The sequence below is a fragment of the Ixodes scapularis genome, unplaced genomic scaffold, assembly GCF_016920785.2.
Source record: "Ixodes scapularis isolate PalLabHiFi unplaced genomic scaffold, ASM1692078v2 PGA_scaffold0__279_contigs__length_252992795, whole genome shotgun sequence".
Taxonomy (NCBI): Eukaryota; Metazoa; Arthropoda; class Arachnida; order Ixodida; family Ixodidae; genus Ixodes; species Ixodes scapularis.
In genome coordinates this window covers 184,700,140-184,988,497 of record NW_024609835.1, presented here as the reverse complement: position 1 = coordinate 184,988,497, position 288,358 = coordinate 184,700,140, and positions in this window count along the sequence as shown.

The window sequence follows — 288,358 nt, the reverse complement described above, 5'->3', positions numbered from 1 at the left end:
TGCGTTTGTAATGCCGTAATAGCCCATCGCCGTACGGAGAAGGTCAATTGAGGCGCCGCGGCGGCGTCGCCGGAATCTCCCGTTTTCGCGTTGCGTCATAAGTCGGGAGCATACTAGCACGGCCCGCCAATGCCGTTGTCCTGGAGTCCACAGCGCTCGAAATAATTTCACTCGTGTCTTTTTCTTCGTGCCGGTACGCATCGGCAACTTAAAAGCACGATACTGGGGCAGCTCTATAACGTAGCTCTCACGCAATTTTTCGCTAGTGTACCACAAGTCGACGCAACAACCATTCAAACACAAGGTAAACATAGGAGAACCGAGACTACGCAAGCAGCACATAAACGTGAAGAAAACGTCGAAAGAACGTCGAAGACGTCTGTAACGTAACGTCGTAAAACGTCGAAGGTCCGGACGTTACCTTCATTCGACGTCGATGAAACCTTTAAATGTCCGCGAGAAAAGGTGCACAGAAGGTCGAGGGGACGTTCCAAATGACGTTTGCTGCACGTCACATGCACGCCTCAGTGGGCCGTTGCGTCCTCTCTCGACGTTTATGATACGTGTGTTTACGACATCCGGACTGCCAACGACGTTCACAGAATGTCGAGAAACCTTTCCAAATTACGTTCCCTAGCCGTCGTGGGAAAACTTTGTGTCCCCCTCCCCACCAAAAAAAAAGTATTTTTTCAGTAATATTGCGAAGGCAAGTTGCTATCATGCAAGTACGAAGGAAGTAACTAAAACACAGATTTGGTACGAACTGTTTATTTGAGCATTTTCAGACACGAGATGCAATACGGAGTGCCTCCAAAAGACGTCCCTGGATGTGCCAGCCTTAAAGATATAATAGAACAAACAAATTCACGTAAATAAATGAACAATAAACGATGTCACGCAGCGCGGAATGTTCCACCGCTTACCTCGTTCCGCTTCTGATTAATGCGCTGGCGCGCGGGCTTCAGCCGCCTTATCGCACATAGCTGGTACTCTCGCTGCGTGCACGGAAATGGTTTCACAAGGGGGATCCCGTCCGCTGAGCGTTCTTGATTGGGATCGTCGGAGGCTTCTGTAGGGCCTTGATCGAAGACTGGACTTGACGCGCCGTTATGTGCACTGCCACTTGTTTTCTGGGGGGCGTCATTCGTATCCTCACAGGCACCTTGATCCGAGCAGTAGTACGATTCAACGTGTGAAGCGTTATGTCCTTGAAAAAAGTCCTCGAGCCGTGACTGAATACGACGGCGTTTTTGGCGATCACCGACTTCTTCATAGGGGCGACTTGAACGACGCATCCAATCGCAGCACTTACACTGTATACAGACTCGAAAAAAAATCAGGGCGACATACCAGCCTGCCTCGTAGACCCGTAGACCTGACGGCCGGTGCTAGTGACTGACTTTCGGAAAAAGCTGGACTGGGTCCCAGAGCTGTTCTCTCTGGGCCAATTCGAAGAACAGAACATTCAGCGAAATATTTTGGGAACGACTGAGAAAGTACGTGCACCCGGAACTTGCGCTTATCAATTGTTCGTCGTCACTATCTTCCGCACTTTTCTCTCGCCCTCTTGGTGTGAACGCGCCATAATGTCGAACCAGTCTCACGGCGCGTCCCGATATTGGCTTGTGTACCTACGCGCGAGTGCAACATCTGGCACAATTTGCGTTTGCAAAGCCTGCTCCAGCCGCGTCAAAACATTCAGCCAGGGCCGTACCCAAAAAAAATTTCGGGGGGGGGGGGGGGGGTTTCGGGGACAACGGCGGCCATTTTGAAAGTGTGTATTGTCCTATTTTCGCCTATGAATCATGTGCATCGATGGCATATAATGATGAGTTACAGCAAACCGGAGAACCGGTCCCGGTTTGGTACCCGGTAGCCGACCGGCGCCACTGCGCGTGCGCGGAGGTGGAGATTAAAGTCGGCTGGCTGCAAGTGCACCGACCAGGGCCGTACCCAGAAAAAAATTTCGGGGGGGGGGGGGGGAAGGGGCAGAACCTTCTAACCCCCCCCCCCCCCCCCTGGTTACGGCCCTGCGTTCAGCCAACCTTTGGACTGCAGAAATCAAGAGACACCCAAAATAAGATAAAGTTGCCAGCCGAATACAACTTGATTTCTATTTAATTAAGATGAAGACCACCCGCGTACATCAAATACCTCATTAGCCGAACTCCAAGGCAGTAAGCCTAGTTCTGGCACTTGTTTGGCAACTTTGGCCCGCAGCTTCCAGATCACAGCCAAACTATCGGGAAGCGAAGCCTAACTTGGGCGCTCGTTTGGCGACTTGGGCCCAAAGATGCCAGATCTCAACCGAACTACAAGGTAGTAAGCCTAACTCTGGCACATTTGTTGCGATTTTGGCCCGAATGTGCCAGGTGACAGCCGAACTGTCAAAAAGTGAAGCCTAACTTTGGCATTAGTTTGGCGATTTTGGCCCGAAAATGCCAAAGCTCTGCCGAACTACAAGGTAGTAAGCCTAACTCTGGCACATCTGTGGTGATTTTGGCCCGAATGTGCCAGGTGACATCCGAACTGTCAAAAAGTGAAGCCTAACTTTGGCATTAGTTCGGCGATTTTGGCCCAAAAATGCCAAAGCTCTGCCGAACTACAAGGTAGTAAGCCTAACTCTGGCACATCTGTGGCGATTTTGGCCCGAATGTGCCAGGTGATAGCCGAACTATCAAAAAGTGAAGCCTAACTTTGGCATTAGTTTGGCAATTTTGGCCCAAAAATGCCAAAGATCTGCCGAACTACCGGGCAGTAAGCCTAAATCTGGCATTTTTTGAGGCGATTTAGGCCCGAAGATGCTAGACGACAGCCGAACTACCCGGAAGCGAAGCCTAAGTTTGGCGCTTGTTTGGCGAATTAGGGCCAAGATACCCAGACTGTTGCCAAGGGAGGTCAGGTTTGCCACTTCTTTGGCTTCTTCGGGCTTTTTAATGCCCTAAACTGCCAGACGCAAGCCAAGTTTTGGCCCAGAACTCGGTGCTGCCTGGGAAGAAATGTGCACAACTTAAACCGAGCCCTGCCAATTAAATCTCTCAGGGACTATAGTGACTTTTTTCCAAGCTGCATAAATTATGCAACATCTACAAATTGTGCAAGTGAAAATGTTTTGTATGTGTAATGTAAGAGCAGAACTTATTTTATTTCTGTACCCTCCAGGCAAGGGAGATCATAAACCAGTTCCTGAAAAACCAAGGCCAGATCCCTGAAATGAGTGTTGAAGAAATTTCTTTGATGGCATTGAAGTTTGGGTATTCAACAGCAGCATCCGTCTCGTCATCAAAATTTTACGAAGTAAGTTTTATATTTTGTGATCGTTTTGCCTTGCGTCATTCCCGACCCGGAGGAATAGTACGAAGCGAACGGTTTCAACAACAAGAAACTACATTTAATTGGACATGGACGGTACAATGAAGAATAATAACGGAAAACCAGAGAGCACCTGTGGCGCATGAGTCCAGCCAGCGACTCCTCGTGCGTAGCCTCTCATCCGCCTTATCTAGGCGGCACGTGTGGTGTACGCGTGGCCGGCATGACGTCGTCGCCACGCGGGAGAAGTTCTATCCATGCCCTGTAGTCGGGCAACTGGGCTGGGGAACCATCAAGGTGCCCACGCTTGCCCCCCTCCCCCATCCCTCAGACTTCGTCTGGCATGTCCATGACAGGGTCGTCGTTGTGGGCGTCAGGGGGAGGAAGGTCCTGATGGGCGGACCGGCGTAGCAGGTCCGGTCGGCGCCGCTGGCGGAGCGCAATGGCCCGTTCGAGGTCGCACTCGCCGAGATGGTTGATGCGCGCGATGCGAGTGGCGTCCAACCTCTCGCCATTAAGATGCCCGCGTTCGTGGGCAGCGGGACGGATCTCGGGGACCCCACAGTGCGGACAGAGGAGGCGCAGCTCTTCTGAGGTGTAGAGTGCAACCGGCTCTGCGGCGTGACGATCCTCTAAGGTTCGTCCGCGGAAAGGCTCGCGAATGGAGGGCGGTGCGCCGCCCAGCTCTGGTTGAGGCTGGTCCCTCAAGCGTAGCTCGAACACCCAGCCTACAGAGGTGTGCCCCTCGAGTACGGTCCAGGTGGCGATGGTCCGTTGTTGCCGGCTGCTGCATCGCTTGCCGGGGCCTGGTCCGCGGGGCCGTTCTGCTGGGGGTGGCAACGGTCTACGATCCCCTGGGCCGCCCCTGCCACACCGACGTCCTTAATGGCCCGGTCCACCATGAGCCCGGTCGCCATGTCGTTCAGATGGCGGAGTGTGGTGGCGGTGTTGTTCACGAGCCATCTTCGTGGGAAAACAAGGAAGCAGACGACATGGGGGATAAGTTGAGGGTTGAGCCTGACGTTATCTTCGCACCCCTTCCAGAAAGTTTGAAGGGTGGTTACATTTGAAATCGAACACGCTTGTCGGGGTGGGTCTTTTGATTCTTTTATATATATGTAATTGCTCCATTCCTGAAAAAAAAAAAAAACCGCTTTCGAAATTTTTTTTTTTTTTAATATTTCGCTTAAAAAAACATTATTGAGTGGAGCAGGGTGAAAATCTCTTCTTTACTCCGTGATTTGTCTACCCACTTCTGTATGCAGGTACGGATACGGGAAGCATTGCCAACCCACAGTAATGTTTTGTGCTCTTTTATGTTATTTGGAATATTTTTTTAGTTTAAAGGAAAATACTCTTGTATTTTTGGTTTTCGATTTAAAAAATGAAAACATTGTCCCTTTGACAATCCAGTCATATTTTCAAAGCCTTGTAACTCATGAGTTATTATATTTGTCACTTATTAAATACCATGCGGGTGTAGCTCTATACATGAGCTATCGACGGGCATCAGTTTAGTTTATTTTATTTTCACTGAATTTTTTATATAGAATTTGAAATATCGTCGAAAATGGAATTAATTGATATTTTAAACCCACTTTATCGAAAAAGGCCATTTATTATTTCGTTCAAATCTTTTTATTATTACTGCCGATCATATGAACTTTCAATTGGCTTGATGCGATTTCCCCTTTTTCTTGTTGTATCTTCCCAAGAAGTGATCGAAATCGCTCCCACGTTCTCTGAGCGGCCAAACGCAGTTTCCGCAGGTCGGCTTCGCTGCAAAGACTATACTGCTTATTTGTGTGTTCAAATGCAGCGGGTAAATTTATTTCGATTGAGAACACTCATGCTTGGCTAAATATTCCATTTTCTTAATTTTTTAATCATGGCACCTGACATTCTTTATTTGATAGTTAGCGGTGCAGCGGATGTTCCATTATCCGATGTCTAAAGCCAGGGCACAAAGGGCGGAGAAAACGGAACGAGCCCTTCATGTAGCCAGACCGGGGTCATATACCTGTTCGTGTTATACACAGGTTGTAAGGCTTGAAGCATTTCGCCACAGTACACAATTTTCGTTCGCAGGACGGCTTCTTGATGTGGACGTCAAAGGACTTCGTTAAAAAAAAATTAAAACAATGACAAGAAGCGTTCAGCTTTTTGACTTACCGGAGAAAGAAATCGATATAGTCAGGAAGCACAAAAAAGAAGAATGGACCTCAGTAGGTGCCGCTCAGGATCACGCTCCTCACATGTGTGGTGCCCAGTTCGCGAGCCGGGCCAGGAAACTAAGGGGACATTAGCACGAGATGTACAGTCTCCGGCATTATGAAAGACACATTCGCCGATGCTGTTTATGCAGCGGTGCCAAGCCGGGCTTGGCCGGACACGCTTTATTTTGAAGGAGAAAAAAGAACAAACCTTTATTTATTCCCAAACCAAAGCAATGTGTGCCTAGCCAAAGCAAATCTATCGTAGCCACCTAAGAAAAAATCTTCAAATCGCTTTTTCATATTCCCGAAGGTTGTACAATCTTTGCATTAAGCGCGGTGCGACAAGGTGGAGAAACTAAAAGTCTTCAGAGACATTAAGTGACTGCTTTCGCTGCCTTCTGTACACGTGGGAATCGTTGCTTCTTGGCATCAGAGATATCGATCAGTCTTGAACAAAACCCAACACTTCTATCTTTAACTGCACACACTCGTTCAAACAGAAAGGCCACCGTCTCGGGTTCACCGCCCGCTCGCTTTGGCTTCAGTTTTCGTTCTGTCCGTCTCGACTTACCACGCTGTTGAACTTCTCGGCTGCATCCGACCGCTGCGGTACAAAGTTCAGCTCGCCCCCGCGCTCGATCGCCTCCACAGGCAAGCCGATGCTGTTGTCAAAAAGTGTCAATATTGCGCTGCTCGTGAACTGGACTATTTATAGCACAACAACATGTTGTTTTACAAGTGCATCCTAAATATACTAGCGTTAATTAATAAAAGTGACTATCGCCAATTGGTGTTCGTGTTCTGTAAAAAATTGTCTTCGCTTCATGTAAACTCAGTCCATTTTCCTCACTTTTTTCAGCAAACTGCTTTTCCTTCTTAAAGAGGGGCATTGATATTGCATATTTTTATATACACGCTGACAATAATGAACAGGCGATTACATGGTTATTTGATCGCACGCGACAAGACACATCATGCATTGGCGCCCGTGCAGGATGCTTCCTGGGTGTAACGGAGATGGGCCTATAGCGCGAAGGGCCGGGCGTGCTGTACGTGCCTTAATATCTGTGTATAGCACAGACACATACATGACCCCGGTCTGGCTACATAAAGAGCTCGTTCCGTTTTCTTCGCCCTTTGTGCCCTGGCTTTGGACATCGGATAATGGAACATCCGCTGCACCGCTAAATATCAGACCAAGGAATGCCAGTTGCCATCATTAAAAATTAATAAAATACAGTATATAGCCAAGCACCAGTGTTTTCAATCAAAATGAATTTAACCGCTGCATTTGAACACACAAATAAGCAGTCTATTCTTTCCAGCGAAGCCGACCTGCGGGAACTGCGTTTGGCTATTCTGAGAAGGTGGGAGCGATTTCGATCACTTCTAGAGAAGATACAACAAAAAAAAAAAAAAGGGGGAAATCGCATCAAGCCAACTGAAAGTTCATATGATCGGCAGCAATAATAAAAAAATTGAACGACATAAAAACTGGCCTTTTTTGATAAAGTGGTTTCAAAAAATAGGTTAATTTCAATTTTTTACGATATTTCAAATTTTATATGAAACATTCAGTAAAAATAAACTAAACTAAACTGATTCCCGCCGATAGCCCATATTTTGCGGCTACACCCGCATAGAATTTAATAAGTGACAAATATAACTCATGAATTACAAGGCTCTGAAGAAGTCACCGGATTGTCAAGGAGACAATGTTTGCCATTTTTTACCTCAATAAACAAAAATACAAAAGTATTTTCCGTTAAACTAAAAAATAGTCCAAATAACATACAAGAGCACAAAAAATTACCGTAAGGTTTCTGTGCTTCCCGCATACCAGCGTACAGAACTGGGTGGAAAAATCCCGGAGTAAAAACAGATTTTCACCCTGCTCCACTTAATAACTGTTTGTAAAGCGAAATATTAAAAAAAAAAAAATCTGAAAAGCGGTTTTGTTCTTTCCAGGAATGGGGAAATTACACATATTTTTTCAAACAAAAATCGAAAGACCCACCCCGACAAGCGTATTCGATTTCAAATGAAACCACCCTGAAATAACTAATCTGAGGTCCGTACACAATCTTCTCCGTCCTCTCTTGAAAAAGGAGCAGAGCCGTCGAAGTAGAAAAATACCCCCAAAGTGCGAGAGAGGCCAAGCCAAGGAGTCTAAAAAAAAAGGGTTCCTCTCTCTTTCTGTCACCGACGACGCAGGTTATGCCGCCGCCTTTGTGGAGACAAGGGGGTTTCCAGAACGGGACTGCCGTCAGTGTCGTTCCGGTCCAGCGAAGAATCTTCGTCTTCTGCATGAAAAAAATTGTTTAAGGTCGGTGACATGCACAGGTCTGGGCCGGTTTGCTCGAAGCGCTAACCGCGGCAAAAGTTAGCCGCAGTACTTAGGAGAGGGATTTTGAAATCCCGTGAGGCTCGGTAGGGATGCGGGGAAACAGGGCGGTGCCCCAGTGTGTGAGCGCGGCTCGCTTTGGAACAAATATGTCGTTGTGGCTGCAATATCGGGCGCGTTAGTCAGCAACGAATGGTTCAGGAGGCTTTAACCTCCGATTATCAACACGATGCCCGCCGTTTTTTCCCTTGCAGCTGAAAAGAGGGACAAGGGGAAGCGGCAGTAAACTCCATTCTTTCTTTGGACCCAATCGTGTCAGGTATCGCCGCCGGTGGCGTGCTGTGTGACGAAGAGGCGTTAAGAAGCGACGCCGGGATGTCGTGCGAGAGTTGCCCTTAAAAAAAAAAAAAAAAAGTTTCCACGTTTGAAACAAAAAAATTACTTTGATTAAAGTTTTAGAAATAAAAGACAGTCGATTGTTCTTCTAAACCCACCATCTTTTCTATTCTTACTTGGACCACCCCAGGGTGAGATAAATGGCTGTTTATGCGCCAAAACGCACTTTTTGGCAAATTTAGGTTTTTTTTTTTTTTTTTTTTTTTTTACCGCGAGATATTTAATTGAGCGGTTTTGACATTTTTCTCTATAATATATACCTGCAGGGCAGCCGGTAAAACGTTCTACAGGGTGATACAAGGCGACGCCAGGCTCTTTAAATCGACCGGAAAATTCGGTTTCTTAACCTATCGCGCTACGACTTTGTGCAGCGTTGCCCACAAGTGGTGCTTTTTTTTTTTTGTAAAATCTACAAAGAGCGAGCTTACCTGAACAAAAAGTAAAGAAAGAAAAAGAATTAGCTCCTATGGAAACGCAGCGACGCCACCGGTCTGCAAACTACACGGCGCCTTTTCGCACGGGAGACAAGAGATGGCGCAACGAACGCCGCCAACGCAGAGCCGTGTATTGGGAGAGTTTGGCCAATAGGCGGAGCGAAGGCCGCCGCCAGCGCCGAATAGTCCCCCCGCGCTTAGAGCGTAAACTAAATTTGTGACACAGCGTCGACCAATCAGGAGACCGCGACGTCACAATATTGCGAACGACATTCAAAGCGTGAAATAGACGCGTTCAATCTCGGTCTCTCTGCTCCATCTCACAAATGTCGGCAGTGAAGACAAAGGTACAGGCGCGTGAACCTAGCTCAGCGAAACGCTTTTGTTTGTACGAGAACTCCTGCATAGGAGCCACTTTCCGAAGCCACGCGCTTGTGCCCATGTTTTTCTCTGCGCCGCTGATGTTGGATTGTTAGAACAGCGTCCTGTGACTGGCGGAAAGAAAACAGTGCAAAGGGTGGGACGCGCGAGCGTCTGGAGACGCGGAGTCCCGCTCGACTCGTGCGCTGGCTTTGGCAGTGCTTTCTTTCATCGTCTCAGCTGAGACGCTGTTTCTAGCAAGTTAGCCCTGGTTTGGAGCGCACGTTCATTTATTCTACACTTGAATATTGGCGTGACGAAAACCTCGCACGCAAAAAGTTTTCAGTCACTGAGAGTCACACTTTTTAACTCTAGCGACGCTGAAACGGCTTGAATTAGTCGTGTCACAAATTTAGAGCTCAAGACCACCGCTAGGGGCTGTTTCGCGGCCTGTAATTGGCCCCGAGATGCTCGCCTATTCAAACCAATGTATGGCCAAACTCTCTCGATAAACGGCTCTGCGCCAACGAACGACCATACGGCGCCGAGAGCCAGCGTCTTTAGCAGACAATCTTTTCGACTCAAAAGCGGCACGCGTTCCGAAAGGGGTATTCACACGAGGGAGAAATCCCGGGGATTTCTCCCCGGCACGCGCATCCCACGACGAAAACGTCAGGTTTGCGACGTGCAAAAGCCTCGCGTTTTCATCTCGTGATGCGCGCGTGCCGGGGAGAAATCCCCGGGATTTCTCCCTCGTGTGAATACCCCTGAAGGCGGCGACAGATGCAGAAACAATAACAGGCGCGGTAACAACAAGGAACCGCAGTTCCTTGTCTGCTAAATACGCCGGCTCTCGGCGTCGTCTGCTCGTTCGTTGGCGGCAGTTGGCGTCGCGACCGCTTGCGCCATCTCTTGTCTCCCGTGCGAAACGGCGCCGTGTTGTCTGCAGAACGGTGGCTTCGCTGCGTTTCAATAGGAGCTAAGCCTCTGTCTTTCTTTACTTATTCCTCCATTAATTTCGCTCTTTACAAATTTTACGAAAAAAAAAATGCACCATCGGTGGGCAACGCTGCACAAAGTCGCAGCGCGATAGGTAAAGAAACCGAATTTTCCGATCGATTTAGAGAACTATTTGAAGCGGTTAGCCGATGGGAAGGAGCCAGTCTTGTTGCCTGCCAGGACGTTATAACACGTCACGGATCACGCCCTGCCTTTATCTGCACCAGCACTAAAAGACTTCCCCGGTATAATCATCACAGAAAACAGAGATAACGACCCGACTCCTACTCGCCCAGGAGTCCCAGACTACCCAGACATAATAGGCATTGAAGGTGATGATATTTACGTCGATGCGGTCGAAAGTCTACCACCGGTACAAGCAGCTAACGATCCGAACTTGGCCGACGCTCATGAGAGCCCACCGCTGTTAGACATCCTCGACAACAAGCTTCACGTTGACGACCAAGTAGAAGAAAACGGTGACCAGGGCACTGACGGAGGTCAGCACAATACGCCACCAGCGAACGGTGCCGAACGTTTGGACGACGATCAACTTTCAGTCGTTCTTTTGCCCTCTGAAGACGTCACTCCAACGGACTTGCCTGTAGACGTGACACAGCAGGCAAAGCTAGCAGAGCGATACGTCCTTCGGCCACGAGAAACACTGAGTCGACACGCGCGATATTGCGATTGAGTGCTTCTAGCATGAGAAGCCTATACTTCGTTTCAGCTTCGGTCCAGACGCAGCCTATGCTACAAGCGCGAGCATGTGGCCCAGAACAGTGCTTGCACTGCACGAGCGCGCGTGCTTGGCAGGGATGCCGAAAGCCCGCAGCTCGCGCTTGTAGCTTTGGCTGCGTCTGGACCGAAGCTGAAACGAAGTATAGTGCCGGGACGGCAACTTCCTCGTGAAGGGGGATAATGTGATGATTGCTAGTATCGCCATGGCGAAGAAGAAGCAGCGCGCTCTGGGAGCGCGCTCCAGGGAAACGCGGACAGATATAAAAAAAATGGTAGCCTAAAGGGCTGTTTATACTCGGACGTTGAGCGCAGTGAACGCAGCGTATCGCAGAACACGCGCCTTTCATTGGCCGGCGACCAGGAACTCGATATCTGCGACCAGTCAGAATCAGTGCGCGCTGTGTTACGCAGCACCCGTCGACGTTACGTTTAAGTATAAACGTACCTTAAGACCGAACGCTGTCGCTTCTTGGCCATCACGCTACATTTATATTTAAATAAAGAACCACGTAAAACGACTTATCAGACAGAGAAAACGTTTTTCCTTGCTGTTTTTAGGAAGATACGGCCAGACAATAATATAGAACTTTAAGTTTCAATATGCACATATTATGACCGTAAGGTGAGCTAGTGAAGGTTAAACGTAATTTTTGAAACTGGGCTGGAATGGTCACAACGATAGGATAAGTGGGCATCACGAAGACGTTAATTTCTCACGAAATGCCCTCCAATTATTTATTTTATTGAAACTGCCTATCGAAGAACACTGTTGATAGCCATAATCGTGGAGCACTTATTCAAAGTTAAGATATTTTTAGTAATTATTTCAAATAATTTATGGGTTCACGAATGCGATTTTGTCTGTGCTATTAAACTCTGTATACACTCCTGATGGGACCCTAGGGAGCCTGCAGTATTGTGAAATAAATCAATATTATTTTTTCAAGGTAAACATTCGAGAAAAATCTCTCTTGTTGGAAAACATAATAATTAAAGTATGGCAACTAACCAAGTTATAAACATGTAGGAGCCCTACGTTTCGAACCTACATGTTTCTTCGTCAGGGGCGACTGTGGCCGTTGAGGAGCGTCGTTTTTCGGTCTTCTTCTTCTTTCAGGGGTGCACAGCATTTCTCGATCTGTTTCTTTCGCGGGTATGGCGAAGCCCGTTTACACATTCTGTTGGTTTGAACGTGCCAGGACTCGACGAGAAGCCTATGTCGGTTATTAGTCTCTGCGTCGATAATGCTTGTGTAGTAGAAATCAATTGGGTCGTCCCTGACTTCGCAGTGCTCAACGACTGCGCTGCGCACGAGGTCGAGCTTGCGAAAGTCGTTTTTATGTTGGCGTATACTTTCGTTAAAGTTCTTTGTCTCGCCGATGTAAGTGGGTGGACAATTTGCACAAGGGAACTTATACACCACGCCCTGCGTTTTTTCTTTCGGAGGGCGATCTTTTGGTCGGGGCATGAGTAACCCAAGCGTGAATATAGGCTTGTGGGACCCGCTGATTCCTTCTTTGTCTAGCACGCGTGGCAGCGCCTCGCTTGTTCCTTTGATGCAGAGTACGCAGATCCGCGAGGTTGAGCGCGGCTGCGTGCATGCTTTTGGTTGCTGGTGTTGGTGATCTCGAGCTTGATGACGGGCAACGCGTTGGATAAAGGTGCTCGTGTATCCGTTTTTTTCGAGATCAGCACCGACGTTTTTTTTCTCCCTTTCTTTTGTCGGCCTCAGACGAGCATATAATCTTTTCAACCACCCTTTCGGGGGTTAGTGCACTGTCTCAGCGGTTTGCTTTCTTTCGTTCTGCCTCCCCTTTCTCTTCTTCCGTGCTCTATGTGCGGTTTTACCATGATGAGGTACAAACTAGCTCAAATTACTAAATTAATGCAATCATGTTTAATATTTGTAGTGTCTATTGCAATACCCCAAAAAAGACAACCACCGCAGTATTAGTATGCGCATTTGTGTTAATGTTGACAACAACCAAGGAAATGTAAAAGGTCACAAATGATCTGCTGAATTTCTGACTCATTTGACAGTAACAAAAGTAAGAAATTACTGACAATATTGCGATTGAATTGTTGCAACAAAATATCTTAGCCATAATTAATAGAACTATCTCCACCAACTGTAAGCATACTGATGGTATTCGGTTGTTATGAATTGATAACCGAACATGTGCAGTATTCTTGCACGTAATATCACATAAAGGTTTTCGTGGCATGGAATGCTTTGTATCTTGTTTTCTACAAAAAATAGGGCTTATTATCGCCATTTCGAAAACATGACTACTATAAATAAAATACACCCAAATCAGGAAAAGTGATCTGCATTTAAGCCACGGTTTGAAATACTCCTAAATTTTTAACGAATCGTGAAAGCTTGAACCTACAAGTCTTTTCATTCCTGAAAATGATTCCGGGGGCATAAAATGTAGGAAGTATGTGCGCAGTGTCACCTAGCGGCTCTAATCGAATATCGCTAAGTCATTCATAACCTTCACAAAGCTACGTGATCATTGATAGCTTAGAAGATCAGGGATGGTCTTCTTACGTCCATGCTTTTTCGTGATTCGTTTTTCAGTGTGCTCATCGGTTAGCGCCGCAATCCCATTGGCTGAAGAGAAGTAATAAGATGCTCAAGATTCACCCCGTCCTGCGTTTTCTAATCTCTCAGGGACCATGCAGTAAAACACACAACATACCGTTTCTCGTTACATTTTTGAAGGTTGATATGGTGCTGCGCAATCCGATTCTAAACACTGTTTGGACACCCCTCGAAAATTATGTTATTAAAATTTCCGACCTGCTGATTTAAAAAAAAAAAAAAACGAAATGATTACATCATCTCCAATTTCCCCCCAGGTAAATGAGCAAGAAATGGGCAAGTTTCAGAATCTGCTAAGCACGTGCTCTGAAGAAATACTTGATTACATCGATGGCTGTGAAGAATCGAATGAAAGAAACACTATGCAAACCATAATTTCGTGTCTCAAAAAATCCTGAAGAAAAATATGAACACTATTTTGTATCTGTTTAGAGAATAAAAAATTAAAAACGATCACAAATCCTTCTAATGCCGAATTAGAGTGCAGTTCCTAAGGAGAAGGAGAGGGTATGGAGTGGAGGGTATGCCCCTCCCCCTTTCCCCCCCTCCACTCCTGCTACCCTCCCATTCATCGGGGTTTTTTTTTTTTTCTGTTAAATATAGCGAGATATTTTTTTCGCAAAAATTAGCGGGAAACGTTTTACGCTATATTTCCCTATTGAAAATATTTCTAAAGGGCCCGTCAGCCTTGAAGGATTATGGGACCTCACAGGCCTTCAAAACCCTTCAAAAATACCCTTCAGAAAAACCCTTCAGGGATGCCCCATAGAAAAACCCTTTAGCCCCACAGCCCTTCAACCCGTCAGACCCTTTAGCCCATCACCCCTTTAGACGCGCAAATGACTGTGAACCATAGACAAAATGCAGTTCAAAACATTATTAAAAATTTATTGCAGACATTTAGTTTTACATGCATATTATAACTCAAAAAGGTGATAAAAAGCAACGTTTGTTAAAACCCGGCGCAAGGAGCGGTAGACGAAAGAGATCACATCGAACAGGGACAACTGACTTCTTTATCACAAAGAAAAATATATTTCGAAGTACTACAATGCCGCTGGGTATATTCCTGATGTGCGGTAGTTCAGCTAATAAAACCGAGCAGGTGCACCTCACGTACACATACACAGTCTTAGTAGGCGCGTTTAGCGAAAACCACGAAGTCGCAAGCGCTAGCACCCGCCGCCGTTGAGAAATTCCGAGCACAGTCACGGTTTCGTCCATGATGACAATACGCCGGCGTCTCCGGCGTATTTTTCGCTCGCTGGATGCTTCTGAAGTCGGGCGGACGAAGAGGCGCAAAAACCAAGTCCGGACAGCGACCGTCATCCACCGTCTCAGGGCCCACAGCGCCATAATCCCGGTGCGCAGGCACAACATGCGGTGGGACGCTGACCCCGACTGCCAGGCTTTGCAGCGAGGAAGCCGACACCGGCCACCATCTCCTTGAATGCGCTGAACACGACGGCGCTCGAACGGTGCTGAAGGCGGCCAGCGCCGAACTAGGGTGCACCTGCGGAACCAAGGAAGAATCAAAAGAGACCAAGGGGCGAGCCCTGAAAGGCATGCATGCTCACCTTGCTGGAGGAAATTGGTCCGCTCCAAAAATCCGCTGTGTGGGCTAACCGGAACTGTCCACGAGCAGAGAGAAAATGGCTATACTGGCGGCTGGCCTCCCCCGCTTGCACACACCACCCTCTCCCGCCGACCGCTGGGCTGGCAGCCCTGCACCCTCTCCCCATCGCCGGGCGGAGAGAGGGGCAGTGTGACTTGCTTTTGGGGACCGTCTCCCGTGGAAGAACCGGTTCCCGGAACGAGTCGCTCCCGCGTGGGTCCCTCTTTCTGGAAAGCGCGCAGTGCTGTCAGCTTGTTTATTTGTTTTTTTATTTATGGTTCCACGGATTTCGCCTCCAGCGGAAAGGATTGCGTTCGCCTCAAAACGCCGCTCGGTCAATACCACTCGGCCAGCGGCTCGTTGATTCTCTACGTGGGGCGGTCGCCCTCAGTGGCCTCCTTGGCGACCGAACCCCCGGGCAGTGACAGACGACCCACTCGTAATTGATAGAAGAGCAGTACTACAAATCTAACCGTACATACACACGATCGGCATTCTCCAAATACTTTTTTTCCCCGTAGCGTACAATAAGGCTATATTCTAATTCTGCGAAATGTGTTTTCTCGACCTAAGCCGTGGCCCACCGACATCTCAAGAAGCCTGAAGGTTTTCCCGACCCCATTAGAAAAGTTCTTGACAGGCTTCCAGACATTTCAAGGCATTGTAAAGGGGGCTTCAGACATTTCAGGAGAGCCTCTGACGGGGCCAACGAACCCACCAGGAAATATCGGTGCACCTTTCAAACATCACAAGAATTCCTGAAGTCCCTTTCACACCCTTTAAAAAAATCCTGAAGTCCCATCAGAGCGATTTTCAATAGGGTTAGCGGGGTATTTTTTCCACTCTATTTAGCGGGCAATTTATTACTTAAATTTAGTGGGGAAACCTTTCCAGCAAATTTAGCGGGGAATTTTTCCTGCTAAAGATAGCAAGGAAATATTTCTGTTCAATCAGAATTTTTCTGCTATATGTAGCAGAAAAAATACTCCCCTACTCCTATCTCGTGACCCTTGTGTCGTCACTCGTGACCCTCGTGACGTCGCTCGTGACCCTCGTGACGTCGCTCGTGACCCCTCGTGACGTCGCTCGTGACCCTCGTGACGTCACTGTGACCCTGGTGCAATGTTATTAGATTACCTCAGTTGCGGAACTCCCGAGGAGGGGGGTACCCCCCCTCACTCACTTCAATCCACCAAGCGCCATCTATATTTTCGTTTCATAACTATGCGTTCCAAAGAGCCCAGCTGAAACGCCAAATGGCGATCACAACGCCGCCATTAATCCTGCAGCGGTCACTCGAGGAACTGCACGTAACGACCATTTTGGCTTCAATCGGCCATTTCGGAGCCGAAATCGGTACAGTGGAAGGGGGTACAGGGAAGCCACCCCCGTCTCCCCAGCGGACGCGCCGCGAATTAGCCTCGAAGTTTCAGATGAGCCTAGGTCGGGACGCGCTACCTCAAATCCCCGCTGAGACGTGGTTGTATTAAAACAATATTAATTGTACCGAAAAATCTTGCAAACTAAAGATTAAAAAAAAAACATCACCCGCCCCCATTTTGTACTAAACTCCAATAAAAGTTACTACAAAACGAGTTTTTTTCCGTTGGTTTTTACGTTTCTAGTAACGTTGAAACGTACGTCCTGATTCAGTTACCAAAGCAGCCGTCTGGCGGCGCGTCGAGCGACGCTTGGCGAGTCGTGGTGAGTGAGTGGATGTACTATTCGTGCATGCGGCGTCTATGAGCAGTTCCGTAACTGAGCTAATTTAATAACGTTGCCCTGGTGATGTCACACATGACGTCACATGTGACGTCATTATGGGATACGTCCCATTATGCAACGTGCGGTTACGCCGACGACGACGGCGTCGCCGCTTAAGCCGGAAACAGGCGCCTAAGAGCTGCGCTCTAATAAGTATGTGTATAACTCGAGAAAGTTTTTAAGATATGCGAAAACCGGCCTGCATTTTACTTTACAAGAAAAACAAAGTAATACTGCAATCTCGCAAGTGTAGTGAAGAGCAATCATACTATTATACCGATGATATGTAACAAAACCGCGGTCGTGTAGTTAAGCCTTATGAATATGTTTGCACCTGTAGAATACGTAAGATCCTATCCAACACACTTCATCTACCACCGATAGAGCATAAATATGAAGACATTCTATTCAAACGCTTAAATGATTGGCTTCACAACACTTAGGTTACACCTGACAAAAAGGCCACATGCAGAACCCGTTTTTGTATGGATAAATCTCGGTGTAATATCGTTTATACACCTGGAATCGTGCCACCACTCCCACGTAATTACCATTGGTTTTCAGTATGGTCGTTAAATTAGCTATGCTAGCCAGAAGGAGTGTGATGCCATCCTGTGATTCTGGTCCAATTAGTCCCTCGGTGATATGACCGAGCGACTTTATTTTCACAAAGTGTACACGCCGTTCATAACGTAGAACACATTTTTTGGCGAAGACATCTGGATGAAATTCCCCAAGGCGCGAAAGTGAGATGCAAAAACGAGACGCCACCCAAAGCGTGATTGCTAAAGCGTTACGACCAAGAGAAGCGGAAATGACGTCGAAAGACAGATGACTTGTGACGTTTTTATTGACATTACCTTAAAAGTGCTCAGGTCGCGTAACGTCATCAGGTCGATGACAGGGTATGTGTGGCGTAATCACTTCGTGTTTTTGTCAAAATCTTGTGATTTCTGACATCGTACAGGTGTGTATTGCATGTCTTCGATGTGACTCTCATATCGTACACTCGCAAGTCGCAGAAGTCGCAGTGTGAATCACGGTACAAAATGATGGTACCAAGAATCGCCGACCTTAAAACGTAGACCACGTATGACCTTTTTGCAAGGTATAACTAAAGTACTGCCGCATATTTTGTTCTCCTTAAATCATTTTAGGAACTGCAGAGGAATCCACCACCTCGTTTGAAATGGTTTAAACAGGGATAACAAAATTGCTATTCCCGAATTCATTTCTGAGAAAAAAAGATTTTTGAAAGGGAATGCACTAATTGGAAATTTTTTTGAATATAAACAAGGAACCGCTTTAAATATTTTAGTCGAAAACGCGTTTTGATTTCGCAAATTTTGGTTTTTAACAAATCAGAGATATCTTTAGAAAAATAAAACCTAAGCTATTAAGCTCTTGCTTAACGAAGGTAACTTGTGCGTTTTTATTGATATATATATATATATATATATATATAATTGTACATATTTTACACTCTTAGAAACAGGTTCGTAGTACTTACTGACTAAAACGTAGTAACTGCGTGTCACAACATTCTTTGGGTTCTTCGTCGCTGAAGTTAATAACGACCAAGTTAGCAACGTTACTAGCTCAAATAGCTAGTAACAGCTACTTACCAACCTGTACCTTTCACTACCGTCAGCTAGTAACTGGCACTAACTCTCAGAAGACCTGCACTCTAAGAGAAAATGGAGTAGTAGTTTCTCCATAAAAGGAGGAACAGAAATATTCAATATATTACGCCACGGAAGGACTTAATTTCCCCATACGTTGTACTTGAAACATAAGAGTGTTCGCGTGTGGAGTTTTGGCGCCTAAGGCACGGCCGCTTGATTAGGACTCCCCTTGGGAGCGGCTTGCCGTGTGCCTCACTCCGCCGGTGAAAGCGATAGCTCTAATTTACCCCACAGCGCCAGCCGTGGCGCTCGTTATCGGCGAGAGATAATCAGTCCGCCCGGCCGGGCCCGGTGTGGCTATTTAGATTATTTTTCGTAAAGCGGCACGTTTCAGTTGAAACGAGTGCCAGATTACACGAATGATGTGACAAATCTGTCTGGAACAAAAGCACACGATTCTTTCTGCGTGGATCTCACTCAGCTGTAGGCTGCACGTTAGAGCCGCATTTAGCTGACAGTATGAGCGAACTGTCGTTTTCTTGTTCCCGTAAGTGTAGCCCCGTTTCTATTACCACTGTAATATAGGAATTATAGTTGGATAAAGCTAGGCCGTATAATTTCGGTTTTAACCGATGCTCGAGCACTCTCGAGCTGTGCCTTTTATTTATCTGTGAGGGACAATAAGAAACGGATTCGTCGTGCATAACTTCAGCAATAAAAACTTCATTGTTCACGAACAGATCAAGGGAGTCATATAGTTCGCAAGCGGAATGCCTTTCAGGAGAAAGGCTTCTGCGAAAGTCTCAATATATTCTCTAGAGAGCTGTTTAGGTCACCAGCCGAGTCTGCCAGAAGAGGTCTGAGGAGCTTCCCGAGAAAGAGCTCGCAGAGCTCTTCGCTGTGGTACGGGTCTATGCAGTTAGTACACCACATAAGCGGGCATTTCATAAGGTGTGGAAGCACAGCTCTCGACAGGACCTTGAAAACCTGTCCACAACGACGAATATTTGCCGACTGTAGAGCCCTCTTGACAAAGGTGCGCACGAGTTTGCACGGCCAGACAGCTTCAGGTCGTGAATAGCGGAGTCCTCCTTGGTCAAAGCTAAACACGAACTGATTTGCTCCGTCTAGTGATTCATTTCCCTTAAGTTGCAGCTTGCATTTAGGACACGTCACCTGCAAAGTTTAGCAGGTTCTACACATTCGCCTTCCTTGCTTCAATCTCTTTTGAAATTCGTTGCAGGTTTGTCGCAATTTTTTCATTCGCTCGTTCAGTCTTTCGGCTTACCTTTGAAGGCGGTGCTCGTTTTTCTTGACATCTTCCATGAAGCATCTCAAATTGAATGACGTCTGACATTCTTCCACGTTAAACTCTTTTCACAGGCAAGGTTCATTAACCACGCACTCATGAACAGCTGGTCCTCTTTCTGCAGGGGACTGCATTTTGCTTTCTTGGCTTCTACCGCTCGCATGCGACGTGGACATGTTAGGTGGCACACGAACAAGCGTTCTGCGCTTCTTTGAATCTGCTGGTTCCATGTACAACGGATACAGTGAGAATTGAGTCGGCACCGCTGTCGGTCGCAGCAACTCACGCTTCATCCCTGCCTTGTATTCCTCCTCCTTAAAATGAAGGGAGCACACGATGCTCCTGGAGCTTGGTTGCCACTGGCTGCCCTTCTCGCTGCCTTGTCGCGAAATGTTCTTCAACCAGGCAAGTCGAAATTTCTCTCTAGACGACAGCTCTTGATAGGAGAGTTCCGGATTTCTCGCAGAATTTGACTTACAACGCGGGACGCAACAGTTTAAAAGCATCGCGTGCTCCGTAACCCATTTGCACACTTTAAAACTGTGGAGATACAGACAAAAGGTGGCTGTCTACGTCTCTTTTTTCTCATCCATCAGTGGTTATCGTCACAAAACTATAGGAACGAACAAAAAACAAACAAACCAAACACGCGAGCACAGGATAAAACTATGATATTTTCTCCGCGCAAAGCGCTGCAAAGGTGGGGGGCAAGCGATTTTTGCGGCCTATTGCCTCCACGGCAGGCGGGCAGTCAAGCGAGGACCTTCACGGTCCTCGCTTGACTGCCGTGTCGTTGTGTCCGAAGAGTTGGGCTCGTCGGCAGTTTGTCATCAGCGCTCCTACCCGTGCCTGAAACAGTAGCGTGTTTTCATGGTCCCCTCGATAGTGTGTGCAGGGAGGCGGCTCTAACTTGTGATGCGTGTAGATGCTCTGGAGGCTCTGCTTTTCACCACCGTCTGTCTCCAGGCTTCAAGTTCTAATCGCGTTCACCTCCTCTGTCACAGCTTTGAACCATCCTTTCTCTGATGTGGACTCATGTCGCTCTGTCCCTTTGCTGTACACAGAGGCGAGCCTGGCTATGGAGTTTGACCGATTCGTCCTGCTGCTGCGGTATTTAACGTAGTAAAATGTCTTTTTGGCGTACGCTTCATCTGGCATGTGGATCAGGCACCCGATGTATCCAAGCTTGACCGTTGCATCCCATTGTTTGAATGTCGACCAGGTCATCACTCTTGTGACGGCCAGGTTTGCCCCGTTTTGGCAAAAGTGCCCACCTCCCGATTTCCACTTGATGGCGGTCCAGTTCTTCCAGGGTGGTCAGTTGGAAGACCACTGTGTCGTTAGCGTGGGTGACAGCCGCTACTGCGACACTTTTCCACAGTGCCCTCTCAAGGGTGTATGGGTTATACAAATACTTTGCCATGTTCCACAGGTGACCTTTTGGGATGTTGGAGGTTTTTAGAGTGTTCCTCTTGTGTTGTTTTAAGTATTACGGGTCTTCTTGGAGAGTTATTTCCAGATACCTGTACCCCTTGGTATGTTCTACTTCCACCTCCCGTACTCTAAAGGTGTGGTTATGCTCGTGAACATTATAGTCCATCCACTTCAACTTTTGCACACTGAATTTGAATCTCTCTTCATTCCCAACACGAGTGCAGATATCGAAAATGTCTTGAAGTTGAGTTTCGCTCTCTGATAACAGGAGTATGTCATCAGCATAGGCCTGCACTGAAATATAAAGTGTTTCCATGTCATTACTAGTGGTAATGGTTGTAAAAGAAGCACCCTGCCCTTTGGCTTGCAGCTCCAGAATGAGACCGTTGATGTGGATGTCGAACAGCATTGGAGAGAGGGGGCAGCCTTGGCGCTGACCCACAATCATGTTCCCCCTCCCTGGTAAATGTTCTTCCAAATTGTATCTAGTGTTTTTTCCGGCGTACATGTTTCTGAAGAGCAATATTGTTTGAAGGTCCAGTGCCAATACTTCTAACTTCGTCCACATCATCTCATGGGGTACTGCATCATAAGCCTTTTCTAAGTCAAGGTAAGCCGGATAAGAGTGGTGACCTATCCAGATTTTTTAGCTCTATTAGTTGTATGACCATGAATAAGTTGTCGCCGCCCCGCCGGGTTCTACGGAATTCATTCTGTGCCTCGTTGACAAGATGGGCTTTTTCATAAAGTATGTATTCTGTCTTGTAGAATTGATGCAAACAGTGTGTATACATTACTTAGTATTTTTATCGGTCTGTATGAGGCTAATGATTTTTTGTGTCTTTTCCTTTATACATTAGTTTTATTCTGGCTTGTTTTCAGGCTTCAGGGATAGCACTTTTTGCCAGCATGTTGTTTATAAGGTACCTTAGGCTCTTCTGTACTACCGGTTTAAGCTTTTTCAGGAACTAGTTGGGAATTTAGTCTGGACCTACTGCCTTTCCTGCTTCTAGTTTACTATTCTGTCCCTGCAGATTGATGCAGCTTCCACCAGATGGTGCTCAAAACTTAAGGACACGGCAGCATCGACACGAACATGCTGCTAAACCCGCTTTTGTTCTTCATGCAATGTGCGCTGATGCTGCCAAGTTATGTCATGACCAGAACGGATTCTGTTTACTCGGTGGTCGTTCCGACTATAAAACCATCATCGCCCAACGCCGCTGAAGATCTACCCCTACTGACCATCACATCAGGTGCACTGACGTCATCGACGCTTCCAGAGCCGGCTATAGGGGTGGCGGTGGAACAACGTCGCGCCAGTGGACACGGCAGGATCGACACGAACATGCGGCTAAACCCGCTTTTGTTCTACGTGCAGGTTGGTTGTTCAGACTTCTCGTACAAAAGCGATGACCTTTTTATCATAGTGCTGCCATGTCCCATTGCTTTTTTTCCCGTGTATTGCTGATATCATTGCTCTACTCTTGCAAATGAGCGGTGACATTGAAATCAACCCAGGTCTCACAGTTGAAGATTAGTTAAATCTAGTTTTAGAAAGCAGACGCCAATGACTGATGCCTTAACAAACACCAAAGAAAATCAGAAGTGGGCAGACGAAAAATTCACGCGTATTCACCAAAAACTAAAAAATGTTGAGACTCAACTGAGATCCCTAGAGGCGACAACAAAACAATTATCTGATTGTGGAAACAGAGTTGCTACTGTCGAAAACAGAATAGATGACCTCTTTGATAAGATAGATGACCCAGAAAACAGAAGCCGCCGAAGTAATATCGCCATCTATGGTGTGTCTGAGAGGGTTACTGAGGCAGCGGTATTACTTCAGGATACAGTTGTAAACCAGCTTTTCGGCGAAACACTTGTCTTACCAGAAACAACCATATAGAAAGAATATATAGACTTGGGCGCAAATCAGATGGCAAAACAAGGTCAGTAATGGTCTAGTTCCTAAATTTATAAGAGAATTGTCAGTTCTTAAAAACTGCCCTAAGCTGGGGGGATCGGCAATTTCTGTTTCAGAAGATACGGTACGTGTTCAAAACATTCGCAAGCAGTTGTGGGACAGTTCTGGGGAAAATCGAAAGAAAGGTGATAACGTCAGTCTAATTTATAACACGATAAAAATATATCGCAGACTTTTTGTATGGGACAGTAATAAACAGGCCCGTGTAGCACTAGCTCCTCCCAGACCGTCGCAACAGACATGACAATCCAGGCGGGAGCCAACCAATTCAGTTACATTTTTGAACTTGAATTCGCGAAATATAATGAATAATGTTATCGATTTTTAGCATGTTTTGCTGTCGCATGTCCCACATATCACAGCCGTCACGGAAACGTGGCTAGATATTAAAGTAACTGATTCGAAAATTATTCCCTTAGATTATAAAATAATACGGAAGGACATAGATAAGCGAGGGGGAGGGGTGCGTGGTCATAGCTTTTAAAAGAAAATTTGCACTATAACCGAATGCCAGTTATCAGTTGTGTGAAGATTTTGTGGATTCGTCTCGGCATTCTTTTTTTCATATCTCTTATCAGCGGTGTTACAGACCATCTAGCAGTGGCAATAAGTTTGGAAAAATAAATGTCTATCTCTCCGAAAATGTACATGCAAATTCTAGAATTATTTTTATGGGGATTTTAACCTGCCTAATATACATTGAGAACGCACATGGTCAGCGTGTCATATTTACCAGACTTAACTAGAACTCACCTCCTTTTATGATATGAATTAAGTTTTACGCGCTCCCACAAGATTGTCTGAAGAAGGATACTCGATACACAACTTAATTTTTTTCCCAGAATTTGCATGAAGGAGTAGAAAGCATTGAGGTGATTGAGAGCATTTCAGATCATCAAATGGTATTGCTTACGTTTTCCACAAATAATACGCCCTGCGATTCACGAAGTCGCGAAACATATCTCGACTTCTCTGAGGCCGATGACGTCGCTATTATTGAAATTATTGCGTTCTTTTTTAGTGAATTTTTAGTGCTTCCACTACAAATGAGATTGACGTCAACTTTGTGTTGCAGTTTTTTTTAATATAGTTTTTTACAATATTTCGAAATTTGTACCAAAAAGTGGTTTACGAATAAAAAAAAAATCCGTGGATGAAGAGAAACATTATTCTAATAGACCGTATACTCGTTATACGTCGCGAACAATCGAAAGACGCAAACCTCGTTGACCAATTAAACCACAAGCTTAAGGATACAATTAAAGGAACAAAGCATCGATTCTTTATTGTAACGATGCCCTTTTTTCTCAAGTCCTCGCCTGAGAGGTTTCGGCGATTTATATCGGCCTCTAAACCAAAAGTAAACGAGTTGAATATTGAAGGTGAAATTGTGGATAACCCCTAATATATTGCTGATGCTTTCAATAAATATTTCACGTCCATTTTTAGTTCAGGCAATGGTCAGAGTCCGGTATTTACTGCAATTCGAGAAGACACCGAATGCGCTATAAAACTGTTTGCCAGATATAACAATTTCGGATGAAGGTATTCTAAATTATATCATGAATATTAACGTTAAAAAGGCAGTTGGGCCAGACGAAATTCCCAATGTTTTTTTAATGTATGCGGAATGGAGCGCTGAGCACTTGACTGAAATATTCAGAAAGTTGCCAGAAACTTGTAGTGTACCTTCATAATAGAAAATAAAAAAATAAAAAATTTAATTTTAAAATTTGGTGACTTCAGTGGTTGTTTCAACTTATCCGCCTATTTTCTTGTTTAGTATTAGAAGTGAAGTTTTGAACCATAATGTATTTAAACACATATCGGCTTAGCTTGAGAAAACAATTTTTTTTCGCTAAGTCTTAACATTGCTTCCGTTAAAAAATGTCTACTTCCACCCAACTGACCGGAACAGTGCATGGGTCCAAGTGGGTAATTAATACTCGAAGACAAACCGACATTGTATGCTTCGACTTTTCAAAAGCGTTCAACTGCGTTCCACATGAGAAGCTGATAACCAAATTGGTGGTCATATTAAATAATACTGAATTTTCGAAGCGGCCTGAAATTTATTTGACAATGAATCAGTATTTTGTACAATTTAGTCGCGCGTGTTTCGGTATTACACACTTGACGTCTAGTGTCCCACAGGGATCAGTTCTCGGGCCTCTATTGTTCTTGATATTTGTGAATGATGTTGTTTGTGAATTCCCAGTCAAGATAAGATTGTTTGCAGATGATTGTGTAGTTTTTTAAGGAAATCAAAAATCTCGGAGACTGTGAAATATTAAACACCTCGCCAGAAAGATTGTCTAGAGGGTGTGCTGACTGGCAAATGTCACTGAATTTATCAGACTGTATGTCTATTACTCGCAAGAACAATCCTTTACTTTTTGATCATTTTATTGGTAACTGTAGCCTTCTTAGAGCTTGCTCATATAAGTATATGGGTTCGACTATCACACCCGGCTTAGGGTGGAACACACATGTTAGTAACATATCTAGTAGACCAATGAGTATGTTGGGTTTTCTTCGCAGGTATGTGAAGAATGGCTCCGGTTAGACAAATTTATTATTATATGAAACTCTGGTTAGGCCAATGTTAGTATATGATAGTGTCATCTGGGGTCCCCACATATGATTTTGTATTTCAGAACTCAAGAGAATGCAGAGATTAGCGGTGCATTTTGTGTACAATATGTATTCCTTTTAATGTGCCTCCCACAAAACTTGGTATTGAGGCGGGCCTGGAGAATCTACACAGGAGAAGGAGATTGAAATGTCTAACATTTTTGTACTTCATCGTAAACGAGGAGCTTGGAATAGACAAAGATGATTATACAACTGTTTTCTGTTCCAGGCCTACTAGGTATTTTCACAGCAGAATAAAACCATTTAGTTAAAAAATACGCATTTAAATACTCCTTCGTTGCTGGAATTATTGTTGATTACAATAGTTTGCCACCTGAAGTTGTAAATACTACTAACTTTTTAGATTTGTGTTTTAAGTTATTGCAGCAAGTACAACCTGTGTGATATGTTCGATCCACTTCTGCAAGGATCTCGAAAGAGATTAACAGTAATAATAAAGAGAGATAGAAAATTATGTGTAAGCTTTCATTTTTCGAAAATCGCGCGTAGATTTTATCTCGCAACTACTGCGAAACCCGCCGTCTAGTTGGGAACCGAAAGTGTTTGAGGGCTCTTTGCAAACTAGCGCCACCACGTTTCAACTCACGCGAGAAATAGCGAATAGATGATGGCCGCCTCCGCGTGCGGTCCTGCCTGACTACCCTGTTACGCACTGCCTGGCTAGGAGTGGGACTCCACTGTCAAAATGTCTTATCTAGAGCGGAGACAGCAGAAGCCGAATGGAGCTCACTAACTTCCCCCTGTCTGAACATACGGGTGGAACACATAAATAATCCGTTATATTGTGTAGTTAAATTTTTTTTACATATCTATGGGAGGGATGGAGACCCTTACACCCACGCCCCGCCCGCTTTGTTCGATGGAGTACGTGTATTATGGTTTAAAGTGTATATTAATACGAAAGCATAAACTGTCCCAATGAGCGAAGCCGGCGTTATCGTTTTCCGTAGCAGCGAAAAACGGCACCTAAATTCAAATTCACTGAGCAGAACGGTAGCTAAATTCCCGTCATGGTTGCTAAGGGGAAAACCAAACTGCTGATGGCGCAGCGGGGAAAAAAAAAAAGGGGGGGGGGGGGGGCAGGCATACGCTGGCGTGACGTTAGGCCTAACATTAGGCCTATCGTCACGCTTTGAGGTCTAACTTCGTCAACCGGTACCCACAGCTACGGCGATGACGATAATGAGAGGACACGTGATTTCAGCACGAGCCGCGCCTCGCACTACCGGTGCTGCGCCGAGTTTCGCACCCCCGCCGCTGCCTCACCCTGCGGCGCAGTAGTCATCAGCGAGGAGCACTCAGCGCGTTCCATTGGTTATTAAGGCTGCGGTCCCACGGCAGCCATCTTGAACAAGGCGTTAGTTCAAACAATAGATGGCGACACGCACCCGTGGGGTGGCCGAAACATTGGTTCACGGTGGGATGGCTCGAGCACAATCACGTTCCCCCCGTGGCCTTGCTCGCGCCGCTGCCAGCTGTGCTCAGCTAGCTCAAGTAGCGTGGCCCAGCAAACGGATGCATGCGAGAATGTCAGGCTGGGTATAAATTGTTCTCTGATATAGGGAGATGCGGTTCGGCGGTTGTAACGGGCTTCCGCAATAAATCTTACCAAGAAGGAATCAAATGTTGATTGACGTGTCAATATTCTATCAATGATAATGTTTTCTGCAGGAATGCTCTCTCCGTAGACTCAATCTTCCAAGACACCAGTGGAAGCGGACGTCAAGTAAACTGCTTCGCGATTTACGGTACTTACCTCACCATTTTAATGACGACTAAAATAACGTCACGAAATATTGTGTTTCACAGGGCCCGGAAGATGTTGTAAAGGTTGTTACATTATAGTTCTCAGAAAACAAACGCCGTTGCACTATTTTCGGAAGTACCGACACACATAATGTTGTAAGTACAGCTTAGCAGGAATATGATGAAAACCATAAGAATAAATAGGAAGACGTTTATTTGCAATGATGACGCTATGAATGAACGGCGTTTAGCGACAGCAAGTGATGAGCGTTCGGGAATTAATAAGTTCACGTGATTGCTAACTATGGACATGAGTTTTTGTCGGGAGATTGTGTTGCGGTGATGACCTGATATCGGACGACTCGTGGCAGACGAACAAGCAAGTTTCTTCTCAGCGAATGGTAAGTGTCCAGTGTCAAGCACAACACGTGGCTACCGACGTTGTCGACGTTTCGAACACTTACCACTTTCGACAAAAGTTCTGGCACCTGGGCTTACTTTCTGGAAAGACTCGAAATCTTCCTTGAGTCCAACGCCATCATGAACAGTAACTGAAAACGATCCACTATTCAATCGGTGGGTGGCGAAACGTATCCACATCTGCGGAGTCATGGGCGATGCGTACTCTAAGTGTCTGGAAGTTTACACGATGCCTGCCATGACGTCCAAATACGTCATTCACGTTCTACGGTCTCTTTTACCTACTTTTGCCCTACCGAAAATACTTTTCTCTAATAACGTTCCAAATCTTGCTTCAAACAAACTAAACAAGTTTTTGAAGAAAACAAAACCGGCATCAGGCATCACATTAGTGCACCATACCATCCTGCAATAAACGGGCATGCAAAACAGATGGTGTGCGAAAAAAAAAAAAAACCCTTTTGAAGCTTACGGAAGAAGCTGTTCAGTGAAGAATCGCCAGGTTGTTGTTCCAGCAGCACGCGACGGTCTCATCTTACACGGTAAAAACACCCGCCGAAGCAATATTCGGCGGACGAAGAGCCACACCCCTCGATCTCATGATACTATGGCTTACGAACGAAGATCGAGAGATTCGCAGATCGGGATTAAATGCAGTTGATTCGGTCGGACAACTCGTCTACGTAAGGAATTTCAGCGGAAGTTGGGCCTTCCATGTAAAACTTGAGTAGAAAAGGCTCGATATTGATTGACCAGAAGGTGTCATCTCTCTTAATACGTTGGATATCAATGCCCTTGAGTGTAAATATAACTAAATCACAAAACTCTCTTTGTGTAATGTGTAACTTCCCTTGTATTTGATAGTAAAAGCTATGGTGGTGATCTGAACCTTTCACACCAAGTTTTTTTTCTCATTTTTCGCCTCATACTCCTTTGCGGTTTAAGTATGCTTCAAGAATCTCTTGGAACGGGGACACTTTACGCCAACGAGGAAATTTGTTCCAAGTAGTCAATCAGGGAATGCTGCTAGAAATCCGTCCCTCCTATTAACGAATAAGCCGCACTTGTGCACAGTGCAGTTTTCCTGTTCCACGTACAGGTGTAAAGCAGCATCCTCATTGATTCTACCATATCCTGGTGCGGGTGAAGAAAGTCTTTGGGTACACGATACTTGAAAAAAGTCTGGCACTGTACGTTGTGGTTCGACACCCACTAATGTCGTCGTCCTTATAGAGCCTCATCATTTAATCATTACCTCGTCACCTCATATTGCTCTTCATCAGCAGTTAGTACAATTTAGCTACCGCCATATTACAATCCAAGAATTGAAAAATTGAGTCGTTCAGTCCTTCAACAAGTTTATTATTTATATAATGTTATTACATACATTACCTCGAGGCGATCGACGTCCATCGTCGATCTTCAGATACTTATACCTGTATATAAATTAGACGCACAAGGGGGGAGGGGGGGGTGGGGGGGGGGGGGGAGGGGGGTCGGTGGCCAAGTGCATGGTCTAGCGCACAACAGCTCGGAGCACTTGGAGCGAAAGCTCGCGCTGCAGAAGCCACCCCGCCCATGCCCGTTTCGATCTGAAAGAGCATCGTACCGGCGTGCGGTCGTGTATCACTACTGCGTGGTGCATGTTAAAGACCCCAGGTTTGCGGTTGTACCGCACTGGCTAAATTGCTCATCTACAGCTGAGAGTCAGACGCCCACTAAGGCGGACTAACTTTCGGCTGTATAAACATACACACAACTATTTGCAATTAGACGCATAATAACAAAGAGCCACAGCGTGCCGCCTCTTTTCTTTGGATGCCTTTTCTTAAACCAGCGCAAGCTCGCGCGTTCCCTCTTTTGAGACGGTTAGAACGGTCGCACATGAAACCCGCGTTTCTCCGACCCGGCCGCTTCCTCCTCTCATTATGTGTCGTTGGTTATAACTAAATAAGCTATATTAATGGTGTATTATCCATATTTACTTTCAGTTTCAGTCAGGGGAAAGGAGTTTCGCGGGAACTAGAGCGAATATATTAGCTGCGCTTAGAGTATCGGCTCTCCCTTCCCCGACAGTGTTGTGAACGCCACCATTCTGGTGCTTGTGCAGAGCAGGCGCAACTGCCGATCGTCATGATTCAAAAGTGCGACATCCTCAGCATTAGATTCGGTGTTAGGAAGCTCATGTAATGTTGCTTTGCTTTGTCGCACACTGTTTAAAGCGAAGGACGGAAAAGCGTTTCTTGGGATTTCAGATAACGCTTCAAATAACTGACAACCATGATTTTAAGAAAAATATGACCAAGTGTCGCTACTTTGGCGCGTAGCTTATTTAATGATACTATTCATGCTCTTGTTCAAGAGGCTTGTAATACATGGAGGGGCCATGACGTAAGCCCCGTGGATTCCACAAGCCACTACCTTTTGACACCTGCCTCTTCCTCATTGTTCCCGCTTGTGCCAGTAAATTAGCTACGGTTCAGAGTAACGACACTTGGCCATATTGTGGCTTAAAATCATGGTTGCCAGTTACCTGAAGCTTTATCTAAAATCACAGGAAACACTTTTCCGTCCCCCACAAATGTTTAAACAACCCGCGACAGAGCATTGCAATATTGCACCAGCTTCCTAGCACCGCATCTAATGCTGAAGAGGTCGTACTTTTGGATCATGACGATCGGCAGTTGCGTTTGCTCTGAACAAGACCCGAAATGGCGGCGCCAAAAACAATTTTGGGGAACGGAGTGCCGATACTTTAAGGCTCATTTGGGGACTCTAGGCATGAAGTGAACTCGGGTGTATTATTTTCCTCTTCGTCTTTATTGTTTATTCATTTCAATCATATCGAATAATGAACACATTATATCACGCTACGCGTGTGTTATTATTTGTCTTAGATTTATTAACCTGACCCAGTACTTAAACCATTCATTTATCGATAGTAACTCTTCCAATATATTTTTTAAATGTGAAGTTAAAAAGACACGGAGATTGATGATGATACAGACGCCAACGCCGCCCTCGGAAATTTTTTGAACACTAGAAATCAGCAGTTTGTCTGCCATCCGCCAGGTAGCGCAACAAAACACCCAAACAGTTTTTAAATGGTTTTAAAATTAGCTAAGCTCTACGCCTATTAAGAAACCAAAGCAAGATCATTGTGAAAACTTAATACATCGCAATGTATATCTATTCCAAATAATAAATGTTATTAGATGCCAATAAATCTGTTTGATGTCCAAAAATATATGCGTCAAAAACAGGTAAGTTTGAAGGGCTCCTGGAGCGTTATGACTTTGAAAATTAAAAAAAAGCCATCGTCCACCTCTTGGGCAACCATTGTAGCTCTAAATGTTATAAAAGATTTTATCATAGTCTAATTATTTACTCAGCGGCATTTGAAGTACCATGAATCGAAGCACAAAAAAGTGCTACGTTCGATATAAAATATCTAAACAACAAAAAAAATTACACAACATTAAATTTTTTTCCGCACATTACCAATTATAAGCACTACATCTGTAGCTAATTTCATTGCCCTAGCGCTTGTCATTAAAAACATATTTGTGCTGAAAAATGTCAATTTTAGGGCAATATTTGGAGGGATGAAAAAAACAAAGTAGTGCAAATACCAAAAAAGTGTATCGTTACATTCTGTTCCGACATCAGGTCTGTTCGATTCGGCCAGAAAGTTCTGAACCAGTTCTGTCCGAATTCAGAGGAGTGCAGGAGTCGTGCAGCGGCGGCGCAAAACCAGTGCAGCCGCCGCGCTAGGACTGGCGCTGTGATCGGGTTTCCGAGCGGAAGCGCAGGGTGTCGTCTGCGTCTGTTGGTTCTTGTTTCTCCACGCCACGTTGTATGCTACATTTAATTAGTCGCGGTTTGATGAGACCATTCGTGTTTCCTTATTTTTAAAGTATAATAACCGAATATTTTCTGTGAATATTTTTTTTTCGAGTGTACTAAAAACGTTTTCTGCGCGAAATGTGTTTCTGTCTGCATTTTTAACGGCCTTTCGGTTCCTGTCGTTTCCGTAAGCGTTTGTGTCCTTCACATTCATTTAGCAATACTAGATTCACTCCAAGTCTCTCGAGGTTCGCATTTCGACGGTAGGTTCGCGGCATCAGGATGATTTTGCGTCGGGAGTCACTGGCGGCCGCGCGCGGTCGGTAGCGGTCACCTCGAAGACGAAGGCCTGACGATAGCGTTTTGGCCAAGACAGTCATCGGCCGTAACTTTGGCGTCAAGCTGAAGCGTTTATTCTGATTCTCAAGAAAGACATGCGTGGAACTACCAAGCCAATGCTGATTCTCGACGTTTTTCTCGGGCTTGTTAGTGGGCGTCCACAGATACCAGCGGACAAAGCATGCAGTATTATGCCCAGCTACGGGGCGTGCGAGGGCCAATGTACTAAATCCGAGACATCTGCAATGTATCGGAGCCGTCAGTATGCATCCAAGAGCAAGTGAAGGCGGGGACTATCAAAACTGCAATACCTTTGCCGTGTCTGTAAGGAAGAATATCAACACTTTGAATCTTCACATAGCATCAAAAACAAACAATTTACGTGAGCCAACATTTCAACACTTACCACAGGGAGCCAAACCCACACGAGCAGGTGCCTAAAACACTTTCAGAATATCATAATCAATCACATTCCTACCCTCGGTTATAACCTCAATTCCGCGTCCACCGCGGGTACGTTATTATCATAAAGGAGAGGAAACGCAACCTCCGTATCAGCGTCGTTGTTACACATCGCAGACATTTGAGCAAGAGCTGCGAAATGGCACCGCGAGCAGAGACGGACGAGGAGTGTCGTCTGCTATCGCCGTCTGCTCTTGTCGTCTGCTTCTGCACGGACGCTGAACTGACTTTGGAGCCAGTGCAAGATTTTGAGGAACTGGGTCTGAACTCGTTCAGAACTGGGATGAATCGAACGCGCCAGTGCAGCGGCCGTACAACTTCCGGCTGAATCGAATGCACCAGTTCCTGCACTGCTGAACTTTTTTGTTTGAAAATGTCTTTAATAATAATAAAATAAAAGAAACATCAGGGCCAGGTCAGCTGGGCTTAAGCCGTCGGTGCTGTCCTGGGGTGGGGGATGGGGATTAAATGAAGTGAGTCAGGTGAGCCTCCTTAATGAACCGAAGGAGGGAGTCGAATAGTTCCTTTCGGTGCTTTGGTGAGCCGGATGGTCTGGTCCATTCCGCCAAGCTCTTGGGTCTTTGATCCGCGGGAATGGTCAGTAAAATTTCTTCTTTTTTCTCAAAAATGTTTATGCAGTCCCAGAAAACGTGATTTTCTGAGGCCACGACCTTGCATTGTCGGCAAAGACTTTCGTCCATGTCGTCTGCGGGTTCTGAGTTCTCTTCGTTGTACCTTTTCAGTCGTTGCTTGTTCCAAGTGTACATTGCAGTACGTTTAGGTACCATGGCGGTTCCCGTGCGTAGTCGCCTGAGGCAGACCCTGTCCCATCGGGAGTAGGGTCCATCCGGTAAAGGGTACGAGTCCTGTTTTCTGAGTGCATGGAGCCTCTCTCGGCGCTCTCTCCGCTCATCGTCCTTGACGGCTGTAGGGTCCTGTCTTTCTGAGGAGCACGTGAGGCCACCATGGCCGGGATGAGAGGAGGGAGAAGAGAGCATGACCTGTGCTGCGGCATGTGCTGCCTCGTTCCCAGGAATGTTTTGGTGGCCTGGTATCCACCTCACACTAAGCTTTGTTTGTCGGTTCATGACGCTTGCTTTGATGGCCTTTGCAGTCTTGTTCGGTCGGGTATTGATAGCACACAAAAGCAGACAGCATCCCAGTAGAACTTTTTCTAAATTACCCAAGCATCGAGAAGAACGGTGGAAGTATAATTTTGCGGCCCGCGCGCACTGGCCTTCCTCTTGTAAAAAATTTTAAGTAAATAATCCTAATAAATATTTGACAAACGCGCGTGCAAAACAAAATTTGTTTTAGACTTTTTCCTTTAGAACAGTTACTACTCCAGACGCCAGCACGTGCAACGCATGTAACTACACTCGTAGCATGCACCTCGGTGCTTGCGAAATTCAGAGAAAGGTCTGTTGTGGTCTATTGGGACGCTGTCTGCTTTTGTGTGCTATCAATACCCGTCGGATTGAGTCAAGGCAATCCACTTTCCAAAGACGTTGCCATACCAACAATTATCGCGTTCATTTAGGTTTAGGAATGGCCAGAATCGAAAGACTACCTAAATAAATGCGGCGAGGTCATTGCTCATGCTTTGCAATTCAAGTGAGGTAAGGCAAAGCGAAAGCCTCCTGCACCATTCGTTGCTGACTAACGCGCCTGATATTGCAGCTACAGCGACATATTAGTTTCAAAGCGAGCGGCGCTCACTCACCGGGGCACCATCATGTTACCCCGCATCCCTATCGAGCCAGTCACGTGATTTCGAAATCCCTCTCCTAGGTACTGCGGCTTACTTTAGCCGCAGTTAGCGCCTCGAGCAAACCGGCCCTGGAGCTAAAAGAGGACGCTACTCTCCATTTCCTCAAATCACGGCCCGTGCCGTTCGCACTGCGTACCGCAGTAGAGGCCGATTTGAAAAGCCTCGAAAGCCAAGGTATTTTGGAACCGACACAGCACTCAGAGTGGGCTACACCGGTGGTAGTTGTCCGAAAAAAGGACGGGACCATTCGCCTATGTGGAGACTACCGAAGCACGGTAAACAAGGAGACGGAGGCCGCGGTGTGTCCCATGCCCACGATTTCAGAACTCTTAACTAACGTGCAAGGCGGGTTGGTATTTTCTAAACTGGGCCTGACTCAAGCGTATCATTTCCTGTCCTACCATGGCATGTACCATGGCAGGTCCTAAATATTGTTGTGATGTATACATCGTGCAAGGGTATGTCGGAGATACTCGAGCGCCTATAATGGTGTTATCGATGCCTTAGCTAACCAAGTAAAGATATGTTTATATTGAATAAAAATATGGCTAAATTATCAACGATGTTAAGCCTCAAAAAAAAAAGAAAAAAGAAATACTTCTAATTATTGTTCGCCTAATTTTTAACCGTTCAACTTGGAAGAATTGAAGCCAATGAATCAAACACAAACTCCCTAATATTGTTTTTTTTAGATTGCTGGCTCTAAATGACATGCATATGACAGCCGATTTTTAATCTATCCGACTTTTAGTTACATAACTTATTCCCCGAAGCCTCCGTTAAATTATGGGTACTTCCGCCGGAATCAAAAGCCGAAAAACGATCCATTGTCCGGTACTTCGCGTAAGAGTCGCAGCGTCGGCTCTAAATATTCAAAGGGAACCAAATTGCTTAGTTTTGCGAATAGAGTGTGTATTTAAAGACACATTTTGTACAACAACTGAATTAAGCACATACGATATATGACAAAATATTACCCCGATTTTGATAAAATGTCAGACATTGAAACTCTTCGGTAGCTCTCGAAGCTACAATACAACGTATTGGCAAATCTGTAGCATCAGCTCGTCAATCAAATGCCAGGACAGAGGATGTTGCGCTGCTTATCGGGGAGCTCCCCAGAGTAGAGTTAACGACGCCGTGCCATGAGATTTCGCCGCTGTCGGGACGCAGCGTTGAGGGTTCAGTGCTTCTGGTCTTGGTTCGCACGCCGTAAAAGTAATGCCACCCTTGGTGTGCCCCAAAGACGAGGGTGATGAACAGAACAATGGCGACCGTCACGCCGAGTCCGTACTCCATCTTGCTTCGTATCAGCGGCCGGTGCTCCTTGCTGAAAGCCGGCTTCACGCCCAACACGGGGAAGACGACTTGCTCGACGCAAAGGGTGCCGTCGATCTGCGTCAATTTGATGGGGCTCACAGCAAATTCCGCGGTGGCATTGTCCATCGCCATCTCCTTCTGTTTCTACGAATCGTCCGTCCTAACCTGATTGGATTGGATAGGATTGTGGTGTTTTTAACCTAGAGCCACATATATAAGCTACGCTTCCGAGCAGAGTTCAATGTAATTACTGTGTACTAGAATGCGGGGTTGTGTTGGGACCTGAGCGGCTCGCGTGAGGAGTGTGGTGCAGATTTCGATAGGTGTCGACACCAGCACATTGGCAGTAGAGCACTATATAGCTCCTTCGGAGCAGAGTAGCGTAGGGTGCCTACATGTCTGTCTGTCAGCAAAAGCGCGCGTGTGTATGAAGGCACTCTAGAGTAGCGCAATCGAGAACGCCATCTCTCGGCGACTAGCGGCGAACGCCCGGGGGTTCCGACTCCGATCAGAAATGCATGGGGAACGTGAGAAAATCATTGTTTCTTCAATATTAGGGGGATGTACGGAACGTCAATAGTTTTTGACATAATGAAGGAACATTTTAGAATAATTTGCGCTAAGTTTCGAGCCATGTAAGGATGTAACTTTTTTAAAAAATTGCCTGAACGGCATCATGCAGCAGACGACGCGGCGACGTCACAGCGACGTCGCACCGTCCACGTGACCCGCTCCGGCCAACCCCAGAAAGTTCCTCTCCGCCGCGCACAAAAATTGTCTGCTTCAAACACCATTGCCTTCAAAAATTGCCTTCTCGCAATTTTCAGACGCTTCAACCATTATTAAAACTTTGATAAAGTGTTTAGTGCTTCACTAACTTCACGATAGACTAGTTTTGAAAAGTGTGAATTCGGCGTTTATTTTTTAATCAGCCGTGTTGTGTCAATCTCCATGTATTCTCCCATAGAGCGGGCCGCCTCTTGGAACCCTGAGTACCACGTGACTCGCGCCGAGGTGGTCTATCGGCCATGTTGTCGGCGAAACACGCGGATCAAAGGATTGCGCTACTCTGCTCCGTAGGAGCTATATAGTGCTCTAATTGGCAGTAGGATCAGCATGGTGGTGGTTGTGCGCGTGCACCGCGTGCACGAGCACGTTCCGCGGCATGTGCAGACACAGCAGCGACTTCTGCTTTCATGTTGACTGCATCGGCGGGTCTACACGCGCAGTCCCACAAGATCCCAATGTCGAGTCGCACCGGTCCAAACACTACACGTATTTTAGCACGCTGTAGTGTAACGACACTTAGGTCATTGATTTAGATGTGGCAGCTTAAAAAAAAATTTCCTTAACAAAAAAAAAATACTGCATCTCCACGTGGTGTATGATGTTGATTGGGGCGAAGCTCGGGTGGTGCTGATGATACTGATTTTGGTCATGGGTAGTGCTGACGGTGCCGTTTTCATTCGTGTCAGTAGGAGAATGTGTGGTTTTCTTCTTTTTTCTTTTTTTTAAGAAGACAGATGGCATCAGTGGATGGGATGGCAACTCAGAACCCCTACTCTTTTGTTTCTTCTTTTTCTTGATACTGATTTTGGTCATAGGTAGTGCTGATGGTTCTCTTTTCGTTCATGTCAGTAGAAGACTGTGTGGTTTTTTTCTTTTTCTTTTTGTAAGAAGACAGATGGGCTGGCAACTCAGAACATAGAGATCATACATACTAAATCTAGAGGAAAAGGTCCGCCATTTTCCCATGCATTCTGGCCGATGCAAGCGGCGGAGCATGCAGGCAGACCCTCGGGGTCCCATACATGGTTACCAACTGCCTTCGACTTCACAAATATAATTATATCATCAGAGCAGTTTCATGAACTTCAACAATTTACGAACTTACCGGTGGAGAGATATCCGCGTTCCTTTCGAAGCTTTCTTTTTGCATAGCGCGCAGATGTGCGGCCTTCCGTCAACACTAAACTGAACCAGGCGAGATCTCCGGCTTCGCCATAGGCTTCGCGGATGGCCGCGCCGTTGGCCGCGCCCCAGAAATACGAAACCGCGCAACCACCAGATTTCAGAGATTTCAACAGAAGGGAAGTTAATGAATCTAAATGAATATACCGCTTTTTATAAGCGTTAGAATAGCTCAAAATTTAGTTAACAACGCTAAATTATCACTATTTATATTGCTGAGAGTTTTCAGTCGTCGCGATTACCATTGCGACTGTCGTCCTTCAGCTGGCAACATTGGTTTCTTTCTCTCGTGTTCCATCGCTCTCTTTCGCGATCTTTCACTCGGGACCCAGGATGTCGGTGCACGGGATTTGCCACTCCTCCTCACCCACCTTTACCCCCCTGACTCAGAACCCCCTACTCTTTTTTTTCTTCTTTTTCTTGATACTGATTTTGGTCATAGGTAGTGCTGATGGTGCCGTTTTCATTCATGCCAGTAGAGAGAGAGAGAGAGAAAATGTTTTATTTGTGGAACTGAGGGATGCCTGTCGCCATTGAAACTAGTCATTGGTGACAGGAGGAAGGGGAGGAAGGTGAAGGGAGTTATATACAATGTACAAGCCCTGCCGACTTTATGTAGTCGATCAGGGAATCTAATATTGCCTTCCGGTGTTCGGGGCAGCCGACAGGGAGGATCCATTCTTGCAGGCAGCTTGGTCTCACAGGCTGGGAGAGCGACTCCAAAGCATTCTTTCTTTCTTCTGCACTACTTGGAGAATCCCAGAATATATGCTGTGTATCCGCGGGCACAAGGCATTCTTCGCATAATGCGGCTTGTGGGTCTTCTTCGTTGTCTTTCCATTTAAACTTGTTTATTCTGGCTGGGGTCATGGCCGTTCCAGTGCGGAGTCTTCGCAGGCACACCCTCTCTCATCGGCTGTACGACGTCGAGGGGAGCGGGTGTTCGTCTTGTTGAAGTTGTTCGTTGAGACGTCTTCTTCTCTCGTCGCGTTCTTGTGCTTTAAGTTCAGCCGGATCGGTCTCTTCGATTGTGTCATTTCCGTCGACGGGGCGAATTGAGCCTTGGCCGGGCAGGGATGCCTGTAGCTGTTCTCGTGCGGCTGCATGCGCCATGTCGTTCCCCTGGATACTTTGTTGACCAGGGATCCATCGAATTTTAATGTTATATCCTTCAATTCGAAGTTGTTTGACCGTCATTTTGATTGTTCAGACGGTCTTGCTGTGACTGTCGTGTTTGCTGCATTCTTGAACTGCTTCTTTGCAGTCTGTGTAGATATAAAGTCTACGTTTTAGTTTGAAGTCTTTGAATTCTATAATGGCCTTCTCAATAGCTTGAAGTTCAGCTTCCTTGACGTTGGTTTCGCTGCATAGTGTAGCGGCGAAGCGTTTGTGGGTGTTAGCACAGTAGTACGCGATGGCTGTGCCGCTTTCGTCTTTTGTTGCGTCCGTGTATATAATAGCGTTCTCGTCGTCTTCGAGAAGTGCTAACACCTCGTTTAGGTGTTTACTTGCAGCATGCTTTCTTCTCTTCACTTCATTCTTTCCTTGATTTTGTGGAGTGGGTCTAGTGTCAACCACTATCTCGTCTTCCCAGGGTGGGGGAGCTTCCGTAAACACCGGGTAGGTTTCTTTACAATACGCGAGATCTTTGAGGATCCCCCGTCCCGGTTTGATTTTCTGGAGCCTAAGCACTTGGCCTGTTTTGTTTTCTCTCGCGATCTCCTAGATGGTGTTGAGACCTGCTATTTGGTAAAGTGTTTCGATTTTGGTACACTTGGGAAGTCCGGTGATAACTCTTAAGGCTTCCTTGTTTAGTGCCTCTAGTCCGTTCTTCTGTGCTTTGGTGACATTAAAGGGGTCATGAAACGATTTTCCTACTTCTTCCTCCTGAGCTTTAATCAACTCAAATGCGAATTGTGAAATCACGTGGTCGTGACGTTCCTACGGCACCGGTACGATGACTCCTAGCTTCCACCGTGCTTTTTATGCACGCCATAGAACTTGTCATTCCCCAGTGACGATAAGTTCCGTCAGGGCACTCATTGGCCACGAACGCGAATCCAAATATTCGTCGAGGGATTGATTGTTGACGAGCGCATACGTCCGAGTGACACAGTTCTCGTGTCCAATGCGTGAGCTGGGCTCTGCTGACGTCAGTTTGGCGCCGGTGACGCGCTTTTGGAACCGCAGATGTATCATAGTGAAAAGGCGGAGAGCTTTCGAAGGCAAGAAGTAACAAAATAGTCCGCTATATTTTCAAATGTTCGTACCGAAAAGCTGGCTTTTGACTTTCTAGCCTCTTTCTTTTGGCCAACTAAACGATATGCGATTAGTAAAGTCCCAATTTAAAATCATTCATCCCAACCGAAAATTCGTTTCATGGCCCCTTTAAGGCCGGTTCACACATGCAGCGAAGCGCTAATGTAGCGCTTCTCACGTGTCGTCCGCTACTTATCGTCTGCCATGAGCAACAGTTCTGACAATGGGATACAAAGCTGGTAGACGCTGCCATCCGCACGCGCTTAGCGCGAGGTTAGCGCTACGCTTGTAGCGCTCCGCTGCATGTGTGAACAGGCCTTTAAGGTAATTGATCCCGTAAGTTGCTTTAGGCACAAGGAGGGCCTTGACCATTGTCTTGAGGGTCTGATCTTGGGCTCCCCAAGCTCTTCCCGTGGTGCGTTTGATTAGGTTGAGCGCCTCTTTCCATTGGCTTCTGACTTGCTTATACCAACTTCCCGCTTTCCCGTTCTCATCGATCGGGATACCAAGAATCTTGATGGTCGGTTGTTGACGAATTTGTGTGCCGTTGACAAAAAGTTTGATTTTACTTCCCACATTTTCTTTTCGCCCCCTTCGGTCAGAAATGGCAATGTAGTTCATTTTTTCGGGTGAGAGTTGAAGTCCTGTTCGTTCGGAAAAACCTTGTATGGCGTCGAGTGCTTTTTGCAGCGTGACACTTTGCTTGGAAACGCTGCCGCCCTTCCTCCAGATGGTAATGTCGTCAGCGTAAATTGTGTATCCCAAATCTGGGATTAGCTCAAGTGAGAGTGCAAGATCCGCCATCACCATATTAAAAAGTGTCGGCTAGATCACGGTTCCCTGCGGGACTCCGATTTTATACTCCGTCTTCGGTCCTAGGGATTGTCCAATGGCCGTCTCGAATTTCCTTTCGTCCAAAAAGCACCGAATAAACTTCAAAGTTTTCCCCTTGATCCCTCTCTTTACTGCGCCTCGTAAGACTGCGTCGTGTGGTACGGAATCGAAGGCTTTCTTAATGTCGATCGCGACGATCAGCAGGGGATTGTAGCAGGGTCGTTCGTATTTGTGAATCATTGCCAAACTGTCTTTCGTTGAAAGACCCGGCCTGAAGCCAGTCTGTCTGGCGCAATATGCCTGGCTGTTGATTTCGAGGAGCCACGTGATTCTCGCCAGAACCATTCTCTCCATAGTTTTACATAGATTCGAAGTGAGAGAGATGGGTCGTAGGTTCTGAATCGAGTTAGTGAGCTTGCCTGGTTTGGGAATAGGAATTACGGTAGAGAGCTTCCACGCTTCTGGCAGCTGTCCTGTTTCCCACACTTCGTTGAACCACTTTAGTAGTCCTGTCTTCTTTTCCTCCGGTAAATTATTGAGGGCTGTAATTGTGATCCTGTCCGGCCCCGGCGCAGTGTTTTTTGCCGAAGCCAGAGCCGCCATTAGTTTCTCCACGTTAAATGGCGCGTGAGCTGGTGACGGATGTTCGAGTTCAGGGATCACTTCTGTGTAGCGGTGTTTCAGCTGTTGCGGTGTTGGTCGCGGAAAGAAGTGTTCGCCTGCCCTTACGGCAAGTTCTTCCTCCGTGATTTCTAGTCTGATGGCGAGGTTTTGACCAATGCACTTTTTTCGTTTCTTGCCGGACATGCCTTCTTTGTATGTCCGCCACATTCTTCTCAAACCAGTCTTTTCGTTGAACGAGTTACAGTGCCGTCTCCAGATTTTGCGCTTGAGCTCCTTTGTGTAATATTTGGCTTTGGCCGTGGCGATGTTGAGTTTAATCTTGAAACGATTGTTATGTTTCGCCTTTTTGTATCGCTGTTGAGCCTGGAGTCTAGCAGCCCAAAGGTTGAGCAAATGTAGGTCAGGGTTAGGGGTGCCTTCTTTAACTTTGCAGGTCTTCGTTGCCGCTTTAATTGCTAATTGGATTTGTTGGTCCAGGGGGAGTGAGGAAGTGGTCGTCTGGATGGTTTCGCGAAGCTTATCCCATCTGATGAAGGGTGCGTCTCGTTTGTATCGGTCTTTGGTCGGTAGCTCGATTTTGATGGGCAGGTGATCGCTGCCCATTGCGTCTTGCATAGTTCTCCAGTTCGCCTTAACATTCTTGGTTGCCCACGTGAGGTCTGGCGTGGTATCTGCTTGCTTCGCGTGAAGTCCGATTCTCGTGGGCGTGCCGGGTTCGCTGATTAAGACGAAACCTAGCTCCTTTGACTTGCTCTTCAGCGCCTTGCCTCGAGGGTGTGAGCGCTTGTAGCCCCATGGCTCGTGTGGAGCGTTGAAATCTCCTCCTATTATTATGGCTGCCTTTTTATGTCGAGGTTTCATTTGTGGAAGCCAGCTCATATCATCACCTCTTTTGACGGCGGGCCTTATATAGGTCGAAGCCATTGTAAGTGTTGTTTTGTCGTGTTTGATTAGTATTACGACTACCTCTCTCGCTTAGTTGCACAGGTCTGTCGATTCCCTTTGCGCGTGCGGAACGTGCTCGTCGACTAAAATGGCCACCTGTCCTAAGATCACTGTTTCTTCTCTATCCGTGCCCTTTTTGTGCGGGATCGCTCTCGGTATGGATGGTGCGGTGTATGTCTTGTAACCACTAAGCTTAACACTTTCGGAGTTGGTCTCCTGAGGAGAATGACCGCCGGTCTTTTCTTGACCATTCATTCAAGTCGTAGTTGCAGCTCCGCTGCTTTGTTAGCGAATCCTCTACAATTCCATTAAAGGATCCAGGGGCGAGGGCTTACGTCTTTGCTTTGCGAATCGTCCGGTTTCACGTCTCTTTTCTGGCTATCGTTCATTGGTGGGTACCGGGTATCTCTCTATTTTTTCTCCGATGGATTTCATTCTGGTGAGGATCTCAGTTGCTAGAGACTCGAATCTTTCAATTCTCCAGTGTTCGATTGGATAGAGGCCAGGCCTTCCTCAACCTTTTGGCACATGGCAAAAAGCTTTGCTTCCCAAGTGGAGGGGTCTCTCGTTAGGATATTTGCAGGTTGTTCTGCCGGAATCTGTTGCCCCATTCCCAATTGTTGCTTGTCCGCGGCTGCTGTTGAGGCCATAGGGCGGCGTGGGCGTACGGGGTTGAATGCTCCTTGATTCATTCTTACTCTATCTGACCATGAAACGTCCGGCCGAGCCGACAGCGGCAGGAAAGGTGACGGCGACAAAACGAGTAAATCATCTTGGAGGTCTTCGTCGACTCGCGGTGCGGGCTTCTTTTGTCGCTTCTTGTGCGAGTCGCCGCTCGGCGGAATTTTCCTTTTAGGGCACTCGTTGCTTGTGGCGACGTGTGCTCCGTTTGCAGTTGACGCACTTTGGTGCAGCCTGGCAATCCTCCACCTCTCCGTGTTCTTGTCCGCATGATCCGCGCCTCCGGATGTTATTGGGGCACACATCGGCCTTGTGACCAATTTGGTGACATCCGAAACAAACCAGCGGCCTTGGTCTGCATTCTGCAACTCTGTAGACTTCGAAAACGTAGCGAACGTGCCGGGTCAACGTTCTTCCCTCGAATTTAATTAAAATAGTCCTTTTCTTGATGCCCAGGGCTCTGGCCGCGATGATCTTGTGTGTGTTGCAGTTGAGTTCATTTACGAGAGTTTCGGGTTCGTCATCTGGTGAGTGAAGTTAGATAACACCTCTCACCTCGTTGGAGCCTAGTGCCTTGTAGGGCTGCACTTCTTGTGGGCCTTGTCGCTCGGTAGGAATTTCCCTGATTTGGAGAAATTTTTCCGCGAGCAAGCTATTCCTGGTTGTAATGGCGATGGTATTCGCTTTTTCGTGTCTATGCACGGTGAAGTCACTCATGTCGTTTACACCGGTTTTCTCGATGGCGGCGCGAATCTCCTTGGTTGAGAAGTCCTCGACATTCATTTTACACACTGGTCGGAGAACAACCGTCTGCGTGAGCGGCTTCTGGGTCCTTTCATCAGAAGACTCACGTTGCTGCGTTGAAATCAGGTCGTATTTACGTTTCCCTCGTACCGCCTGTCGGCCATTCTCATTACAGTTCATCATGACAGGGCTGTGTTTTTCGTCAAGTTCAGGGTTTTTTTCATACGTTGTCATCGGCAGATCTCTGGGCGAGCTACTCGCGAGCATGGGAAAGTCTTCGTGCACTGCAGAAACTTGACTGCAGGGTGGTGATCTTGCGTCGATGTTTTCTCTGGAACCGTCCTCGCATTTCAGAGCTGACAGAAAGGGTTGAAGTCTCTCCCGCTGGTCTATGCATTACTGAATAAATACTTGATTCGTCATGCAGGTGCTTACCCATTCTTTGTTGGCGGTGCACGTCCGGAAGTAGTCGAAGTCAACGACGAGGCTGCGTAGTGGACCTGCGGCCGGTATTGGAGCGTTGCCGCTGTTCATTTAGACTGCCTGCGCGAGAGCGGCGTTAAGCTTCTCCGTTCCGCTTCCATTGTTCATCTTCGGACCCTTGAAAATCCCCTTTCGAGGAGGTCCAAGGATTCCTTGACTTGTCGGTTGGTTAGGTGAGGTCCCCGCGTGGGTCCTTGGCGTGGGTCCTCGGACCCCCTCGGATTGGGGCAATGGTTAAGCCTGAAGCGGAAGCTCAGGAACGTCCGTCTGGTCTCCTCGAGAGCTGAGGCCAGAATTCCATGTCAGTAGAAGAATGTGTGGTTTTCTTCTTTTTCTTTTTTTAAGAAGACACATGGGATGGCAACTCAGAACCCCCTACTCTTTTTTTTCTTCTTGTTCTTGATACTGATTTTGGTCATAGGTAGTGGTGATGCATAGAGATCATACATACTAACTCTAGAGGAAAAGGTCCGCCGTTTTCCCATACATTCTGGCTGCCGCAAGCGGCGGAGCATGCAGGCAGACCCTCGGGGTCCCAAACAACTTTACATCATCAGAGCAGTTTCGTGAACTTCAACAATTTACGAACTTACCGGAGGAAAGATATTCGCGTTCCTTTTGAAGCTTTCTTTTTGCATAGCGCGCAGATGTACGGCCTCGTGTTAACGCTAAACTAAACCATATACACGGCTTCGCCGGTGGGGCGCGGGTGGGCGCGGTTGAGGAATACGAAACTGCGCAACCACGAGATTTCCGAGATTTCGACAGAAGGGAAGTTAATGCAGCGTAATGACTTTATTGCTTTATATAAGCGTTAGAATAGCTCAGAATTTGGTTTACAACGTTAAATTATCACTGTTTATATTGCTCAGAGTTTTCGCTCTTCGCGTTTACCTTTGCGACTGCCGTCCTTCAGCTGGCAACGTTGCTTTCTTTCTCTCGTGCTCTGTCGCTCTCTTTTGCGATCTTTCACTCGGGACCCCGGGTGTCGGCGCTCGGGATTCGCCACTCCTCCTGGCCCACCTTTACCCCCCTGTGCTGATGGTGCCGTTTTCATTCATGTCAGTAGACGAATGTGTGGTTTTCTTCTTTTTCTTTTTTTAAGAAGACAGATGGGATGGCAACTGAGAATCCCCTACTCTATTTTTTCTTCTTTTTCTTGATACTTATTTTGGTCATAGGTAGTGCTGATGGTGCTGTTTTCATTCATGTCAGTAAAAGAGTGTGTGGTTTTCTTTTTTTTTTTTTAAGAAGACATGGGCTGGCAATTCAGAACCCCCTACTCTTTTCTTTTTTTTTTCTTTTTTTTGATACTCATTTTGGTCATAGGTAGTGCTGATGGTGCCGTTTTCATTCATGTCAGTAGAAGTACGTAGAAGAATGTGTGGTTTTCTTTTTTTAAGAAGACAGATGGGATGGCATCTCAGAGCCCCCTATTTTTTTTCTTGTTTTTATTTTTTTTATTTTTTTTTTCATCTTTTTTTTTCATTTTTTTTTCTTGCTCTTGCTGCTGAACTCACGAGAAGAAGCTCGTAAGTTCAGCAGAAGCTCACGCCGTGCCCCTGCTCGTGAGCTCACGAGCAGGGGCACGCCGGACGGTGGACGGACATACGAACATGGCTAGCCCCTAAAGGTGTATCCACTTGACGGACCGAATTGCTGTTTTGGTCCGCGGGCCGCGCATCACGTGATCTTACGTCACCGGTTTTCGAGGTCCGCCGGCGGTCCGCGGCCCGCGCTTGTGAGAAATGCCAAGCGCTTTTCTCGCCCGGACCTTCGCGGTGGACCGCGGCGTTTTTAGTATAATTGAGTGCTAAGTCTGGCAACAAGCTGACTTTTGTTGTTTAGATTGGAATCCAAATCCAAAGTCGTGTTCTTTTGGCGCCAACTGTTGAAGACAAAGACGAACCCTTTGTTGTGCGACGATGGCGGCATGGTGCGACGATGCAACTTTTTACTTCATCGCGCTCGTGGAGCAATTCCCCGCTCTGTGGGACAATAAATGCATGCCCTTTTCGGTTCACCTATGTCCTCCTCGTCCTCAATAGTCAACGCCAGAGCCACCGCGGCCAAAAGTCACTTTCGTTCAACCTCCATCTTGGCTCCTTACAAATAGCCTCAAAGCAGCTAGCTCGTTGCATGCGTTTGGCGGAGCTGTGAGGTCGAGGGTTAGACCGGCCCGTTCACTCTGTCGTCTGCTCTTTTGGTCCGCCGTGTGGATGCTCATTACAGCCGGGCGGCCCGCGGGCCGCGCATTACGTGATCAATCGGTCCGCGGCCCGGTCCGTCGTGTGGATACACCTTAAGGAGCTTCGCCCCTAAAAAACTCGGGAATCCCTTTGGACGTTTTTTTGCTCCTTGCGCCACTCTCAGCAAGAGAAGGATAACATGTCTCGCACTTAGAGCGCGAAGATTTGATGGCCCGCCGATCCACCACCGCGTGTCAAGCACGCTAACCACTCATTCACGCTGGAAGCGGACCCGCGTTCGCAAAGCGGTTGCGAACGCGGTTGTATAAAGATCCAGTACAATTTCACGAGCACTTGATGACATCAAATGCGCATGCAATTGTACTGGATCTTTATACAACCGCGTTCGCAACCGCTTTGCGAACGCGGATCCGCTTCTAGTGTGAATGAGCGGTAATGCCGCTAGTCAAACACGAATGCGCGATTGCCACACATTCGTGTTTCGCCTCACCTATATTTTCTCGCATATTCAGGTTGAAATACTTTACGTTTTTTTTGCCCCGTATACCACAAACGAAACCCACGTGACTGAGAACGAAACTAAACAGAAAACATCTTTGGGCATAAGGTCCTCCCCCTTGACACGTATCGCCGGAGGCCGCTGGTTTACTTCAAATTACGCTGTGGTACTTTGCATAGCGATCGATTTCACAACGAATCATTCAGGTAGTAAGAAAGGTTTCTACATATTTTATGAAAGGTTTACGACAGGTACACAAAAAATTCAAAATTATAATAAAAATTTTTAATGAAATAAACAAAAAATTACAAAATACGTCAAATATACTTGTTTTAAAGATACATTCAGTAATTATTTACCAGCGAACTACTTGATACAAAAAATGTAAAATATATCAAAATTATCATGTTTAGATGAATATTACTTATATATTAAAATATAATTAGCCAGTTTTGTAGTTCTAATAAAAATACAGAAACGCAGATAATTTCTCTAAATGGTAGAAAAGTTGCACATCAATATATATATATATATATATATATATATATATATATATATATATATATATATATATGTGAAACTTCCACTTTTTAGGTTTTTTTTCAATCTGTTTTTGACCGTTTACAGTGTCTTAAAGTGCTTGAACAAACTACTTGTGATGGCAGAGATTGAGCGACAACGAAACCTTTCTCTAAAATTGAGCTTGCTTCTCTTCGTTATAAGGGCTTAGCCGCACAACGTCAACTCCAAGAAGACATTTTTTTTTTTTTTTTTTTTACGGAGGACAAAGCCTGTACAATGGTGTTTCTCTATCCTAAGGTATGGACCTTTTCAGATCCGTATTTACCTGCCCAGTGGACAGAGGGCGCTGACTCAGGAGGCGTCGTAAAGTGGCTTCAATTTGTTCGTTTTGGTTTCAGGGAGCTCGCAGCTGTGTTGGTAGGTTATGTCATTTTCGCTTAGTTTTGTGATATACATGTATCCCTTCTTGTACAGAACAAACGATGCAGTGGTAATGGGCTACGTTGAGAACTACGACATAGTTACGAGCCTAAATTCTGGATGTCTTTCTAAACACCTTCATCTGGTCACGTTTTTCGTTCGGACAGGTTCGGCGACGAAACGACTCAAATGATGCTGGGAAAGGATTACGGATGTCTATGGCCGTACTGGACGTACCCGCTGATACTAGTTTGCACAAAAAGAAACTAATGAAGCGACTACTGCATGAGGCGCAGTGAAAAAAAACTGTTGGACGACCTGACTGAAATGTGTTGAATTGCACAGAACAGATGAACCCGCAAGTTCATTTGGTCCTCTGCGTTCTGTGAAATGGGGCCAAATACCAGCTCAGGGAATGAAAAACAGCGATATCGCCTGCATCGGTTTCTTTAAAGAACTTAAGTACTCGAGAGATGTTTTGAGGGTCTATACTAGGCCAAGTAGGAATTGTGTTCAACTATCAGCCCTGCTAGAGTATTCATTAGCAGCATTTCGTAATGTTGACCTTAGGAAATTATTTGTTATGCGGACATTTAATTTTAGCGCAGAGAGAATATGAGACAGTGAAAAAAAGTCAATTGAAGTCTGACGTCTGTGTTCTATATAATCTGCGAAATCAAAATAAAGGGTGCAAGAGAATTGACCTCCAGCAAGCTTGACTGGTTCAAGTCAAATGCCAGGCACCACTTTGTAGGTATGGTTAGAGAAATACTTATTTGTATAACCAGATAAGCTTTGTACTTTGAGCGGCGACGAGAGTAAATCTGACATAGACAAAGCTGCAGGAAATCGCAAACTGTCTTTGATAAGTTTTCCACCCGGGGAGCTTAACTCCTCATGCCTAAGTAAATAAACTGAATTGGATACCTTGAGAAAATGAATGAATGCAGACATGAACCCAGCACGATGTATAGTTTCTTTTAATTCATAAATAGGCGGACTTAAAAAAATTTATACTGCAAAAATTATTCCCGCATATAATCAAAAGCAACTGTTTTTGAATTTTTATAAAGGCAGAGCGCGATGCCCTTACGAAGCACAAAAGTTACTGCTTGCGTTTACTTCTCTATGGACACAAATCTGTGATCATAAATTTATCTAGCGCTTCTAGTTGCGCCACTATCGCTTAGCCACTATCAGTTAACCAAATTTGCGCTGCTATAAATAATTAACCCCTCAATCCTTGTGTGTCGTAGAGTCACCTACATAATCAACGTGCGCCAGTGCTAACGGTAATTCCTTTCCCACACGCACCCGGTACGCCAACGGTGCAAATAGTAAAGACGTGCTATAAAATTTAGTGCAGAAATTGCGCCTATAATGAAGGCATGCAGTTAGCTATAGTAAAAATAAGTATCAGACGTTACTTTCAACAGCAAGAAAAAAAAATCGCGGTAAAAAACAATGAAAAACACGAATACAGCAACTTCGCCAGGGCGCTGAGGGGAGAGAGGAGCGACGAGTTGAAGCTATCTTATGGCAGCCTCGTCACGTGATTCCAAGATGGCAGCGCCCATGCGACGGAGGGTGAGTAGCTCTATACAATGTCGTGCTGTCTCTAGGGCTGTGTTCCAAATCTTACCCAAATGAATCCAAGTTACCCCGGCGGGTCCTGGCACGTGACAACACAGAGTGAAAAACGCTGGACGCGGGTAGGTTTTAGAACGCCAAGGTACAAAACCCTTACCCTGGAGTAGGATCGAGTAAATTTTGGAACACGCCCTAGGTTAATTAGTTTCATTTGTAAGTTTTCTCGCGTGTCCTTCTGAGAAAACTCCCCCCCCCCCCCCCCAACTTTCCTTTCCACGGCGGACGCCACTGCTTCCGGCAGTTAAGAACCGTATGCACACCAGATTACCCTGAAGCCCAAAGCCTGCTCAAAAGGAAGGCCTCTCACCGCGATAACAAGGCGAGGGAAGGTGTCTTAATGTTCAGCATTGCGTGACGACAAACACGCCAGGTTATTGCTTTTCAGTATCGATGAGTACCGTACAGCGGAATACAGATATAACTTGATGACCATAAGAGTTTTGTGGTCGGGTACTTCTATGTCAGGTGACACAGTGATCGCCCGGATTATATTTCGCATATTTATACTATATGAAAGTAATCTTCTTGGGAGAGGCACTCAGCTATAGATACAAGGTGTTTAACGAAATGCAACCCAAATCGTTCCTGTGAAATGTACGCGTCGCTCAGCAAAAGTATATTAGTTTCTGCCAAAGAACAAATTTAAGAAAAAAAAAGTGATGTAATTTCGCTTACAAATACTTTTAGTAATTCAATTTATATTTAATATATTTAAAGACACCATTTCCATTGCAAACGTGGTGGAAATAATTGCGAGCGACTAAATCCACCCACATTATATAGATATAAGGCACGCCCAGGCTTTTACGGCGCTCCGTAAGAAACGCTCAATTTGAAAGTTGCTCTGAAAAAAAAGGGGGGGGGGGAGATTAGGAGGCAACGCAGGTGAACACAAATTTAAAGCTAAACTAGGGGCGCCATCACTTTTTACACCCTACGATAGAGCAGCACCGCGCTGTGCAGCCATTGTCTGTTCCAGCGACGTCGTGCGCCAAAGCCCCTATAACGAAGACAAGCTAGCTCAATTTGAGTGATGGTTGGTTGTCGTTTTTTTAATAACTTAGTTTTTTGCCATCACGAGTTAGTGGTCACTGTAAACGGTTATCAAAAACTTTAAAAGAAGTATAAAACTTTTTTTTTGATATTTACGGGGAACAACTCATTTTTTTTCTTCTAAATGGGGCACATTTAGAAAAAAATTAGTTGCATTTCTGCATTCATAGCATAACTAATATAATGGCGGAGCACATTTTTCTAATATACTCGTAAAATGTAGTTAAATAATACTATGTTGATACATTTAGCGTTACTCTATATAAAATAGTTCGTTTGTAAATAATTTAGAAATGTCTCTAAAATGGATTTATTTTGAGTGTTTCGTAAAATAATTTGTATAAACATATTTGAATGAAATTTTTAATAATATGTGAGCATGGCCTAAATCTTGCACGAAATAAGAAAAAAATATATTACTACGTGAATGCATCTGTATGAAACGGCCAGCTGTGCAAATTGCCATAGCGAAACCTTGGCAATCTCCACGCGTCAATATTCGCAATTTTATATCTCCCTAAGGAAATTAGCTATGGCGCTTGCATTAAGCTGAAAACTCCTCCCAAGAAGATGGCTTTTCGACAGATATTTTACATAACTGTAAAAAAAAACAAAAAACAAAAAAAAAACATGACGCGGTCTATATTTGCACAATTTCTCGCGGAAACACCCTGTAGTCACCCATCGTGTGTAGCGCCAACCGGAGGCGGCATTTCAAAACTGCATGCTTTAGGTACTTTACGGTGAAGCGTCATCTAGACGCTGTGCTGCTATGCTTGTGTAACTGTAGTTAATATAAAAGGTCGCCCCCCCCCCCCCCCCCCTTGCCGCCCCTTCAGAGAAAAAAAAATAGTTTACGCTTGTAAAATGACGGATTGTGTACCTTGTATCGAGAGGGGGTGGATATTGTCGGGTATTGTTAATAACGTTGGCATGTATAGATCTACACTCGGCTCGGTCGTCACGCCGCTGGGGGGTGGGCTGCTGTCGGCACGGCGCATGTGCAGATGCTTTACCTCATATGAATATGGGTTCTGCGCACGAGCAATGCCCATGCCCCGTGTGTGTAAACGCGGAGTTGTTTAATAATTCCGACCTAAGCTGCGCAACAAACGCGTAAAACTTACGCGGGTCGGTCATGAAGAGAAGAGCCCGCTCAAAGTTCAAACCTCCTAGAGTGGCGGGATGAGGTTGGGGCCGTCCTTTGTCCAAAGGCCCACAGGAGGCGCCATATAACTGTGGTGCGCGAATGCAACGGTGCTCAAATACTTCACGCGGGAAAGCTGGAGGACGAACTCGACGTACTTGCACAGATGGGGCTTGGGTCCCGACGCCGTGCATGTAGTCGTGCAAAACAAAACTGACCGTACCGGTAAATATTTTAACTCGACATGAGCGTTCAATATTTTCACGAATAAAACAAAGGTGAATCAAGAAATACAAATAAATGTTTAATAGTTCAAACGTGTGCCTCAAAATAATGCCAGCACTATGCCAGGCATCCTTTATCGGCGGAGGAAGGGCGACTGCATCGAAGCGGCCAGTAACCGCCGATTTCATACGGGCCAGTGGCTAACCAGGAAGTTTTTCTTCGGGGACGGCCGCTGAAGTGGCGAAAATGTTCATGGGATGGGATTCGGAGCGGGAGGTGGACGGAAACTGGTTTAGTCTCATGTCACACGATTAAGACGTGACAAGACATATTCGATTTGAGAGGAAGGTGTGCTCAAACGTTTAAGAGCTACTAGTCCTTCCGAAGGCAGATGACTTGAGCATACCTGGACACATTAGATGGGAGGGGAACGCCCGACTGCCTCCAGCGCAAATTCAAACCTGTATAGGTATCCTGTCAGTACTAAAGCCATAATTGCAATCACGACGGTTGCACGATTTCCTGAGCAGCGGGAACACTTTTACAGAAACCGAAATATCTTTTAACCATTAACACCTATAAAAGAACAAATTATGCCAGATCAAGCAGGATAGATGCCGTTCCTAGTCGGACTTGCGCAAGCATGGCGCGTGCTAGACTTATACTAGTTCCCTAAGATAGGAAGCATCCGCGCAATGCTTAAAAAGGCGTGTACATGCGACAGAATTTTGCTGAAAACTGCATCGGCTGAGAAGGTAATTCTCTAAACACCTCGGTTAACTCGAAACGACTCACATTCACAAAAATAGTCGAGCTCAACGAGCTACGTGATGTATGGAACAGCTTCCCGCTAACGCTGGCAGCCATGTGTGTGAAACCAAAATGGAAACGAGACGTTTTCTGTTCGAGTTTCTTTTTACACTGCTACCAAAAGTTCCTCGTCCTGCCCTAGTTTAGGGTGAAAGTAATTTTAGTGAACTTCCTCCAGTGTGCCTGCTCACTGGCTGTTTTTTCGGTGAAAAAGAGAAAATCAGTCTCGGGATACTTTCGAAAAGGATATTGAGTTTTTCTAGATAATTTCGTTCTCAGTGATAACACACACACCCACACACCCACGGGCACTTCACACCATCGTACGTGGTCTCCGAGGAGGATATAAACAAATATGTGCAGATGAATGACCCGTACTTAATCCAATGAATCAAAGAATCAAATTTTTTCAGGAACCCGCCGGAAAGCCAAAAATGGGCGGAGCCAGAATTTGAACTCTGGCCCTCCCAATGTCCGGTCGGGTGTGCTAACCTCTACACCACTCCACCTTTGTTTTTTTTTTCTTTTGAAACATTTATTTACATTTATTTACACAATATCAACAGTGTTCAATTTTTTACAAATCATGTACAATATATACAGGTGACGACTTTTGTCAGTGACGCAAAAACCTTTTAAGCAATCGATACGTAAATTTGTTAAGGTGGTAGGGCACCTGCGTGACCTTAGCAAGGAAGACATCTTGCTACGGTAATACGTTCTCCACGAGTAGTTGCCTGTTATATAATATCTGGCGATTGACTGAGGTTTTTAACTTTTTCTTTCCATTCATCGTTCTCTTGGCATGCAAGTATGCTGTGGCCAACTTGAATTGCTATGTTTAAAATTTACCCAGGAGGGCTTTGCAGCTCCCGCTTCGGTATCTACTTTTCGCGTCTTCCATAAGCTATAAAGTCCTAGTACAACTAAAACATCTTTTATAGCATCCAGGTTTTCGGCAAAATGTAAGTACCGAAAATTTTTTTCAACCATTTCAAAGTCCTTTTTCAGTGTCCTTTTGAAAACGTCCCAAAAAAAGACAGCGTCTACACATAAAACGAAAGCGTGCGTGAACGTTTCAGTTGTTTGGCAAAGACGACAGTTGGTGGTTCCATATACTCCAATGCCGCGGGAGTCGAGCCACTCTTTTACTTGTATGGTACGTGAATAAAATCTGTAAAAGAAAGTCTTGCACTTGGGAGAAATTGGCATTTTCATGACTCTTTTAGAACATCCGTTCTGCAATTCTGTGGAGGGTCATAAGGGTACCGACGAAACACTGGGTCCGGAGACGGCGAAAGCAGAAGTTTTCTTACTAATAATTTTTTTGAGCACGATGTTAAAAATTTTAGGTCAAACCTCGCTCTTAGGAACTCCAACGTGTCTGCTACTTTTTTATAATATCTTCGTAACGATTTTTGACTTGTGGTTAGTGAATCATCAGCTGGTGGTACCAAGTATTTTGCCAAAAAGAACTTTTTGCACATCTCCAAGGAAGGATGCTGCTCGTGTCTAAAAAAATTCCATCTGGCAATTAGTTGTCTGACAAAGATGTGACCCGGACCAAGCCCCCCGTCTTAATTTTTCCGAAATAAGTTTCTTGTTCTCATTGGCTCATACGGTGACCTCCACATGAATGTCGCAAATATCCTGTTGAACCCGTTAACCGTTATTCTGGAACAATGCATAACCTGCAGAAGGTATGTTAGTTTTGACAAAAAGTAAATGTTGCAAACGGCGACTCTACCAAAGGTTGATAGATATCTGAGGTTCCACATGCGTGCAGCTGATTTGACATTTTTTCCAACGTTGTCCCACATTGCCTTTGGATTGTTGCTTTCAGCGGTACTCCCAACAGTTGTGGTTTCTCGGTGGACCATTTTATGTTCACAAATAGGGGTGGAGTCGTCCCCCACTCCCCACACCATGAACTTTTGTCGTTGTTTACTGCCGCACCAGACACGGCACAAAAATGTGAAACGCGCGACATTGCGTTTTCTGTGCTTGGCTTGTTGGAGCACACAAGCACAACGTCGTCGGCGTAGGCCAGAAGCTTGACTTCGCAGCTGTGGGGACGAAAGCCTTGAACTTTGTTGTCGTTCAGGATGCTTCTGCAGAGTGGTTCAAGGTAGAGATTAAAAAGAAGGGGTGACAAGGGGCATCCTTGTCTGACCGAACGCTGTACTCCTATTGATCGTGTAAGAGCTCCGTTGACTATTAATTTGGTTGATATATCAGTATAACAAAGTTTTATCCCACGCTTGACATTTTCTCCTACTTGTATGTGCCTCAGAAGAGAGAACAGAAAGGAGTGTTGAACTTTATCAAAGGCCTTTGCAAGATCGAGTTGTAAAATTGCCGCGGCTGCATGTGTTTGTTGGCAAATTTCTATTATAGATCGAACTATGTGAAGGTCGGTTTGTATATGCCTTCCCTTGAAGGAGCAAGTCTGGTGGTCCCCAACAATCAAAGATATTACGCTTTGTAATCGACCTGCGAGCACGCGTGCAAAAATTTTGTAATCGTTATTGACTAAACCTATAGGCCGATAACCTTCTACCCTCTGAAGCTTGTCCAAGTCCTTGGATTTAGGTATTAACACTGTGTGTGCCTTCCGAGATGATTGGGGTAGACATTCGTTGCAGTACGATTCCTTGAAAACATTTAGGAGTACAGATGAAAGTCTCTTGCTCCATTTCTTGAAAAAACTGGCTGGTAAACCATCTGGGCCTGGGGCCTTCCCGTTTTTCATCTCTTTTATGTTTAATTCAACTTCGCTTACATCGATGGGGGTGTTCAGGTTTTCGGTCGTCTCTTTTGGTAGTGTTGGTAGCCCAGATAATAAGGATTCCTCCATATGCATGGTTGTGGTAAGTGGTTTGGAAGTAAATATGTTTTCGTAATAGGCTTCAAATGTTTCGCGAATATAATTTTCATCAGTCAAAATTCCACCATTTCCTTGTAATGTGTCAATTCACTTCTTTTTAACATATTCTCTCTCGGCATTAAGGTACCTCTTCGTTGGTTGCTTTCCCTCTATGACTTGCAAGGTACGTGTTCTTACAGCGGCTCCTCCGTAGTGCAGTTTATCATGTTCTTCGATTTGTTTTCTAAGGTTCTTTATGTCATCTTTGTATTTCCCTGGTTCCTGGCATTCAAAGCGATACAGGTAGAGAATGTCTTCATTAAGTCGTCTTTCTTTCATTTTTTTGTCGGTATGCCACAATTGATGACATTTCGATGCTCATCCTCCTCATTTCTTGTTTAAACATTTCCCATTTCTGTCCCCACCCATGTTTGGTACATTCGATATTCTTAAGAGCTGATTCTACTCCCTTCTTGAATTCTTCGTTTTCAAGTAGGCTCTCCTTCATTTTCCAAAGGGACCAGGCCTGTGAGTTCCTTGTTCTCTGAGTTGTTTTTGTGCCTATTGTCACCTGAACCATACAATGATCAGAAAAGAAGGCAGGAATCACGTTCTAGCTGCTCATTGCACCGGAGACTGCTCCGGAGATGTAGATTCTATCCAATCGTGCATGAGACGACCCTTGGAAGTGAGTAAAGCAAATCGCTTGGTTGGATGTTGCTGATGAGTCTACCAAGTCGCAGTCTCGTACCAGTGATTTTAAAACTTCTGCGCTTGGATCTACAATGTTTGTTTGTGGAAGCCTATCCTTTTTGTTTAAAACGCAGTTGAAGTCTCCTAATAGGATGACGTTAAACCTAGTGTCGGCGTAAATTCTAGCCTGACAGAAGAGGCTTTCCCTTTGCGCAACGTCGTTGTACGCGTACACAATAATTATCCGCCAAGGCTGGTTTTGTAGGAGGACGTTTGCTACCATTAGGCGCCCGCTGTCAGTCCCTTCGAGAACGCTACACAAGTTGTAATTCATATGCTTGTTGAACAGAATTGCGCACCCTGCTGAGTATTCGATTGCGGGACAGTGGACCACGTCATAGGTGTTCATCCACAGGTTACATCCCGAAAATAAGGTATTCTGTTCTGACACTTTGGTTTCCTGCAGGGCTACAATGTCGCTGTCATGTTTTTCTAGAAACCGAAACTGTTGGTATTGTTTTTTTCTCGAATTTATCCCTCGCACATTTAAGGTGGAAATAATGAAGGGACATATCTGGGCTGGGGTGACGCGGTTCCTATTCAATTTGTGGGTCGGGTTCTAGGGCTGCCGAGGAAGATGGTTTCCGGTTTTTGAATTTTGGCTTTAGCCATTGCTCTTTAGGAACCAGCTGCTTCTGTGGGTCGTTAGAGGTTGTTGGAAATGTTGCGACCTGAGGTTCCTCCTTCGCAGACTCGGTGACGTCAACCTTAGGTTTCTTGCTGTGTCGCCTATCTGTTCTGTCAACATCCGCCAGCTGAAAGACTTGAGTCAGTTGCTTTCGCGGGCCCTTTTCCTTGTTTGTACACAACTCTGGTTTGGCTTGTCGTGCCTCTTGTCCCAAGTCTTGTTCTACGCTGGTCGTTTGCTCCGCTAGCACGTCTTTGGTAGCGCTGTTTGAGTTGTCGTCTTCTGTGATAGTGTGGTTGTCCGTCGCTTGCGAAGGTGTTAACTCCTCGTTGCACATTTCCTCCACATCCATTAGATGCTCGCTGTGGTCAGTCTCCGGTGATGCATTTCCTTGGAGCTTGGAGGCATATGTCATGACGCGCCCTTAAGTTGTATGTCCATACCGCCAGCACTCATGGCACAGAGGTGTGCGGCACTGCCGGCGGATGTGTCCAATCACTTTGCATCTCAGGCAGAGTGGTGGCCTTCCTGGTATTACAACGAGCTCGTTCGATCCGTATACATTTAAGATGTGTGGGATCTTGTCTACCTTGAGATCCTGCCTCAGAGCGAGGGTTACATCTAACGTCGTTGATCCTAAGTCCTCGAGACCTGAAAATCTCCACTTTTCTCTCGTCATTTCCTTGACTTTTCTAAAGGGTTCTAGGACCTTTCTCACCTCCGAGTCCGGCATGGGAATAGGCACCCATAGAAGCTTGAGCTTGATTTCCTCTTTGCACGGGTCAATGATGATGTATTTCTTCCCTTTGGGGACGAGCTTCTCGTGTGACTTCAGCTTGTTCTTTGCAGCAGCGTTTCCGAAGGTGATCATCCAGACGTGGCTCATTTGATACTGCCCTAAGCCGACGACGTCCTTCCGGTCGACGATAGAAAATAGGGCTTCCTTGAAATCGCTGGCCTTGTAGGGCCTTCCGGTGATGTCCGCATGAACACATATTGAGTTCAGAACGAGAATACCTTGTGGTAGCCTTGGTAAAATAACTCTGTAGTCTGAAGATTTGAAAGTATTCTTGGAAACCCGGCCATCAGATGCCGTCGAACCGCTCCCTCCGCAGCTCATCTCCCCACTCGTGGCGTGCGCCATCCTCTCGAGGCAAAGATTAGGCAAACAGGGTCACCCGGGGAAGCCCCGGGCCCCCGTTGTTGAATTAAATTGCAGGAAGGTAAAATAATGGCTTCCACTCACGGTCGCTTCTTCTTCCTCCCACCACTCCACCTTGGCTTTCTGGCGTTTCCTATCTGTCTTATTAATGCACAAGAAACGAAATGTACCCGATCGGAGGTGTTCTGGAAACACACGCCGCCGCGTGGAACGCGGTACGACGCTTAGTGTCACGTGGTACGTGCTCGTTTGTGCTCCAGAAATCCTCCCACTGTATGTCTCGTCCCGTGTACATGTAGTATTAATTGTTTTATGAGCTTTAGAGGCACGGTATCATCATCATCTGCGTGAATCAAGAGCCACGTTATTGAATATACAACACGGGCACTTCACACCATCGTACGTGGTGGTGTGAAGTGCCCGTGTTCTATATTCAATAACGTGGCTCTTGATTCTCGCAGATGATGATGATACCGTGTCTCTAAAGCTCATAAAACAAATAATACTACGTGTACACGGGACGAGACCAACAGTGGGAGGATTTCTGGAGCACAAACGAGCACGTACCACGTGACACTAAGCGTCGTACCGCGTTCCACGCGGCGGCGTGTGTTTCCAGAACACCTCCGATTGGGTACATTTCGTTTCTTGTGCATTAATAAGACAGATAGGAAACGCCAGAAAGTCAAGGTGGAGTGGTTTAGAGGTTAGCACACCCGACCGGACATTGGAAGGCCCAGAGTTCAAATCCTGGCTCCGCCAATTTTTGGCTTTCGGTGGGTTCCTGAAAAACTTTGATTCTTTCATTCATTGGATTAAGTACATGCATTCATCTGCACATATTTGTTTATATATATATAGTCTCAGGTTTACAATCATGTTTGACTATTTTTTCGTTAACCACTAGTAGTTTGTTTTTGTGGGTAGTTTGCGAATACAGTGCGTGCTGCCGTCGCGATGTCACTTTGTGTGCTGGCTAAGTGACCCCGATGTGAGTACTGTAGTTTGGTACTGTTTCCAAGCACCTGTATGACCAAGTAATTTTCATAAAACGGTGTGTTTCAGTTAAAACTTGAACATCACAAGATGAAATTATTCATGAATTTAATTTGGTGTCCTCGTTATCACAGCAGGGATTATCTTTTCTCATTCAGATAGCGCCGTTTTGAACTCACCATTTCTTTTTACCGACTAAGAGGTGTTGAATGTTTTTTTTTTGTTTTTTTAACAACGGTTTAGACTGGTTTGAGCTTGGTGGACCCGGTAACCGAACCATTATTTCAAATGCATCACGTTGAACCAAAACCGAACAGGAATAAAATGGAAACCTACTGATTTTCTACCAGAACCGAACTAGAAGAAGAAGAAGAAAAAGAAAAAGAAACAGAAAAGAAAAGAAGAAGAAGATGAAGAAGAAGAGTAAGAAGAAAAAAAAAGAAGAAGCTTTTTGGTGTATTTCACTTCGTGGCATCGGCTTGCCACACTTTTATATCAGACAACCTGTTTCACGTTTGTTTTCTACGTGACCAGGAACAATCATTTGCACGCACGTTGGTACAAACTAAATTAGTATTACACTTGCAATCCTTTCTGGTCTCAACAGTGATTTTATGTTTATAACTCCAGTATGTTTTATAAAAGAAGTAGTCGAATTTTTTTTAATATTTGATCCACAGATTTACACGGGAATACCAATCTTTAGTGATAAAAAAGAGCTTACACGAGCACTTATGGACACACTATTCCGAAGACTCTCTTTGACGGGCATTGTTTGTTGATGGTCCAGGTCAACTGTACATCTCAAGTTAAAAAATATGTATACCCCCCCCCCCTGCAGTAACACCAGTATTTGTCTAGCTACACACAAATACATTGTCGTGAAACTATCAATGCAATTAGAGAGGAATGTTCCTTCCAGGGCCGGTCGACTGCTTATTGTGCAAACAGCCCGAAAGTGGTAAACACGCTTTCTTTAACGTTTTGGATGCTGTGCTACTCTGGGCCATCTTAAAGCGGACATTGAAGAAATATCTGCCTATTACACCGCACTTACATCACTTCCTTAATGTCGGCAAACATTAAAGGGTTCCAAATGACCTTTTTATGCACCTTGGGCTTTTTAGTATTGGGTAATGACGCATGAGAGTGATACATGCAGAGATTACCCCCAGCCTGTAAATGTCTATGGTACTGAAATAATCACATTAATTAAAAGCATTTATGCTTCCCCAGAGGGGTACCCGGAGTGGTTTCATTACTAGATAATATTTTTCAGCTGTAACAGTTGTAATGTAGATTCATCTTTTAACCATTCACGTGTAGCCTCTATCAAGACTGAACAAGAACCGATATAGAGCTACGATTGAAATGTTTTCAATGCCCTTTCCCACATGGCAGTTACGCGTCCGTACGGAGTTTTGGGGACAGTTGACATCAATGTCTAAGCACCCTGCGTGAATCGAGGAGGGAGGAAGGCAGCATATGCTACACAGTTTTAAATTGTATGACGTCTATTCTGTAAAGTTGAAGTATGTGTAACCATAGTGTGAAAATGAAACACCCTCCATAATATTCTCCACTCCCACCACCACGCCCGCCTCCCCTCTAAAAAAACAGTTTAAAAACAAAAAGGTTTGGCGTACCTCTCTGCTAACGCCTCCGCTTCGTACGGAGCGGACCCAGTTTTGAATCGCGCGGGCGGCGGGTGTTCTTTTTTCAAGGACTAGGCACCATCGACGACGAACACCCTACGTACGACTACGCAAACTACAACAACTACAACATCAAGAGCGAACGTCATTTTGATTGGTGGGAAAAGCACATAACAGCCATCTTTAAAATGTAGCCAATAAACTTGCATAGTCAGCGCTGCACGTGTTCGCAGACGATCGAATTAGTGACGAATGTATCTTGTTGCACTATCTCCCGATAAGCGCAGCGAGCAGACAACAAGACCGTCGTCTGCTTGCCTTGCCTTTCAGGTGTTTTGAAATCAAATGAAACTATGTTTTTAAAGGTGTATCCCATTAAAAATTACATATTGCGTTTTTTACCCGTAATAAATTTGAACAAGATGGAGTGCTTGCAGCCAAAATATCCGTCAGGCATATTTCCGCGTAAAATTCACACTGAAACGAACAATCTATACGTCCGTTTCGTGAACCTTGGTGCAACCTGCCCTAAACAAAATGCCTGTTTAATAATTCTTGTCATTTCTATAACTCACGCCGTGTTAACACTGCCTGTCACAACCCGCTGGGGATTACATTTTAAATTCTATGAAAATGAGTTGTTCCAATACAAGATTCGTTTGTCCGACATCGTAAATTATGAAGGCTGGTAAGATTTTCTCTTTTTGTGCTGACCGAGAATCGGAAATTCAATTACGGAGCGTCACAGCAACAGGCTAAAACAGTTTAAAGGTTAATTTATTTTCTTGCCTTACAGTTTGAAAGTCTTGATTATACACATCGTACGCTGGGTCCCTTTTATTTTTAAAGCAAGATCTTGCAGCATGGAAGTTCGATCGGAGGTGTATGGGTAACACCAAGTAAATCTTCACTTCCCGGGAAACTTCCAAAATAATTTTAAAGGTTCATAAAATAAAGAAGTAAAATTACATAAACAGGTCAGAAATCACAGAGCAAATATACGAACATGGATTCAATAAAACATCACGGGAAATAGGTAGCGTTTGCTTGAGAAATTAATTGGTTAATAATAATACTGAAAACTTACTGATATATACTGGGATATACTGTGATCGCAGCAACAAAATTGCTGGGATTACAGTATTAATGTGCTGATGACAAGGGTAGAGGAAAATACAGAACTAAACGCATTCACCTTTTGAATAATATCTAGTTTGCACGTCCTAATTACAATATAAGCTAATAAAATGTGAGATATATGTGTTGTTGTCTGTAAATGTTTATTGTATTTAAGTATAAAGCAGAGCGCGCAAAAAAACATTCCGCTGCAGTGGTATACCGATACCGAAAGATAGTATGCCTTTACAAACTGAGGGAGAAATGAAGACGGGAGCTTGCTGTAGGGCGTCAGAACTACGATCCATGGTTGGCTTGAAGGATTATTGGGTAGACTTGAGTCTAGCTGCCTTTGTCAATATTATTTTAGTGATTAAAGTTTTAATTTAGCGTATGACAGTGCGACGGTTCTCCTGACAATCCCGTAAAAAGTTAAAAAATAAAGTTTTGCTAATTAGTCGGTTAAAGTGTAGTCAACCATTAATTCAATATTCAGTTGATGGTTATTCAATTGTATTTGCAGTTCAAAAATTAATTTTAATGTAAACGGAAAAAACACGTGCTACGGTGTTTTAATGCCATGATGAGCGCCTAAGATTGACGCACGGCGAGTGCGACAAGTATTTCAAATAAAGGCTGAATTCGAAACAAATTTATTGCTTTAATGTTCGTATGCTCAATCAACTTAAATCATTAGGTTTTGTATTCGGAGCATAAGTCTGTGAATTCGAAGAAGGAGCCGTCGGCCTCTTGGGGCTATCTACGCCGACAATTCTACGTGGTGTTGCAAGCATGCAGCATTTTTATAATATGAAGACATTCTAACTTCTAACGAGAAACGATCCGCTGAAGAAAGAAAGAATTTTGTTGTATCCTTGCTCGAGTTTTGGCAATCATGATTCTAGAACACATTAGAGTAATTTCTTTTTATTACCTTGCGTATACATAAAATTTAGTGACAGTAGCACTACTACTATCTGTCTTCACTTGGTCCTCAGTGTGCAACAAGCCCTAGTAATACACCAACACATGCCTGTACGATAATTGCTCAGATCGAAATGGGCAGGGGTCAGGATTGAACCCAGAAGCCCTAGTTCTTAACAGGACATCTGGGTTCTGCAGTAGGAGCTTTCGCTCCACGCGTTCCGAGCCGCGTTGCTCTAAAAAACTATATCTCTTGGCGGAACTCTAAAAAGGCCAGTGCGACTACTTTCCCGCACAACAGCGTTTTTGGATGTGATTGAAAGACACCCGATTTACCGGTTTCGCTCTTTATTCAACAGTGAATGTCCTTTGTTAAAGAGTGACATGATTCCGTCTTCCTGGTTTTGAAGTATTTATAATCCTTGTCGCCTTGTCAGTAACTTTAGTCCGGCCATGGGAGCTCCCTCTTAGAACAAGTCGTCATGTGAAACGTTTTCCTTTCGACTCGGACGCTGTCTAATGACTTCCTCTCAAGAGCAATAGTTGATGCATACCCACGCATTCGTCTCGAGCAGTATTGCTCCAAGACACACGAGGAGCCCCAGTTCTTACGCATTGTCATACAGGGGGGCCGGATGTTTGCATTGCATAAGCGACGCCAGTTTTCGAAAAGGATGGCGTGACCTTCCTACAATATGTACTTTTCCAACAAGTGGGTGGTATATCTCTTTGTTTGCTCATTTCCAACCGAACTTCTTAATAGGGATATGCAAGAGGCACACCATGAGTGGCACGAGCTTAGCTCGCTTCCCGTCTTTTTCGAACACAAACATTCTTACTTACCAAGACTAAGACTACGCAAAAATCGTTCGGGGGCTTTGGCAATGCTTTTGGGATTAACTATTCTTCCCGGTCTTTTGTTGTCCACAATGGTCGTAGCTTACGGCTTGACCTCGCTTGATGGAAAAGCAAAAAGGCTGAGGATATCCGCGTTCTATACTGCTTCAATCTTAAACGGAGTCTAGAAGCTGCACCATCCGCGCAAGCTTTCTACCTCTTGATGGTTTGGAATGAACATTGTAAAGTAACTGTCGAAGCTCGCCATCAGCACGCGCTCAGCAGTCGCGCACGTGGCTATGGCCGCCAGAAAATACTTTCTATAGCTGTCCTCTCAGGTTTTAAAATGTGTTGTCCTCACTTGTCACGTTTCCTTCGTATTCTAACCTATACGTTATGACCCATTAACCCCTAATATTACTGCGCGGTGGAAGCCAGTCACTCGTTGCACCAGTTGCACTTCTCCATTTCGCCACGTTACCAACTTTCGTTTATATCCACGCGCCGAGAAGGGGTTGGGGAAGGTAAGGAAGGTTGTTGATTGTTTCCAGTAAGCTCGTAGCTCCCACCGCACTGCCAGCTTAGGGGCGAACGAAGTATAGTACCGTCGTGATGACGTGGCGCCATGGATCTATCTTGTCTGGAGTTCGTAAGTGGCCTTACAGCGCTGCCTTCACACGAATGCTTTGAGGGCAATATTGAATTGGTCAAAACGTGGAAATTGAAGGTAAAATACGATAAGACAGCCGTCATGACAGTCTCGTGTAAAAAAGAGCCGATCTAATTTAGCTACTTACTTGAAGGGCAAACTCTCAGACGATTCTAAGATTACAAATATTCAATACTTGCTTTTAATACTAAGCTCAATTGGAACCAGCATTTGAAAGCGACTGTTAAAAAAGTAAGGGGCACTTTGTTTGCGAAATTAAAATTTACTGATTCAGACAGTAAACTTATTGTCTGTAAAAGTTTTGCTTGACCTGTGTTAGAATAGGCCAGCTCAGTGTGGCGCCGTTACACGCAATCTGGTATTCTTAGGCTTGAAAGTATTCAGAAATTAGCTGTTCGGTTTATTTTTAATTATTTTTGTACAGGGACCTCATTTAGGAAGGTGCTTTTCAGGGCACAGCTTCAGCCGTTGCAAGCAATAGAAAAAATTGATAAATTAAAAATAGTGTATAATATTTTTAACGGCACTATTCAAATCGAAAGCTCTAGCTACTTAGAACCAGTATCGACGAAGTCCCGACGCGTAAACCTTACTGGAGCGTTAAAACAATACAGGCTTAAGAATGACTGTTTTAGATATTCTTTCTTTCCTTGGGCAATTCAAGACTACAATAAGCTACCAAGCAATATTGTCATCCTAACAGCTGTAGGAAATTGCAGTACTGCGGTGGAAAGTTTACTTCCCGGAGTTTTCTTCTTTTTTTGTTTGTATTTATGACTGCAACTTTTGTCGTAAGGTGTACTCGCTCCTACTAAGGCTGCTTGAGTGGCGCCAGTAGTATTTCCAAATAAATAAATATATAAAACTTTTTGTACATCTTGTTCGCCTCTCAAACCCGCCTTTGTGCGTCTGTCGTGTTTTTCGTACAAGTCCTTGTCTCAAATGACCCTCGTTTATTTGCTTTGACTTCAGCATCACGGCATTTCACTATGCAAAATTATTTTTCTATTTCTTTCTTTAAGCTTGCAGATGAACTGTTTCCTTGGAAAAAAGCGTAATTACAAATGTAATAAGCAAATCTCTCGAAATTACCGCCTGGATGTAATTGATTACAATAATATATTGCCAAGCAAGAACAGTATTTATTTCATTACTCTTTACCCCAAAAATAGTTTATTTACTCTAAGTTTATTACAGAATTTTCATTGTAGCAATCTGTGAGTGAAATAGGCGTCTAATATAATCACAGAGTGCTCTTGTCGCTATTTCTGGAGGCAAACGACTCGCGACACAAATTGCTATCTTATTCTTTCGAGCGCGAAATCGAATTTTGTTGTCCAAGCTTAAAAACCTACATGTTGAGTTTTTGTTCAATTTGAGGATGGCGATGACCATCACTAAATTAACATCTTACGCAAACCCTCCAGCGCCTAGATTGCGAAGGCAAAAGCCAGACTAGACAAAAATTGTGGGATTTTGATTTAATGTCCAAAGGGTTACGCTATTTCTCTTTTTTTTATAGAACGTTTCAGAAACAGGGCTGCTATGTTTTACTGTATATTTTCCCTGCTCCAGTTCAAAATACTTGAACCCTATGGCTCCAGATTGAAGCAAACACGCTCACATAATATTAAGAAAAAAAAAATACTCGAGCCTTTTTTTTTTATATCAAAGAACTAAAAAAAAAAGCTTTTTTTTTAAGTTATCTGCAAATGGGTATGTTTCAATTCGAAAATATGTTTGTCTATTCTTATACATCCTGGCAGATTCGAAGCCATCTTTGTAAACATGTATAAACGTTTTTTTTCTTTCCTTTCTCTATTCCGTTGAGTCCTTTCGATCCCACATTTCAAGATGTCATATTTGCGAACCTACAGTTGTGATAAATAATTAGATTTGTTTTTTTTACATTTACGGACCAATGTCCTTCCGTAGGTACGCTATTCTGTCATATTATTATTTTTTTTTTCATTTTGCTGATACATTTGTAATATATTATATGATGCTTTAGGCGGATTATAAATTGAACATATAAGCCGCTTCCGGTGCGATGAACGTCGAGAATTTTGGGATTGACTTTTATTGATCGAAACGTTCTGAGAAAAAAATATCTGCAGCTTGTTGTTACCGATATTGCAATGTGTACCATTTAAACCGCATAATCAAACAAAAAAAAAGTCGTGAAAGTAAGGTTGAAAATTTACTAGTAAAATGATAAAAACACCGTAAGTACTAAGACGATTGCCATCAAAATATAAGGTTAAGATAAAGAACAGGATAGAGCAAAAACCTCACATGCCAGATGGTTTAGCAGCTCTAATTTACTGCGTCGCCAATGCAAGTGTACGAAAAAACTGCATTGTTCCAATGCACCACTGATGAAATATTAAGCTCGCTAAGTTCATGTTCCCGATCGTGTTGGATCATTCTACTCCACTCAACATCCTGATGCCATTATATAGGTGAAGGATATGTATACTTTTTTCAATTACAACGTGCGCAACATGTATCCGAGACAGGGAGCCCAGCACCAAGTGATCTTCTTTAGAGAGTTTTAGTAGGTCGTTCTGGAAACCTCAATAACAACACCCAATACTCCGCCTCCTCCTTTGCGCATGCATCTTATCGTAATGGGGTATTGTTATCGAAAATATCGGTTGGAGGGGAACGGTCTACTAAACCTCTGCATTTGGGCAAGCACAAATGCACAGCGCTATACTCTACTGAACCCTATAGTTAGAATTTCATTCCGATATAGCTTACATTTTTGTTATTTCTGATACCAGTCGTACTCGCGCAGTCCTCATCATGTAGACGTTGGACGTGCATTCATGAAGCCCTCGCTGAGAGAGGAACCACCTTCCCTATTCCTTATCCCGAGTGGTTAAGAGAATCACCTTTGCGCCTTTGGGCCGAGACCCCATCCTATTCGAGGGTACAATTCATGAGCACGCAGTCCAAAGCATGCCCACGGGGATTGACCGTTCATCCTGCACGCTTTTCGTAGTTCCTTGATCTACGTACTTGCTCGCATGCATTCTGTACGAGGTCGGAGCGAGCACCGGTATAGAGGCAACCACAAGGGACTCGCTTTCTTCTCTCGCATTGCGTTTGGGAAGAAAACAGCAGGCAACCAGGGATGAGTGGTCATGCGGCTAACAAAGGTCAATATTATCAAACTGGCGCTTGAACCGTACGTGCACATAAACTTCATTTTTAGCATATTGTTTTGCGTATTCTTTCATAATAATCTAAGTAAATTATGGCTGGATGTGTGTTCTGAAACGCTCGATCTCAATGTCTGTGGTCCCTCAAAATATAATTCGGAAGATTTTGATACTTTTGAGGTCTTTGAGTTATACAAAATATCAATATTGAAAACGTGTCCCCGAGGAGATTTAGATAGAGGTCATACAGTCATTATAAGATTTGTCAGAGGACAAGTATAGAGCCCAAAAAGATAGAAAAGTTTCAGAACTTGGCTGCGTTCTAGCTTGCAAATGGGATTCAACAATATTATCTGCTGTATACTGCAGCCTCCCTATTTTTCTGCAATCCTGTTTTATTACGCCTTTAATTTTTGCTTGTGATGTAAGGGAAATAATAAAATACTGCCGTAATATTCATTGCACATCCAATATCCAGTCGCAATACGGTGTTCGATTTTTAGTTTGACTGTTTATAAACTTTTGGTTGAAGTGTATGAAAAAAATATTTCCGGTCAAGGTAACAAATTTACAAAAATCAATTGGGCTCGGTTCATGGGCACCTGGACAATTTACTTCGCACACCAATGCTTCGGAATATCATTTATGTCTCCGTAAGATTGCCTGACCGATAGACACTGCAAAAGATCAGATCCTCTCCCCCCCCCCCCCCCCCCCGACCGTCCCCTCCAAATATTTTTGTTTTAACTACAGCTTGCGTTTTATTAGCCGAATTTAGTGCTAAAACCGTCACAAATAACCGTCATTTTAATTTTTCCGCTAAGCGTGAAAATATTGCCATGTAAAACAAATTTTCCCACTCAATAAAAAAAAAATGTGTTGCTTGTATGTTCATGTGGCCTTCATGTTTTTACGCCTCGACAGGTGACCGGTCACTTAGCAGAGCAGTAAATAAGAAATTTAGCCAGTGCCGTAAAACCACTAAACTGGGGTTTTTAACGTGCATAACACAGTAGTGATTACACGAATGCTTGCCGGTACGAGACTCATACAGATCGAAACGGGCAGGTAGTGGGGATAGAACCCAGGAGGATCTGCAGCGAAAGTTTTCGCTCCACGCTCCGAACTGAGACGGCGGGTTAATCGACGTCATATTGTCACGGGTAGTGACCAATAAACAAGAAATAAGCAGGAAGGAATAAACGTTTAATGTGGCGAACTTGTGCAAAAAATAAAAAGGTACAGAAGATAATAAAAGAGCGTCGCGGGCGTCGAAGTCGGCGTAGCAGCGGAGACAACGCTGGGGCGAAACTGACTGCGGCTCACCACGCGGAGCCCCTTATGTACATGCGTGGTCCTCTCGAATAATCGGCGTAAAAACTTCGACGCGTAGAACATTCGGGCCTGGAACAAGCAACATGATTCTCGAATTCTCCAGAACAATAAGTTACAGGAATAAACAGAAGACACGTCGCTCCCAGGATTCGAACCCTAGCTTTTCGCGTGGGAGGCAGGCGCTATAACTATTAGGCCACGCGCGCGCTGCCTACTTAGCCAGCGCGCGCGGCATTACTCCCCCCTTTAAAAAGTGCATCGCCCCGATGCAGCACAAAACAAAACAAAACAAACAAAAAGAACGGTAAACTAAAGAGTCATTTGGAATACGTAAGGTCCACTGTCCTATCGAGCGTAGTACGGCTTCATGCGCACGACGTGGATGACTTCTGGTCGTGGAGGGCGGCGTGATGAAGTCCGTGTTTTATCGGGCATCACCTCGTAGTTCAGATCACCGAGTCGACGAAGCACTACGTAGGGTCCAAAGTAGCGCTTCAGGAGTTTCTCGCTGAGACCACGGCGGCGGATCGGTGTCCACACCCACACCCTGTCTCCGGTCTGGAAGTGGACGTCCCGGCGACGAAGGCTGTAGCGGTCAGTGTCAATACGTTGTTGGGCTTGAATCCGGAGTCTGGCGAGCTGACGGACTTCTTGTGCCCGTTGGGCATCCACCTGGGCGTCGTCGCTTCCGTCGACAGCCGGTTCGTGGGGTAACATTGCGTCCAGCATTGTCGTCACTTTGCGACCATGAACCAGCTGAAAGGGTGTAACCCCGGTGGTTTCTTGCACGGCCGTATTGTAGGCAAAGGTGACTGTGCTCCACGTCGACGTACATGGAAATCATGTCGGCGAAGGTCTTGTTGAGTCTTTCCGTCAGCCCGTTGGTCTGAGGGTGGTACGCCGTGGTGCGACGATGGCTGGTGTGGCTGAGACGAAGGACTTCTTGTGTCAGCTGGGCCATGAACGAGGATCCACGATCTGAGATCAGGACTTCGGGACCGCCGTGCCGGAGGACGATGGATTCAATAAAAAACTTGGCAACTTCCACAGCAGTTCCGGAAGGAAGGGCTTTCGTTTCGGCGTACCGCGTGAGATAATCTGTGGCGACGATGATCCAGCGATTTCCCGACGTCGACGGCGGAAAAGGGCCAAGTAGATCCATTCCGATCTGCTGGAAGGGTGCCGTTGGCGGAGGAATGGACTGCAAGAGTCCGGCCGGCTTCGTTGGAGGTTTCTTTCGTCGCTGGCATTCATGGCATGATCGTGTGTATAAGTGGACGGTCTTGGGGAGCTTGGGCCAGTAATACTTTTCACGAATACGGGCCAGTGTCCGGCTGTAACCAAGGTGTCCGGACGTCGGGTCGTCGTGGCAGGCTTGGAAGATCTCCTCTCGAAGGTCGGTCGGGATTACCAGCAGCTACGTCGAGTTGTTGTTGCCGAAGTTCTCTTTGTAGAGAACTCCTTGTCTAATGGCGAAGGTCGGCAGGGCTCGTGAGAAAACACGTGGTATGGCACTCCCACGCCCTTCTAGGTGCTCTATTAGGGCGCGCAGCTCTGGATCGTCTCGTTGTCGTCAGGCCATGTCGTCGCTGTTCACTGCGCCTAGAAAACACTCGTCGTCATCGTCGCCGCTGCTGTCGGATGGTTTTTCGACGGGAGCTCTGGACAGGCAGTCGGCGTCGCTGTGCTTGCGGCCTGACTTGTAGACTACGGTCATGTTGAACTCTTGTAGTCGGAGGCTCCATCGCGCAAGGCGTCCTGACGGGTCCTTGATGTTCGCAAGCCAGCAGAGCGAATGGTGGTCCGTGACTACGCGGAACGGGCTTCCGTATAAGTACGGACGAAACTTCGTGATCGCCCAGACGACCGCAAGGCATTCTTTTTCAGTCGTGGAGTAATTTCGCTCCGCCTTGGACAATGTCCGACTTGCGTAGGTGATGACTCGCTCCGTGCCTTCTTGTACTTGAACCAGTACCGCGCCAAGTCCTGCGTTACTTGCGTCCGTGTGAATCTCGGTTTCCGCATCCTGGTCGAAATGTCCAAGAACAGGAGGCGCCTGCAATCGTCGCTTCAGCTCGTCGAATGCCTGCTGCTGCTCCTCGGCCCATTCGAACTTCTCGGCGTCCTTCGTGATGCTTGTGAGCGGTGCGGAAATCCTTGCCAAATCTCGAACGAAGCGCCGATAGTAGGCACATAGCCCAAGGAACCTTCGCACGGCCTTCTTGTCTCTTGGCACTGGGAATGCTGCGACGGCGCGAGTCTTCTCTGGGTCTGGACGAATGCCTTCTTTACTATCCACGTGACCTAGGAACTTCAGTTCGTCATAGGCGAACCGACACTTCGACGGCTTGAGGGTGAGTCCGGCGGTCCGTATGGACCGTCGTCGCAAGTGCTCGTCGAAGTCGCCGGAAAACACTACGACGTCGTCGAGGTAGACGAGACAGCTCTGCCACTTCGGTCCTGCCGGTACGGTGTCCATGACACGCTGGAAAGTTGCTGGCGCCGTGCATCGTCCGAAGGGCATCACCTTAAACTCGTACAGCCCATCCGGTGTGACGAAGGCTGTCTTCTCTCGGTCCCGTTCGTCGACTTCTATCTGCCAGTAGCCGCTCTTCAGGTCCATCGATGAAAAATATCGAGAATGGCGCAGCCGGTCTAACGTGTCGTCGATGCGGGGGAGTGGATAGACGTCTTTCTTCGTCACTGCGTTCAGCTGCCGGTAGGCCACGCAGAACCTAAGCGTCCTGTCTTTCTTCTTAACCAGTACGACTGGGGAGGCTCAAGGACTGCTTGAGGGTTGAATTATGTCGTCGTTCAGCATCTCTTGAACTTGCTCCTGGATCACCTGCCTTTCTTTGACGGAGACTCTGTATGGAGATCGGTGCACAGGGCGCGCGACGTCCTCGGTAACGATGCGGTGCTTCGCAACGGCGGTTTGGCGCACCTTCGACGACGTCGCAAAGCAGTCGCGGTATTCGGCGAGAAGGTTAAACAGCTGACGTCGTTTCGGGTCCGGAAGCTTAGGGTCGATGCCGAGTTGCGCTGGCGACGTACCGTCTTGCTGAGGTGGCGAGGATTCATCAGTAATGGCGGCGATTTCGGCGGAGTTTCGGAGATCCTCGACGTGGCCAACGGCTGCCCCTTTCGTGAGGTGTTGCGCTTCGTTTCGGAAGTTCGTCATGAGGATCACAGTGCGGCCATCCTGAAGTTCAGCTACCCCTCTTGCGACGCCTATTCCTCTTCCTAGAAGCATCTGGAGGCTCCCCTCGAGCAGAACTTTGCCGCAGAAAGCTTCAGTGACCCCAACAGGTACAAAAACACTCGACCGCGGCGGTAAGTTTACGTGACTTGCGAGGACTCGGACCGCGGATGACGTCGCTTTCGGTTCCTTCGGTGGTGAAAGAGGTTTTCGCAGAGTTAGCCGGTTTGCTCTGAGGTCGATGACGGCGCCATACTCGCCGAGGAAGTCCATTCCGAGGATAACGTCCCTCGAACAGTCCTGCAGAACGACGAACTTCACAGGGCACGTCTCACCGTGGATCTCGACTCGAGCAGTGCATCGCCCCACTGGTGTGATGAGGTGCCCACCGGCGGTTCGTATTTGAGGGCCTTCCCACGGCGTTGTCACTTTTCGCAAGCGGCGAGAGAGCCTCCCACTCAATACTGAGTAGTCTGCTCCGGTGTCCACGAGTGCCGATGCGTCGTGGCCGTCGATAATGATGTTTAGGTTGTTGGACACCGATGCAGGGACGTCGTTGTGATGCGTAGCGTCGAGAGAGTGGGAGCGCTCCGGCGTTCTTGGAGGCTCTTTACTTCGGTCGTCTTCGGCAACGCCACCTCCAGGCGTTGCCGCACTTAGTTTTCCCGGCGACGCAAGGGCGACAGGCTCTCTCGGCGGGGTCGTGGCGCTGGAGACGCCGAACGTCTGGCCGACGGTGAGCGGGACTCACGGCGGAGCGGCGTTTAAGATGGCGAACGTCGGAGGTACTCCTCGATGTCACGAGGGCGTTCGTCGTACCTTGGGCGCGGGTCGTTCGGGTGAAACCCGCGGAGCCCCAGTTGTCGGTAGGGGCATCGACGGTAAATGTGGCCCGCTTCACCGCAGTGGTAACATAACGGGCGTCGATCGGCCGTTCTCCACACGTCGGTCTTTCGTGGAGCAGCTTGTTCTGGGCGGACGTACGCCCGATCTTCATGGCGTCGTGAATACTGCGGCGCTACAGGTTCACGTCGAGGTGGCGCCGTATACGGGTGAGCAGGGGGCGGCGGTCGTCGGGTAGCTGCGGCGTAGCTCAGCTTCGGTAGTTCAGGAGCGGCGCTGGCGAGAACTTCTGGCTGCAGCGCCTGCTGAAGTTCTTCCCGGACAATTTCAGCGACTGAGGGCGTAGCCGGGCTTGGGGCAGCAGGTAGCAGCTTCCTGATTTCCTCCCGCACGACGTCCCGGATTATCTCGCGGATGTCCGTGGGGTTGTAGCCGGAAGATGAAAAGTCAGCGACGCCGGGGACTCGGTGATAGTGGGCGGCGCGTGCTTGAAGGGCACTTTCGATGTTGGTGGCTTCTGTGATGAAACCTTCGACGGTGGTAGGCGGGCTCCGAACAAGGCCTCCGAAAATGTTTTCCTTGACGCCGCGCATCAAGACCCGGAGCTTTTTCACTTCGGGAGCGTTTGGGTCGGCCCGATTCATGATGTGGAGAACGTCTTCGACGAAGCTCGTGACGCTTTCGGTCGGCTCTTGGGTTCTCGCTCGCAGGAGTTCTTCGGCACGCTGTCGTCGGTGCTGGTTGGCAAAGGTGCGTCGCAGCTCGGCCTGGAATTCTTTCCACGACGAAATCGACGCTTCGTGGTTTTCGAACCAGGTGCGTGCCGTGCCTTCCAGAGCGAAGTAGACGTTCTGAAGGCACTGCTCCGGAGTCCATGTGTTATGGCGAGCAACTCGTTCGTAATGTTGCAGCCAATCTTCGACGTCCTCGTGGACCTCCCCGTGGAATGGCGTCGGAGTCCGGGGTGCGACGGGAAGGTATACGACGGCGGTGGTGGACGGGTTCTGCGACGACTGGTTGTCCATCGTCGGCCTCGTTGGCTGCCTGGTCCGGGGTGGCAGAAGTCCGTATTCCGGGTGTAGACCTTGGGTACGGCGACTGGTCCGAGTTTCAGGTTCCGCGTTGAGTGGTCTTCTCACCGGGCTTGGAATCGGGCTTGCTCTGCGGACCCTGGGAGGGGAACGCTGCACGGGCATGCGGTACCCCGCACCTCCACCAAAATGTCACGGGTAGTGACCAATAAACAAGAAATAAACAGGAAGGAATAAACGTTTAATGTGGCGAACTTGTGCCAAAAATAAAAAGGTACAGAAGATAATAAAAGAGCGTCGCGGGCGTCGAAGTGGGCGTAGCAGCGGAGACAACGCTGGGGCGAAACTGACTGCGGCTCGCCACGCGGAGCCCCTTATGTACATGCGTGGTCTTCTGGAATAATCGGCGTAGAAACTTCGACGCGTAGAACATTCGGGCCTGGAACAAGTAACATGATTCTCGAATTCTCCAGAACACTAAGTTACAGGAATAAACAAAAGACACGTCGCTCCCAGGATTCGAACCCTAGCTTTTCGCGTGGGAGGCAGGCGCGATAACCATTAGGCCACGCGCGCGCTGCCTACTTGGCCAACGCGCGCGGCAATATGACCAAGCCATATGACTAAGTCAGTGACGTCATGCAACCTCAAGTCACTGGGCGTCACTTTAACCTCAAAATTTATTGGGGAGCGGTGGACACGTGGGTGAGTTTGGTGTGCACCTTATGCTTACCAGACTCGCCAAGTTTGTACTATTCGTACAGCGCTCATTCCGTGAACTCCTTCCCTGGTACTTCGTCTTGTTTGCGCTGTTTTTAGTTTTAGAAGTTTTAGTGTGAAAATGAACGTCAAGTGACCACGTCATCTGACCTCAAGTCACGTGACGTCACATCAACACATTTTGTGCTCCCTGGACTCTGTGAGCATGATCAAGCTTGTGTAGTCTTTCTAAGAGCTCCACGTAAGCCCGAGCACTTCCTACACTTATGCACATGCTTCGGAAGAAAAAGGGAAAACGAAATCGGGCTCGTCTGTGGTGCTCGAGTGCATGACAAGCCGTGTTTCCGTGCTACTCCGATCGAGCGCTAGATTCAGCAAAGCTCTATTTCGTAGCGGTTGCTTTGAACATTTCCAAGGAGTCAATGGCAAGTTCCCCTAAAGCAAGGGTCACACTGCTCATACAACATACAAAAGAGAGTCTCCAAAACACGAGTCACCTTTTTCTCTTCAAACTTATTGCCATGCGGCATTAGAAGCACAGGATCTCGCGGCGACTCCCGTTCGAACCTGAATGCAGAGTGTCTTTTGTATAATGTCTGAGCAGTGTGACCCAGTTTTAAGGACTGCGAGAGCTCTGTTCTAAATATTACCCAAGAAACCTATCTCCTACGTCAGCCGATAATATCACGTGAAATGTGGGCAAACAATCTGCAAGTCAATTTTGAAATCGGCTGGATCATTCTCTGGATTATCTCTGAATTGGCCTCGCTTCTGGCTGTGGCTGAGACAAAACGTAGGGCAGACAATTAATATGACGCGCACTGCAGCGTCGAAGAGTAACGTAAACAAATGTTTGCTGCTGTTTTCTTCTTTATTTCACCTTAAGAGGCTGATGACAACGAGGAAGTTGATATGTTAACGTTTCTTTTTTTGAATTTAGTCTTTGGTATGTTTATGAACGAATGCAGCAATATCATTGGCTGTCGAGCGATATTAAGATTCTTAGGTATTGCCATGTCTTGTGTTCCTTAAGCTATCGGTAATTCTTGAAGCGCAGTATCTATAAAACCGCAATATTTTTTGCAAAAGGCTAGCGCTTTAACCATAACGGATGCAAATGCGTCCATCAGTTGACAGTTGGCTGTCATAAACAAAACAAAACAAAAAATAAAACACGCTAATTGCAAGAAGCCGGAGCCTTAGTCGTCGAATGTAACATCTCGTTTTTAATTAACAGGTCTTTTTTTTATCTTCCTGCGCTTCATTTCTTTAAAACGCAATATTTTTCAAGACGGCAATAAAAAAAAAAAAAAGGTTATCACATATTTCTTTAAGGGGATACTGAACCGAAATTTCGAGCTCGCTAAACAAGGCAGGGCGGATAGGCGGGAAGCTGCAAAACCAAAAGATATCACTCATACGGCGATATATCTAACGGATTGCCGTATTTTTCGCAAAAGAAGTGCGCGATTGAACCCGGCCGACGAGGCCCACGAGACAAGGCACGTCACGATTCCCATTCTCTCTCCTCCTTGCTACGTCCGGTCAAGCTGATGAACCGAAGCGAGGAGGAGAGAAGCGAGGCCGCTTCTCGTCATTCTCAAATTCTCCCGGAGGACAGTTGCGTCAAAGAACTCGCTTGATCGCGCCCTTCTTTTCCAGAAGTACGGCCATGTGTTTGAGATATCGATGTTTGAGTGATGTTTTGGAGTTCGTAGCGCCCCGTTCAACACTTCTGCAGCCTTACTTTTCGAAATCCGAATTTCGGTTCAGTATCCCTTTAACATTTAGTAATTACCGTAAATTCAAATGTCACACATCTTTACAGAAGTGTCTCGTTTAAGTTTTCTTGGGCAGGGTGTTCCTTTCTGGACTCTTCCAATTTGTCTTTAAAAATGAAAGATTCACTGATGCGTTTTATGCAGGTGAGTTTTATGGCCAGGGAGACATAATCTGGGAGATAATCATCACGATAAGTCAATTAATTAACAAACATTGTTAACTAACTTTTGAATGAGTGAAAATAGACATATGCTACTAATTGGAAACTTTCTGAGCGACATCAAAAACCACTATATAAATTTTGTTTTAAAGACTAAGCACGAGCGAAGCGCAGTAGTGCGCTAAAGTTACCAGACGTGCAAACGGGCACAAGGCTGGGGTGAGACAACGCGGATGATAAGAAGCGAATAAGCAACGAGGGTGCGTTATCGCCCCCTGTAGCCTCTTTATCCTTCTGCACGAGCGGTAACTTAAGCTCTCCATTATGTTTCCCACGTTTGTTTCAAGTTTTTTTTAAATTTTGAATACCTTAGTGGTTTTCGATGACGCTCACCAGGATTCTAGTTATAACCATATGTATGTTTTTTTTTATGATAAAAACGGTATTTAACATATTTCGGTTATTTAGCCGTCTGATCGTTCCAATTAGCCCCCTATGCTATGCTCCCCTGGCCGTATAACTCATTTGCACAAACTGCATTAGTATAGACGTGTGGGCTACCTGGTGATGGATGGGTTAATGGAGTGTAATGGCTACAACCTTTTTAAACAGGCGGCAGCTTGCGCCACCTAGCCTAATATTTCATCTTTTTTTTTATTTGTATAAATTTTGTTTTAACACAACCCCCCCTCTTTTTTTTTAAGTGTTTCCCTTCCTTATTTTTATCTGTATTTTCACCCCTCCCTAGATCATTTCCACAAAATCTTCCAATCTCCTCTTAGTTACTGCTATGCTTTCCCTACCCAATCGTCCATCCATGTCCGGTGATCCACAGGGTCCAACCAGGTTGCCAGCGTGTTAAATCGTCTCTTCTGATTTCTACCGCGAGGTATCGAAGCGCGATCGGCCACGCGAGCTGCGTTCCGCCGCTGATAAAAGCCCGGCGCAGAAGCATGCGCGAGGCTTTTTGGGGTGGAACGCGCGGCGTGGACAGTGTGTAAATAAAAAGGGGTTTTGAGTAAGGTGCGTTGGCGCATACTTCAAAGCGGGTTGCATAAAAAAAACGCACTGCAGTCACGTCTTGGCAAGCTCGAATATTCTCGTCGTAGTTCCCGCTTTTGCTTAGAGTAACTTTTCTTTTTACCACCCTTAGCGTAAAAATCGAACATGCAAAATCTATTGTTTGGAAAAAAACGACAAAACAGGGCAGATGAAATATTTTACTCGCAAAAGCAGGACATACATTGGTGCAGTGAAGACATCCCGCGCGGAGAAAGACAAAGCGCAAGACCGTTGTTCGTGCAAGAATTACCCTCCACCGGATAACGCAGACTTCATGAATGGTGCAGACGACGTGTATTCTTCTCGGTACTTTGTGGCGTTTTGAGGGGTTGAAAGCGTGCGTAAAAGAAGCCAGCACGCCCGAAGAGGACGTGGGAGAAGAGACGAGAGTCCTCCTGATTCCATGGTAGGAGGCACGCTAGCCTGTCTTGGTCAGAGTGTCGAACCGGAACCGAACCGAACCGAAAACCGGAACAGAACCGTTATTTTTAGCCGAACCGCAACTGAACCGAACCGAAATCTTCGCCGCCATCTTGGAACTGAACCGGAACTGAACCGAAAAAAATATAACGGTAACCGGTTCAAAACGGTTCACGGTAATTTTTTTTTTTTGTTTATTACAAAGTGAGTGTTTGAGACGTAAAAATTGGCAGCTGGCATTTCTATGTAGTGATCAAATTGTCATATACTGAATTGCAATGTATAAGAAATTGCGGGTTTTCGCGGCGCTAATAATAACAATAACTAATAACAATGCGGCGCAGTCCCTAAAACAATATTCACACAAACGGCTAATAAAATACATGTTATTGCTTCTCTGCGTAGCACCACTCAGGACGAAGCGAATCAAGGCAGTTTCTTCACTTTTAAATACTGTAAACGACTTTATTTTCGTGAGGACCTAATTCTCGCAAAGTTCGCGAATCGCCTACAATTCCGAAAAATAGCTCCCGTGAACAATTCCGGCAAAATGTAAAAACAATAAAATCTATATTGCGATCCCAGCGCGTCGCGAAAATTAGAATTTGCGAATTATTCCAAAACTCCACCTTTGACCTAAATCGCAAAATATTGAGCCCGCAAAAATAAATATTTTACAGTAGTTATTTTGCCTTTTTTTTTTAGTTGTTGACTATTTAATATGGTAGTTAATGTCACTACATTAAAGTCACTGCTCACATCACGTACAATGGTGAGTATACGCGTTCAGTGAACTAACATTGTGTTAACAATACCACGCCAAACGTATCTGTTCACATCACCTGCTGAAGCTTTCCAGTATCAGCAAATGTTGTGGTTGTAGTTCCCGAACCCCGTTTGTGATTGGTGTGCAAGGAACTGATCAGGTGTGTTCTTGATAGACAAGAGGAAACAATAACATAAACTGGGCTGATTTATCAGTGCGATGCTGCGCAATTGAATTGACAAACTAATCAAATGTTGTATTTAGGCGCTTCAGTGTACTCCATATCTGCTTGAAGTGAACTTTTAGAAGGGGAGCTTTTCAATATTTTGGTAGTTTAAGTCAAACTAACAAAGTATTGCAGTCAAGAGGTACTTAGAGTATAACACAACAGTATTTACGATTTTCAGGTATTTTAAGAGTATTTTGCACATATTTTTGATTGCTCCATTTTTTTAGCGTTGGAGTATATTTTGCATGAATTAAATAAATATTTCAAGAAATATATGTAAAAGGTATTTTGTGCCTATTAATTTAGTATTTACATATTTTAAAACGCATGAAGGGAACTTCAAATGTAGTTTAAGTAAAGGTATTGTAAAATGATTTTAGAAGTATATTTTAGTACTAAGTAAAAAAAAAAAAGAAGTTTATATTTTCGATTTATTTTTTGTGTACTTACAACTATGAAATGTATTTCAAATACACTCAAATTACCATGTGGTATATTTCAAACGTATTATTTTTCGCTAAGGGAAGGTATAGCAAAAGGGGATGTCCGAATTGTAAAGTTGTGCAGCCTAATAAATGTTTAGAGCGCGCATGACTGATAAAGCGCGGAGTTGTAAAATTAGGCCCCAAAACAAGTGCACGACTATTTGCACGTGGAGAGCAGCAGCTCCTTTTCTACCTACGGTGTGTCGTTTGCTTCACCCACTTCTTCAAGAGCCCTAGTCCGTTGACACACGCCGACGGTTGAGCGGCTCTTGACTTATTCAGCCCGACCTATTGAAACGTCGGGTCACTAAATGTTTACGACCTGGTTTTTGAAGGTCTGTATTTCTCAACTTTTTGACCCAATCAGACGGAGTTCCGTGAAACGTGTTTACGTTCCTATATATTTCTTTTTGCAATAAGGCGTCGTGAATGGCATTATTTAGAATATTCTTTATAATCTGTATTTCTGCCCCCATTTTGTGTATTTGCCTTCAAATCTATAACGTAAATACACAGTTCTTTTTGGCATACCCCGCGACCCGGTGTTTCACACTGCCAAAGAGCGAACAAATAAGCACGTTCCGAAGACTCAACGGATGGCTTTTTTCGAGTACCGTCCTCCCGTGTCGGTCTCAAGCGGTTATGTGAACTGCATACAGTCAAATTGATTGATGACAATGACAAATATTTGTTCACTACCTGAAGACTTGACAACATAGATAAAGGGCCGATCACCCCGAAGATATACATCATAAGTTAATGCGCCCACACATTATCCTGAAATATGCTCTGGAAATCTTTTCCGGCGTTTTTATCTTAGAGGGGCACTTGCATAAGTTATTTTAGAGAAACTTAAGCTTTTTTTTTTCATTTTGAAGCTGATTTAAAGAACATGTATTCCTAAAGAGTATTCAACTTCTCAAACATACAGAAGTATGTTGCTTCTTTTATTTTATGAACAACGATTTTATGTGTCTGTGGGATGAATGAAAACAAATGTTCACAGTGGCACGTGGCAGTACTATGACGATTGCGCACGCAGACCGTTAGAAAGTGACCAATTAAGTAGCTGTAATGTCGAGTAGACTATGAAATACTACTTTGTTCTATTTAACAACAAATCACCAATTAGCTAGGGTGATGCTTATTTACGAATTGAATTGGCCGGCATCTTGTCGAAAATATGTACTTCAATGCACTCTATTTTAGGCCAGATCCGAACTGAATACGAAGGTCGCTCTTTTCTGCATGATTATTCGCCTGCATCATGGTGCTGAGTGAAAACAGTATTATTCAGGAAAGCAAGCGTTGTGCTTGCCGCTCAGTGTTTCTATAAAAGGTAGACTGAAAGGGTTTGTCCTAACGCTTTCCTGACATGTTGAAAATATTATTGCTTTTAGCGTAGTTGTATAGTCATCATACATATTGTGAAACATATTTTATAATCTAGATTTCAGGATATATATGGCGAGAACGGTGCCCATTTCATGATTGTATGCACTGTAATTAATTTTTAATTACAAGAGCACAGTAAGACTCGACTTTTATTATTTCAATGCAAAAGTTTACTAATTCCGTGCATTTTAGGCGACACACCAGACTGATAACCTTTAGATTCGGGTATAATATATGTGAATGACGTAAAAAGAAATATATGTTCAGTTATATGTCTTAATCTAGCTTTTCTTTTACTGTTTCATCGAAATGAAACAACGCAATTTATTTTTGGTACCTGAAAATAAATGTGGATCAAACAAATGAAAAAAAAAAGCTATATGGTTACTCGTTTCTCTCCTGAAAGTGCCTATAGCCAAAAGAACGCGGAAAATATATTCTCAGTTTAGCGGTTCGAACCGGTTTGAACCGGTTCAAACCGGTTCGAACCGTTATTCTTCTCTCCCCGGAACTGAACCGGAGCTGAACCAAAATTCGTGAACCTGAACCGGAACCGAACCGATAGAAATTTCGGTTCGACACTCTAGTCTTGGTTGACAGCCCCCCCCCCCCCCCCCTTCCCCCCATTTGCCCGCACAAAAACGTGTGTAAGTACAACGCGGGCTCTTCACGGCACCCCTCCAACTTTAATGAATTCTTCGAGGTGGATACGTCGGGGAATCCAGATTTTAGGGGTTTACACAGAAAACCGACGGCAATCACTGTACCTCTTATATTTTTTACTGGGCGCCTCTTAGCTTGCAGAATTTGAGATAGGAGCTATTCGCGTACCTCATACGTCTTTATATAAACTTTATTTGCATAATGGAAGAATGAAATTTGCATAGGGGCAGTCTACTACCACGTTCAGTAAAGACGAAAGAACAAACAAACAACAACGTATACAAATTGTGTCCAATAAATTGATAAAAATAAACTATTTAATATTCCAAACTGCTACGACATTCTGGTCTCTACGTGATTTCTTACCATCGTACATTTACTGCTTGTTTGTGGCAGGTTATCTCGAAGAAATGTAGCGCATTGAATGTAAATCTAGTATCCTACAAAAAAGGAACGATCGAACCATCTAAGATCTAATCGACGCTTATGCAATAGGAGAACGGCGATAGCCGAAGGAAGAAGCCAAATCTTATGATGGCCCAAGGAAAGAGCCGAATTGGAAGGCACTATTATATATGTTTGTTTCATATTATATAAACTTTACTTTAGCGGCTGCCGTTTCCTGAAGATTGTGTGTATACAGTAGCCGCTATGCTTATCAGACTTGCTTCAGAATAGAAGGAATTTGCCTAAGAGTAGAAGCAAGTTGTTGTTTCATTCTACTACTGACGCACACGTTGAAATAAATTAACCTTTCGAAAATGCCTAGCAGGTAATTTGTAGAACTTAAAAAAAAAAGCCACATGTGATTTAACAAACTTTTTTTTTATTATTTCGAGGCGAAGGAATGACCTGAACCCCACAAAAGCCGGAGTGCTAGGGACTTCTCCCTAAGCACGCTACATAAAAATTACATTTTTCTTTACTGAACATCAGTGAATGAATATTCTTCTAACCTGGTTTTGTAACCTTGTTTGTTGCCTTGTTGAAACTTTTATTTGTTTCATCTGTTGCTTTGGTTCTTCATTAAAATATTTTATCTCGCTCCCGCGGTGCTCGATGTTTATTTAACTCGGCCGAACAATTCGCGATAACTTATTCCTCTACGGGCAATCGATCTGATAAAATATAGCTCTCAACAAACCACTAGCTCGCTATATTCTACTATTAAACTGTTTTTAATTTGTTAAACTACTGCATAATCTTCATGACAAAGCACGCCCATAAATGCATCGTATCTACGAAGTTAGGGTGCAACGGTCGACTCGAGCCAACAAACGTTTACAGCGACCGTGTTCCCATACATGTTTCAGCTGAAGTCCAGACGTTGGCGATGCAATAGCTAAAGTGAGCACTCAAGTAGCGTCAAAGGCTCAAGTCAGGGGACCTTTTTCTCTCTATGATTGGTTCAGCGATATGGAGGTGCGTTTTTTAACTGTGTCCGATTGGTCCCATTAGCTCGTGGCGGCTTCTGCGTTTGGACTTGAGGTGAAGCGATGTACAGAAAAATGATCAATGCAGCATACTTCTACAGATGGCTTCTTTCAGAATCAATGATCAGAGTAAGCTGAGGTGGTGTTTATTTTAGTAAATTAACAAAAGTGGAAGAAAGCCACAGTAAATAATATTTTCATCACCTTGTATATTTACTTTGGGATGCTTTGGTTATTAAGGAGAAAATTATCAAAGGGTTAGTAATTAGGTTAAACAATTTTCTTCCATCTAAGCCGGTGCCCCCAATGCAAAAGGTAAAATGCGCTACATTCATTTACAAGAAAGATAATCGACATTTTGTAGGAAATTCTACTTTGCACCTCAAAAGCAAAAACGTTCTAGCCAGACATTCAGGTAAAAAAAAAGTTTTCCACTTCGTTCATGAGGTTTTCTGATGGCACATCTTTAACAAAGTGAAAACTAGGGGTGCCTGTTTGCTTGCGGTCCTTGAGCGCAGATAACAGACAAGCGTGCATTATGTTGCCTTCTTCAGTTCAGAGATGCCACAAAAAGGGGCCTTTGAGCTTTGAACCGCAGCGCGAGTCTATCAAGTAAGTAGTTTTAGCAAATCAGGTAGCCAACAGTTTCATTGATAATTCAGTGGCCTCCTCCCGAGATGGAGCGTTTGGGCTCGTGAGAGTCATCGTAAGGGCAATTCGGTATTTGTCCCAGTTTTTAACACTGCGAGTTCGCTTCTTCGGAAAAATGTTTGCTTGTGGAGTAAGCCGGATGGGGATGTGATCTGATCCCCAAGTGTCTGGTTCAGTATCCGAGACCATCTTAATCCTAGGTGATAAAGATGTCAAGTTCAAGACGCTCAGTTTACTGAGGCGAGCCCTGACGTATGTCGGATTGCCAGAGTTGACGCATTGAAGTCCAAGTTCCGTGACCATATCAACGAGCGTGGCCCCCCGAGGAGTTTAGTCGTCGCTTCCCCAAGCAAGATGGTTTGCATTAAAGTTTCCGCTCCATAAGAGTGGTCCTGGACAGCGCGCACGAGTGTTTTGTATAGTAACAGGATCCCATGTCTGGATTGGTCAATTGTAGCTTGAAATTATCGTAACATTTTTATCGGTTTTGTTAATTTATGCTGCAACGGACACGTCATATTTTGTGTTCAAGTCTTTTAGATTAATTTCATTTCGGTAAATATGTCTTTTTATTGGGAGAGATGCTCGTGATTCACCGTCAGAATGAGGACTATGGCTGTTGTACTGGACATACGGGAAGAGCACTGTGAGCCTGGGGTTACGTACGTTTCTTGCAAAGCAAGGGCATCTATTTGGGTTTGCAGTAGTCGGCGCCAAAGGTCTGGAATGTGAGGATGAAGATTGTTTACATTCTATTGTATAATTATCGGCAGAGTTTTTATCGGTTTACCTATAGGAATGTTGAGCTAAGTAGCTGTTTTATAGTCAATATCGCCCTAACTTCCCCGATGTTATTATCAAATATTGAGTTTGTTATTGTCCTTATTTCAGTAAAAAGTATCAAAGGATTCTTTTTTCCAATGTCACTCAATTGTTTTCTGGAGAATTCTTCGCTGAGTTGAAGAGGGGATGGGTTTTGTACCACGCATTACTTGAAAAGAGCAACTAAAACAGGAAAAATAAATTCAAATGCTTGTTGCGCAAGGCGAGCAACTGGAGACGAAAACTGGGCAAGGAAATCCCGTATGTGCTTCTCTGCCGGAAACATGATTGCTGAGCAGATTTCAGAGCTTCGTAGCGACCGGTCAGGTGGTTGGTCAACACGGGGAGGATGTTGTTCATTGTACCTATTTGTTGTCAGTATCTGGCTGAAGGGCGGTCTCGTGCGTACTTGTTTCTGTGAAAATCGTTGTTCCAGGGTTTTGTTCTGGGCCGGTGTTTCGACAGAAGTCTCGTTTTGGGGAAGTGTCTCTTCCCGTTGCCGTTGTCATTGAGATGATTTGCTGTCCATTATGTCTCCAATATTTTACCTGTGACATGTCTCAAAAGTTTACCTTTGACATGTCTCAAAAAGCTTACATGTGACAGCTGGTTGATCCAGAAAATTTTTAGAGGCATTTATATTTATATATTCTACGAATAAAATGTAGAAAAGAAAACATTAAAATTCAAAGGAACGGCCAACTCTGGGGATTAGAAATGAACACCAACAGCTTCTTCAATCGCTAAGATAGAAACGCAAGTTAACCAAATATTGAGAGCCACTTCCAAATTGCGGAACATTTCGAGATGTTAGATCTACTCTATCATTCAGAACCGCTCAGCAGCTTTAGGAGCGGCGGAAGTACTTCGCCAAGCAGTGCACAAGAACTAAATAAATAATGTGGAATCTGGTAGCTACTATAAACGAGCGCTTTACATCCTTGAAGTGCGAATTTAAGTGCTCATTGCTAGTAGGTTCTTGTGCCATATATAAAAAAATCCGTTTGCAATGATTTTGAAGAAATTAAGTCCTATAGGGTAGTCACAACCCCTCTTTCATGGGCATCTAAAGCACTTGGAAGTGATACCCAAGCGGCACAAGAATACTAGGCGAGAATCTACTCAATATTGTTGACAACAACTGTAAATATACGGTTCTTCCTATCCAACGATGTCAAGACACTGTCGTTTCAAAAGTAGCGCAGTACCAGCGCAATACCAGTGGAGTACTGCCAGCGTTGGCTGAGCATCCGCCGGACATCGCGTGTCAATTGAGTACCGTCACTGTAGTCTGAGTACCCGCCGGATATCACCTATGTATCTTTAGAGAACTTAGAGAGTCGGCTGACCATCCGCCTGTCATCGATTATGCCAATCGAGAACTGGCAGTGTTGTCTGAACATTCGCAGGATATCACACTTGTATTTATAGAGTAAGTAGTTGGATCGTCGGCGCTAGATACCGTCAAATTCTTGTGCTACAAAATTTTTTCTTTTACTCACGACCCCATTACGTTTTGGGTCATTCTGGCGCCTTTATTATACATACATGTAGATACAGTGCACTCTCAAAGAAAAAAAAGGAGTCCAAAGGGAGTCACTGCTTCCATGACTCTCTTTGACACTTCACGACTCTCTTAGAGAGTCAATTGTCCGTGCGACTCTGTTTTGACTCTTCGCCTTCTCAACGGGAGTCACAGGTCAGCAGCATTTGCCCTACCGAAAAAAACAGTATGAATGCTGCTTCGCGGCGTGCAGCCGGCAACCCAAGCCCCGCTGTTTCCCTATGCATCTCTAGAAAGGGAGTCCGACACCATTTAGTTCAAAGCTTTGTCGACATTTTTTTTTCAATAATAATTGTGCAAAAAAAATTAGAAAGGAAAGAAAAAAATAATGCACAAAGTTTCGTCGACATTCATTTTTCTCAAGATTAATTGTAAAAAAAAAAAAAAAAAAAAAAAACGTTTATGTTTTGCATCGAACCTCGGTTCGCTCCGTAAGAAGCGGGCATCTTTCCACATAGCTATACCTGCGAGTAGTCGTTTTGAGAATTCGTTTTATACGAGATTCAACAAGTTTCGCGTCGTGCATATTATTCGAAACCGAATCCTGCGTCTGCATTTTACATATTTCTAGAACTGTCGTGGGGTGCGTCTCAGGGAGTGAGTGAAGGTACAGCAGCTTATTGAAGACTATACTCCGTTTCATACGTAGCATGCAACGCAGTCAAAGCTAGCGCACCGGTTTGCATCGCCGACCGTGTCTACGTTCACCCCATAAAATAGTGCGTCCCCTGCGAAAACACTAATAAAAAAAGTCGAACAATATGCCTCCTTGGAGCTAGCAACTGATAGTGGTGTTATGATTTCGACGGAGCACAAATTTTTTTCAATAAAAAGAAGAAGATAATGTAAACTACTTTAAATTGTTTTCGTTTTCGTCCGTGCAACAGCCGCTTCGGGTTTTCGGGTTGTGTGGCACTGGCTGGTTTTGAGAAGATGGCGTCTTATGCAACAAGCTCAAGTACCTCTCCTGCTCGGATATTTTCAAAAATTCGTTGTGCGCAGACCTTGAAAGAGTGCAAGCAGGTGATCTCCAACGTGTACGCGAGTACAAGAACGCGTTTCCCGAAGAAGTCGGTCGTGAAGTCCTGGAGACGGTCAGTAACAACACCGGAGTGTGCGCCCATACTGTCGCGAAGTACAAGGCGCATTGTCTATCTGTCGAGCTGGCGTCCCCGAAGCGAAGACCTCGCCATGTAGAAGTTTCGAGCACGGGGACTGTCAAGGATGCCGAATTCACACACAACACCATTCGCCTGAAGGTGCATCGCAAGTACACCGAGAGGGGGATTCCTACACTTGACAACTATTTCAAAATAAACTGTTCAGGCCACAACAATTGTAGATTAACGTCCTATTATAAATTTTGGGGCAAGGCTGCTATCAGTGAGATTCCTCATTCCACGCTGCACGAAAGAAAAATATAACTCGGTGCTGGAGGCAAATAACACTTGCAAAGCGGCAGAGCAGATGGTAGAAATGTGGCCTTTCGGCGACTTAAAAATAAAAAGCAAGAAGAAAGGAGGAATTGAAATAAGCAGTTCGGCAATGCGCACAATCTTGCACAAAAAATGTCTAAAAAAGAAAAAAAAAAACTGCGCGTCTAGTGGGTTTGAACCACTGCCGCCGAGACGTCGGTATTGCCAGAGTAGCGCTACCACTCGTCCACGAAACGCGCCGAGGAACACATTTTGTTTTCTGTATTTTCATGCGCACCACTTCAGTACCTCTGACAGCCTTGCACGCTATGTATGAAAATGGTTATAAGTGCCCATTTTGAGAACCACACCACCACACTGCGAGTTGAAGCAACACCGAAGGCTCACGTCTCGCAGCGCCGCCTGTTGAATAACCATTCGAAGAGTTTGCACACTTTGAAGGCAAGAGCGCTCACACCGAAGAGCTCTCCTTACAACGAATACACACACACACACACACACAGAGCTTTTTAAGAGCCACTGATCGTAGCAATCGCATTTCAAAGACGCCGCGTTGTCGTAGATTGTTTTTCACCAGCTAGGTCCTGTAGGGATGGGGCCATGGCCAAGGCTGGGGGATTCATCGCCGGAAACGTAAAGGAACCAAGCAAACGACGTGAGGCTCGCGGGCTCGGTTCGTGGGAGCCGACGACGTCCAAACCACGATCCGAGCAGCCCTAGTAGCAGCCTTGCTTCCGAGAAGACTGTATATTCTTTCCGGCGGGCACACAATACTCCGACAGCATGCTTGCGGCTGATGTGGATTGCAGGAGGTGGCTAACAGGACGACCGATGCACAGAAAATAGGTTGATCACGACACAGCACGCAACGATTGTCGCCGCCATGTTGAAATAAAACCAAGCTGAGACAGGCCAAGCTACAGTTTAGTACACAACGAAGCTGAGAGAGGCCAAGGTTCAGTTTAGTAAACAACCAACATACTTCATTACAAAGATGTAAAGAATAAAGAAATACGCCAACCAAAAAGTCGAAAAATTGTCCCAACGTTTCGAAACAGTTCGTTTCTTCCTCAGGGGCGACTAAACGGGATAATAGCTTCTTTGTCTTTCTTTGAACTGGCTATCTCTTCTTCTTCATTGTCGATTGTTGGTTGTCTTCGTTTCGCCTGCGCCGTCTTGATTGTATCTCGTAACCCATGAACATATAAACTGGGTGAGGTGCCTAGAAACCTATTGATGTTATTTGCGGTGTTTTGAATATGCCAGGATTCTATCAGCTGTCTTCTGCGTAGGTTCGTCTCAGTACCCAGAATGCTTGCATCTTCAAATCCGATACGGTGGTCAAAGAAGCTATTATCCCGTTTAGTCGCCCCTGAGGAAGAAACGAACTGTTTCGAAACGTTGGGACAATTTTTCGACTTTTTGGTTGGCGAGCGTATTTCTTTATTCTTTACATTTAAATTCACCCAACCAGGCAGATATCTGCCGAACATGTTTACCTTCAAATTCATTACCAAGAATTAGATAAATGTTAAAACAATTTTTTTTTTACGTTTAAAAGTTCCAATGTATTTATTTCGACTAAAACAGAAACATTCACGTTGCGTCAAATGAGTTTCGTCGTAACCAGCGAACGTCGCCGCGTCGCCATCGCCACCGTAACCAAAATCAAAAACAAAGCAAGCTTCAAACTTTCGGTCGGTTTCAGCTTCAGGCCTTTAGGCTTAAAAAAAAAAAAAGAGAAAAACACCGAAGAACGTTTTTCGAAAAACAGAAAGTGTCCCAGGTGCCGCCGTGCCCATGGGGCCATGGAACCAGCTGTGGGTTTGAGTCTACTTGGTGAGTACTCGCCTATTCGCTTGACTTTTTCAGTGCTTCCTTTTCGGGGCGTTTGTGAAGTGTCTTTGTGTGTGTGTGCAGCAAGCGTGAAGGCGAACGCGGCGAACGTGTGGGGCTCCTTGTCGCACACGTGCTTTGCGCACGGGATGACCTTCGAGCTTTTTCCAAGGAAGTCCCGCAACCGACCTCTCACTGAGCGAGCAGTCAGATTGCGGGAACGCTCACAGAAGGCGAAGGTCCCACCGAAGCCGGAGAGGGGGGGGGGGGGGGGGGGGGGGACGGGACTCCGTAAGTGTATCGGGAGCTTTATCTCGTGGATCGGTAAACAAGACGAGTTCTACAAATCGGGTGGCGCCTTGGTACCACCTAATTAGGCGGTGTGTTTCGCGGAACCCATGACTGCTAAAGGTATCCATTACGTGCTGGCGCTCGTATTTGCACCCCGTTTGCTTTCACTGCGGGTGTTCGAATTCAGGTTCGATTCTTTGGATTGGTGATGTTGCTTGCGGGGAGTTCTTTTTTGACTAGGGCACGAACTTTTTATACAAAATGCTGTATATGTTGCACTTATTTTCTAGCCCTCTGGCTGTAGTTTATTGTGAAGGTTGTGGGAAAAAACGCGCATTAAGTAATTACCAAAAAAAAAAAATATATATATGTATCAGGGTGTCGAACCGGAACCGAACCGAACCGAAAACCGGAACCGAACCGGTATTTTTTTCCGGAACTGAACCCGAACCCGAACCGTTATATTGTTATCGCGATAAACAGTTCGGCAGCGGTGCAACACAGGCACTGTTATAAGCATTTCTACTCTGCTCGCAGATACGCCCACACTGAAGCTAGGATCGGCAACGTCATCGCTTGACCGTCAACAGCGTGATCGACGACGCACGTGCTGGGAGAAGACAGCGTACCCAAGAGGACACGGGCCACAACATCTGCCATCGTCTACTAAAGGAGCGACGGTCGCCGCTTCGTGCTCAGTTCGGCAGCGGTGCAACACAGGCACTGTTATAAGCATTTCTACTCTGCTCGCAGGTGAGAGACTTTTCGCACCCCGAATAGTTTGTTTGTATGCACTGCTGCCGAACACAGCTTACCGTGTATTTCTTGTGTCTGTCTGGCCGTCATGACTAAGGACGGCAAGGAAGCTAGGGAATCTAGGGAGTTTGCAAAGGCGCTCGACGACCTTCGTCGCGAATTGAGAGCCGACCTACGTAGTTTAAAGGAAAGTACGAAGTTTTGCAGCGACACTTGCGACAAAGTTGAGTCGATTGGAAGCGACGTAAAACAGCTAAGGAAGGAAATCCAGGAACTGACTAAGAGAAACTGTGAGCTGCAAAATGAAAATAAAATACTGAGTCAGCGGATTGAGGAATTAGAGCAGTACCAACGCTCAAATAACCTCGAGATAAAAGGAGTGCCTGAGGGGGGCAATCCCTATGACGTCATCAAAATGATTGGTGACGTACTGGAAGAGCCAATTGCAAATTCAGACATAGATATCTGCCATAGGGTACCAACACCAAAACCAGGCGAGCAAAACATCGTCGTGCGCTTCATACAACGCACGAAGAGAAATGCTGTACTTATGAAGGCAAAAAAGAAGAAGCTCACTGCTGCAGCCCTTGGTTACACTTTGGCTAGGACGACGACGCCTGTGTTCGTCAATGAGCACCTAACACGTCAAAGCAAACAACTGCTGGGGGCAGCTATTGCTAAAAAGAAAGAGGTTAGGTGGAAATACGTCTGGACTACGGGTGGGAAAGTGTTTGCGCGTAAGGATGATGGCTTGAATGTTTTAAGGATTCTGTGTACGGCTGATTTGGAAAGAATGGCATAGACTTTTAGCTTTTGCACTCGTCATTTGATACCGTTTCCTCACCTTTATGTATGCTGAGTCATGTAAATACTTTAATAGTGAGCAATTCAATGATAAATACAGAAATTACAAGCCATGTTTTTCTGCAATTCATCTAAATACCAGAAGTATAAGAAGGAAACAAGACGCCCTTGATTTCTTTTTTGATTCCCTTCGCTTGCGCTTTGATGCCTTGTTGTTCACGGAAACATGGTTGCGAAAAGACGAGATACCGCCGAGTTTTGCGAATTACAACTGCGTAAATTTAAACCGAGATAAAAAACGAGGAGGTGCAATTTTGATATATCTAGAGTCTTCTATTTCTTTTACTGTTGTGGACGAATATTCTGTAATCAATGCAGATATTGAGTGTCTAGTTGTTCGCATGGAAACAATGTTTGTTGTTGCTGCATATAGACCACCCACGGGAAACAAATCTGTGTTTCTTGATTTCTTTGACAACTTGCTTAATTTTCTTTGTTTAACGAAGCACTCTTTCATGGTTATGGGTGATATAAACATCGACACACTTGCAAATGAGTCTCACGCGACCGATTTAAATGACCTCATTCTGTCCTATGGATGTCCAAACGTGATATCGCTACCAACCAGAATAACAAGTGAGAGTGCCACATCAATAGACGTATGCATAACAAACATTAACCAAACTGAACTATACCCTGGAATTTGCACACAGGACATTAGCGACCACCTGCCCATTTTCTGCCTAAGCCGCCGTCCGAAAAAAGGCAAAAAAATTGACCCAGTTAATTACTGCTACCGAAAAATAAACGAAACAACACTTAGCATATTTCATGAACTCGTTAAGAGTTTTGATTGGACAGACGTTTACTTAGAAGAAAGCGTGGACACTGCTTATAGCAAGTTTTTAGGTGAATTTAAGAAGTTATATGATTGTGCATTCCCTATAGTACAGGGAAAAACGTCAAAACCCAAACTCCGTAAGCCATGGGTGGATGACGACCTATACAAGAGAATTAGAATAAAAAATAACATGTACCATTGTTTCGTGAGGTCGCGTGATAAAGCGCTGCTGAGTGAATTTAAAAAAAAATCAGGAATAAGCTTAGTTCCGACCTTAAAAGGGCAAAATCTGAATACTTTTTGAGCAAGTTTGATAGTATTTACAATAACCCGAAGAAACAGTGGGAAACGGTTAATAGCTTAACAAATAAAGACTACGTCCGGTGTGGTGTGGATAACATAACCATAAACGGTAGAAATATAGGTGGTGGAGAACTTGCAAATACACTGAATGAGCATTTTATAAACGTTGGTGCTCCGCGAGAAAGCGAAACTGACAGCAAAATCACTTCCACAAATAGAACTTCAAATATCTCAAGCTCTATAATGCTTGAGCCAACTTCCCCATGCGAAGTTAGTAATTTGATAAAAAATATAAAGACGAGTGTAGCGGCTGGGGCTGACGAAATAAAACCTTTGCCAGTTAAAATGGTGTCAAATATAATAAGCCCAGTCCTGGCACATATTATAAACAACATGTTGCAAACAGGAATATATCCAGACGAACTCAAAGTCGCAAGGGTTAGTGCGGTGCATAAAGGGGGAAACAAAAATGACCTAGAAAAATACCGATCAATATCTGTTTTGCCAATTTTCTCAAAAATATTTGAAAGCGTGATAAACGTTAGATTACAAAAGTTTTTTTTCAAAATACAACGTAATCACTAGGTCCCAATATGGCTTTCAAAAGGACAAATCGACTGAGCTTGCTCTTACGAATATTAAAGACATAATTATAACCAACATCGAAAATAAACTATATACACTCGGGTTATTTCTAGATTTGAGCAAGGCCTTTGATTCGATACAACACAATATTTTACTGTCAAAACTTCAGACTTGTGGTGTACGTGGCGTAGCGTCTGACCTAATCAAGTCCTACCTCCGAAATCGTAAACAGTTTGTACATGTCAATAACGCAGCTTCTCGGCAATTAGAAATAAAACATGGAGTGCCCCAGGGCTCCATACTGGGGCCACTACTTTTTCTCATATATATAAATGATATAACAGACATCCCAAATTCCCCTCATATGGTGATGTACGCTGACGATACAAATGTTTTCTTCTGCAGCAATACAAAAGTGTCCTTAGAACAACAGGCAAATGATTATCTTCAGGAACTTTCAGACTGGCTGGAAACAAACACGCTTAAACTAAATGTGGACAAAACAAAGTACATTATATTGGGACCTATCAATAAGCACGACAATAGTGTAATACATCTGATATATAATAGCATTCCCATATCTCAGGTTATAGAACAAAAGTTTCTTGGCGTCTGGTTTCATGAAACACTTACTTGGAACACTCACGTGAGCAAATTAAAAGGGGACCTATCGAGAACACTAGGCTGTATATATAAAATAGCAAATTTATTACCAAAATGGCTTATTAAAAACTTATATTGCTCTTTGTTTTACTCAAAACTCTGTTACGGAATTATGGCATGGGGGACAACCACTTCCACAAATTATAGCAAATTAATCATTCTCCAGAAAAAGGTTCTGCGCTTTTTAGAAAACTATCAAGGAAATGTTCGTGATTTTTATAGCAGTCTATATTTTGCAAAACATAACATGCTTAGAGCAAACCAGATTTATTACTTTAAACTTATGCAGACAATATACAAAGAGAAACTCTATCAAATGAATGAAGTGCCATCGCAACCCTATCTTCTCAGTAACGCCAAACACAAGGCTCCTAAGGTAAGGACAAATTATGGAAAACAAAAACTAAATTATCAGGTTCCTACATTACTAAACATTTTTGAAGGGCGTACTGATTTTGCAATATCATTTAATAAATATAAAAGTAACATCAGACACACCCTTGTACACAACGATATATATTACGCGTAGTAGAAATTGTTTTGTTTTTGCGCCTACCAGTGTTGCAATGAAGAATGTGTTTGTTACATGGCTGTAACCTTTTGTGTACATATCTTTTGTGATTTTCTTTCTTTTTTTTTTTTTTCTCTTGCTCCTTCGATAATTTTGTGATTATACGTCAGTGATTACGAATCAATGTCGTACAAATGATAGTCATCTTTGTGTGACATTATCTAGCTGGGTTTAGAATTTTAAAAACGTTTTGTGAATTGTTTCCTATTTATTTTGCTTCTTTTCTTTCTTTTTTTTTTTGCTCCTTTGTTTATTTTGTGATTATACGTCAGTGATTACGAATGAATGTCGTACGAATGATAGTCAACTTTGTGTGGCATTATCTAGCTAGGTTTAGAATTTCAGAGCGATTTGTAAACTGTTTTCTTATTTCTTGAAATATTATATTCATCTGAGGACAGATTTTGTGTAAGAAGTGTGCATGTTTGTAGCTATGTAGATGTATGTATTTTGTTTACTTTTTTTACGTATATGGCAACTAATGCAAGTTGTGCTGTAATGAACTGTGGGGGGTAGAGGCCCAGTCAGGCAGAAATGCCTTTTGTCTCTACCTCCCTACCGGGCCTGGCCCGTGAGAAACCAAATAAACTTCAAACTTCAAACCCGAACCGGGACTGAACCGGCAAAACATAACGGTTACCGGCTCATGTCAAAACGCTTCGGACACACGCGCTGTTGACAATGAATGTGCTATCAATGCCATTTGTTTTTTAAGTGCTGTCAACTGACACACACCTCGTTTACATATTTTACTTCTCCACTCAGTCTTAGGAATATAAACGCTGCATCCATGAATCATGACATAGGAACCAGTATCGCACTGGTCGCGGCTCGCACGGAAAAAAAAAATTGGAAGGCTGTGCAAAAAAAAAAAAAAAAAAATCGCGTCACGGTATTTCATTTTTCTACAATCTCGTAAATCCTAAATGCTGCTGTGTGCTCATTTCATAACACGTTTTTAGAACGCGCGAGTTCTTGAAGCTTGCTTCCATCGGAATGAGAAAAGAAAAGGCTGTGGAGTTTGATAATAATGCATCCGGTTTCGTATAGGCACTTAGAAGCTAACTTATTTGTGAGACAGCGAACTCTTATATCTTAATATGTATCCTATTACGTCCTTCTGGCGTTGCGTTCGGTGAAGCGTTTTTCATATTCCATATCTTGTTTAATGAAAACTTCTTTAAGGGTCTAATTTGAGTTACCAAAGGCTAGTTCAAATAAAGAAAGCTGTATTTTCTCCCCACTGTTCCTTCAATTGCTTACACGCCGAGGTGGCGGGATGGTTAGCGAGTTCTACTTGTAAGTGGGTTTGTAAGGAGGTCGCGGATTTTACAGCTACTGCGTCGGACCCAATTAGATGAAGTCCGAATGCGTAAACGTCGGTGAGGTAACCTTTGAGTGCACATAAAGAAACCATTCCTGATAGAAATCCCTTAGCCTTACACTACGATGTATCCCGTCTCGTATGTGCTGATTTCAGATGTTTTATTTGTAATTTATTTTGATGCTGCAATTAGTCATTTTAAATTTCCGAACCGGTTCGCGAACCGGTTCAGCGCCTTGAACCGGTTCGCGGATCGAATTAATCGTACTGGAAGTGAACCGGAACAAAATAAATTTACCTGAACCTTAACCGAACCCGTATTTTTTTTGGTTCGACAGACTATATATATATATATATATATATATATATATATATATATATATATATATATATATATATATATATATATATATGTATATAAATAAATAAATCAATAAATAAATAATGTAGTGTCGAGTACCGTCCGACGGCACTCTTGCAGAACGTTCACGTGCCGTGCAATGGCACTCCACTCGCGTCTTCAAGTGCCGTCCGAATGTCTTATGTAAAGAGAATTGTCAAGACGAGTTTTGCGAAGTTGTACCGTAGCTTATTGGAATGTGTAGCGTACATCGCCTCATAAGCAGCGGAGCCGGATTCGATCCACAGTGTGGGCTTACTTTTTAAAATATTTTTCTCAAACATTTTGTTTCGTCGAGGCATTTGGCGATATTTACGTTATTTCTTTTTTACCATAAACACTGGGGAAAAAAAAGGATGTTGTCGACGAAACTTTGCTTAAAGGGGGCCCTGCAACAACATTTTGACTGGTTTTAATTTGCACCGAACTTGAGCGCACTGAACGTAGTAACTTAATCTTTTCTCAAATTTCGCTTTATTTTAAAAGTTATAGGCAATTTAGAATTACAAAAACAAACAGAAAATAACCTCCTTCATGACGTCGTAGGTCCTGGCTTAAGTGGCCGTGAACTAGAGGAGTAGTGAGCTCATAGAGCGCTCACGGCTGCCGCACTCCGTGTCGACGGCTCGAGAGAGCGCCACTAAAGCATGTTCTGGATAGGCTGTATGAGGCAGGTGGCCAGGGCGGCTTGCATTGCATTTGCTGAGCGATTAAACACTAATTTGGCATAGCACTTCATTGGCCACAAACTACAGCAGACACGGTGTAACGATCAGTTAAGAACGGGATCCACTTCGCGCTGCATTACCGCCAAATAGCCAAATCGCCAGCCGAGCCCGCGCCGAAAGCCTTCGGAACACTCGGAACCGGTCGGATCCTCGAGCCGGTATACGACCACAGCGCTGCCGCATACATCCGGGACCTTTCTACGCTCGCTGTTCGTCGGAGCCTCGTCCCACAAGCCTTTTCTAGTATGCGCCATTTTTCCCGCCGCTTGGTGGCGGGTTTGTTGATGAGTCTTTTCTTGTTTCCGTACTTTATAAACTGCATTTGTTTCTTTTCTGATCTAAATTACCGAACAAAAACTACTTTCATACATAATTGAAACGGTTCGCCACACTTATATTTTGTATTTCGACAAAAAAAAAAGCTTTTAGCGGCTTTGACCAGTGGTAAGCCCAGGACCAAAGACGTCACATATTGCACGCTTTCGGCAATGCAGGTCGCCCTCGTAGGTCGAGGAGGTTTCCGCGTCTTCCGGTTAAAATATGACTCACTGATATTTAGTTACTCTCTCCGTGCCCGCTGGCTTGCCCGAACCCCAAGAGACGTGGAAACCGCAAAGAGGGTAGGCGCTTAAATATGATTGCAGGGCCCCTTTAACAAAATGGTATGGGCGTCCCTTTCCGGAGGTACGTGGGGGACAGCGGGGCTGGACGCTGCGAGGCGTCATGTGCAATGGGGCCAAGTAGGTTAATAGTTTTGTAATTAGCAGCCGCATACGGTTGCCGCGAGGCGGCAGGAATGTGTGCAGGGGGTTGGTTAACGAGCTCCCCAGGGATACGTGTCCTGTTCGACTTTCTTTCCGACGGCACTTGTAGGCGCGGGTGGAGTGCCGTCGGACGGCACTGTAGACAGCCAGAAAAACAACAAAATCCAGGTGTTTCTAACAACTTTCTTGAAGAGATCATGAAATGATTTTTCAACTACTTCCTCGTCAGCTTTCCTCCTCAGTACATAAGCAGAGTGAGAAACCATGTGGTCGTATTTCACTGAAACCCAAAGTTCTGCCAGCAGTCTGAAAGCCGGCATGGACAAAGCCCTACATAAATTTCACTCTTCACATTTTTGCAAGCGCTGACAACCATGAAGGGAGCGACGGGACAAGCGATTGGGGGGAGGGGGAGGGGGGCTGGGGGGGGGGGGCGACCCTTTTTGTTATCGCTCAGCCGCACGACGAGGCACACTGCATGAAAGCGACAGGAGCAAGCGACCAATGTGTTGAGCGACGTTTTGTAGTAATTCAAGAACCGAGCAGCGTTACAAGCGATAGTGAGAAATCTCCGTCGCTGTTGCCGATGCTCGACTCCTTGCTCATTAAATCGCTTACATGCTGTCCAGCCTTAATTGCCTGAAAGCGAGAGACACGTGCCACGAGTGAGTGCCGTGCTGCCACTCACTTCCAAGTGCCTCTCATTTCAGGGCTGCACTGCCATTTGCTTCCAAGTCCTGCACGGGCCTCCTGCTCAGGCGCTTTGATGCCACTTACGAAACTAGCACAATCTCGTCAAGGGGTTTTAGGTCAAGTTAGCCATCAGGTGTGTTTGCCGCACCATTCTTTACGGTGCCTCGACAGTCCACAGTCACTTCACAGTAACAAGTTGGGACGCCAGGATGACAGCGGCACTTGTGCCTGCTTGTCTTATTCACTAGAGCTTTGAAGACCAACTGCAGACTTTCGACAGCATGACACTTTTGGTTTTGTAACATCATTGTTGCTTCCTTGGGACAACTCTTAATACATGGGAGGAACAAGATGGCAATTGCACCAGTGGGGAATACGTCCAGGCACTATACCTGTACTAAAACTTGCTTGAGCACCTGTTTATTTATGATTATCTTTACTCTTGCAGCGTTACCTCCGAGGCGGGGTTTCCCTACCAGAAGAAAAATTTGACTGGGCCATAGGCAAGGCCAAGTTCGACTCGCGCTGCTGATCCTGTTGTCTCGGTGCCTCTACAAGGGCGGGGACCTGGTCAATAGGAGTGTGACGGGCCAACCTTCTAGGCGTGACAGAGTATGGCGCCGTGGGAAGGAAGTCCATTACACCTGTCAAAGTAAATGCAATTGCAGGTGCGTGCCTTGCTGCATATCCGCCTTCCCGGCTCTAAACTATGTAGAAATTGGCAGGTTTCAGCATCGTGCATTATATAGGTTTTATAGACCATACTCGAAATAGCTCTTGGGTATCATCATCATGCCGCTTGGAGCGACATGTGGTGGGTTTTGATATCTTGAATGTGCAAATGCCACTATACCTCGTCTCGCCTCAGCATGAACTAACTGCGAAAGCTGTGCAAGCGCAAGCGGGTAGCCTTGGCTGGAGGATGGAACCGCAGTATATGTGCGTCCACAGGTTTCCAAAGTCAACGGCAGAAGCTTCCGAGGGTGTGCGAAGCATGCACCAGCAACTTTGGGAGGATACATGGGCACTACTATCTTGGAAGCACTTTCCAAGATTAAAGAAAATGAACACAGTTGGCAAAAACTTGAGTCTTAAGGCCCGTTCACACTCTTGCAACCGAGTACGACCGAGAGAGACGAGATCTGTTAAAACTTCTTAAAAAAATCTTAGGACGAGGGTACACACTGGCATTCTGGACATCGCCGCCGGACATCGCGTGTCAATTGAGTACCGTCACTGTAGTCTGAGTACCCGCCGGATATCACCTATGTATCTTTAGAGAACTTAGAGAGTCGGCTGACCATCCGCCTGTCATCGATTATGCCAATCGAGAACTGGCAGTGTTGTCTGAACATTCGCAGGATATCACACTTGTATTTATAGAGTAAGTAGTTGGATCGTCGGCGCTAGATACCGTCAAATTCTTGTGCTACAAAATTTTTTCTTTTACTCACGACCCCATTACGTTTTGGGTCATTCTGGCGCCTTTATTATACATACATGTAGATACAGTGCACTCTCAAAGAAAAAAAAGGAGTCCAAAGGGAGTCACTGCTTCCATGACTCTCTTTGACACTTCACGACTCTCTTAGAGAGTCAATTGTCCGTGCGACTCTGTTTTGACTCTTCGCCTTCTCAACGGGAGTCACAGGTCAGCAGCATTTGCCCTACCGAAAAAAACAGTATGAATGCTGCTTCGCGGCGTGCAGCCGGCAACCCAAGCCCCGCTGTTTCCCTATGCATCTCTAGAAAGGGAGTCCGACACCATTTAGTTCAAAGCTTTGTCGACATTTTTTTTTCAATAATAATTGTGCAAAAAAAATTAGAAAGGAAAGAAAAAAATAATGCACAAAGTTTCGTCGACATTCATTTTTCTCAAGATTAATTGTAAAAAAAAAAAAAAAAAAAAAAAAACGTTTATGTTTTGCATCGAACCTCGGTTCGCTCCGTAAGAAGCGGGCATCTTTCCACATAGCTATACCTGCGAGTAGTCGTTTTGAGAATTCGTTTTATACGAGATTCAACAAGTTTCGCGTCGTGCATATTATTCGAAACCGAATCCTGCGTCTGCATTTTACATATTTCTAGAACTGTCGTGGGGTGCGTCTCAGGGAGTGAGTGAAGGTACAGCAGCTTATTGAAGACTATACTCCGTTTCATACGTAGCATGCAACGCAGTCAAAGCTAGCGCACCGGTTTGCATCGCCGACCGTGTCTACGTTCACCCCATAAAATAGTGCGTCCCCTGCGAAAACACTAATAAAAAAAGTCGAACAATATGCCTCCTTGGAGCTAGCAACTGATAGTGGTGTTATGATTTCGACGGAGCACAAATTTTTTTCAATAAAAAGAAGAAGATAATGTAAACTACTTTAAATTGTTTTCGTTTTCGTCCGTGCAACAGCCGCTTCGGGTTTTCGGGTTGTGTGGCACTGGCTGGTTTTGAGAAGATGGCGTCTTATGCAACAAGCTCAAGTACCTCTCCTGCTCGGATATTTTCAAAAATTCGTTGTGCGCAGACCTTGAAAGAGTGCAAGCAGGTGATCTCCAACGTGTACGCGAGTACAAGAACGCGTTTCCCGAAGAAGTCGGTCGTGAAGTCCTGGAGACGGTCAGTAACAACACCGGAGTGTGCGCCCATACTGTCGCGAAGTACAAGGCGCATTGTCTATCTGTCGAGCTGGCGTCCCCGAAGCGAAGACCTCGCCATGTAGAAGTTTCGAGCACGGGGACTGTCAAGGATGCCGAATTCACACACAACACCATTCGCCTGAAGGTGCATCGCAAGTACACCGAGAGGGGGATTCCTACACTTGACAACTATTTCAAAATAAACTGTTCAGGCCACAACAATTGTAGATTAACGTCCTATTATAAATTTTGGGGCAAGGCTGCTATCAGTGAGATTCCTCATTCCACGCTGCACGAAAGAAAAATATAACTCGGTGCTGGAGGCAAATAACACTTGCAAAGCGGCAGAGCAGATGGTAGAAATGTGGCCTTTCGGCGACTTAAAAATAAAAAGCAAGAAGAAAGGAGGAATTGAAATAAGCAGTTCGGCAATGCGCACAATCTTGCACAAAAAATGTCTAAAAAAGAAAAAAAAAAACTGCGCGTCTAGTGGGTTTGAACCACTGCCGCCGAGACGTCGGTATTGCCAGAGTAGCGCTACCACTCGTCCACGAAACGCGCCGAGGAACACATTTTGTTTTCTGTATTTTCATGCGCACCACTTCAGTACCTCTGACAGCCTTGCACGCTATGTATGAAAATGGTTATAAGTGCCCATTTTGAGAACCACACCACCACACTGTGAGTTGAAGCAACACCGAAGGCTCACGTCTCGCAGCGCCGCCTGTTGAATAACCATTCGAAGAGTTTGCACACTTTGAAGGCAAGAGCGCTCACACCGAAGAGCTCTCCTTACAACGAATACACACACACACACACACACAGAGCTTTTTAAGAGCCACTGATCGTAGCAATCGCATTTCAAAGACGCCGCGTTGTCGTAGATTGTTTTTCACCAGCTAGGTCCTGTAGGGATGGGGCCATGGCCAAGGCTGGGGGATTCATCGCCGGAAACGTAAAGGAACCAAGCAAACGACGTGAGGCTCGCGGGCTCGGTTCGTGGGAGCCGACGACGTCCAAACCACGATCCGAGCAGCCCTAGTAGCAGCCTTGCTTCCGAGAAGACTGTATATTCTTTCCGGCGGGCACACAATACTCCGACAGCATGCTTGCGGCTGATGTGGATTGCAGGAGGTGGCTAACAGGACGACCGATGCACAGAAAATAGGTTGATCACGACACAGCACGCAACGATTGTCGCCGCCATGTTGAAATAAAACCAAGCTGAGACAGGCCAAGCTACAGTTTAGTACACAACGAAGCTGAGAGAGGCCAAGGTTCAGTTTAGTAAACAACCAACATACTTCATTACAAAGATGTAAAGAATAAAGAAATACGCCAACCAAAAAGTCGAAAAATTGTCCCAACGTTTCGAAACAGTTCGTTTCTTCCTCAGGGGCGACTAAACGGGATAATAGCTTCTTTGTCTTTCTTTGAACTGGCTATCTCTTCTTCTTCATTGTCGATTGTTGGTTGTCTTCGTTTCGCCTGCGCCGTCTTGATTGTATCTCGTAACCCATGAACATATAAACTGGGTGAGGTGCCTAGAAACCTATTGATGTTATTTGCGGTGTTTTGAATATGCCAGGATTCTATCAGCTGTCTTCTGCGTAGGTTCGTCTCAGTACCCAGAATGCTTGCATCTTCAAATCCGATACGGTGGTCAAAGAAGCTATTATCCCGTTTAGTCGCCCCTTGAGGAAGAAACGAACTGTTTCGAAACGTTGGGACAATTTTTCGACTTTTTGGTTGGCGAGCGTATTTCTTTATTCTTTACATTTAAATTCACCCAACCAGGCAGATATCTGCCGAACATGTTTACCTTCAAATTCATTACCAAGAATTAGATAAATGTTAAAACAATTTTTTTTTTACGTTTAAAAGTTCCAATGTATTTATTTCGACTAAAACAGAAACATTCACGTTGCGTCAAATGAGTTTCGTCGTAACCAGCGAACGTCGCCGCGTCGCCATCGCCACCGTAACCAAAATCAAAAACAAAGCAAGCTTCAAACTTTCGGTCGGTTTCAGCTTCAGGCCTTTAGGCTTAAAAAAAAAAAAGAGAAAAACACCGAAGAACGTTTTTCGAAAAACAGAAAGTGTCCCAGGTGCCGCCGTGCCCATGGGGCCATGGAACCAGCTGTGGGTTTGAGTCTACTTGGTGAGTACTCGCCTATTCGCTTGACTTTTTCAGTGCTTCCTTTTCGGGGCGTTTGTGAAGTGTCTTTGTGTGTGTGTGCAGCAAGCGTGAAGGCGAACGCGGCGAACGTGTGGGGCTCCTTGTCGCACACGTGCTTTGCGCACGGGATGACCTTCGAGCTTTTTCCAAGGAAGTCCCGCAACCGACCTCTCACTGAGCGAGCAGTCAGATTGCGGGAACGCTCACAGAAGGCGAAGGTCCCACCGAAGCCGGAGAGGGGGGGGGGGGGGGGGGGGGGGGACGGGACTCCGTAAGTGTATCGGGAGCTTTATCTCGTGGATCGGTAAACAAGACGAGTTCTACAAATCGGGTGGCGCCTTGGTACCACCTAATTAGGCGGTGTGTTTCGCGGAACCCATGACTGCTAAAGGTATCCATTACGTGCTGGCGCTCGTATTTGCACCCCGTTTGCTTTCACTGCGGGTGTTCGAATTCAGGTTCGATTCTTTGGATTGGTGATGTTGCTTGCGGGGAGTTCTTTTTTGACTAGGGCACGAACTTTTTATACAAAATGCTGTATATGTTGCACTTATTTTCTAGCCCTCTGGCTGTAGTTTATTGTGAAGGTTGTGGGAAAAAACGCGCATTAAGTAATTACCAAAAAAAAAAAATATATATATGTATCAGGGTGTCGAACCGGAACCGAACCGAACCGAAAACCGGAACCGAACCGGTATTTTTTTCCGGAACTGAACCCGAACCCGAACCGTTATATTGTTATCGCGATAAACAGTTCGGCAGCGGTGCAACACAGGCACTGTTATAAGCATTTCTACTCTGCTCGCAGATACGCCCACACTGAAGCTAGGATCGGCAACGTCATCGCTTGACCGTCAACAGCGTGATCGACGACGCACGTGCTGGGAGAAGACAGCGTACCCAAGAGGACACGGGCCACAACATCTGCCATCGTCTACTAAAGGAGCGACGGTCGCCGCTTCGTGCTCAGTTCGGCAGCGGTGCAACACAGGCACTGTTATAAGCATTTCTACTCTGCTCGCAGGTGAGAGACTTTTCGCACCCCGAATAGTTTGTTTGTATGCACTGCTGCCGAACACAGCTTACCGTGTATTTCTTGTGTCTGTCTGGCCGTCATGACTAAGGACGGCAAGGAAGCTAGGGAATCTAGGGAGTTTGCAAAGGCGCTCGACGACCTTCGTCGCGAATTGAGAGCCGACCTACGTAGTTTAAAGGAAAGTACGAAGTTTTGCAGCGACACTTGCGACAAAGTTGAGTCGATTGGAAGCGACGTAAAACAGCTAAGGAAGGAAATCCAGGAACTGACTAAGAGAAACTGTGAGCTGCAAAATGAAAATAAAATACTGAGTCAGCGGATTGAGGAATTAGAGCAGTACCAACGCTCAAATAACCTCGAGATAAAAGGAGTGCCTGAGGGGGGCAATCCCTATGACGTCATCAAAATGATTGGTGACGTACTGGAAGAGCCAATTGCAAATTCAGACATAGATATCTGCCATAGGGTACCAACACCAAAACCAGGCGAGCAAAACATCGTCGTGCGCTTCATACAACGCACGAAGAGAAATGCTGTACTTATGAAGGCAAAAAAGAAGAAGCTCACTGCTGCAGCCCTTGGTTACACTTTGGCTAGGACGACGACGCCTGTGTTCGTCAATGAGCACCTAACACGTCAAAGCAAACAACTGCTGGGGGCAGCTATTGCTAAAAAGAAAGAGGTTAGGTGGAAATACGTCTGGACTACGGGTGGGAAAGTGTTTGCGCGTAAGGATGATGGCTTGAATGTTTTAAGGATTCTGTGTACGGCTGATTTGGAAAGAATGGCATAGACTTTTAGCTTTTGCACTCGTCATTTGATACCGTTTCCTCACCTTTATGTATGCTGAGTCATGTAAATACTTTAATAGTGAGCAATTCAATGATAAATACAGAAATTACAAGCCATGTTTTTCTGCAATTCATCTAAATACCAGAAGTATAAGAAGGAAACAAGACGCCCTTGATTTCTTTTTTGATTCCCTTCGCTTGCGCTTTGATGCCTTGTTGTTCACGGAAACATGGTTGCGAAAAGACGAGATACCGCCGAGTTTTGCGAATTACAACTGCGTAAATTTAAACCGAGATAAAAAACGAGGAGGTGCAATTTTGATATATCTAGAGTCTTCTATTTCTTTTACTGTTGTGGACGAATATTCTGTAATCAATGCAGATATTGAGTGTCTAGTTGTTCGCATGGAAACAATGTTTGTTGTTGCTGCATATAGACCACCCACGGGAAACAAATCTGTGTTTCTTGATTTCTTTGACAACTTGCTTAATTTTCTTTGTTTAACGAAGCACTCTTTCATGGTTATGGGTGATATAAACATCGACACACTTGCAAATGAGTCTCACGCGACCGATTTAAATGACCTCATTCTGTCCTATGGATGTCCAAACGTGATATCGCTACCAACCAGAATAACAAGTGAGAGTGCCACATCAATAGACGTATGCATAACAAACATTAACCAAACTGAACTATACCCTGGAATTTGCACACAGGACATTAGCGACCACCTGCCCATTTTCTGCCTAAGCCGCCGTCCGAAAAAAGGCAAAAAAATTGACCCAGTTAATTACTGCTACCGAAAAATAAACGAAACAACACTTAGCATATTTCATGAACTCGTTAAGAGTTTTGATTGGACAGACGTTTACTTAGAAGAAAGCGTGGACACTGCTTATAGCAAGTTTTTAGGTGAATTTAAGAAGTTATATGATTGTGCATTCCCTATAGTACAGGGAAAAACGTCAAAACCCAAACTCCGTAAGCCATGGGTGGATGACGACCTATACAAGAGAATTAGAATAAAAAATAACATGTACCATTGTTTCGTGAGGTCGCGTGATAAAGCGCTGCTGAGTGAATTTAAAAAAAAATCAGGAATAAGCTTAGTTCCGACCTTAAAAGGGCAAAATCTGAATACTTTTTGAGCAAGTTTGATAGTATTTACAATAACCCGAAGAAACAGTGGGAAACGGTTAATAGCTTAACAAATAAAGACTACGTCCGGTGTGGTGTGGATAACATAACCATAAACGGTAGAAATATAGGTGGTGGAGAACTTGCAAATACACTGAATGAGCATTTTATAAACGTTGGTGCTCCGCGAGAAAGCGAAACTGACAGCAAAATCACTTCCACAAATAGAACTTCAAATATCTCAAGCTCTATAATGCTTGAGCCAACTTCCCCATGCGAAGTTAGTAATTTGATAAAAAATATAAAGACGAGTGTAGCGGCTGGGGCTGACGAAATAAAACCTTTGCCAGTTAAAATGGTGTCAAATATAATAAGCCCAGTCCTGGCACATATTATAAACAACATGTTGCAAACAGGAATATATCCAGACGAACTCAAAGTCGCAAGGGTTAGTGCGGTGCATAAAGGGGGAAACAAAAATGACCTAGAAAAATACCGATCAATATCTGTTTTGCCAATTTTCTCAAAAATATTTGAAAGCGTGATAAACGTTAGATTACAAAAGTTTTTTTTCAAAATACAACGTAATCACTAGGTCCCAATATGGCTTTCAAAAGGACAAATCGACTGAGCTTGCTCTTACGAATATTAAAGACATAATTATAACCAACATCGAAAATAAACTATATACACTCGGGTTATTTCTAGATTTGAGCAAGGCCTTTGATTCGATACAACACAATATTTTACTGTCAAAACTTCAGACTTGTGGTGTACGTGGCGTAGCGTCTGACCTAATCAAGTCCTACCTCCGAAATCGTAAACAGTTTGTACATGTCAATAACGCAGCTTCTCGGCAATTAGAAATAAAACATGGAGTGCCCCAGGGCTCCATACTGGGGCCACTACTTTTTCTCATATATATAAATGATATAACAGACATCCCAAATTCCCCTCATATGGTGATGTACGCTGACGATACAAATGTTTTCTTCTGCAGCAATACAAAAGTGTCCTTAGAACAACAGGCAAATGATTATCTTCAGGAACTTTCAGACTGGCTGGAAACAAACACGCTTAAACTAAATGTGGACAAAACAAAGTACATTATATTGGGACCTATCAATAAGCACGACAATAGTGTAATACATCTGATATATAATAGCATTCCCATATCTCAGGTTATAGAACAAAAGTTTCTTGGCGTCTGGTTTCATGAAACACTTACTTGGAACACTCACGTGAGCAAATTAAAAGGGGACCTATCGAGAACACTAGGCTGTATATATAAAATAGCAAATTTATTACCAAAATGGCTTATTAAAAACTTATATTGCTCTTTGTTTTACTCAAAACTCTGTTACGGAATTATGGCATGGGGGACAACCACTTCCACAAATTATAGCAAATTAATCATTCTCCAGAAAAAGGTTCTGCGCTTTTTAGAAAACTATCAAGGAAATGTTCGTGATTTTTATAGCAGTCTATATTTTGCAAAACATAACATGCTTAGAGCAAACCAGATTTATTACTTTAAACTTATGCAGACAATATACAAAGAGAAACTCTATCAAATGAATGAAGTGCCATCGCAACCCTATCTTCTCAGTAACGCCAAACACAAGGCTCCTAAGGTAAGGACAAATTATGGAAAACAAAAACTAAATTATCAGGTTCCTACATTACTAAACATTTTTGAAGGGCGTACTGATTTTGCAATATCATTTAATAAATATAAAAGTAACATCAGACACACCCTTGTACACAACGATATATATTACGCGTAGTAGAAATTGTTTTGTTTTTGCGCCTACCAGTGTTGCAATGAAGAATGTGTTTGTTACATGGCTGTAACCTTTTGTGTACATATCTTTTGTGATTTTCTTTCTTTTTTTTTTTTTTCTCTTGCTCCTTCGATAATTTTGTGATTATACGTCAGTGATTACGAATCAATGTCGTACAAATGATAGTCATCTTTGTGTGACATTATCTAGCTGGGTTTAGAATTTTAAAAACGTTTTGTGAATTGTTTCCTATTTATTTTGCTTCTTTTCTTTCTTTTTTTTTTTGCTCCTTTGTTTATTTTGTGATTATACGTCAGTGATTACGAATGAATGTCGTACGAATGATAGTCAACTTTGTGTGGCATTATCTAGCTAGGTTTAGAATTTCAGAGCGATTTGTAAACTGTTTTCTTATTTCTTGAAATATTATATTCATCTGAGGACAGATTTTGTGTAAGAAGTGTGCATGTTTGTAGCTATGTAGATGTATGTATTTTGTTTACTTTTTTTACGTATATGGCAACTAATGCAAGTTGTGCTGTAATGAACTGTGGGGGGTAGAGGCCCAGTCAGGCAGAAATGCCTTTTGTCTCTACCTCCCTACCGGGCCTGGCCCGTGAGAAACCAAATAAACTTCAAACTTCAAACCCGAACCGGGACTGAACCGGCAAAACATAACGGTTACCGGCTCATGTCAAAACGCTTCGGACACACGCGCTGTTGACAATGAATGTGCTATCAATGCCATTTGTTTTTTAAGTGCTGTCAACTGACACACACCTCGTTTACATATTTTACTTCTCCACTCAGTCTTAGGAATATAAACGCTGCATCCATGAATCATGACATAGGAACCAGTATCGCACTGGTCGCGGCTCGCACGGAAAAAAAAAATTGGAAGGCTGTGCAAAAAAAAAAAAAAAAAAATCGCGTCACGGTATTTCATTTTTCTACAATCTCGTAAATCCTAAATGCTGCTGTGTGCTCATTTCATAACACGTTTTTAGAACGCGCGAGTTCTTGAAGCTTGCTTCCATCGGAATGAGAAAAGAAAAGGCTGTGGAGTTTGATAATAATGCATCCGGTTTCGTATAGGCACTTAGAAGCTAACTTATTTGTGAGACAGCGAACTCTTATATCTTAATATGTATCCTATTACGTCCTTCTGGCGTTGCGTTCGGTGAAGCGTTTTTCATATTCCATATCTTGTTTAATGAAAACTTCTTTAAGGGTCTAATTTGAGTTACCAAAGGCTAGTTCAAATAAAGAAAGCTGTATTTTCTCCCCACTGTTCCTTCAATTGCTTACACGCCGAGGTGGCGGGATGGTTAGCGAGTTCTACTTGTAAGTGGGTTTGTAAGGAGGTCGCGGATTTTACAGCTACTGCGTCGGACCCAATTAGATGAAGTCCGAATGCGTAAACGTCGGTGAGGTAACCTTTGAGTGCACATAAAGAAACCATTCCTGATAGAAATCCCTTAGCCTTACACTACGATGTATCCCGTCTCGTATGTGCTGATTTCAGATGTTTTATTTGTAATTTATTTTGATGCTGCAATTAGTCATTTTAAATTTCCGAACCGGTTCGCGAACCGGTTCAGCGCCTTGAACCGGTTCGCGGATCGAATTAATCGTACTGGAAGTGAACCGGAACAAAATAAATTTACCTGAACCTTAACCGAACCCGTATTTTTTTTGGTTCGACAGACTATATATATATATATATATATATATATATATATATATATATATATATATATATATATATATATATATATATATGTATATAAATAAATAAATCAATAAATAAATAATGTAGTGTCGAGTACCGTCCGACGGCACTCTTGCAGAACGTTCACGTGCCGTGCAATGGCACTCCACTCGCGTCTTCAAGTGCCGTCCGAATGTCTTATGTAAAGAGAATTGTCAAGACGAGTTTTGCGAAGTTGTACCGTAGCTTATTGGAATGTGTAGCGTACATCGCCTCATAAGCAGCGGAGCCGGATTCGATCCACAGTGTGGGCTTACTTTTTAAAATATTTTTCTCAAACATTTTGTTTCGTCGAGGCATTTGGCGATATTTACGTTATTTCTTTTTTACCATAAACACTGGGGAAAAAAAAAGGATGTTGTCGACGAAACTTTGCTTAAAGGGGGCCCTGCAACAACATTTTGACTGGTTTTAATTTGCACCGAACTTGAGCGCACTGAACGTAGTAACTTAATCTTTTCTCAAATTTCGCTTTATTTTAAAAGTTATAGGCAATTTAGAATTACAAAAACAAACAGAAAATAACCTCCTTCATGACGTCGTAGGTCCTGGCTTAAGTGGCCGTGAACTAGAGGAGTAGTGAGCTCATAGAGCGCTCACGGCTGCCGCACTCCGTGTCGACGGCTCGAGAGAGCGCCACTAAAGCATGTTCTGGATAGGCTGTATGAGGCAGGTGGCCAGGGCGGCTTGCATTGCATTTGCTGAGCGATTAAACACTAATTTGGCATAGCACTTCATTGGCCACAAACTACAGCAGACACGGTGTAACGATCAGTTAAGAACGGGATCCACTTCGCGCTGCATTACCGCCAAATAGCCAAATCGCCAGCCGAGCCCGCGCCGAAAGCCTTCGGAACACTCGGAACCGGTCGGATCCTCGAGCCGGTATACGACCACAGCGCTGCCGCATACATCCGGGACCTTTCTACGCTCGCTGTTCGTCGGAGCCTCGTCCCACAAGCCTTTTCTAGTATGCGCCATTTTTCCCGCCGCTTGGTGGCGGGTTTGTTGATGAGTCTTTTCTTGTTTCCGTACTTTATAAACTGCATTTGTTTCTTTTCTGATCTAAATTACCGAACAAAAACTACTTTCATACATAATTGAAACGGTTCGCCACACTTATATTTTGTATTTCGACAAAAAAAAAAGCTTTTAGCGGCTTTGACCAGTGGTAAGCCCAGGACCAAAGACGTCACATATTGCACGCTTTCGGCAATGCAGGTCGCCCTCGTAGGTCGAGGAGGTTTCCGCGTCTTCCGGTTAAAATATGACTCACTGATATTTAGTTACTCTCTCCGTGCCCGCTGGCTTGCCCGAACCCCAAGAGACGTGGAAACCGCAAAGAGGGTAGGCGCTTAAATATGATTGCAGGGCCCCTTTAACAAAATGGTATGGGCGTCCCTTTCCGGAGGTACGTGGGGGACAGCGGGGCTGGACGCTGCGAGGCGTCATGTGCAATGGGGCCAAGTAGGTTAATAGTTTTGTAATTAGCAGCCGCATACGGTTGCCGCGAGGCGGCAGGAATGTGTGCAGGGGGTTGGTTAACGAGCTCCCCAGGGATACGTGTCCTGTTCGACTTTCTTTCCGACGGCACTTGTAGGCGCGGGTGGAGTGCCGTCGGACGGCACTGTAGACAGCCAGAAAAACAACAAAATCCAGGTGTTTCTAACAACTTTCTTGAAGAGATCATGAAATGATTTTTCAACTACTTCCTCGTCAGCTTTCCTCCTCAGTACATAAGCAGAGTGAGAAACCATGTGGTCGTATTTCACTGAAACCCAAAGTTCTGCCAGCAGTCTGAAAGCCGGCATGGACAAAGCCCTACATAAATTTCACTCTTCACATTTTTGCAAGCGCTGACAACCATGAAGGGAGCGACGGGACAAGCGATTGGGGGGAGGGGGAGGGGGGCTGGGGGGGGGGGGCGACCCTTTTTGTTATCGCTCAGCCGCACGACGAGGCACACTGCATGAAAGCGACAGGAGCAAGCGACCAATGTGTTGAGCGACGTTTTGTAGTAATTCAAGAACCGAGCAGCGTTACAAGCGATAGTGAGAAATCTCCGTCGCTGTTGCCGATGCTCGACTCCTTGCTCATTAAATCGCTTACATGCTGTCCAGCCTTAATTGCCTGAAAGCGAGAGACACGTGCCACGAGTGAGTGCCGTGCTGCCACTCACTTCCAAGTGCCTCTCATTTCAGGGCTGCACTGCCATTTGCTTCCAAGTCCTGCACGGGCCTCCTGCTCAGGCGCTTTGATGCCACTTACGAAACTAGCACAATCTCGTCAAGGGGTTTTAGGTCAAGTTAGCCATCAGGTGTGTTTGCCGCACCATTCTTTACGGTGCCTCGACAGTCCACAGTCACTTCACAGTAACAAGTTGGGACGCCAGGATGACAGCGGCACTTGTGCCTGCTTGTCTTATTCACTAGAGCTTTGAAGACCAACTGCAGACTTTCGACAGCATGACACTTTTGGTTTTGTAACATCATTGTTGCTTCCTTGGGACAACTCTTAATACATGGGAGGAACAAGATGGCAATTGCACCAGTGGGGAATACGTCCAGGCACTATACCTGTACTAAAACTTGCTTGAGCACCTGTTTATTTATGATTATCTTTACTCTTGCAGCGTTACCTCCGAGGCGGGGTTTCCCTACCAGAAGAAAAATTTGACTGGGCCATAGGCAAGGCCAAGTTCGACTCGCGCTGCTGATCCTGTTGTCTCGGTGCCTCTACAAGGGCGGGGACCTGGTCAATAGGAGTGTGACGGGCCAACCTTCTAGGCGTGACAGAGTATGGCGCCGTGGGAAGGAAGTCCATTACACCTGTCAAAGTAAATGCAATTGCAGGTGCGTGCCTTGCTGCATATCCGCCTTCCCGGCTCTAAACTATGTAGAAATTGGCAGGTTTCAGCATCGTGCATTATATAGGTTTTATAGACCATACTCGAAATAGCTCTTGGGTATCATCATCATGCCGCTTGGAGCGACATGTGGTGGGTTTTGATATCTTGAATGTGCAAATGCCACTATACCTCGTCTCGCCTCAGCATGAACTAACTGCGAAAGCTGTGCAAGCGCAAGCGGGTAGCCTTGGCTGGAGGATGGAACCGCAGTATATGTGCGTCCACAGGTTTCCAAAGTCAACGGCAGAAGCTTCCGAGGGTGTGCGAAGCATGCACCAGCAACTTTGGGAGGATACATGGGCACTACTATCTTGGAAGCACTTTCCAAGATTAAAGAAAATGAACACAGTTGGCAAAAACTTGAGTCTTAAGGCCCGTTCACACTCTTGCAACCGAGTACGACCGAGAGAGACGAGATCTGTTAAAACTTCTTAAAAAAATCTTAGGACGAGGGTACACACTGGCATTCTGGCGCCATCTATGCGCTGACCCTGGAATGGCATTTTACAAGAGCGAAGGTTTCGCGGAATTTCCGAGGTCAAACGTGTGTAATACCTGTAAGAAAGGCTCGTTTATAACGTTGAAAAAGGTTTTTCGAGCCAAGAAAGAAAGGATAATGCGCAAGAGAAATAGTAAATATGGTGGACCGCCAAGTTTACACTGCTACCCAATAGATGGCGCCAGTGTGTCCTCTCGTAAGAGGTTTTAAGGAACCCAGTTTTAAGAGGTCGCAAGAGTGTGAACGGGCCTTTAGAGAATCATGCAGTGAATGGAAAACTTAACAGTTCATGCGTTCTTGGCATTTCATCAGGTTATCGGCAGGCCTCTTCACGATGTATAATATGTGCATTACTTTGGTATTGGTTGATTTTTCTGGAAATGGGTGCCAGCAGGTACGGGCATAGACAATGGTAATTATATTCGTGCATCTGTACAACGTTTTTCGTTATTTTATTTTAAAGCTTTCTATTTAGTTTTGAAAGAACTTCGTGGTTCCCATGGCGAAGTTGCAAACATATTGGTGCACTCAAAACCAGTCCAAGGTCAGAACTAATGCCAAGGCATCTAAAAAAAATAATGTGACCAGAAACAATGTCATTTATTATGTTGTCAAGCTAGACCTCGCAAATGTTAGCCAAATCGTGTCCACTAATACCCACCCATGTAGGAGGGTGTCCTTAGTGCCTATGCTTGTTGTTTAATTAGACCTTGAACATGATTCCCTACTACGTAGGACTTCCATTACGAATGAGTTTTCTAGTTAACGGTGGTGTTCCCATTGTATTAGGTGGGCAGAAAATAAGAGTGAAGAAGTGAACTTTGGTCTCTAATGGCAAGTAGGTTCGTTTGGAATCATTTTTGCTTCAGTGGAGGCTCAAGTATGCACGCCACTGAAAGGGCTTTCCTTTCAGTCGACGGAGACAAGGGTACCACAAGAGCCAGCGAGGGAAAGAGAATGGGACCTCTTGGTGTCAACGCCTTGCCGCCTGCGTGGCTGTGCCCCGAACCGTGCAGTTTTTGCCAAGGTAAACAGTTCGGCCTTTTGAAAGTTTTGCGGATAAAAAGAAACATGACTCACTTGTATGCCTTGCTGTAAACAATCTAATGCAGCACTGAAATTTGTGAGTTGCAGATAATGTCACAGGTAGGATAGATTATCTCTACATTCTCAGAGTTCTGTGGACAAAGGGGCTGCCCAAAGATTACACAGCAGGATGGCGCCCCGCTACAGAGCACCAGTTTATGTCGTCCATAGCCTCCTTTATACTGACAAAACCTGGCATATTGCCACGAGGAGCGGTCGCCGAAATGGAAAAGGTGGAGTGGCATACAATGGAGAAGAGTCTCGCCGCAGCGGACGCGAAACACGAAAAAAGTATGTTTTGGGTACTCGCCACTGCAAAAGCTGTGTGCTGACGTCCAGGTTCCCCGAGGAATGGCTCTTTAAAGGGGCACTGACACCCCAAAGGTCGTATTATTTTTTATTGTCTAAAACGATGCAAGTTGTAGTCATAGACACGCAAAAAAAACCGCATCGCGAAAAAAAATTTCCCCGAGCGCGCGTGCGCCTTTTTATTTTTCGCGTTTATATTTCCCGCGCTCACCTCCTTGCTTCTTTTGATCGGTGACGTCAAAAATCAGGAAATTTAGAAGCTTTGTAGGCGACCTTTCTATAACATTTAATAACGGCAATCGTAAAACATGTTTTTTAACGCAATTACGAACGCACTACGGCCTTTCTTTTTGAAATACTGAAAATAAGATTTCGGTGTGATGTCGCTTCCTGGATTTGTATGCTCCCTTGGAAACCTCGGAAAACTTGGCGGCGCTCGAGCAGAGGATTATCGGCGAGTCGGGGAGGGAACCGGTTTTTCCCCGCACCGGCTCCCTTCTATCCCGCCAGCTCGCCTCCTCCTCGCTTCGGGTCGCGGTAGCAACGGCGCTTAGCTTCACAGCGTGGAGCGGAGGTCTGAAAGAAAGTCGAGTCGCAGGAGACCGCAAAATTTGACTCACTGCACTGGCGCGGATCGCGCGGGCACTGCAAATTCGGCATTTGGAAATTGTTTTTTTTTAATTCAGAAATACGGAATTCCCAAGTTTCAAATTTTTAGGGTAATGTCCAGGCATCGTTTTCAATCGTTTCGGATAGTAAAATAAAATATGATTTTGATGTGTCAGTGCCCCTTTAATGCTCTGTGCTACCAAATCCTCACGTTCCAAATCTGTGACCAGGCACTCTATGACTCCGTCGTCGAACTGGCAGGCTTTGTGAGTATAGAGGTGCTATGGTCTTACTCTAATCCAGTTTACTCCTTTTTTTTTTCAGTGGGAGAGCATCTTTTTGTTTGCATTCTCAAAAAAGAGGGTTAGACTGTTATGATTAAATTGGTGCGGACAACCACTAACAAGCTCTGTTTGCTGTCGTCAGGGCCTACGCTATTCTTATCAATGCCGATCTTCGCAAAACAAAAGATGGGGGAAGGGACAAGAGCAGAGGAAAGCCGTGCCGTTTGCGTGGTCGATGTAACTACTCATGCTGAAGATAAATCACATGTAAATATAGTTGTTTAAGATGAATGTGTTTGAAAGGGTGTCTTTGCTATGCCAATCTGTAAACATATTTTTTTTTTAAAGCTGGAGACCAAGTGAGATAAGTATCATCTGCTGTCTTCTCAACTGTTTATTTCAATATTTTATTAGGAGTACTTGGCCATGACTTCACAACAAACCAAAGACCAGATTCGGGCTCATGTTGGAAGGCGGGTCTTTCCTGCCAAACTTCAGAAATATTTATCTAGGCAAAGATGATAAACAAATTACTGTTAGTTTTAGTGTCCCGCCATTTCTGCATGGAAAAGATGCCTATATAAGTACAGCACACGAAAAGTTATAGGAGACTTTGTAGTGCAGAGATGCATTATGTACTCTTTTTTTTTATTGTTGATGAATGATGATGGAAATTGTAATGATTACTACCTTGTAGTAGGCCTTGTACATGAAGCATTCCCTCACATGCACACAGATGTTAAAGCAAGCTTTAAGCTCTCTCTAAATTCCATCGCGGCTTGCTTTCGCTACAACTAAAAAGGAAGCACAATAAGACGGGGATGAGAAAGGAAGAAACAAGCGCTCACTACCAGCTAGTTTATTCAGAAAAAGTCTTCCCTTCCTTTCTTGTCCCTGTCTTAATGTACTCTTTTCTTTCATTGCAGCCACGAAGCACCTTGCCCAGCAAAGAATTTTATAATGCTTTCTTTGGCTGTACTAGACACTCTCAGTAGATAAGCCCCAGTCTTGCCCAGCACCTAGCTTATGCAGGGTGCTGCAGAACAGGTTCAGCTAGACTTGGTATCCTCCCCTCTTTCCTCAGTAGGGACCGCGCCCCTTGTGCTTCAAGTGATCTCAGTGCACTTACTGATTTATTATTTACGTTCCCTTTGAGCCTTAAATTGATATTCTTTTAAAAGAAAAAGCAAACAATAGCAGCAACAGCCTCCCCCGCCCCTCCACTCTCTATCTCTCTCCATGGGAATATTTTAGGTTCCTCCTGATGGCTAAAATAATTTTGAATGCAATAGTCTGCATTTTTATGGTGTTCATCTGTAACCTGATACATCATCAGGGTGTCTACCAACCTGAAATTCTCAGGGAAATCGTCAAAAAGTTGGCTTCATCAGGGAAAATGACCACTGAAAGTGGAACGGCGATACGAAACAAAGCTTGATGGTTGCGCATGGGCACGACTATGCTGAATAATGTTTCCGAATTATGATCCTTTGACCCAGAAGTGGTCAGGAAGTTTCTATCACAATAGTCAAGGGAAATTCTAGAAAAGTCAAGTAATTTGAAATCAGTAATTTGGTAGACACCCTGATGCACTGGTCCCACCTCACGAAACGCTTCACAATCAAGTGAGAATTGGGGAAAGCGAAATATAGAAAGGCAGCAATGGGCGTCTGCCTCACTTGCCTTCACTCTGCTGCATGGACTTCCCATCTATGACACTGTGGGCACTTAACATGTCTTCGACAATTTTACTTTGCTCACCTACAACTTCGTCTGACTTCCAGAACTTATTTCTTATCATTGGCTTTTTTTTTTTCCCAGGACCCAGTAAAAACTTTCGGGAACCCGGCATTACTTTTCACTGGAAATCACCCATGGACATCTGGCAGCATGTGCGTTGTCTGCAAGGACCTATGAATTGACGTCCTGGACTTCTCAGCAAGAATCTCTCGGGTATTAGCCATGTACTGAGCATAAAAAGGTCAGTATGCGGGTGGGAATCGACGAAGCACACTTTTTGTGCTTGAGCACCCTCATGGGTAAAAAAATACAAAGGTTTCAGTAAGAGCTGTGAAAGTTCTGACAGCACTCGGAGCACATTCCTAGAGCAGGAAAAAGAATTACCAATAACGGTTACTGTTTTAATGATTCCCATATGTATTTGGCGAATATTCCAGCTATAATACAAAGGTTTGTGTGTTCCATTGTGTATCTCAACTTCTGTTAGATTTTTTTTTTTGTGCATCTGTTGATATGAGGATTTAAACCATAGAAGAAGAAACTGCAAAAAGAAAAACAAAGCTTTGAAAAAACAGCAAGTAGGCAAACAAAGCTTTTAGGAAACTTGTTGTCATTTTTTATTCTTATTTAATCCTCAACATCAAGCAGGCAAAGCAAGCCTCCACAAAACTTGTCATGGTAATTTATTTTCGTTCTTGTCTAAGTTATACCAGTTTTGTATGTTAGTATTATTTCTTATGATGTTATTTCTTTACCCTATTGAAAATTCCATCAAGCTACGGAATTTGGGACATTGACTGCCAGTCAGCAGCCTTGGTGGAACGTGATGGACCATCAGATGACGTCAGATGACGTCTGACTGCCACTGCCAAGGGAATTTCATCAACAAGGGCAGCATTTATATAAGAGTAAAGCTATACGCGCTCGTAAATATCGCCAAATGCCTCGATAAAACAAAATGTTCGAAAAAAAAAATGTTCGAAAAAAAAAATGTAGCACCACAGCGGAATCGAACCCGCGACCGCTTGCGTACAAATCGGTCAGGATAACCCCTATGCTACGCCACCGCTACAGAAACTCGATTTAACTATTCGTTTTATACGAGATGCTTCGGCTGCAAATGCAGTTAAGCCGTCAGCATGTTATGCAAAGCACTCGTACATCACTCGCCGTACTTCAGTTCTACTCACCTGCCATGTAGAGTACTTTCGCGTCGTAGAACGATCCTTTTGTTCGCGCGTCATCGGCCCAGTAGACCTGGTACACATTGTAGTCTTCAACTACACCGCTAAAGTCCCTTACATCGTCGGAACTCACAACGGGCTGGGTCTTGTCGAGTAGAAATTCTACTAAAACATACGACATTGTAGAGCCCGGCCGGATCGACAGGTTGGAGCAAGCGGGCAAACAAAACGAGTCGAGAGCGATCGTTCATGAAAGCTCGGCGAAGCCTCTATGGGCGAAGCGAAGTGCGAAGTGTCGTGTTCGGCGCTTCGGCGGGCTTCTGATCTAGGTTGTTGGTCGGTTGCGTGTCATATCTCTAATGTCAGGGGTTTTATGGGCTCACGTCCCGAAATCGTTTTCTCGTGCATAGATTACTTTTCGTATTCATAGATTTGACGAAATAGTGGTATCCGAACGAACTTTACGTCCTTTGACCGTACGTCTGTCTGCACGTCAAAGCTTTCTGACGTACAGTCAGAGACAATCGATGTACAGTCAGAATCACCACCAGGACATCCTGATGGCATTTCGCGGCGGCCGACTGCCACCAGGAAACCATTAGAAAGCCGACAAGCGGGGTCTGACTGGAGTTTGACTGTCGGTCAGAGTAACTTGTTGGCCAATCAGACATGCTTGACGTACAGTCAGGCACAGTCAGCGGTCCACTAGAAAACATTGACTGCCAAACAGCGTTACATTGATGGATTTTTCCTTCGGGTAGTGTTTGTGATAAAATTCCTGTGATAAGCCGAAGCAGGCTTTTGAGCCAATATGTATCACATTAGTTTCTAATAGAGTAAATGTTTTAAATACTTGTGGCTTGTTTTGCAGTGCCTGCATGGTAGGACTCATGAAGTTGCATTTGCACAAATGGCAGTGATATGGGCTGAGAGAAAACAGCTATCTTTATTGTTAGATTTGAAGATTCCTACAATTTGTTGCCACCCACCTGTCCACTCAAAGCAGGCATAAAGCAACAGAACGTGCTCGTTCACACCAGCTCTTGCCAATAGTATAGACATGTGACAAAAAGGATATACAACCTATTGTAAATGATGAGTATAACCAAACTAAGAGAAAGTTAAGCTGCCGATTAAAAAAAAACTTAATTTTTTTTTGTTGTGGGCAAGTTCCAATGTAACAAAACAATGCTGTCCTGAAAGCTTCTGTTGTGTTTCATGATAAATTTTAGAGCAGCATTCAGTTCAGCATTCTTAAGACCATCATCGTTCATTTTTCCATGTTTCATTACAGGAAATTGTAAGATATCAGTTCTGCATTTCGACGTTTACACTTGCAGACAATTGATGTTACCGCTTCTTTTAGGTGGAATCGAAGTTTCCGTTTCAACTTTTATACTTTCACACAGTTGATGTTGCTACCCTTGTTTTAGAGAAATTCAAGTTGAACCTCGCAGGCGGCAAGAAGTATCCTAACGATCACAATGCCTCCCTTTGTTCAACAAACTGATACTTTACTAGCGCTGCTATACTCCAGACAAAGTGAGAGCCAGCACTGACTATCTTTCGGAGAGTCGCTCATACACTCCCATGACTCTTTTGCGATAGGAGTCGGGGGACTCTTCATAAAAGGAGGGTCCTCACAAATCTTGTTACAGAGTCACGGGGATTACCAGGAAGGAATCGTGTGACTCTTTTTCTCCGTTGGATAAGAGTCGTTAAAGAGTCGCAGTTGACTACGTCACCTGGAGTCGCCCATACACTACCATGACTCCAGTTTGATGAGAGTCGCAGGACTCTTCTTTAAATAAGAGTCAAGTGACTCTACAAACTGGAGTCGTGGAAGAGTCAGATCTGTAGCGTGCAAAGGAGTCGTGGCGACTCTTTAAAAAAAGAGTCGAGGGACTCTACAAACTGGAGTCGATTCTGCGGCGCGCCAATACCCCCCAAAGAGAGTCATAGCGACTCTTTTTTTTAAGAGTGTGCGCACACCACAAGCATCAGCTCAACATTTACATTGCACCCTACATATGCATGGCATATACAAACATCAATCCAACAGCACACTAACCCGATCACTATTTCCGAGCGCTGTGTTTCCGCCTTTTATACTGGTCGTTTTGAAGGTACGGATTTTCTCGATGCCCACCTAAGCAATAAATAATATTCCCAGCATGTTGATCTTTTTCCCAGTAATGTCATACTTCTGAGAGTATTTTGAACGGCTCAGAAGATGAATCTCGTAGTAAAAAGCAAACGCTCATGCCGTTACTATTTGTAAGCCAATAAATCAAGGCGCTCCACTGAAGTTCCAAGCCACGTGTTCGCTTCCCTCATGCACGTCGTAGCAGTATTTCTGTTGTAGTATTTGTTTTTCTATTTCTGCAGTTCGCATGCGGCTGCAATTGTCGTCTTGAATTAATGTTAGTAGATGGTGTATTCACTCCACGGGCAGGATCGCATTTCCATCAACTTGCATGCCGTCAAAGCCGCGACTTGCAGCAGGTGTTAAGCGTGCGGAGCTACACCGGACAAGCTCGAAAACCTCTAGCGCTCATCCCAGCGCGCCATTTGGAAGAAAGTATCTCCGGAACCGAAGTAAATTTAAACAGAAAAATGAAGCACACTCAAGCTACACTTTGAGCAGGGTAACCTTTAGTAGAGCTTACGTTTTCGCAAGTACTTTTGAATGTAGAAGTTACAATTTAACCGCCAACACAGTACCCTCTACGTCGTGGCCACGTAGTTGCTCTTACATGAAGTTTACTGTAGCGTCTGCTACAGACACGTTGTATTCTTTATTATTTAAGGTTTAAAAATGTGGGAGACCATTGCGTCGGGGTTTTTTTGTTTTTTACACTTCACAGTTGTTTTTAGAAAAGGCGGTAACAGCTAATTGGATGCAGTCTTCACCGTATTTTCGTGCGGTCGGCGGACATTATATGAGAAGATACATGTCACATTATGTTCACTAATTAAGAGCAATTTGATAATTAACCTTTTAAATAATAGCTTGATTGGTCATGTTGCAACTGCAATTCTAACGAGAGTAATGGTTACTGCCTAACCCAATTGAGACAATTCGTAAAAAAACGACGATCTTTGAGACACTCATGGTTAGAATCCTTGCTGCCGCTCGATTCAAGACCGCAAGTTGATTATTATCCGTAGGAAAGTGACGTAGTGCCTTCTGTCCCTCCGTCACTATCTCTTAAGTTTGACGCCGGCGCGTCCACCAAGGCCACGCCTTCAAGATAGTTACGAGGAGGCCTGATACAACTGCGTCACGCTTTTGTGCACTATAATCAAATGCGCCTTTCTGCGTGCAGTTTTGAATCAAACAGGGAAGGCAAACTTTTAAACGAGAACTATCTCAAGGCTTGTAATTTTTACTTAGCGAACAGCCTAAATTAGGTCAGGCTTTAATAGTTGATCCCGTTAGGCTGCAATTGCGACATAGCCAATGGGGCCAATAATTCAAAAGTTAATCAACATATTTTAATTAAATAGTATACGTTCCAGCAAGACATCTTCGCCAATTCGAGACTTCTCCTTGAATGCAACTTTTAGTAACAGAATCGCGCACGAGGCACGTGCCTCGCCCTAAAATCAGCCCTTATTTAAAGTCGACTATAGTCAATAATATTTGTGACCCTTGTCATTTTTACGCTCACATAGGCGCTCTGATTGGCGATTATGGACGTCCCACATACAAGTATGCGCTTGGGCAGCTTAAATAATGCAATACATGTTGAGAACTACTCTATTTATTGTCAAAGCCTGAAAGTAATTACAAACATTATTAAACGTCCTGTCTACGATGATGTCTGATAATGAATCAACTTTGTTATGCAAGGTAATGATCGACATTGGAGGCACATGTAGGTCCTCATTGTCCCAGCTTAACCAGCATTGCTTTCAGTTTCCCATTCATAAACACTCGGGGTGAGGTGTTTTGGGCAAAAGCAGTTTTAGGAACAGTATCAACAACTGCGCAAGTGCGCGAGGGTAGGGGATGTTCTTAACGTAATAAATGGCACGGCACATCACGAGGGCGTTTTCTAGTGTGCACGGATGACTCAGTGGAACAAGTTCTCCTGGCTTTCCGCCGTAAATGACAATCTTCTCATTTGTTGCGTATATGTGTGGGACAAAGTGGGTTTGTCTGGCAAATCTGCCCGAGGAATGAACAGGCAAAAAATAAATTAGCTCCCCAAGCTTGGGGAATTTTTCATATCGTGGTTGTGCCGAACGTTTATGAATATTGGTCTGACAATATGTGTATTCTGTCTCTCGTTAAACGTACTACAATGGGTCACTGCCTGTAAGTAATAAACGCTTCAATCTCACTTTTTTTTCTCAACAAAATACATTTCATTGTTGCTTACGTAACTTACGTACTCGCAAGACTTTCCCGACCCGAGGCGAATATCGCCACCGTATTGTGCGCTGCGTGGGTTATTACATATAGGCAATGTTCCCTTGTATTACTTTTAACGAGGCGTCAATAAGACGGTAGGGGAGCCACGTAATTTCGGAAAGTTCTAATGACAATTACATAAAAAAAATTTTTATTTTCTTAATAAGATCCTTAAGATTATGAAATTCTTGGACACTATAAACAACTAAAATCCCATGAGGTTTCTTCGGCTAATAACGTCCCTATTTCGTTCTTTGTTGACGCTAAAAGCCTCTTCGACTTCGCCCGCAATATTTAAGGGCAGGCTTTGCGAGACGCGTACCCTGCTTTACTCGAGTGCAAGCGGGAAAGCCAACGCACACACAAACTTCGCCCACGTCGCAGCAGCGAAGAGATCTCTTGGGCTAACATTGGCACATTCTTCGCTACATCAACAACCTGCAGAGTGTCAATGTTTGCCACCCTCAGGGGAAGGAAACTTTCTCCCCGACTACGCTCGAAGCTGACCGCAATGAAAGGAAGCGACATGTCCTCTTTTTCCTTTGTCGGCTTCGGCCGTAGCAGCTGATGTGGGCTGACGGCGCGCGAACTGAACTACCCTCACTCGAAGAACGTCTTAGTATATTAAACGTTGAAGCGCCACAACCAACTGGATGGCACTGTTCCTCCCTTTACATTAGCAAAAGAAGGCACCGCAGGGATGATGAGTTGCATAATTGATGGAGCCGAATAAGCGTCCAAGCCGCATTGTGATCATGCTGTAACCGTTTCTATTTAATATATCTGCGTATGACCCCCAAATGGCATGCATCGTAAAGCGGGCTTGAAGCAAGATCGAGTAAACTTAAATTTTCTTGCTGAAATTTGAAGCCGGCTGCTAGAAATGGTAACGACTCGAGCTTGGGATAATAAGAAATATAGGGGAAAAAAACTAGGAAGTTCACAAAGCCGGTATTACTTGATTGACCACACACACACACACAAAAAAGAGCGAGTTCCTTTTTTTTTCTTTTCTTTTTACTGTATTAATTTTTATTTAGTTAACCGATAAAAAAAAACATTTTTTTTTGTTTTAGGGTTTGGAGTTTTGTAGTGTATACTAGCGTGGAAATGGCAGTGGCAGCACGGAATATGATGGTGTAGTCCAGAGAAACTGGGTACACATTATCGGATTGCGAACAATGGTGTCCGCAAGAGGCGTCGTGCCTGTCGGATCTGTTTTGTCGTATATGTACCTCTTGGTCCTTGTTCAGTTTGCGATATTTTATTATTGACAAGCTTGAACCAACTGGCCCAATTTAAAGTTGGGTTACAACTGATAAATTTTCGTCCGCGCAATGCGGCACATGCCTAGTTGAGCGGCACGCGCGATGTTTGACTCTCTTTTGGCGGTTGGGGGCGAGGTGTTAAGGCCGGATGAAGTAGACTGCCGGGGATTATCGTGTGCCTGGCGACACGCGGTACCTCAACAAGAATCTTCTACCGCTATGAGATTACAGTGTCTTCCGCAGAGCCACATTCACTCGTATGAGAAAATGGAAGAATCCTTCGAAGGCTCTCTGCCTACTTCGACCTGACAGCCTTCTGGCGTGTACTGACAGCACGTGAGCTCTCCGTGTATATCTTATTTGTGGCTTTCATCCGCTGTGGTGGGCCTGTAGGCTTAAACTTTTCTGCATGATGACTCTGAGGGCCATAGTCCTAAACGCTACTCGACTCCACCAACACCTCCACCCAATCAATTGAACGACAAAAAAAAAACCTCCACTTAAGAAGCATTTGGCTTCACAGACGCTTCTCGGTGATTCCTCAACCTAGGAATTCCTTAAGATTTTGTACTCCAATTCAGCGTTCCCGGGGGACGTCTGGAGACGAGACTACACACTCATGTCATTTCTAAAGCAAAATTTTGGTACAAAATATGAATGTGTGTGTTCGTTACCTTTAAGATAACTTGCTTTACAAGCACTGAATTGGTGGATATGAAGCTTTTCTCTAACCTGCCTGAAAGTTTTGTTGTTTTACTGTTAGAAAAAACACAAGTGCTTCGCAATAAAATAACAGTGTGGGCAACAAAACGTACCTTCCAGTTTTTACTTGTTCGACTCGATTGAGCATTAGGCCTTTTTATGTGATGGTTTCTAAGAAGAGATGTGTTCTGCCTTGTGTAGTTTTAACTGGAAGTTGCTAACTAGCGCAGTTCTCATCTTGACCATCCTCCAAAATGCAGCCCCAAAATTTATACGAAGTACTGATGCAACTTGACGACGCTAACATTTTGTGTAGTTGTGTTGGCCACTGCAGAAAATGTCAATACACGAAACAACAACAGCATTCATTTCGCAAGTTTGTATTTATTTTAATAATCACTTCCGACTATTGTAAAAAAATTAAAAAAAATCGGTGTGTGTATATTGCCGCGCGCGCTGGCGAAGTATGCAGCGCGCGCGTGGCCTAATGGTTATCGCGCCTGCCTCCCACGCGAAAAGCTAGGGTTCGAATCCTGGGAGCGACGTGTCTTTTGTTTATTCCTGTAACTTAGTGTTCTGGAGAATTCGAGAATCATGTTGCTTGTTCCAGGCCCGAATGTTCTACGCGTCGAAGTTTCTACGCCGATTATTCCAGAAGACCACGCATGTACATAAGGGGCTCCGCGTGGCGAGCCGCAGTCAGTCTCGCCCCAGCGTTCGACTCTGCTGCCACGCCGACTTCGACGCCCGCGACGCTCTATTATTATCTTTTGTACTATTTTATTTTTGGCACAAGTTCGCCACATTAAACGTTTATTTATTCCTGTTTATTTATTGTTTTGTTTAGTCACCACCCGTGACATTTTGGTGGAGGTGCTAGGCACCGCATGCCCGTGCAGCGCTCCCCTCCCAGGGTCCGCAGTGCAAGCCCGATTCCAAGCCCGGTGAGAAGACCACTCAACGCGGAATCTGAAACTCGGACCAGTCGCCGTACCCAAGGTCTACACCCGGAATACGGACTTCTGCCACCCCGGACCAGGCAGCCAACGAGGCCGACGATGGACAACCAGTCGTCGCAGAACCCGTCCACCGCCGCCGTCGTATACCTTCCCGTCGCACCCCGGACTCCGACGCCATTCCACGGGGAGGTCCACGAGGACGTTGAAGATTGGCTGCAACATTACGAACGAGTTTCTCGCCATAACACATGGACTCCGGAGCAGTGCCTTCAGAACGTCTACTTCGCTCTGGAAGGCACGGCACGCACCTGGTTCGAGAACCACGAAGCGTCGATTTCGTCGTGGGAAGAATTCCAGGCCGAGCGGCGACGCACCTTTGCCAACCAGCACCGACGACAGCGTGCCGAAGAACTCCTGCGAGCGAGAACCCAAGGGCCGACCGAAAGCGTCACGAGCTTCGTCGAAGACGTTCTCCACATGATGAATCGGGCCGACCCAAACGCTCCCGAAGAGAAAAAGCTCCGGGTCTTGATGCGCGGCGTCAAGGAAAAGATTTTCGGAGGCCTTGTTCGGAGCCCGCCTACCACCCTCGAAGGTTTCATCACAGAAACCACCAACATCGAACGTGCCCTTCAAGCACGCGCCGCCCACTATCACCGAGTCCCCGGCGTCGCTGACTTTTCATCTTCCGGCTACAACCCCACGGACATCCGCGAGATAATCCGGGACGTCGTGCGGGAGGAAATCAGGAAGCTGCTACCTGCTGCCACAAGCCCGGCTACGCCCTCAGTCGCTGAAATTGTCCGGGAAGAACTTCAGCAGGCGCTGCAGCCAGAAGTTCTCGCCAGCGCCGCTCCTGAACCACCGAAGCTGAGCTACGGCGCAGCTACCCGACGACCGCCGCCCCCTGCTCACCCGTATACGGCGCCACCTCGACGTGAACCTGTAGCGCCGCAGTATTCACGACGCCATGAAGATCGGGCGTACGTCCGCCCAGAACAAGCTGCTCCACAAAAGACCGACGTGTGGAGAACGGCCGATCGACGCCCGTTGTGTTACCACTGCGGTAAAGCGGGCCACATTTACCGTCGATGCCCCTACCGACAACTGGGGCTCCGCGGGTTCCACCCGAACGACCCGCGCCCAAGGTGCGACGAACGCCCTCGTGACATCGAGGAGTACCTCCGACGTTCGCCATCTTCAACGCCGCTCCGCCGTGAGTCCCGCTCACCGTCGCCCAGACGTTCAGCGTCTCCAGCGCCACGACCCCGCCGAGAGAGCCTGTCGCCCTTGCGTCGCCGGCAAAACTAAGTGCGGCAACGCCTGGAGGTGGCGTTGCCGAAGACGACCGAAATAAAGAGCCTCCAAGAACGCCGGAGCGCTCCCACTCTCGCGACGCTACGCATCACAACGACGTCGCTGCATCGGTGTCCAACAACCTAAACATCATTATCGACGGCCACGACACATCGGCACTCGTCGACACCGGAGCAGACTACTCAGTATTGAGTGGGAGGCTCTCTCGCCGCTTGCGAAAAGTGACAACGCCGTGGGAAGGCCCTCAAATACGAACCGCCGGTGGGCACCTCATCACACCAGTCGGGAGATGCACTGCTCGCGTCGAGATCCACGGTGAGACGTGCCCTGTGAAGTTCGTCGTTCTACAGGACTGTTCGAGGGACGTTATCCTCGGAATGGACTTCCTCGGCGAGTATGGCGCCGTCATCGACCTCAGAGCAAACCGGCTAACAAGCGAAAACCTGTTTCACCACCGAAGGAACCGAAAGCGACGTCATCCGCGGTCCGAGTCGTCGCAAGTCACGTAAACTTACCGCCGCGGTCGAGTGTTTTCGTACCTGTCGGGATCACCGAAGCTTTCTGCGGCGAAGTTCTGCTCGAGGGGAGCCTCCAGCTGCTTCTAGGAAGAGGAATAGGCGTCGCAAGAGGAGTAGCTGAACTTCAGGATGGCCGCACTGTGATCCTCATGACGAACTTCCAAACGAAGCCCAACACCTCACGAAAGGTACAGCCGTGGGCCAGGTCGAGGAACTCCGAAACTCCGCCGCTATCGCCGCCATTACTGACGAATCCTCGCCACCTCAGCAAGACAGTACGTCGCCAGCGCAGCTCGACATTGACCCTAAGCTTCTGGGCCTGAAACGACGACAGCTCAGTGACCTCCTCACCGAATACCGTGACTGCTTTGCCACGTCGTCAAAGCTGCGCCAAACCACCGTTGCGAAGCACCGCATCGTTACCGAGGACGACGCGCGGCCTGTGCATCGGTCACCGTACAGAGTCTCCGCTAAAGAAAGGGAAGTGATCCAGGAGCAAGTTCAAGAGATGCTGAACGACGACATAATCCAACCTTCAAGCAGTCCCTGGGCCTCCCCAGTCGTACTGGTTAAGAAGAAAGACGGGACGCTTAGGTTCTGCGTGGACTACCGGCAGCTGAACGCAGTGACGAAGAAAGATGTCTATCCACTCCCCCGCATCGACGACACGTTAGACCGGCTGCGCCATTCTCGATACTTTTCATCGATGGACCTGAAGAGCGGCTACTGGCAGATCGAAGTCGACGAACGGGACCGAGAGAAGACAGCCCTCGTCACACCGGATGGGCTGTACGAGTTTAAGGTGATGCCCTCCGGACTATGCACGGCGCCATCAACTTTCCAGCGTGTCATGGACACCGTACTGGCAGGACTGAAGTGGCAGAGCTGTCTCGTCTACCTCGACGACGTCGTAGTGTTTTCCGGCGACTTCGACGAGTACTTGCGACGACTCCGAGCTGTTCTCCAAGCCATACGGACCGCCGGACTCACCCTCAAGCCGTCAAAGTGTCGGTTCGCCTATGACGAACTGAAGTTCCTAGGTCACGTGGTTAGTAACGAAGGCATTCGTCCAGACCCAGAGAAGACTCGCGCCGTCGCAGCATTTCCAGTGCCAAGAGACAAGAAGGCCGTGCGAAGGTTCCTTGGGCTATGTGCCTACTATCGGCGCTTCGTTCGAGATTTCGCAAGGATTTCCGCACCGCTCACAAGCCTCACAAAGGACGCCGAGAAGTTCGAATGGGCCGAGGAGCAGCAGCAGGCATTCGACGAGCTGAAGCGACGACTGCAGGCGCCTCCTGTTCTTGGACATTTCGACCAGGATGCGGAAACCGAGATTCACACGGACGCAAGTAACGCAGAACTTGGCGCGGTACTGGTTCAAATACAAGAAGGCACGGAGCGAGTCATCGCCTACGCAAGTCGGACATTGTCCAAGGCGGAGCGAAATTACTCCACGACTGAAAAAGAATGCCTTGCGGTCGTCTGGGCGATCACGAAGTTTCGTCCGTACTTATACGGAAGCCCGTTCCGCGTAGTCACGGACCACCATTCGCTCTGCTGGCTTGCGAACATCAAAGACCCGTCAGGACGCCTTGCGCGATGGAGTCTCCGACTGCAAGAGTTCAACATGACCGTAGTCTACAAGTCAGGCCGCAAGCACAGCGATGCCGACTGCCTGTCCAGAGCTCCTGTCGAAACACCTTCCGACAGCAGCGACGACGAGTGTTTTCTAGGCGCAGTGAACAGTGACGACATGGCCCGACGACAACGAGACGATCCTGAGCTGCGCGCACTAATAGAGCACCTAGAAGGGCGTGGGAGTGCCATACCACGTGTTTTCTCACGAGCCCTGCCGACCTTCGCCATTAGACAAGGAGTTCTCTACAAAGAGAACTTCGGCAACAACAACTCGACGTGGCTGCTGGTAATCCCGACCGACCTTCGAGAGGAGATCTTCCAAGCCTGCCACGACGACCCGACGTCCGGACACCTTGGTTACAGCCGGACACTGGCCCGTATTCGTGAAAAGTATTACTGGCCCAAGCTCCCCAAGACCGTCCACTTATACACACGATCATGCCATGAATGCTAGCGACGAAAGAAACCTCCAACGAAGCCGGCCGGACTCTTGCAGTCAATTCCTCCGCCAACGGCACCCTTCCAGCAGATCGGAATGGATCTACTTGGCCCTTTTCCGCCGTCGACGTCGGGAAGTCGCTGGATCATCGTCGCCACAGATTATCTCACGCGGTACGCCGAAACGAAAGCCCTTCCTTCCGGAACTGCTGTGGAAGTTGCCAAGTTTTTTATTGAATCCATCGTCCTCCGGCACGGCGCTCCCGAAGTCCTGATCTCAGATCGTGGATCCTCGTTCATGGCCCAGCTGACACAAGAAGTCCTTCGTCTCAGCCACACCAGCCATCGTCGCACCACGGCGTACCACCCTCAGACCAACGGGCTGACGGAAAGACTCAACAAGACCATCGCCGACATGATTTCCATGTACGTTGACGTGGAGCACAAGACATGAGACGAGGTGTTGCCGTATGTCACCTTTGCCTACAATACGGCCGTGCAAGAAACCACCGGGGTTACACCCTTTCAACTGGTTCATGGTCGCAAAGTGACGACAATGCTGGACGCAATGTTACCCCACGAACCGGCTGTCGACGGAAGCGACGACGCCCAGGTGGTTGCCCAACGGGCAGAAGAAGTCCGTCAGCTCGCCAGACTCCGGATTCAAGCCCAACAACGTATCGACACTGACCGCTACAACCTTCGTCGCCGGGACGTCCACTTCCAGCCCGGAGACAGGGTGTGGGTGTGGACACCGATCCGCCGCCGTGGTCTCAGTGAGAAACTCCTGAAGCGCTACTTTGGACCCTACATAGTGCTTCGTCGACTCGGTGATCTGAACTACGAGGTGATGTCCGATGGAACACGGACTTCATCACGCCGCCCTCCACGACCAGAAGTCGTCCACGTCGTGCGCATGAAGCCGTACTACGCTCGATAGGACAGTGGACCTTACGTATTCCAACTGACTCTTTCGTTTACCGTTCTTTTTGTCTGCTTTGTTTTGTCTTGTGCTGCATCGGGGCGATGCACTTTTGAAAGGGGGGAGTAATGCCGCGCGCGCTGGCCAAGTAGGCAGCGCGCGCGTGGCCTAATGGTTATCGCGCCTGCCTCCCACGCGAAAAGCTAGGGTTCGAATCCTGGGAGCGACGTGTCTTTTGTTTATTTTTGTAACTTAGTGTTCTGGAGAATTCGAGAATCATGTTGCTTGCTCCAGGCCCGAATGTTCTACGCGTCGAAGTTTCTACGCCGATTATTCCAGAAGACCACGCATGTATGTACATAAGGGGCTCCGCGTGGCGAGCCGCAGTAAGTCTCGCCCCAACGTTCGACTCTGCTGCCACGCCGACTTCGACGCCCGCGACGCTCTATTATTATCTTTTGTACTATTTTATTTTTGGCACAAGTTCGCCACATTAAACGTTTATTTCTTCCTGTTTATTTATTGTTTTTTTTTAGTCACCACCCGTGACAATATGTTTATACAGCCTAGAACTTGGTCTGCCTCAACGCGCGACTTGTATCCCAGCTATTGTTCAGACATTGAGCCAGTGCAATACAACCGCTTGCCTGGGGTCTTTAACGTGCACCACGCAGTAGCAGTGTTGTACACGTTCCTCAAAAAAAGGAACGAAAGCTCGTTCCTCGTTCCTTCTGATTTTTGGAACGCGTTCCCGTTACAAGTTCCGTCTGTGAGAAAGGAACTCGTTCCCGTCACAACTAGAAAAATGGAACGTATCGTTACATATACGTTACATTCGCATTTTTCTGATTGCCACAATTACTTAGATCACGCAAAGTTTATTTTTTATTTTTTATTCTATTTAAATGGCAACATACGAATTTGAATGCAGTGATGGCAGGGCAACAGGAGAAAGAGACACACGACAGCAGGGTTCTTTTTGTTGATATATTCCCCTTTAAAAATCTCAGCGTTTTACAATATTCCTGTTTGGGATGGGCGATTGAGACAAGCCAAATGTACTGTTGCCCCACATTGCACGAGCTTTTTACAACAACCTCACACGTTTCAATCTAACAAAGTACCTTGTTCGAACTTAACAATAGTTGATTCTCGATGTTGGCGTCCGCAAGACGAGCAAGTAAAGAAGAGGGTACGGCTTTTGAAGGTCAGTCTTGAAAAATATAAGTCCTCCGCGAAGTGTAGATTCGTTGTTCTGTTTGAAGGTTGGGGACAAGGGGATTAGTAAAATTATTTTTTGTATCATTTAAGTGACCAATATTCGGGATACAAGGGTGCGTTCGATGTCAGGTAGCTTGTCCTTTTGTTGTAACTGTAGGTCTGTTTGCGGAAGTTCAGTGATGGCTGTAGTCGGTCTTAGATTTCTGGGTGTATGAGTATTCGTGGAAGAAAACAAAGTGGCTAAGTTTGAAACGTCCCTCTTTCTGTGTCTTTTCCTTCGACTAAACGTTTTGCGTTTTGGTACTGCACTCTCGGGCACTGCAAAAAATAATAAATGTCCACTAGCTCCCCTGCGCCCGACTGTTACCAAGCGAGGACTACACAAAATAAACCCTAAGTAACCAAATATTTAGCGAGACCATGCTCTTTGTAAAGATATGTTTTTTCTTGTTTTGTTTTTTACTTTTAGAATTTCCCTCTTAGAAATAAAATATCGGTCAAAAAAAAAAGCAACGCCGTTCCTTTTTCCGTTCCAGTAAAAATGTAACGAGTTCCCGTTCCAGTTCCACCGATTAAAAATAGAACGGCGGCGTTCCTTCGTTCCTCCTAAAAGGAACGCGTTCCAGGAACGCCGTTCCTTGGAACGCCGTTCCGTACAACACTGCGCAGTAGTGATACACGACTGTACGCCGGTACGATGCTCATCCAGATCGAAACGGACAGGGGTGGGGATTGAATCAAATATTGTTATGTGGCTCTCCAAGTGCATGTTTCCCGGTGTCGGAGCATTGTTTCCAGATTATTTGAATCCAATCACCTCATTTTAGTTTCCTTTGTTACTAAGACCGCCAGAGTTTTTTCTTTTTTCTTTTTTGTAACAATTGCAGCACGACGGCAAGCTAGGTAATATCCCTCGAAGCGATATTTTAACAGTTATTTCTGTTTATTGAAATACCCCGCCTGAGATTTTAACGTCATAAATTCAGCCGAAGCGTACCGTTGTTCCGAAGAGGCCGAATGCTTGGGAAGATGAGAGCCTTTTCCAGAACGGCATACTCGTGTGTATTGGCGAATTATATATAGTAGACGAACCTTTCGCTTCGAAACGATACCTAAGATTCTTCATTGGGCCGCTCTGGAATGCTTGTTCCCTAGTGAAAAATACAGCAGGCCGAGGAGTGGTGTGACTTGATATGACACTAATCTTTTTCACAGATGTGATTTCATATATCTTCACACCAGCAATCTGGTGTTCTGGTGTGATATCAGGTTTTGTTGTAGTGTGATACCAGAGCACCTGTTACCGGGTGTTGCTTTACTCACAAAAAAGGGTACAATAATAAGCTTGACAATAACGCTGATGTCATAACTACTTCATTCAGAAAAGAAAAAAAGAGCACGACAGTAAAGCTTCCGAAGCTTTACTGTCGTAGGGAGTTTGTTGTGATCAATTGCATCTTGTCCGGAGCCACTGCCCTGCGCCGAAAAACCGTACGCCCTGTCGTTCTGCAACTCTTGGCCTTTCAGCTTGCGGTCGACTCGTGCCTTAGTTACGCTGATCCGTTCCTCTTACCCCTCCGCACCAGTTATCTCCTCTCGTAATGCATCATATTCGACATATGGCTTTATTTTCTTCTCCAGCTCTTTCAGGGAAGCATTCTTAAATAAATGTGTACCAAATCTTTCTTCGAGCTCACCGATGTCGGTTTTATACGAGCCAGCAGGTCGCGAATCTCGTTGATGATCGTTGTTGTGGCGGCCCGCAGGGTAGTCCTCCTTCGCTTCAGGTGGTCGACGTCCTCCTGGCTCGTAGTAGGCATGATCTGGCCATTAATTCCCTAGTTTCGGCCGAAAAACTATAATAATAACAGGCTTTTTTCATTGTTTTGCTACCAGACCATGTATAACTGTCTTTAGCTCGTCGGAAGTCAGGAAAGCGCACCAACACACATCTTTTCGGCTTCGACTCACAGAGAAGACTCCTTTATTTTCTGAAACTTCAACATAAATACTGGCGGAAAGGGAAAGGAAAACTCCCGAAGAGGCGAGCGCCCCAAGCTGCTGAAGGCCGCCCGCGAAAGTGCCGGGGACGAGGGGGACACTTCTTGAGCACAAAGGAGCGCGCCGCGGTGCCTCCTGCGATCACCAAGACGGGAGGAAACGAGGCACCACGCCAGGGGATGGGGCGTCACAAAAACTAATCAAAAATACGCTCGAGGACGGGGGGCAATGTCAAAAAAATACACTGGTGTCCCAACAAACTGCGTGTCATGCACACCAGCCTGCCTGGTAGGCACATGAGCCCGTGTGGTGTTCCACCAGATTCTCTTGGAGTGCCCACCAGGCTGGTGTGCGGGTACACCAGAATTTCTGGTGGGCACACTAGGCTGCTGTGCTTGATACACCAGCATTGCTGATGGGCACACCAGGCTGGTTTGCTCGATAAACCAGCTTTGCTGGTGGACAAACCAGTCTGGTGTGCTCGATACACCAGCATTGCTGTTGGGCACACCAGATGTGGTGTCAGACCAGGTTTCTCTGATGTCACACCAGGTTTCCGTGGTGTCTTTTTTATTGGGGTTGCGCCGCTTTTTTAAGCTCGGCCTACTCCAACCACCATACTGAAAGGATTTTCTTCTCCGTTTATGGTGGTTCAGATGTCGCAAATTGTTTCGATTAGGTCGAACCGTTCCCGAGTTCCCGTGCAATTCGCTCGCGCCTTTGCAGTTGCGTCGGCGAATCGATTGCTGAAGAACCGTTCGGGTCAAAACGACTCACTAAAACTCTCTACTATTAGTTGATACGACAGCAAGTCACGAGGACATTCATGTTTCGTATGCCGCCTGCAGAGCTACTGCCTGAATCGGTTGCCATGCCTGAAGAACGAATGGCCCTGCGTCTTAGGATCGTAACATGACGGAAGCTATCATAACGTTGATTGACAATATGTTTTGTAATGCATGACTGGTACAACCATTACTCTTACTCGAGGTAGTCAAACGGACAATTACTACTGTGTGGGTGGGATTTTAGTATAAATGCGAGTCTACCTCTTCGGCATGTCTCGCTCATACAGTGTCGACCAAGGAAGTGTGCTCGATAAGTTGAATTAATTAGTTGAGTCTCATATAAAAACTGTAGAACCCTTCCAATTCACGTGAAGATGGAGTACCAGCAAAACTGTTATCTTTACGACGTCTAGGACAAAGCTTAGAGGAAGACGTCTAGGAGTTACAAAGCATACTTAGGTAGTAATTCAATTACAGTAATTGAATTACTGTAATTTAATTACGTTTCCTGGTAATTTGTAATTATAATTAATTACTTTCTAGCATCAGTAATTGCAAAATTTCAGGCACAATTACAATTACTTTTGCAATATTTTGTGGCGCCGGCGCTTTCCCCCTCGACCACGAAGACGACAGTACAGCCAAAGTGACAGGGGAGAGAGTGTATCCCAACCTGCTGAAAAGGAGCAATGGGAAAGAGAGGCTGGCATAGAACGGAATGAAGTGTTTTGTAAACTGTAAAACAATTTAACAAAAAATGTGAGAAATAGTTTGATAAATGAGCGCTACATTCGCGTTCGTTTTCGTTCCTGTCGTAGTTGAATCTGTCTCTTCGTCTCGTTCGCTTCCTGTTGCTCGTGTTTCGGGGGGCCTTTCTTATTTCTCATTCGCATCGAGGGTCGAACTCGAGCTGGTTATACTCTGATGGCATCACCCGGTAGAGGCGGGGAGGTTCGATGTTCTCCTTACGCGTCTTCGCCGCTATCATTTCGCTAAAATATTTCAGTCAAGGGTGGGGATTTTTATTGTCCATAAAACTATTCTCTTTATGAGTTTTTCAACCACCTCTCCTCTATCTCGTCTGTTGGTACCACTAACAGTAAGTCGCGCTATTCTAACATCGAAGCGAAGAAGCAGCAGGTCTCGTTAACACGATTTACCCCTTCTTACTTCCAACCGTTGTTGCTACACTGATCTTCCCTCTCCCAATCTTCGTCTACCTTTTTGCATAAATTTTAATTATTGAGTGCTTGCTCTAACCCCTAACCCTTTAACCCTTTTAACCGTTTGTCAACCTGATTGGACGAGATTCCAAAACATTACAAACCGCGGCTTTAGACTGTAGGGAGTTTGTTTGCTACATTTGTTTTTCGTTGAAGCCTTTCTTTTTTTTATAGAGGGCTTCCCACGCAAGTGCGTGGCTTGGAATTTGCTTTTACACCTTTGTCGTGACCCTCCACGCGTTCTCCTCTTGCACTGGCCTGTGTCCCGAGGCGCGCTCCCGAGGCGCGCTGTGTCGCTTTACATTGAGAACCTGCAACAGTCTTGTCTACAACGGAAAAGGAAAGGCCGCCGTGGCCTTCTTACGAAAAATTCTTTGAATAGACTACCAGCAATAAAAAAAATATAATCGTGAGGTGCAAACTCTGCGCACCGTCTCTTAAAACATATTCAACAAACGGAAAGGCGATCTCCAATTTGCGGAAACATTTGCAGCTAGGCAACTTTTATGTCCCTTCCAATAATACTTACAGCTATAAAAAAATAATAATGGCTCATCGATATCTTCCAGCTGAAACACGCTCAAGTAATTCATGAAATCGAGGCGTCCAAGAGGCCGAAGTTCGGGAATATTTAGCGGGTTCTAATTTTTGCCACGCGGTGGGATCGTAATATAGATTCCAACGTGCTCATATATTACCGGAATTGTTCGTGGTACCTATTTTTCGCGAATTCTAGACGATTCGCGAAATTCGCGAAAATGAAGTTGTTTACAGTATATCATAACCTTTTGGAGTTTTTTCTTGCCATGCTAAATTCAAATCGGTCTTCTTTTTGAGACGCATAACATCGATACAATCATTGCTATCGTAATGATTAGCGACATGACGATCCTAAATTTATTACCTATTTCAGGAGCTTTTTGGGTGTTACCGTGCATTGGATTAACCCAGAATCGCTGGCAAGAGAGTTGCTGCTATTGTGACACTAGTTTTATGGGAGCGACCACAGTTCGCGTGCTACGGTTACCCACATCCGGCATATTACTCGTCCACAGACAGATGCAGAGAATCATCGTGGCCGAAATGTTTTCGTAGGTTGTCGTAATCTTTAAATGATTGACGTCGTTGACAAGTTTCTCTTATCAAACATTTCTACGTGAGTTTTATTATACTACTACTGTCGCAAATTTGTTTCTTTGGATTATTTTGAAGTTTATTTTTTTGTTGATTTCACTTGGATTTGCATAAGCACTAAGGAGACTCAACACGCACCTGTGAATTGGTCACCATTGATTCAAGAGCCCCGATTCGGTTCTTATAAATTTCTGAGCCATTATTATTTCAACTCAATGTACATAATTTGCAATAACATAAAACGCTTGTAGTTGTGTGTGGTGATATTAGTGCATGTCGAATGTAGTTTGATATAACACTAATAAAATATTCAGATATGACTGTAATTGTCGCGTTTTTATTTGCCTGGCTAACAAAAGTGTGTCAACCCAACTTTGCTTATCGATCGGGCGGGCGTCTTGGAGTATATAAAATAATTTATTTTTATTTATAGAGAATATAAGAACGCAGGAGTTCATTACTTCAAACTGTTAAGTACTATAGTTCATTGATAAAATTTCATAAAAGGAAAGTAAAATACATGACATTTATACAGCGGCCATATAACTCGTTTAAAATGATAAGGCCCAAGGTGGGTAAATCTCAGAAATAAGTAATTGTAAAGTAATTACATTACTTTTTTAAAGTAATTTGTAATTGCGATGAATCTTTCACGTAGTAGTAATTGTAATTGTAGTTAAACTACTTTTGGAGCAAAGTAATTCTAATTGTAATTAAATTACATTTTGAAAGTAATTTACCCATGTATGCCTCAAAGACGACTTCTAGTATGCCCTCAAGGGCGACGTCTAGAACGGCCTCAGGGACGGACTCAAGGCAAACTTCTAGGACGATCTCTAGTACGACGCCTAGAGGATGTCGTCTAGGACAAACTCAACAATGACTTCTAGGACAAACTCAACAATGACTTCTAGGACGATTTTGAGGACGACATTAAGGACGACCTCAAGCGCAACCTCTAGGACGACCTCAAGGACAACCTCTAGGACGACTTTGAGGAAGACGCCTAAAAGACGACCTCTCGAAAGACCTCATGGACAACTTCTAGGACGACCTCGAGGACGACTTTTAGGACGACCTCGAGGACGACGTATAGGACGACTTCAGGGACGACTTCTAGGACGACCTTTTGGACGAAGTCAAGGATGACCTTTAAGACGACCTCGAGGACGATGCCTAGATATGATAACAAGGGATCAGGACCGCACTATAAAATAATGCCAAGGAAGGCTGACTCACGCTGGTTGCCCCCTCTTTTTATTTTTATTTATTTTCCGCGGACGCATTTTCCCCCAGATCCTAGCGCATAACAGTTTCACTGTAAAAGGTCCGAGCTTGACGCGATCCCCGAGAGCTTGACAACGCGGTGGCACACAGCGCTTGTGACATACCTCGGCAAAACTCACTCATCTGTGCACTCACTCACCTCACTCACCCTCACCAATCAGGCGCGAAGTGAGCGTGAGGGAGTTCATAAGTCTCGAAAACTTATGAGTTTGAGTGAAGGACTTGAGTTTGGTGAGAGGCGTGCGATCAGTGTTCAAGAGTTCATTTAGTTCATGAGTTTGCTGAGTTCATGAGTTCGGTGAGGGGCGTGGGTTTATGAGGTCAGTGAGTGCATGAGTTCGGTGAGGGACGTGAATTCATGAGGTCGGTGAGTTCATGAGTTTGGCGAGGAATAAGGTTCATGATGGGCCATGGGTTTGATGGGGGTTTGCGGGGTGACGTCGAGGTATGGCTGGTCATGTGACCACTGCGTACATTATTAGGGAAGTTAAATCGACGCTCTCTTTGCAATAGCGTTGTTAGCTCCTACGGCTGGTCGGCTACGATTGATGAGAAAGGATAAAAGGTACCTGCTGATTTATCTGCGCTCTTCGGTTCCGGCCAACGTTACTAAAACACTCAGTTGGGAAACTCGCTGTCGAAACCTGGGCCGCTGGCGTCCACCGAGACCGAGCTAAATGCGACAACAGCGCCACTCTTTTTCGTCTGTCTGTACTGTAATCACCTTGAGCTTCTTGAAAGCCTGTTTTTGCGTAAAAACAAACGGAAAAGACTCTTTTTGTATAAAATTTATTGGAGTTTAGTACCAAATGATGGGCGCGTGATGTTTTTATCACCTTTAGTTCGCAAGGTTTTGCGGAACAATTATATTGTTTTTATAAAACCATGCCTCAGCGGGCCTTTCAGGTAGCGCGTCCCGACCTAGGTGCATTTAAACTTCGGTAGTTCGACGCGGCGCGTCCGCCGGGGAGACGGGGAGACGGGGGTTCACCCCTGTCAAAGCCAAAAATAGAAGTCACGTGCAGTTTCTCGAGTGGCCGCTGCGGGAGAAATGGTGGCGTCGTGTTCGTCATTAGCTCGATGCTCGGAGACAGATTGGGGCCATATTTTTAGGGCTGTCTCTATGGGAGTTTCCCAACTGAGTGTTTTAGTAACGTTGGTTCCGGCTCTCTTCGCGCTGGCTTGGCGTGGTTTTTTCCGCTGGTCGTTGCTTTGTGGTGAGGTGACGAGACAGTTTACAGGGAATTCCCGCTCGCCTCGGCCGCTCTCGTGTGGACTACGGGGCCCCCATATACGCGCGGCGTTTCGTTATTTCGTGAAGGAGGCCAACGGGTGCTACGCCGGTACGCCCGAAAACACACGTTGCTATTTTGAGTGCGCTCGTCTGAATATGCACAGTAGCTATAGCTCTGCTGGCTGGCTCCTGCAAACTTGTTTGTTGAAGCTGTAGTCTAGAGTTTTGTAAAAAAAATGAAAAGGTACGCATACACGTCTTCATGCTCGAGTACGCCCGAAATGCCGGACTTGATTGCAACTGTGTTCAACGGCTGCTACACGTATTGGGTAGAATATAAAAGGTGATTCGACTCTGAATTGTTATAAAAATTGCAGACGGTAAGTTTCTAGATTGTACTCAAAGAGATATGAAATTATCATTTTTACTTTCACTTAATATCGGTGAAAACAAACCGATGTTCTAAAATACTGTGCAACTCCCACCCTGTTAGTCGCTCAAGAATGGGCCTTTGAGCAGAGTCGGACTACCGGCTGCACCCGAAAACGTTTTGCGCGCCGGAGAAAGGGTCTCTTTACTACAAGCTCCAAAGATATTTAGATATTAGTAATGGTTCCTCCATATTAATATTTATCAACCGGTATAACTCGCGTCGGTGCCCGTCCCAGTCGTTTAGAATGAGGGCCACTTTTTTAGCAATGATTCATTTTTATGCGAGTAAATTACAGGGCGGAGGGGTAAGATACAAATCCGAGTCAATGATATATTTTATTTACCTCCATGCGCGAGGAGGCAACCTTCCCCGCTTGAAGAAATTAAGCGCCCGAATTTTGTATCTAACAAAACAAATCTTGAAGAACTGTAGACCGTTTCATTGAGTTGTATATCGCGCCCTTGCCTTTTTTCAATATAGGTTGGATGTCCAATTTAGTCTATCAATAGTTAGAAGTGAAGTAATTTAACGATCAATGGAAAACGTACGTGTGCTTACACCAGTAGGCCGTTTATAAATTCAGTTAGTGAAGCCATTAAGAATTACCATCCGTGAAAAACTAATATATAATTTCAATAGAAAAGACTACTTTGTACGTGGAGTCTGTAAATATTTTTATTCAACACGTCGACAAGCTTGAACACTAACACACATTGTCTGATAATCAAGAATTGCGAAGGTATCTGACAGCGATCAGGAGTTTATGTCAGGATCCATCAAGTATAGTGTAGTTCAAGTCACCAGGCTCGATCTAAAATGGACCGTAAAAATCGACGCCTGCACGTAACAATCCAAACTTTTCGTCAAAGGTGGAAATCACAGGTCGTTTTTTTTCTTGTAAAATTACAAAGCGTAGCTATCTTTCTGTAAACAATAAGACCCAAAAACTTGCCAGGGTCTACGGCGGGCAGCAACGCAGACGACAGGGGTCCAGTAGCGGGGTGCGTTTGGCGTTCGTATTAATAGATGGCGCTACCTCCTTATCGCTACGGCTTGCGACCACCGTGGTTTTTAAAAATGAATATAATCTTTTTGAAATGCGCCTTCGGTTAAAATATAAATGCAGATCATAAAAGCGAAACTTAAAGTAAAGAAAAAACGCGTCTGCATAACGGCGGCGCTTTTGCTGCCAACGGATTTCGTCTGCGTGTCGTCTGCTATCTTTCGCTGGTCGGCTGCACCTTCAGACGCTGCTCCCGACGCCATCTATCAATACGAACGCCAAACACACCCCGCTGCTTGACCCTGTCGTCTGGGTCGGCGCACACCCTAGACCCTGACAAGTTTCTTGACCCTATTTTTTTACTAAAACAGATCTACGCTGTGTGAATTTACATGAAAAAACAGACCTGTGAAATACACCTTCAACGAAAAGTTTAGATCGCTACGTGCAGGCGTCGATTTTTACGGTCCATTCTAGATCGAGCCGGGTGACTTGGACCACTCTATATAACATTTCACAATGCACAGAATCGATAAATTAGCACGTTTCAGTTTTAATTGGCATGTGCGGTGCTATAAAAAACGAGAGACACGATAACAAATAAAATATACAATAATCTGGTATCAGAATTAATTGGGGGGCTAGTTGGTTGAACATCTAGACGGTGGTTTTGAAAGCGCAAAAGACTGAGAAGAGAAGAAGGGGACAGGACAAGCGCTCTGCCCTGTCCCTTCTTCTCTTTTCATTCTTTTGCGCTTTCAAAACCACCGTCTAAATAATCTGGTACGCACAAATATTTTCAATCGTTCCTTTCATATAAAAAAATAATATTCACCACGAAGTTATTTTAGGTGAAATAATTTGGGTGAGCAACGATAAATATAAAAACAGACCGTTCAGAAATAGCTCTACTCGACAACGGATTGCCGAGCAAACCTTCTTATCATTAGAATATGTTCGAAATATTCTATGCAGAAAAAATTACTCACAAATGGCTGTACTTGTTTGATTAATAAGAATTCATACCTGAAAAAAACAGCGATACAGACACTCACTCCATGCTTGCACAAAGTTGTCGCGAATGCTTACAACAATTAGTGCACACCGTAAAGGACACTTCTAAAGACTCGCGATGATACGCCCTTGTTTCCCGACAAAGCGCGCCTCCTTCAAGCTCTCGGCCGGCGCACCAAAGAAGTCGAAGCGAAATAAGCAAAGACAAGACGTTTTTTCACTTGGTGACGTGACGGCTGGCGCCGGAGCGGCGGCATACGGCAGCGACCATGGCGGAGTTGTAAAAGCCGCGAAACCCGTACGCAACACGAGCGCCAGCGCGGCGACTACTACGAGGACGAGAACTACTTCTGAGGGAGTGAGGTAGTTGAGTGAGTTCATAAGTTCGATGAGGGGCGTGAGTTTGTGAGTTAGAAGTGTTGAGTCGGTTGACGGGACTGAGTTCATGAGTTATGTGAGCTTGAGTTCAGTGAAGGGCGTTTGTTCGTGAGCTTGGTGAGTTCATGAGTGAGGACTTGAAGGTGAGTGCGGTCGTGAGGATGAGGATTATTTTGAGCTAGCTTTAAGTAAGTGAACTCAAACAAAAGTAGTCAACCTCTTGCTGTCGATGAGCCGCAATAGTCGTTCAATGACCCGGAACATTGTATTCTTCAACGCATTTGCCAAGTCGCCGGTTAATCTTCCCCTGAATATCCCAGCGGCGTAGAACTGCGGCCCGATGAAGAGCTGGAGAATTGGAAGGAGCGGCAGACCACGACTTTTCAAGCACTCCCCTAGCGACTGGGATTTCAGGAGGCTGGTCACAGTCCCTTTGGTGAAGCTGTAGTGCGGAAGACATGCGCAATCGTTGAAAACCTTCATCGTGTTCTGCCGGCGCCTGAAATTACGCCGTGACACTGGAAGGCTCTCATCTTCGCTTTGGTGCAGGAGTTCACCGATTTTGAGGAAAAAAATTCACAGACTCGGTGAATATGTGTTGGCCACCATGACACCCAAAAGTCAGCTCGAATCTCGAGAAAAGTCTCGACTTAGCCCCGAAGCTACCTTGAAATTCTTGAATAAATTGTGGAGCATTTGCTTAGTGAAGATGAGTTTCGAGCTTATTTTATTTCAATTGACCTTCAAGACCCCCCTCAGGGAGGATATTACAAGAGGTTTTAACACTCCCGTTTGTAAAATTAGTAAAGAAAACAAGAACAATAGGTGTAAAATAACACAAGAAAGTGTACAAGTTGAAACTGAAATCTGTTAAAAACAAAACATTGTAAAGACACTTTCAACTATGAGGCAGCAGTGAAAATGACTTCGCTCAATTTCTCTTTGAAATGAAGAAAAAGAAATATGGGAAACGATGCTGTGGGGAAGGTCATTCCATTCCTTCGCTGCGCGTGAAAAAAAAAATGAAGCAGACGTGGTCGCTGTTCTAGTTTTGGTGCGCATCACGTTGAGTAGATAACCGGTACGATAAGGCGTTCGTGCGGATGGCATAATGTACGGTGAATTTGGCTGGAAATCGTAATAAAATTTCCGACAGAGTGTTAGTGTAAAATATTTTCGGCGAAGTGATAGGTTATCTAGTTGAGCACGTTCCTTTAGGTCGGTGACGCTTATTTTAGAGGAATAGCTAGAGAAAATGAACCTGACTGTACGATTTTGAATTGCTTCTAATTGATGACTGAGGTAATTTTGGAATGGGTCCCATATAGTGGCAGCGTACTCTAGCTTTGGGCGGATTAGTGTTTTATAGGCGGCAACTCTTAAGTTTAATGGTGCGAATTTGAGGTGACGTTTTAGTTGTCCGAGTAATCTGTTAGAACCAGAGATGACATGGTTAATATGTAGCGCCCAAGATAGGTTACTAGAGAAGTGTCCACCTAGGTATGTATAACTTTGTGCTGATGGAATTGTGGTCTCATTGATAGAAAAGTTGTAGGTTAGTGGGTTAGAGCGCCGATGAAAGGAAACTAAAGTACACTTACTAATGTTTAATGACATTTCCCACAAATCGCACCAGGTTTGAACTCTATTAAGATCATTTTGAAGAGGTACCTGGTCACTTAGATTAGTAATATTGCAATACACAACACAATCGCCAGCGAATAGGCGGACGTTGCAGGAAGCAGAAGAAGGAGGGTCATTAATGTAAATATCGAAAAGTAGGGAACCCCGAAACAGCACCCTGAGGGACGCGAGAGGTTACGGGTGCGTAGTTAGATTAATGGTTTTTGACGCTTACGAATTGCTTGCGATCCTGAAGGAAGTTACCAATTTATGTTAGTATATTCGTGTCTAAGTTAAGTCGGAAAAATTTGAGCATTAGGTGTTGATGAGGAAGTATGTTCAATGCTTTTGCAAAATCTAAGGAAATGACGTCGGTTTGAATGTTGTTATTAAGGTTCATATGCCGGTCATGGGCAAGTGTGGCTAGTTTAGTTTCGCATGAAAATCCTTTTCTGAATCCATGTTGCGATGAACGAATAAAATCATTATTAAAAAAAAAGCGCAAGATGAGGGTAAATAATGTGTTCCATATTTTTGGATGATACACAAGTTCGTGAAATTGGGACGGTAGTTAAGTGGTGAGCATTGGTCCCCTTTTACAGCGGAGCTGTTAAGGGCTAGGTTCCCCAGGATCGTGACCGGTATGTCGACACAAACCTACCTAAACAGCTGCCGTCATCTATACATGGGTTTGTAGGTTAGTGGGTTAGACTTGGCAGCCGCGACGGCAGTCCACGCATCATTCTAAAACTGCGCTACTTTGCAGACTGCTTCAATCGCCTGTTCCGGTTGATAAGCGCTACCCCTGCAATCGTCGACAGCCTACGATCCTGTGCCTGGCTGGATACGCTCCGTCACTGCTGCTGCCTTCCCCTCGGACGTCTACGATACCAACTGACCGCTGTATGAGGCCGCTGCTGTCGTCTGCACTATAAGAAGAGGATCCTTGCATCGCTCATCACTTGGCAGCCGCGACGGCAGTCCACGCATCATTCTAAAACTGCGCTACTTTGCAGACTGCTTCAATCGCCTGTTCCGGTTGATAAGCGCTACCCCTGCAATCGTCGACAGCCTACGATCCTGTGCCTGGCTGGATACGCTCCGTCACTGCTGCTGCCTTCCCCTCGGACGTCTACGATACCAACTGACCGCTGTATGAGGCCGCTGCTGTCGTCTGCACTATAAGAAGAGGATCCTTGCATCGCTCATCACTTGGCAGCCGCGACGGCAGTCCACGCATCATTCTAAAACTGCGCTACTTTGCAGGTTGGTGTTTTACTATATAATACTACCCGAACATTTAGAAAACTTGCCGTCGCTGCTGCCAATTGTGTTGTTGTTCACGATAAGGTGTAACCGACCCAATGGCGAAGGACCTTACGCGCCTTTTCGCAGAATTGCGGGATGAGATGAGGACCGAGTGGAAATCCTTGAGGGAAACGATAGAGAGGGACTTTCGCAATGAAATTCGTGACTTCCGTTCAGATATACGGGAAGTGAAGTCTAGTATGGATTTTATAAATGCTGAATTTGAGAACATGAAGAAGAAACTTGCAAGCGAAGTCGAGACAGTTTCTGCGTTAAAAAAAGAAAATGATGAGCTTCGAGCGAGGTATCACGCCCTTGAGGGGGATGTGAAAGCAAACCGGATGAGCATTGTCCAATGCGAACAGCACTCTCGCGCCTACAACCTAGAGATAAAAGGAATGGCAGTTATTGAAAACGAGGATCTTCATGCAACTTTGTGCAAGCTTGGTGAACTAATTGGCGAACCGATTGATAAACAAGATGTTGAAATCTGTCACCGAGTCCGCACACGAGAACTAAACAAGCAAAATATTATCGTGCAGTTCGTGCGAAGAGAGAAACGCGAAAAGGTGCTTGCAAAAGCCAGGAAAAAGCGACTCACGAACAAAGACTTCGGATTATCAACTGACACCGCGGTCTTTGTAAACGAGCATTTGTGCCCGACCTTGAAGAAACTACTTGGAAAGGCCACTGCAAAAAAGCGAGACGCGGGATGGAAATACGTGTGGGTGCGAAACAGCAAGATTTGGGCCCGTAGATCTGAAACCGCAGATATCGTATCGATAGAACACGACGGTGATCTCGACAAGATTTGTTAAGCCAAAATTGTAGGATAAGCGTTTTCCTTTTTATTGTTTTTTTCTGCTAGGTAATGGCAGACAACGATCTGTTTCTTCCGCAAGATATTTGTAACGAAACAAATAAAACAAGTAAACTCTTGAAACTTTTTCACCTGAATGTTAGGTCAGCTAGATCTAAGATAGACGACCTTATGTTTCTTTTTGAGTCATGTAAATGCTCGTTCGATGTCATAATGTTCACGGAAACGTGGTACAGAGATGAAACAGATTTTTTTATTCTCCCCAAGTATAATCATTTTTATCAAAATCGTGTTTCCGGGCGGGGGGTGGTGTCGCTATGCTTGTCGCGAGTGATAATTTCGAAAATATTCCTGAATACACATCTGTTACGGATGACTATGAAATACTGTGTATAAAACGGGACTTTTATATTTTTGCTGTTATATATCGTCCGCCCAGCGGGAATGTGGCACGATTTTTAACATTTCTAGATAAACTGCTGTGTCACGCAAACGAAAGCAAATATGTTCTTTTTATTGGTGGCGATCTAAATATTAATTTGTTGGAAACTAGCCCCAACGCGGCCGACTTGTTATTATTGTTAACGGCGAACAATTTTGTTAATGTAATTACTCATCCCACACGCACTACACTTTCTACATCAACATTAATTGATCTTTTTATTACAAACCATGAGAAGGAAAAGATCAAAGCTGGCGTAATAAGCTCCGATATTAGCGACCATCTGCCCATATTTATGCTAGCTGACACAACACGAGAGGTACATAAGCGTGACACAAATTCTATGACTTTCCAAAACATTACACCACTTACACTAGATGCACTTAGGCAGAAATTATTGGCCACTGATTGGACCGATGTACTGAACTCAAAAGACGTGGATAGTGCATACAACGCGTTTTTGGAAAAATTTAAACAGGTTTATTTTTCTTTTTTTCCAAATAAAACTATTAAACTTGCTCGGAAAGGACGAAAGCCTTGGATGACCACTGCACTCCTTAAGAAGACGCGTATAAAATATAAACTTTATAAAACATTTCTTGTGACACGTGAGGCAGTGGCATTAGTCAATTTCAAAGAATACAGAAACCAATTAACAGCGGAAATTAGAAAATCTAAAAGAATTTATTATTCCAGTCTGTTTGATGCTGAGTGTCTAAAAAAGGCCGATATATTATGGAAACGTATAAATAGTGTTTTCAATTCGTCTTACAAGCCAGAAAGTTTTGAAAATTTTAAACATAATGGAGAGGTCTTAAGTGCCTCAAACCTGGCAAACGTATTTAACAACCATTTTGTGAATATCGGGAACAACTCTTATTATCATGAAGCGTCAGAAAATATTAAACCTATCTCGGAATCGCTCTTTATGTACCCCACATATGAGACTAAAGTGTGTTCCTCTATTATGTGTCTGAGTAACAGTGGCAGTCGTGATGCGGATGATTTACAAATTAAACCTGTAAAATATGTAGCAGATATTATTGCCCCATATATAACATAGATATACAACCTCGCAATATCTTCCGGTATCTTTCCTAAAAAAATGCAAATCGCGAAAGTTGTAGCTTTATTCAAATCAGGAAACAAAAATGAGTTAGGAAATTACCGTCCTATATCCATTCTTCCAGTATTCTCAAAAGGGTTAGAAAAGATTATTCACTCCCGCATTATTAATTTCTGTGATAAGCACTCGCTCATTACTGACTGTCAATTTGGATTCCGAAAACATAGATCAACAGAAACAGCCTTATTAGTTCAAAAAGAACATATACTTAGAAATTTCGAAGACAAAATTTTGACGCTTGAGTTGTTTTTAGATTTCAGCAAAGCATTTGATTGCATAAATCATTTAATCCTGCTAGATAAATTATTTTCTTATGGCATTCGCGGCCTTCCACTCACACTAATTAAGTCCTATTTACAGCATCGCTCCCAATTTGTGCAAATTAAAAATCAGAGATCAACACCTTTAAATATATTATCAGGAGTTCCCCAGGGAAGTATCCTCGGGCCACTTCTTTTTTTGTTATATATAAATGACATAGTGAAACTCGATTCAAGTTGCAAATATATTATCTATGCAGACGACACCAGTGTATTTTTTTCAGATTCATCCGAGGAGGGTCTTGTAAATAAAGCAAATGCGTTTCTTATAAAATTAAAAACATGGGCTGAAGTAAATTGTTTAACTATTAATGTCTCAAAAACAAAAGCAATAATATTTCGCCCACGTGGTTCGAGCGATAGATTATACAATCCTCTCAAATTTGGATCCTTGCACATTGAATTTGTAAATAGTGTTAAAACACTTGGAGTTATTTTTTGTGATAATATGCTCTGGACTAACCATATAAGAAAGCTCTGCTCTAAACTGGGTAAATCTGTAGGAATTATGAACAAACATAGACATGTTCTACCGAAAAGCGTAAAAAGGGTTTTATATAACTCATTATTTTATTCCCATTTGTGTTATTGCAATCTCGTCTGGGGAAATACGTCTGATTCAAATTTAAATATGATACATTTATTGCAAAAAAAGGTGATACGAATAATAGCAGATGTTTCTTACATTCATCACACCGAATCATTGTTTCAATTATATAGGATCCTTAACATACAGCAAATTTATAACTACCGTTTAACAATAGCTTACAGAAATGCTACTTACGGCCGTTCCAGTACAATTCTTCAACTATCTGAATTAAAAGAAACAGAGAATCATTACCCGTCTAGACATCACCAACCTTGGAAAATTCCGAAATGCAGGACAAATTATGGAAAACAAACAATACGTTATGCTTTACCTTTTTTGTTGAATGAATATTGTGATCAAAATATAGATGTAGTGAATATGTCAAACAGCAGTATACTCAATTTGTGTTTTAATACTTAAGAATGTATTCCTTATGTGCCCACTATATTTGCATTGTTTATTTCTGAACGCATTTTATTTGTTTTTGTGTTCCGTCATAGCTGCTGAGTGGGGGGTCCGGAGCTCGTCAAGCTACATTTCTGCAGCTTTTTCTCCGGCCTCCCATTCACCACATGTATCTGTGGTGAGAATAAAGTTTGTATTGTTGCACGTGACGTCATTCCAAGAGTGCTTCGATGACCACCAGAAAAGAGGAGAAGAGGGAGCTCCCCTCTTATCAGGATCGTCTTTTGTGCCTCCCGGATTTGCACAGACTTGGCTATTCTCCTCCCAGAAGATTATAGAAGATTAACCCGTCACTCAAAATTATTACAAAAGCAGCTTCCCTCTCCTCCTCTTACATGGTGGTCAAAAGTATGCGATGTGACGTCAGTACAACCCATGTATAAGCGACGGCGGCACCCACACAACCAGTATGGTTTCCGCCGTCGCTCGTAGATGGCGGAAACTTTTCCAGCTGTAATAGAAGAATGGATAGTTGGGCGCGTTGGTGGGAATTCATCGTAGGAAACAGCGCGAAAAACAGACGACGACGAAGAGGAAGCACACAGTGTATCGAGTACAGCTTTGCTAGTCTTCCTTCTTCACGGGAGTAGAAAGGCCGAACGTTTTTCTTAAGGCTGCGGTACCACGGCGGCCATCTTGAACAAAACATTAGTTGAACAACCAGGGCGGCGTTGGCTGTCCGTATGAGCAAATGCTGCAAAACCTGCGCGCCAATTTCGAAACCCTTTTTCCCGTCGCTTGCGACCTTGAGTTTCCTTCTCCACTCTTACGCCCGTGTTCACCCTCTGGCGCGTCGCGCCCACGTTCATTGTTGGGAGGACAATGTACCGGATAATCCCCAACTTGAGGCCCCCTGCCAAAATTGTCCGGCTCCCAAGCGATTTGAGCGAGATGGGGTTTTGAAGCGGTATGGAAAAGTGGGACCGTCAATTTTGAACTATGCCTTTTCGATGCTGCATAAGTTCTGTACGGGGCTGGCCAAGGCACGGGCGCGAGGACGTAACTGTATACAATGCTTGGGTTGCAGGAGCACTCGCGCGTAGAAATGGTAGGACGTGCTTTCTAAAATCACACGCCTACATTCCGCAGCGTTGCAATCCTACGAGTAAAACAGCGTATATCTTTGGACAGTGCGTGAGTTGATGCCGGCCGTACGAAAGACACACCTCTCGCTTCCTGTCACTACTGCCTCTGCTCGCACGCGCTGCCGATTGGCGGTCTTTTCTTTATTTTGTTTCGTCGCTCTTTTGAAAATACTGAAACTAATATTTTCTCAGACCCTGCTCATCGTACCTCTGCACTACAGTTGTGTAAACACATTGTGATGTAATTTGAGATAGTGGACGGAGTGTCTACATTCTTACTTCGTGTGTAATGCCGGCATAATATTCCTTTGCTGCCAGAGGGTCAAAATAATGGTAGGGTTGGCAGCAAAAACTATTTCAATGACCGAATTATGATCAAACACCAGTAAGAACATAAAAAAAGAAATCACATGGGGACAATAAAAATATTGCTACAAGAGGATGGTGCGCGGGGCACAAACAATATTCGGAGTGACGTTGAGGGAACGCGACAAGCCAGATCTTTCCTGATGGCAGCCGTAAAAGTTGATCTGGTGCCTCGTTTTGATCGGCTTTGCACGGAAACTCGTCGACTACCGACTATCTTGTCAGTGGTGAACATAGTGAACATGAACTGGATGATTTTTTTTGTTGTTTTTGTTTCTGTAGTTAAATGAGAGTATGGAAATATGAGACGTCCGCTGACGCTTGCGTCGGCTAACGGAACCTCAATCGCCGATCGCGGCCGATGTCATGGGCGTATACAAATACATCAAGTCATCTGGGCGGGAGCAGTTGAAGCGCCACACTTTTTTGGCCGGTCAGTAGAGATTCCGCGAATTCTGACTCGAGGCTACTCTGTGCGGAGGGAGCCGCTACTGAGCGCGACCAATCGGAAACCAAGGATGGCTGAAATTTCCTAACTGCCATGAGATTTGCAAATTCGTTCTTCCCGTCGTAGTAAATTCGTCCGAATCGCTATTCGATTTACTAATCGATTATTTGGATGAAAAGATATATTTCAAAATTCCTACGTGGCTCACCAAATGGCAATAAAATTGGTATAGGATTTCAAACCTATATAGTGTCACCCTAATTTACAAACTTGTTTCACTTGAAATTAGAGTTCACGCGCAAGCGAGCTGGTGGAAGCCTATACTAAAAAGGCCAGAAACAAGCGAAACAAAAAATAAATAAATAAGAGCGGGATAACCGCAACACAGTCACAAATCACAGCTGAAAATGGTTACTTGGTAAGTAATGTCCAGACATTGTATTAGTAAATTGTATGTATATATATATATATAAAGTCAAAAATGCGTACTGTCTGAGTTATTAATTCGAAGTTTATTCCGACGTTTCGAGCGGGGACCGTTCTTCATTAGGTGATGAGGAGTGGTCCCCGCTCGAAACGTCGTAGTAAACTTCGAATTAGTAACTCTGACAGTACGCATTTTTGCCTTTGTATATATATATATATATATATATAAAGAGAGAGAGAGATAGGTAGATAGATATTTTTCACTATTTGCTGACGGCCGAAACTAACTATGCAACACAATTTTCGCTAAAGGCTACCGTTATTTACAAAATATGACGAGCGTAGTTATTATATCTGCAATAATTTGATAGCAGAAACATAATTCGATCAAGCTACTTGATGAGTTGGCGTTCAATGAAGCGGTGTTCGATGAAATGTCCACTATTCGATGAAACGCCAATCAGTAAAACAGAGCTTCATCGGACGAAGATGCCTAGCTGTTGTGATCCGCAATATTTCGCGCAAAAACGAAAGACACCAGAATAAACAACAAGTAAAACCACAGAGCTGCCCCGCCTCATATCACCCTCAGTTGGAGCTCGACTGACACATTGCGCCGATGAAGCATCACCAACAGCTCAACACCTAAACGCCACGGCGTTCACTATCTTTGTTTGGGTGATTCCACCCACTAATATAACAACTCATACAATGCGCCGTGATAAAGTGCTTTTTGTCTTTGTGTAAGTGTTTTCGTGACATCTAACCTCTGTTTGCGCTCTAAGAATGAAACCCTGTATACTAAAACATCGATAGTGGTCTCTATTTTTAGCAACGCTCGCAAACGTCTTGTCTTTGACGCAGTGGCATTCTCATCTCCCATACACGGACAATTGGACAAAATAGGTTGGTCGGCCTTCACTTATTAGCTGCGGAACGTTTTGACCGTGACGTATGTATAATTCAAAGAAGCACCGACAGGCGGGTGCTCCTTTGAAAACAAATCATGCTCGCGTAGAGATATTTAGCGGCTAGAGTATAGTCCGTGGGTATTTATTTCTAGACCAACTCGTCGGCGTCAGTCGGTACAGGCGCTGGAGGCGTGATGAAAATGCTGCCAGATGTCGGCTTGACGAGCCCCACACTCTCCCCTTACACCAGATGGCAAATAAACCAACAACAATATTTGTCGACGGGCAATTGATTGAATAGGCCAATCGGTAGTAGGATGACTCGACAAAGGGTAATTCATCAAAAATTCCAACTCGTTGACAAAAATCTGTGAGGCCATTCAGTTTCCACATTGCACTCATCTTCTGTATTAGAACACACACACATGTTAGACATTTTAATATAAGCAAGTTTCGGGCACCGGATATTTTTTTTAAAAGCTGTTTCACCGAATTTCGCATCTCCCGGTTCGTCGAATTTTGATATGAAATCATAATATAATGATTATACTTGTCACTTTTTCAATTAGAAATGGTTACAGATAATTATAAAATAAAAGTAGGCTTTCGCAAAAATTATGTCGATTATAGGCTATGCCAACGTAGCCGAACAGTAAAAAAAAAATGTTATGAGGGTGTTTTTGTTAGGGTTCAGGAAAGACAAAGGCGATTCTTCAAATGAGCACTAGTCGCACAGGCCGACTGGTAACATAATTAAAATGAAAGCACCTACTTCACAGAACAGGAAAAAACAATTTCACTAGACGTTTCGCCTCACCTGCGGGAGGCATCTTCAGTAGTTACACAACAATGCCAGTGTAAGCTTCGTGGAGAGGGCCGCGTTTTTTGTTACACACGGATGTGTGTGTCCCTGCGAACAAACCACGATTCTAGGACCTTTCGGGACCCCCATCTGTCCTCCCTCGCCAAGGTCGTCGCGGCCGGGAAGTCAAAATAATGCCCTATTGTCCACACATAGTACACCAGTTCAGACTTCAGTCGGGTCGCGTGGGATGCGCACGTGACGTCACGCTTGTGTTTACAAAGCAAATGAAAAGTTCAACCTCAAGTCAACGCTATTTATCAAATATGTCCGTATTTCTTGGAGAGGGCCGCGGTTTTTCTTACACACGGATGTGTCTCTGAGAACAAACACGATTTTAGGAGATTTTCGGGACCCCCATCTTTGTCATAGGGTGACTCGTCTATCGGACTGTTCGTCGCAGCGAGAGTACAGGGAAGGATAATAATTCATACCCTATATCGTGCAGAAGAGAAAAATATAAAAAAAAAGAAAACGAAGCGAAAATTTCGATTTCCCTTCTTGTGGACAGGGCATTGTAGGTGAACGTGGCTTCCTTGTTTGATTCGCCAAAGTAGCAACAAAGCGGCATTTTACGATCGAGCGAGCACCGTCGGAAACACTGCCCAAAATAATTTTATAGGGAGTTTCACGGCTTTCCACTGCGACATAAGCACGGGGATAGAAAAACAAATATTGACAACAATAAATGTCGAATATTTTTGGCACGCTCACACCTGGTTTTTCTTCATAATTTGATGACTCATATGTTGATTTTGTTTGCGGAACCGTACTTCTGACTGGCAATTTTATTGCGTACGCGAAGCTTTTGCGTGCGATCCACTAAAGTTAATTATTTTGGGGTGTCCAAGTTGAAGCGGTGCGTGTTATTTTTCGATCTCTGTCCGAATGATACAAAGTTTCACGTTTTCACCCTGTGAGTGAAGTGAGTTGGTCAGTGCTAGCATCGAAGGCTAACTTCGAACTCTAATTTGGAAATAATGTCTCTGTTGCCGCATCGCGGACAAAGATATATATGCTCTTATCACTGTAGCAAAATAATGTGGCAGGATATGTGCTCTTGTTATGATCGTGTACCATTGTAGTCGACGTCATCCCAGCACGGCGTATCGTTTTTGTATTCGGTTCAGCCCTGCAAACCACAGTTAGGAAAAAAATAAAAGTTTGCACCTTGTTTGTTCAATTTTTTTGTTATATGCAGAAACACATTGCGCCCCGTGTTTTTGAAGGCACGGTAGACAGTGGTGACGGTGAGGTGACCGACCCCCATGTCAGCCGGCGTCTCGCTCGACCTCCTCGGAGGACAGGTCGTTTTTACTGGTGACTGGTGCATACGTGGAGCAACTCCGCGCGCATTGCGTTCTTCATCTCCGAGAACGCAATACATGACTCAGCTCTATCTTGTTATCGCTCCAAAATGACAAGTGGAATTCGCAACTGTAGTCGGTGACAGGTCAAGAACGAAGTGGGAGCTCCTCCCACCCTGTTCACCTTCAGCGGAGCGAACGGGGGAGAGGAGGTCGCTTCCTCTCCAGCGTTCGCAAATGGCAAATTTTAGTTTATTAGGCCACTAACTGTCAATTTACGCTCGTTCCTTTACGTCCGCCGCAGCCGATAATGTTATCCCCGGGAATACCAAAAGTATAATTTCTTTCAGCAACAAAAAACAAAACAAAACATAATAATAAAACGCCCGGTATATCACAGCTTTGACAACGCTTCAGGTGTGTGGGGTTCGATGACCGACAGAGAACCACCGCTGGCCGTGCTCCCGAAGCGGGGAAGTGCAATTTATGAAGACCGATCATTAGAGTGCCTCCATGTGCGCGAAGCGCAAATGGAGGCACTCTAATGCAGACAATCCAGGAAAAGTATTGTTGCAACTATGAGGTTCCAGTTGTACTTACACATGCATTATCGTCAAATTTGACGGAGTTCCTTCCAACACCAAAGAGTTGTCAAGAGTGAAGATTATAAAGGAGAATATCAGCAGGAATCTATTGTCTGTTTATTGAAAACAAAACAAGCATCAGAAAAAACGCATTTGGGCGGCCGGGGAGGCCAGAAGCACGGACTGCGCGCACCCAGCGTTGAACCAGCGAATGAGAGGGCACTCCAAGCAATCTGTTTTCAGAGCCACGGTATGCCGGCTGCCGGCCAAATGTCCACTTTAATTCTATTATGGCTTTCGAAACGTAAATACACGCTCCAGAATTTTCAACAATACCACGCGAGCGCCAACCGCCCTGTAGATCAGCGCATCGTCACGGCGCGAAGTAGCGATATCAATGACAGTACGCGCGTGCGCAGAAGAAACGCGCCGAAGTCGGCGTCGGCTGCTAAGCTGTTTCCCCAATCACGACCCACCCCTGGCGCGACGCCCACCGCTTGCTCCACCCCATAAGCAGGGGACCTAGTAATCAAATCGACACACACGGTACGCAAACACGAACAGCAGCCAGTAGGAAGAACACCGACACGAGCTTAGTCAGCGAACGAAAAGACAGACACAAACTTCACTCTAGCCAAACAGAGCAGGGGTAGTTACAAGGATGAGAGGCGTGCGCAGACGGAGGTATGCAGTGCACAATAAATACGCGAAAACTCGCAGCAACCGAAGAACCACGCAGCAAACACGTACGTGCACACGCACCAGAAGCACGTGCGTCACGCTGCGTATCTACGCGAAACTGGCGATTTTGGCATTTCGGTAATTTGAAACTTCGATATCGATTGCGTGAACAATTTATTCAGCAAACTAAACCGGTGGAGCCTCGCATAAAAAAAAAAAAATCGTTTGACAATATGAAAGCGACTGAAATTCTTCCTAAAAGCTATATTAGCAGAAAGTACCGTGTTATAAAGGACCTCACGAGTTTCGACCAAGTTTTCCAGCACGTTATTTTGCAAGAAACGGAAGAAGCCAAGTGTACAACCAGTTTCCGAAGCTGGCAACCAGTGCCACAGCTGGAATCAGCGCCATCCTCGGCAGTTTCCTGAACCTCGCGTAGTCACATTTCAGCCACCGCCACATAGAGGGCGTAACCAGACATCCAATTTGTGCTTTCTGTATGTTTTATGATTTGTTTTAATAAATAGGCTCGATTAGTGAAAATGTGGTCTAATAATCAGGACCTGGAAGAGTAATTTCCATTTAATACTAAAAATATCGGCCTAAATGTCTGCCAAAAAGGGTCAAAATACTCGGTTTTGACTATCAACAAATTCGTGATTTCGCCTATATTCAAACTTTTTTTATGGAAACTCAAAAGTGAAATTTAGAAAAAGGGCCTCTAATGACAAAGCAGAATATGTTTTTCTTTCCAGGTCTACAATTTGATTCAAATGTGCCAATCCCTAAGCGCTGTACCACTGTACTACCAAATGAAGTTTGCCAAAAAAAAAACTGTTTTTGTCACTTTTCACGTGAGCATTCCGAAAAACGTTTAGGCCATATTACAATGAAATTTAGCGTAGCTCTTTCTACCATAGTTGCAAACAGATGTAAAAGGTTTCAAATAAAATGACCGAGTAGGCGGCCAAAAATCCGCGACTGAATGTGCTTCCGCGAGGTACATTTTTTAAAGTAAATATCTGTCAAAATAAGATGAAAAACGAAAAAAGGGCCTCTAATGACAATGAACGCACTCTTATTCTATAACATTCTAAAATTTGAAATAAATTGCTCCAATTGTGTACCCTGTACCACTGTACTACGAAACCATGTTTTGCCGAAAAGGCCAATGTTCGCGGGTGCCCACTGAATTAGCGTTTTGCACTAGGAAAACAAATCCTACATCAGAGGAAAGATAATGTTGTACAGGACAAGATGATATACAACACATAATTTTAGAAAGCTTGAACACGCCACAATCGCATTTCGAAAACGTGCGGAAAGCGTCATATGTCATGGCCGCCGTGGGACCGCAGCCTTAAATATAGGAATGACCCTCCCCATTTTCAAACCCCGTGAAACAAGGACCACAGTGAGGGACTGAGCAAATATCATTGAGAGCAAAGCACTACAGATATTTTTAGTGTTTTTTAGAACCTTGGAATTAATGTCGTCAAAACCTGTCGAGGAAGAAATTTTGATGGAGTCGATAATGTTAACAATACCAGGGAGAGTAAAAGTAATCAGATCCATCATTCGATACTGAGTGCTGATGGTGGAGGGTAGTGTGTAAGGATTTTCATTAGTAAATATGGAACAGAATGCTTCGTTAAGAATGGTGGCGCACTGGCTCTTATCGACACAAGCACCTGACTCATCCATTATGGCTACCGCTGCATCAGGCGTATGGGAATTTAGCGCTTGCCAAAATTTTCTGGGGTTTTCTTCGAGCATTGACGGGAGTTCTATACTAAAAAAGGTTCGCTTGGTCTCCCTGATAACATATATATAGTCATTCTCTATTTGATAATATGTGTCCCCTAATCGCGCTAATCCAGACAACCGAGCCTTTCTAAACGCACGTTTCTTCTTACTATTTAGGCGCTTTAGCTTGGCATTGGACCATGATGAAGATGAATTACTTTTTATACCTAACGATGGTATGTATTGTTCAATGAGTAGGCGCATTTTATATGCGAATAATTTCCAGTTTTTGTCGACAGAGCGCCCATTAAAGTCAAGTTCAAACGATGCAAGGAAATTACTGAATTCTGTATTAATTGCGTCGTAGTTACCTTTGTCGTAGAGTTTAATTATTTTTCGGCTGCCAATCCGAGTTTGAAGGGGAAGGTGAAGGTGGCGTGGATTACTTTGCGATCGCTTATTTTACGAAGGAATGCCATAAATTTTAAGCTGTCAGGTTCGGATGTGAGGATCAAGTCGAGAATGTTAGATGTATGTGCTGTGGTTCTTGTGGGCTCAATCACAATCTGTGCGAGACTAAAAGTATGGCAAAGGTTAAGTTATTCACAACATTCGGTTCGGTTTGAGGCTGATTGTACTGATAGGTTTGACCACTGAATTCCAGGGAAGTTGAAGTCGCCGAATAGCAGAAGCTTGGATCGAGAAAATTTATTGATCAGAAATTAGACGCCTTCATTGACATGAGATGGAAATAAACGTCTCTGTGAGGAGGACGGAAGCACACCCCAACTCATTTTCCGCTCTCCCAGCCGACACTGCCAAGGCTTCGGCATGTTCCAGCTTCAGTTTCCTTCTCGCCGGGAGCTGTTTTTGCAGCGTACTTGCACTTACTCCGCACACAATGCGGTCTCTTAGCATGCGGTCCAGGGCGCTGCCAAAATTGCGTTTGTCAGATATGCGGCGGATTTCCACCAAAAATGTGTGGATAGATTCACCTTCCACTTGGGCTCGGTGGAGCAACTTGTAACTTCCAGTTATCTCGTGCCTCTTCGGGTCGTAGTATTTGCTCAGTTCTGTCACCACTTTTTCGTACGTCAACGAACTTGGCGTGCGAGGGCTATTCTTCCTGCCGGTACCTGAATCTTCTGAGTACTGAGTGCCGCCACAAGCAGCGCTCTTTTCTTAGATGAGTCCTCGACGCTGTTTGCCTCGAAGTACCCTTGCGCCTTAATGAGGTAAGGCTTCTACTTATCTTTCTCGTTGTTGAATTCAGGAAGGTGGTGGTGTGCCATGGCTGTCGTCATCCAGGTGGTCGCGCAGTGGACTGTGCCAGGTTCTTCTTTGCTCATCGCCACTGTTAAATAGCCCCAGTCTTAGGTAGGTTACTTTTAAAAAATAATTCGTTACAGGTACAGTTACTTTCAGAGAAATATAGCGAAGTTACCGTTACAGTTACCGCATTAAAAGAGTAACTCGTTACAGTTACATTTACTTTTAAAAAGTAACGAAGTTACTTTTCAGTTACTTTTCTATAACATAAAAAAATGAGAAAATACTCGAAAACGCCCCTCCACCAAGTTTTACTGAATAAAAGTAAAAAAAAGTACGCTTTTTACTTCATATGGTATCACAGCAGGAACTGCTTCTCGAAATTAGTGACTGAAAGTTTTCTTCGTTTTATGGCGAACACATCCCTGCCCTCGCTAAACGGACTCCGCGGAATAAGAGCAACGAGCAAACCCCGCGCAAACATCAGTAAATTTTTCCTCAACTGTTGATACCATGTCGGAGTGGCGCATATCAAAATGTGAAACATGCGCAGTGCGGAGCAGTTGCGCTCATCAACATACGAAACATTCGCAATGCCCTTCGTGTGTATTGTTGTTTCACGGTTGATTCACTCGATTCAAAAGCGTTTGCGGAGAAAGAAGATCAACCGCGGCATAGATCGTGCTTCAAGATAGTAAGGTGTAAGTGTTCAGTCATAAAGTACACGCGCGTGCGTAAAGATCACTAGATTTGTTTTTCTATCACATCAACACGTTCGGGTCGTGACTCGCGAGAAAGAACGTTTTCACAAGTTTGTACATGGCCAACTTGACACTCGAAATGCCTGAACAGACAATTTGGAAAGAGCAAGAATAGCTAGATTGTACTCGTTCAATCATATATTATTCGTAAAAAAAACTGGAAAGTAACGGCCGAAGTAACGTCGTTACTTTCATCGTTACCTAAAAAAAGTAATAGAACTACAATTACAAGTTACATTTTTAAAAAATTAACTCGTTACAGTTACAAGTTACCAAAAAAGTAACAAAGTTACAGTAACGCATTCCTAGTACCGCGTTACTACCCAAGACTGCATAGCCCCTGACTTCGGTGGTTGCACCCAGTCAGACGAAGCGAGTGCTTGAGACGACTACAACAATGGTTTATTCGAACACAACGTAATACATATCAGTCGGGGGGAGGAGGGTTGTTACAGAGAGGGAACGGGGGGCTACTATGACCTTAGTATCTAACAACCTTGAGAGGGCGGAAAAGAGAACAAGGAAAAGGGGGCGAGGGAATCCCGCGCTGCCCTCTCCCGTGATACTGCCGAGTTGACAGAGCAAATCCCGATCACAGCACATAACTTCAGGGGTATTTACAATTTTCACCTTGGATACCCTAGTTACACCGGCATACTTAATACTCACGCTATTGGCCCCTTTTATGTCTCGCAATACACTCAGTGACGCGACCTAGTGGTTAGCCCCGGCACACTTCCAGTTCACGTCTATGTCCGAATGTTAACGCATCATTTTTTATTATAAGAATGAATTATATTTTACAGTGATATACGTGGCATTTCCAGAAGATAGCGGGTGTATTTTTTATTTTTTTTGCAAATACTGCGAAACCCGCCGTCTTGTTCCCCAAGCAGCACAATTCACCGGCTCAAGCTTGAGCCGGCTTGGGCAGCCGAGGAAAGTTTCCCTGGCCCAAGCACCGTTTTGCTCCAAGGGGCAAGCTAGCCCCAGCCTGGCTAGCCGGCCCGGCAGTTCAGTGGGGGTTCCTTGTACAGCCAAGCTTGGCTAAACGGTGTAAAACAAGCCTGGGCCAGGCTGGCAGTTCAGTGGTCAGCCAAGCTTGGCAAAACAGTCTAAATGCATCCTGGGCCACACTGGCAGTTCAGTGGTCAGTCAAGCTTGGCAAAACGGTGTAAATGCAGTGTGGGCCAGGGTGGGAGTTCTCTGGTCATTCAATCTTGGCTATACGGGGAATTTACAGACTTCTCCCAAGGAAGTCTATGTTGTCATTCAAAGGATGTTTTTTGTGGCATATGATAGAGTCAAACATCTCCAATTTTCGGTGCTGTGTGCAGAAAAAAACTGGTTGCTACCTTGTTCCGGATTTAGTGACCCACGATTAATGGAGCTGCTAAAGTAATTTTCTCAGAATACTTAAACAATAAAATGAAAGTTGAAAACATGCGCGAGCTGCTGTATTTATTGTGTGGTTGGCATGCAAATGAAGCTGCAAAATCAAGTCAAGTTTGATACAGTGGTTTTTTATTTCATGTTCAGTACATGGTGCTAGCTTATGCCCGAGTTCCACTACAGCGACAAACAGAAACAAATGACGACAAGTCTCAAACCTGAGTCTTTCCAGATTTGACAGGCTTTGTAGAATAAAGGAGGCTATGCTTAAACACAAGCATCATGCACGCGAGGGTATCTTTGGCAGGCTTAGAATCACTCATGCTTATTTCACGAGCACTGAACGAATAAACGCCGCCTGCCAAAAGTACCACCACGGGCATGCTGAATGGGTTGGAGGCTTGTAGCTGTCGTTTGTTTCTGTTTGTCGCTCTCGTGTCCCACTAGAGCGACAAAGGCTGGTTGCTGGTCGAGTATCTGCTGCCTGGCAACTGGGCTTCACAGCTAGTAGGTGGCTCTGCCGATTCGAGTACTAATGACAGCAGTTGTACATAGTTCACCCCATGGCCACTTCATGGCTGTGACGTAGAGCTGGATAGCAGCACCTGGAGAAGGAACAAGATAACCAGTGATGCATGTTTAGTAAATATGTTTTACATGAACTATAAATCATGCTCCTAATTAAATTATAACAGCAGAAAGGCCACCCAAAAGGTCTTGGTGGTATCTTCAGTCTCCTTCAATATAAAAGACGTACTAAAAGCGCGTGGCCGAGATGACCGTGGTCGGGGGCGCTATGTGCGCTCCACGAGATTCTGTTCTGCCTCGAGGAAAGGACGCTCACTCGGGGCTGAACTTGCGGACAGTTTTTGGTTTAGGTTTAGACTAAGAGCGTGCTTTATCGGCATTGCGCCCACAGATATGATCATGGAGGCTCGAAGTAAGCATGCTCATTATTGTTTTTGTTATCAGTTGTTTCTGGTGTAAAATTTGAAAACAGGCACAAATATTAATGTTGCACCCGAGTCTCATATTTGAAAAATAAAATGTCTTGATGAGCGGATTTATTAATCAGAAGGATGGCATGCACCATGCACTTTAGAAGTGAAAATAATTGCCTTGACTCGGGCCAGTTTCTCTCGGACAGCCATTTCAGAATTAGTGGCTGTGACATAATGTGAATGAACTGCTCTCCACCGTGAACCCAAAAACTGACAAGTGTGCATTGCACTTTAGCTGAGCACTAAGTGAGTTCCCCCTTGGGTAGATTGGGATCTCCCAGAGCACACCAGTCACTGCCTCGGCCAGGCGCTCCTACTGGGTCTTTCATACTGCAGGAGAATACATAACGCAGAAACTACAGAACTTGACAGTGACAAACATGATTTCCCTCCATTTGTAGAATACTACTGTCAGTAAATGCAAAATAAAAGCCAGTTAGAGCACCTCAATGTGAACATCACATATAACATACAGTACTGTGGAAGGTTGCTCAGATCGTTTGAAAGCAGACTTTGAATTGCCGCAAGGGAATTTTTCTTGATTCTCTTGATAGTAAAACCAAGCCATAAGTACAACTTCACTGTAAAGACAATGTTTTCTATCTGCTTTTCTTTAAATGCATAGAAGTACTTTTTGGTATTTATGTTACCTACCTCTAAAAAGACGAAGGACCAGTAAAAGGAAACACAGACACAGTTACGTACAAAACGAGCATGTTGGTAACAGTAACTAAACATGAGGAAGACACAGAGAAAGGGGGGGCCAGACTGACAACTTCGTTGTCCGTCCCCCCTTTCTATGCATCTTCCTCAAGTTTAATCAGAAACACAGCGCTGTCTTTCCTTTTACTGGTCCATCTTTTTTGCGCTGTTTTAACCCATTCAATATGACCACCAATCAACTCGCCCAACTTTACACCTTGCTACCTCTAAGGTTGCAATATAAAGTGGTCTCAACTTCCACTGACAGCCCTGAAGCTATAAACCCACAAAAAACCAAATTCCCTAGTAATTAAAACGACACAAAAGAAAATCAGATCAGAAAAACATTCAGTCTGACTTGATTATATTGAATCAATAAATACAATGAATGTGAGCAATATCCTTGTGAAATTGTATTATAAACTTTCAATGTAAAATGGGATGAGAGTCCTACTAAAGCAACCAAGAGGAACAACAACCGACCCTGACACGACTTAAATACATTCAGCATGCACACGAAGATACCTTTGGCAGGCTTCCCATTTTTCGAGGCTCATGAAAAAAGCACAAGTTATTGCAAGCCTGCCAAAAGATATCTTGGTATGCATGCTGCATGGTCTTGGGGCTTAAGACGGCAAGTTGGCTATTCATCACTGAATAATATGCCGAAAAAACACAGACACAACAAAGGAAGATCTGGACAGAACACTGCATAACCTTCAACTGAATGGTTCGTATAAAAAAACAGAAATACATATAGACCCTTTCAGGCAACATTTCATGGGTGCGCCGCCGCCACCTTGACGTCACGTGACCCTGCCGCCACAGCCGACCTTCAGTTTCTCGCAGTTGCTCCGCGTTGTGTGCTGCACCGGCCACCACCAGAGCTTTGTTCTCGAGTTCTTTTACGTTCTGCGTTGAAATCGTGTGTTTGCTTTAGGTCCTTTCGATGTTTCGGGCTTTCATTTAATCATTTGATATCGACATTTGAACATCGCTCTTGTATTTTCTTATTTATGGAATGGGATTGGACAGCGAATGGATCGACGATACGAGATTATGGCCTAGGCTTCAGAGACCATTAAGTTCATCACATTTTGTTTTTATCGCTAATAAGGGCAGTCAACACCATTGCGACACATAAAAATTTCAACTGACGCTGTAAGGCTATCGCAGTCGTGCTTCTTGCTGCATGTGCGAACTTTAGACATTGCTTCTGTAAGTAAAAGCCGAACCGCATGTAAGTGCTCAAGCGAGCGGCGAGACGAGCAACGGCGACAACGATGAGAGTCAGCGACGAAGATTTCTCGCTGTCGCCCGTTGCATCGCTCGGTTTTTGGATTTCTAGAAAACGTCGCTCATCGTTTTGGTCGCTTGCGTGCGGTTTGCCTCGTCGCGCGACTGATCGAGCGAAAGCGAAGCGAGTCGCTTGTCTCGTTGCTCCCCAAATCGCTTTCATGCGGTTTTCTAGAAATCCAAAAGCCGAGCGCCGCGACGGGTGGCAGTGAGAAACTTTCGTTGCTGACTCGTCGTTGTCTCTCGTCTTGCTTGCTAAAGCGCTTCCATGCGGTCCGGCTTTTATCTACGGAAACAATGTCTAAAAGCACGCACATGCACCGAGAAGCACGACTGCGAGAGCCTCACTGCCAAAAATTTGGGGGTTTTGCGTGCCAAACCAACGACTGGCATCTGGAGATAGCCTCACTGCGTCAGTTGATATTTTCATATGTCGCAATGGTGTTGACTGCCCTTTATTAGCGACAAAAACAAAAGAATGTGATGAACTTACATGTTCTCTGAAGCCTAGGCCATGATCTTGTATCGTGATCCATTCACTGTCCGATTCCATTCTATAAATAAGAAAATACATCTATATTGAAACATAGGTATCAAATGAATAAATGAAAGCCTGAAATATCAAAAAGACCTAAAGAAAACACTCGACTTCAACGCGGAACGTAAAAGAACACGAAAACAAAGCTCTGGTGGTGACCGGTGCAGCACACAATGCGAAGCAACGGCGACAAAATGAAGGTCAGCTATGGCAGCCCGTTAAGCACGCCGACTGGTGGCAGCTTGAGTAACTGACTCCCTAAGAGCATCTATACAGATAAAAACTGACACCTGCTGGCAGAACACTGTAAGGTCAAAATGCACTTCCTCAGAAACCAGTGCCACTCGTTCCACAGAGAGTGAAATTCTGTCAGACAATGACACTAAGGGTGCACCTCAGACAAGAGTTGTCACCCTGGTATTTTATCCAGAAGGTCACCTAGAAATTCACTGTGTCCATTGTGAGTGCAAGTCCAACTTAGAAAAAGACTAGTGTCATGGGCTGCTACAAGACAAAAGCAAAGAGGAAAATTCACAATGCCTTCTTGATGCAATCCTAGAATAACAACTCATGTGAGCCCACCCTCATTACTAATACATGACAAAGAATTCCACGGTCTGCAGAGCCAATGACGCTCGTTTCTGGGGGAGTGCGTTCAGACGACGCATCAGCCCACTTCACATGGCGCAATTTCGCTTGCAAATTTACACCTGTGACGTCAGGCACTGCAGCTTCCCCCATGCCTATAATTCGCTGCATGAGTGACGTCACAACAGCAAACTCGCAAGTAAAATCACACCATGCGAATCAGGTTTACAGTGTTCACACAGCATGTGTTACTTCCTATCAGTAGATATATTTTTTTTTACCAAAGTAAACTATTCAGTTAAAAGTTAAGACGTGTCCTGCCCAGATCTTCCTTCATTTCGTCTGTGTTTTTTGGCGTATTATCCCGTCTTGAGGCATATCAGTGTCAGGTGTCTTGTCTTTGTCTTTGTCGCTCTAGTAGGACTCGGGCAGGGTGGGGAAACAGTCATGTCTCAATAATATGGATACTCTGCTATATAAAAACCGTTTTCGGGGACCAACCGGGTAAATACCTGCATTTTGTCCTGTTATTATGCACAGCTCACATTATGGACGCTTTTGGGTAGGAACGGAGGTGTCCATTTGCACGAGACATCACTGTCATATTCCCTAGTGTTGAAATTAATGACTGCATGCTCTGAAGCCACGTAGCAGGTTTCTCCACTGAACACTAATGCGTAGCGGTGGCATGGCAGATGTTTGTGGCTGCAGAACACACCGCAGGCAAATGATATCCAATGTGGACAATCATGGATATTTGACATTAGAATCAACCAACAAATAGGCCTACATGTTGCTGTCACAGAATTGAACGATTTTTTTCTTCGTTGGATTCCGTTTTGAGTAAGATGCACAAGTGCCGAAAACACGAGCTCGGAAGAGAAGAAAAAGAAAAAAAGAAGGAAGGCGGAAGCTGCGTAGAGCTAGGCTTCAGTGGTTGGAACAACAAGCAAGGCTTCAGTGGTGTGGAAGGTCGAACCCCGAACAAGGCTTTGTCAAGATGGTTGGTGGGCCCTGAGCAAACTTCGACGATGTGCATGTGCTTGTGAGCGAGCGCTGTTCGGCACTATAAGCACCCAAGCCACCACAAGTTCTCGACTCCGACTGGTGCCGCAAGGGACTGGGACCACCACCGACATCTTGGGACCATGATTCGACTTTCCTCACACGAAATGTATAGCGTCTTTGATTTGGCTTCTGCTCCCTCCTTGTTACGCTTTCAAAGCTTTTGTGATTTTCTTGCCCCTGTTACGAAGAGCAGAAGGCTTCCAAGATATGTTCTTTTCCTTTATTATTTTCATTTTTTTACGACCGTTTGTGCGTCCTGTGCACCTTTTCTTTAATTTTGAATTTCATTACTAATAAATAGTGTTTCGAAATGCCAGGTACAAGTCACCCTCAATTCCTACCGCCTCTAAGGAAGTCCATCACCTAGGTGTGGCCCTAGCACCTGGACAGCGGTCCAATTCAGATTACAAGTTGGTTTGTTTATGGCATCTTTTCCAACCGAACCTGTGACAAACTGGCATCCACTACAGGACTTGAACCTGTCACAAGTTAGTCACAGGTTCGGTTGGAAAAGATCCCATAAAAACAAACTTGTAATTTGAAGTGGACCGCTGTCCAGGTGCTAAGGCCACACCTAGGCGATGGACTTCCTGAGAGGCGGTAGGAATTGAGAGTGAGTCGAGCCTGGCGTTACGGAACACTATTTAATAGTAAAGAAATTCAAAAGTAAAGAAAAGGTGCACAGGACGCACACACAGTCGTAAAAAAAAAGGAATAAATAAAGGAATAGAACATATCTTGCAAGCGTTCCACTCTTCATAACCGCAGAAGGAAAAACACAAAAGCTTTGAAAGCATAACAAAAGGAACAGAAGCCAAATCAAAGATGCCATACATTTGGAGGAGGAGGAGAGTCCAATCATGGTCCCAAGATGTCGGTGGTGGCTTGGGTGCTTACAGCGCCACACAGTGCTCACTCACAAGCACAGGCACATTGTCTAAGACTTGCTCGGGGCCCACCAACAGTCTTGACGAAGCCTTGCTCAAGGTTTGACCACCCAAACCCACAAAGCCTTGCTTGCCGTTCCACCGGCCATAGCGCCGATGCCTTGCTTTGCGTTCCACCACAACCACACCGTGCGCGGGTTCCACCTTCTTTCTTCTTGATCCCTTCCTCCGAGCTTGTGCTTTTGGCACTCGCACATTTTGCTCAAAAAGGAAACCAGTAAAAAGAGTACAATAACCACTGAATTCTGTGAGAGTTGTTATGACTGTGAATGTCTAGAGGGCAAAGTTGACATTTGCAACAAAACTTGAAATAATAAGGCATGTGGAGAAGGAGACAAAAAGTTTTGTGTCACTGGAGCCCACAAGATCTTTGTAAACTACTCAAGAGCGGTGTGACATAAAAGCGTGACAAAACACATTCTGACGCACGGCATGTTAAGACATCGAGAAACCACTACAGAGGTGGTTTAGAGATGTCGGGGCAAGCAACATTCCTATATTGGAACCAATCTTCTAAAGGCATGTGAAAAACTCCTTTTACTCTTGAAGTGAAGAATCTTCTAAAAGAATGTGAAAGATTCCTTTTAACTTGATGTGAAGAACTTCACTGCAAGTGGATAGCTACATTAACTTAAGGGCCACCATGGCATAGGAGAAAAGACCATCTAAGGGATAGATAGATAGATGCAAACGGCTGTACCTTTTGTAACGAGCAGTAGTGCCAGTGTACGTGATGGGACTATTGTGGTGGCAGTGCCAGCGTCGAAAGAGAAAGTCAATGGCTCAACAATCAATTGAAGCCAAGTATGAAACCAGAAGTAGTTAAATGCCTTGCCAAGGAAATTGGCCTGCAGTGGCAAAAGCATCCCCGGCAAGCGATTCACAGTTTGCATGGAAGCTAACAGAACAAGGCGCAGATATCAGAGCTTTTGAAAACCAACACGGATGGCACCACAAAAATGTATTCTTAGTGATGGGAAAGTTTAGAATGCCAAATAGTATGAGCTGTTGCAGTAAAACCATCATATACGTATGAAACATGAAATCATGGATGACTCGGGATCTCTTTGGCTGGGTCTTTGGTGGCTCGTGGACTGGGAAGCCGAGTTTGTGGATAAGCGTCCCAGCGTGTGCTTACTTGGTGACATGTGCTGCTTAACACTATCCAGTTCCATTCTAGCAGCCAAACACGACATCCAAGCTACATCCGTTAGACCAAGGCATAATTCAAAGGTAGTCTAGATTGCGTTTACCATTCATAAATGTCCAGGCACGTCTGCAATTTAGCCCATCCACAGGCTTTCGGAGACGGTCACAAGAGCCAGCAGCTTGCTTGGGCAGCTCACTGTCAGCCACTCTGTCCTTCCATGCACCGTGCCACCTCCATGAGCTCCCACTGGAAAACAAAAAAAAAACAGAATCGGAAATTATACTGCAATAAGAACATCTCAGCAGCAGAGGCTACGTTATGGTGCCTGGAATGCGCCTCCAACTGGTTCGTTTAGTGTTCTATATAACCCATGTACCAAAAGTGGTCTCTAAGCGACAAGATTAAATGACACCACAGGAGCTGGCATGTCATGCTGTTGGATGTTGCAATCCTGGCAGTTAGTCGTACAACTTTTGACAAAAAATATATGAGCTAACACAGCTGTCATTGTCCTCGCAACATTCAAAATCCTGGCTGACAAAGCTTCTATGGACTGTCAAGCTGAGGGATACCCTCTCTGCCCCCTTCCCTTTTCCAGCAGAAACTACCTCAACTGTCATGATGTTCACAGCCCGGAAAAGATACCCTAGAAGTTTATTCAGGAGCAACTAGGGTAGCTATAGAGACAAACTCTCACACTATGAAGCCATTCCACAAATCCGCCATAAGCAGCAGCAGTTTGTTGAGAGTATAGAAGTTTGCCTTGTAAATACATTTCGAGATGAAGTTGCATCTCTGGATTCTACCAAGACTCTAGTTTCCAGCAAAGATTGACGTTGGCAGGCCGGCCGAGTTGCTGAGTAGGAGGAAGGTGCATGTTCCACACCACACGTGTCTTTTGCTTACATCCAGAGAAAGGAAGGCTGAAATTCCCTGATCGATACTGATTAGGCTGGAAATCTTGAGACTTTTCCAATTGCCAAATTTCTCAACAATACCAATTTTCAGCTCATAGACACCCTGCACAGGGTTGAGTTAGGTACTAACGGCCATTAACAACTGCGTGAATTACTGTACACATATGCGGTCACTATACTAAAGCCCAACTTATTCTAGTAATGCACAACACCATAAAACTACCAAAAAACACTGAGCATGCACCCGCGACAGAGTAAGCGCTCAACCCCTACTTTTGAAACATATCAACTCATCTAAGGACATATTAATGCCTATTCCTCTATTTTAAGCAAGTTAAAAAAATATATGAAAGAGACATCAGGCACCCTGTCGTCATGGGCGTTTATCTCCACGACTGGCAGACAGAATGGGGATAGAACGAGTAGAACAGCAAAGCAGGAGAGGAATAGGAGGGGTGCAGTCGAAAAGATCTAGAAAGTGATATACTTGGAGACAACGTTCCGTGGCAATGGAGCTAAAGCTAGAGAGCCAAAGGACACCATTTCACTGCATAGCTGAATATAGTTCAACCATAATAATTTGCTGGGTGGAACGTAACCAATTAAAATATATGTAAAATTGTTCTGTTTAGCTTTGACTTTAGAATGTTAGCATAACATTAGCCAGGATGTGCCAAACCTAGAGCATTTCCTTTTTAGCTATTTTGTGTTTTCTTGGTTTAAATTCACCCTGTTTTCTAGCTCCCTGCAAAATTAAGATGGCATCTTTATCATGCGCATCTTTGGGCATCATCAGTGTGGTTTATTGCAGGCACTCTGTGAGCTTGCCCCTTTGTTTGACATGTAAGATTTTTATGAAGTTTGGCAACCAAGAAATCTTAAAACAAACCAAGCAAGTGGTGTGCAACGTGTATGACAAATGGGACAGTGGGAACCGGGACTCCTAGTTGTTTCCGTATGCTGGTTGGCTAGCAAGCTCACTGGTGTGTGTGAGCAGGGGTGGGGACGGAGCTCAGGACCCCTGGGTTCTGCAGCGCAATCCTCACTACAGATATTCTGAGCTGTGGTGTGCCAGCGACCCCCTAGGGCCAGCCATAACTGAATGCGATCCAAATGGAATGCGACTTCGCGCCGTGGAGTGTGCGTGCTTCTATTTCTGTATATTCCTCCCGCGCAATAGTTTTTCAGCACCAGAAGAGTTTACAGATAACTGACCTCAAAACGCGGCAGCACTCATGAAATTCTTTCATGTGGCAATTTGGGTCAGGTGGTTCATGATCATTGACAAGCGCCAAAAAAATAGACAGGGTCAAGAAGTTGCCACTGGCGCACTCGCAACTAACATTATTGAAAAAAAAATAAAATCTGTTACATTGCTGTGAAAAATGTCAATCATGATTACAACCAATGTAGACCTCTATCAAGAAATTCATATTCTTTTGCTGATAAGGTTATGGATGTGTCACTTGTACAACTCGTGCCTTCGGCTATAATCTCAAACACCTCGTGTAGCTTTTTCTAGACATTTTATCTGGGTATCTGGCCAAATATTTGGTGTCATTAAATGACGGGAAACAAGGGCAGCAGCTGATGTGTGTTGTCGCTGCAGCAGCGGCCCTTGGAAAAGACAAATGCAAAACTAAACACTGCAAAAAATTCACAGAATGCACAACCAAAGTTGTGTACGGAATCACAATGTCATATGGTTCTGTGTACACAGGTCAGACAGGCCTATGTATTAATGACTGCGCCCGCGAACGCGAGGTGGCCACACAAGCGATCTCCATCACGACATCTGGCCACACACTGCAGACGCTGCTTTTGCTCCCAGTCGTTTAAAGACACCAAATTTTTGGCCAGATACCCAGATAAAGAATCTAGAGAGCTACACCAGGCATTTAAGATTAAAGCCAAAGGCACCAGGTGTACAAGTGACACATCCATAACCTTATCGGCAAAAGAATTAATTTTTTGATAGAGGGTTGACCAGTTGTAGTCATGACTGACGTTTTTCACAGCTATAATAATAATAATAATACCGTAATGTTTTATTTGAATCATGCCCCAGAACGACCACTAGGTCATAGTGTGGTGGCACATAAAATGGTGGTACATGACTTAACACAATGTCTTCCACATGTAAAAAAAGAACAGACTAACATGCAATCACGAATTAAAGATAAAAATTTAGCTCCCTTCTAAACACTGATATATCTGAAAAGATATCAACATGAGAGGACAGTTCATTACCACAAATCTGCATCCTTACCACTTACTATACAAGAAATTTTGTTTTTAATAAATGTTAGTTGCCGGTACGCCAGTGTTCAAGTCAAATTTTTGTCTAGGTATTTTTCCGGCGCTTATCTACTATCATGAAGTTCGCAGCTTTTCCTGATTCGACACTGCCTATCTTCGTCAGCTGAGAGACAAATTAAATTCTAGGAGATTGACCACGGTGAAATCTACCTTGCAAGTCTGTCCGAGTGCTTCAGTCAAAGTGTTGGCTTACGCTTAAAAACGGGTGAAGCCTTCAGAAATAGATTTGAATATGCCTGCATGCTCGGCGATCGCGGTTCAGCTCCCTCAACCGCAATCCTCGTACAAAAACATGCACTGAAGCAACTGCGTGGTTGACACGCCAAAACCCTAACTGAAACCGAGACAAAAAAAAAAAAAAAAACCATAACTATTTGGTGCACTAACACAGAGCCATTGGCACTGCCTGCCTCCCCCTCCGTAGTTTTCTCTTCATTGCCAAAGAAAGTTGTGCCCCAAAAAAGATGGGTTGCTTTTTTGTTCTAACTCGGAAGAATAAATTTAAGGCTTTATAACAAGAACAAGCAAATGCGTAAGCAACCATTCTTTAGGATGTTAATTTGTAATAAAAAAAAAAAAAAAAACAGACGGTTTGTTTTTACGTGTTTGCACAGTCAACCAGCTTTGCAAATGGCAGCTGTTTGTAATTCCGTGGTCAGACCAAGGGACCACCCGACCATGTACACCTTTGCTTTATTACCTACCCTATCCCCCAGCTCTCCATGGTCATCCCCAATTTAGAGTGGGCAATTGCTCGGTATATTACAGTTTGTAATGGTGTTATTTGTTTAGGAAAACAAAAGGTCAGATAAATACCAGCAGGGCCCTGCGGAAGCGGTGCATGGGCCCCGTTTCACTTCTTACAAAGCATCCTGTCTTGAAAGGCAGCAGAGAAACAGGTTGGGCTGATTCGCCTGCAGGCCTTTGCTGAGTTGATGGCTACTATCCAGACTGGCAGCTGATCGGCAGCTTCCAGCCACCTGCAGTTTTTTCTTGATGATACAGACTTCCTGCAATACCATGAATAAGAATCAGACTGATATTCTGGAACAAAAAAAGAAACCAAAACTTGCTTCACAGATCAACAAAAGAAAAAGTGCCAACATTACGCTTCTCTTGTTGTCGACAGTGCAAAGACCATGATGACAGCACCATTAAACTCAACCAAACAAGGAAAATGAGCTTCTTCATGACGTAATTGTATTAAGAAGCAGGCACGCAGCCGGAAGGGGGGGTTAGGAGCCTACCTCACCTTTTCTTTATTACCTACCCTATCCCCCCCCCCCCCCCCCCAAAATCGTCCATTTTGCTGGCCCCCCCCCCCCCCCCCAAAAAAAAAAAAAAAAAATTTCTGGTGAAGTGCCTGTTAAGAACAATGTGCATGTAGAGCTTAGATACCTACTGGTACCTTAAGAAATCCCAGGAAGCTAAAAACAAATTAAACACCACTTAAAAATAGCACAGCTCTCTTAATAGGCACATGCACAGCAATCAACAAGCCTCTTGACATGTTCTGCAGTGCAGGGATACAGATTAAAAATAAACACTGGGGATGTGATCGATATCCTTTGGGGCAGTGCAATGCGCAAGTTTATCCTGAAGCTACTGTTTGCGCATGCGCCTAAGAGGCGTTAGAGCTGGTTCACACTGTTGCAACTGACTACGACCGAGTTGAACAAAACAGAGTTTTAAGCCGCTTACGACTGCCATTATTACTGCTGGACGGCGTGGTCATAAGCCGTCACAAGAGGCTTAAAGACTGGTTTCGTCCGAGTCAGTCCTAGTCGGTTGCAACAGTGTGGACCAGCTTTTAGACTATTATTGTAGCCAGCTTTGGGTCTTTCCACAAATGTTTTAAGAGACTCCCTTCAACTTTACCAGGGCCTCAGGTATTTAAACGTAGCTTTGTATGTGTCTCCCCAGTACCACTAAACGTTCTATACCAGACCTGAGCATTTTATTCAAATCATTCAACCTCTTTCCTCAGCCATGTAAACTACTTGTGCACCCACGAGTTCTACAAGTCACGAATGTAGCCGGGGTAAATTAAAACGTCGCTAAGGCAAGCAATAATAATCATTATTAGCGACAGTAGTACCCTGGGTGGCTCGCAAGGCTAGACATATATGCAGGGGCCCGTACGCACGATCGTCTGCTAGCCAATCAACCAGAGCAAGATGATCAAAATAACAAACAGGCAACAAGGGAGAAAACAACAAGAACGATGAGATTAACAGGGCTCGGTCAACACTTTTAATACCCGTGTGACACGGGCAACTCGAATGCCATTTACAACGAATGACAATTGTGTGATCGGCGAATCAGCTCGCTATCTGTCGCGCGTGGAATGCGTCACGCCCGGAGTGTCGCGCGCCGATTGGCCGTCCGCTCAAATGTCATTCGAGTTGCCCGTGTCCCAAGTATAAGAAACTCAAGGCCCAAGCACCTCAAACCCAACGCCACGCACCGCACGCCGGCGCGAGGCACACGCCGTACACGAGCACAACGACGACACCCAGTTAGGAGCGTGTCCTATCAATACGCCGGGTCCATATCACAAGAGCGAATGACATTTTAGCGAACGGCGACATTTGAGCGAATGGTCGTTTTAGCGAATGACGGGGGCGCGCGTTAACCCATCCGTCGCGCTGCGCTTTACGCCGCTTCGCGGCGACAGTCTGCGGCAACTCATTACAAAAATATGAACTCACTTGGCCCACCCGAAAACGCCGCTTCGCGGCGTCCGACTATTCGCTAAAGTGTCATTCGATGAAACGTGGGCGTTCGCTAAAACGTCATTCGATCAAGTGAGTGCCTCCCCAATACGCCAAACGCCAGCGCCAGTCGAACCGCGCCATCCCGCTGGACGCGGCGTGAAAACCCAGAGCGCGCGGGCCGGGAGTTTCAAAACATTGGGCACAACTCAACGCTGCCGCTAGCATGAAAAAGGACGAGACGACACGCAATCAAGCGTTTAACAACACAGAACAGTTCACTGATAGCAACGCGTACTTTAGAAACAATCTAATCAGCGTCTCTGCAGTGCTCCGGTGTCGCAGAGCATTCACGGGATTCTCAAGATAGCGGCACGGCGGCACCGCGGCGGCGGCGGCGCCGCCGGCGCCGGTTAGTGCTAAGACGATTTCACTTTTTTCGACTCAAATCGTAGAAAAAAGTGAAAAATCATCCGAATTACGGTGGCAACGTGAGCTACGTTGTTCCGAATATGATCTAGCATATCTGGATATTCTTCTAGCATGCATTATGAATATGAAATCGGAAAAACTTACCTAAACTCGGATCGACCGACGCACTCCGAGAAAGGCCTTTGTGTCCTCTCCGGAACGAACAAGGATCCAGAAGTTGCTTGCGGCTTTGAATTGGCACGAAGCCAAGCCAGCCAAGGCAGCCAAGGATTGAAATACGACTTAATAGTTTCGGTTTCGACCCCACTCTATCTCAGTCCATATTTCTGGGGCCGGTGTCACTACGGTTGACATTACTGCAGTTATCGTACTCTATACGAACTTTGAAGTCAATTGAATGCGAGCAGACATAATTTCCCAGCTTCTTCTCCTGTTATACGTTGCTTGATAGCCTTTGTTTGCTGATTGGAATCTGCATCAACTCATGTCCATCTGGTCCTTCAAACAAACGGTGTTCAATATCTTAATTCGACTTGATTTCTTATTTGTGAATACATGTAATTGCTTAATCATTCACTGGATATCTGTTTTAAGTTTTTATTTTTTTGCTAAAAAAATGTACGTATTTTTTAAGTTTTTTTTTTTTTTTTTTTGGTTTGAATTACAGGCCGTGTTTTGTGGCTCAGTAAAACAGGTTGATTTGAGAAATTCAAGATCATGTACAGCCGACAATACACCAGTGATGTAAATACAGGGGAGGCGGGAGAAGCGTCCCCCCCCCCCCCCCCCCCCTCCCCCTCCACCTTAGAAAATATTCCTGGCTGCGTCGCTAAATGAGCATAAGAGGCACTGCGTTTTTTGCCTTATCAACATACACACAAATCGAAGGAAGGAGGAGCTGCTTCATCTGAAAACTTTCAGTTTTGAGATGAAGCAGCTCCTCCCATCTCTTTCCACTTTGGCAGAGCGAACGCTCGGGAGGAGCCGACCCCCTCCCCAGCGTTTACTTTCAACCTGCCATCGAGCATGGCTGTATTTTTTTTTTTTTTTTCGTGGACCTTCTAGATTGCTACAGCTTCAGTACATACAGCGGTGTAATCCACTCGCTAACTTGCTGTGCGTGTCTAAACAGAAGACTTGTTTCCCTCCGGAGCGGGATCGGCGGCCGAGTGGGCTAGAGCACACCAGCTCGGAGCACGCGGAGCGAAAGCTCGCGCAACAGAACCCAGGGATCCTGGGTTCAATCCGCACCCCTGCCCGTTTCGATCTGGATGAACATCCTACAGGCGCGCTTTCGTGTATCATTACTGCGTGATGCACGTTAAAGACCCTGCGCTATCAGTTGTACTGCATTGGCTAAATTTTTCATCTACAGCTGGGAGACTCGTCGGCCGTTGAGGCAGACCAAATTCTAGGCTGTATAAACATACACACTCCCCAATTTTTCTCTGGAGCCATAGCTACAGGTTCAGCGCACGTGATCAGCGCATTCAGAAAACTAACTACAAGAGCACGCCCACGAGGCTTTGCGTTGCCTCTAATTTGCACGTGCTCACCCCAGCTTTGACGAAATTGGAGCCCTGCAGAAGTGGGCTAAAGCGCACACCCAGCTCGACGCGCGTGGAGTGAAAGCTCGCGCTGCAGAACCCAGGGATCCTGGGTTCGAGCCCCACCCCTGCCCGTTTCGATCTGGATGAGCATCCTACCGACCTGCGCTCGTGTATCACTACTGCGTGGTGCACGTTAAGGACCCCAGGCTAGTGGTTGTACTGCACCGGCTAAATTGCTCATCTACCGCGAGTGACTCGTCGCAACTTTAAATGGCTGACCAACTGCACGCTGTAAAAATATCCCCATAACCCAATTTGCAATTTTTGCCCTGCAGACGTTACGCTAACCTTGATGACGTAGAACAAATTAGTTCTGAACACGTCGACGCGTGCACCGCCGAAACGTGCCCCACATGTCCTACACTTCGTTTCACGCTCAGTGCGAGCGAAAGCAATGTGAGGTCGATGTTGACACGTCACGAGCTCACCTTCGCTCGTATCTATGGTGAAAGAGAGAATGAAGAGTCATAGAACAAAGAAATGATACAAAACATAGATGTAATCTATGTTTTGTATGTAGATAGTGTAATAGATGGCAGGGTAGATCTATGTCATCTATGTTTTGACTGCCTACGCTAAGCCTATTTCGTATTTACAAATTCTGATAAGCATGAGTCCACGTGGGAACCTATCCAAACGCGGATTAAAATCCGGCTTGCTTAATTTTGAGATTAAAATAAAAATGTAAATAAATATTTACATTCCCGGTGCACTTTACTTTGTTTCGATTCCTTACATCAGTGAATGCGATTTTCCGCTGAATAAACTTCTTTTTTATGTACTTGATCACTAGCGCCACTTGCACATACAACGCTTTTGCTTTACACCACGCGTGGCCAAGGCTTTCGTAACTTGTGGTGCGGTCCGTGCAGACCGCATTCCACGTGTGTTGGCGGTGTAAGGTGAGTCAGATGGGTCGTTCCCGCTTTAAATAAATACTAAAAATCAGTTTCTCATACTGCGGCACTAAGCGTTGACATTGGTGCAGCGAGAGCAGGCTTGCCTCTTCTTGAACTTAGAAATACCAGCCAACATCTAAGCCTTTCTCGTGTCGGAAGTTTTGCGTGTCGCGTTTCATTTGAAAAACTAAAGGCTTAGCACATGTCGGTTTTAAAAAGCATTTCTTGCTTGAAGCTTGTGAGGCAAGTTCGCTTTCGCGAAGAAAACGCACCACCGGGATGCAATTACGTAGCATGTGAAACTGATATTTGTTGTTTATTTAAATGTGGCACGATCAATTTGACTGAAGCACCCGGTCATTCTTTTCAGTCTGGAAAGAACTCGGGGTCTTAGTTAATTTGTTCTGGAATAAACACCGGCCTCTGGAATTTGATGAAATGTGTTCTATTTTTTTTTTCTAATTTACACATCCAGTGCAACAGTTTGTTTTTGGCGTTTTTGTGAAATCAGACATGGGGGGTGCTGTTTTGCGGACCCTGCTTGCGGTTGCGATGTACTGTCGGCACGGGTGTGTCAATAAAGCCCGACGATCGCGTCACGCCGGCAAGCGCAATATTCTTGAAAAGGAGGAAACTGTTCCTGGCCAAAGGTCTAAGCACAGATTCTCGTGTACGAAGCTGTATGTCACTGGCTTTGTGATAATAGCGTGAGAGTCAAATTTAAGCGCAACGTAAGAACGGATTTTAAGTTGATGTAAGTAAAAGTGGCCGTATCGAGTACTTCAGGGTCCGATGTCAAGCAAGTTCCAGACAAAAAATAATGAACGACGGTAATTGCCCGTCGTTCCTTCGCGCGCTGATCTTGCAAAAATAAACGACACCCGAAACCAGTGGCGTCATGAGGGTCAGCGGCACTCGCGGCGGTAGCCCGCCGCGACACCCCCCCTCCTCCCTCCCCCCCCCCCCCCCCGCTCCGCTCGTGCGTGGCCGCGTGACCCGCCGCTCCCCCCCTCCCCCCTCCGCTCTCGCGTGGCCCGCCGCGAACTCCCCCCCCCCCCCCCCCCTCCGCTCTCGCGTGGCCCGCCGCGCCCCCCCCCCTCCCCCCGCATCCCGTCGCGACCCCCCCCCTCCCCCCCTGAGCGCAGCACCCGGGCGCGGTCCCCCCCCCCCCCCCTTGTGACGCCACTGCCCGAAACCACTCCCCGGCAGTTCCGTGGAATCCTGGAGCCAGTGAATACAATGAATCGCCACGAAATCCTTAAATCTTGGCAGCCGCCTGTCCAACCTGGTCGGCTCGGACCAGGACAATACAAGGAACGCCGAGGAAATCACTTCCCTGGCAGTTACGTAGAATCCCGGGGCCAATGACCACGCTGAAGCGCCACTAAGACTTCAATGTTGGTGGCCGCCTGTTTACCCCGGTCGGCTCGGACCAACAAAATACAAGGAACGCCAAGGGAATCAGTTCCCTGGCAGTTCCGTAAAATCCTGGGGCCAATGAACACACTGAAGCGCCAATGTCGGCGGCCGCCTGTCTACACTGGTCTGCTCGGACCAAGAAAAGACGAGGAACGCCAAGGAAATCCCTTCCCTGGCAGTTCCGTGGCATACCGGTGCCCGGGAAATACGGTGAGACGCCAGGCTGGCAGTTCACCGAATTCCCTGGGCGGTCCCGGTCCAGTCTACTACGGCCAAGGCCCCATCCTGGCCCCAGCTAGCCCAAGCAAGTGTGCTGCTTGGGTCAGAACCGAAATTAGTTGGGGGATATTCGCTCACTGGCTACACCGCGTCTTAACTCACGCACTAAAGAGCGTATGACGTTGAACAACATTCTGTGGCAATGCAGTCAAATCTATGGGCACACTTGCGCTTGCGCATATGGAGTGCCCATCAGAGCTGTGTACGCGCAATCTTCACTACTTCCGAAATAGCTGTCCCATAGTATAGTGTGGTAACTAGGGTGAAGCGTAACTGCACTTAAGGATGACTCATCTGCGGTTAAGTTTGCCCCTGTACCTAGAATATAGGCACTTTGCACACGCGCCAAATTACAGCCGCCATTGCTGACCTCTCGTTTTACCGAGATACTGAGCCTGTGAAGCGGGCTTTGACGAGCCTCTACATGGAGTCAATGCCGAAGAGAAGGACACAGCTGAATCTAAAATGGCAATAACCTGTCCTGCTTTGATAGTGATGGAGCGGATAGATTAAAATAAACAGAAATAAAAACTGAAGGTCGGTTATGGCGGTGTTCATGCACAGCTTCTGCAAAGCATCTATTAAACTTGCGCACTTTGGACAAAATCCTGTATACTCAGGGCCACACTCTCTTTAGTCAGCAATGTTTTTTTTTTTTTTTTTATATATTTTGCAAGCGCAATTGTATTTGCATTTCTGCGTAGTCACACAAACTAGGACACGTGCCTACATTCATTTAAATTTTGTCGTAGAGATATACATTAATATATAAGTTACTACATGCGCAGCAAGCTCTAATTTCTTTTATAGTTTGGCGAAGCTTTTTCACTAGCATAAAATGAAATCTCATCAATATTAGTGCGTGTTTTCCCAAAAGAACTAGACGTTTCATTATTGAAATTCATGAAGAATGCAACAGCCTGACTTGAGAACGTGGTTGAAAACAAATATGTCTACTCGAAGACCGCCACTGGCCACCGTGGTATTTATTGAAGTATCTTGAAGTTCGCGGAATACTGCAAGCACTAGAGTCACGCGAGATAACTGATTAAAAGTTTTAGGATATATTTCAGCGCAGAATGATAGTTACGCATAATTAGCGTTATATTTACTTTTCAAATGCTCGGCATTTTAACTTTATTTTTAATATTGCGAAAGGTCTACTATGTTTCCTACACCACGAGTAACATTTTATAGGACGACTTGACTTGCAGGTTTTAAAATGTACTTTGGTAAATTGGTTTTCAAAATAAATGTACTTGTATGTAACTGTATCTATTGATATAATTGGGTGCCTACATGTTTCCGCTACGCTTTATGGCGCCAACCTCTTCTTACCCTTTCCCAGATACTCTGCCACCGCCATTTTTTTCACACTTCTTATTTAGCTCCACGTAAACGACATTGAATTCCTGCAACTCGTCACACCGGCAACACTGTGAGGCCACTTCCGTTTCTGTTCATAAAAGGAGTCGGAGGCTCAGCGGGATGGCGTTCGTCGTGGCTGTCGCTCTGTTTATTCGGGTGTTTCATATTTCGAAAATGCGAGCAGGATGTGTGCGTTGCTTTTATCCGAACGCGAGTTCCCGCAACAAACTGGAACGCAACAGACCGGCATTAACGCCGAAACCTCACCGTCGGAACCACGACCAACTGAGCTCGTCGTGGTCGGAACGAGAGCGGTGAGAGCTCCCAAGCCCTAACGAAGATTAGCGGCGTAGTCCGAGCGCACGACCGGCGAGTGTGACAAAATGGTCGACGAAAACATCGGAGATTGCCATGGTAACGAGGTAAGCAATACTGGTTTGTCGGCAACAGGTATCACAAACGTTGTCGCCACCCTAAACAGCGGAGCGGTGGAAACATGTAGGCACCCTAAGTATAACAGGAAGGGTTTGTTAATAATATTATAGAACTCACGCATGAAGTTTACCTACGCGTCTGCGTGCTTTCGGTCCGCCTTCCCTTTAGAGTCTCTAGCGCCCATTCTTCTGTGCCGACTTCGGTGTGAACTTTGGGCATTCGGTTGCGGCCTCTGGGTACTGTAGCGGACCCTTCTCCTGACAAACTCCACCCCCTCCCCCTTGAACGCCCGGCATGTCCATGATCGTATCGTCATTGTCGTTGTTGGAACGGGGTTGTCGTCGCAGGTGTGGACGGCAGCGCTGTATGAGCGCTATGGCGCGCTCCAGGTTGCGTTCCCCGAAACAATTTATGCGGGCGATGCGGTCCGCGTCTGCCCGCTCTCCTTGCAGGGTACCTCCAAGGTGGGGCCGCCCGGCATATTTCAGGAATATCACAGAGCGGGCAACGGAGGCGTGTCTTCTCAAAAGCGTGGTGCGCGGCCGGCTCTGTGGGATGGTGTTCCTCAAACGTTTGTCCCCTGAACGGTTCCGGTACTGCAGCAAAGGGCCCGGCTAGCTCTGTCGGTAGAGCATGATACTCAGAGGCTATGCTCCAAATATTACCCGAGTAACCCGTCTTCTACGTAAGCGGGTTATACCACGTGCCATCGCGAGTAAACGATCTGCGGCTCGATTTCGGAACGGCCGGGATAATCACCTGGATACAACGCGGATTGGCTTCGTGTTGGGCTACGGCAAAAAGAAAACATAGCATCTATGTCCGAAAATAGCAGATGATCTCTTTTGATTATGGAGAATCCACTCAAAGAGACGATAATGTTAACCGCTTCGAAGTTCCTTTTGTTTTTTTGACAGTGACGACGCGGTGTTTTCTGAGGTGGCTCCCCCAGCTCCCTTTGCTCACTTTTCTTTTGGGCTGTGTATTGAGATCAGAATTACTTACTCTTTTCATTAGACGTCACACTTTTTGTTTTTATTAATCAGCGCGATCGCCGTAAGTTTAGTCCAGGTGCCCTAAACGAATATGTTCCACATATCGTAATTTGCACCGATTATGTTTTGTTGAAATCGCTTCCACACGTTATAGCGGTAGAGCCGATGAGGCTTTCGCAACAGTGATACGTAGCTTACGTTCACTTGGACGCGAACATGATTACAAAATCACAGAGAGAACTTCGAAACCGCTATAAGCAATTTCTTGGGGAGGGAGATGTGGTGTGGTTGTTGACTTTTCCTCTACATTGAATCTTCGATGCCTTCACTGCTTTACAATCCTCTCATTGCACACACTTGAAAAAAAAAAACCTTTCACATTGTTTATTGTTTAAACCTTTTCATTTTTTAACGTAAGTATACAGAGTTCCCTGCAACGCCGAGGACACGGAGATGCTCCTCTTGACGCTCGCACTCCAATAATAACAACAAGCACCCCTTCATGGGGAGGGTGCACGGCCTGGATTTGGTGGAATCAATTCCTGCGTTGACAACGGAGGAATTGGTGGCTGAGTGACCTAGCGCACACCAGCTCGGAGCACGTGGAGCGAAAGCTCGCGCTGCAGAACCCTTGGATCCTGGGTTCAATCTCCACCCCTGCCCGTTTCGATCTGGATGAGCATCGAACCGGGGTGTGGTCGTGTATCACTGCTGCGTGCTGCACGTTAAATACCCACGACTAGCGGCTGTACCACGCTGGCGAAATAGCTCATCTACAGCTGAGAAACCAAACGGCCACTGAGGCAAACTAATACCCGTGCCACACGGGCAACTCAATTGCCATTTAAAACGAATGACATTTGAGCGGACGGCCAATCAGCGCGCGACACTCCTGGCGTGGCGCATTTCACGCGCGACAGATTGCGAGCTGATTCGCCGATCACACAAATGTCATTCATTGTAAATGGCATTCGAGTTGCCCGTGGGGCACAGGTTTAACTTCCGGTTGTAGAAACATACGCACAGCAATTTGATTTTGCATTGAAAAGAGCAAATTGCAATACCCACACATAAACGGCTGCACCTGATTCTTTGTTATTTCGAACGTATGCCACCAAAGCCAACGGAGCAAACGAGCTTTGACGGCCGTCGCCGTAGAAAGCCGACAACCAAGAGATCACGTGTCGTATTTACTCGATTTGATACGACGTTACCTTCCGATCGAGGAGGATAGCGCGACTATTACTTCGCAGTAAACTGCCCGCATTTGGAACGCGAGTTCTGGAGTCATCGAGTAAGCGCGAGTAAGTTTTGATACGCCACTGTACGAACACTTTACTCCGCAGTCGAATCGAGTAAACTTCGAAACACAGCCTTAATATCGGAGTCGTAGGTTCGAGCCCCACGTTTGGCGCCTTGTGGAAGGGTTGCCTTGTTGCATGTCCATCTCGGAGGAACAACGCGAAGCCGGGAGTTTCCAAATTAAGAAACTACATTTATTGGTATAACAGGAATGTTTTGTTAATAGTAATATATGACACAGCCATGGTGTTCACCAAAGCGTCTCCGTGCTCTCGGTCCATCCTCCCTTTATTGTCTCTCGGTCCGCCCTCCTTTCATTGTCTTTAGGGCCCATTCTTCATGCGCCTTTGCGCGCTTCGGCCTTGGTGTCGATATTGGGTGGTCGGTAGCGGCCCCTGGGCGCGGTGGCGGACCCTTGTCCCACAACCTGAGGTCTGGCCTGACAAATCTTCGCTCAATGTATATTGCGTGACTATGCTACTAAAATAAAGGTGTCATATAACCTCCACAGAAGGAGCAATGATGCAAAATTGTTATAATGTCTCCATACGTTTAACAAATATTGACTTAAAATATTTATAACTTCTATCCTGGGATACTGAATTACGCACAACATCTGCGTTTATTCTACAGGCTAGTGTTGTAATGTCAGTTATGTGAAGACTTTAGATTCGGGCAATACCCTGGAGTTACCGGCCATAGGTTACGTGAGCAACGTTCATGAATTTAAAATAAATGACGTCGTTGAATATTTGTACACTTGACGTGGCTTCAAATCTTATATATGTACATTTTGGTATTTGTTTACTTAAATCTATATTTGCTTAGGCGTTTATTTATGCATTAAGTTATTTATTTGTTGACTTAGTTATTTCTTCATTTAGTTATCCCCTCATTTATTTATCTACTCTTAATTAATTTATTTGTAAACAAAATCTAAACTAATCTTCAACACTGAGTTACGCAATGATTGTTGAGGTAGTAGTGCAATGCCTTTAAAAATAGTGTTGTTTTTTTTTTTTGTCGAAGCCAGAATTTTTGGTAGGAATTCAGCAACTGTTTGATTTTTGTTGTGGTTTATCGGCTACTGACCACAAATTTTCGGTGGCAATAGACGTTTTCCAAAACTTCTACTGGAAACCATGCGACGCTGGTTTGACTGTGCTCAAAAGTGCGGCTGGCTGCTATGATCGGGGAAGGCAAGCACCGGCGCTGCTGTTCCCGATTAACTATCGTGAACAAGCCACTTGTTGAACATTCCATTTTCGTACACTACCGATAAAGTAAAGGGCAACCACCCGCATGACGATCGACCGAAACTGTGGGCGCAGTTCAAGCTTGTGGGTGAAAGTTACGTGGAGGCGTATTCGCGGGAAACGCCATCTCGTTTCCAATGCTTTATTGGTTGTCGCGCGTTTTTTTGGCGACACTGTTAACGTCGACGATGAAGTCCCTTGTCACGCGTTCGTTGGCGATGCAGTTTATATCGGTGAGTGAGTCGGTTGTCCCGCCATCGCATCCGACGTCGTGATGTCCACATTGAAGGTTTTGTCGCCTTCCTCATCTTCAGCAGCAGCAGTAGATAACGTGTGCTTGGTCGGCAGTGGCTGTCACTGCCGACACTTTGTTTCCTCCTTACCGGATTTTGTCAACGTTAAAAGTAAAAAAAGTCTAGCAACAGCGTGATGCATAGTGAAGCGGCGGACACCGGCAACCTGTCTGTCTGCACTGCTTGGAGCCTAGCCTCGTATATTTTGTTTCCTCAGTGACCTCCCCCCTGTCGTTTTATAGCGATTACCCAGTTGCTTTGAACAACGGGATCGCTCGGGAAGTGAAGAATGGTGCATCTGGAAGATAAGAGTAAACCCGGTGATATCTTCAGTTTCGCTCTCACACACGCACACAAACAAATGAGACACTCTTCCTCTCTGGAACGTCATCACAGACAGATGGCGACGGCTCAGCGTTTAAACACGATCCCGATGTCGAAAGTCATCCCAATCGTTGACTGGACACGAGGTCCACCCACGCGCTGGCGCAGAACTTGTGTCCGATTTTTCGCGTCTTCTCTGAATCTCATTATGACAGCGTGAAAATTCTAGTTCACATGTCTCGATTATTCTAGGTGGCGGTGTTCCAGGGCGAACTGTCCCGTTATTTAAGTCAGATCGTTTACGCTCTAGGTATGCATCCTGTATCTGCTCTCTTTTTAGTTTGTTTTATTTCGGTGTATTGTGTTAAATCCTCACCGAAGAAGAGGTTACTTTCTTCATAAAAAAGAACACGTGACCGGACTGCACTTCATGGCTACACTCGTTAGTGGCAAGTTTTCGCAGCTGCTACCGTGGTAGCGTGACGTCACAGTCACGCAAGTATATGTGACGTCACTGTCATGTGCCGTTCTTTACTCGACGTTACATGTGCGGCAGAGTGTGCAGCGCCTCGGTTGTTGACGCAGTTTATTTGGAAAACTCGTCAAGAAACATTCACTTTTTTTTTTTATTTTCGTATTTTAATTTACCGTTTTAAGTCACCATAGGTATCCATCTTATACAAGAGGAAGCTGAGCCACAAAATATGAGCGATATCAGATAGGTGAAAACAGCGGATGAAATACTCACTCGGAGCATGTTTACGTTTACAAGAGACTGTTTGTAGCCAAATCATGATCTAAAGGCTTGTCAAACACAAGACATTTGAATTTGAACCCGCAGTGCCTTCTTCACAATCAGGTCCAAGAGTACTCTCTGTGGACGCGGTATTTTTTTTTTCTTAAAAGAGATAAGGGAGACGGATTGCGCGATTTATTGTGCGGGTGACGATGAACCATCACACAACAACACAAATGCATTAAAAATAATAGCAAAATCCGCGGTTCGCACCACTGCAGAAACATGACGGCGTCTTGAGAGAATAATTATTACCCTCTTAACCCGACTAAGAATCGCGCTAGTATAAATAATGAATAATGAATAATAAAAAAAGAAAGAGCGCCTAGGGGCCATAACCAAACACGGGTTTTGGAGTAAATGGCGTAACAAATTGAGTTCTGCAACTGGAAGCATAATGGACGTCCCGCGCGGCTATAAGAAAATACGAAGAAAGTAACGGACACACGTCGAAAGATGACAGTACCGCATATTACGACATACAGACTGGAATGAAGCAATTTCTGCTTCTCACAGTCTCGCGCTTTCTCCCCTATCTCGCCTTTTTGCACGTCGTCTTCACGCCGATATTAGATTTATTCTCGTTTCCTGCGCTCTCGTGCTCGAGCACCCTTTTCGTCGTTGTTACTGAGGGAAATTTTTTCCGCACTCTTTGTATTTCATTTGCGTTTTCCGTACCTGGTTTTCCTTATTTAGCCCTTTTGTCGAGTGTTTCTTGGAAAGAGTAGCCTGTCACCGATCCAGATAAAAATAAAGCACGCGCTCGCAATCATCCGAGCGCTGTCAAAAGTGTCGTGGCAGTGGCTTTGTCTTCGGCGTAGCTGTGCGTTGTATCTTACTTTCCTGTTCAATGTCGGTATTGCGAATTCCCATTTTTATCTGCGAGGGAGCTAGCGCCTTATTGAAAAGTACAATGATGTCGAATGAAGTGAAAAGCAATGGTGCGTGTTAACCCTTCACCGACCCGATGCCCCCATAAAATGGAACGGTCGTTATGGTAACGAAGGCAATCGGGCGAACGCTTCGCAGTCTCCCGGCTCAAGTTGTCTTGGTATCCACTTTAGAAGCGCATAATGTTGGGTCAGTTGGTGATGCATAGAAACAAGGAAAACAGCGCAAAAGAACGACTGAACAATAGAAGATACAGACAAACAAGGCGCTGACTTACATCTTAAATTTAATAGAAGAAACCTGGGCCCGTTCGCTCGAAGCGCTAACCGCGGCCAAAGTTAGCCGCAGTACCCTGGAGAGGGATGTTCAAATCACGTAATTGGCTCGGTAGGGATGCGGGGAAACATGGCGGTTCCCCGGTTAGTGAGCGTCGCTCGCTTTAATTAAAACTAATGTCGTTGTAGCTGCAATATCGGGCGCGTTAGTCAGCAACGAAGGGTGCAGGAGGCTTTCGCTTTGCCTTACATCACTTAAATATCAAAGCATGAGCAATGACCTCGCCGCATTTTTTAGATAGTCTTTCGAGTCCGACCATTCCTAAGCTTAAATAAACGCGATAACTGTCGGTATGGCAACGTCTTTGGAAAGTTGATTGCCTTGACCCCATCGGTCGGGTATTGATAGCACACGAAAGCAGACAGCGTCCCAATAAACCTTTTTCTAAATTTCTGAATAAAGCGGCCGGCAAATAGAGGCACCCTAATTTAGTGTGGTCTTGGTGGACAAGAGCAGCCCGGATTTTAAGGCTGAGTTTATCAGCTGAGTGCTTTAGTAACGTCATGCCGGTACTCTAAAGACTCATTCGCACTGCCCCATTTCCTTACGTTAAGTTACGTTAAGAAATATAACGTTGAAGTAACCGGGACCTCTGTGCTTCATATTAAGTGAGGCTACGAGTTCAAGAAAAAAGCATGACACGCGACATTCGAGACACTAACGTTGCGGTGTCTAATGCGTAACGTAGCCTAACGTAAAAAAATGGGGCAGTGTGAATGAGCCTTATACCCTTGTCAGACTGGAAAGTAAATGTCATTTTGATCGAATGTCATTCACCGCTCGGCGAATCAGCTCGTGATGCTGGTTCTGCAAGTGGCACGTGCTCGGGCAGCGTGGCGTGTTAAACACGCGGATTAGCCAAGTTGTAATGTTATTTTGCTTAAACGGCATTTAACGTGCCCGTCTGACAGGGGTATAATGGACCTCCTGCACTGAAGCTTCGAACAAACTGTAGCGCCCTCATTTTGGGTAGTACAAGCTGACCTGATTGAGCCTCGCACTACTGATGGCACTTTGGTCGAGATTTTTTTAATTCTGTCTGGTGCTGAAGAAAGGAAAAACACCTTCGGACGAGAGAAATTGGGCAGGCTCAAGCCGCAAGACAATCAAAAGTGCTAAATTCGTGACACAACCGCTAGGGTGCGCGTCTCTTATCTCTGGGAGGTGACGTCAAAACACCTGTGACGCGACGCTTTAATTTTTCTTTTTCTTTGTCATGTCTACTTTGGAACCCGTGGAACGGCAGCTCTTGGCTCACGCTCTTGGCGTCTTAGCTTTGACGGCATTCGAATATTTTTTTTTTTGTATTTACATTGGGATCTCGCGCTCGGCACCAGATCAGGCATGCTTCTGCATGCGTGGCAGTTCGAGACGCTAAAGTTTGTACTACCCAAAACAAGGCCTAACAAGTCCCTTTTCGCAGCACCCCCTGGGGAACGCGGGAGGCCCATACCCGTGCCACACGGGCAACCCGAATGCCATTTACGACGAATTACATAGAGTCACTAAATGAGCTATAGCTCATTTAGTAACTCTATGTCATTAGAATAGAGTCACCAAATGAGTCACTAAATGAGCTATAGAGCTCATTTAGTGACTCTATTTCCGATCATCCTTGAGTATGGCGCCCGAGCTCTGCTCAGTGCCATCTTCGTTTCTTTCACCCTTGGGCCCCACGGGCCCACATCGGACACCCTCGCGACCGCGATCCTCACAGTTTATGCGATATTTTGGTGTGATATATCTATCAATCAGGGTTTAAAAGTACGTTGTCTGTGTTTCACGCAGACGGCTTTTGTCAAAACGGCTTTAAAAAGTCCTCCAACGAAAAAAAAACTCAAGAATGTTTAGTAGAACTGCGCAGACACTTGTTGTCCCATTATCGCTCTTAATTTTATTGCGGAGGAAAAGAATGATTTGAGCATGTCATCGTATTTGAATAACTCGCAAGTTACTTTGACCTTCATATTTTTTACCGTCGAAAGCACGCTCTGCACAAATCTCTGTGAGTTAAGCTTTTCTATAGGAGACGGAGTCAGTCAATGAACAAGAGCAATAAAAGGGTCACAGCAAATGACAAAAAAAAATACGAGTAACAAATTATGCAATGTGTGTAAGACAGAGAGCAAGTAAATCGTCAAGCTAAAAGTTTTATTTTCAAATTCAAAACGGCTTATTGTGACATATTGCCACGATATGCACTGTTGGAATCAGTGGACAGCATAATCCGATGGCGTTCCGCTTCTTGCCCATAAGTTTTCGAAGTGCGACGCGCGCGGTGACGGATTGATGGAAGCAGTCTTTTGTCTTCGCACATTGCATAATTGTGTCTAATCGCCATCTGAGCTTCGTAATTCGCTGGAATCCTCTTTAGTTCGCCGTTATCGGCTGTCTCTGTGTTTTGCAGAGTTTTTTTTGTTTTTTTCTATATAATTTTTCAAATAATGTTTGTCATAATATCCGTACCCGTTCGACCTGTAGAATTAAGACGTGCGGTTCAAGCTGCTGCGGAATTTCCGGGCCAAACTATTGCGCTCATTTTAGGGAGCAATTTCGGAGGATCAAAACGTTTTCTCTGAAAGAAACGTAGGAAGCTCGATGCGAACCATTAGAGATATATTTATGATATAAACAATCTGCTTCGTCAATAGCTTCGATTTCAAATACGGATGAAAATTTTCTACATCAGAAAAATGCCGGTGCTGTACGCCGCCCTGGTCGATGTTCGAGTTATATATTCACGGTTTTTAAGGGCCTTGAGTTTCCTACATTATGCGCGCTGCACTGCAATATTGCACTATGCTTCTTTTTATTGAAGCATGGAGTGCAGGAAGGGTTACGGACGCAACTTGAAACCTTTGGAAGCTGGTAACCCTAAGTTACGGCTCGTGCAGTAGCAGTAGCTCTTAGGGCTAAACGTTCGTGATCTTACAATTCATTGTTCACTCGCTTAGTTATTTAGTGAGCTTGTTGAGTAATTCGCTTTATACTAATTGGTTTCGGTTTTTGTGTTCTGTACTATTTTTGTATTAGCGTACTTTGCGTGTGAACGTCTATATTTTTGTGGAGGTGAAACAGTCTAAACAATATTTAGGTTGTTGAAAGTACTAGTAGTAGTCGTAGTAGTAATAGTAGTAATATTAGTAGTGGTAGCAGTAGTAGTAGTAGTAATGGTGGAAGTAATAGCAGTAGCCGTGGTCGTAATAGTAGTACACTCTAAACTCGGTAACTTATAATGTAACTTGTATACCGGAGTAACCTGTAAAATCAAAATTACATAGCAGTCGGTGTGATGTTTATATTATTTTTGCCAAGACTATAGAATACAAGGCCCAATTTGAAACGTAGAAATTCGATTTAAAGGTTACTTGGATGCCAACTAACGTGTAACCTCTGCAGTTGCCTATAGAGCGCTCGGTAACCAACGTAACCCTCACCTTTACGCGAGTCTTTATATTTTTTTCCTGACAAAAGAAACGCAAAAAATGGAGAAAATGAAGGAGAAGGCGCATAAGAAGAAAAATGAGTTCAAGAAACTCCAAAACTATGCTCACGTAAACACAGACGTCATCTCGGCATTCTCGGCGGAGTCGGAGCTTTGACGGATTGGGACCTCTGGCTTCTGCATGCTCGCGTGGTCATGGCGGTAACGATGTGGCGACGCCTTAGGTACTCCATTTTTTTTTTTTTTTTGTGCGGTCCTCTTTCATACAGTGCGCTACGGATGTACGCCAGGGTGGCTCTAACAAACAAGGACATCTAGGTAATCAGGGAAGTTGCTTCGTTGGCTACATGCTCCCGGCTGCTGAAATATGGCCGTTGTGGGCATGCACTATTGGCACACGCAAATTAGGACACGTTGGGTGAGTGGATTCTCCATTTTCCTTAAGATGAGATTTGTGGAAGTTGCATTTTAGGTTTCCCCTGTGCGAATTTCAATCTGCGGGAACATAATGATATAAGTGACGGCTTGCGTTCACTCGTATACACAAAACTAAAATTCACTAATGAGCTTTATTATTGTGTATACGAGCGTCGAGCGAACGCAAGCCCTGTGTTTTCCCGCTAGCGTTGTGTTTTCCACACTGCGCGTGCGCGGAGCCCAAACTGCAGCCTTGGGTTGGCGCATGGCGACTTCGCGCGTGCGCAACGTGGAGAACGCAACGCTAACACAAACGCACAGGGCTTGCGTTCACTCGTATACACAAAACTAAAACTCACTAATGAATTTTAGTATTGCGTATACGAGCGAACGCAAGCCCTGTGTTTTCGCGCTAGCGTTTTGTTTTCCACACTGCGCGTGCGCGGAGCCCAAACTGCAGCCTTGGGTTGGCGCATGGCGACTTCGCGCGTGCGCATGGTGGAGAACGCAACGCTAACGCAAACGCACAGGGCTTGCGTTCACTCGTATACACAAAACTAAAACTCACTAATGAATTTTAGTATTGCGTATACGAGCGAACGCAAGCCCTGTGTTTTCGCGCTAGCTTTGTGTTTTCCACACTGCGCGTGCTCGGAGCCCTAATTGCAGCCTTGGATTGGCACATGGCGACATCGCGCGTGCGCATCGAGGAGAACGCAACGCTAACGCAAACGCACAGCGCTGGCGTTTGCTCGTACACGCATTACTAAAACTTACTACTATTACACCAAGCGTAAATGACAAGGGGGCCAGAATGACATTGTCCAGTCAGTCCCACCCTAGCTTTTTCCTGACAATTCTAGGCCGAATATGCGAGATGGCGGGAATAGTAGATAAAGAGCCGAGGTCCGTATTGTCAGTTAATTTGCTGATTCTTTCTTACGATAGCCAGTTGTTACGCCGCCGCATGGTCGCTTGTTGCCGCCGCCGCCGACGCCCTCTGCTGCTTTCTCGACGTGTGTGCTTCTTTTTACAGCGAAGCTGTAAAAAGAAGCACACACGTCGAGAAACCAGTGAAGGAAATTTTCGTGTCGTTGGCGTTTTAAGCAAACAAATCCGGCGAACAACTGAAGGCAGAACAGCATATCTCCTTTGAAATCAGGCATACAGCACACAACTCAGTATCCGTTTCAATACAGATAACGAATAAAGAAAACCACAAAACAAGCATCAAAACCACATTGTGGATGATAAGGCGCGTGTGAACAATAGGACCAACCTCCCAGGCGTTCCGGTACAAATTTGGTTTGCAGCTGCTTCGAAAAATATTGACGTAATTCGAAGCCCTCGTGTGAAGTGCAAACCGCATAATGGATGATAACGGCGCCTGCGAAAAATGCGAAACGCGTTCCTTCTCCCCGCGTGTGTTTTCGTGTCGGCGTGCTCACGGAAAAAAAAAGATTTAGGAGATTGAAGGGAAAAGTACAAACAGCTTGCATACAACATACTGCACAAGATTCGTTCGTTTCAATAAAAAATAAGCACAAATCAAGCATCGTAACCATATAATGAATGATAAGGAGCTCCTGAAAACAACGCGAACACGTAGCGCTCACCGCATACGTTCCCGGTGAAGGTTACCGTTGCCCAAGCTGCTGTGGCGACGGCAGCTTGCGACGTGGGGAGTGACGTCGTTAGCCTTCGTATATAAAAGAACCCGCTTCAACTTACTTACCGGACGCAGCGGATGCTACGAGCTATCTTAGCCAATTCCGTTCTGTGAACGTGGCTCGTGATACGCTTTCCGTGCGTCACTGTGCCCCCTCTCTAAGGTCACGTGACACTCACACGGACTCCGATTGGCTCCGATGGCTCGTAACATCCGCTGCGCTTAAACGTAAGAGGAAACGGAGTATAGCAACTGATTTCATTGTTGCTGCGGCACCGCGATGAATAGGCTGCTCATAATTAGCACTCCCGAGGAGCAGCGTGACTAGGAGCGGCAAAGGGAAAAGAAACGGCGATGCGACCAGCGGCGGCGTGCTGCGACCGGCGGCGGCATTTCAAATAGTGCAGTAGGCAATCGTTGCAGGTGATACCACAGCTTCGCTGACCAACCACCTTCACTGAGTGGATTGGAGCCCCAATTTGTTTTTGTTTCTGTCACAAGTTCGCCTCCGTTAAAATTTTAGTTTATTCCATTTTCTCCTCCCTCATCGTCTTTCATTCGTGACATTCCTGGGCCCGTTTTCTCGAACGCAAACCGTCGTTTAAAGTTAACTATTGTCCCTAGAACGGGGAATGTTAGGTGACGTGACTGGGCGAGCAGGGGCGCCGAGGGAGAAGCAGTACCTACAAGCAAAATGGTCGCGACGTCGCTTAATGAGGGCTAATAGTTCTGCTTGGTTCTGCCGAACATTCATTTCGATCCGGCTGTTATATTAATGAGGCACTATCAACCTATTAGCACGTCAAGCAAAGCAGTAGTTCAGAGGGACAACTAAGCTAACCGACGGCAGCATTCCGCGAACGCATCACTCTTCAGCAGTCCGAGATCCGAGACATATGACGGTACATAAGCCTTGCAAGTGTTTTTATGGTGAGTAGAAAAAAAATGTTTTGCGATCGAGTGTTGGTACATATTTATACTAAGACGTTTAATTTGTTACACTATGCACGCCAACTCGTGAGCAGCGATTACTTTGCGGAGAAAGGGGGTTATCCTCAATAAAGTCTTCGTTCGGGGTGAACAACTGAGACATTGTACTGTTTTTTTTGTTTTTTTTTCGCAGTGCGCCGACAGTATGCCGACAGCATTGAGGTTTCTACATATCCCCGGTGGCCAGCAATTCAACGGCGACGAGAAGCCGGTGACTAGAAGCTTAGCTCCTCGTCACCGGTGAATCGGTTGGGCAAACGGAAGAGGGCAAACAGTTGAGATCAGCAGGAATCGCAGAAGCGTGCGTCGCAAGGAACGAAAACGAGACTACAGCACCGGCGTTGCCAGACTGGAAGAAACACGGGAAAGTTATGCGTTGTTTATGGAGAAACATATTGAAGGAAATGTTTTTTTTACATTTTCGAATATTCGTCGACAAACTCTAGCATAGTAGCTAAAATTTCTTCGTACCATCCGAAGCAAATAAATTGGTCTTTAAGTACAACCTTACTATATTTTGACTTAAAATACCATACTAGATTGATGACAACCAGCGGAAAAAGATGATATACAAAATGACTGGCTTGTTTCACCGATAGATGACGCATCTTACTGCCCAATCAAAAATAATTATTGTTGCTCTATATCCAGCCGTTTATTACAGTACCTAGGTACTTTTCCCTTCCTAGGTACCGTGGTTTACTAAAATGGGTTTACCATCGCTTCGAGAAAACCGGCCCTGATAGAAGTGCGGGGTAACGCAGCCCATAAAACGTACCCCTCAGAGGACTTGTAGCGTACGCCCAGTCCCCAGCTCAAGAAGACCGTCTCGGAAAATGACTGAGATTCTAGGAAGTCGCCGTGATCGAGGTTTGCCCCCGGAATTTGGTCTACTGCCGAGGAAGACCACCAGTTGATGAAACCGACGATGAGTAGCCAATTGTCGCAGACTTCCGCCACTGCCTTTTTCGTCGTTTACCTGCCCGTCGTCCCTCGAACTCCGTCGAGCTCTCAGGGCGAGATTTAAAAAGATGTCAAATACCGGTTGCAGCAATATGAACGTGCGGCTCTGCACAACCAATGGGCTTCCGAACAGCCTCTGCAGAACGTCTATTTTTTTTTTCTCGAGGAAACTGCGCTACTGTAGCTAAAAAATCATTAAGTGTCGCTTACCAACTGTGAGCTCCTCAAGGCAGAGCTGCGTTGAAGCTTCGCAAACCAGCAACGACGAGAACGCGCCGAAGAACAACTGCAGTAGAGAGCTCAAGGACCAAACGAAAGCGTGGTGAGCTTTGTTGCGGACGTTCTTCTGCTTTTCAACGGCGTAGATTCCCAGGCCTCAGAAGAAAAGAGACTAAAGATGTGTGTGGTGTGAAAAAAAAGAAAAAAACGATTTTGGTGTCTTTGTACGAAACCCGCCTACCACCGTCGATGGTTTCCAAAGGGATGCAACAAACATCAAGTGGGCTCTCCATGCCCGTGCCGTCCATTACAAGCGACTGCCCAACGTCGCTGTTTTGGGGTTTCTAGCCTCGACGTCGGTTCCAGCCTCGCGGGTATCCGAGAGATAATCCGCGATGTTATCCGGGAGGAGCTGAAAAAATTTCTGCTGGCTGTCGAACGCCCCGCTTCTCTCTCCGTCACTGAAACCGTACGAAAGAAAGTTCTACGAGCGCTCCAACCAGGGGCGCCCTTCAGCATCACGGCGCCCGAGGAACCGACCTGAGCCGCACTGCCATGGACCGATGACCGCCGCCAGCAACACGCCAGTAACAACACCTGGCGCCCCCTCGACAGGAATTGACTACGTCGCATTACGGTCGGCGCAAAAAGGAGCCAGCTCCGTACGTCTGAGCCGAACCCCGGGGCCAAGGAGGACGGACGTGTGGCGCACGGCTGACCGACGTCCACTGTTTTACCACTGCAGGGAAGCCAACCACGTCTACCGCCGTTTCCCGTACCGGCAGCTGGGGCTACGCGGCTTCCACCCCGACTACCCGCACCACGCTACTGCAAGCGACGTCGGAAGATCGACGACTACCTATGACGTTCACCATCTCTGACGCCTGCGCCTTGACGTGGGTGGTGGCCCTCACAATGACGTCCAGCTTCGCCGATGCTTAGGCCCTGACGTGAAAGTCTGTCGCCCCTCGTCCCTCGTCAGGGAAACTAAGCGCGGCATCCCGTGGAGATGATTTTGCCAAAGACTGCCATTGAGTTTCCCAAGATGATCGAAAAAGACGTGAAGAGCTTGGACGAAGGTAAGCGCGGGGATCGAATGAGCGCGAGTCAGGTTCTGTCTGCCGAAAGAGACAGTGCGCAGAAGGGCAAGCTCCGGGGCTCTAGAACTCGCCTTTGGATGACAACCTGGATCCGGTCCAGGGCAGATCAGCTCCATCATCGGGACAACGCGGCACATCGCGCAACGCCCAGGCCCCTGGCTCCGCTCCGAGGCAGCTCGGGAGCCCTTCATCAACCGGAGCAGCAACTCCCGCGAATATCCAAAAGCCTTGGACTCTCCGTAAGATGTCTCTACCGACAACGGGATTTTCGACCCCGTAGTGTATGCAAGCCGCGCCTCCTCCAAAATGATTAAGACAGTGACAGCATCGTATCTGTTTAGAGAGGGAGACAGAGAAAACTTGTATTTATTTATTGAAATGTTCACTCGTCTACGGGTTTGTGTCCCTGAGACGAGAGGGTAAGGATTGTGGTGATTGACGGAAAAGGGTAAGTGACTCTCTATAAGTCTAGATGAAGTGATGGACCACAGAGTTCCTGATGTAGCGGATGAGGGAGTCAACAGTTTCTTTTCGGTGCTGCGGCTGTCCCTTGGGGTAGGTCTAGTCTTCAAGCTTTGTGGGTCTATTCTCGCTGGGCAACGAGTCCCATGACTCTACTCTAAACCCTTCCAGCACGCGTTTGACATTTTCCACGGTTTGTTCTATGCATGTCTTGCACGTTGGGTCCTCGAGGTCCTTCAGCCGAACGATGCTTTTTTCGCCGGAGTTAGTGCCGTCCCTATCCTGATTCGTCGTTGAACCGTCTCCCATCTCGTGTACCATGGTGGTATCGGGTCTTCTTCTGTTAGTAGACGACCCTTCAGATACAGTTTCTTCCCTTCCTTTGCTTGCTTGGCCCTTTTATCTGGGTCTATTGAAAACTCGTTCGTCGTATCTGCTTGAAAGGTAAAGCCCAGCGCGAAGCTGGTGGTGCTAGCTGCCTCCGCTGCGGCCTACCCAGGCAGCACAAAACGTCGTGGAAACGTCGAGAAAAAGTCCCGGACGTCCGTGACGTCCCGCATGACTTCGATCACGTTTTTTCGATGTTGAGGTGACGTCCTTATATAACGTTCTATTAGAGTCCAATCAGTGACGTTGTGACGACGTTGTATTTCAACTCAAACGTCGTCAAAGTTCCCACGACGTCGATGCACGACGTTCTCACAACGTCCAACGCTCACGTTTCTTTGACGTTGAACTGAAGTTCATAAATGACGTCCCATTATCGTCCTGTCCGTGACGTGCTGGCGACGTCGCGTTTCAACTTTAACGTCGTCATCGTCGCCACGAGGTCAAGACAAGACGTTTTAGCAACGTCGAACACTCACGTGTCTTCAAAGTTAAAATAAAGTTCATGGTGACGTTACATTATTGCCCCGTCAGTGACGTTTCTGCGACGTCGCGTTCACACCTAAATGTCGTAAACGTCATACAAGACGTGCTGGCAACGTCGACCACTCACGTTTTGTTCGTCGTTTTTAGATTTTCCAGCTCAATCTCCAGCCGCAGAATCTCTGTGGTCAAGGTGACACTGCTCAAGAGTCGCAAACAAAACTTAATTTTTGAGAGGTTGAGAAGTTTAATCATTTATACATTAATTTGCGTGTTTCAAAAAAGCTATTATTGCACATCGATGACGCTAAAGAGGGTGTTTACAAAACTCAATGTACACGGAAGGAAAAAAATAATATGAAAGCATGTTGGGAATATCATTCCATTTAGATGTGCTTGTTATAATTTTGGTTTGTTTAAAATATTGTTACGGATTTAATTTGCGAAGCCCATGGCGTCTAGAACGGATTGAATTGTACCATTCTTGCATTTTGCACGCGCGTTGTCGTCTTCCATGGGTCCTGGGCCCTGGCACGCGCCTCAGGGGCGCCGCTACACTATCCCCTCCACAGGTGATTTCAGGCCTGCATCCTTTCCTAGGAGCATCCATACTGCTCCGCGACCACCCGAGATTGTTTTAAGGTTCGTCAATTTCTCTTCGTATTTTGTAACCCATGCTCACCTGCGCACAACCAAAAAATTCGCATCAACAGCACTGTTCATTCATAACACCAACTTCCAGCGCCTTAGCGCTTTCGGTAGATCGGAGTGCAGTCCTGTCACGTGACTGTCAGTACAGATCTGGCTTTCGTTGCCACTGGTGACGTACCCATTTTTGGAGTTGACTAAAAAAAAAATAAATAGAATGCCCGGCAATGACGAAATCCGGTAGATACTGTCAACGGTTTGTGGAAATTGACATTCATGATGCCAACCCCTGAATGGCCCAGATGACGGTCCAAAAAGCGTTGAAGCCCAGTCCGCACTTACGTGCCGAAAAAAAAAAAACACGAAAGAAAAAGAAAGAAAAAAAAACAGCCGGCACGGCGCGAGAGGGAGGGGGAAAGGTAGGCAGAGGAGATGGCATCCCCATAGAGCCCCATGCCATGCGTCAGAAAACACGGCAAGAAGAGGGCGAGAGAGAAAAGTGGGGGAAGATAGCGACGACGAACAATTGACAAGCCTAAGTTCCGGGGGCACGTATTATTTTCCCAGTCGTTCCCAAAATATTTCACTGAATGTTCTGTTCTTCGAATAGACCGATCTCACAAGGAGTTGCACGACGCCACCGCTCCCGCGGTGCATTCTGGTACCTGTAGTTCTCCCCAGTTTTCTGGCCGCGTCAAGGCGCGTTGTACGTCCGGCGTTTGGGAATTTTCAGGTTAGCACGAAACTTTTAGTCGGCCGTTTACTCACGGTTTTTAATGGGTGTCTTGACCCGTTCTGTGTCAAGGTGCTCTATGCCAGGCAAAAAGGCATAGATTTTATATCTTCCCGGAAGAAAGCAGCCCACGAAAAGAGCGTCTAAAACAGGTAAAGAGAACGGTAGAAGAGCGGCAGGAAAAAGCGTTTTTAGATTTGTTTCGTTGATTCATAATTTATATTCACCCCATTGCACGATAACTAAAGAGTGTAAGCTTACACAGGGTATGAGACGTAGTAGCGCGTACCAAAGTGTTCCGTACGTTGGAATCTTTCAGAGCACTCGCTCCGTAGCGGTATATCCGTTGGTCTATCTCAATCGGTACTTCCACACTGCCTTGCGGCGACCGTTTTTAATACAATGTTTGCTTGATGCATTTTGGTGGTTACAACTGTTATTGATACATGTTTTGAGCACAACTGTGCTTCAAAAGATCAGCACAATCACCGAAGAAAGAGGAGCCATTCTCGGTATGTATGTACATATAACTTGAAATAAAACGACTTTTTCAAAATTAGACTTAATTTTTATTAGTGGGCTATTATGCCACAACCTGATTTTGCTGGCGTTGCTGATCCATTCTGTATTAACACCAATCGACACAGCGGAAAAAAGCATTCTACGTCGGTCAGCTCTTACCGTTCGGAGCTTGAGAAAACCAAATAAAATTGAATAGAAACTGTACACAAGAGCTCATCTCTACCCGAAGTTCTCAGGCATCTTTCATGGTTACGTTTCATTTAAATGCGTGTTGTTACGGCTCTTCAGGCAGGTTCTTTTTGTAGATCGTTTCTTTGTGTGCAGGCTTCCCCCCGCAGTTCATATGTACCCTGTCGCAAAGGCTCTCAACCAGAATAGAACGAGTTTTAGAAAACTATCGCTTTCCGAGAATGTCTATTGAGCTCGTCTTTCTTCATTGTCGCATAAAAGTTATGCCCAAGCCTGCGCACTACATAGCTCAGTATTTCACCGACACATTTGACGCTGTTCCGCGGTGCACCAAGCCGATGGTCCCTCGAATTTTCTGCTCTTTCACGTTGAGATAGGTATTCACTTGCTTCAACGTTTATTGAGAGGTAGGAGCACCCGGAGTGCTCGAGGGAGTAATGGCCTCGTCGTTTTTGCCGCTGTTGCAGTAAGACCACCCCGTGAACGCAGTGGGTTCACTCGCGTTCACGAAGGCGAAGAAGCGGACGACGACGAAGCAGACGACAAAGCGATAAGACGACTGAAACTGCTTTTTGTTTTTTTGCGCCTGACGACAAACTAAAGCATCACAAACAACATAATCTTATAAAGTACTGATATGCAGAAGAATCCAAGCTAACACCAGGGCTTCCCAAACTATGATGTACGCCCACATGAGCTCTTTTCAGCCGGGAAGCCGGAGAGCGATGACTACAAGTAGCATGGCCGCGGCAATACTTCCGGAATGCGCGCCTGCGCAGTTCGCTTGGTGGCATCGGTCTATTGGCCCAGAGAGAACAGCTCTGGGACCCGGTCCAGCTTTTTCCGAAAGCCAGTCACTAGCACCGGCCGTCACGTCTACGGGTCTACGAGGCAAGGTGCTATGTTGCCGTGATTTTTTCAGTATAAGTGCTGCGATTAGATGAGTCGTTCAAGTCGCCCCCATGAAGAAGTCGGTGATCGTCAAAAACGCTGTCGTATTCAGTCACGGCTCGAGGACCTTTTTCAAGGCCATAGCGCTTCACACGTTGAATCGTACTACTGCTCGGATCAAGGTGCCTGTGAGGATATGAATGACGCCCCCCAGAAAACAAGTGGCAGTGCGCATAACGGCGCGTCAAGTCCAGTCTCCGATCAAGACCATTCAGACGCCTCCGACGATCCCAATCATGAACGCCCAGCGGACGTGATCCCCCTTCCGAAATCATTCCCGTGCACGCACCGAGAGTACCAGCTATGCGCACTGGGACGGCTAAAGCGCGATCCAAACCAACGCGTCTTTTTGCGCCTGTAGGTCGTGCGGCTGCGGATGTGACGTATTTTCGTGACGTCGCGCCGCTTCTTCGCTCCTTCCGGGCGCGCACAAGAAAGTTGGTTGATTTCAACTTCTTTCTCAACGCGCACAAAAACGCGCGGTGACGTATAGGGCGCTCCTGTGTCCAGGCCAATCGGTGGAGGGCAAGCTAGTTCCGGCTCCGCGTTTCTCACCGTCTGGCTGCCCCCTCCTCCACCATGACAACGCGATCTCTCTCTCTCTCTTTCTCTCGCCGTCTGTCGCAGTTGCACCTTGCTTGTGCGCTCGTGCCTGCGTGCGCGCGTGCGCGCGTGCGCGCTCGCCCGAAGTTTTGCCCGTCCAAACCAAAGCGCACGGTTCTGACTCAGAAAGCGCGCCCGGAAACAGCAAAAACGCCACGAAATGCGTCACATCCGCAGCCGCACGACCTACAGGCGCAAAAAGAAGCGTTGGTTTGGATCGCGCTTTAAGCACGCGCGTCAGCGCATTAATCAGAAGCAGAACGAGGTAAGCGGCGGAACATTCCGCGCCGCGTGACATCGTCTCTTGTTCATTTATTTACGTGAATTTGTTTGTTCTTTTATATTTTTGAGGCTGGCACATCCAGGGACGTTTTTTGGAGGCGCTCCGTATTGCATCTCGTGTCTGAACATGCTCAAATAAACAGTTCGTACCGAACCTGTGTTTTAGTTACTTCCTTCATACTTGCATGATAGAAACTTGCCTTCGCAATAATACTAACAAAATACTTTTTTTTGGAGGGGGGGGGGGGGGACACAACTTTTCCCACGACGGCTAGGGAACGTAATTTGGGAAGGTTTCTCGACGTTCTGTGAACGTCGTTGGTAGTCCGGAAGTCGTAAACACACGTATCATAAACGTCGAGGTAGGACGCAACGGCCCACTGAGACGTGCATGTGACGTGCAACAAACGTCATTTGAAACGTCCCCTCGACCTTCTGTGCACCTTTTCTCGCGGACATTTAAAGGTTCCATCGACGTCGAAAGAAGGTAACGTCCGAACCTTCGACGTTTTACGACGTCACCTAACAGACGTCTTCGACGTTCTTTCGACGTTTTCTTCACGTTTATGTGCTGCTTGGGTAGTGAGCACTCTCGTTCCCCGGGATATCGTTGTGTCCGGGTAGCCACTCGATCGTTATGTTGGAATTTAGCTTCCTGAGACACTCCGCAATATTGTTGATCTTCTTGACCGTTCTGTTTCCCGTTCTGCAGCTGCGGCAAGCTTTCAGTGCCGTCCGAGAGTGTGTGAAGATCCAGGTTCTGTTACCTGGGTCGATTCTTTCTCGGATGTCGTTGGCTGCGGTTAAAATTGCTCGCAGTTCAGCCTCTTTAACCGAGGTCTGCTTTCGGAGCTTCTCTTACTTGTTCCTGTCCCTTGCAAGGTAAACAAAGGCTGCTGCGATATTCAGAGCGCTCTACTGCTGCAACTGGGTGAACTTCACAAGGGCTCAGTGGAAGGAAATCGAAAAATTGAACAATCAAACCATGAGAGTAGTAACAGGACTACTAAGACACACACGCCTCGACGAACAAAGAAAATACGCGGGAATGAACAAGATAGAGGAGAAAGCAGAGGCACAACAAATCATACACTTCCTACGCCTCGAAAGAAATAAGCACGTTCGAAGACTATTGGAAATCCGAGGCTACGCCTTGGGAGGTAGACCCCGATCGAGCAGGCTTGTCCTTTATGGCAAAACAAGAGCAACTGATCCCAAGCCAACATTTAAGGGACAAGGAACCAAACAGAAAGACTTCGCAACGAGGAAACACGTCCAGTGGCTTCCGGAGAACAGCCAATGTGAGGAAATATCTGTTTAGACATAAGTTGCTAGCGCACAGTACTTCTGTCTTTGGGTTTAGAGAATGTGCTGTGTTCGTGGTTGCCTGCATCTCTTTTCTTTTGCATTATATTTATTACTATCACGTATATGTACAGTGGCCGAAGCTCTAAATGTTATCAAGCGAACGTCGACCGCCGGGCCGGTCAGTGCCGTGTCGCGGAGGGGTGCGGCGACAAGCGAGAGATTAGGCCCGTGCGCACAAAGCTCTTTACGGTGCGAGCTCCGTCTGCTGGGCTATTCCGCTGACTGCACACAACCCCTGCTCGATAGCAAAGGAGTGCAGTGCACTGATTGACAATATTGATTATATGACGCTCAGTTCTCATTCTCTCTCTATCACTGCTTATATTTTCTGTTGGTAGAGCAAATGTCTGAAAAGGGCGCGCTGGCGTGGTAGTCGTCTTGGGAGAATAAACAGTGGAGCAATGACGCGCGGTTTTTGCTACGCCTCAGGAGTATCACGCAAGCAAGCTCAGATCTTTGCTTAAAGGCGGTTAGCTCTTCCAGCAGATAAAGAGCAGGGGTTGTGTGCGGTCGACGGAATGGCCTAGCAGACGACGCTCGCACCGGAACGAGGTTTGTGCGCACGCTCCTAACCTCTGCCATATCGCCACACCTTTCAGCGGCACGGCGCTGGGCGGCCCGGCGGTCGACGCTCTCCTGATTTTATTAAAAACTCGGGTCACTGTGCATATTTACTTTTCCTTGTACGTAACTAAACAGCTTTATTGATATATGTCATCGGTCTCTCATATTTCCTTCCTTCCTCGCTCCTCGTGGGTGAAACGAGACAACTGGTAACGCCTGGCCAATCGCCAGCTGCTACCTATAACAGCTAGGGTGAGCCGCGTTTCCATACAAGATAGGTCGCAGTAAAGCCAGCACCGTGTCCAAGGTGGTGACAGCCGGGAGATTGGGTAAGCTTTCAACTGCTCTTCTAGGTGCTGTATTGACTCAATGTAGAGCAAATTACTCTAAAAACACAACTCTTTTGCGCACAAATTACATCAAGTAAGTAGGACCCTATGTGACCCTACCTCGTTAATTCACCCTATTACAAAGGTTAGTGAGTATCTTCACCCTTGACGTGGCGTTAGCATGGCGGTACCCTAATGCAAGAAAGGAATTATGAACGACATGAAAGACGCGATCAATCCTCTCTTGTGCTTTTCTGTATTTTCGCTGGTCTTTTGGGCACTCGGAGTAGTAGCTGCAGGTTGCACGTAGGTCATTAGTGTTGCTGTTCATGTTTTTTGTCTGCGTTTTAGCCAGGATCGCAGAAAGGGGTGCCGGGTTTCTCATTTGCCGAGGCACTAACCAACACCTTAGGGCATAAAAAGGGACTGAAGCCCGTTATGAGTAAAGAATTTGTACCTAATTCAGTCTCCTGCTATCCCAGAGTATACGTATACAGTAGGCACCTTTTCGCAACTGAAATCAGAAATGCCTGTCGAAACAGATCTTCCTCAACGTCCGTTTGAGTGAAGCTTCAGCATCCTGTGGAGGCTTATTTCAAAGCCCTGCGTGGTTGGCGCCTCCCTGTCCTCCTAGCTGGATCAGCCCATGCATCCTTCCACGTCCTTTTGCAATGCTGTTTGCACTACAAGACTCATTCGTGGACCTCGAGGTAGTGAGGGGCTCCTGACGACAGGAGCAGTACGTCATTATGACACGTGAGCCGCGGCTCAGATAACACCTTCCACGCTGCTTAGAGGTCCTCGTAATGGTTGTAACCCCAGAGTCCCTGGCCGTTGCAAGTCCTTTTAACCTTCTGCTCTTCACTGGGCCTTGGACTGAGCAATGAAACATTTTCTGTGTTAGCTTTTTCAACATTGTAAAAGTTGAACAGCTGAGCCATCTTTCTTGAAACTATTAAAACTATTATATGTATCAGAAATATCTTGGTCCAATAAAGGCATATGATTAAATACAATCATATACGAGCATACAAGAGCCTTATAAGAACACATAAGAAAATATAATATTACATAAGCTGTCATAAGAAGCTGATAACAAGTTTCTTATAACTTATTATGTAATCTTATATTGTTCTTTTATAACGTTCTTGTGTGCTCTTATATGATCATATTTAACTATATGCGTTTATTGGACCAAGACATTTCTTATATTATAAGATTGTTCACTAGGGTAATTTGTATTGGGTCATATGTACCGACACCTACATTTATTTAATATTAAAAACTACATATTTTGGTACTCACCCATTATAAAATATGCGGTCCGATAGTATTGGAATATCGTACGTTGCGGTACTACGAGTACCGCAACGGACAAGCGTCACCTTTATTTTATTGGGACGGGCCGCCCGTGGCGGTGATTATGTGAAGCAGGCGCCACGATACCAAATAATGGCAAAGTCAGAAAGTTTATAGGCATTGCCAGTGTAATGGAGGCTATGGTTAAGAATTTCCTGAACATTTTGGCAGCATGCCTCGGAGTCTATTTGAGTGAAGTTAAATTAGGTTTCCGATATTCACTATTTGCATATTCTTCAATTTAGAACCAACTTCTCTGTTTCAAAAATGAAGCACAATCTTTGCACATATGGTTTTGTTAACATACCTTTATTCACATATTTCTTATTATTTTAGTTTCGCTAACATTTTTAAATAAACAAAAAAGTAAGCAGTTTTTTTCATGAGGCTTGCACGCGCTTCATAGGGCATAGAAGCTCCAGTGCGAGCACTCGATACCGATACCTTTCAATACTATTGCAATCTGCTTACCTTCAACAGAAATAAGAACCAGAAGCGAGCAGAGTAAGAGGAAATGACAATAAAACTAAAAACTCGTTTTATATTTCACAAGGTTCTCATTTTGTAACATTTGAAAAAATCCACCTACGAGGACTGCACTAGTGCAAAGCGACTTGCTATTTTTTATGTAACTGTCTACTTCTCTTGTTATCAATGCTCTGGTGGCCCGCAATGAAATTTTAAATTTATGAAAACATTTATGTCAGGCTTTTTGTCCAGTGACTAAAGACAAAAAGAAAAATAACTGTCGCTACTCTCCAACTAGAAAAACCCCCCTTGCCGCCAATCAAGAAGCTGCACAACCAGGAAGACGTTGATGCAGAAGAGCCTGCAAAACTTAAGGGCTTCTGCCTGGAGGGTGCTGCTCAAAGGAGCATACGGTCACGCATAATAAGCGTTCGCGATTGGATTCCGGTCCGCCGACCTTCAATCCAATCTTGGCCTGCCGTTTTGAGGGGCCCACGCGAAATGCGCCGACCGCTTGGCTGATTTCGAAGAAAGAGTCCCGAAAGGAGAAAGGGGCGAGGGGGCTCCTTTATCGACAAAGGGGCAGACGCGCTGGAAGATGGGCGGGCAGGTATCGGAAAAGGGCGGTCAAAAGCAGTGTTGTACACGTTCCTCAAAAAAAGGAACGAAAGCTCGTTCCTCGTTCCTTCTGATTTTTGGAACGCGTTCCCGTTACAAGTTCCATCTGGGAGAAAGGAACTCGTTCCCGTTACAGTTTGAAAAGCGGAACGTATCGTTACATATACGTTACATTTGTATTTTTTGCTAATCACCATATTTAGATAAATCAAGCAGAGTTTTTTTTTTTTATCTATCCGATTAATGGTCAGCATACGAGTTTGTATGTCGTAATGGAAGGGCACCAGGAGAAGAAAACACGCGGAAGCAGGGTTTCATTTGTTGATATATTCATGTTAAACATCTCAGCTATTAAGGATGTCCATGTTTGTAGTGGACAATTCAGACGAGTCAAATGTACTTTTACCCCAGATTGCACGAACGTTTTACAACAACCTCACACGCTTCAATTTAACAGAGTCCCGTGTTAGAACTTAAGAGGGCGCGGTACCTCTATTTATTCGTCCGTTTCAGCCACCAGATGGCGCGCGGCTCGAAACGTGGTTGAACGCGCAACTTCTAGATGGCGCCAGTATCGAGGTGTGAAAAGGCCCGCGTTATCCGCTGCGTGAAATAGATCCCGAAATCTGCCGTGTTCTCCCGGCGCAGGAAGTTTCTGCCTCCCTCGCGCGCGCTTGGTATGTACGCGCGGTGACCGAGTGCGGCCTCTGCGCTGTGTGATGCAGTGGGTGGCGCTCGTTTCTGTTCGGAGGTAGGAATAAAAATGCCGGTCCCCTTTTTTACGACGCTCGTTTCTATAGCTTGTTTTTCTTTTTTTTTTTATCTCAAGTGACCTACAGTACCGCCTGTTCGAAATCGTCCTTTGCGGTGAGCGATTGAGAGTCAGGTTAGCATTTTATTTGGGTCAGCACTACACGTTTAATGGAGACCTCGGGCGGCGATGTAAATATGCATTGCTTCCCAAAGTGTGTCCAAGGTGCGCAATGACAATTGGAAAGGGTATTGAAGGCGCACGACCGTCGGTTGGTAAAATACGTGCGTTAGATTCACTTATTCAGTCTAATCATTTTTGCCAACGTCTTTTATCTGTTTCGACAAATGACATGGTCGAGTCTATTGATAACCTTAGCTAGATTGGACGTACCGGACGTACGTCCGGGCTTTAAATAAATTTGCTTCGTTTATGTGAATGAATAACTGTTTTCTCTTTTCCGTGCTCGGTGCTATGCAAAAATCGCTGAGATGTTATGGTAGCTCAGTGTGGCGGCGTTTTGCACGCTGACTCGCTATTGCATTCGCTGTGCACAATATGTGTTCAGATGGAATGTGCCAAATCGTATTTCCGATCGATATGATAGATTTACTTTGCTACAGTGTTAATTATATTTTCCTGATTTAAACTGGTTCGTCCCTGATCTGAGCCTAAGTTCAAATTCGAAGGGCAGACAGACTTAGCGTCGTAACAGCCGTAATGCGCAGAAAGAAATTAGTACCATGAAAGAAAATCAAAAGGATACGAGGTGGCTCAGTGTTATAGAAGTAATGAGTGTGCAAAGGATGGGATACGGTCCATTCGTCACATGCACACTCGTCACAGGACGATTGGTCACAGGACGATTCGTCACACAGGAACATTCGTCATAGGATGACTCGTCACGCGGCCAACCGGTCCCACAATAGTTCGTCCCCCCAAAAATGTATTGTTCAATTTGGTTCGGGCGGACAAAGGCGAAGAATTTGTAAGGAACGTTTTAGCTTCTGATTCGGTCCCGAACATTGAATGTTGGTTGGGCCTCAGAAAGTCGGTCACCTCTTATCTTAGCATGTCTTTCGCTTCTCGAGGTCAAAGAATTTGTAACAGACGTTCTAGCTATCTGGGTCCGTCCTGATCGGTGAATGCGGAGGCCATAGAAGAGCGACTATTTTTGAACTACATTCAAAAGGATGGAGGTGATCGCAACAGAGAGAGCCATGATGCTGCACGAGGGGTACTCGTACACATTCGGCAGAAGGAATTCCGATACTTGTTGGTTTTGTCGAATAAGTGTATGCAAGGCAAAACTAAAAACTAATTTGGCTGCCAGTCGGATTATTGCTCGTTCAAGCCTGCAACTGAGATCAACCTGCTGAAGACCCGTAATATAATGAAAGGAAAAGCGGATGAGTATTGTAATATTAGTTTATATAACCATTGGTTTACGTGACAGTGGAAAATTATGAAACTCCTCATCAGGGTATGTGGGCAGATGTTGAAATTTACAATTTACTATCGTCCCCTGCTCGATCAATGAGACCAGTTGCCCGCATGACGAGTCATCCTGTGACAAATGTTCCTATGTGACAAATCGTCCTGTGACCAATCGTCCTGTGACGATTGGTCACAGGACGACAGGAGGAAGCTCAAGGTACCAGCAAAGACAGCGAGCTGGCGTGAAATTTCCATCGAGCGGAAAACGAGTGTGACTTTTATTTCATCACCTTGATTTCGCAAAACTATTGTGGCTCGAGTCGTGGCTTCCAGTACTTGGAAGCCACGAGCGAGAAATAAATGACAGTTGATTTTGAAGGACAATCGCGACGTGGAAACCCGTAAAAGAGAGTTCCAATAAAGCGCGATCCAAACCGACGCTTCTTTTTGCGCCTGTAGGTCGTGCGGCTGCGGATGTGACGCATTTCGTGGCGTTTTTGCTGTTTCCGGGCGCGCTTTCTGAGTCAGAACCGTGCGCTTTGGTTTGGACGGGCGAAGCTTCGGCACGAGCGCACAAGCAAAGTGCAACTGCGACAGACTGGCCGGCCGGACGGCGAGAGAAAGAGAGAGAGAGGAGATCGCGTTGTCATGTTGGAAGAGAATAAAAGCGGGGAGGAGAGGGCAGCCAAACGGCGAGAAACGCGGAGCCGGAACTAGCTTGCCCTCTCCCGATTGGCCGGGACACAGGAGCGCCCTACTACATCACCGCGCGTTTTTGTGCGCGTTGAGAAAGAAGTTGAAATCAACCAACTTTCTTGTGCGCGCCCGGAAGGAGCGAAGAAGCGGCGCGACGTCACGAAAATGCGTCACATCCGCAGCCGCACGACCTACAGGCGCAAAAAGAAGCGTTGGTTTGGATCGCGCTTAAGACGAGAGCTTCCCCTTCTCTTCAAGTGCGTGGGTTACGCTCTCAATCCTGCACCTGTGGTAACACCGCAGGCTCCTAAAATGGCTTTGAAAACGTTCCTGATCGCAACAACTTTTTTTTTTTTTTTTTTTTTGTCGAGGCGCTATTTCATTCTTTTTTATTTTTTGTCTACCTTGATACCCCATCAGCGCAAAAACTACCATAAACTAAAAAAAAAAAAATAGTGGGCATACAACGACAACGCACCCACTGGGACCCGAGTCAAGGCAAGAACAACTAACTACTAAAAGGGGAAAAAAATCATGTTCGCATACACAGACAGAACGCCTCCATCGAAAGAAATGAATCATGCGCTTGTTCTGCCAGTCTCGTTGTGCGTCTGTCAAAAGCCACAAAGGAGGAAGACAATCAACGCCTACACCACTCCCCTCCACTCCCCCCCCCCCCCCCCCCCCCCACCACCCCTAGAAAGAAGAAAAAAAAGGTTTCTTGGGCGCGCGCGCGGTCGCCCAAGCGATGACCTTGGAAGGGTATGCGATTGTAGCACGTTTGTCCCCCGGTTGTGCCCCTGTCTCAAATGCCACGGTCCGTTTCTCCCAAGTGCCCGTCTTATCTTCCCGAGTATCAACTCCGCAGTGATTCTGAATCATTCCGATGCTTTCCAACGTTGCAAAACTGTTAGACGAATATTTGCACACAAGTATACTCTGTTCGCAGAACTATCTACGGCGCTAAAATTCAAAAGCGCCGAGTTGGATTCGGGAACTCGTGTAGGTTTAGCTCATCGTTGGAACATTCTTATTCGCTCGATGAACTCCACAAAACGTGTAAATATTAGAATGAACTTTCCAGAGAATGATAATTGTTGTCGGGGTTTCAGGCGACCGGACAGGTCGCAATTATTGGCTGATTAAAAATTTTATTTCATAATCACAATCGTATCATCAAGGGCACGCCATTTCCTCATCACTTCTTCTACGAAAAGAGTTGCTGTATTCGTAGCACACACAGACGGAAACGGTTGAGACTGTGCCCAAATAATATCTTCTTTTGGCAGGTACTGCGCAGCGATTACACACAATGCCTCTAACATAAACATGCTGCTCCACATGTCTATTCACAAGATGCAATACATCGTTCTCCCAACTTTGTTGAAATGGGCATGAAAGCGCGTAACCGTCACTTTTTGAAGTTCTACTTAGAGGTGAAGTGTTTACCGTAAAAAGTCGTTAATTATTTATTTTTTTCCGTTTACTACAAAGCTCGATTCCCTTAAATTTTTGTTTTTATATCATCTCTACAGCGCTTTTACGTCGGTACTTTCGTGTTAGAGGACATCACATAATGTGCGAAAAAAACAACAAAAAAACGGTAGGATCGATGCTGCATAGCCTTTTTTTTGTGGACATCAAGAAAAAGAAAAGATAGTAGTTGTCTTCACTTCGCACTGCATGTTGTGGCACGGAAGTTCCTATTTGGTTATGATGTCTTTACTTTCTTAAAAATTGTATACAGTAATTTAAATTACCGAATTACAAAAACGTCGAAATTGTATAATTGCTTTTCGTTGGGACGCCATGACGACAGCGACACTCGTGTTCCCTCGTGGTTTTCGCCAGCATTTCTACGATGAATTGCCAGGATCGCGAGATGCAACAGCGTGACACTCCGTCTTCTGTGACGTCATTTGTTGCACTTCGGGACCACTTTTGATGTATGGACAGCATAAGACGCTAACCACACCAGTCTGAGACGCGCTGCAGGTGCCATAGTACTGCTCGTAAAAGTAGCTGTCACGTGCTTTGCTCCGCGACTGAGGGTTGCCAAATTACGGTGAAACGGAGTATAGACAAAACAAACTGGACGACATTTACCGGGCATCTTTAGAGCTGCGAAGCTCAAAATCACGCGTACTCATAAGATTTTTTTTTCTCGCGTGTTTGTGATTTTTATGATGTCCTGCAAGCAAGAAAAAAATATATATGGTGAAGTCACTCCGAGGGGGTACCGATAACTGCGAGCCACGAACATGAAGGATTCGCTAACATCCGTCAGGAGTGTGAACGGTAAATCGTCACGCAAACATACTCTCACAAGCTGCAAATATTTATTTGGCTTAGCAAGTAGAATACTAGTATACTAGCGACATGTGATTATTGTACACAAGATACCATTTCTCGGTTCTTCAAAACCATTTCCCAAGTCTGAACGGTCGCGCTACGGGCCGCGGCTAGCCGTGCCCTGATAGACTACGGAGCTGCGTTGTGTCGTCTGCTACTGTACCGCCAACAGGAGAGCGATAGCTCTGTGTGTTCCACAGATGCGTGTTGCGGTATAACTCTGTACGTCTGTCCTAGAGGAAGACAAAAAGATAGGCTCTGTGACCACCTCCTAAACTAACAAAAACAAACAGAAGTATACTCGTTTGGACTGAAACGTTTACAAAATAGTGACCAGACATTGGAAAAGGGTATGTCACAGAACTTGGTTTATGAAATGGCATCATTGTTTCGAGCAAGAAATCACCTGCTCACCACTGGGACGATGAAATCGTCACTATTTGCGCTCATGAAGAAAAATCTGAACACATCCTTCTCCCAAAGTCCTATGTCGAATAATAAACACTTTTTTAAACATCTATGCACAAATAACTCATTTTTTTCTACACTTGTATATGCACGTTAATTGACGTCAAACCGCATTTTTGATTAGATCTTGATGTCTACACCAACTACATTCATATCTTTTAGGGCTTTATTGAACGATAACTTCAACTATAGTTAATGGAACACGATGGCTCGATCTCGACAAAAACCTCAACGTGCGAAGCTTCCACAGACGGTCGCTAGCGAGTATTCTCAATGTGAGACTTCAGAAGCTTTCGCTTGCCATAGGGAGCTTGCTTTCGACTACAGCACTGCACGGGCCCGGAAAGCGCTGCTGTGGGGAGAGGTTCACTTACAAGATGACGTGTTACCTGGTCACGTAAGATGGCGTCATTTCGTGCAGCGTGATCACGTAAGATGACGTCATTTCGTGTAACGAGATCATGTAAGATGACGTGTTTGTGTCACGTGATCACGTAAGATGACGTCAGTTCGTATGAACTGACGTCATCTTACGACAACGCCAACAACATTAGTGCCGTCCGGAACCATTGACCTTAGAAACGCGCTTCTTCGCTTGAAGAGCTGATATGCGTTGATTGTTATTTGTTTCTTTTGCCTACTACAGACCATTCAAAAACTCGCCTTCTGGGTGCCACCAACTTCGTCTACTGGGCTGTGAAGCGCGTTCGAGCGTGCGCAATGCCTCTCTAGGCCGAAAGATTGTACACTGAGTATGCGTTCACAGCTCAATGACTTTGGCATTTTTCGTCAGGATAGATGCTCCCACGAGAAGAGCGTAATGGATATGTGAATAGAATTGGAAATTTGAAATGTTCTTGTCCAATCGCATTTTTCTTTGGTTATCAACGCTTTTTAGCGTCATCACAAGACGTTCAACCCATAATACACTGGTGATTAAAAAATAAGCACCGAAAAACATGCACCGATTTTCGCTCAAAAATAAACACCGGAAAAAACATACCGTAATCATTATTCATGTCACCTTTTTGAGTGATATGTGAATTTCCAGAAGAGCAGCGAGTTATCACCCTCCCCTAGGAATACCCTGACTACAGAGCAGGCGACCCGTTTTTCCCCGCGTTAGATTGTGGTGACCACGAACCGTACGGAGGTCACAGGACGTCCGTGAAAAATAAAAAGGAGGCAAACAATGATCTACTCTGTGCACGCTTCATCCCCAATTTCCACGACCCCAAGGCCGAAGGACGTTTGTGTGAAGGATAACGATAAAATAAAACTTTGCGTCAAAAAAAAAAAGCCCGTTTTTAAAAGAAAAAAAAAAGTAGAAACAAGCACAACGCGTTGACGGACCGCGAGGTTGTGGAACACCTCGCGGTCCGCTTGCCACAGGACGGTTGTCTTCGACCCATAGCTCCAAGGTGAATTTGCCACTTGCGAAAACACGGAGACCTACCCAGCGAGAACCAGGAAAGCAAGACACGCACACTGACGCCTCGGCGTGCAGAATGAAACAGGATACGGGCGCGGAATACGGCCGCGGAAGAACACCTCGCACAGTGCCGATCCGGCCGATCTCCGAACGGACGATTTCGCATTTCGTGGACAGCGAGCGCCACCGCACGGGAGAGAGAGGTACCTTAAAAACGACGAAAACAAGCACCGACACCTTGGTTCTTTATATTTGCTGTAGTTACGGAACAAATCGACTTACATGAATAATTTGAATATTATTCGATTCCGTAATAAATTTAGAAGACATTAAGCGCAATTCTTCTTATGTTTGAATTTAGATAATTTTGTAAATTCGCTCCGAACGCAAGAGTGCCGAACTAGCCGATTTTGACCATTTTCATGATTTTTTAAAGAATATAATTAAACTTATGATGAAACATCTGTTGCGTTTAGTGTCTCGATAATGACTCAATGTCTTTAAAGCCGAAATTTTCAAGAAGATCCGCGCAGCCGTTATTATGTGAGAATTTTTTTAATTTGGTGAAAAACCTCATGTATTCTCTATGGGGCTCTGAGGTGCGCTCCCTCTTAACAACAGTTGCTTCTCGATGTTGCTGTCCGCAAGACAAGCGAGTTAACGGGAGGGTGGGGCTTTTGGAAGGTCAGTCTTGAAACCCACTAATACTTCGTTGTGAAGGTTGGGTTTGTTGTTCAGTGTGAAGGTGGAGGACAAGAGAAGGAATGAAGGTTATTTTTTTGTGTATCTTTTAAGGGAATATTGTTCGGGATACAAGGGTGAGTCCGATATCTGGAAATCTGTGATTTGTTGTAAATGTAGGTCTCGTTATTGAAGTTCAAAAATGGCTGGAGTCGGAATAAGATTTCTGTGTGTATGAGGATTCGTAAAACCAAACAAAGTAGCTGAGTTTAAAACAACCCTCTTTCTTTGTCTTTTCCTACGACTAAAAGTTTTGCTTTTTGTATAGCAGTTTCGGGCACTCAAAAAGTATCAATGCCCACCAGCTCTCCTGCATCTGAAACTGTTAGCAATAGAGGACCACACAAAATAATCCATAAGATTAGGTGCCAAAAAGTTAGAGATCCTACACTTCGTAAAGATATTGTTTCTGTACTTTTATACTTTCCCTGTTAGAAATAAAATAAAAATTACCCCACTGGACAAAAAAAAAAGGAACGCCGTTACTCTTTCCGTTCCAGTAAAAATGTAACGCGTTCCCGTTCCAGTTCCAGCGATGCGAAATGGAACGGCGGCGTTCCTTCGTTACTCCTAAAAGGAACGCGTTCCAGGAACGCCGTTCCTTGGAACGCCGTTGCGTACAACACTGGTCAAAAGGGAATCAATCGCATCTTCTCCGAAGGTCACAGCGCTTTGGTGTGTGGCAAAAAAAGAAGAAAATAAATCGGAGGTGGACCATGATGTTCTCTGCGGGCTTGGAATCCCACTCTGCGTCCTCAATCTAGCTGTTTTTTTGCTGCCAACTCTTTGTTCCGAGTGTTTGAGAGAAGTGGTACGTCTCTTAAAAGGTCTTCAACAAATTGGTCCGCTATAATCGCTGATTGCGTGAAGTTTGATGGGGCGGCATGTTTAAGCGAAGGCATACAAGCTCTACACAACATTTACGAGTAAATTTGCGTTAGCCAAGAACGGATCGAATCAACTACCGATAAGGATCTCCACGCACTTCCTAAGTTATTCTGACTATTCTAGGGAATAAAACCACAACATGCGGGTGGTAATGAGGTTTTAAACGTGATGTGTCAGGCGTTCCGGTATGAACTCTTTATTTCCGCTATGGATATTTGTTTGATTTAAAATATATTCGTCAGATGAGCAAGCAGCTCTTTTTCATTACGTTGAAGAATTGCCTTAGGCACGATTGTTTTATACGTACGATACAATGCCTTTGCTATAAATCAATTAAAGCAAAGTTTCGTGATAATTGTTGTCATTCGGGTGCTCATGGTAACTGATGGATGCACTGTGCCACAGACCTGCAGCTATAAGTAGGCGAATGCGCTCAGTGTGTAGGCCAGAACTAGTCAATATAAGGTGACGCTTTTCTGCTTTCTTCGTGTCTAGGGAGCACTTTAGGCATGTCGCGATTCTTTTACCCACTCGAGAGCGCCAGGTTCCGGTTACAGCCGGTGTCCGGAGTCTCCAAAGCACAACTTCCTTTACTCTGGTGAGATTGCGGGGGTAGGGCAGAAACAGGGTGCGATAAAAGAGCGTGTCTCTTGCTGGAGAAAGTGTTTACGGGCATGGAAGAGAGAAATGGGTTCAGGCCGGGGGAGGCGGTATTTGGATTATATGAAAAGTGGGCCTGCTGATCAGCTACAAGCTAGTATTGGTTCCTAGCGTGACGTTGAATCCAGTACACCTTAACGCAAGTCGAGACGTTACGGTGAAGTGCGTGCATCGTTGGACACAGTTACATTGCTTTGAAAACCTTATCGAGCTCTTGAATTGCCGCTAAGGAATTCACAAAAATGTAAAGATGGCGGATCATCAGAAGCTTGGTGGTTAGAACTTGTATAGCATCGTGGATGGCCTGTAGTTTCACAAAAGAGGGTCGCCTTCTTGAGATGCCTATCCCTGGCGCCCCTGATGGCAAGTATATCTGGTGCTAGAGAATGCGACTCGTCCGCCGTCTGGGAGGATCGCTGCGTTCGTGTAAACCTGACAGTGGTCGTCGTGGTGTGTTTCGGGGCAGGGACGTGGAGAGAGTGTGCGGTCATGATCGCGACGTCGTAAATTGGTGAGATTGTTGGTGACGATGTCGGTGAATTTCTACGGGGGTATTTGCACCGAGTGTACGTTCAGCGGACGGTCACGCTGAAAATGCGCATCTATCGGAGCAACTACTGGTAAAACTGTTAAGTTGCCTTGCATATTATCGTTAAACTTTGTGTTCTGCGGCTGTGTTCAGCCTCGCGTGTTCTTGTAGGGTCGGAATTGGAGTAAGGTGAAATAGCGCCGCGATTGCGCGCATTGCGTCACGAAGAATGGTTTTGAATAGGAACCACTCTGCCGCCGTGAGTGGTTAAAACTGCACTTGATATATAATTCGTGGTTGCAAGATAGCATACCCCAGCTGTCGAGCAATGTCTGCATGAGCACCACCAGCTTTCGGTGCTATGCGTCGAATGTAGTGGAGAGTGGTGGCAGATGTTTGCTTAATTATTCGGAGCCAATGGGTTTTCGGTTCTTGACTGGTGAATATTCAGGCCCAGTATCCGGACATCCGTATTCTCGGGTATTGTTATAGTATCCAGCTTGAGTTGAAAGGGGGCCTTGGTGAATTTCTTACGGCTCACCCTGTTTACTAGCACAGCGTAGCTGAAGTTTGTGGAGATCTGGCTGCCCTCCCCCGCGCCGAACATCCGGACCCCCATTTCCGGCAACTCGCATTCGATGCCTCCGACATGCGTCATGCCTCGGGGGACCGGCAATGGCCTCGCGCAGCACAAGGTCCGGCTGGACCACTGCTCTAAGCCGTCTGACGTCACGGGACTGGCTTCCCAGAAGAAAGGACCCAAGGCTTGAAAAGGGGAAGCCGGACAAAAGAAGGCCCCTCTCTTGGACGGCAGCGCTCTCGAACGGCGGGACACGAAGGATGGTGCAGCGGTATGAGTGCAATGTTAAAAAAAAAAGCGAAGCCAAGACGGAGCCTTCGGGGGCTCCCAAATTGGATGAAGAGCATCCTTCTTCTTGTTCATCAGCCTTACTGCAAGTGTTTGATTCCGAAGAAAGGATTATACAAATCGTGTAACCCACGGAGGATGCCCCAGCACTATAATGTTGGTCATTATGATTCTTTTGTCAATATTATCATACGCTATGGCAATGTCTAAACCTACCACTGTGCTTGCCACCGGATGTGGGGTGACACCTGTATGATGTCGCCCTCCACGATCCACGGGCCCCTCTTAGAACCCAAGTACGGTCGAAAACCTATTTGGGCGGAGTGATATTTGCCGTAGCTTTCGAGCCACCGGAACACTCGCGTGGCCAGCTTCCTTTCTACCAGTTTGCGAATCGTGTTTATACGCAAACTTGGCCGTAACGCTTGCAGACTGTTGGGGGCCTTTCCTGGCTTAGTTATAGGGACCACAAACGAATGTTTCCATCCAGAGGGAATGTCTCCTGTCTCCCTTATCAGGTAGGTGCCTGCAGGAGTGTGTCCAGAGTCGGACCTTCCAGGTTTTGGAACACCCCAGTACGTACGGCATCGTGGCCGGGGGTTGTGCGCATTTTAGCAGTTTCAATCGCCGCGCTAAGTTCGGCCAAGCTAGAGGGACTTTGTTCAGACTTGTACGTAACCTCTTATAGGCAACGAGATTAATTGTAATTCCTTACATTAATCAGTAACTTTGTAAGGGAATATTTACGTATTCCGAGGGCTATTGTAAAATAAATTTCTTACTTTTTTACGTATGGAAATGATTGTAACCCTTTACATTTTGATTTCCATTGAGGAAGGAAAACATTTTTTTTCAATATTAAAAAAAGCAACCTTTTAAGCATAATTTTTACCTGTATCACACTGTCACCTGCACTTACAAACAGCAAGACCTGAGAGTTTTCAAATGGCCAGAGACTTTCTTTACGTTACTTTAAACCTCGAATGAATCTTATTTTTTGTCACTTGGTTGTCTGAAAATTGTAACTTGTCAGCTTGCTCGCCCAGAACTAAGACTGAAGCACACCGATGCAAAGCACCAGACACTCCGTGCAAACAATATTCGGCAAGCTTCTAAAGTCAGAATGTTTCCCTTTTCCGACAAAAAAAAAAGGTCTAAGTACAAACGTGCTTTTGTTGTCGACCTGAGTGCGCCTTTTCTTTTTGTCCCTTCACTGTTTCTTTGCCACATTCTGTCCCAGAGAGAGACAAAAAAATTATATTTATTTATTTATTTGAGTACCTGCAACGCCTAAAAAGGCATTACCGTAAGGGGGGCACACAAAAACTGTATACACAATCAAAATTTATAACAAATACAAAATGTCGTTGCACATAAAAAACAAAGCAAATTCAAACCTCAGAGATACTTGAATACGAGATTTAAAAATACAACTGGATTTTGTTAATAAGCAGCTCTGGCAATAAAGGTTCTACAACCTCATTGGGTAATTTAATCCAGCCATCAAGTGACCGCGGAAAAAACAACACTTAAAAACAACATAAATGCAGTTCTGCATTTCTATGGACGAATTTTCTTCGAAATATTTTTTTCTGGGAGACACGTAAGCAGGCTGTAGGAGATATGCTGATATACAGATAGAAGAATTTTCGTGAAAAATGTTTAATAGAAGTTTCAAACGGAGGCATCGACGTTTTTGACTCAGAGGCTTCCAACCCAAAGACGACTTAAGTTCAGTAACACTCACTCTGAAATCATAATTTCCCCTGACAAACCTGGCAGCGCGATTCTATATTTGTTTCATTCTTTTTTTCTAAATTTAGCCTATAGGGGTCAGAGATTGTACGCGCATAATCGAGGCTGAATTGTACATATTAAAATGCAAGGTTTCTTTTAGAGATGATGAAGCTAACCTAAGATGACGTTTAATAAAACCTTGTGACCGACTAGCCTTTTCAGTGATGTAGTCAACATGTTTGTTCCAGGTTAGAGCTGATGAAAAACTAATTCCTAGACCTTCAGTTAAAAGATGAAGCGAAAAAATGTGTTTTCCTAGTAAACCTGATGTGAATACAATTCGATAGATTTAAAAACATACTCCTTTTAAAACACCAGGCCTCAATCTTATCTAAGTCGCTTTGTAGAAAAAGCATGTCAGTACTGCAAGCCGCGTCTTTGCATTGAAAAAACAGTCATCGGCATACAATCTTATGTTAGAGAAAACGTTTTCAACTATATCGTTAATAAAAATTAAAAACAAGAGTGGTCCTAGCACACATCCCCGAGGGACAACAAGAAGTAACATTTACATACGGGGACTGGATTCCATTATTACAACGGACTTTCCTGGAATGCAAGTAATCACTTATCCAACAAATAACGTTAGGATAAATATTAAGCTTCTGAAGTTTAAACATGAGGAGAGTATGAGGAACCATATCGAAAGCTTTTTTTTTAATTAAAAACAAAATGCAGTCCACCTGCTTACTTTTATTGAGTGATAGTGCCAAATCATGATAGAACTCCTTTAACGGCGTGGTGCAAGATGACCCGGAGTGGAAACCATGTTGAGCTGGAGTAAAAAAGAAAAATTAAATAGTACTAGGTGATTCATGAGTTTGCTGTAAATTATGTGCTCCATGGTTTTACATGATTCGCTCGTGAGAGAGATAGGCCTATAGTTCTCGACCATATTATTGGGACCGGACTTGTGGATCGAAAGAACATTTGCATACTTTGTGGGAACCACGAGCTTCCCGTCTCCCTATCTAGGCCTAGCACAAGCAGGCCGTGGGAGCGTTATGGCGACGTCATCCCGTATACGAGGGTAAGGCCGCATTCCTCGAAGAGGGCGTGTCTTCCCTCGCCCTTTTGGGTGAAAGTGCCTCCGGCGCGCCCTTCGGAAATGATTGTGGACGTGGCCCATCTGCGGGATAAGCCACACTACCTACCCCGGGCGCGTCCACTTTCCGCTGGCTAGATAAGCGGCCGCGAACGGCGGCCCGGGCTCTCGTCGGGGAAGGCTCTGGGCGACGGAGCCTCGTTCTTTTTGGAGCTTTCCCCATTCCACGAATCTGCCTAATGTGGCAGCGTGGGCCCCCTCCAGGTGAATCTGTCTAATGCGACAGCGCCGACCCTTTTCCCTTCTTTTCTTTTATTAGTTTGGCCGACGGGCACAGCGTGGTGGCACAAGAGCCAAATAAACCCGCTTCTTCAGTATCTTTGTGTTTTGGAGTGAATCCTCTCCTCGGAGTCCACGGCAGCCTCCGGACGGACCCGACCGTAGCAGTCCTCAAAATCGAGCTACGGAGTGGGATCGACTTCATGATGCAGTAAGGCAAGTCGAATCCCACATTTGGCGCCCCAACGTGCGGCTTGTCCGGCGACTGCAAACAAAGCAGCACTTTCGCAAGGACAGCGAACCACGCCAATTTCCGGTCAAGGATCAAACAGGTGGACAAAGGGAGAGGCGAACGCTCGACACCCGATGCCACTCAACGGCTTAGTGGCACGTCAGCCACGCAAAGACACATTGAATAAGTGTCTCGGCCGAACGCCCTCCCAGACGGAGGTGACTCAACGCCCGGAATGCGTCCGAGGCATTCCCCTTCGGGACGACGCCAGCCTACTTCGCTGGGCAGAGCGCACCATGCGCTTTTCAGGGTCAACCCCGTTCTCGAACAACACCGGTCCCTGCCTAGCGCGGGTGCGTAGACGGCCGGTGGTGCCCCTCTACGCTGCGACAACGGACCAGCAGTCGACACGTCGACGGTGGGACCTTCCCGGATTCAGAAGCGAGGTCGACCATTCACGGAGAATTACTGAGTGAGTCCTTTCATTTTTCTCCCAAGCCTTTCCGTCCCCATCGAGGGAACAGGACTGGCGTCAGAACGGTTTTCGGTAAACTAACTTTAAAGATTTCCCCATCACCCGCGATTGATTCCGGCAAGAGTCAATGAGCGTCGCACGTACCGACATCGTTAAAAACCTGTGACTCCGAAAAAAAAAAAAAAAAAGCGACGTCGAAAACGTTGCGGAGTTTGGGAGACGTTTAACCAGCGCTACCGGACAAGCGCAGGAGGTTGAACAGCATCCCGAAAACGTGGTAGGAACCGCGACGTAATTGCGTGTCATAAGGTGACCGCCATGCGGTCACTGGACGATATCGTGAACCACGGCACTCGGGGTGTTCGTTGGGAATCGACCGTAGCACCGATGAGTTTTTGATGCTCAGCAGAATGATCTGGGGTGTAAATATGTAAATAGTAGTAAATATTTTCGCGGACTCTGCGGAGTCGGGCGGTGCGTCCGCCGGGCGGTACGCTTGCCACTAACGTCGCTAAGCAACTTGTTTTGTTGCAGACGGGCTTTGGCAGCCGGGCAGCGTACCCGCCGTGTCGAGCAACTCGTGTTGTTGCCGACGTGTGTGCCGTGAACAGTCTCGTATTGCTGTTGGCACGGGGTTTTTATTTGGGATCGGTTTCTGTTCTTGTTGATGCGGATAAACTCGTGCTAAGGCGCTTGGCCTCTACGAACAGTGCAGTTCAAGGTGGCTGTCCTGCGCGACTGGGAGTTGCATTCGGTGCTCTCCTGGTTCGCGTTGGCCAGGGCAGCACGCGGCTCCAAGACTTTTCGAAGTTAGGTCGCTGTGCTATACCTGGCCACAGGAATTTGTGTTTTAGCCTAAGGTAAAAGCTAACATGTGTGGAAAATAACAATGTTGGCGAGCCTGCCCGATTGCAGCCCTGCATCGTTTCAATATCACAAGAAAGGACAGGGTGGCGCATTTGACATTTCGTTGCGCCCGCAAATCGAAGCGATTAGGCATCGTTAGCAAAAGCAGCTACAAAGAACTTTGTCTCTTCGAATAGTCACCAACAAATCTATTGTCCGGGGTGACGCGAGTCAGCTTGGTATGTGGACATCCGTGTTCACATTAAGCGGAGTCGTGGAACTGTTTTCACAATAACTTCGCGAGCCGAGCCAGTGCGATGCACGTGACTCACGGCAGAAAAGACACCTTTGTCTCTGCCTTTTTCTTTTTTTTTTATCTCTGGGTCCTTGAGCACCCAGGGATTGGTCGAGTGTCCTCAGTTGGACGGCTCGACCTTGCTCGGAATTTCCGAGGTTTCTTGGGGAAAGAAACGGGAGAGGGGGCAGAGCGCAGGTTGCATTCCAGTACCAGGCGGGTGTGAGTCATGGCGCGGCCCACGAGGAGGACAACAATGCCGGGCAACGTCATCATCGCCGGGGCTGCCTGTCCCCCTGCCGGCCCGAAAGACTTGGTCACTTCCGCTGTGATCAAGATGGCGTCACGTGTCCTCCTGCTCCCTGGTTCTTTCTCCAACCCTGGGAACCTGGAGCTGGGGCTTCGCTGCCATTCAAGAACTTCGAGTGTCATTCCCCGACACACTACGCCATCTCGGCGACCCTGCTGCTGCCCCAACCTGCGGATCCCCGTCCCGATGCCTGGACCCCGCCTGCAAGCCACCTGCACTGCGGGTGGGCGCTCGTGCCGACGCCAACACGGGACGCGTCGTCGGGAGACGCTCCGGCGTCGTCATTCCTGGACTTCGGCCAAGACATCGTCCTGTCCCTGCGCCATGGTGAGCCACGGACTTCAACGCCGGGAGCGTCCCCGAAGATTTTCCATTTGTCAACCCCAGCATGTGGGGGTCGGTACCGAACGCGGTAATTTTTTTTCGGTTTCGTTTTTTTTTTTTTTTGTTTGAGAGTCGGTAGGCCAGTTTTGTTTTTAGTCCTACCTCAGCCTTAAGGGGAAAGGAGTGTGGGAACCACGAGTTTCCCGTCTCCCTACCTAGGCCTAGCACAAGCAGGCCGTGGGAGCGTTATGGCGACGTCATCCCGGATACGGGGGTAAGGCCGCATTCCTCGAAGAGGGCGTGTCTTCCCTCGCCCTTTTGGGTGAAAGTGCCTCCGGCGCACCCTTCGGAAATGATTGTGGACATGGCCCTTCTGCGGGATAAGCCACACTACCTACCCCGGGCGCGTCCACTTTCCGCTGGCTAGATAAGCGGCCGCGAACGGCGGCCCGGGCTCTCGTCGGGGAAGGCTCTGGGCCACGGAGCCTCGTTCTTTTTGGAGCTTTCCCCATTCCACGAATCTGCCTAATGCGGCAGCGTGGGCCGCCTCCAGGTAAATCTGTCTAATGCGACAGCGCCGACCCTTTTCCGTTCTTTTCTTTTATTAGTTTGGCCGACGGGCACAGCGTGGTGGAACAACAGCCAAATAAACCCGCTTCTTCAGTATCTTTTTGTTTTGGAGTGAACCCTCTCCTCGGAGTCCACGGCAGCCTCCGGACGGACCCGACCGTAGCAGTCCTCAAAATCGAGCTACGGAGTGGGATCGACTTCATGGTGCAGTAAAGCAAGTCGAATCCCACAACTTACAGTCAAGTGGTAAAGAACCAGAGTTTACGGATACAGTAAACCGAGTAACAAGAAATAAGACAATGAACAAGTAACGTGAAAGGTTTTCAAGCTGAGGTGATGAAGACGAGGGAGAACTACTTCATCTAGGGCCTAGGCAATAAGGAAAGTCGACGAGGGAGAAGAAGTTATTCAGTAAATCAAACTCGTCGGAGAAAAAGCTCTTATTCAGTAAATGGTTCTTAGTCTAGCGGAGTGGATGTGTATGTCTCTTGCCTCCCTCTATCGTGTATGTTTTTCTTGTCTCTCTCTATCGTGTATATTTCTTTCTTCGTTTAGCTGGCAGATCTCACAAGGATAATCTTGGTCGACACTTCCCGAAGCTTATCCTGGTCTAGGACCGCCACCCAACTCCGGTTGTCATGAAGGACGCACTGTGACGTCCAATCTTTATTGGTATGTGGTCTCTGCTCCATATGTCTGGTTCAGAGTCGTGATGTAGGCGAATTGGTTCATAGCATAGAGTTATTACAATAAACGCTAGAGGCTCAGGTGGCGCTAGTGCGCTGTTGCATTTTGAAGCAGACAGCAAGCAGTCAGATACTGACTTTCGGTAATGCATTTCTATGGGAAAAAGCCAGTGCATTTTCTTTCTGCGCTCGATTATAAGAGCAAATATCACAAATAATTTGTACGTACTAGGCACATTGGAACATTTCTCAGTCACGCAGACAAAATAATTGGTCAGTTACCGCATTTTTATTTGTAATTCGTGGCGTGATAAACGGTGTCAAAAACCGCTTCGTACGTGTATTTATGTGCACTGTCGGACACCGTCAGCGCGAACACGGCGTCGACGCTTTCCAGCATAAGGGATATACGTGCCAAACGGGCGAAGGACATGTGGAAAGCCAAGAGAGACGGCAAGAACTACGCAGTAACACTGGATAAGTGTCCATATCACATGAGCGAATGACGTTTTAGCGAACAGCGAAATTTTAGCGAATCGACGTTTTAGCGAATAACGAAGGCGCGCGTTAACCCATCCGCCGCGCTGCGCTTACGCCGCTTCGCGGCGACAGTCTGCGGCGGGTCATTACAAAATGTGAACCCATTTGCTGGAACTGATAGGCTACATCTGCGCATGCGAACGTGCCTTCAAAAAAAAATTGGCTTGCTCTTTATGTTTATACAGCCTTGATGGAGATGCGCCTCAACGGGTAATCGGTCTCTTAGCTGTAGATGAGAAATTTAGCCAGTGCGATACGACCGCTAACCTGGGATTTTTAACGTGCATCACGCAGCAGTGATCACACGAACGCGTGCCGGTACGAAACTCATCCAGATCGAAACGGGCGGGGGCGGTGGGGATCGAACCCAGGAGGTTCCCAGCGCAAGCTTTCGCTTCACGCTCCGAGCTGAGACGCGTTAGCCCACTCGGCCACTTCCTCCCTTCGAACGTGCCTTCCGCTGGGGCCTCCGTTTTCTTCTTCCAACCCACACGTTATCGGTGGTTCGAGCGGCGCAACGATCTTCCTAAAATCGACGCCTGATAGCACAAGGGGCGGTGCTCATTGACAACACTGGCCCTTTCCCACTTGCAGTCAGCGTTATCTCCGAGTGTGAGTCGAACACCTAGCGGTGTTTATCGGAACAGCGTTTGGCAGCTCGAGACGCCAATAATGCGAGGATCAAACAAGAAAACGGAGGACACCGCGAACGGTACGCGCGCATGCGCAGACGGCACCTATCAGTTCCAGCCGGCGCTGCTAGATAGCGCGGTGATGCAGTTCGGTCGCCGCTCCGGCGCTCCGTTTTACTTTGTCGGGACCTGTACACCGGCCAAACGGGCCGTTGTGTTAATAACTAGCCCGTGAGCATGACTGGCTCGTCCGGTCGACCGCTGAAGGTCACTTGCCTCTGCATTGTGCTTCTTGTAATTGCCAACGCAAATAGTTGGCATTGGGTTTCTTGTAAATGCCAACACAGGAATTTGGTACTCTGACACCGCCTGCTAGTCGTGCGAGCAGACGCGTGGCAGGCTCCGTTATTGGCTGCTATTTCACCACCGTCTTTCGTCGTCTGCAATGCCAGTGAGACGCAGCACGAGTTGTCGGAAGGGACATCGACGGTAAATTTGGTCGGCTTAACCACAGTGAGAGATGGGTCGACAATCCGCAGTCCTCCAGACGTCGGTTTGCTTTGGTGTAGGTTGGTCTCAGCGGTCGCGCTAATGTCATTCGTCGTGGCGTCGGCTGTAGGCCTGCGTTGCTGAATCCTGTTGTGGCGACGCCGGGTAACGTTGAGTAGCTGGCAGCGGTCGTCGGGTAACTGCAGCATAGGTCAGGGTGGGCTCCTCGTGTGTTGCTACTCTGGCGGGAGCTTCCGGTTGAGTTGACTGATGAACTTCTTCGCGTACCTCTACGGCTATCGACAGCGAAGTCGGCTGGTTGGCAGCAGGCAGCAGCTTCCTGAGCTCTTCCCGGACGACGTCTCGAATGACCTTGCGAATGCCTAGGATACTGAAGCCAAGGTCGCAGCTAGATGGCGCGAGAGCAGTGAGGCCGGGTGTTCGATGGTAGGGACTGGCTTGGGCTTGCTGGGCATGCTCGATGTTCGTCGCCTCGGTGACAAAATCTTCGACGGTTGTCGGAGGGCTACGAACAAGTCCGCCGAAGATGTTGTCTCTCACGCCCCACATGAGGATTCTAACCTTCTTCTCTTCTGTAGCCTGAGGGTCGGCGCGTGCGCCGTCCCCCAGGCACCAAAAGAGAATCAGCAGCGGCTTTGTGGAGGCCGGCTACAGAAGAGAGCATCACCGGCTTCGAAGAGGACGTTCTGCGCTCAGGCGCCGAACCTCCTACACGAAGCCGGTGATGCTCTCGTTGGGGCCTTGGGTTCTAGTTCGAAGTAGATCTTCGGTTCTCTCTTGTCGGTGCTGGTTGACAAATGTCGCCTTCAGTTGGCTCTTGAAACCGTCCCAGGTTGTCGAAGACGACTCGTGATTTTCGTACCAGTACCTGGCAGTCTCCTCAAGCAAGAAATACACGTTTTGCAGACGCAGCTTGTCGGTCCAGCAACTGTGGCGGGCGACGCGGTCGTACTGGTTGATCCAATATTCGACGTCTTCGTGAAGTTCACCTTGGAACGGAGCAGCCGTCCGTGGTGCTACGGCAAGTATATGACGGCAGACGCGGCCGGGTTCTCCGACTGGAAGGCAATCGTTGTCTTCGACGGTTTGGGCGTGTCCGGCAGCAGACCCAATTCAGGGGACTGACCTCTGATACGACGGCTTCTTCAGGCTTCGGTGTCTTCAGCGAAAGGTAGCCTTCCGGGGCCGAGCATGTCGCTTGACCGGGATTTCTTTGGAGGGGTACGATTAACGGGCATAAAATGCTATATCCAGCACCTCCATCAAAATGTCACATATAAAAAAGTAAGGAAACAAAAAAAAAACAAAAAAAAAAACTGAGAAAACTGAGACGTTAAATTGGGGCGAACTTCTGCCCAAAACAAAAAGGAAACAGAACATAACAACCGAGCGTCGCGGGCGTCGAAGTCGGCGTGACAGGAGGACCGAACGCTGGGGCAGGACTGAATCCGGCTCGCCACGGGGAGCACCTCTTGTACCGGAGAGGGTTGCTGGAACGTTCGGCCTAGAACGTTCGGCGTATGGAACATTCGTAACTCGGTGAGACGAGAAAGTTCTCAAACTTGCGAGAATGACAAGTAGAAAGAATAAATAAAAGACACGTCGCTCCCAGGAATCTAACCCTGGCTCTTTGCTTTTCAGGCAAGGACGATGACCGTTAGGCCCACGACCAACTCTATACTTACGACCACGGCATCTGAGCACTCCCTATGAAAACACCTGCTCCCAGCTGAAGGCCGAGTTTTAGCGGCGCCTATAGTGAAAGGCATTTTCACTAGGCGGCACCAACACTCGGTCTTCCTATCTCGTCGAGCTCATCTGTTATCCGTGGGTGCGTACCAGCTGATCGCGCTTTCTGGTTTCAAGCGTGTTCACGCTGTAAAATCTTTTTCTTTGTGTAACGCATACCGATGGAGTCCAATTCGTCAATTCGTTTGCTTTTTTTATTTTAGTTTGCGCAGTCAACACCAGTTGGTATTGGCTGGCGCCCGCGCGCCGCCAACACCATAGATTTCAACAGAACCTGGTGCTGCGCGGAAAAGACGAACACAAAATACAGAGTTTCAGGCCCCGCCACCAGGCGCCGCTGAAACTCGGCCCTCCGGGAGGAGCGTTCTGGAATGTTTCCAGATGGAGTGGTCGTAAGTATAGAGCAAATCGGGGAGGGGGGGGGGGGGGGGGGGGGGGCTGCCTACTTGGCCATCTGCGCGCGCGGCAATATGGTCGAGTTCCGTAACTCTGAAGCTGGCGTAGCTTATTTAGTGGCAGTAATGTCCTGTATGCTGCCGACATCCTCAACCCAACAGTATGAGGAGATGCGGGGCCATCCTGATCCCCTTACATCGAACATCGTCGCCGCCCTTATTCTACCATCACACCTCAATGAGGCTGCCGTACGCACCAGCAGACCGAACACCAGCCCATGGCTCCGTCGCCCAGCCCCTGTTCCGATGATATGACGAGACGAAACTCAGGAAGCCGATCCACGATTCCTCGCGCCTGCCCCAGCCCCATCGTTTAAATACTTCGTGACGCGACTCCCCCAGTCCTGACCGTGCCGTCCTGTGGCTGTGACTGATGCAGAGGTCTATGAGGCTGCGGATGAAAGTCCAAGTACGACGATCTCTTCATCATCTTTATTTCCGCTCTTGGCAGCTGTATTTTGCTCTTCTCTGTGTGCGTCTTTGCGAGTTTGCGCTACGTCTTCATATTTACCGGCCGGGTCGACCGTTCTCGTCGGGGAGAGTACTGTTAGGAAGTTGAAGATGACGGCGTGGCATTGGCGCGGGCTACTCTTTCGCTCCTGGCCCCACCTGCTGGCGCTTGTCCTGCCGTCTATGCTGCCAGGCAACGTCACCCTAAAATTATTTACAGCTGTTGATTACTCATGCACCAACGTCTGCGGAGGCAATAAAAATTTCTTTATTTTCATTTCCAATAGAGAGGTGCATGCTTCGCGCAATAAAGTCACCGTGTATATTCATTGGCGAATAATATTGCTTTACGACTTGAGGTTACTTGATAATCGATAGGGTCAACATAAAAATAGAATAGACCAAATAAAATACATGCTGCTTCGGAGAATCTATTCTTCAGTCGAAATATTTAAAACACAGTTTGTAATTATTAAGCGAAAAAGGTATAACTCCATACTGATTCTAGATTTAGGACTTTTACGCGGAAACCGCCGACACGAAGAACCGAAGGAAGCCGTGCACAAAATCTGCGTCAGCGTTTCGCTCGAGCTGTGCTGTCGGCAGTCATTCATTTTAATTTAGAGCAAGCATACACGCGCAGACACGAAGGGAGCTTCAACATGAACGGCTCCACTCCTAATGTCTACGCGCATTAGTACACCGGCGCGAGTCTCGGAAATTTTTACTAACCCGACTCGCAACGGAGCATCAATAATGCACCACTCCCACTTTTGAAAAACTAGGCTCGAAACTCGCCCAAAAACAAAGAAACGCCGAAAAATAGTGGTCTCACTCATTATTAATTTCACTTCTTCCTCACGCCCGTTAAAAGTTGTGATAAAAAAGTTCAAGGGTCGTTGAACTGTATTTTATAGCTTTTATTGTCATGGTGGAGACGTACGAGGGTCGGTGAAAGGAGGGGGGGGGGGGGCGGTCATTGTAGTGCGCTACTTAGTCGCGCGAATTTAACAAAAAAGGTAGTTAGATTTTGTTCCATCCGTAATAAATTTTGATCGCCGATTTCCAAAGCAAATTGAATTAGTCTAACGCAGTGGTAGAAAAAGCAAAAGAAGCTCAGAAGCGTGCGGTCTCTAGCTGCACGCGTGCGTTATGTTTGCGGCGAGAGGAACAATGGCCAGCCGTGCACCGGCCGTTTCCGAGATTAGCGACTGACAACATCCGGCTATCCGGCCTTGCTCTGTTGGAATTGAACGAGTTCAGCGTTATAAAACATACCAATGCCGGATAGCCGGATGTTGAGAGCCGCTAATTCCTAACCGGCCGGCGCCCGGCTCGCGTCGTTCCTCTCACAGCAAGCATAATTCGCGCGTGCACCTCAAGACCGCAGAATCTCGTGGCTTCGTTGTCTTTATCCACCAATCTACATGCAGTTTTATTTTCCGGAGAATGCCAGCAAGGTGCTGCACGCTCCAGTTGGAAGCAATGGCATATCAACACAAAAATGGCATGCCAATTACACTCAATATGAGACAAATCTTAAGCGGGTACGGAGACAGAATGTTTGTACTTATTTCTTTGTTTATATGGGGTCTTGTTGTGCCAGCAGCCCAGTAACACTATCCTATACTAGTTTTTCTGAAATGTCGGCGGAGAAGGCATGAAAACTAATTTGAAAGCAAATTAACAGATTTCATTAAATTGCGCCTGTGAAGCTCCGTTGGAATGCCGCCACGTCATGAGTTCCTAAGAAGCAACACCAGATCAGGGCAATATGAATCGGTCGTGGAGTTACCTTGTGCTGAATGTGACTCCGCGGAGAACTTTGAAACGCTTATTGCGTTGTATATGTTGAAGCTTTTACAGTGCTTCCGCCACATACATTCCACACCATCAACATCACCGTAGTTTGCAGACGTTCGGTAGGAGCTTCGCACAACGATGCGGGCACCTCTGCGTGGACAAAGGCCAACCATATCACCCCCCCCCCCCCCCCCCAAAGATGCGGTGTGAATAGCGTGTTGACGGTTATTCCTACTCATTGGTTTCCCCGAGCTACTACTTCTCCGATGGAAACTAACCCAAACGCTCGTGGCACGTAGAATACCTAAATGGCCGTGTATGGCGCTAATTTGACGGCCGTGACGCTGGGCGCGACTGGTGAGCGCGTGCTGATGGCAAGCCTCCACAGTTCTTTTGCAATATGCATTCCACATCATCAAAAACTGCCGGTCTTGGCATCGTATTAGTGTGATCTTGTTCTGAGAATGTGGTCTGAACTCTTAGAAAAAAGGGTATGGATAGTTCTCCCTTAGGGGAGGAACGGTCTTGAAACCTATGTTCCTTTAGAAAGGGAGAAACTTTCAACCCTGAAGCAGGGGAGCAAAGTTCCTCCGTCGCTTGCATCTCATTATGGCGGCCCCGAATCGAGCAAATCGAGCCCAATAAGGCTTGACGAGGACGCTACGTTTCTTGTACGGGACGAGAGGAGCAGAAAATAAAAGCGTAACACCAGCGTTTCGCGAACTGTGTTTATTTCCGAATCCAGATTCCCCCCACAGGTACAGAAACTTGCGTTTCGAAAGCAGTTACTCAGTCGTCTCGTCGACAGCACTGCGATGTTAAACGGAGACAACCGACACTCAGTTACTTCGCGCACTTTGCGACTTACCTTTGGCGTTCCTCGAGTGACAATTCCTTTGTCAACCGCACATCACGGAGAAGGGCGAACTCAATCCGCGAAACCAAAATCCGCTCTCGATAGAACAAACTCGAAGCCGCTGTTTATCGCGTAGCGTGAAAGAAGGTTAAATCGCTAGCCACCCGATGGCGGGATCAAGCAGAATAATTGCAAGTAGCTAGGCTAGGTGGCGCTAGGTACCGCCCAATTCATGTTCTACAAAAAAAAAATTGACTTCCTGAGGCGACTATTGCCGCTTGAGGATCCTCTATTATAGACACATTACGCTTATTACAAGCATCAGATGAACATACATTAAGCACAAACAAGGACCACAGAAATATCAATACAACAGAACACCACACTAACCCGAACTAACCCGTCTCTACCCCGTCGAGTCTGCCACTAGCATGTCTCAACAACGTGCTGCGACCACCTCGCTCACCCGGCCGGCTCGGCAAGTCTACGCCTGTTGCCATTTTCACCACTTTCGCAGTCCCTGGTGCCACCCCGGCAGTCGCTCTAATATGTGTAGTGTGGTGCTGGCCTGGCACGGTCATGTGCTGCCGCAACATGTGAGGCGCACCAACCTTGGGCGTACCGCACCTCGCCACGCTGGGGCATGGCAAGTCACGGCGCACCAGGCTATTCATAAGGCACGTCGCGGACTGCTCAAGGGCTCTTCATTATTGCTAGGTCAGTCATCTCCTCGCGACTCGGTGCGTCATATCCTGGAGTCACACTGCATCGGTCTGCCGCTGGCAGCCATTTCTCCTGAAGCCCGAGTGGGTAAGAGCCCCCTAAACCTCGGAGCCACAGTACAACCGAATGGGTGTTCCCACTGTCTGCTGCCTCCACTTCGCCTGACTTCAACCTTAACCATAACCTTCCCTGTCCCTGTATGCTGGATTAAGAGGGGGCGCACCTCAGAGCCCCATAGAGAATACATGAGGTTTTTCACCAAATTAAAAAAATTCTCACATAATAACGACTGCGGGGATCTTCTTGAAAATTTCGGCTTTAAAGACATTGAGTCATTATCGAGACACTAAGCGCAACAAATGTTTCATCAAAATTTAATTATATTCTTTAAAAAATCATGAAAATGATCAAAATCGGCTAATTCGGCACTCTTGCGTTCGGAGCGAATTTACAAAATTATCTAAATTCAAACATAAGAAATATCGCGCTTAATGTCTTCTAAATTTATTACGGAATCGAATAATATTCAAAATATTCATGCAAGTCGATTTGTTCCGTAACTACAGCAAATATAAAGAACCAAGGTGTCGGTGCTTGTTTTCGTCGTTTTTAAGGTACCTCTCTCTCCCGTGCGGTGGCGCTCGCTGTCCACGAAATGCGAAATCGTCCGTTCGGAGATCGGCCGGATTGGCACTGTGCGAGGTGTTCTTCCGCGGCCGCATTCCGCGCCCGTATCCTGTTTCATTCTGCACGCCGAGGCGTCAGTGTGCGTGTATTGCTTTCCTGGTTCTCGCTGGGTAGGTCTCCGTGTTTTCGCAAGTGGCAAATTCACCTTGGAGCTATGGGTCGAAGACAACCGTCCTGTGGCAAGCGGACCGCAAGGTGTTCCACAACCTCGCGGTCCGTCAACGCGTTGTGCTTGTTTCTACTTTTTTTTTTCTTTTAAAAACGGGCTTTTTTTTTGACGCAAAGTTTTATTTTATCGTTATCCTTCACACAAACGTCCTTCGGCCTTGGGGTCGTGGAAATCGGGGATGAAGCGTGCACAGAGTAGATCGTTGTTTTCCTCCTTTTTATTTTTCACGGACGTCCTGTGACCTCCGTACGGTTCGTGGTCACCGCAATCTAACGGGGGGAAAAACGGGTCGCCTGCTCTGTAGTCAGGGTATTCCTAGGGGAGGGTGATAACTCGCTGTTCTTCTGGAAATTCACATATCACCCAAAAAGGTGACATGGGTAATGGTTACGGTATGTTTTTTCCGGTGTTTATTTTTGAGCGAAAATCGGTGCATGTTTTTCGGTGCTTATTTTTTAATCACCAGTGTATTACGGGTTGAACGTCTTGTGATGACGCTAAAAAGCGTTGATAACCAAAGAAAAATGCGATTGGACAAGAACATTTCAAATTTCCAATTCTATTCACATATCCATTACGCTCTTCTCGTGGGAGCATCTATCCTGACGAAAAATTCCTAAGTCATTGAGCTGTGAACGCATACTCAGTGTACAATCTTTCGGCCTAGAGAGGTATTGCGCACGCTCGAACGCGCTTCACAGCCCAGTAGACGAAGTTGGTGGCACCCAGAAGGCGAGTTTTTGAATGGTCTGTAGTAGGCAAAAGAAACAAATAACAATCAACGCATATCAGCTCTTCAAGGGAAGAGGCGCGTTTCTAAGGTCAATGGTTCCGGGCGGCACTAATGTTGTTGGCGTTGTCGTAAGATGACGTCAGTTCATACGAGCTGACGTCATCTTACGTGATCACGTGACACAAACACGTCATCTTACATGATCTCGTTACACGAAATGACGTCATCTTACGTGATCACGCTGCACGAAATGACGCCATCTTACGTGACCACGTAACACGTCATCTTGTAAGTCAACCTCTCCCCACAGCAGCGCGCTCCGCGCTTTCCGGGCCCGTGCAGTGCTGTAGTCGAAAGCAAGCTCCCTATGGCAAGCGAAAGCTTCTGAAGTCTCACATTGAGAATACTCGCAAGCGACCGTTTATGGAAGCTTCGCACGTTGAGGTTTTTGTTGAGATCGAGCCATCGTGTTCCATTAAAGGAGCGATGCAACAATTTTTGTACTGTGCACAAATACCGCTTAAATCGGATCCCTAACGTTAATGACCTATGAAACACGCGTTTGTTTTTCACCCCAAGCAATAGAAGTCCCAGAAAAAAATTTAAGAAAAACGAGCGGCGTTCACCCCCTCAACTCGCAGCCAGAACAAGCGGCCACGTGATCTGGAGCCGATTATATGCCGCCAGTGGTGATCATAGCCACACGCAGGGGTTGGCAAAGCGCAGGACACGCGCTGAGTTCCAGACATTGTTATGGCTCGGCTGTTGTCGTCGTTGCAGCGATTGGACACGGGTCACAACCCGAATGCTTCTCGAGCTAGCAATTGTCACGAGCCCAAGTCGAGTGCCCACGCAATGCTCGGGTCCAATCTATGAACCGCATTCAAATATCGTCACTTGGGTGTACTGCGATCCCCGAGTTACGTCATCAAATTTTGCAAAGGAGAGATTGAATGAAAATGATCGCTTTTGTCCTTGAAATTTCACCAACATCAAAGGAGTTTCTTGGCCAATGGTGTTGCGTGTGAGTATCCTTGAGTCCGAGGTGTGCCAGTAAGCTAGTGTAGAGAGAAAAACATTCCAATTGAATATCGTTGCACAGCTCCTTTAACTATAGTTGAAGTTATCGTTCAATAAAGCTCTAAAAAATGTGAATGTAGTTGGTGTAGACATCAAGATCTAATCAAAAATGTGGTTTGACGTCGTTTAATTAACGTGTATATACAAGTGTAGAAAAAAATGAGTTATTTGTGCATAGATGTTTAAAAAGGGTTTATTATTCGACATAGGACTTTAGGAGAAGGATGTGTTCAGATTTTTTTTCATGAGCGCAAATATACCTGACGCAATAAATAGTGACGATTTCATCGTCCCAGTGGTGAGCAGGTGATTTCTTGCTCGAAACAATGATGCCATTTCATAAACCAAGTTCTGTGACATATGCTTTTCCAATGTCTGGTCACTATTTTGTAAACCTTTCAGTCCGAACGAGTATACTTCTGTTTGTTTTTGTTAGCTTAGGAGGGGATCACAGAGCCTATCTTTTTGTCTTCCTCTAGGACAGACGTACAGAGTTATACCGCAACACGCATCTGTGGAGCACACAGAGCTATCGCTCTCCTGTTGGCGGTACAGTAGCAGACGACACAACGCAGCTCCGTAGTATATCGAGGGCACGGCTAGCCGCGGCCCGTAGCGCGACCGTTCAGACAAGGGAAATGGTTTTGAAGAACCGAGAAATGGTATCTTGTGTACAATAATCACATGTCGTTGGTATATTAGTATTCTACTTGCTAAGCCAAATAAATATTTGCAGCTTGTGAGAATATGTTTGCGTGACGATTTACCGTTCACACTCCTGACGGATGTTAGCGAATCCTTCATGTTCGTGGCTCGCAGTTATCGGTACCCCCTCGGAGTGACTTCACCATATATATTTTTTTCTTGCTTGCAGGACATCATAAAAATCACAAACACGCGAGAGAAAAAAATCTTATGAGTACGCGTGATTTTGAGCTTCGCAGCTCTAAAGATGCCCGGTAAATGTCGTCCAGCTTGGGAAGAAACTAATCCTTTTTGTTGGAAGTTTGACTAACGTGTACTGGCAGCTCGTTTCCGGTCTGTTTTGTCTATACTCCGTTTCACCGTAATTTGGCAACCCTCAGTCAGAGCTGCTGTGAGGGAATCACAGTCGCGGAGCAAAGCACGTGACAGCTACTTTTAGGAGCAGTACTATGGCGCCTGCAGCGCATCTCCGACTGGGTCCCCGGACATTTCATCGAACGCCGTTTCGTCGAACGCCGTTTCATCGAATGTATTTTGTATAAAAAGTGTGAAAGATGCTCTTTTATGCACGGATCGAGTGCATTTTCGTGTCATTCACCCATTTCATCGTCAGGTTTTTTTTAATTTCCAAACTTGTAGCTGTTACAATTTATTTTGATGCAAGTAACACGTGAGGATGTTTGTACCGATTTTCATGTTTGTTTCGCATATTGTGCTTATCTGTTCACCTCCTCTGTATTACCCGATGGGCCTGAGGGTATTTTAACTAATAAATAAAAAGTCGCACTCCCGGTAAGAGCGCACTCCCAACTCATGGAGGCCAGAAGGCGACTTAGGTTTTGCTCAGGCGCAACAACTTTAGCCATGTGAGCCTCCTAGCCTCTCATGTCTTTCTATTGATACTTTTTTACTGCCCGAAGCTTGCAGCACCTAAAACATTTTTTTTTTTTGGGGGGGGGGGGGGGGTTTAAGACTTAACGGAGTCAAAAGTAAGTACGTCACTTCAAATTTTAATTGAAAACTTTCGGGGGTTCAAGTGTTCGTGCGACAACCATTCACCGTTTCAAATGATAAGCAATTGCTCTCAAAAAGTCCCCCGCAGCCATGCTCCGTCGGTTCTCATAAAAAAGGCGGACCCTTTCATTTCTTGCCGTTATGGCCTTCTTCTGGCGAGGAGGCTCTTGGGAACTCAGCATCGCCTTCAGATTGTCTTCCATCAGTTAATGTTCTGCGGCGATGCAAGTCAAAAACTTCCAGAACCCGAAATGGGCACCTCCGACCAGCTTCAAGAAGTGGGAATGCCACCCTGGCGTTCGATAAGACGGCGTTCGATAAAACGGCGTTCGATAAAACGGCGTTCGATGTAACGGCTTCGATGAAACGGTGTTCGATGAAACGGCGTTCGATGAAACGGCATTCGATGAAACGGCATTCGATGAAACGGCTTCGATGAAACGGCGTTCGACGAAACGGCGTTCGATGAAATGTCCGGTCCCACTCCGACTGGTGTGTTTAGCGTCTTATGCTGCCCATACATCAAAAGTGGTCCCGAAGTGCAACAAATGACGTCACAGAAGACGGATCGTGTCACGCTGTTGCATCTCGCGATCCGGGCAATTCATCGTAGAAATGCTGGCGAAAACCACGAGGCAAGACGAGTGTCGCTGTCGTCATGGCGTCCCAACGAAAAGCAATTATACAATTTCGACGTTTTTGTAATTCGGTAATTTAAATTACTGTATACAATTTTTAAGAAAATAAAGACATCATAACCAAATAGGAACTTCCGTGCTAAAACATGCAGTGCGAAGTGAAGACCACTACTATCTTTTTCTTTTTTTTTTTTTGATGTCCACAAAAAAAAAAAAAAGGCTATGCAGCATCGATCCTACCGTTTTTTTGTTGTTTTTTTCCGCACATTATGTGATGTCCTCTAACACGAAAGTACCGACGTAAAAGCGCTGTAGAGACGATATAAAAACAAAAATTTAAGTGAATCGAGCTTTGTAGTGGAACGGAAAAAAATTAATAATTAAAGACTTTTTACTGTAAACACTTCACCTCTAAGTAGAACTTAAAAAAAGTGACGGTTACGCGCTTTCATGCCCATTTCAACAAAGTTGGGAGAACGATGTATTGCATCTTGTGAATAGACATGTGGAGCAGCATGTTTATGTTAGAGGCATTGTGTGTAATCGCTGCGCAGTACCTGCCAAAAGAAGATATTATTTGGGCACAGTCTCAACCGTTTCCGTCTGTGTATGCTACGAATACAGCAACTCTTTTCGTAGAAGAAGTGATGAGGAAATGGCGTGCCCTTGATGATACGATTGTGATTATGAAATAAAATTTTTAATCAGCCAATAATTGCGACCTGTCCGGTCGCCTGGAACCCCGACAACAACTATCGTTCTCTGGAAAGTTCATTCTAATATTTACACGTTTTGTGGAGTTCACCGAGCAAATAAGAATGTTCCAACAATGAGCTAAACCTACACGAGTTCCCGAATCCAACACGGCGCTTTTGAACTTTAGCGCCGTAGATAGTTCTGCGAACAGTGTATACTTCTGTGCAAATATTCGTCTAACAGTTTTGCAACGTTGGAAAGCATCGGTATGATTCAGGATCACTGCGGAGTTGATACTCGGGAAGATAAGACGGGCACTTGGGAGAAACGGACCGTGGCATTTGAGACAGGGGCACAACCGGGGGACAAACGTGCTACAATCGCATACCCTTTCAAGGTCATCACTTGGGCGACCGCGCGCGCGTCCAAGAAACCTTTCTTTTTTCTTTTTAGGGGGGTGGGGGGGGGGGGGAGAAGTGGTGTAGGCGCTGATTGTCTTCCTCCTTTGTGGCCTTTGACAGACGCACAACGAGACTGGCAGTACAAGCGCATGATTCATTTCTTTCGATGGAGGCGTTCTGTCTGTGTATGCGAACATGATTTTTTTCCCCTTTTAGTAGTTAGTTGTTCTTGCCTTGACTCGAGTCCCAGTGGGTGCGTTTTCGTTGTATGCCACTATTTTTTTTTTTTTTTTTTTTTAGTTTATGGTAGTTTTTGCGCTGATGGGGTATCAAGGTAGACAAAAAGAAAAAAAAAAAAAAATAGCGCCTCGACAAAAAAAAAAAAAGTTGTTGCGATCAGGAACGTTTTTAAAGCGATTTCAGGAGCCTGCAGTGTTACCACAGGTGCAGGATTGAGAGCGTAACCCAGGCACTTGAAGAGAAGGGGAAGCTCTCGTCTTATTGGAACTCTCTTTTACGGGTTTCCACGTCGCGATTGGCCTTCAAAATCAACTGTCATTTATTTCTCGCTCGTGGCTTCCAAGTACTGGAAGCCACGACTCGAGCCACAATAGTTTTGCGAAATCAAGGTTTCGCTGAAATGGATAACTCTCACGTACAGTTCGACGCGCAATACCTTTGCCGTATTGACTCGCGAGAGATGCCCCCATCACGGCTGAGTATGGCGGTGCTCCAGACCTAACATCTAAATTTTGTTGCCTTACCTGTTACTATTTCGCGCTCATTTTGAGCCATATCAAAATGAAAGCGCATGATGAAATAAAAATGACACTCGTTTTCCGCTCGATGGAAATTTCACGCCAGCTCGCTGTCTTTGCTGGTACCTTGAGCGTTTCCCAGCGATGCGGAGAGTTAAAAAAAAAAAAGCAAAAACCAAAACAAAAACAGAAAAAAAAACACGTACGATGGCATCCTTTGCACACTCATTACTTCTATAACACTGAGCCACCTCGTATCCTTTTGTTTTTCTTTCATGGTACTAATTTCTTTCTGCGCATTACGGCTGTTACGACGATAAGTCTGTCTGCCCTTCGAATTTGAACTTAGGCTCAGATCAGGGACAAACCAGTTTAAATCAGGAAAATATAATTAACACTGTAGCAAAGTAAATCTATCATATCGATCGGAAATACGATTTTGCACATTCCATCTGAACACATATTGTGCACAGCGAATGCAATAGCGAGTCAGCGTGCAAAACGCCGCCACACTGAGCAACCATAACATCTCAGCGATTTTTGCATAGCACCGAGCACGAAAAAGAGAAAACAGTTATTCATTCACATAAACGAAGCAAATTTATTTAAAGCCCGGACACTCCGTACGTCCGATCTAGCTAACGTTATCAATAGACTCGACCATGTCATTTGTCGAAACAGATAAAAGACGTTGGCAAAAATGATTAGACTGAATAAGTGAATCTAACGCACGTATTTTACCAACCGACGGTCGCGCGCCTTCAATACCCTTTCCAATTGTCACTGCGCACCTTGGACACACTTTGGGGAGCAATGCATATTTACATCGCCGCCCGAGGTCTCTATTGAACGTGTAGTGCTGACCCAAATAAAATGCTAACCTGACTCTCAATCGCTCACCGCAAAGGACGATTTCGAACAGGCGGTACTGTAGGTCACTTGAGATAAAAAAAAAAGAAAAAAAAACAAGCTATAGAAACGAGCGTCGTAAAAAAGGGGACCGGCATTTTTATTCCTACCTCCGAACAGAAACGAGCGCCACCCACTGCATCACACAGCGCAGAGGCCGGACTCGGCCACCGCGCGTACATACCAAGCGCGCGCGAGGGAGGGAGAAACTTCCTCCGCCGGGAGAACACGGCACATTTCGGGATCTATTTCACGCAGCGGATAACGCGGGCCTTTTCACACCTCGATACTGGCGCCATCTAGAAGTTGCGCGTTCAACCACGTTTCGATCCGCGCGCCATCTGGTGGCTGAAACGGACGAATAAATAGAGGTACCGCGCCCTCTTAAACGTCAATCTCTTCCTGCCGCGGCATTCCTCTCGCTGCACGCCAACGAAAACAGCGCCACTCCAAGGAGCGTCATAGGCTCCTAGCTCAGCTAGCTAACTCGGCTAAGCTCGGCACGGGGACAGAAATGTAAGAGAAGGAGTGGGAAACACGCCGGGGCGAAGTCAAAAGAAGCTCCTCCCCTCCCTTGTGACGTCGGATCGGAGAGATTCCCGCCGAAGGCGAGCTTAGGTTGGCTTGGCCCCCCAGTCGTCGGATATTACTATACTCCGTTTCACCTTATGATGTACCGCAGGAAAGGCTACAAGCGCGAGCTCCTTGCTCTAGTGCACATCTCGGCGGCACAAGCTCTCGAGCATTAAGAGCAGCTGCCGACGCTATGAGCTCGCGCTTCTAGCCTACAACATAAGCTGAAACATGGTATACGCGCTTTGCAGCAGCTGTGCATGGACGCCGCCATAACTGACCTTCAGTTTTTGTTTCCTCTTATTTCGTTTATTTCACTTCATCATTACCATAGCAGGCCAGAGGCCAGATTCATAAAAAACCTCTTACCTACGACAACTTAGCTACGAAGTTCGCAAAGTTACGATCATCGTAAGATGAGGCGAAAACGGTATTCACAAACGCGTTCTTAAGTGAGAGGAGGAAAGTTACGACCTCTAACGGAGAAACGATGACTTCCGGTGCTGTTGCTATGGCAACCGCGTCTTCAGCAAAACGAAGAACCAATTAGAGAGCTAGGCATAGTTCGGAGCACGTGGATTTTTAATAACAAACACAGGCTAACCGCTCGTTGATGGACAGCTCCGTGTATGTCCTGTCCTGTCTGTGTGTAAATATGTAGTGTTCAAGCTGATTCTCATAAACGCGGGCGACCTTTCCACCACCGCTTGTCTGGGGTTCGTGTCCGTGCAGTGGTATGTCGACGCTAACAGGATTTAAACGCTTCGTTGACTGCTACAAACTCGATCGCTACGAAGTCAACACAACTGTCATCGTTGGTAAAAGCCCCGTGCCAGTCGTTTGCAAAGCGAGGTAGAAGGAAACAAACCGCCGCGGCGTTTCTCGCGGGCTCGGAAATGCAGGAGTGAGCCGACGTTAAAAAAGATACGTTTGAACTACGAGAGCGTCAGCAAGAGTCACGCAAATACCTGTTCACACTCGGAGCGGACGCGTGCGTTTGATCGAAGTGCTGGATTCAGACTGCGTTTCGGTAAGCGCTTCGGGACCGATCTTCTACGATTGCAACTCGATACTGACGTGACACTCGGTAAAGAAAGGTTGGACCGGCATCGCGTAGCTCCCGCAAACTGATACAGCTCGACAGTTAAAAATGGCATACTAATAAGAAAGTGTACATACCGTGTTGCGAAGGTAATCCACACGGCGTTTATTTGAGCTCTATATCACACAAAACAAGGAGATAGAATCGAGGAGTCCCTTTTCGACGACAGCGTTCGTCACCGCTGCCTCAGAAAACAAGGTGATCGAGATGATAAGGGAAATCGGTTGACCTCTGAAATTTAGTTCAGCTATCAAACTATTCATACGGGGAGGGTCCACAAGGGTCGCGCGGGCATATTCCATTCAGCAAGCCAGCCGGTCGTGGGCAGACGGTCTTGGCCAAGGACCGTCTGAGCAATGCTGCGCCGGAACGGGTCGGAGTGCCTGCTAGGCCTATATATTCTGCCGAGCTCGCTTGGTCGGTGGGATCGTCGCCTTTGTTGCCTTTTCCGGGTGTCTGGATCCAGCGTTCATGTTCGTCGTGGTCGGTTTCAAGTACTTCTTCATTTTTTTCTTGCTGCTTGAAGTCGGGACGCGCAAGAAGAGCAGGTAGAAAAATAAATGTCCGTTGGGTCGTCGCGACCGAGCAACTGAGCGACGTTGTCGGCCATGTTAATTTGATCGTAGAAAGTGCGTAAGACAGCTTCGGAGCTGTCGTAGGATTTTGTCGTAACCTGCGCCAAAGTTACGACAATTTCGTTTCGAGAATACGGATTTTCTCTCAAATTTGTCGTACGCATTTTTTTCGTCGTAAGTTCGCTTTGAGAATCTGGCCTCAGGTTATTGCCATATTAGATTCAACTGTGTCCTTTTTTAAAGCGTCGGCCTTTGTAGAGGATCGTCAACTACCGTTTCAGTTGCTCGGCATCTCGGTAAGACAAGAGAAGGTCAGCAATGGCGGTTGTAATTTGGCACGTGTCTAAAGAGTCTATACTACGTGAGACTATTAAAGCCCCTCTAGCATAGGAAAAGTGGCGCCTTTGATTCTTGTGGAAGTGTTCGAGACACGTGCCACGCGTCACTTCTGGGAAAAACATGGCGTCAAAAATCTAGCCTAGTGCTACTAGAGTGTACTAGAAGGGACGAGTGGGGCCAGCGGAGGGCTATTTCTGCACCTCTGAATTTGGAAAGAAACGGTTAATCCAAGCCACATCGCCCGTAGTGCCTTTTCGGGCACGAGCGAGGTGGTTCAAATTAGCTGTTTTATGACCGGCACACTGGTCAAGGTCGTAGAAACAATAGAACGACGGGCAATATTCTTCATACAACCTGGACGTCATGCGTCACGTCAATACATAACGTCACCGCGACCTGAGTTGTCGTCACGACGCAATTCCACATCCCCACAACTCCTTGACGTCAACGTCGTCATCAACGTTGTCAAGGCGCGTACACACCATCAAGACTGCGTTTCGACGTCATAGTTTGTCGACAACGACGTCAATGAGAACGCTGACGTTGACGACGACGACATCACGCGACGTCAGAATGACGGCGGTCCTTGTCAATGCGACGTGATAAAGACACTTAGTGTCAGGTTTTCGACGTCGTTGTCGACATGGGGCAACTTGACGCCTAAAAGCGACATCCTGACAACTTCATGACGGCTGCTTCGTCGTCATCGTCGACGACGACGACGTTACACGACGTCAAGACTTCGTCGTGACGGCGCGTCGACGTTACACGCCGTCAAGGCTTCGTCGTGACGTTGTTGTGACGTTGACGTTGACGACGACGTCAGGATGACGTTAATGTGGCCTCATAGCGATGTTTGACGTTGGATGGGGCGCCGATATCAACGTTGGCATCGACGACCACGTCCACGTCGTCCTCGACGCGGCTCGAAATAATGATCACTTTACAACAGCGACATGGTGTCGCGTAACATCGTCGTCCTCAACGCGACGTCACGACCGCGTTAAGGGCCACCCACACTAGCGAGAAAACGCGCCCGGCGCGCCGATAAATCGGTTAAGCGGGAAGATAAAGGGCGTGTCTCTGCACGCGCTCGTGGCGCTGACTGTGCTTCGGCGACATTTTGTTACTTGCCGCGATCGGCGTGCCACGCGCGTTTTCTCGCTAGTGTGGGCGGCCCTTTACTATGGCGTTGTCTTCGACGCGACGCAACGTCACAACGGCCTTACGACAGCACCTCGGCATCGTGTAGCGTCGTAGTCGACGATGACGTGTGGTGTCGTTGTAACGTCCCGTCGTCGTGACGTAGTGTGTTGACGTTAGCTCTGACGTCAAAATCATAAAAAATACAATATAGCCCCGAAGGGGCTATATTGCAGATATGACTTGGACCTGTGTCGTCGCTCGCTTTGATCGCAGCGAAGGTGGCACTGCGATCGAAGTGGCTTGGTTCCATCTGATCACTTTTCCACACTTTGAGGTGCAACTGAAAGCATGAGCGGAGACTGTTGCTCGCCCCACTCGGTCGTTTCTAGTTCACCCTAGAGCTACACTGTATCAGTGCTGCACTGTGCCGCCATGATCTTTCCAAGGGCTGTACGTTGCCCGTGCCTCGTGTATCGACGCATCTTTCGCTACTTTTAAAACTTGGAGGGGCTTTAGAGATTCTTAAAGCCCCACAGATTTTTACACGTTGACGCTACCAAGCGGCAAGGTTCGCAACTACAGTAGCCTTGGCCGTGCACGAACTATAGACGCAACAAGCGCGAGACGCATTGCCATAGCCTCCTCTCTTAGCGGCGAGATGTTTGAGTGGGGCCCTCCTATGGTTACCTCTCGTGACGTCATTAGCCTGTGAACAACAAGTTCGATGGTGTTTGTAATTAGCATGGTGGAAGCTGGAAATCATTGCGCTTTTAAACCAATACTGTCAACATCGTCAAAATCCGAAGTTCTTGCATTACTCTTATTTCCGTCGATGAGGAATCCTTTGCTGACGTCAAAGTCAGCATTCGGCCAATCGTGGAGGGTCGACCACCGCGGCGCTTTCGATCGGTCGCGTCGCCAATACTGACAAAGCCTGGCAGATCGCCACGAGACTCGGCCGCCAGAAGTGAAAAGGTAGTGCAGCAGACAACGGATGAGAGGAGAGGCATTTAGCGGGCACTCTGCTGCGGCGAGACGCCGACACACAGTTCTTCCGAGCTATGGAATGTCGTTGGTGCTTTTCTCGTTCTTCGCACTACCGCTTCTTTTATCGTCGTATATAAAACCATGTTTCGGGTCCTCGCCGCTGCAGAAGCTGTGCGCTGCATACCAGAAATTCTCTCTGCTACCAGATCCTCGCGCTCTAACCGCCCATTCACACTAGATGCGGATCCGCGTTCGCAAAGCTGTTGCGAACGTTGTTGTATGAGCGGCGAGATGTTTTAGTGGTACCCTCCTACGGTTCTCCCTTTTGACGTCATTACCTGGCAAACAACAAGTTCGATGGTGTCATTTCCTTGTAGGCCACAGTGGCTAGGTATCCATTGGAAAGAAATTGAATGTCCAAAAAGGTTAGCATCTGCATGAACTTTCAGAATTTGTAGAACTAATTGCCTGTTTGGACTCTTTATACGTGGAAACTGCAGCAATTGGAGAGCTGACTTAGAGTCAGTAATAACTGTCCAAGTGCGAGGAGACACATCTAACATGTAACGAAGCGCCTCACGAATGGCTACCAACTCTGCCGCAGTAGTGCACATCCTGTGAGACAACTTGTGGCCCGCGCTCAGACAGAGCGCCTGGGACGCCAATCCAATCGATGATCCTTCATGTATAGTCGATGCATCTGTGTATAAATGGCAGGAGGAAGAGTGCCGCGTATATAAAACAGACAAAGAAAGCTGACGAAGAACAACTGGAGAGAGCGCTGATTTTTTAATTATTCCTGGGATGTCTGTGTGGAGCACAAGAGGGGGCAACAACCAAGGAGGCGTAGCGAGAATGAGAGAGTCCTGATATGCATCTGGAATGTTCTCTCTGTGATCAATAATAACCTGTGCAATGCGGCTGTAGAAACACCTCTCCGGTATGTCCGCCAGGTGGTGCGAGTCATACCGTGTAAGGTGCCTTATGTGATTTCGTAAAGTCTCTTAAACGCGAATGGCTCTGATAAATAGGCAGTGAGTTTCAGCTATTGTATCAATGGTCGAGGTTGAACGAGGTACCCCAAGGCTTACTCTGAGCGCCTGTGCTTGAAAAGATTCAAGCATTTTCATGTTTTTGGGCCTTAAACCATGCATAACTGGCAAGCTGTAGCGGAGAACGCCAACGAATAAGCTGTTATATAAACGCAGAAGTCCAGCTACGGATGTCCCCCAGGTTGTGCCGCTTATAAACCTCCCTAAACTAATCAATGCAGAAAGTTTCGTCTGAAAATGTTTCAGTTGCGGATTCCATGTTAGGCCCTTATCTATATAAATTCCGAGAAAAGATGATTTGGAGTGTAAGGAATATCTGTACCATGGAGGGAAAGAGGGTAACGGCTCATTTTCATCCTCATGAAAGCTACAGCTGCTGATTTTGTTGGAGCAATTTTAAGCCCCCGATCGTAAAAGAATTGGGATACTTGAAAAAGTGCCTTCTGTAGTCGAGCATGTACCTGCTTAAGAGAGGCAGCAGTTGCCCAGAGGCAGATGTCGTCGGCATAAAATATAAGGTGCACGGAATCTGGTACAGCCTTCGTAAGACCGATAAGTGCGATGTTAAAAAGAACCGGACTAAGAACACCCCCTTGGGTTACGCCCTTCGTTAAAACATGATATGAGGTGTCGCCTTCTTTAGTGTGCATGTAGATTGTTCGATTATGGAGGTAGTCAGCAACTCAGTAAAACAGTCGCCCACTAATTCCAATTCATTTGAGTCCTTGTAAAACGGCTGAATGTCGGATATTATCAAAAGCTCCACGTGCATCGAGGAACACTGCTATCGTAAACTTTCCCCGCAACTTTTGGTCTTCAACATGGGCTACTAGATCGATGACGTTGTCAATCGAGCTACGGCCTTGCCTGAACCCCGTCATTGTAGATGGATATGCTGAGCTTGATTCGAGGAACCACTCCAGCCGTGACAGAATTAACCGCTCCATGCATTTGCCGACACAGATAGTTAAAGAAATTGCCCGGTAAGACTTCAAATCAAGAGGAGACTTACCCGCTTTGAGTACAGGAACGATGTTTGCAATTTTCCACGCTTGTTGAACATGACAGTTTGTCCATGAGTCATTAAGGGCCGGTTGCACCAACGTCGCTTAGCGCAAAGCGGAGTTTAGCCGGGAACTTAAGGCCACGGTCCCACTGAATGTGGCAGTTTAGGTACTTTTTGGCAGGCCATTACTCGTCTCCCTTTAAATACTGTTTTGTGGGATTGATGTCATTCGAAAGGTAATGCAATCCTCTTTCATTTGATATTATGTATGTGTTGGTTTTTACTGTTCATGCGCATGTGTAGCGTTGCGAATATGATGGCGCGGACCCTCACTTGCTCCGCTAGTTCATGTTTTATGAACGATCCATTAAAGATAGCACGGTTCCAATATAGCGGTTTTGTTAAGATGATGTCGGAGCAGAATCTAACGATCCACGTTTTTTATATTTGCACTACTTTGTTTTTTTCATCCCTCCAAATATTGCCCTAAAATTGACATTTTTCAGCACAAATATGTTTTTAATGACAAGCGCTATGGCAATGAAATTAGCTACAGATGTAGTGATTATAATTGGTAATATGCAGAAAAAAATTTAATGTTGTGTAAAATTGTTTTGTTTAGATATTTTATATCAAACGTAGCACTTTTTTGTGCTTCGAGTCTGGGTACATCAAATGCCGATGAGGAAATAATTAAACTATGATAAAATCTTTTATAACATTTAGAGCTACAATGGTTGCCCAAGAGGTGGACGATGGCTTTTTTCCATTTTCAAAGTCATAACGCTACAGGAGCCCTTCAAACTTACCTGTTTTTGACGCATATCTGTTTTGGACATCAAACAGATTTATTGGCATTTAATAACATTTATTGTTTGGAATAGATATACATTGCGATGTATTAAATTTTCACAATGATCTTGCTTTGGTTTCTTAATAGGTGTAGAGCATAGCTGATTTTAAAAACAATTAAAAACTGTTTGGGTGTTTTGTTGCGCTACCTGGCGGATGGCAGACAAACTGCTGATTTCTAGTGTTCAAAATATTTCCGAGGGCGGCGTTGGCATCTGTATCATCATCAATCTCCGTGTCTTTTTACCTTCACATTTAAAAAATATATTGGAAGATTTACTATCGATAAATGAATGGTTTAAGTATTAGGTCAGGCTAATAAATCTAAGACAAATAATTACACAAGCGTAGCGTGATATAATGCGTTCATTATTCGATATGATTGAAATCAATAAACAATAAAGACGAAGAGGAAAATAATACACCCGAGTTCACTTTATGCCTGGAGTCACTACATGAGCTTTAAAGTATCGGCACTCAGTTCCCCAAAATTGGTTTGGGCGCCGCCATTTTGGGTCTTGCTCAGAGCAAACGCAACTGCCGATCATCATGATCCAAAAGTACGACTTCCTCACCATTAGATGCGGTGCTAGGAAGCTGATGCAATATTGCAATTCTCTGTCGCGGGTTGTTTAAACATTTGTGAGGGACGGAAAAGCGTTTCCTGTGATTTTAGATAAAGCTCCATATAACTGGCAACCATGATTTTAAGGCACAATTTTAAGCCAAGTGTCGTTACTCGGAACCGCAAGCTAATTTACTGGCACAAGCGGGAACAATGAAGAAGAGGCAGGTGTCAAAAGGTAGTGGCTTGTGGAATCCACGGGGCTTACGTCATGGCCCCTCCAGGTATTACAAGCCTTTTGAACAACAGCATGAATAGTGTCATTAAATAAGCTACGCCTCAGAGTAGCGTCACTTGGCCTTATTGTGGCTTAAAATCATGGTTGCCAGTTATTTGAAGCTTTATCTGAAATCACAAGAAACGCTTTTCCGTCCTCCACTTTAAACAGTTTTCGACAAAGCAAAGCAACATTACATGAGCTTCCTAACACCGAATCTAATGCTGAGGACGTCGCACTTTTGAATCATGACGATCGGCAGTTGCGCCTGCTCTGCACAAGCAACAAAATGGCGGCGTTCACAACACTGTCGGGGAAGAGAGTGCCGATACTCTAAGCGCAGCTCATTTATTGGCTCTAGTTCCCGCGAAACTCCTTTTCCCTGACTGAAACTGAAAGTAAATATGAATAATACACCATCATTATAGCTTATTTAGTTATAACAAAATGCACATAATGAGAGGAGGAAGCGGGCGGGTAGGAGAAACGCGTGTTTTATGTGCGACCGTTCTAACCGTCTCAAAAGAAAGAACGCACAAGCTTGCGCTGGTTTAAAAAAAAAAAAAAAACACCAAAAGAAAAGATGCGGCACGCTGTGTTCTTTGTTATTATGCGTCTAATTGCAAATTGTTGTGTGTATGTTTATACAGCCGGAAGTTAGTCTGCCTTAGTGGGCGTCTGGTGTCTCAGCTGTAGGTGAACAATTTAGCCAGTGCGGTACAGCCGCAAACCTGGGGTCTTTAACGTGCACCATGCAGTAGTGATACACGACCGCATGCCGGTACGATGCTCTTCCAGATCGAAACGGGCAGGGGCGGGGTCGGTTCTGCAGCGCGAGCTTTCGCTCCAAGTGCTCCAAGCTGGTGTGCGCTAGACCATGCACTCGGCTACCGACCCCCCCCCCCCCCCCCCCCTTCTTGTGCGTCTAATTTATACACAAATATAAGTATTTGAAGATCGACGATGGACGTCGATCGTCTCGAGGTAATGTACCGTAATAACGATAATAATAAACTTGTTGAAGGACTGAACGACTAAATTTTTCAATCTTGGATTGTAATATGGCGGTATACATAGCCTATTGTACTTACTGTTGATGAAGAGCAATATGAGGTGACGAGGTAATTATTAATTAATGAGGCTCCATAAGGACGACGACATTAGTGGGTGTCGAACCACAACGTACAGTGCCAGACTTGTTTCAAGTATCGTGTACTCAAAGACTTTCTTCACCCGCAACAGTATAAGGTAGAATCAATGAGGATGCGACTTTACAACTGTACGTTGAACAGGAAAACTGCAATGTGCGGAAGTGCGGCTTATTCGTTAATATGAGGGACGGATTTCTAGCATCATTCCCTGATTGACTACTTGGAACAAATGGCCTCGTTGACGTAAAGTGTCCCCGTTCCAAAAGATTCTTGAAGCATACTTAAACCGCAAAGGAGTATGAGGCGAAAAATAAGAAAAAGGAGCCTGGTGTGAAAGGTCCATATCACCACTACAGCTTCTACTATCAAATACAAGGGCAGTTAAACAATACACAAAGAGAGTTTTGTGATTTAATTATATTTACACTCAAGAACATTGATATCCAACGTATTCAGAGAGATGACACCTCCTGGTCAACCAACATAGAGCCTTTTATACTCAAGTTTTACATGGAAGGCCCCACTTTAGCTGAAATTTCTCACGTAGACGAGTTTTCCGACCGATTAAACTGCCATTACTCTCTATCTGGGAATCTCTCGATCTTTGTTCGTAGGCTACAGTAATATGAGATCGAGGGGTGTGGCTCTTCGCCCGCCGAATATTGCTTCGGCGGGTTTTTTTTCGTATAAGATGAGACCGTCGCGTGCTGCCGGAACAAGAACCTGGCGATTCTTCACTGAACTGCTTCTTCCGTAAGCTTCAAAAGGGTTTTTTTTCGTTTCGCACATCATCTGCTCTGCTTGCCCGTTAGTTGCAAGATGGTATGGTGCACTAATGTGATGCCTCATGCCGGTTTTTTTTTTCTTCAAAAACTTGTTTATTTTATTTGAAGCATAATTTTGCGCGTTATTAGAGAAAAGTATTTTCGGTAGGGCAAAAGTAGGTAAAAGAGACCGTAGAACGTCAATGACGTGTTTGGACGTCGTGGGAGGCATCATGTAAACTTCCAGCCACTTAGAGCACGCATCGCCCATGACTCCGTAGATGGATACGTTTCGCCACCCACCGACTGAATAGTGGATCGTTTTCAGTTACTGTTCATGATGGCGTTGGATTCAAGGAAGACTTCGAGTCTTTCCACAAAGTTAGCCCAGGTGCCAGGACTTTTGTTGAAAGCGGCAAGTGTTCGAAACGTCGACAACGTTGGTAGCCACGTGTTGTGCTTGACACTGGACACTTACCATTCGCTGAGAAGAAACTTGCTTGTTCGTCTGCCATGAGTCGTCCGATATCAGGTCATCACCGCAACACCATCTCCCGACAAAACTGGTCTTCATTGTTCGCATGTCCATAGTTAGCAATCACGCCAACTTATAAATTCCCGAACGCTCATAACTTGCCGTCGCTAAACGCCGTTCATTCATAGCGTCTTCATTGCAAATAAACGTCTTCCTATTTCTTCTGATGGTTTTCCTAAGCTGTACTTACAACATTATGTGTGTCGGTACTTCCGAAAATATTGCAACGGCGTTTGTTTTACGGGAAATATAATCTAACAACCTTTACAACATCTTCCGGACCCCGTGAAACACAATATTTCGTGACGTTATTTTAGTCGTCATTAAAATGGTGAGGTAAGTGCCGTAAATCGCGAAGCAGTTTACTTGACGTCCGCTTCCACTGGTTGAGTCTACTGAGCGTGCATTCCTGCAGAGGAAATTTTCATTGATAGAATATTGACACGTCAATCAACATTTGATTCCTTCTTAGTAAGATTTATAGCGAAAGCCCGTTACAACCGCCGAACCGTATGTCCCTATATCAGAGAACAATTTATACCCAGCCTGACATTCTGGCATACATCCGTTTGCTGGGCCACGCTACTTGAGCTAGCTGAGCACAGCTGGCAGCGGCGCGAGCAAGGCCACGAGGGGAACGTGATGGTGCTCGAGCCATCCCACCGTGAACCAATGTTTCGGCCACCCCACGGGTGCGTGTCGCCATCTATTGGTTGAACTAACGCCTTGCTCAAGATGGCTGCCGTGGGACCGCAGCCTTAAGCTTAGTAACGGTTTCGTTCGATTGCACCAAACTCGCTTATCGCTAAACCTAGCACTAAACTACGCTTAACTTAAGCGCCCAACATTGGGCGCCTTGCTTCTGGTTGTTTCTTAATCCTGGATTAAAAACATGGCGGCTGGTTTGTCACGGTCGACGCGGTGGACGAAATTGGTTGTGCAAAGTATTTTAGGCTACATCAGCGTGAAAGTCTCGACAAAATGACTTTCGATTGTGACAAGGATGCAAAATATTGTCGCGTGAAATGTTTAACGACCCCTGTTTTCAAGTTGGCTCTCCACTTTCAGGGCGTGTTAGCCCTAACCGAGAAACGTACGGAGCTGTGGGGCTCACGTCTGTCTTCCCGTTGGTTCTTCTGTCAACGAGCTTATTCGTATGTACTTACTAATTTTCTCATAGCTGTAACGTATTGTTATTTACCACCTTGTTTATTTACACTTGCAGCGCGTATCCTTCAATCTGATCAGCGCGTTGAATAGTGGCAGTACATGATCTCGGCGATCAGCTGATTGTCGACACCTCTGCCGTTTGCATTAGATTGCGGCGCTTTTAAGTAATAAAACAGCGAAAATTCAATTTCTTTCGTTTTCTGAGTTTTGAGACAATCTTCAGTGAATTTTCCTTATCTCGCGAGTAGAATATTGGCTTCAGAAAACTGTATCGTTCCATAACTGTAACTTTTTTGGTGATCGCATTTTTTTTTTATATACTTTGCTTTATATCTTTCATTCGTTTCCCGAGAACGAGATACTGTTGTTTCCGAGTTGTGCTCTGTGATGGTGTTTTCCGTTTACTTTTGTCGTTTATTGTCATTGTGACGATGGTTGAGACTATATACCGGAACACGTTTTCAATAAAATTCAGTTGAAAGTTGCGCCTTGTTGTGTCCTCCGTAACTTTTTTGGTGATCGCGATTTTTTAGGAATATTTTGCTTTGTATCTTTCATTCGTGGCGACGACAAATCGTAACGACTACTATGTTAGATTCGGTCATTGCTGTATCGGGGCAGGCTGGGGCAGGTGATGCGAAGAGACGACCGTTCTTATCGGCGCGATGTGATGTACTAGTGATAGTTTTTTTGTTTTTTTTTTCTGAACTCGACAGTGTGAAACTGAAGTCCGTTTGAGGCTGCAGCGGATGTTCAACGACGGTACAGTGCAGTTCTGTCACCTTGCTGATAGCAACGAGTACCGTCGATGCAAGGTCTCGTGACCTGACCTCTCGACGACTTCTATTCGACGATTTCCGGGCATTTTCGCAGCTGCCGTGGCGAGTTCGTCACTGTTTTGAACTTCATCGGTCTCAGGCTTGACTTGGTTTTAGTAGTCATCTTACCTGCCTACTTATATCCATGATGTTTTGTCTTCAGCGATGTAGTGAGTAGAGTGTCCTTCTCGCGTTCGGTGAGTTTTGGGGCCCCCGATGGCTCCTTCGCCTCAAAATGTGAGCACGAAAACTACTACCACTGTCAAAATGTCCTGTTATCAACCGATATTAAACACACAATCACAGATGTAAAGAGCATTCGTGTTTATTTGAAGCTTTGACTTCTGTTATTGCAAGTTAAACGAAAAATTGATTGAATTTGGAGACCTTTATTTGTTACTCACCGAAGAAATACAGCCAAAAGCAGACGCCGACGACGACTACTACGGCAGTTTTTCTTTTTTTTTTTTTACATTACGTGATTTCTTTCCGCCAATCGTATTCGTCGCTCTGAGCGTTCCCTAGTTTGCTCTGTTTGTACCTAGATTCCCTACGCAAATCCAGCGTTTAGCTAGGGGCGCGTCTGTAAAGCCGGCTTAACCTTGGTGCAACCGGAATTTAAACCCGTGCTTACCTAAGCTCGGTTTAGGGCGCTAAGCCGGCTTAGGAAAGCGCCGCTTTGGGTTAAGATAAGCGACGTTGGTGCAACCGGCCCTAAATATCTGAAGCAGCAGCTGGCGAGCTGCTGGTCCTAGGTGGGCAAGTGTACCGTAAGCGATTTTATCTGGACCAGACGAAGAAGAGTGATCAAAGGAGGCTAAAACTTCATCTAGTTCTGGCGCACTGAAGATGGCATTCATGGGAGCTGAAAAAGAAGTATGTTCAGCGCTTAAATGCAGTGGAACATCGTCGTTTAAGGCTGGCAGAACGAGTGAAGCGCAAAACTCTTCAGCGATGTCACGTGGCGAGCGCCCTGTGTGGAGCGATAACGCAAGAAAGGGCGTTTTTTGTTGCGGTTTGGATCTTAGTCCGCGAGCAACGTGCCATATTTTTGACAGTGGAACACGAGGATCAAATGAGGAAGCACATGTTCTCCACTTCTTCCGACCTAGTTTATCCGAGTGACGGCGGATATGTTTTTGAGTGCGCCTGTCTACTCGTACGTCAGCAGCTAATTTGGTTCGCCGAGCGCGACGCTCTGCCCGTCGACGAATCGCTCGAAGTTTTTCGTATTCCGCATCCACAACGGTGCGCGAGGCTGGGAGACGGACAGTCCTGGTCGCTTCCGTCGCTGATAGTTCTATCGTTGAGACAAACTTCTCGTAAGTGATTGTTCCTTGCAGGCGCAGTTCCACATTGTCTCGAAAACATGGCCAATCTATATATGAAGTGAGAACATGATTATAATAATTTGCTTGGAACGCTCTGACCGCTATGTAGGTAGGCATATGGTCACTGCCATGAGTCTCTATATCAACAAGCCAGGAGTTTTGGGACAGGAGCTCGCGCGACATGAACGCAACATCTAAACAACTACTGCAGAAAAAAACACTTATAAAAACCTTTAGCCCAGTATTTAACGGGGTGTGGCAGACCGCAATCTTCTCCTTTTTACCGAAATGAGTTGCTGGGCGAGTTGGATAGACATCTTGACTTAAAGGAGCGGTGCAACGATATTCAATTGAAATGTTTTTCACTTTACACGAGCTTACTGGCACTAGTGGGACTCAAGGATACTCGCACGCAACGCCACTGGCCAAAAAACTCCTTCGTTGCGGTGTAATTTCAAGGACAAAGCAGTCATTTTCGTTCAGTCTCTCCTTTGCTAAATTTGATGACGTAACGTGGGGATCGCAGTACACCCCAATGACGATATTTGAATGCGGTTCATAGATTGGACCCGAGCATTGCATGGGCACTCGATTTGGGTTCGTGATAATTGCTAGCTCGCGAAGCATTCGGGTAGTGCCCCGTGTCCAATCGCTGCAATGACGACAATAGCCGAGCCATAACAATGGCTGGAACTCAGCGCGTGTCCTGTGCTTTGCCAACCCCAGCGCGTGGCTATGATCAGCATTGGCGGCATATAATCGGCTCCAGATCACGTGGCCGCTTGCTCTGGCTGCGAGTTGAGGGAGTGAACGCTGCTCGTTTTTCTTTAATTATTTTCTGGGACTCCTCTTGCGTGGGGTGAAAAACGAACGCGTGTTTCATAGGTCATTAACGTCAGGGATCCGTTCTAAGCGGTATTTGCGCAAAGTATAAAAATTGTTGCATCGCTCCTTTAAACAGCGCAAATAGGTCAAGATGTTCTCATTTTTCTTCGATGGCAAAGGCCTCCAGCACTTCACGCGCGAAGGAGTTCTTGTTCCTATGAAGGACGGTTATGCTGGTGAGCTCGGCATCGCATCCACAGGTCCGGCAATGAGCTGACAAATGTCCTGCTGATGTGCTTCTCACCGGGGCTTCGTGCTCCCTTGCTCTATCATTTATACATCAGCCAGTTCGGCCGATGTATCAGTGCGAGCAGCGAAAGAAAACCAAGAGCAGCAAAAAGAAAACTAACCGGTAGCACACAAGAAGCCTAACGTGGACGTTGTTTTCCCTACAAATACTCTCCAACCCAGTGCGCCTCAGGTTCGTCCATCGCCCCATAGGTGGCAGCACATATTCGCCAAAAGGTCAATTCCGGTATAATGTAAACACATTGCAATCTAGATTGAGAAACTACCACGTCACGAAAATTAGAACCCAAGAGATATTCCAAAACTTCAGCTTTGACTAAAATCACAAATAATAAGCCAGCGAAAAATACGTCGTTTACAGTATTTGAAGAACATCGGTTGAATCCAAATTTTGCACGGTGGAGGCCTTGAATGAATTGGAGGTTTATGCCCCAAAAGCTGACAATTTGATCTTGAGGATATAATTTCTGCTAGAAACGACCGGGCTTGGATAACACCGCGGTATGCTTGGAGGGTGACAATTTCGCAGGTTTTATCACATCATCGCGCTTTTAAAGAGCATAAAAAGCTTAAGAAAAGAATAGAAAATGCCCAAGCTTTTTCTTAAAATGGGCCCGCATTTGAAAAATGCAGCAATCACGTAGTAGAAGGGAAATAATGCGAAATTAATACAGCAAGAAAGACAATGTACTATAATATTAAGGTGGGCTAATTGGAACTTTCCTACTTGATGTGGTTTCATTGGTTTAGTGTGGACAACTTCTTCTTGCTTTCTTTCTGCTAGTTCTGTTTTTTAACATAGCGACCTCTTCTTTTATTGTTATTTCTCATTTTTTTTTATTGATGGGGTAAAAGGAAACCAGAGAATTTAGCCGGGAGGTACCTCCTGACTGGCTACTCTGGGAAGGGTGGGGAAGAGAGGTAAAAAGAGCCGCCTCGGTGGCTCCGGGACGAGAGCGCCGGCCTACGGATCCCCAGGTGGCGGGTTCGAATCCCGACCGAGGTGCCCGCAATATGACGGAGGCTTATTGCGGAGAAAGCGCCGTGTAACCGAGCTTTCGGTTGCACGTCAAAAGATCCCCAGGCGGTCGAAATTAACCCTCAGTCCTCCGCTCGGGCGTGCCAGATGGCCCGTCGTAGGTTTGGCACGCAAAAACCCAAAATTTCGAGGTAAAAAGATGTGAAGAAAGTTAAAAACACACACACAAAAAAAAAGCAAAAAAAGAAAAAAAAGCAGCATGAACTTATTTTACATCTAAGTTTCTTGATGAGGCCAGTCGTGGTCAGGAACCGCAAAAGGGACTTTGTCGCAAGTGTGGCGGTGGCTTCGTTTCTCCATGGTCCCAGTATCTTGTCGAGGGTGAGGTTTTCTTGGGGGGATAACTTAATATGTGTTCTTAGTTGTGTGCGTTCAGTTTCATAGTCGGGACAATCCAGCATAATGTGTATCAAATCTTCCGGAGTTTTGCAGTTCGCGCAGTCTGGCGAATTAAGTATTCCTATGATAAACAAGTACTTATTTGTGTATGCAACGTTTAAGCGTATTCGATGTAGCACAGCTTGACGCCGTCGGGTGAGACCTCGAGGTGCATGAAACATTAGGTGCGGGTCGATAGAGCGTAGCCGTGTCCCTTGATCGGTGGCGTCGTCCCACAGACGTTTGTTTATGCTCTTCCCCAGTATATTCACTGTTGCTTTTATATCTGATCTTGTAAATGGGGCTTGTACTTCATTGACAAAGTTACGGGCATCTGCTGCTACAGCGTCGGCTGATTCATTTCCTGGGACGCCGCAATGACATGGTATCCACTGGAGGCATACTCAATGACCGTTGCGTATTGCGTCCCAGTGGAATTCGAGGATGTCCAATAGTAGTTGCCTGTTTGGGCTTTTTAGGCATTGGAACTGGAGTGATTGAATGGATGATCTAGAGTCAGTTACTATTTCCAGGAACGAGGGGGAGTTGCCTGAATGTATCTTAACGCCTCGCGAATAGCTACTAACTCAGCAGCTGTCGAGGGCATCCTATGAGAAAGTTTATAACCAATTTTAAGTGAAAATGCGGGGATTACAATACCAATGGAGGACTGGTTAAATGTTGTGGACGCGTCTGTGTATATGTGACACGTAGAGCGGTGCTCATAATGTATGCATGATAAGGACAGTTGCCGCAGGACGACCGCGGGGAGCACAGATTTCTTCTCAATTCCCGGAATAGTACTGTAGATTTTGATTTGAGGTAGTGTCCATGGGGGAATGTCGAGTAACTTATGACATTGAAAAGATGTTGGGAGAACGTGCTTGTGATCAAGGATCACTTGGGCAATACGGCTGTAGAAGCATCTTTCGGAGATGTTCGCTAGATGGTGGGTCTTATGTCGTGCCAGATGTCGCATACGATTCCGGAGCGTCTCCTGGGTGCGAAGAGATATTATAGAACGACTGTGGGATTCTGCTATTGTATCTGTGGTGGATGTGCATTTTGGAACGCCAAGACATGCTCTAAGTGCCTGTGCTTGAAGTGACTGGAGCTTTCTCATGTTAGTCGGACTCAGGCCATGCAGTACAGGAAGGCAGTAACGAAGAATGCCAACAAACAAGCTGCTATAGAGGCAGAGAAGTGCACTTGTTGAAGCTCCCCAGGTCGTGCCACTTATAAACCGTCCAAGGTTAACAAATGATGACAATTTGACCTGAAGATGAGCCAACTGGGCGTTCCAAGTCAGGCCACGATCGATAAAAATCCCAAGAAATTTGTGAGAGGATACATAGGGAATTGCAGTACCGTTGATTTTTAACGGGTATCGGTCTGTCTTCAGCCGCGTAAAGGCAAGAGCGGCAGATTTTTCAGGTGACAGCTCAAACCCACGCTTTGTTAGAAACTCAGACACGCTTGTGAGCGCACAAAGCAGACGAGTCTGTATACACTTAAGGGAAATTGCGGATGTCCATAGGCATATATCATCGGCTTACAAAGTAATGTGGATAGATTTTGATACAACCTCAGTAATACCAATGAGGGAAATGTTAAATAAAACGGGACTCAAGACCCCACCTTGCGGTACTCCCTTCTTTATAAAATATTGGCTTGTATCTCCTTCGTTCGTGTGCATGAAAATCGTTCTGTTATGTAGGTAATTAGCAATCCAGTTATAGAGACGACCTTTTACGCCAATTGATCGAAGACCTTGCAAAACTGCTGAATGACTCACGTTATCGAAGGCTCCCCTTACATCAAGAAAAACGGCTGTGGTAAGTTTGCCACGTAGTTTGTGATCCTCAACGTGGCTAGTTAGATTCAATTCAATTCAATTCATTTTATTTACTCCCATTTTTACATATGGGTGACGAAGACAGGGAAAAAAGCTGCAAAATGTGCAGCTTGACAAAGCCCCTGCCCCCTATCGGCAGATCGGCAGACAGGAAACGTTAACAGAAACATTTTTAAAGGCGAAAAAACAAAACAGGCAGTTCTATGCAGGAGAAAGAAGTTTAAAAGTTAGAAGTGAATATTGTGCGTATTGTTTTCTTATTTAGTGCATCAAGACAGACATGGTGGTCTCTTAAAAAGTTCAGTAATGTTGGCAATGTATGCTGTAACATTTGAAGCCCATAATTTGTTCTAGGACGAGGTACTCTCAGGGACCCGGCGCTACGTACTCCGTATACCGTATTTTTAACACTTAGTCTAGAAAACCGCAGTGATGGGTGGTTAAAATACTTAAGGGATGCCGCGTATACTGTCGCAAGTTTATATTTGTAATATTCTTGTATTTTTATTACTTTATGCTTACAGAAAAGTGGATCGGTGTGTGCGTAATACGACGCATTGGCCACGACTCGAATTGCTCTCTTCTGCAATAAAAAAAGTTTATTAAGTTTTGTTCTGGTCGTGGTTGCCCACACCAGGTTACAGTAGGATATACGAGAATGGAACAATGCATTATAAATTAAGAGTTTAATACTAGATGGTAATGTATGGCGATGCTTATATAGAATTCCTACGATATTTGAAAGCTTAAGTGTAAGATTTTGAATATCGGAGTCCCATAACATATGTTCATGAAAAATTATGCCTAAAGTTTTAACAGTGCTTGCAAATTCAATTTCCGAAGAATTCAACATTAACTTTACATTTGGATTGCACACTCTACCTTTTGATTTAAAGATAACGGCTTTTGTTTTGGTTTCATTTATTTTTAGAGAATTTGAGACAGTCCATGAACTCAGCTTTTGCAGACATGTGTTTGCATCGGCTATCATTATATCAATATTGTTCCCTGAAAAAAATATACTAGTATCGTCGGCATACATGACAAATGAGGCGTTAGTTGCAATAGCGACTACATCATTTATAAATAAATTAAAAAGCAGTGGCCCCAAGACACTACCTTGAGGTACCCCTGTTCGGACTGCTTTCAGCATAGAAGAAAAACCATTAATTTCAACTGTTTGCATCCGACCGCTTAAGTAACTTTCACATAAAACAAGAGAAAGCCCTCGAATGCCATAGAAATTTAATTTTTTAAATAGAATTTTATGATTTATCCGGTCGAAAGCTTTTGAAAAATCGATAAATATCCCCAACGTTAAGAGTTTGTTTTCTATATTATTTAGAATAATTTCTTTTTGCTGTAGAAGAGCTAGTTCAGTAGAGCGGCCTTTCCGAAAGCCATATTGAAAATCAATAAATATCGAATTTTTTTCACAAAAGTTGTTAAGTCTAGCGTGTATAATCTTCTCTAAGCCCTTAGAAAAAACGGGTAAGACTGAAATTGGTCTGTAATTGGACATGTCATTTCTATCTCCAGACTTATGTAAAACAGACACCTTCGCAATCTGCATACCCTTTGGAAAAACGCCAGTCGAGAGCGACAAATTAAAAATATGTGTGAGGTACGGCGTAATGATGTCAATCACATATTTTACCGGCTGCACCTGTATACCATTAAAATCAACACATTTACTGTTTTTGAGGTTTAAAAACACCGAACGTACTTCACACTCATCAGTAGGAAATAAGAAGCAGTTTTCTGCTATGCGTTGAGTTAAACAAAGATCACCACTTTGTAACTGAACAGGGGAAAATAGATTCGTAAGATAATCATTAAATTTATTTGCTAACTCTACTCCACTGAAAGTTCTACCATTTATTACAAGTTCTTTGATAGCGTTTGCTTTACCGTTACGATTCAGGATATTATTAACTTTTTTCCAGATAACGTCACTTCTATTTTCATTATAAAACATTTTGTAGTAATATGCACTTTTTGCTTTTCTTAACATACTAGTTACTTCATTCCGACACTTTTTAAACATTTTAAGCACATCCAGGTCTTTCGTCCGCACGAAACGCTCATAAAGCTTGTTTTTATTTGTTATCATTTTTAGTATATCTCTGGTAATCCACGGTTTTCTAGACTTTTTGTGTGGCGTTATTTTTCGAAGTTTAAAACTTCGAAAAGTTTTATTGTCAATAACATTGTCATTGACATAACATTGTCATAACATTGACATAACATTGACAAACATTGTCAATGGAACTTCGGCCCTGTCTAAAGCCGGTCATTGTATCTGGGTATATTGAATTTGATTCTAAAAACCATTCCAACCGTGCTAAGATTATGCGTTCCAAGCATTTTCCTATGCAGCTTGTCAGTGCAATAGGTCTATAGGACTTAATTTCCAAGGGAGATTTGCCAATTTTGAGTATGGGCACAACACATGCCGTTTTCCATTCCTGTGGCACGGTGCCTGTGATCCAAGAATCATTGAATATTTCTAAAAGATGCTGGCGTGCCTCGTGCCCGAGGTGGGCAAGCATGCCATTAGTGATTTTATCTGGCCCAGGTGATGAAGAGTGTTTAAGGCACATCAGCACTTGATCGAGTTCTTGGGGAGTAAAAATTTTATCCATCTCACCGGAATATGAAGAAGTTGAATTTACAGGGTTTGCTCTTACTTGACTAACACTGTTCGTAGCTGGCATATCTACTATTGAAGCACTATAGTCTTCTGCAATTTCAAGTAGCGACCTTTTCAAGAAGGTTGAGAGTGCATTGAATGGTGTTCGTTGTTGAGGTCGAAAGCGCAAGCCCCGTGCGATATGCCATATCCGTGTAAGAGGAGCACGAGGATCAAATGAAGCGCATAAGCCTTTCCACCTCTTGCGAGACAGCTTGTCCAGGTGACGACGGATATGTTTTTGCGTTCGCCTATCTATACGGACATCCTCAGGTAGCTGAGTGCGCCTTGCGCGTCGTTCTGCACGCCGCCGGATTGCACGGAGACGCTCATACTCCGCATCTACTACTGTGCGCGAGGAAGGAAGATGAACAGATTTTTTCGACTCTGCTGCCGACTGCTGAATGGATGAAATGAACTCATTATATGTGTTTATAGCCTGCAGCTTCAATTCTAAGTTATCTTTAAAGCATGTCCAGTCAGTGTACCAAATTAAGTCTCGGTTGACTTTGGGTTTAAAACATGGTATTGTTATATAAGTAGGTGTATGGTCGCTACCATGGGTCTCAATGTCCGTAAACCAAGGCGATTGGGATATTAATTCAGGTGACATAAACGAGACATCTAAACAGCTGCTGCATCGGGTGCCACGGATAAATGTCGGCGTTCCATCATTTAGTACATACAGGTCGAGATCATCCATTAAATCTAGAAGTTCTCTTCCACGGCGTGTTGTTTTCGCGCTACACCAGGCTTAATTATGGGCATTAAAGTCACCCGTAACTAAAAATGGGGGTGAACATTGTCTAAGTATTGAATTCAGTTTTCAAAATCAAAGCAACATAATGGGGCAATATACGCAGCAATAACAGTGAATGTAAGCTTTCCCTTGCTTACAGTTACGCTGACATACTCGTTATTTGCATGTGATTGGTTGGTATTTGCTACATATGTTAGGTCTTTTCGAATAGCAAGAAAAACTCGGCTGATTCCGGAATCTCGACTTGATTCAAATATCTCATATCCAGAAAGTCGAAAATCTGGCGCAACACGGGATTCACTAATCGCAAGAATCGGAAACCTATATTTATAAATAAACTGTCTGAAGTCAGAAAGATGTGAACGTAATCCCCTCGCATTCCACTGAAAAACGGTGGCTCCCTTTACGTTATCTTCAAAAGAGGGGGCACTAGCCATTAGATTGGCACGTGCTTCTCATCATCGATATAATTGCTGGTTCGAAAACCATAACTCCCTCGATTATGTTCTTAAAGGTGCACGATATTTCTCAGATCTTTCAACGTAACTTCCTCTTCCCATCAAGGCAATTTAATTTTGGGAATTTTTTCATACCGAAAAGAAAGACGAGAGAAACGCTACCTCTTTCTCGTCTTTTGTGTGATTATTAAAACGACTGTGGTGAGTTAGCGCTTCTACCGTCAGTTTGTACTTGACCTTTGCGCCATTTATTTCGAAAAAAAAAAGACAACTAGATTCGTGTCTAAATTTATTTAATTACATTTTTGTGTTCATTTCAATTAACGTTTGATTTTATAACTTAAGAAAAAGTAACTTCGAGTTTCGAGAAGGATGAGGTATTTTGTGCTTTAATTGAAATACTGATATACAGTAGGTGTGAATCAATAACTGCAGTTTTCTTCTTATTTTCTCAAAAGAAGCAATTATTTCTGCTTTATTATTGCTGATAAATGTTGCTCTGCTGATCATTACGTACACTGGGCATAATTGTAACGTACTCATGCAATACACTAGAGAGCGGCTCACGATTGCACACAATTTCTAAGCGATCGCTTTTTTTAAGCTTTGGGTATACAGTCAATCGGGATATGTGAGTATGGGATTAAAAGTTATAACTTATAACCAATCGGTGTGAGAACAGCTATCTCCAAAGCTTAATAGTATCTGCTGCCAATTCAGGCAGGTGTCTTTGATGAAGATCGTTAGCATCAATTAGACTCAAATCACGTGGCTGCTAGCTCTATGACTTTTTCTCAACAAAAAGCATAGAACGTGGACAATTATCACCTCTTTTTAACCTGTTTACTAAAAATGATTTCCTGTGGTATTTTTAAAAAAAGTTTTAAAAATCTGATTTATTGTGTATTTAAATGCGGAGGTATTGACATATGTTGATTTCGAAATGATTTAAAAGAATATTGTGTCATATTATCGAAGACTAGTAATTTTTCAGAAGTCCGCGCCAACGCCGGTTCGCAATTGCTTTTTTGCTTCTTTCCCCTGTGCATGTATTGGACACAAGGGCTGCGTGAGCGCTCAGCGTGGACTCGGAACCAATAACGCGCTTCACGTACAAACCATGGCAACCCCCAATGTTACTCGGTGGACTTTTGAGAAGTGTATATTATATTGCAACACGACAAAAAGTGATTTGTAACTAAAACCAGCGCGGTTAATAAATGTGCTAACTAGACGGCACCCCACCCTTGGTACTCTGCTGCTATGTAGGTCTACGTAGAACATCGGTTCACACGATAAAAAAAACAACTATATATGTATTTCACTGTTTGGTTCAGAAAGTTACCAGAAACACCCAAGCCCCCGAGTGAAAAAGATAATAACGAGACCGCAGCAGGAGACGCAAAGGCACTTATGACGGTGCACCCCTAACAACAGACAGCATTACGAGGATGATTACGCCGAGTAAGACGGCGACATTGAAATAAGACGCTGCCTGACGCAGCTTGGCGAAGATGCCTGGAGTCGTGACGCGCAGTTTTACGGTGGCCACAAGCGAAGCCCCATCGTAGCAACTGCGTACAAAACAACCTGTCAGCATCATTGTCTGTCTGCAGGGAGGCTGGGGTTTTTACCTGTAGATACCTGTGTCATAAATCTGCGCTCTGAGTATGTGCAGGTTGTTTCCGAGGTCCACCCGGACACGGCCGTCAGACAGGTGCGCAACCAGCATGGGGTTTAAAAGGATGGACCCGTTGCGCCATTGGTAGAACTTGCTGCCGAACCTCTGCCTACGGAACGAGGAAAATGACCTGCCATTATCCTCAAGTGTCAGCGTTACTATTGCTATTAGAAGGTCAAAAAACTCAGGGCGAGTCGAATCTCAAGCAACTCAATATTAATCCACAGCCAATCAGATTGCAAAATGAACCGATAAAAAAGCTGAAAAACCAATCACGAAGGAAGACGTGTGAACATGTTAAAGTATCGCCCTCCCGTTTCTTAAGCTGTTGCTGACATGTACACGTTTATTTGTCGCCAAAGAAAATTCTCGCTGTACTAGAGCGTAGGTTCTTGTGACCTGAAGCGTTTGCTCTAAGCGTAATGTTCACGGTTGTAATTTCGAGCTACTCCTTACATACCGACGAACCTCGAATTGGGCAGTCTAATGTGCAGACCGGTTGCTGAGCTTCTTCTCGTTTTCCCTAAAACTATCAACTTTTTTTCTTTTTTTCGCTTGGAGGGCACATTGAGGTAAAGTGTGCTTCGCATTCAAGTAAAAAGCGTGAGCCTCGAAAAGTACGGCCCGACCTCTTACCAGTATTTTGTACTGATCTTTATACTAATGTTAAATGCAGGATAATTCAGTTGCTTTTTTTATCACAACTCGCGTACTCAAAAGAAATATTGTCGACTAAAAAAAAAAAAAAAAAACCTTTTTTCAGATGACGGCTTTATATTATTGAATCCTCAATTTCAGATTTTGACAGGCTTTGACTAGTTTCCATCAGCGCCACGAAAAAAAAAAAAGTGGCGCTAATTTATTTTGGTATTCCTTACCCCCTACAAACGACACGCTTTTACGAATAGATAGAGAAGCGCAAGAGCGTGTGTTATTGCAACATTCATGAGAAATGGCTTTACACACCATAACAAACTCCGACGTATATATTTGTCGGTAATCTTAACGTTAACTTTTCCGGCTGAATATTCCTGCCGGGGATCTCTATACTTCGTTTCACATTAATCCGCCCGCATTAAACGCTACCGATCTGATAAACCCATTCTAGCAGGAATAAAAGAGTGCATCGTCATAGCGCTTTGCCGGCTAAACGAAAGAGACATAGTAAACGAGACGTGATCCTGGGCTTTATTCCCGTTCCTGATTGGTTTATTCGATATGCAACGAATAAAGGCGACGAGCGGCGAGACAATGCACTCCTCGAGGTGCCTGTAAATGGCTTCATTGAATCGTGGTGCTGGCTGCGGTCGTACCTAATGGACAGTTTTGGGGAACCCTTTTTGCCCATCCGATACGGTACGCTAAGTCCTCCGGCACGAACTGCGCATGCGCGAGTGTTCTGTGGTATTGCGTGCGCAGTGCGTATCGGAGGGCCCATCGTACCGTTTGGGATGTGCAAAAACGGTTCCCTAAAACTCCCTAATATGAAACAAAATAGAGTGCCTCATTCGTGTACACAGCTTGCACCGATGCTATAGACCTTTCCAGCGGCAGTCTCGAACGAAGCAACCGGGCAAAAAATGCTGAGTCACTGAGCTGTGGACGCATGCGCAGCGCCCGATATACCGCACAGCAGATAAACAGCGTATGCTTGGAAGGCGTGCCACAGTCCAGCAGACGAAGATGGCAGCGCGCACGAGGTGATTTCTGCAAAGGTCTATAGACCCCTCTCGAAATAGTGCCCTCGGTTGGCATTTGCGGAATCCCTGCACAATGGCGGACAAAAACCTTAACGTCACGGCGCACCAGGAGAAAACACAGTCACATAAAAGGGTGATGAGTGCAGTGACATTGCACTTTTGACGTTGTTTGATTGGCATGTAGGCTCGTAGTGGTTGGCCCACTCCGACTTCTGCTATCTTATAGAATGCCTTGTACGCTCCTCGATGCAGTTGTTCTGCCATTGTGCTGTGGTTCCGACCTTTTAATAATCGGCGCGTCAGTTTCGAAAGGGGTCTATATCAGGAAGCATTGCGAAGGACCTCGCCGCTGCGCGCATACCTTCTGCAGGCTATATATGCACCTCGCACCACGGAATTTGGTTTTCTCCTAAGGAACATGTAGAAATGACAATTGGAACTGCGCCATCACGTCACGTGCAAGCCGTGGGCAAGTTCCTTTTTACATGCGGTTTTAAATAGTAGTGCATTTTCGTGTATAGGGATCCAACTAAACATGTCAACTAGCTAATTCGCATGTTCTTTTTTTCGAAATTTCTCAAGTACGCCGTGGCTCGCTGCATGTTGCAAGTACACATTTTTGTTTTCTCAAGCACACTATTTGTAGAAAATTTCAAGCGTTTCCGGTGAAATATCCAGTATACTATTTTTTTCGGACAGTATGCGTCGTTATAATCGAATGGTCCAGCCGCCAATAGCACAAGGTTAAACTCCCATTGATGAACTTAGTTCGCAATTCTCAATTAGTTTTTTTAGCAGTAACGTACAGATACAAGATGCTGAAAAACCAGATTGACCCAGAGCCAATAGACCGATCTCACTAAGTGGTCGGCCCATGGGTGTCGCCTACATACCTTTAGTTCACAGGAGGCAGACGGCCGTGCATGCGAGGGCTCGTCCCTCTCGTGCTCTACGCTCGCAGAGCTCCGGCGAGGTTCTCGCACGTGCAGAAGGACTGAAGTTTCCTCAATGCATTGCGGCAGCGGTGGCGTAGCCAAACTGGCTAGTGAGATTGGTCTATTGTCTACTTTGGGTCAATCAAAGCAAGCCATCTGAGGCATGGAGTGAGAAACACGGGTTATTTAAAATAGTAAACGAAAATACTACGAAAAAAAAAATATGTTACAAGACCTATACAATCAAGGGAGCCATACTAATTTCTCTAAATCAGGAGAATGGTTATCAAAGTGAATATAATTTAAGGAAGCAAAATGTAGTGCTTTAGTGCATGGCTACAATTATGGGAACCTCGGAGGTTGTTAGGCAGAATGTTACATATTCGAGTGAACACTGTATTCAATTTTCCCCGTATGGCGCGGTGGTAAACTAAAATGCCCAAAATAAATTTCATCTTGTTAGACGGTCACCTTCTAAAAACATTCTTATAACAAAGCGGCTTTATTGCCTACAATTAAATATAACATCGTAGCAATTTTGTGTTTGATCTTTTTCTGTAATCTAACCTGTAATCTAAGGTTGATAAGTTGATTAAATAAAACGTGTAATTCTGATGATTTTATTAGTTTTTTCCCACCATCTTAAAACTACCTTCTACAAACATTTCTATGCCCTTCGCAAGCAAAAGGGCCCGGACAATAATTAAAAAAAAGGCCAAAACAAAACAGCTGAAGGCTCCTGGCGGGTATCAGCACTTACTTTGTAAACTGACACCTAAATGATTTAATCACTTGGCGAATCCAGCAGGGATTCTGCGAGCCAAGAAACGACCCTCCATGGCATTGTTCACATGACAGAGACTAGCGACTACCTGTGACGCGACGCGCATTATCGTAAAACAGAATAGAATTACAAAAAACTCGGCACGCTAAACAAATTCAAAACAAAAAACCGTCGTTCGAATTTTTAATGAAGCAACTCTAATCTTTCAACAACCTCTAATGTCACACTTGTTTAGTATATCATGCTGTAAGAAATAAGCACTTCTTCTGAGTTGTGAATGCGAAAGCATGAATGCCGAATTGAACGCCGCTGAGTGCTCCTCCTCGCGCCTGTGACTGCTGCGCCGCTGGGTGAGGCAGGCGCGGAGGACAGAAGTCAGCGCGACCCACTCCTCCGCAGCGCGGCATGGCTGAAAGCAGACCGTAGAACACTTCATACTAGCGCACAGGGAAAGGGAGCGGGAATTTCCCGCTCCCTCTCCCCTTCCTCCTCGAGACGTCCGGCCACGCCCAACACCTCCTAGAAGACAAGGCCGCAGCGCTCCGAGTGGGTACGTCACAATGTCAGAGAAGGAAGTCCATGGCGGAACTACATGAAAACATTTCTGGCATAGACGTGAAAAAAACGATTCTTGTCGAATGGCGCGGGGGTGTTCGTGAGCGTCTATCCGACGTTAATATATGTTTTAAAAGCGCAGTCTTGTACAATATATTATATATATATATATAATTAGGGTTCGGAGTTTTTGGTTTTAACCGATAAAAACCGATAAAGGTACGCCGAATCCATTTTCGAAAATTCGGTTTCAACCGAAAAAGGTCAGTTTTTAGGTTCGGCATATTCGATTTAAATCGATAAAAACTGACAAACGTACGTCGAAGTCATTTTCTAAAATTCAGTTTTGACAGGAAGAGATCACTTTGACCTCCCAGTCGTACTGCAGAGCCGTGGCGAAAAAGTGAAACGACAGTGTCTATTAAAACGTGTCCGAAAAGATGGGATACACGGATGCCATCACGACGTTTTGGTTTAATGTGCGCATCATCGATCAGAACGTGAAGTCTGAAATGCCGCTTGACTTCGCCATGTACGAGCGTGTTTTCAAACTCGTTGTAAGGAAGACTGACATGATGCAAGCTCAGCATGTTGTGTTGTGCTTGAAAACGTCGCAACGTGTCTCTTTTGGCGGTCACAACTTGTTGATTGGCCGATTTTGATACAGGCAGTGCTTTATCTCCACAGCCTGCAAGTGTCCAATGTTAGCTTGGAGAGGGCATTCTCGAAGCTCAGGGCCATATTAACAGGAAAGAAAGAGTGCGGATCAACGAGGAGAACCTCGGAAAGTACAGTGTGCTCAACTGTTAAACATAACGCGGGAGCGGTGGCCGAAACTGATACCAGAGCTGTCTAGCGATTAAATCAATGATGCGGCAGAGAATAAGCCGGCTCTTGGAATTGTCGCCACTCCCCAATACAATTATCGCACGACCTCCTCGTTCCTTTCTTTATCACCCACGCCTCAAAATTTTACTTCTTTGTTTTTTTTTTTGTTTTTTTTTCCAGTCTGTTTAGTCACATCTACGCATTCACCATGGCGGGCTACCATATCTCGGTGATCTTGTAGTTCCTCTAATAAAGGCCAACTTCTTTAAACGAAAAAAAAAAATCAAAAAGTGATTTTAGTATCCCTGAGTCATGCATCGGTGATTTTTTCGGAGCTGTGAGTGTAACTCCATAAAACAACAGCGGCATAAGCTTCCAGAGTGATCCGGTAGATGGGTGATCCCTTGATGTTTTTTCACTGCGTTTTACAAGTACCGTCATTCTTTGCCGCGCCGACATCTGTTTCTATTGGAGGAGAGCGATGTCACGTGATTTCCGGAATTGTCACCACTTCCGTCCGCCATTTGCTTCCAAGCTGCTCGGCTCGCTCGGCTGCTCCGTCCGCTCGCGTGTTACGTGATACTCGCCGACGACTTTATCTCGACGTCCTTGTGTTGCCGGACCGTAATGAGGCAAGTCAAGTAGTAAGTTTTCGTGTTAGATGACTGGGTGTTGCGCTTCTGGGTGCAGCCAGAGTTCTAGTAGTGGAAAAAAGTTGTTCGCCGTCCCACTTCGGAAAGCCGATCCGAAGAGGCAGAAGGCATGGCTCCACATGATTGGGAGGAAAAACTTTGTCCCTACCAGAAGCAGCATATTTACTTTTTTGTGTGCTTTGCATTTGCGTGAACCCAATGACATTAATTATATTTTACTGCACTGCTCATGAGTTTCAACACTTGTCTTTTGAGATGTATATATAATCGCACGACAAGAGCTGAAATAAACAAAAATGCCGGCACAATGTAGGGGCTTCGTGTTGTGTTGTCCTTTCTTCCCCCCAGTCTCGGCGGTTGTGTCTAAAAAATTATGTGCTTGGATGTTACAGTGGAAGGCAGAAAGAAGTAGACAGAGACATTAAACACGTTCATAACGAATTCCTTGACCGCGATCTAATAGAATTGGTCTTGGATTCACCGTTTAATGCGGCAAAATAATGTAAGTTGTGCGAAACATTTCTTCACTGCACGTTGAAGGTGTGCTATCCAGCAAATATTGCCACCAATCGGGTATCTCAAAAAATAACTTCAAAAGCAGCGAAAGTTCACAGCTCAAATCCTTCACAGAGGTACTTGAGACCAAACACGGCTCCGCAGTAGATGTTCGAAGACGAGATTGCCCGTTATCGCATGTGGGGTAAACACGTGCGATGGTGTAACTTCACCCGACATATTGTTTGGTACTGGTGAGTTAAGTGCTGTAAATTCATCCGCACGGGCCTCGCACCGTCCAAACTCGTCAAGGTCACTACTTTGCACGACGTTTGTTTTCCATCCAAACACTGCTACTAGTACTGCTAACGAAATTTATGTTGAAATCATGTAAATACACCCCAAAATAATGAGTTCCAGACTCGTTTGCGACTACACCGTGCCCACCTATCCGTAGCATTACCAACGCTCGCCACGAGGGAGAATGGTTGCAAACAAAATAGAGTTCTCACAATAGCTTAATTATGCGGCTCTATCGACGACGGAATGGAATCTCCACAGGACATTTGTCTTTATTACAAATATAAATCGTTTATTGTAACGCAGGCGCGCACATATCTAGCATCGCCGGGAGCACTGCACGCGAAACCTCTCGCCGCGGTATGATAGGGATTGTGGCAAAATATTCATATGTATATGTGCTTTTTTGGAAATAACAGCTTACCTTCCAATTACGTAAGTAACTCGATGATATCCAAATTCATTTCAAGCGCTGAAAATTGCCAAAACAAGGAAGACTACGCTATGCTAACCGCATAATAACACAGCGGAACCGTCTTTCCGTCTGACGTTAGGAAGCGAATGGCGGTGCTAGAGACGAGGAGGAGAAAAGTTTGGGGGGGAAAGGGGAATCGTAGATGGAAAGGAGGAAAGTTGTCGCTACCTGTAAAAACGAAAAAAATATCCAGGGACGTTACTCCGGCCACCGCTCCCGCGTTATGTTTAACAGTTGAGTACACTGTACATGTGTGTGTACTTTAATAAGATCACCTAATCATGATGTACAGAAGGTGAAGTTCCATGTTTTTTGGGCGTAGGCTTCATTTCTAATTTGTTCGTACTTCTTTCAATGTATCTGTGCCGTTACTCTTTGAGTGATTACAAATATCAGAGCTACAATGCTCATCTGCTCCGGTGTCCGTTGGTGTTTATTTTATGTTCACCGAAAAATGCCGATGTACTATTGTGGGCATAAATATGCACCGAAGAAAACCGAAAATTGAGGTGTTTATTTTAAAATAAACACCGAAAAAAGTACGCCGAATTTTGGAAAAATAGGAAACGAAAACGCAGAACACTATATATGTATAATATAAACATTATATACAACACGCTACCAAGGTTGAAAGTACCAATTTTATATTTATGATGATCCCCGTAACCGCGGGACTACGTGCCGTCCCGCAGCTCTCCACACTTTTCGAATGAACCCGTCCGCTGCGAAGTTTTGTTCCCTCGTACGGGCTCCCATTCTGGCAAATTTTGGTTGGGTGTGAGCTCCTGAATCTCTAAAAAGGAGCGCTGAGAATTTCAGAACGAAAGAGAACCGAAAAAAAAAATCCAGTTATCGCCGCAGAGAGCGCACACGAGCAAGAGATGGGTCGACGACGTTAAAGGCCGACGAGCAGACTCGAGATTCTGCAAGGCAGAAGATCCTCCTCACCATGGGGGAGGAGGAAATAGGCGATGGTGGACAGTGTAGAAAGGGGGAGAGGAGGAAGTGGGGGAAAAGTGGAAAGCGCGAACTGGTCGTCGGTCTTTAAGCCTCCCACACTGCTGCCGCTGCTCTCTCTCTCTCTCGCGCGCGCGCGTGTGTGTGTGTGCGTGCGTGCGTGTGTGTGTGTGTGTGTGTGTGTGTGTGTGTGCGTGCGTGCGTGCGTGCGTGCGTGCGTACGTGTGTGTGTGTGTGCGCGTGCGTGCGTGTGTGCGTGTGTGCGTGCACGTGTGCGTGCGTGCGTGTGTGGGAATGGGGTTCTGTTGACCCTTCCCGTCCTTTCTTGGTCGTCAGCGCAGTCTCGGGTACTTTTTTTCGTGTTCGCTTGATACTCCGGCATTTACGTGGATTCGCGGAACAAATTCTGCTACGGTTTGAGTGACATGTGTGACAACTAGCCAACGATGACACTGGTCGATTATCGATAGAGCGTTCTCGACAGAGAGAGACTTAAGGCCCATACGCACATTCGCGTTTGAGCGCGGTGCGTTCCGTAGCGGCAAGCGGACGCGTTGCGTTGCGAAGACCGCTTGCGCCAAACTTGTACGCACAGTTCCGTTGACACGCAGTCAACCGCAGTCAAGAGCCAATTAGAACGCGCTATCGTCGCTAGTGGTTCACCAATAGTAAGGAAAATTCAAGGCAACATGGCGGCGCACGGCGACAGCGTCGAAGTGTTCGATCTTGGGACAATCTCGCCGGCTTCCCCGACGTTTTGTCAAGCTTGAACCATCGCAGCCTTGGAAAATACAGTCCCCACCGCTACCCAAAACGAAAAAGCAAGCACTGCGACCGGCGAACCGGATACGTCTCGCCGAGTCGGCCGGGTGGGGCGAGCGAACACGTCAGCCCCTCTCTTCTTCGGCTTCTGATTGGTCGAACGCACCCGAACGCACCGCAACGCTTCGGAAAGTTGAGCGAGTCTCTACTCGCTTGCGTCGCGCTACCGAGCGTTGCGGGAAGGAGCGCGTCACTCCGCAAGCGACCGCGCCTGGCCGCAAGGACTCCGCAACGCACTCAAACGCGAAATCCGCGAAAGAACAAACTCGAAGCCGCTGTTTATCGCGTAGCGTGAAAGGTTAAATCGCTTGCCACCAGATGGCGGGGTCAAGCAGAGTAATCGCAAGTAGCTAGGCTAGGGGGCGCTAGGTACCGCCCAATTCATGTTCTACAAAAAATAATTTGCTCTATTCAGAGCCACTACTGCGCTTCAAAATCGCTCTCCTGGGCCTTGAAGACCCTCTACTATACAAACATTACGCTTATTACAAACATCAGGTGAACATACATTGAGCACATACACGGCACACACAAATATCAGTACAGCAGAACAACACGCTAACCCGAACACTACCCCGTGCACTGCGTCTCCGTCTTTTATACTGGTAGTTTTGAACGTACACATTAAAAATTTCAACACCCATGTTCGTGTTAAAAGGGTGTTTTTCCGAGCTCACACCCTTCCTACACCATTTTTACATGATTTTTGAATATTCAAGGGTGTACGGAAAGGCCTACACCCTTCGTACATCCTTTTTACACCCTACGGCTACCGAAATCGTGTTAAGAGGGTGTTGCGGTGGTACACCCATGATTTCCGAGTCGTCGAACTCGGAAACCGCCGAATTGCAGACATACGCGCCGACAGCAGAAGTCAAGAAGCAGCCTGCTCAATTTAGAGGATTTCGTGAAGTTCAAGTAAGCACAATGGGCAGCTGACATCCAAGCCAAGCCAACGCTCGAGTTGTTTTCAAGCCAGACGAATGCCGGCGTTGTGTACAAGCTCCTTGGTTGTTTACGTGCGAGCGACCACGAAAATAGCATCGGTTACTCACGCACTTCTGCTGAGAATAGTGAGACCACATCGGTTCTATTATGATACATTCCGTCTCATCCTGAGATGTACTAAAGCGAAGGCTAGACGTGCGAGACGGTTCGGGCTCACAGCTTTACTGTGGCCTGTGTATTCACACGAGGGAGAAATCCCGGGGATTTCTCCCCGGCACGCGCGCATCACAAGATGAAAACGCGAGGCTTTTGCACATCACAAAGCCTGACGTTTTCGTCGCGGGATGCGCGTGCCGGGGAGAAATCCCCGGGATTTCTCCCTCGTGTGAATACCCCTTAAAGGTCGGTTCCGACACTTGCGTTTGAGTGTGTTTGTCTGCGTTGCGTTTAGAACCGAAAACGAGTCACCGGCACATCTGTGCTTCGTATGAAGCGTGGATTCCAATTCAAAGAATCATGTTGGCACGCGATATAAGCAGCAGGGATGTCCTGGTTTCTCGCAGCCGCAACGCGGTCAAACGCAACTGTTTGAACCAGGCTTTACGTGGTTGTCCTGTGCTTGTCCCTCGCGCTTTATTTTTTCGATTTTAAGTATTCATTTTCAACTGGCTCGCTTTTACCAGTACTAGTAGATACTCAAGCTGCACGAGGGTTCGTGCAGTGCGACCATCTAGCGATGCTATGAGCTTGTGTTCGAGCCTTGGCTTTAATGCATCTTAGTGGGGAAGGCAATCATCGGGGATATATGACACACGATGATGCCAAGTCTGTTCACGGCGGACTCTCGTGCTGTCTGATTGGAGGATAAGGGGCGTGTAAAAAATTGGCAAATGGAACATGGTTAGCGACAGCGCAAATATATGTTGGAAAAAGTTCAGAATATTGAAGTGCAGCAGCCTGAAACTTTGGAGTTAAGCAATTAGAGAATCATTTGAAGACATCTTTAGAGGTTCAGCCTTCTCCCCCCCCACACCAATATCGAAGGCTGCTAGGATATTGGTTCGGGCTAAGCCCTCTGTCTTTCAGTCAGCAAACTCGAGCCGTTCCACCTGACCTTGTTATTCCATAACAGATATGTTAGAAAATGGAATGCAGATTTTCTTTACACGGCCAAAACATAAAGTGTTATCAAATAATACCTGCCATATTCATATTCTACAATTACAGACCGGGGCTGCCCCGCCTGTGGAGGGTGAAGATGCGAGCAGCCCCGAAGCCCACCAACAGTGGCTGTGTGCTGAGAGCGAAAGCTGGTGCCTGACGAAGGCCAGATTGATCTTCGAATGGATGCGACTGCCTGCAAATGGCTACATGCGTTGATATTGATGGGCATATAGACTGCACAGAATGCTTATCCCTACCTGATGGATGCTAGGAGGGTATGCATTCCATATTTTTTTACTGATCTCTACGACAATTGCTAAATTGCGCTTCCCTGCTCCGTGATTGCGGCTGCCGGACGACCATCTTGGGACACGGAAAATTAACCTTTTGGAACGTTGCAGAGGCTGGCCGGCAGCGTGCTGAAGACATGTTTTTTGCTCGTTTGTCGTCATTGGGAGCGTTAAAGTGGCCCTGCAATAACTTTTTGACTGGTTTTTAATTTGGACCGAACCTGAGCGCACTGAACATAGTAATTTAAAGAAACTTTTCTTTTCTCAAATTTCGCTTTATTTTAAAAGTTATAGGCAAATTAGACTTACAAAAACAAGCAAAAAATAACATCCTCCATGACGTCGTAGGTCTTGGCTTGAGTGGCCGTGAAGTAGTGAGCTCATCGAGCGCTCACGGCTGCCGCACTCAGTGTCGACGGCTCGAGAGGGTGCCACTAAAGCATGTGTTGACTAGGCTGTATGAAGCGGGCGGCCAGGGCAGCTCGCATTGCATTTGCCGCGCGATTAAAGACTAATTCGGCATAACACTTCATTGGCCACAAACGACGGCAAACACGGGGTAAAGATCAGTTCAGAACGGGAGCCACTTCGCGCTGCCATACCGCCAAAGGATCAAATCGCCAGCCAAGCCCGCGCCGAAAGCCTTGGGAACGCTGGGAACCGGTCGGATCCTCGAGCCGGTATACGACCGCAGCGCCACCGCGTACATCCGGGACCTTTCTAAGCCCATTGTTCGTTGGAGCCTCATCCCACTACGCCTTTCTAGTACTGTATGCGCCGTTTTTTTCACCGCTTGGTGGCGGGTTTGTCGACGGGTCTTTTCTTGTTTCCATACTTTATAAACTGCATTTGTTTCTTTTCTGATCTAAAATACTGAACAAAAACTACTTCCATACATAATTGAAACGGTTCACGACACTTATATTTTTTATTGACTAAAAAAAAAGCTTTTAGCGGCTCTGACCAGTAGTAAGCCCAGGACCAAAGACGTCACATATTCCGCGCTTTCGGCAACGCGGGTCGCCCTCGTAGGTGGAGGAGGTTTCCGCGTCGTCCGGTTAAAATATGACTCACTGATATTTAGTTATTCTCTCCGTGCCCGCTGGCTTGCCCGAACCCAAAGAGACGTGGAAACCGCAAAAGAGGTAGACACTTAAGTATGATTACAGCTCCCCTTTAAGTCCACACTCCTTTACTGACACTCCGAGTTTCATACTCCAGGCACAGCAACTAAACGGCGCATGGCGTACAGGAGCGCGAAACACCGAATCTATTGACGAGCCGCATAAGCTCCTTCCCCCCGCACGGTTATGACGAACCTGGCATCCCGTGGATACGGGTGGGAGAAGCCAAAATTATTTCGGTGGTAAATTAATTAAAGCCAGTGTAGAGCGGCAGGGTACAAAGTAAAAGAGACGGGGACGTTGTGAAGTTTCTACGAACGTTTAAGTATTTCTGAGAGGTTTGGAGACTCGCTTCGAGCACGTGCGGGGAAAGACACCTTGGCTGATCTATTTATTGACCGTGCAAGCTGTTTATATTTGAATTAAAGACAACATTCTTGAACCCGTTTGTCGACGCACGAAACCCTCACACTTGCCAGATATTTCGTGGTTCCGTATTGCAGCGAGACGGAATGCGATGGAAGCTGTTGATGTGCTATGCCGATACCGGAACACTGTCGTTCAGTAGATAGCACGTCAATTCGTTTCAGGCGAGACATGAACATGATGTTTCGGCTTTCCATTCGAAGTATCTTCATTCTCTGGGCAAAGCATCCTAGAAAGGGCAGCGCTCCGACTGTCTTCTCATCTCAACAACTTTTCTGTCGCTGTGCTGTCGGTAACCTTCCGTTCAATAGATGAATTCATTTTCAGGCGAGATGCACGAACAAACCTTTCCCGCAATGCTAACTGATGCTTCGGCTTTTCAATCTAAGTATCTTTATTCGCTGCAGCTGGACTAAGCAGTTTAAAAAGGGCAGCCGTCCCACTGTCTTCTCGGCAACTTTTCTGTCGCCGAGCTATCAGCACGCTCGTTCGATAGATCACTTTGTACCTAGGCAAGGCACTTGAACAAACCTTTTCCGGAATGCTAATTGCTGTCTTGGCTTTCAAATCAAATTGTTTTTACCTGCTGGATTAACCACTAATGGACTGAAAAGGAGCAGCTGTCCGGCTACGCCTTTTGTTTCAACAATCTCAACAATAGCAGAGCCATCTTGTTTGTGGACGTGACATCACGGAGTGCAAAGAAGTCACTTGTGCTCCAAGAAATGCTCGGAGCACGAAGAGCACGCTCGAGTGTCAGTCTCCGGCGGCACTCCCCTCTGTTTAGTGAAAGGAGCGCCAAACGCTCGCAATGTGTAAAAAATGAGAATTTCCTTTGAAAACGCATGAAATTTTTTTTGCAACAGCGCGGCCCCGCAAGAAAAAGGCACAACTTGTCGAACGTCGAGTCTCGCCGGTCTTGCGGCGTGATCAAAGCTTCCTTGGCCTGCCAAACGGCTGCGTCTCTGTGCCTTTTTACGCTTGGATACTTATCAAGAATCGATGCCATGGCAGAGCTTTGAAGGTATGTCGCACGTAGGCGTCTTCTCTATCACCCAGCTGTTTCAGCGAGTTGCTATCAATAGGAAACGAAATCGGTGGTTGCTATTATGTATTAACCATGGCTATGTTCCAAATCTACTCAAATGGATCACATGACAGCACAAATAGAGCAATGCTGTGGAAGAAAGTAGGTTTTCGAAGGCAAAAGTATGAAGTGGCGATATCTGAAGTTTGTCAAACGTGGCCCGTCCATATGGTTGTGTGCAATCTGTCGCCGTCGCCATAACCTCCTCCCCTCCTTTGTCGCCACTGGATCATGCCCGTTTCTGGACTGCAAGTGCCGCAAGTTACAAATACAGTCGTAAGAGTAAAGTAAAATGCTGCTCCAGAGGCACATGCATCTTCATGCACTTTGTACTCACAAAACAAATCCACACGGCGTTAATTCTTGATCGGTATTCAAGCGTGCGAAGACAAAGATGCAGCACTTTGGCATGCCAAGGAAGCTTTGATCATGCCGCCAGAACGGTAAGACTTGCGTTTGACGAGTTGCCCCTCTTTCTTGCGGTGCTGAGCTTTCGTAAAAATTTCCACGTGTTCTCAAATGCAATTCTCACCGTTCGGGGTTTTAACAAACTTCTTCGGTAAATGACAACGAACGAGCAGAAAACATGTCTTCAGCTTACTGCCGCCCAGCCTCCGCAACGCTCCAAAAGGTTGACTCATAATCTTTGTCCCAAGGTGGCCATCCGGTGGCCGCACCTGAGCTGCAACGACCAAGCGGAGACACGCGATCCAGCAAATTGTCGTGGAGATCAATGGTATTGCTTGCACGGCGTACTATTAGTCTTCAGAGCAAACACAAGTGTCGCTGCGGTCGCCACGTCTTGATTGGGTGAGGTGTACCGCGACGTCTGGTGACGGACTCCGCTTTGCGTTCTGGCATCTGGCTGGCTTCCCTGCGCCCGTTTCCTCACGATCGGAGGTTTGTGATCATGCTGACCTACTGTTCAGCGCTGCAATGCAATTTCCAAAAAGAAGCTGGTATCATATTCTACCACCCGAAAACTTCGAGATTAAAGAGAGCATGGACAGTCAGACTAAGGATGGGAAAGGCACCCTCAACATCGGCCGTTGTGAGCTGTAAGCACGTTGAGAAGCGGGGCTTCGTTTACCCAGTGTACAAGGTGCTGGGTGAGACTTATGCCGACAGAATTTTCATAGCTTTTCCAACCGTGTTTGTCACGTTTACCCTTATAATTGGGTTATAAGTATGGAAAGCTATCGGTGGAGGCAACTCCGTCGATGAACCCCCCCGCCCCCTCCACACGATATAAGGCAGTTGTGCAAGGGGTTGTGGAAGCGGCGGTGTAAGTGTTTCAGACACTGAAATTCTGTCCTTTGCAGATTCATGAGTTAAGCGCGAGACACATGTGCAAAAAATCCATCCAATCCGACGTCCGATCCGACAGTACTACTGCCTGATCCGAAAAATTTGGTCGCTTCAGGCGTCAGATCGGCGATCCGACATGCGTCAAACGCGCGAGATAGTTTTGCACGGCGGACGAATTGTCGGATGCGTCCAGCCAATGACAGCACAGCTAGCGCGAACGTCATGATGACGTACTGGGTCTGTCGGGACGAATAAGAAAACGGGACGGGCGACGGGAAGCCGGACGCGTGGATCCCGCTGATCCATTCGAGAAAGATGGCCCCGGCAAAGAATGCACGCGCTAACAAGAACGAGCTCCTAGCTTCGCTCGTGCGAGCTAAACCATCAATCTGGGACCAGAGATCTATGAACGCAGACCTCCGCTGGAGTGCTTGGAAGTTGGATCTCCTGGGCAGAGCCGAACGGATCGTTGTGTCGCTTGCAAGGTCGGAAGCGTGTGCGTGTGTCTCAATTCGGAGCGGCGTTCGGACTGTCGGATCGGACAATTCTGCCGTCCATTTGTCTCGAGCTTTAGGAGAACATCGGACCCCGCTTTGCGGGCATACAAATGGCGTTTAAGTCAAAGGCCTTTGGGTGGTCTCACTTGTAATTTTCTCCCCATGGCCCAGAATATATTTAACATGTTGCTCGAGCAGAGTGCAGCTTTTTCGCTGAGACGTTTTTGTTTAGAAACAAAGTTGAAAAAAACCTCTTAATTTATTCAAATCATCAGCAGCGTTGATTGTGCGAGATGTAAATATATTGCAATGCTCCTGCAAGTGTGGTGGCATTTCTTCCTTTTCATATACCAGCTGTGATTCATGCACTGTCTGCCCTGGAAACCATGCTCGGAATGTTGGTTGAAGTTTCGCCTGCAGCTACAGACCATACCTCAATAAGGCCCCATATAATAATTCACATTTCCTACGTAAATGCGCACAAAAAAAAAAAACAAAAAAAAAACGAAAGTAATATGCTGACAGCTAACGCCGTCTCGGCCTTTGTAGGGCGAGTGAGGGGGTAAATTTTGTCCTCAGCATGACGTCACCCCGGCTCGCTGTAAAAGGTCGCCACTTAAACTTCTCGGTGCTAATACTCTCACCATACAATGCACCTGTTATTTGTTTGGCCCCTGGTCATGAAATCATTCTCAGTTTGCCATTCCATCTCACCGAGAGCCCGATTTTGGTCATTGAGGCCTCAACCGGCTTGCACTGAAAAAGTATTAGCGAGTTCGTTTCACGGCACTCGTGCCCACGCGTGTCCACTCACAGCGTGGAGCGGGTTCGTTTCAGCCGGCACTCCACGAGTGGTTGCACTCTCCGAGTTCGTTTCATTGCTGTCACCCCACGCGTGCATGCACTCGCTGCACTGAGAAAATCGAGATTGCGCCAAAATGCAATCCCGTCGTGCCTCGCTCCGGCTAGGCCGGGAAGGTGCTGGAGCAGATGACGAAAGTTTGTCTGCTACGATGTGTCGCGGAACTGAAAGGAAAAAAAGTAGATTTTCTGATAGAAATTGCGTCCCGCGGGCAACGGAATCAAACGCGAGCTTGAACTGTGAGCGTCTCCTATTTCATGAAGGAAGCAGTTGACAAACCGTGCTTTATTTGGAGGTTTTAAGTCGCTCTGTTGCCGTAAAAACGCTGAAATATACCAGTGTGTAAAGAAATGCTCAGAACAAATGCATCAGTGGCCCCCGAGATGTTTATCACCAACGTGTGCGGGTGAAAAATTGAAGATTTGTCGACAAAACTGCCCCAGCAGAAACTTTGACTGCCTAATAAGCATCAGAGAAAGCTAAATTTAGTGATTTTACCCGAGGCTTGGGCAACATCATCATGTTTAACATTTACCTACTTCAGCTAACTTGCCCCGTCATATTTTGTTCGAGAAAGCTCTCGTTCTTGACGCCCTCACCAAAGCTAATATCTGATCCACCTGTAATGACGATCGAAATCGAAAAGTTTTGCTGGGTATTCCAGCAGACTAGTTTTCAGGCGTACCCTTTCAGTGGTCCACGCATAATGCCATACTCAAATGGATCAAGCTTCTGCTCGGACAGCATCATCCATTTTCTTCAGTGTAAGCGGTTATGAGAATTGAAAGATCGCAACCAGCTGCTTTGTAGACAGCTGGTTGCGGAAATTTACGCCGTCTGTAACTATCCCTATGACAACCGAGTTGCTTGAAGTCATCGCAACTATAAACTACAGGCTGCAGCGACCAACGTTTGTAGATAAACGTTGGTAGCAACTGTACTCTCGCATTCCCACCCAACACTCCGAACAGCAAGGCGCCAGTTTCGGTTTGAGGTCGGTATTCTTTCTACAACATAGATGGCGGCAGCATCAGTCTTCCGCACTTGGTGCATTTGGCGAATTCGTTTGAGTCCAGTTCTCCGTGCAACACTCTGCGAGTGCGATGCATTCTGGGAGAGAACTCGAACGGTGTCAGTGCGTGTGAAACGAACTCGCTATAAAATACCGCTACCAGACGCATCGTCTGCTAACATGAGGGAATAATAATGAGTATGTTTGCTACTAGGTAGGTATCATTCCCTGACAGAAACAAAACGACGAACAGACTGGCAAGTCATCTGCGAACAGAGCCAAAAAGGGACAATCGTCTGCTACGAATTGTGTGCTGCGCAGAGTGAGATCAAAAACTAATTGAAATATGGAACATCGGCTATTTTACGGATGCGATTGTCCTGTGCTTCGTTTGGCTATGCTGATTTGTTTTCTGGCTGTGTGTAACTTGACACCCACTGGTGCTAAAACAAGAGCTTGGGACAAGCACCCACCTTACCACGATATCAATCTCACTATCCGAAAGAGTATTGGATTTAATTACTGAGTGCCTTTTCCATTGACAAGAAGGCCCCAACATTTTCTAAGAACTCCAGTAGGGTTTTGTTGTTGCATCTTTATACTCGCAACTCATTCACTTTGCCAATTTCGTTTTTCTAGCCTGGCTCAGCTGGCAAGCTGAGCGGCGAGTCTGAAACTGTACCAATATTGTTTCCGGTCAGACTGTCCATTATTATTTATTGTTCTTCCCTGCTCTTGTGATATGTCTGCACTGTAGTCATGACAGGGGCTTGAATGGTGGCTCCTACTTTCTACACATGGGTCCTAGGAAACATTTCGTAAGTGATGAGGTGCCCACAATCATGGGCGTCAGCAAAGTGGCGGAAAAGGGGGGGGGGGGGATTATTCTGAAGGGGTGTAGCTTTCAAACCTGTAACTTTGAAAGAAAACGAGGTTTACCCCCTCCCCCTCCTTTTCCTGCAAAACGTACTGCTGATGCCCATGCCCGCAATCTAGGCCAACGGTTCTGAAAAGAGGGTTTGTGGAACCTCTCCGTAAAGGCATTTTAGGAGTCCGCAAAACTCTGCCGGCAATGATTTTTTTTTAAAATATGATTTGGGACATTGAGTTGAGCCCAGTCCGGCCATGGCAGATTCACAGCTCCGGGAGAAAAAGGAATCTACAGAAGAATACCTCTTTTCTCTCTTCCCCCTTTTTATTCTTGGTAAACACGTTTGCAGTCAACCCCCCCCCCCCCTTCCCCTTTTTTTGCACTGCCTGGCGTCTCCCATCACTTCTGCCAGTCCAAAAAGGGTTTGCTTGCCACGATTGGCGGTTTCCTTCTTCTCTCTATAGCATCCTCTCTGCTAAAGTGGAAAGAGTGTAGACGGAGCTTTTTCCCCTCACCGTATTGTCTTAACCTGCAACATACTATACTCTCGGGAACAAGATAATAGCCTTGTATCTTTTCTGTTGCCACAAATGCTGTGCTTAGCATGTTTTGGCAGAGGCTTTTGCTGCCACCACATGCCACGCTATGAAGTGGAGTGCCACGGTGTGTGCGTGCCACATGTCGCATAAAGCAGTGCACTTTCAAGCTGCGTGGATGCAATGACGGCAGAAAAAACACCAGCAGAGCGGACGATACAGAGCGTGTTATTAACAGCACTGGTTAATTCCCAATAAATCACAATCTGAATCATTACTGTAAAACCATTTATTTTTGCAAATCGGTCACAGAGGACATAATCGCGGCCACTAAATTTTGCGAATTCCAGACGCATGCATTCAAACTCTTAAAGAGATTATAAAAGCAATTTCGAAATTTTATTTGACGTCTAAAATGGGCGTCGGGCTCATCTCAGACACTGTTGACCAAGTTCCAGCCCGAACATAAGTTTGTGTGCCGCACCAATCAATTAAACAGTTGTGGTAATATTTGCGCGGGGACGATGCCTGAGACCCCCCCCCCCCCCCCCCCCCCCAAGACGGCGGCAGAAAGGTGAACTAAAGTGCGCCGTCAAAGCGTGCCGACAACGGGCTCATCGTCAGGCGATTGCTTCAAACGGTCTAAACGAATGATGCGCTCTTGGTTTAGAATTCGGTAGTGAGATGGCATACAAAAAAGTAATGTGAATGTTGGATAATTTTTTTAAAGCTGTAGTTCGGAATTAATAGGTTTCATAGCATGTGTAGGAATAGGTTCCATAGCATGTGTAGCGTGTGGGATGACAAGGAAGAAGACTTGTGGAAATAAATGACAGCTGTATGCTGTGCTGGTTTTGAGACGGTGGTGTGTATGTTCCTTTTTGTTTCCTTGTCTCAAGGAAACAAAATTTTGACAGCAAATTTTGAACCCTGCTAGTGCACACCTTTCTGATCCAAAACTGACTTCGAGACCCAGTAGGTTTCAAAGCCGGTTTCAAATAAGAAAACCAACGCAAAAGTCAACTTCGAAACCTGGGATGTTTTGAAGTGATTTTTGGCGTTAGTTCCCGAAAAGATATGTCATCAGTTTGGTGGCCAGGAGCTAAAAGCATTTCATGCTTAAAATCATACTCATCAGTGCGGCCTTTATTATTCTCTGACTGAATCAATGCTGCTTTTATATGCAGGAGGGAACCATTTGGCTTTTCGAAGGCTTTACTGTGGTCATGGCGGCCTACTGGCTTTTCGGCTTCGCCCATGGCCAGAAGACGTACAATACGAGCTGCCTTCTTGAGAGGCTTTGTCTTATTCTAATCTACTCACAGCTACGGCCAGTTGCAATCAAGGTGATTAATACAATCAAGAAAACACCTGTAGCCTGATTGCTGATCACATAGTGCAATCGCCAAAGTCTGTGAAACTCCTGCCAGGATTGTTCCGATTTTCGAAATCAATAAAGGCTTTGTTTGTTTTTCTTGAGATGGCAGCTGCAAGTTGTGTGGCTCACATACCTAAGTATGCTTCAATTCATGACCAGCTTTCTTGTTTATATTCATCATATTTCTCTAGTCCTCCGTGTTGTTTCCTAGTCATCAAACTATTAGACACCTGTATGGAGTAGTTACATTTTGTTTTTATGTTTTTATCAAAACGGTTTGTGTCACCCTGTCTGGAATTCATCACCCTTACTACGAAATGTCAAATTAATCTCACGTTGAGATACTTTTTAAAAGTGGAGATGACCGGCATTAAATGTTGTGTTTCTTTATCACTCCTGTTCATATTTTGTATATTACTTCAGTCAAAAGACACCACCAGTGTTCAATACGCCCCGTCCGAGCACAAGCTTTTCAGCCTGGATAAGGTGAGCGTGAGTGAGCACGTACTAAGCAGTACCGAAGGTAATGAGCGTGCACTGCTGCATTTTCAAAGTTTCAGAAATGCTCTTTTTTAGAAAAAAAAATAAAAGCCAGGCATTGTTGTGGTATATTCATAACATTGTGGCTTTCTTGAAGAATGCGGGCATTCTGAAGGTGTTGCCGACGGCCTGCCAGGGTGACAGCGCGGTCGAAGGCGACAAGTGCGAGCTAGTACACGCTCTATCGCAAGCTCTTGTTCTGCGAAAGCGCTTCGCAAAGTCGCTCTTGCATGCCTAAAGCCTTTGCTGCCCTACAGTGGTAATGGTAGGCAACTCCGGCTGACACAAGAAATCATCCCATCGCTGCCACACTCCGTTTCCCTTTAAAGGGCTGGTGAACCGAAATTTGGATTTTAGAAAACAATGCAGAAGCCGTAGGCGGGACGCTACAATCCCTAAAACACTACTCGTAGTCTCAAGGCGATATCTCGAATGGACGGCCGTATTTTTGGAGAAAGAGGTTGAGATTGAACGAGGCCGATGAGGCGCGTGACGTCGAGATATCTCGTTTTCTCCTCTCTCTGCTTCGCCCCCTCAAGGCGGCGAGGCGGAGAAGACGCGAGGTCGTTCCCTCTTCTTCTCGAAGAAACAAGACAAACAAATCTGTCAAATGCGCCTCCTTTTTTTAAAAAATAAGGTCATCCATTCGAAATATCGCTGTATAAGTGATGTTTTAGTGTTTGTAGCATCTTGTTACACACTTTTGCCGCCGTGTTTTATGGAATCCAGATTTCGGTTCAACATCCCTTTAAGTGCAAGTGAAACTGAAATGCCAAGAATGAGCACGTTGTCCTGAACGACAGTTGCACTGCACAAGCGCGCATGCTTAGCAACATTCAAAGCATGGAGCTTGCTCTTAAAGCCTCTGCATCAGGCTTCCTGTTGCAGCTCGTGGTACCGAACAAGCTTTTGGGCAGACACTTTTTTATAAGCAGAAACTTCACCTGGCATCGCAGAGCTCCGACCGGTACTCGGAGTACTTAGTTGCGGTACTTTAGATAAAACAGAAGGGCAACAGGTGAAGTAGAAACTTCACCTGCACCGCTGTACTCCGACCGGTACTTGGAGTACTTACTTGCGGTATTTTAGATAAAACAGAAGGGCATTGAGCAGTGCGAACTATGGTTATTGTCAGGTAAGAAGTATTCAGTTGCAGTAATTGTTTTGCTTTACATACAAAAAGGCTGGAGTATGCTTAAATGCTGGGCTAGCAACCAATTGGTACCAGGGGCCCTATGCTACACGACGGGACTAAGCGGAATCAAGGGACCGGGAGCCATCCAGCGACCTGGATGCAAAGATGGGTTCAGCTTCCACGGGATTGGTGCCACCTGGATCTTGTCCCAAAGGGCCAGCAGCAGCTGGATAGCCTCGCATTGCGATGCGGGGATGGGGATGCCGAGCGACCTCGGGGCATGCCGCCCACTCAGTGTGAGGGCCAGGTGCTCCCACTGACTGGCTAGGTGCATGTTGATGAGTTCCTGGAAGGTGTTGTTTACACTTAGCCGCCGGAGCTTGGCGTTCGACGCGTACGGCGGCACCCGCAGTGCCAGCTAGTACCTTTTGCGAATAATCACGTCCATCTTGCCCTTACCTCTCGACAGCAGGTTGAGATACGGATTTGCGCAGGCGATGTGGCTCACGACGAGTGGTTGGGTCAGCCGGATCAGGTCCGACTCCTCGAGCACGTGTCTGTGACTCGTTATCCTTCTCACCATGCGCATGACTTGCGTGGTTGTCTTGACGAGTCGGTCGACCGTGTACTTGGCTCCGCCGTCCCGTTGGAGGTGAAGGCCCCAGGATCCGAACCCGCTTCACCACCGGCACTGGGGTACCATCCTTTAACGTGAGGCGGATGTCCGCCTTCTTCTTCTTCGGGAATTGGCTTGCCCGCGCGGAGGAGCAACAGCTGAGACTTATCGGGGGCGCGCTGGAGGTTGCCGGCCTCGAGGTAGTTCTGCACCGTCTCGATGACTTCTTCGAGGAAGTCTTGCCTCCCGCTGTCCGATCCCGACGTAGCCAAATCGTCAGGTCGTCCACGTAGAGTGGCATAGAGTGTATGCTTCATCCGGGGAATCCGTTCCAGTAGAGGAGGCGGCTTGCACATCGCCAGGTAACAAGGTGGGTGACAGGACCGAGCCTTGCCGGTTGCCTTTGCTCGGTATCGGGATGGTGCTTGTGCGGATGGACTCGATTCCGATGGTGGCCATCCAGTTGCTCAGGAAGTCCCGCACATAATCATACATCCGGGGCCCGCACCCAGTTGAGGCCAAGTTATCAAACACCAGCGTGTGACTGACGTTGTCAAAGGCGCCCTTTATATCCAGGGCCAGGACCGCCCGTGTTGTCGTACAGGAGATTCTGTCAAGGATATCCGCCTTGATCTGAAGCAGGACATCCTGCGTGGAGGTGTGACCAGAACCCGAAAATGGTGTTCATGGTGGCATTGAGTTCATGCAGGATGGTCCCCTCAAATATCGCTGTAAACAGCTCATCAGGGCATGGGCATTTAAAAAACTGAAATGGATTGTCCAGGTCTGTGACGCTAGGCGGTATACCTGATAACCTCTATTTCTTTTGGATCCTTTTCAAGAGAGTATATTTTCCACTTCGGGGCACTTTTCTTGTTTCTGGCACTTACTACTGCAGGAACTGTTTCACCCTCACTTTCTTCTTTGCTTTCACAGCACTCATTTGATGTTAATGTGGAAGGGAATTGGCCGGATTCCACTCTTCGTTCCTACGTAAAATGTGCTGGCGTCCAATACCTGCCACAAAAAGGGTACTTAAGATTCCAAAAATGACTAAGTGTGTGTAAACATATGATGCCAACATTTCTTTTTTATTTTTTTTTTTTATTTCCAATGAGTAACATTATATTATGCCAAAACTCTCCCTAAGTGCACACTGCATTTCACAGCGCGCTAAACTCTGCCGGAAAAATCGGCACCTGCACGCAAAGGGGCGTCGTTTCCTCAGCAGTGTATTTTACCTTGTGAAATTTTAAGGCGCTCCTTTCTTTTGCAGCTAGAACATCCTTAAAAATACTAAAAATGCGTTCGCCACGGACGACCGAGTCTTCCGCCGGCAAACGCTGTCGTTTGCATACGATACGCCTTGAAATTTTCACCCCATGGTCGATCAGGCGCCGATTTTTCCAGTTGCTTTCCCATACCTTGAGCCACCCAAAAACACCGCGCGCGCCCGTAAATTAAAAAAAAGAGAAAAGAATGGAACGGCATTGAGTGTTTTGTTTACTTACCGACTTTGTGCGTGGACGGCGGCACGTTGCGCTGCCTGATGCACCCGCGTTTTGGAACTAATTCAGTTGACAGTTCCCTCCGAAGATGAAGCCACTAAAGCCACGGCGGTAATCGGACTGGTAGGCTGTTCCCTTTCGAACGGGCGGAAGAAGACTACGAAGAATTCGGCAGCGAACGGGCGAAAACTCGATTACGTACAGCTTCAGTAGTCGACGCTTTGTTTTCTCGATTGCGTTCGCGGCGTTCACCGTGGACTCGCGCACTCGGCCGTAGCCGAACGGCCGAACCAGCTGGACGGCTGCCGGCGCGCGTACCGACAGCGTCGCCATAGCAACCACGCCGCGAGTGTGGTTGCCAGACAGAATTCACACGATTTTTTTTTTCTCGTCACTCACGTTGAGTTACTAGAAGTTAGGCGCGTATCATTATAATACTTTATGCTGTAGGAAGTTATTAAGGGATATGTGTACCTACCTAAGACAAATGCAGAAAAAATATTATTGAAAAATAAAATTGGCGTAATCTTTTCATATCTTGATTAAGACTAGCGTGGTCACTGGGCTAACCGATGCGCGAAATAGGAGGGCATATATACCGCTCGGGGCACTTGTTTGATTGTATAAGTAGGATGTATGTATTATTTGTTGTGTGTTGTGTAATTGATCGGTGCTTGTATCCGTGTGTATGTACAGTGTTGTGCGTATGTCCATGTTGTGAATATATGTAACCGCGCGGCGGGCAGCAAAAAAAAAACTGCTGTTTTCTTTTTTCAAATGTTTACCACTTTTTTTTTCGTCGCTAGATGGGGGTTGTCGCCGCCCAATTTAAAAAGTGTGGCGGTTGGTGATCTATAACTATTAGAGGGCTGGATGCCATTAGTCCATCCGTCGTGTTGATCGCTCCGAGTTGTTCGGTTCCGCTGGTAGCTGTGTCGCCGTGTTATGCTGCCTGATTGCAACAAAAGGAGGTTAGGCGGCTTCCCCAGCGCGTGTTCTAGGTGCTGAATGCCGCTGTTCACGCACAAACGTTCATGAGTGGATAACGCACGTAACAGAGGTGAGCACAGGCAATAGTTAATCGAGAGCCACACGGAGCGCGAGTGCGATACCTCCTAGCCGCGATTCGTTGTCAACTTGTCGTCCACGGCAAGTGGGCGTTTTGTTCAATAAAGCCAGCCTGTCAGTGTTTTGTAAAGCTATCCCTTCTTTATAAGCGCCTCTGATGCGATGAAAATGCGACCGGCATTGAGCAGGCCGAGCGAGACTTCGGCGACAGTCTCGGCTGTTCAGTCTCCAGCGGTTTCGGCCTTACTCGTATTATTTGCGGTGTTGGCGCTTGGACATAGAGATGTTTGGGAAGTTTTTTGCGCCTACAGATGACACCAAACGAGCGTGCGAGCCGTATGCTCTTGCTCCGGCGAGAAGCCGCGTACGGCTCGCCAGGCTCGTATCGCCTGTCGCATACTGGCCGCCATATTGTTTTTAGGGTGTTAGCAGTTAACACGACTTTCACCACCTCCGGCGGCTAACACCCTTACACGAATAAAGGCGTTAGCCAGAGGACGAGCCATTTACACGAATAAGGGTGTAAACATTTTAAGTGTGTACGGAACTTTTCGGTGACTCCCTAAGCAATAAAAAATATTCCCAGCATGTTGATTTTTTTCCAGCAATGTCATACCTCTGAGAGTATTTTAAATAACTCAGGGGATGAATCTCTTATTAAAAAGTAAACGCTCGATCATGACGTATTTATTTGAAAGCCAATAAATCAAGCCGCTCCAATGCGGTTCAAAGCAATGAGTTTGTTTCCCCACACGGCACGTCGTCGCCTGTATTTCTATTGGTTTTTCTGTTTGTGCTGTTCGCGCAATTGCCGTCTTGAATTAATCTCTTTAGAGCGGATATTCACTCAGCGGGAAGTGATGCTTCACATGCTGAGAAATCGCTTTTCGATCAACTTGAATGCAGTCAAAGTCGCGACTCGCG